The sequence below is a fragment of the Urocitellus parryii genome, chromosome 5 (genome assembly GCF_045843805.1).
Source record: "Urocitellus parryii isolate mUroPar1 chromosome 5, mUroPar1.hap1, whole genome shotgun sequence".
Classification (NCBI taxonomy): Eukaryota; Metazoa; Chordata; class Mammalia; order Rodentia; family Sciuridae; genus Urocitellus; species Urocitellus parryii.
Window position 1 is genome coordinate 8,786,340 of NC_135535.1, and position 215,867 is coordinate 9,002,206.

The window sequence follows — 215,867 nt, forward strand, 5'->3', positions numbered from 1 at the left end:
TGTTTGGGGAGGATGCATGTGGTGGCTGGGCATCTCCAGGAGGCCAGCCTTGCACAGCGGGGACTCTCCCACGCAGCTGCTCCTGTCCTCGCCCCTGTGAGCTCCTGTTCAGACTTGCTCTGTGCCCGTGGCCGTGGATCAGCTGCACCTTAAATCTTGATGCAGCAGTGCCCACCTCCTGGAGAACGGGAGGAAAGCTGCCCTGCAACCCTCCAGGTGCGTGAGGCTTGCAAGTGAGCTGCAACGTGCCCCACCACGTCCAGCTCCACCCTGCTGTTCTGCGTCCAATGCTGGGGTGTGGCCTGTGCTTGGCTGCTGTCTGGGAAAATTCCCAAACCAGGGAGGAAGTAGGGACAACTCTTGAAGTTCCAGTTCTCCTGCCCCCTGCCCCACTCCCCCACTGCCTTCTGCACTCCATGAGAGGAGCAAAAAAGAAGCACAGATATCACTCTCCATCTGAGTTCCTTTCCATTTCAACCAACCCAATTGCCCATATAAACCAACTCAATTGCCAATAAATTACTATTATAAAACATGGTGTGGATATGCATATACATGTACGCGTGTCTACTGTATGCATGGTATGTAGTTGTGTGGTCCAGCGACACAGCCAGGATATAGGAGAATTTTCCTTGCCCGCTTTCTTGGGGATAGCTTCAGACAGAAAGCTTCCGGTCCCCCCAGCAGGGCTCATCTCATCATGGGTGCCACATAATTGGCAGGGAAGAGGCCCAGTTTGTTGTGCAGCCGGCCGGTCCACCAAGATGGGTTGGAGCTGTCCAGAACCTCGACCACCTCTCCACTGTGGAATCCCAACTCGTCATCCTCCAGGGCCTCAAAGTCGTATAGGGCCCGGGCCCACCGCACGCGCTGTTGGGGAAGCAGGGATGCTTAGCAGCTGCAGGCTGGCCAGCTGGCCTTCAGAGCCACTGTTCTGCAGAGAGCATGCAGTGGTTCCTTGAGCCATGACCTCCACAGAAGCTGACCCCCTGCCACTTAAAGCAGATGGACATGCACAGCCCTGAAGCTACCTCTTGTTTTGTTTTGTTGTTGTGCTGGAGAGAGACCAGGGCCTGGCACATGCTAGGCTCCTGCTCCGCCCCAGCTCGGTGCTACACCCCAGCCTTGAGGCTCAGCACTTTTATTCACAGAGATGTTTTTCTCTAATGCCCGCAGGGAGTCCCTAACCACTCTCTCTACATTACAAGGAGGTACTTTTATTTTCTTCAAGTGACACACAGAATGGCAAGCCTTCCAGGTGAGTACGATTGAGTCCTGAGTCAAGACAGATCACAAAGATAAAAGCAGATCTCACCCTGCCAGAGTGAGAGGCAAGAAGCCTGGGGACAGGGCTGGGGTTGTAGCTCAGTGGCAGAGTGTTTGTCCAGACTGCATGAGGCACTGGGTTGCATCCACAGCACCATGGGGACAGGACAGAGCCAGCCCAACAGCAAGACTAGGAACCCCTGGAGCCGGCACTGCTGGATCCCTTTAGCCCCAGGCCTCACCCCACTCCACCCCACCCCCAGCCCGCTTACCCCTGCCAGCTGGAGCTGGGCCGGGTCTGTGTGTCTCCGATGCATGAGGGCTGCGTTCACCTCGCTGCCTGCGCCACAGTGCCCATCATTTATGTCCAGGCTGCCTCCACGACGTTCCTAGAGACAGAGGCAACAGCGGATCGTTACCCTCCCGAGCCTTGCTGAGGTGCCATCGACACACCCAGGATACAGGAGAATTTTCTGAGCATGACCATAAACCCTAGATGATGGAGAGAAGGGGAGGGAGGTCAAAGGGACCTTGGATTCTGAAGGCCAAGATGATGGTGGCTTTTGCTTGTTCAGTTAAGAAATATTCACTAGGGGAGTCTCATGCTCTCATGTAAGAAATGTGTATGTTCTTTTTTCTTTAAAAAAAAAATGGAGGGGCTGGGGTTGTGGCTCAGCGATAGAGCGCTTGCCTAGCACATACGAGGCCCTGGGTTCTATTCTCAGCACCACATAAAAATAAATAAAATAAAGGTATTATGTCTAACTACAACTAAAAAATAATTAAAAAAAAAGAAATATTTATTAGGTACCTACCTGGTGTCTGGCAGTAGCAGACATCAGGCATATATTGCTAGAAAGAGAAGGTCTCCATCTCCTCGGAGTTCCCATCTAGGGGGGACCTTACACATTGAAGTGCTGTGATCACCCAGAAAAGTCCAGGTCTGCCTGGCTAAATCAGGGGACTTCACAGAGGAGGCCACGCCAGAACTCCAGAAGGACTGGCCAAGGAAGGGTTCTTTGGTCAGAGAACAGCTTCTAAAAAGCCACAAAGACAGAGAGAAAATGCAGCCGGGTGCTGGGGTGTGTTTGCATAGGGGAGGGGGAGGTAGCTGATGAGGCTGTCGACTTAGACGACTTAGATGCAGGTAGCTCACAAAGGCCTTTGTGTGCCCTGCTAAGGAATTTAGGAACGATGCTATCAGACTGTATTGTCCACCTCTGTAAGCCGCCAGAAATCCCATCTGGAACAGGCAGGGGATAAATAAATAAGCAAGCCTCCATTGCAGGTGTTAATCCTTTTTTTCCTTGTGGATCTCTGCAGCCAGATGGGCTAAGGGGCATTAATAGATTTGGAATTCTGCTGATAGGAAAATGAAGCAATTGTTCCCTGAGTCTTCAGGGTAAACGTGTGTGGGGGTGCCTGCGCATGCAGGCGTGGGCATCAGGTAGGGAGCCATTTAGTTTACAGACTTGTTTGCCAACAGCAATGTCCATATTTCAGTCATGGAGTGGGGGCAGGATCTCTTTCATGAGCTCTGTGAGTCCCAGGGAGGCTGGGCCAGGCCTGGGATGCTGGAGCCTGGGGAGGGCAAGTCCTCCATGCACCTCACCAAGTGGAACTCCATTCTCTGCAGATACCTGGTGCAAGTGGTGATGCTGTTGGTATCGCTGCGGTGGGGGCTGCGGCCCCGTGGGGTACTGTGGGGGTGGCTGTTGGTGCTGGTGGTATTGTGAGGGAGGAGGTGGGGGGTGGTCCGACAGCTTCCGGTTCATTGAAGGCCGGATTTCTTCCCCCACAGCCCCACTAAGATGCGAGCTGCCCTGGGACCTGCGCTCCAGGCTGTTGCCACGGTGACCCTGGGAGAGAGAACAGAGGTGACCCATCCATCCTCTTCCTGGATCTCCTGGCCCTCTCCCATCTTTCTGGCAGCTTCTAGACTGTGCTCATACAACTTCAAGAATCAGCTGTGGGGGGGGGGGGTGGCAGCTTTGAGACAATGGATGGTTCAGACCCAGACCTCTACATTCTCAGGTTTTCCCAGTGTTTGGGGTTCCAGGGTCTGGTTGACAACTCTTTCCACCTGGTACCCGTTCGATCCTTTTCTAGTGGGTTTGTTTTTCTCATGTAATCAAGCTTAACTATTCCATTTTACTGACAATGCCACCTTCCCTTATCACATGTTGCCACACCGCTGGAGTTCCGCCCTCCAGATAGGCCCTGCTGTTGACTTTGTGTGATTCTGAATTGTCATTTACAGCCTGGCAATAGAGACCCAAACAGCCGCATTCCAGCAGCACCATGGAAACCAGGCCTGGCGCCCGGCATGTCAGCATGTCAGGAAGGAGCGGGCCTGCTACTCCATGCTGTCACCATTCGTGAATCAGAAAGACTTCTTAGTTCTATTTAACAAACAGTTACCCAGAGCCCCAGACTTCGTATATGCTCTCCCATTTAATAACTCATTTAATACAGTTTAATACAATTTAATATGGTCTCTGTTATTCTGAATGGACATCCTAGTAAGTTAATGCCTCTGTCCATTTCCTGGTTGAAATAATGCACAAGGTCTTGGTTAACCTTTGTTTTCCTTTCTGTACTTTGTGTGCACTTGGCGGGAACACCCTTTCCTCCTTTATAGTTTCTCAGCCTTAAAAACAGCCAGCAGCTTGGAAGGGAGGGTTTTCTTTACTTCCCCAGCGCACATGTTGCTTTAAAAGTCTCAACACTTTTCAAATAACTAGGCTCAACTAGCCCAGTCAATGCCTCTTTCTATAACACCTGCCTCTTATAACCATGTATTTTCCTTTGAAAAATAGTTTACATATTGCACGTGTGTGTGCACATGTGTGAGAATTCACTCACAGGAGGTAGATAACCTTTCTCTTAATATCTATTACAGACCCGATTCTTAGGCAGGCAAGGCTGCGATTGTATGATATTTCATTCTCACAAGAGCCCAGTGAGGGAGTATTGATGTTCTCCCCATTCTCCAGATGAGAAAACTGATACTAAGAATGGTTTCTTCACTTGACTAGGTAATACAGGTAAGTGGTGGCTAAATCAGGATTTAATCTGGTTCTTTTCTATTAAACAGTACTCTGTGTTACAAATAGTTGCAAGAGCAAAAATTCCAGGTCTGTTTTTCTCCTTCAGTGTCCCCCTGCAACTTACCCCCAAGCCATCACAAAGCTTCACCTGCTGCTTTACTCTGGGATCCTACTCTCTCAGAGAGTAGGAGTCCCCTACTCCCTCCTTGGGCAGCTCCTGAGTTGGGCTGAAAACACATTTCAATGTCTGCAAGTGACAGAATTGTAGCACCCCACAAAGAGCTAAATTCATGGAGGATTTGCAGTGTGATTCAGAATGATGGAAGAGATGGCATCCATTCTATTCTCTTACAGTCACAACCCTCTGGGAAGTAGGTAGCACTCCTATCCCCATTTTGTGGATGAGGAAACTGAGGATTGGAGAATTTTTCAAAGTCACATAGCTAGGAAGTGTTAAGTTAGGACTGAAACTGAGGTCTGACCTCAGGGTTATCCTGCTTTTCAGAACACTCTGGGATCAGCCCATTAAATGCATTTTCTCGGTGGGAGCTTGGACCTCCTAAAATCTCTAGGTCAGGGTTGATGTGGATCTGAGTCATACCTGATCTTCTCGGGTTCTATCCCTTAGGAAAATCTGTTTCTGCTTGGAGATGGAAGTCGTCCTATAATAGTCCACCAGCTTATTTAGGGATGGAAACTTCTCAGTCCACAAGAAGTAATTGCCCTTGTTGTCTCGCATGACCTTGAAGTGCTGGACGTCATCCTCATGCCTGGAGAGGAAGGCAAATCCAGGTTACATGTTATGAGATGACAGAGCCTCTAGCTATGTTTGCACCCAGGATGGTAGAGTTCAGTTTGGGCAGGAAATGTAGATATGGATGACTCTCCCATCACTGGGCAGGAAGGCTGGTCTAGCCAAGCACTAGCAGGAGGTTTGTGGGAGGGACCACTCAGGAGGGACTTTCAAATCAACAGAAGGTAATCAGATGAGCTGGAATCTGTCTTGGACATGGAGCCAATATTTACAAGGGGGAAAAAATGTTGCAAGTGTCTTAAAGACTAAGAGATTGAGGACCTTTCATAATGTTTATTTTAAACATGACAACACCAGTGTCCTGACATGGTAAGGCTCTGCAGCAGAGGATTTTTTTAAGCCCCAGTTAATCTTTTTTGTTATCAGAAATACTTTGAACCATCTTCTTTAAGCCTATAAAACTAGCACCGGTTAGGAAAAAGTTGCTCTTATCCTTAAGGAATTTGTTACATTTTTTTTTTCTCTAGGAGGATTTCTTGATATTGGTTTATATTTTGCATAAATAGGGTTATAAAGCATTTTGAGCTTTTGGGGGAAAAGTATTATTTGGAACCATAGAGTTTGATTGGAAAAGACCTTATTTTATAGCCTGACTTCTATGAGGATGTGGATGGGCAGGTTCAGAAAGGTGCAGGGCCTCAGTCAAGATCACTGTGAGGGTTAGGCAGGTCTCTGTTTCCAGTCTTGTGAGCTTGGCCCACCAGGCCATGTAGACATGCTGACTTCTTTTAGATCAGCACTTTTGTATTGGATACCAGTCTGGACTCAAGTGATAGGGCACATTTGTATCAAGATTAGAGAAATTTAATTTTATCCATCCAGAAAGAGGGTATTGGACTTTTCTTATCATCTCTAGTCCTATTCCATGACCAACTCATGCTTCCTTATATGTAAAACTTATTTTTCAAACAGATCTATGTGTATATTTAAAGATATACTGGCACTAATGATACCAACAGACTGACTCAGCAGAAAGGTTAATTTAAAGGGTTTTAGAGAGTAGAGATACCTCTGAAGGTCAGTGGAAGTTTCTTAGAGATGGGTGTAGAGGTTGGTATTTTGAGGGGACAGGAATTCTAACCCTCATTCTCATCTTCTGTGCTGGGCTCTGCCCATAACTGGGTGAAGCTGAAGTTTACACAGTAACTGCTATCTCTACTGCTTTGGGATAGTAACTGACCTGTGATAATTATGATGAATTTTTCCCTGTGTGTTGGCCACTGACAGAGGCTTTCTTTCCCCCTAAAGCCCCATGGCCTGACTCATAGTTATTACCACGAAGAGGAGGGGGAAATGTTCTTGTTTATTATAATTATTTATCCACTATCTCTTGGTCAAAGGACTCCAGAGTGTGAAACATTAACCCTTTCACTCTCACAAGCTGAGACAGCAGTGGACACTGGGGGTGCTGCAGGTCATCTGGGTCTATAGACAGAGAATGACTTGACCATTGTCTCAAGTCCTGAGAGGGGCACAGAAAAGAATGTAATGTGGGGATCCAGATTCTGAAACCTTGATCCTTAACAAGCACAAGTGAAGAACTACAATGAGCTCTTAATCATCTGTGCCTCAGACAGAAAGAAGATATAAAAATAAATAAAAATGACTTTACTTTGGAAAATATTATGCTACATTTCTGGAGAAGATATACAATAGATATTGTAGTAATAAGTATCATAACAAGAGGCCATATTGCCTCAATGCCTGGGAAGACTTAGGCAGAAGTCAAGGCTCACCATTTTGCAGAATTTGTTTCAATTGAGGAAATAGAAACCAAAATTCATAGCTGAAAAAGTCCAGGGTCTTGGCCAAGAAAAACCAAAGACAGAAAGAGATGCCCTTCAATCTAACAAATTACTTGGTCCAATTCATAATTAGGGCCCTTAAAAATAGGTTTGACTTGAAAGTTTATTAATAGAGCAAAATTTCATTAATTAAGACCTAATGAGTTTGGAATTTGTGATACTTTAATATTGGCTTGAGCTAAAGTTTACAATCACCCAACTAATTAAAGGAAAGCTTTAAGGAAAATTAAGAGTGTAGGCAAAATTGCAGGGCAAAGCTAAAGAGACCAGCTACTTGCAATCCCCCTAGAGCCAAGTGTGTATACAAATGGTTGACCCATTATTTGTGGGTCCTTCCTGTGTTTTAAAAAATCCACTTCCTTTAAAGAGTGAGGTAGCCATAATTTATTACCTGAGATTAGATTTCTGTACTCAAAGTGATAAAGCTGTAATGACTTTCAAAACCTATTGAAAGATTCAGACTGGAATCTCCTGCCAATGAACTTGGCAGGAGGGTCTTACTGCGCGGGTGGCCAGGCCTTCTCCTGATTCCCTATCAGCTCTATTTCTTGCACTTTCATGAGTGGTCACCAAGTACTTGCAGTCCCTGAAAGGCTGACCACACATACTGTGTTCAGACCCCGGGCTTCTCATTTGGGGCTGTGTCATGTCTAAGCCTGGACTGAGTCACTACTTCCTCCCGGGTGCCACACAGGAGTCACAGCCCTCCCTGCCCACTCCTTGGGCTGTGCTCAGTTGTTCTCAGGTCTGCCGCAGGGTGCCAGGGTGTGGGGTTGAGCCAGCCTTGCTCTGTGCTCAGCTGCCTACATAGGATTTCTACTTGTCTTACAGCCATGACTTGGGATTTCTACTTGTCTCTGACCCTTCTTCAAGCATACATCAGTAGTAATTGCAGGAGGATCACAAGTTGAGGCCAGCTTCAGCAATTTGGGGAAACCCTGTCTCAAAAAGAAGAAAAAAAAAAGGGCTGGGGATGTGGCTAAGTGGTAAAGCACCTCTGGGTTTAAAATTTAAACCCCAGGTGGATATGGTCAAGTAGTAGTTCTTATTTTCTTCCTCCCCTTCTCCTTCCTTCCATATATATTCTGCGATTATCTACCGCGTGCAAGACTCTGTTAAGTGCACAAAGATGAAGTGATAAAATCCTGTTCTTCCGGAGCACTTGGCCTAGATGGGGAGGCAGATCATTGTGGCATAATTTTGAACACAACCCAACTCACTAAGGAGTTACAGACACAGGTTCCTGGAAGGAAATGGATAACAGTACAGTTTGATAAGATGTCACCAAGCTTGGTCACCTAAGCCACTGTGCCTCTGGTCACTGGGTCACATTTGAGAGGTCACCTGTGGCTTCAGTAGTCTGGGCGACTATCAGCTGAGAAGGATCAGGACGGTGTCAGGAGTGGCCAGTACCTGACGGAGATGGAGAAGTCCCCTGGTGAGCTCTGGCTGGCCCGGATGATGAAGAACCCAACTTCCTTGCCCATGAGTAAGTTCTCTGCCTGGTGTCTCGAAAGTCCTTCATGAAACCACCTACCGGGAGAGAGACAGCAAGAGGATCTTGATGCCAGGCATGACGGTAAGGGAAAACAAAGAAGGGAGGGAGGGTTGGAAGAGGGCAGAGAAGCCTGAGGGGCAGGTGCTTTCAGAAACCCAGCAAGGGTTAGAAGCAGCTTTCAAGAAAAGCAAGTGAGTGTTCCTCTTGACTCGCCCTCTTTGTTTCTTCCCTCCAGGAGAAGCCTCTCTCCAGCTTGGAAACCCTGAATCATGGAAATGTGCCACTGCACCAAAATGGGGCCAAGAGGGAGGGACTCACGGCAGGAAGCAGCTGCCTGCTGCTGCGCTGCTGCTGTGTGCGTGTGCGGGATCAGATAGAGGAGGACTGTGGGGCAGAGGATGCACAGGAGGAAGGCTGCTATGGGCACTGGGAAGGGATGCCAGGCCAGCGGGCTGGGCAGGGCCTGGGGCATTCACTCCCAGGTTGAGGCCTCAGTGAGCTGGAGGCTCCTCCATGGGGCAGTTGGGGTGAGTTACAGCCAGGGACTCAGGCTACCCAGGCAGGCATGGAGAACCCGGGACTAGCTCTGTCTGGCAGCAGCCCCAGAGAACAGCGTCTACAGAGCCGGCTCCTGTGGAATTCTTCGTGAGCAATTCCCTCTGCTTTGGGACCCCACCGCAACCACCAAGAAAACAAAAACAGTCTGGAGAAAAAATCATCCCCCCCGCCTCTTGGTACCAGGGATTGAACCTAGGAGCTCTTTACCACTGAGCTACATCCCAGCCCTGTATATTTTTTATTTTTAGACAGGGTTTCATTAAGTTGTTGAGGGTCTCAACAAGTTGCTAAGACTGGTCTTGAACTTGCAATCTTCCTGCCCTAGCCTGCCACCTTGCAGGGATTATAGGCAGGTACCAACACACCCTGCTTGGGAGATTATCTTTACTGTGGAAAAGAAGCAAACGGGAGAAGCTGCCTTTTCAGGATTGCAGCCAGGGTGGCAGTCTCTGGAATGTGGCTGCACGCAGGGTGGCATGCAGGAAAAAGTCGAACACTCAGGGCAAGGCCCAGAGTATAGACAGCCCCAGGGCAGGAGGCCAGAAACCTCTCTCAACCTCTAAGAAGCAAAACGAGAGTTTATAATTGCTCAGGGGCCATAGGTGGGATGGTGTGACATTGCTTCAAGGTGGCTGCTCTGATCGCTGCCCCCAGTAAGGCTAATGCACATGGCCCTTTAAGAGAAATGCCTGACAGGCCTTTGGGTTCCTTTGTGAACCATACTCCAAGCTTCCTAGAATTTGGGAACCTGCACTGGAGACAGGGGTAGCAGAAGGGCTGCATTTATTTCAGACCTGGCCACAGGGAAATGCTGGCTGTACCACCAGGGGCTGGAGGCAGAGTCTCTCTGGAGGTCTGGAGATCTTCCAGAGTTTGCCACACACCCTTGCAGGGCTGACCTAGTGACTGCCAAGTCATAGCCACATGGAAGCAGTGGGGATGGGAGAAGAAGTCCCTCCACAGCAGCCATCGATCAAAGGAAATAATTTAGAAGGGGCAACAGGCAGTTGGGGTGGGGGATTAGAAAATGTGTGTGTTCTCTAACTAGGATTGGAGAAGTGATTTCTTTTGAGACTTCCAAAGATTTTCACACACTCACATTAGGCACAAGCAGTCAGGGTTTCAATATTCCATGTCATTGCAAAGCTATTCTCTCTGTTCACTGTGCCCTTGAGCTCCAGGGGGAACGGGAGGTGAGCAATTGGAAATATCAAACACGATTCTTTTGCAGAAATGAAGTGGTAGCTGGAAGGGATTGGGGATCAAGAGATTTTTGGTTTTTGTTTTTGTTTATTTTTTTTGGCGAGATTGGAGAAAAGGCAGCATGTGTGTTTGCTGAGAGAAGTGATCTAGCAAAGAGAGAAAGAATGTGGATGTGGGAGAGGGGAGAATTTCTGCTAGAAGAACTGGCAGTTCGCTGGGGACAGTTGCAGGAGGCTGTAGAAGTGGGGGCTGGGGATCAGGGGAGGAGACCAGGGAGCTTCCCTTCTGGTGACTTCCATTTTCTCAGTGTACCTGGAATCCAGGTCCAGGGCTTAGAGTGAGGCGGGGGAGGGGCGGGAGGCACCCAGCAGATGACCAGGCAGCATCAAGGGCCCGATGAGGTCATTCATCTGGTTCAGTGGTCAGTATTGGATCACTGATGGTGGTGCTGCTGCACCTCATAGGAGTCATCGGTGCCAACAAACCTTTGCTGTTTGGGTGAGCCGCCGGCTCTGCGACAAGATTAGATTTCTATCTAACCCTTGTGGTCAATTCTTGAGACAACTGGGGCCCAATCTCAGTGTTTCATTTCCTCTTTCTGGAGGGAATTTCCCTTCCCCCCACTGACTTCTCTTCTCTGGCTGGGGTGAACATATACTTTAAGGAAGGCAGGGAGTGTCCCCACAGCTGCCCTATTAGGGACAGAGTTGTTTGGGTGGAAGGTAACTGCAAAACGGCCCTTCTGAAGCGAGGTGACCAACAGCGCCCCCTTTGGGATGCTTGGAAACCTGCAATTGCAATCATTGTGGGTGATTTTAATTTATAACCTTATTTTATAAAAACTTAAAATAGGCGATACATGCACATGGTGGAAACTTCAAAAGGGAATGAAATGAAATGCAAATCTTCCTCCCACCCCTGGCCTTCCGCTGTGTGGTTCTGGAGGCTCTGGAGGGAGATCTCCAGAGGCAACCATTTTTGACAGTATCTTGGGTATGCATGGATAATTTTAGTGACGACTGAAAAAGTAAGGGGAGCGTGTGTGGGTAGGCCAATCTCAGCAGGCTGGAAATACTTACTCAGGAAACTGGATGTCTATAAAATTCTTGGGCACATATCCTTCTTGGCTCCCAAGCTCCGCCTTGAACCATTCCTCTTGGTTACTTAAGATCTACAGGGAGAGAACAAAGGACGCAGTTGCTGCAGGGAGCACGGAAAAGCAAGAGAAGGGGCTGCAGGGCAAAGAATGTCCTTTTGGATGTAGAGGTAAAAAAGCCACGGATCCAGGTAGCTGCTGTGAGTCCGCCTAGTCGGGAAGGGGGCACTCAGTGGGGTTGCCTTTGGAATATGGCTTCTCTTTGACCCCAAGCTATCTCTGTCACTTGTGCCACCCACTCATGTCACCCCACTATAGCCTGGCTTCCCAGACCCAGCATGTGGGGGCCTCTCTGAATTCCTTCTCCTTTTCCTTTGTCTTGGGTCTTGGCATCTTTAGTTCCTCATCTGGGCAGACGGTGGGAAGGCAAGAATGGCTACTCCGTAGTAGTTTTTTATTCTCTTCCAGGTGACCAGGAAACTTCAAAAAATTAAACTCTCCAAACAAGTAGATTAAAACTTGGACATCCAAGTGGGACCAGCTGTGGAAACAGCACCTCTGTGTGTTCACATTCTGTGTTTCACAGATCGCTGGGACAGGATTCAAGATACATGGGATGGTGTTTGTCAACTTGCTTTTAAAGCCAGAGCACAAGCAAAACCAAAAGTTCTGTCTCATTACTGTATGGTCCCCTCTTGACTGTTACCCCACACACTGTCACCTACCTTGGTTACTCATATTACTCACCAGACTTGGCTCTATGAAGCTTCTGCTTATTTCAGAAAATAAGAGTCACCGTTAAAAGAAAAATATTTGCCACCCCCACTGAGATGCTTCTAATGTAATGTGACATTGACGTGGGCCACAGTTCAAAACGGGGATGGTGGAGCAGAAGAGGGCAGGAAATTCAAGGAGCCACTGAATTAACCACCCAGGAGCCCTCCTAGTTCTGAACTTTGAGAAATAATAGCTCTGTGATTGTTTCAGCCATTTTTAGTTTGTTTCTTGTAGCTGAAGATGTCCTGGTGAATTGAGTGACTAAGATGAAGAGGAAAGTCATCTTAGGAAGAGGATGGGTAGAAAAGACAGCCTGGGGGAGAGGCCATCTGCCCAGGCAATGAGTGAGTTACTCAGGCAAAGTTAGGTGGCCAAAGAACCACTCCTAAGGCATGAGGAATGAGGTGCATTCTGGGACGCCTGTCAGAACCCCTGGGCCCATGTTGAAGAGTTTGGATTTTTATCTTGGAATTTATGGAGAGTGAGGAAAAGACTTTAGGCCCGGAAATAACAGTAAGAAAGAGAGTTAAGAAAGAGCTCTGTATCACAGGGTGAGGATGAGCTGGGGGTGGGATAAAGTCAGGGGAGGAACTGAGGGGAGGTGAGTGTCACTCCCCAGGAAAGAGATGATGGGGCCTGAGCTAAGAGGAGGTGAGGACATATTTTAGAGGAACTGAGAAAGCCACATGGGCGGGATTTTGACCTTCTGGGGAGCTGAGGGAGAGGGGGATTTGGGGATGACTCTGAATTTCTAGCTTGGGAGATGGAGTGGGTAGAGATGTCTGTCCTGAAATAGAAAGCAGGAGTCGAGCAGGAAGGACACATGGACTTCAGCTTGTAGTGGGTGAACTCTGATGGGGAAGGGAGGCTCAGGAGCAGTGCATGTGGGAGCCAGACACAGGCTAGAGGTGGGGGTGGCAGAGTGGCACTTGGGAGTCATCCAAAGGGATGGATTTGAAGTCATGGGTCCCAGGGGTTTCTCTCTCCCAGAGAAAAAGCCAGGAGGAGAGTTGCAGAGAGCCTCATGCTGGAGAAGTAACGCTGACCTACTTCTAGTATCACTCCTGAGGGGGACCAAAGGGGAGAGGGCCTTATGGTGGAAGGAGAAGGCCTGGTTCCTGGCTTGGCTCTGCCACTAGCTATGTGACGCTGGGCCAGTCAATTAGCATCTGAAGACGGGGATAATAATATCTGCCCAGCACCTCACAGAGCCCTCTGAAAGTCCTTCCCTAAGCACATAGTCTTTATGAAAATATCATCTGTCAAATGTGATATTCTTGTGAGGGAGGATTCCAGCTCTGAAGGACACAGAAGGGTTTATAAGTTCTTTAAAGCGTTATGTTTTTCGTGTATGTTTTGAATGTGATCATTTGTTCCGAAGAAATAAAAGTGTGTCCCATATTTGAGTTTGAGAATTGCTGAGAACAGAGAACTCTATAGTTTCAAACATCAAATGTGACTGTTGGTTTCACTAAGGACGAGTGTATGTGTGTGTGGGGGGGCAATCGGGGAGGCAGAAAATCTAGGTCAAAGGAAGAACTAGGAACCCCAGAGGTGGTGCCTCCCAACTACACAGAGACCAGGGGAACATTCGCCTCTGGGCCACTGCTTCCATGGCTTTGGAATTCCTTTTTCCCATCATGGGAGAACAAAATGTTTGGCCAGGGGGCAAATGTCAAATCCAAAAGTGAGCAGGACTAAGGTGAGAGAGGCCCTTTGGAAATTGGCTTATCACAGTACGAACAACACTTTGTATTTCGTTCTCTGACCTGAAGCCAGCTGTAATTTTAGTAATCATGGCTCATACCCATCTAACTACCTCCTCCTGAAACCAAAAGATTATCCCCCAATGCTGGCTATTTGTCTCCACCACCTGGCGCTTGGTCGGTCTGAAATTGTGTTTCCAGAGAGGTGAATTTACAGGCTTTTTATGGTGTAATAGAAGCAAGGTCTTAAAAAATCTCATTTTCTGCAAGGAAAGTATTTGGGGGAGGGGGAGAGGGCTTCCTCCTGCTGTTGTGGGCCCAGAGCCCTGTAACTTCCTGTTCCTCTCATCTCTCCATCGGTTCGGTTCCCCTTATCTCTATACCCATCGTATAAACGTGAGCAAGGAGCTCAGTCTAAACCCATGAAGTTTTACCCCGAAATTGCAGTGCCTTACTTCTTAAAAATGTTCCCTAAGAGAATAATTTTCTGGGTTACATGGCCTGAGAATAAGTTAGACGTGGGAAGAGAAAGACCAAAGTACATCAGGAAAAATTTTAAAATTGGATAGAATTACAGCTCTTAGAGGCATGGCAGAAATCAGAGGTGTAGAGGAAGTTAATTATGTAGGATTAACTCTTAGTGCTTTTATGCCTCTGTTTCAGGAGAAAGAAATGGGGTCGAGTTGGACGCAGTACAAAAGCGAGTAGAAATGGATGGGGGTCAAGAGACAGTTTTCAAAGCTCCTGGAAAATTCCAGTGACAGATTTCAATGTAAGTCTGGTGCTATGTGAGCCTATGGCTATGGAGGTTTATGACACGAACACGGAAAGTTTGATTCTCGGCTTTCTAAATGTTTCTCCCTGAGGAGAACAGAGATCAGGTCATTTTGCAGGGTTCCTTGTCCACCATCTTGTTTACCATCCCATGCGGATCAGCCTCTTGTAAGCACCTGCTGTTTGCAGTTAGGGTGTCAAGAATACGGAGGTGAGTGAACTTGGGCCTTCACCCTGGGGAACTCACAGTCTGGAGAGAGTGGTGGATGCACTAGTCAGACACTTTTTTGGGGGGAACTTTCTTATGAAAAGCTCTTTAGTCTTTAGCTCTAGAAGCCAAACAAGAGACAAAGGCACCCTGAAGCAAATTGCTGGGGCTGACGAGAGCTGGCTTTGAGAATGACCATGAGGATGCCTGGGTGTGTTTCCCATCTCGGGATGAGAGGAGCAGACACTGTGGTGGCACACCAGGAGCGATGACTAGGGCACTGATGACCTTCATTCAGACATTGTGTGAGCTCTGTCACAAACTCTGCGTTTTTCTCTTCACCGCTACAGCTGCAATGAGCAACATTTGAAAAGAGGGAAGGGGCTGGCTTTCGGATGGAATTCCAAATGAGCACACACAAATGAAATTCAGCAATTCAAGAAGTGTGCTCTGGGAACCTATTGGGGCGGTGGCTTATGTTTGATGGTAGGAAGACACAAAGATGAACCTGGCATGGTGCTGCTCCCAGGGAGCCCACGATAGAGGCACCCCCCTCCATGCACCAGATGTTGGCAGGACCCACTTTGGCAGAAGTGACCTGGCCCTTACAGAGCAGCCAACACAGAAATGGGCAACTGGGAGCCCACAGGGTGAGAGTAGCAGTGAGAAGTGGAGCCTGTACCTCAAGATGAAGCGCTGTGAAAGCTGGGGAGGCGCTGAAGGACAAGGGATTGCTTTTGCTGGGGCAGTCGGGAAAGGGGAGGATCAGTGAGGGCACCTGGCAGGGTGGTCTGAACATGCGCGGGCAGGGAAATGACACTCAGAGCATAGGGGAGAGCCCAAGATGGGGCTGTGTTGTAGTGGAACCGGGGGCATTATGTACACAAAGGTTGTGTGTATGTGTGTGTATGTGTGTGCATGCACGCACAAGTGCGCCTGCTTGTGAGCGTAATGAGATCAGATAGTACACTGGGGCCAGATGGTTTAGATTTCAATCAATTGGTAACAGAGAACCACTGGATGCTTTCGAGCAAGGAAATGATATGATCTGATTTGTCTTCTAGAAAAGTCCTTCTGGGACTACTTGGTAGAAAGATTGAAGAAAGAAGAGACAGCAGACAATGAGGTCAGTCAAGGGGGCCATGGCGACAGTGTGAATGAACAGGCAGAGACAGCCGAAATGTGTCTACTGATAACATGGCCACCCTTTGCTGGGCATCTGCTTCGGGCCAGGACCTTGCAGGGTAGCTAGGCCTCCACTGATAGAAGGAGTCACTGAGACTCAGAGGAAGCAGAACTTGTCCCAGGGCTTCACAGTAGTGAGCTGGGGGTTGAACCCACATCTGGCTGGTGGCAAAGTCCTTTCCACCTCACCTCACACCTTTCTAGTGAAGGTGGGCCTCACTCGAGAGAGATCACCATGAAAAATATTCAGAGTAGTGTATTGTGTGTAGGAATTGCACAAAGCTCCACCCAGACCGTCAGAATCTACCGGGGTTAACTTGGACACATGGTCTAATCCCTCAGCCTCCATTTCACACTTGTGAAATGGAAGAAAAAAGTAGTCCTACTTCACAGGTTTACTGAGTTATGAAATAATGCCTGCAAGCCACCTGGCCAGGTCTTGGCGCTCGACAGGAAATCAGGAGATGTTGGCTACTGATCACCAGGATTGGCAAGGGGGGAATAGATGACCACTGAGGCTGCTGGTGTGGTGACCAGCCTCTGCTGACATTCAGAACACGGATGTGGAAGTGGGGGTGAGGTGGGTATGGGGTTCTGGTGAGTCTGGAGTCCATGTGGCATCATCCAGCTGACAGCTGGAAATGTGGGTCTGGGATTCGAGGCAGAGGTCAGAGCAGGAGGCAGAGGGCAGAATGGTGGGTCTTTGGCATAGAGGTGAGAGTGGAGCCAGAAAAATGGATGAAGTGGCTCAGAGCAAGAGGGGAAATTAGATGGCCAAGGGCAGTATGTGCAGGAAGCTGCTGTCTATGGTTAGAGGGAGGAAAAGGAACACCCCAAAATGAGAGCTATAGAGGGGTTCAAGAAGGGAGGGAGAGAGAAAGAATGGGGGTAATGCCAAAAAGTGGAGAAAAGAAACCAGAAGGTGGCCTGGGAAGCAGAAGTGAGGCCAGGGTTGGGTTTTTGGCTCCTCCCTTCCTTTCACTTGTCTGGGGAAGGAGGAAAATTTGAGCAGTATCGGGGTTCTGATTCAATGGAAGATGAGGGTAGTGGCTGGTCCTTCCCTGGCCTCTTCTGAGTGGGGTACGCTCCAGTGTGGCTGAGAATCACATGGTCCCAATGCTCCACAGAGAAGTGGGGGGACTTCTCCCCACATGGCAAGTCCTCAAGGACCTTGTTAAAGCCGCAGAGAAGGGAAAGCCACCTTTTCCTGGGTTGGCGGCCTCCTCGCTATTCTGAGCTTGTAGCTTCAACACTGAGCACTGCCCTCACACCACGTCACTAGACCTTTTCAGGTAAGAGCCGTGGGAACGCTTCATGCTGGAAGCATTAAAATTCCTTAGCAAACCCATCCCCTGTGGCTTGTCCTCCACAGACAATTTCCAAGTCACACGTGACAAGCCTCTTTGTATAGCACAAAATCCTCTATGGTGAGATAGTGGTGGCCCCAGTGTCACTGGGCATCTGAGAAAGCCCATCTGGGCTGCTGAGGACAGGGACAGCCTCTTCAATTGTGCTGAGGCCAGAAAAGAGGCCTTTGGCATCATGGACCACTAAATAGCCTCCAGAAGGGTTTTGTGTTTCTTTTGCAAAAAACAAGGGCTAACTTTTGGAATCCATAAGTGTGCCTACATCGTGGGAGAAGTCCAAGGCCACTTCAGCTCAGCAAGTGGCCACTACAACTCAATTACAGGCTGAAGACAAGTTTTAAGGAGCCTCTGAGTGGCTGGGTGTGCATGGCTTTTGTTGAGCCACGTCTGGCCCAGGTGCCTCTCCCTGGCCGTCTGTACCCATCCTCACCTCTTCTCCTAAGCTCCAGCCATGAACCTGGGTGCTCCTGCCTTAGCACAGCCCTGGGTTTCAGCAAAAGGTCCCACTGAGCTCACTGCGTTCCTGACCCTCATTCTGCCACATTCCTACAACCCCCATCTTTCAAGGTGGAATCACCTCTTCCCTCCTTTGTGCTCCCTGAGCTGACAACATTTGGGACAGTCCTGGGGATGGGTGTCTGTCCCCTTCTGGACCATAAGTGTCTCAGGATAAGATGGTGACTTATGCTCTCTTCTGGCCTGCATGGAGCTGAACGTCTTTTCATAAAAGGAACTGTGCACATTCTTCAGAGACAAAGGCATGGATTGTTAGATGACCTCAGTGCAGGACTTGGGGGACCTCAACTAGCTCTCACTCCCTGGGGGCCGCATATCACCTACCTTCAGAACATCTCCAGTGTGAAAGCTCAGTTCATCCTCCCCAGAGGCCAGGAAATCAAACTTGGCAACAGCTTCCATGTTGGGACGTGAAGCTGGAAGAGAAATAAGGTGGTCATTGTGCCTTTCCACCAGGGGAAGGGCCTCAGAGCAGATGGCACTGCCTGGCAGCCTCAGCAGTGGGTAGGAGTGTGGCCCAGTGAATGTCTGCAGGCACGACAGCAGGACTCAGGTGGACGCCAGGGCTTGTGTTTGAAGCAAGAGCTCCTGGATCCTTCCAGATCTGGTTCCTGGGATGGTTTTCTGAACCCACAGATGCCAGGAGCAGGAAATGCAGGCCAACGACAGCCTTTTCCCTCTCCTTTCATCTCCCCTTGCCTGTCGCCTGGCCTGTAGTGGCCTGTCACCCCCTTCTGGGGGCATCTCTGTTTCCACTTGATAAGGACAGAAGGCTTGCTATCAACTGGAACTTGAGGCCCAAGGGGCTGGGGGAGACTGTTCTGTAAACACTGTCCCGAGGCTGTCCCTTGGCAGCTATATTTAACCAGGCGGTGTTAATTAGACAGATGCCATTTTCTCTTTTACATCTGAATCATTTAAGAGAATTAGATGGCCCGGCCAGTGGGGAGCTCAGCGTCCTTCTGCAGGGTTTTAGAGACTTGGAAGCATTTTGGTTTTTGAGATGACAGACTTGGTTGATCAAATTACTTATTTTATTATTGTAGCATAAACCAAGAACATTTTGGAAATTTTGATTTTCACATTTTTTAAATGAGTTAAAATTCTGGCCCCTCCTTGTAATGCATGAGACCTGTGTGAAGAAAGAGCAATGTATCAATCACCATATTACATTGAGCATGAAATTTTCTTTTTAGGAATCTGTGGAGATGTCATACAGAAAGCAAGAGAGAGAGAGAAGGGTAGAATCCTAGTTTTGTTGGTAAATAGCCATTTGATCTTGGGAAAGAAATTAAACCTCAGTTTCTTCATCTGTAAAATGGAGATCATGATATTCAATGAATAAAATTATGAGAGGAAATGAAATACTAGATGCAAAGTATTATGCAAATAAAGTTAAGGAGTATTGATGTTTTAAAATAATTTTATGAAATAAATCTTTCTCTAGCCAAAGCAACCAGGTTAGAAGCTGCATGACTTTCTTCTGATGTGTTCCATATCCTAGAAACTTTTCTCCCTGAAATGTGGCGCTGAGTCCCTGAGACTATCAAATCCTTTGATTCTCTGCTAAGACAGCTTACTGTCAGGGCCGAATCTGGAAAGCTGTGGTCTGGCATTTATGTTTCTCAAAAATTCCCTAAGTCTCAAACCCTTTGAGTGAGTTAGTAAGTAACCCTCAAACCTGGTGGACTTTCAGTGATCAGGAAACTGGGGCCACATCGTCCTCTCAGTTTGAATTTCTGCCCCAGTAGACAAGATTTGGGCAAATAAGGGAGGTGGCAGCAGGTGGCAGGATAAAGAGCAGAGAGCTCAGAGGATTAAAGCCAACTGTGACAGGGTGATAGCAAGGGGTTCGTGTCTCTAATTTTCCGTATTTGCTTGGTTTTCCAAAGGTAATTTCTAATGGCAAATATTACCGGTCCAAAGGTAAGTATTAAGTGAAAAATAGCTCAGAAGTCAAATAAAATGTCACAAATGGCTCTCGGAGCTTTTTCACCAGTTCAAACTTATTCCCAAACAACAAGGCAAATACACTTTTCGTACATCTTCTTCAAGATCTGTCCATCTAAAGCAAATTAACATTTTTTGTGACCTAGTTAACCCACTCCGCAGGAAGGAGAAGTCTGCCCTCCTTTGTTAATGCTAAATGTCTTTGCTGATTTGATTCACCCCATTAGGTCAACATGCAGAGCTTCTCCTAATTAAGGCCTTGCCTCTGGTTTGCAGGGGATATGGCTTCTGTGGGTCACCCTCATATAAAGCACAGTAGACACTGGTCACCTCAAGAGATCAAGTGTCAGGTGAATGGTTCTGAAAACCACGACCCCATTTCCATGCAAATTTACCTTAATAAGCAGAATGGAGACAAGGGCAAATCCTGACCATATCAGAAAGTCACATAAATTAGAGAGAAAGAGAGAAAGAAAAAAAGAAAGAAAAGAAAAAAGAAATATTCAAAGCATGCTCTAGGTGTGACCTTGAGCTTGGGAAGATCTCTCTGCCATTACATGTAACAGCTCAGGCCTGGGCGCTTGGTTCAGGCTGGCTGGGAAATCACTTGGGGGAGAAGGGCAAGGCAGAAGTGAAATTGTCTCTGAATACTGCCACTTCTCTCTGCCTTGCCCCAGGAGGCAGGCAGTGTGGCAAAGCCAGCCGCACACGCACATCTCAGAGCTCCCCAGCCTATAATATTAATTCTGGCTCCTAAAACACAATTAAACAAGCCCACTCTTTATGAAATCATTTTGCAAAAAGTGTATTTGCTCCCATTTCCATTTGTGAAATGAGATCTGCTCAGCGGCTGTTTGGTGGTGGGGGGAGATGTTCAAAGGTGGGCTGAGATATGTGCTATTTTTTATTAGAATCACAGGGCTTCACAAACCCCTCCTTTGAAGCATCCCTGGTAGCAGAGAATGGTAAATTATGTCACCCCCAGGGGCCAGTCTTCAGTCTGATCATTAAAAGGCACGGAAATTTATATCTCTATTTCTCTATGTCCATTAGTGTTAATTTTGAAAAGTTTTAAAATTACCACTAGGGAAAAAGAAAACTAATATAGTTTATTCAGTATGCATTGATTTGTTTTATAAGCTGTACCTGGCACCACTTCATATCACATTTGAGGAAAAAAAATATATGATGAAGATTAAAACCTGGGTAGCAGCAATTCAGAGAGGGAAAGAGAAAGACAGAGAACACAACAGATGACAGTCTGAATTCAAGAACGCAATGGAACCTTCTTGCTGCTGCCTGTAATTTCAGTGCTTCTGACCTTTGGGGGAGATGAAGAGTGACACTCCCTTTTGGAGAGTCTCACAGATGGATTCCGTGTGCTTTCCCTGCCAGTGATGGGCTGAGGAAATGGCTGAAATGTCACCTGCCATACAGTGCAAGAAGCTGCAGCCTCCAGGGGCAGCCGAGCGGCTTCCAGCAGCCTCCTCCCACACTGGCCCCCTTGATGATTCCATTTGTGGGGCCCTAATGCCATCTCTGCTGCTCCCCAGCCCCCTGCGACTCTCTCGCACATTTTCCATTAGCAGCTCTGTGACACAGACCTGCTTCACCACAGGGCAATGCCACACAGGACTGCCCTGACACGATTTTCTCTGCCCTTGCCTTTCCACATAAGCTTCTTTTACCACTGAAAACAAAACAACAAAAACCCTGAAAAATAATCAGGCTATCCAACAGGAATGCTCCTGGAATTCTAAAACACAGTCGCCATGGAGGACACAGAAACAAAAGGCCTGAGATGGCTCTTTAAAACAACCTCCACTTAAAAAGCAGATTTAAGTGGATTTGTTCAGAAACATAGTTACCATCAAAATGGAACCAGGCAATAAACTTCTTGAATAATGTCAGCTCCTCCTAAGTTGCCTATGAATAGCCAGGGTTTCCATTTTATGTATCTCTTAAAAAGAGCAATTGCATAAGGCCACAAAGCTAGGCAAAGATTAGGGCTTAGGACCCCGTGGAAGAGAGAGCTGGGTCCTAAATTGAATCAGCAATACCACTTCCTATTTTGCTGGGAAGATCTCTAATTTGAATACTTGCCCCAGTTTATGTTGTAATTCAGATAACATACTGTCTTGCAATTTTATAAAGAGAGAGAGAGAGAGAAAAAAAAAAGAGAAAGATTGCTTTTTATAACTTTTGCTGGTTGCATATTTATCAGGACATTAGCCACAAATGTAATTATCTTGGGTACGAAGTGAAGGGCATAGTGAAGACTTTACAGTTTAGGAGTTTGGCTGCAATTACCAAGAGAAACTTAGGAAAAAATGTAAAATTATACCAGTTATCTACTGTCATATAAAATAGACACTTAGAACAGTCTTTTCTTATTTACTTTGAGAAAGGCTCTCACCACGTTGCCCAGGCTGGTCCTAAACACCTGGGCTCAAGCCAACCTCCTGCCACAGACCCCCAAGTAGGCTGGACTGTGTGCATGTACCAGTGCATCTGCAGGAACCACTATCCTTCTGTAGGATAGGTCAAGCCCCTCTGGGACACAATCAGGGACAGCAATCCCTCGACTTGGAACTGACAGGCAAGGCCAGCTCAATTACTTTTCAGAAATAGGAAATCTTACGCTACCAGAAAAAAAAAAAAAAAGCAAAACAATTATAGCTAAGCCCCACTGTACACAATAGGAATGTTCTTGAAAAGTTATTATGAAGAGAGTATTTGTAAATGGAATCATATTAGCATGTATTATGGAGACTCATTCTACAAAGGAACCCTGTGGTGAATCCCCTTATCAAATGGAAAGGGAAATTTGTTATGCAAATAACTGCCTTTTAATTGATCTGTTTTAAAATCTGGGTTTTAACAGGCATTGAATCTTAGAGCACACCTGTGTATCGGCTCTGGATCCCCATATGGGGGCCAAATAAATATGAGTTTTCCCTGTTCTCAATTCCCAAAAGCACTTTGAAAACTATTGAGATAGAACATTCCACCTTGGAGAATAGATCAGGGGTCGAAAACCCTTTTCTGTAAAGGGCCAGAAATAGGAAATCCTTCTGGCTTGCCAAGCTGTGCGGTTTCTGTCGTCAATATCGAACTGTGCTGTTGTAGACAGAAGGCAGGCTTGGTGGTAAATGAATGGGCGTAGACTTGTTCCAATAAAACTTTACTTACAGACACTGAAATTTGAACTTCTATGTAATTTTTACATATCACACAGAACTATTATTCTTTTGTCCTGCCCACTCCCCCAACCATGGAATAAGATAAAAACCATCTTAGCTCAAGGACAAAAATACACGAAGGACTGGATCAGGCCCACTGGTGAGAGTTTGCCCATCTTTGCTGCACTTGTTTACATCTCTATCCTGTTTCCCCTAGTGGTTTACAAACTTCCAGAGGGGAGGGTTGCAGCTCAGTGGACAGCGTGAGCTTCGGAGTAGACGGACCTGGATTTGAATCTAAAATGTGCCATTTGCTTCCGTGTGCTATCACGTCCATGAAGTGGGAGCAGCCACGCTTACACTGTGGGGTCGCTGGCATGAGTGCATAGACACTGACGCATAGTAGGAGTCCCGTGAATGGTGGTTTCTGTCATTTACTGGTAGATTTCCTGTTACTTCCATCCAGTTCCTAGCTGAGTGAACGAAAGCATGACAAACGACCTGTCATTAGAGTTATAACTACAGTCCATTTCCGCAGGGAAGGGACAGCAAACAACAGGACCTACTTACAAGGATCAATGAATTTCCCACTCAGAGGTGCCACGACTTTTTAGCAAATCCTGCCACAGATAATGAAACACACATCCGCACTAAGAAGTCTGATTTTTTTTAATCCAATAGAGGGCAATGGTGCACCCCCAAACCGCTGACTGTAGCTTCTAACTTTCCTTTGCCTCTCTGAGGCCCATAATCTTTATTTAGATAGGTTTGGTGATTGTCCTCATTGTCCCTTGTGAGTTTTAAGGCACATAAACATTAACATTTCAGAGTCTAGCACCTATAAAACAGAGAATTGCTTAGGTGGAAGAGAATTAGAAGTCATTTTCTCCCACACATTTTCTAAAGCTTAAATTCGATCTGAGCATCCTGGCATGGTGGTCCCTATTCATCTCAGGGTGACAAGCGAGTCCCTTACTCTGCTTTTGACTCTGGGTTAATGATCCTGGGTTGAAACCTCTATTGTGTGGTTTTCTTTTATCTGAACCTTACAGCTGTGTTTGGGGCCTTTCTGACTTAGTAGGAATTGGATGTAGGCACAGGAAACAGAAAGGTTACAGATGGCCCTTCCTGAACATTTTTAAGCATAGGATAGACACCTACTTCACAGTTCACCCACCAGCCACTGCTTAAATATTCTAGAGACCCAAACCAATCTATTCTGGAGAAGTGAGGGGGTGGGGGAAGAAAGGCTGGAAGGCTGGGCCTAGCCAAGAGAACGAGAACTGGCCTTTCCACATTTGGGGCTCTCAAATGACAACATTTTTGTTTCATTCCATACCAGCAGAATCCCTGCTTGCAGGACCCTTCCTAATCAGCCGGCCGCTGAATGTCTAACAAGCTGCTGAATGTCTAACAAGGTGTACATATTTCTTTACTCCTCCTGCTCTTTTTTTTTTTTTTTTTTTTTTTTGTGGTGCTGGGGATTGAACCCAGGACCTTAGCGCATGCAAGGTAAGCTCTCTACCAACTGAGCAATATCCCCAGCCCTACTCCTCCTGCTCCTGAATTAACATCTAATTCATCTTCTGCAGTCTTTAAAATAGAGACCTCAAATTCTTTTTGAGTAAGATTTGATTCTGTTTTTTCTGGAGACTTGGATCTGAGGCCAGGCACACAGGGTGGGGTGGGAGTTGGGATGGCAGCAACTACAACTAGCTCCTGTGGGGCCATCTGGGTCCTCCCCACTTGACTTTTAGCAGATCAGCCTGCAGGTAGCCATGGACTTGGCGTAGCCATCAAAATCCTCTGCTTTAGGAGATTTGCAACCTTTGCTTATCTGGATCTCCCACATCAGAGACTCAGCGCCATTTCTTTTAGTTTCAATATCCCAGGAGAATAAGACAGCCCTTTCAATAGGACAGGTGCTCTCTCCAGGGGATGTAAACATCTCTGATTTTATTGCAACCAAAGTAAGCAAAGATGAGCAAAACACACCCACCAAAACATTTCTGGTTAGTTGGCTAAGATTCTCATCTGCTCTAAAAGCCTATCATAAGTGATTTTTTTTTTTTTTTTGCATAGGACATTCTTATTTTTCTCTTGTCCTCAAGTGACTCATTATTTTCCCCCTCCTAAGCCCCAGGAAAGCACAAATCTCCCATCATGAGTGTCGGGGTGGACAAATGGAACTAGACTGGGCCCTCTGCAGCATGTCCGAGAACAATAAGTCATTAGTGCTGGTCTGCTGGTGCCAGTCTTGGAGACCCTGAGGAAGTGGCTTTTGAATAGAAGCCACCAGGGTGCTCCCTGTCTCCCATCCATTCCTGTCCTGTGCGCAGGTGTGTTCCCCAAATAACAATTCATCCTCTCACGCTGCTTCTCTTCTGCAGAGAGCCGCTGACAGAGCTGTCTCTGATGACAGGCAACTAATGGGCAGCTGGGTTTTGAGCAAGATTCTGAGCCATGTGCAGGGGAGGGTTGCTTTTTCCTCCCTGTCTGGAAGGGAATGAGGCTCAGCCCATGACCCCCATGGCCAGGGTGGCTTTACCTGCCCTGACCTCTTACTGCCTCTCTGCCAGTCCCCTCCCACACATCCTTGGCCAAGATTTTAGCAATTCAGTCAGACCTGGGATCCCCAGCCCCTCTGAACTCTTTGGTCTCAAGATCTCTTCCTAGTTCCCAAATGGGGACCATCTCCTCAGTTGGAACGCATCTGATTTTCAGGTTTGGAAGCCAAATAAATATATTTACCAGACTTGTAGACAAACTTTTCACTACTAGAGAGTCCCTCTAAATCCCTTATATCCTTATTTAATCAAATTGCTGTTCCGCGGGTCCCTGCCTGTCACTGTGGATTATGGAGATTTCATGGGTCTCAAGGATGACTTTTTTGTTTTTAATTAGCTCCTTTTTTTCCCTGCTTATGACTTTTTTTTTTTGGTGGGGGGTAGTTTGCGAGGGGGGAGGATAAGAAGGAAGAGAAGTAGAAGAGGAGATAAGTGGGGAGAGTGTCCCCTGCAGGTCCCCTCTCTTGTCCCTGTCTTGTAACTTGAGTGATAATAGAGACAAAGCCTAGATCGTTGTTTTCTTTTCCTTCTATGGCCTATTTATTGCCTTTACTCTTCTTTAATTCACTCCAGTCTAGTTTATATAATTGACCTTTTTTTAAAAAATTCAAGGCTTATCACATCAAATCTCATTTGTCCTCAAACTTTTTTTGTAAGAAAAAAATTTTTTAAAAAATGCTTTGCACCCAAATTCCACTTTTTTCCTGACTTACCACTGTGCATGGTGAGGCTGCCCCACAGTGGAAGGCTGCAGGACCTGGGTGTTAGACCTGCTTTCAAGCCTCAGGTCGTGCTGTTCATTTGGTAGCCAGGGGACCTTAACCTCTCTGAGCCTCAATTTCCTCTCCAGGACTTCAGAGGGCAATGCTCACCCCATGGTGTCACGGGGCAGTGCGTGCAGAATGCCTGGACATCCAACCGTCTATTCCTCCGAAGCATTTTTGCATTTCAGTGATCTACCAACATTTCTCTCATAGAGAAAAAACAAATTTCAAAACTGTTTTAAAGAGTGTTAAATCCACCAAGCATATGCTTCTTTTCAGGCTTTCAAGCCCCCACGTCCTCCTGCTTTTCCTGGGCAAGGACTAGCTTTCCTCTGCTGGCGATGGCACCTCAGCTGCTGTGTTATCCAAAGGTGTGACCCCACCCGGGTGATCAAGGCGGCCCAGGGAGTGGGGAGAGAAGATGGGGCCAGCTGAGGGGAAATGGGAGAGGGGGGGCGAGAAGCAGCACCCTGACTTGCTTCCATGCACTGCCCTCCACCCTGAGCTCAGTCCCCAGGTTGGTGACTTTACACAGGAAGCACCCGGACAGCGCGGGAGGGAACATGCTGCCCAAGCCTCGACAACGTCTGCAAGCACACACCGGCAGAGAGTAAGTTATCACTCATCAATAAGGTCTGTCACCTGCCAGGGGCTTCACAAACGGTCACCCTCTGCAACATTTATTATTATTATTAATCACCATTCACGTTTTATAGATGAGAAATGGAGGGAGAGAGGTTAAGAGTCCATGTTGTTGGCTCCTAAGGCTGTGTGCTGTCTTTCCTGTTTCACCTGGCCTCTGTTGACACTCAATGACAAGACCTGGTACTAGTTCAGGATAATTGCTAACAGGCTTAGGCCCTTTGAACCTTCCCGAGCAGCTGTCCTCTAGTGAAGGAATTGACAGCAGCAATTCTTACCCATGAACTTCATGCCCATTACTTCTTGGTCAAAGGGGCAAAGACTGTAATAAACCTGGTTGACCTTGGTCCAAGCAATCAAGTGCTTTAAGGCAATTGCAAAATGGGAACCAATGTCAGTTCACGAACTTACAAGCTGCTGCTCTTCCGCCCCTTCTTTTCTCTCAATGTCACCCTTTTCTCCCATCATCAACTTTCCCCATGTGTTTCCCAAATTCTTTCCTTTTCTCCTTGAAACATTAAAGACTTCCCCTGAATCTAGTTTGAAAAAGTGATGTCGAAGATACTTCTGTTTTTAATACTCCTGCTCCTCTCTTATTAAAATGACACCACAAACACTTCAATCCAAAAGAACAGAAACGGAACACCCAGTGTCCTCGGGCCCCCTGGAGATGTTACTCCCAGCCCTGCTCTGCAGACAGACTGAGGTTGCTCTGGCTGGTTCCTTGTTGTATCCTTATTGTTTCCTGAAGCTATGACAACTGTCTACAGACACGCCATGAGCCCCGCCAGCAAAACCAAACACAGATGAAGCATTAAAAACACCACCCAGAATCAGAAATCATTTCCTGAACCCCATCAGAAGGGTGGGAGGGGAGCCAAGTACAGAGAGGAGGGTAAGAAAGAGACAGACATTTTACAAAATTAGCCTCCTTTTTTTTTTTTTTTTAACTCTCCATTTCTATTCACACCATGATCTCCCTTCAAATACATCATTGAGATTTTATGGTGGCTTCTTTTTCTTCTCTTCCCTTCTGTTCTCTTCATGTTTGTTTTTATCGATTCAAGCTCTGAATGCTCAGCTTATTTATCATAGGTTTGAAAGCCTCCATCTTTTTGCTGTGTTGTCACCAGAGCTGTGACATCTTTCACAAATGCTGCATATATGCTTGGTGTCCCCTGTCCTTTTCCTCGACATCTGAGCCCAGGGCCATGGTAATTCTTACTTGGGCAAAGCGCAGAAAGTGTAGAATAAATGACTACCTGACCAAAACTACCTTAATCTTTTTGTCACTTTTACTTATGTTCCCAAGCCACCGTTTATTACTGGAATGCTGGTCATTTTTTTTAGCTCCAAAGCTTGCGAAAGTGAAGATTAACTCTTAGGATCACTTATCGGGCGGTAGTCGATAAGTCTATCCCTGAAAAGTTAGAGGTAATGACATTTTTAGGTAGCAAGTCACCGGTAAAGGTACAGTTGGGCTAGGGCACTAAAATTTGTCAATCAAAGGGAGATATTGTGAGTTCCCCTCATCCAGTGAATAATTAGAATTTTCTTGTTTTTGGAAAATTAGAGATTCCTAGCTCAAGTTCGGTTAAGCTTTTTGAAGACCATGTTTTTCTGCCCTTTCTCTTTCCATGGTGCCAGGAATTGAATCCAGGCCCTTATCCACTGACAGGCAAGCGTGCCACCACTGAGCTAGATACCTAGTTCCAGTTCTCTCTTTTTTTTTTTTTTTCAGTTGCCAGTTTTGGTCAAGAGAGGCCTCAAATCCTAGGTTCTCAAAAATGGAAGTTGTTCCCAAAGCTGGTGGGTCTTTCCCTAAATCACTGTGCTGAGATCCAGCCCGAGGGCGACTCCGGAGAGGGGATTAGAAGGAGAGAGAAAGAGTGAGTTAATGGCTTGGCGAGTTGCTGATATTGGACCAAAAGTCCTCTCCTTTCAGTCTGAATTTGGCCCTAAGAAGTGACAAGCAAAAGTAACTACAGCAAAACCCTCACACTTCTTGTTTCTAAACTTGAATATCCCCAGAGTCCCCCACCCCCCACTCCTCATCTCCTGGTCCTTTCCTTGAGGTCTTAGTTATCGGCTGTGTTCAAAAGGCATTGCCCAGCCTGAACTCCACCCTGCAGATGTGGCCTGCGCTGCAGCACAGGACGGTTGCGCGGCCAGGATGGTTGCTCAGGAGGCCCACAGCCCAACAGCAGGAACTCCGGCTCAGCTGCTGCCGCCAAGCCAGGCATCACCACCCCTGTGATGGACTTTTGGACCCAAAATGCAGGTCTCTCCCCTGCATGGAGCCTTTCTGACTTTCATCTTGTTTTTAATTCCTCCCTTTCAGCCAATTAATTGCTTAGCCCATGACAGTTCCTTCGGGCCTGAATTTCTACTCTGACTCCCTGGTTTTATCTTTCAACTCCTTGTCCAGAAGTGAATTTCCTGCCTTTTGGTTCTTATTTCATAATAAATAGACACTGACTTTGGAGCCAGGCATAGCTTCCTTCATGCACCATGTGGCCACCAGCAAACTGGCCCTCTCTGGACTCTCACTTTCTTTAGCTAAACTCTCCCTGGAGGGTGACATAATCCCGTTAATCAGCGTCCTTTGAGTAGCAACTACAAACCCATCAGATTAAGCAGCTTTCCGACCCATCTTCATTCTGTCCTCTAGAGTTGCCTGAGAAGGACAACCAAAAGCCTTGCTGAAACCCAGCTGTGCTGTGCCGTGGCCCTGTCTTTCTGTGCCAGTCTGATCACCCTCTGGGAAAAGGAAGTGCACTGTAGCAGGGTGATCTCCTCCTTCAGGACCGAATTTGGGGAGATGCCAAGTGGAAGGAATTCATGTGCGCTCTTGTTTTCCTCCTTAGTCTTTCTGTCCCCTCTCCTTTTCCTCTTTTCTGAGCCATAGAATTTCTTTTTGTCACGCCTTTGAATGGGTTCTGTCACCTTACCATGCCCCTATTCTCCCTCCACCTTACTCCCCTGTTTGTGGAGCAAAGACCTCTGTGTGTTGAAGCCTCTGACACAGACTTTCTGAGGATGATTTTCCCATTCAGAATTGTCAGTCACGTTGTCATGTGACCTCCCAAGCCACTCAAGCCTTTCTTGTGGTCATGCCAGGCCTTCAGCAATCTCTCCCCAGCCTGTCTTTCAAAACTGACTTCAGAATCCACCGATGCATTGCAAACCTGCCTTAGGGAAAGGGAAAGGCCTCTCGCGGTTCTCTAAGCGCCCACCTGCACCTTTGCTTCGGCTCTGGCCCTCTCACCCCAGTATGTGTGGGGCTGTGAGGTTGTTCCCTGCACAAAGGCCCCTGGCTGAGACTGTAATGGGGGCTGAAACCCATCTGTTGTTCTTCTAACCAAGCTGTGTGTCTTGGCGTGGGGCTGCATCTGTCTAGGTTTAGGGGCACATTTTACTTAAACCAAGGTACATGGTCCAACTTCAATGGCTCCTTGGGCCTTACTTGGGGCCTGCTCCCATGACATCCTGTGGTTTGCCACTCTTTTTCTTCTCTGGGGCTTGATGTATGTACCCCTTGCCTAGTGCTGTGGCTATGTATGTGGTGTGAGGGGACAAGCACCTGGGCTTCAGAGCCAGGGTTTTCCAAAGTTCAAACCATGGCTCTCCCATCAGCCATCTGGGTAACCCCAAGCAAGTTAATTAGGCTCTCTGAGCCTCAGTTTCTTTAGTTTAAAAACAAGAATAATAATACCACCTGCCTTTACGTGTTCCTGGGAAGAAGATTTGAAATATCCTCCTAAACCACTAGCACAGTGCCTGACACACAGTAGGTCTGCAATACTCATTAGTTATTGTTATTTTAATGCATATTTTCTCAGTAACAACTATCCAAATGCATAGTTCACAGGAAATCTGAATGGGGAAATCCACACCTTGCTAAGTAGGGTTTCTAGATGAAATACAGAATACGCCATTAAATGTAAATTTTAAATAAATAAACATAAAATTTTAGCCTGAGCAGATCCCAAATATTTAACCTTCTCAAAGTGGTAGAACAGAGCATTGCTGAGAAAGACAGCAAGGAGTCATTTACTTCTTTCTGCACCGCCCCCCTTTGCCTCACTCAATGCCTGTCGCACAAAATCTCTTCCATGAAAACCGGGGAGTGTGGTAGCCTGGAGGATCAGATCTGCAGTCCTAGAGTGAAGTCTTTAGAGTTTTTTTCTGTTCTTTCTCTTTGTGGTGCTGGGGATGGAACCCAGGGTCCTGTGTATGCTAGGCAAGTGTTCTACCGCTGAGCCGCAGCTCCAGGTTTTATAGTTTCTTCTGCAGGTTGTGGTTTGCATGCAGAAGTACATATTCTCATTCATACATCCTGTGAGCACAAAATGTCATACCTCCTATTTTTTCTACTGTCTTGTATGATTTGCTACTTCTAATATCGTTATGGGTCAGAGGCATGTTTTTGCCATTATGCATTCTGTAACACTATGTGTTTTGATAAGTAGGTTTTATATATTTATGATTTTTTTCAATCCACAGTTGTGCCAAAGCAGGAATCTCTGTCCTCTTAACAAATTCAGATATTTCTCTTGTGCTGGGTGCAGTGTACATGCCTGTAATCCCAGCAGCTCAGGAGGCTAAGGCAGGAGCATCATGAGTTCAACGCCAGCCTCAGCAACTTAGCAAGGCCCTAAGCAACGTAGTAAGACCCTGTCTCAAAACAAAAAATCAAATGGGCTGGGGATGTGGCTAAGTGCCCATGGGTTCAATCCCTAGTACCCAAAACAAACAAACAAACAAAAACAGATATTTCTCTTGTGATTATTCTGGCATTTCATGTTGTTATTTTCAAATTCATTATCTACTTCCTGTACCCATAACTTGTCGAATTTTTCTGTGCTTGGCATTTGGACCACAGTATAAAATTCCTGGGCACTAGTCCCAGTATATTATTAGTAATCCCATCACATAGTCACCAGATTGGCCTTTGCCTGTATCACCCAGGTACCTAGTCCTGGTGACAAATCATCCCGGAATTGGTTGGTGACATCATCCTTCCTTCATGTGACTTGTGCCTTCCTAGAACCTCCTTTCTTCCTGGAACCATTTTAGAGGATGTTACTAAACCACCAGCAGTACCAAATGTGGTTCTGCACTTTTCCTGATCTTCTTTTTCTATTCTTTCATTTCAGATCCTCCACCACTGACCACCTGCCCAGATCCTTATCTCTCATTCTGACTCTGTCTGCACCACCAGGAGTGGCAATTTCTCCCTGGGTAATTCTCAGACTTTCTGATGCTCAGCCTCACTGGGCTCCTGCTCGTCCCCTCCCTCCCAGGGCAGCTCCCTGTGTTTTATGCATTTGCTCAACAGCCTTCCCCTGGCCCTGGTGCACTCTATGGCAGGCATTATGTGGCACACGGAGACCCAGAGTGGACCAGAGAGCCCACCCCAGATCTCGGGGGGGGCTCACTGTCTGGCTGAAAGGACAACAGATTTAACCAAAGATGTGGGAACCCCCATGGTAAAGAAGCCAACCCCAAGTGACTGAGAAGCATAGGGAGAGACCCCTATTGTGACCTGGGCTGGACACAGGTGTAGGAGGGACAAAGAAAGCATTCCAAATGAGGTGACAATTGAACTGAGTCTTGCAGACAAGTAGCTATACAGAGAAGAGAGCACAGATGTCACTCACAAAAGAGAGTGATATATGCAATAGGAGGAAGGGACCCAACAGGTTATTATGGTCATTGTGGACTGGCAGGAGATGGACTGGTGATCAGGGAGGAGGCAGGTCCCCAAAAGCAGTGCATAGTGTGAGAGGGTGTTGGACTCCATCCCCAGGGTGGTGGGGAGTCGCTGAAATGTGTGATAACATTCTATTAGGGAACTTGTAGCCTGGTGGCAGAATGAAGGTTGGGAGTCAGAATTACCTGAGGTGGAGAAACTATTGCAGTAATCTTGGTCAGAGTTGACGAAGACTGAGTTGTGACGGAGAGAGACCATGCTCTTTCTCTCGACCAGGGGCCTTTGCCTGTGCTTTTGTCAGCCATAGTACATGGTTAGTCATTTTGGCGCATATGGTACTTGCAAGAATATGAGAAATACTGTCCCCACAAAGAATCTAACAATTAAGAACTATTATGATATTCAGGAAACTGAGGCTCAAAGAACTTAAATAGTTGCCCAAGTTCCCATGTACCAAAAAAAAAAAAAAAAAAAAAAAAAAGAATAGAGCCAGGATTTAAACTTAACCTCTGCACTTATATTCTCCCTTAGCTCAATTCTAGAGAATTCCTATGAATTATCCACCATTTGGAAATGGCTACATGGCAGAGAAGAGCCTGGGATGGCACTGTCCAGTAGAAGTAAAATATGAGTCACAAATGCAAGCCACACTTGTCATTTTAAATATTCTGATGACACATTAGAAAGTAAAAGGAAATAGTTTTTGATAATTTATTTTACTCTACCCAATGTAGCCAAAATACTGTCATTTCCATTGAAATCAATAGTAAATGTTGCTGAGATCATTTGCATTCTTTTCTTTGAAACCCAGTGTGTATTTATGCTCACATAGAAGTCCTTGGGATAGCATAAGACTCCATGACTTCTAGGTTTCTGCTGTGGGCATTTTGGTAAATGGTAGAAGCATTTCCTGATATAAGAGAACACAGGTGGAGTTTGAAATGCTTGTGAAGCTCATAGGCAGAGACTCCTACTCTCTGGGTAGTTGTGTTTCTCAGCGAAAAAGTCTGGGTAGAGATAGACATTTGGGGTCTGTACCAGTAGATGTAGATGGTTGTCAAAATCCTGAGTAAGAAAGAACCAGCCCAGAGAGATAACCTCAAAGGACTGAGCTCAGAGACACACAGAAAGGGCTGAGGTGCCTTGCCTGGTGGGTTCTTCTGCAGCCCCAGGGGATGGGAAGAAAGGAGGACAAGGTGAGAATGGGCACAGGAGATAGTTTGTGCAGGTGAATGGGTGGGGGAGACAGGAAGTGGGTGGCTTTCTAACAGAATGTTGCCTGGTGGTTCATGCAGCCCATTTAATTTTCTTTCTTCTGTTCCATAGAGAGGGAACCCTCACTTTTATCCCTGACAGCTCACAAAATCTACATATGAAAAGAGCAGGACAAGACAAACAAAATGGAAGTATTTATCTAGCCAGGAACCAAAACCAAGATGAGCACTATTTCTCCATTAGCCACGCCACTCATGCCCTTTTTTCTTCCTCTCACTCCTTAAACTTTTCATTTGGAAGTAATTGCAGATCCACAGGAAGTTGCATGTATAGTAGAGAGAGGGTCCTTCCATTCATCACTTTACCCAATATAGCCAAAATTCTGAAATCTGTGTGCAGACACCTAACCATCACCAATGGTGACTCTTGTATAGTATCAAAGCCAGGCAACTGGCCTGGGCCTGGTATCACTAACTAGGTTTCTGTCTCATTTGCTACTTCCTAACTCAAAGTATTCGGAGTCAAAAGAATCAAAATGATGTAAGAAATGAGGTTCAGCCAGGTCAAGAGCTTTGTGTGTATCCAGGGGATTTTTAATCCCCGTAATGAAATGGCATGCATCAACTAATGAAAAGCCACCTAAACATTCAGGACAAAAGTCCCTTCTTACAACCATGTGTAATTTGCACAGTGTGATGTTGAAAGCCAGAGGCAAGAGTCGGATTCAGAGAATAGAGGAATTGAAATATTAATTCCTTCAGAGCCCTTCCTCCACCCTTATCAAGATAACCTGCCCCTGTTCCAACCTGTTGCTAAGGTAACCTGTCTCAGGGATTGTCCCTTGGTACAGGGAGTTGTTAATTACGCCCCCTTCCTGCTCAGATGGCTCCAACTTGGCCCCTGTGGCCCATCTGCGTCTCATCTCACAATTTGGCCATCTCACGGAGCATCTCCTGGGCCTAGTCACGTAGGCAGGAAGGAGAAAGATAAGGGGAAGAGAGCAGTACAACAAATGAAGCCTAGGACATATAAAAAGGCAAAACACCCTTGCTTCTTGGGATGTCAGGATTCCAACTATGCCCCCCACCTTATATAGTACCAAAGCCAGGCAACTTCTCCCTCCTCACTTATAAATATATAAAACCTACCCCTTTTAAAATAAACCCTGCTTTATATGCTTGCCTCCTCCTGCTTCTCTAGTGTTGTCCTTCAGCATGTGAGGGAGCAGGACTCGTCACCGGTAACCAGCGGTATCAATGTGGTTAGATGGGGCTCTTCATTGTCTGCTTGGCTTTATCTCATTATGGTGAACAGACTGTCTGTGGTCCCCATCAGTATCTACAATGAGGACAACGAGGCGCAGGAGAGAGATGTGCGTTTTGTTTGGCTATGCAGCCTGGCCTTGCTGACTGTGAAACATAAGGTCCAGTTAGGAACCAGGAGCTCTTGGTAGATGGTCACATCGGGCCTCTGTCTACACAACAGAAAACCGCTAGTTTAGGAGGGAGCTAGCTTTCAGCTGGGTGACTTGGTCACCCAGCTTTCAAATGAAGAGAATTTCAGAGGAACCCAGGGCACCTCAGTAAGTGTCAGGGATTTAACTGAATCTGCTTGCTAAACAATCAGACCTGAAGGAGTTAGGCACATTCCTCAAAAGCAGAATCAAACAAAGAGAGCAATGAGAAGTCCCTTGGCTTCAAGGGAATAAATGTCAATGAGAAAGAATTAAGCCAACTCGAAGAGCACGGTCCAGCTGCCACGGTTCAGCCAGATGAATGACCCATTTGTCAGCAGACAGTGAGACAGCTCACTGTGTTTTCACAGCAAGTGGTAATTTGCTAACAGGTAAATACAAAGTGACTTTCTTTTTCCCTTGGAGATACATGAACTCTGGTTCTCAAAAAATAGCATATCTGGCAAGAAAGCAGTAGACAGGAAAAAAAAAAAAAAAAAAAGCCCTAAACCAAAACCCAAAAACAAACCAGGTGCTTCATCCATTAAGATTCAAAAAGCAAAGGAAAGACATATTTCTGGTAGCTTGGTAAAAGGGGTTTGGCCTTGACAATTTCTGGGCAGCTGGAGGAGGAAAAAATTGAGCAGGATTCAGTTGGATCTGGGTGGCCGGATGCCTTGAGGCAAAGCAATCCCTATAAATGACATTTCTCCTCCCTTGGTCCCTCACTTATTTTGGGCACCTGTATTTTGCCTCCAATGTCTTTGTGTTCTGGATCTGTGTGAACTGTGATCAAATACAGTTTGGTGGATTCAGGAAGATAGGCACGAGGACATTTTGTAGTGGTAAAGACAAACTATAGGCTGAAGGGGACAGGCCTGAGGGAAGAGCCTCTTTACCTTGTTGTAGCCACTGGGCAGCGTCCATGGCTTTCAAGGGGTGAAACTAAATAGCATGCATGTGACAGAGGTGGAAAAACAGCTGGAATCAGCTTAGCTCTATCAAATAGTCAAGGGTGAGAAAATAAGTCATGTCTTTGATTGACTGTCCCTGCCATGACATGACTTCTATTATCAATATCCCCTGCAATAATGCAATTTGGGTATTCCTCTCCGACCCTGGCCATTTGTTTGGGGCTCAGGAGACACAGCCAGAGTTTTGCAATCTGTGCAGTTGTTTAACTAGACCCTGCTCTCCAGTGTGACAATAGGAACGCCACCAGATGTGATTGACATGCGCCTCCTTTTTTCAGCTGTTTAAATGTGAGAAATTCCTCCCGCATCCAGTCCTTTGCAGGAGACTATTTTTATCTGGATCTTTCAAACCCAGCTCCCAGACACATCACAGGAATTCCCACCAAAGTCCCACAAGTCAGTAATGAAACAAACCCACGGCCAGAGGGATCCGCGCACATGCGCGACAGACAGGGTGGTGGGCCCTGGACCACAATGTTCCCTGCCGTCACTTTGAACTGCAGAGAAGCTAAGTGGGGGCAGCATGGCCGACAGGACAGAATGAAAATGTGCTCAACATCGCATCTGGTTTCTCTTCTCTTTTCAGAAGTGAACATGAAAAAGAGAGAGAGAGAAGCAAAGAGGGAAAATGAGGAGAGACAGGGCCCCTTCTGGGGAAAATGATTTTAGTCCTGAATTCTCTCCACTGTGCATTACACCTCTGGAAGCCAGTGACCGTCTTTGCTGAGCACTGGGTGACATGCTGGGTTTGATCCAGGCTGGAGCCAGGCAACGGGTGGCAGCTTCTGCCTCAATCTTTCTGCGTCTCCCTTCCCCATTCCAATCACGATAAATATATTTATACTCACTTGATCATGTCAGCCAGACAATGCTCCTTAATTGGCAGTGATCAGGGTTCCAGAATTGCTTGGGCAAACCTGCTGTCTCGCTATCAGGCAAAGCGATAAGGGGTCGCTAATGCAGTCCCCGTTAACAATTTCCAACGGAATAAGAAGCAATCCCTCGACTCATGCATGGCAATGAATTTTCCAAACAGCTCCTAAGAGCCAGCCCTTGAGGAACTCAGACTTACGTGAACCTGCCCAGCATAGAATGCTTTATAAATCTCCCCCACCCCCACTCGTGCACATAGAGAAAACCATAGCCACTTCCTTCTGCTGGAGGTTCGTTTGTTCTTTTGCACCCCCCACCTCTTTTCCTTTTATTGGGTTTATGGAGCTAACTGTCATTTTTGGTTCTTGGTTCTCTGTAAATTTCAGGGACATCTGGCGCACAGTTTACTGCGCTTGCTAGCTCTGGTATTTGTAGATATGCTCGCACTCTCTGCTGCGTGTGCATGTTAACACTCCACATACATAATTTATGCATGCATAATTTGGGACTTGAGTGTCTAGGTTTATTTTGACATTTAAGGCTAACTACACAGTGCAGATCCTAGGTAATTACTCAATAAATATTTATGAAAAGAACGAATGCACCAAGAAGACACAGATAGGCAACTGTCGTTCCTTCATCCGACACTTGAATGTCTGGTAGGCACGAGGCACTGTGCTAGGTGCTGTGTTCAGCGATGAATACCTACAGCCCTGCCCTCAGGGGGCTCTCAACTGAGGGACGTGGGGCAAACACAGACAGGCAATTATAAGGCAAGGAGACCCTGTGACAGAGCCCTGTGCCTGGCAGCATGGAGCTCCAAGGAGGGAGAACTCTGTTCAGCTAAGCAAGGGACTGAGGTCTTGGAGGGTGTCCTGGGGTGAGGGACACACAAGGTTCCAGACCAAGAGGACAGCACAATCCACAGCAGGAGGCCAGATATGAAAGGGGAGCTCAGGAAGGCAGTGAGGCAGGGAGCTAGCGGAGGTGAGATGGGGACTCTGCAGGGAATGCACCTGGGGGCCTTAGAATAGGGCAAAAGAGGGGAGCCCCAACTCTCTCAATTTGGGCAAGCAAATGAGCAACTCCTTCATTTGTCCAAAATGCTTCTGGATTCCTCCAGAATTTACACACACACACACACACACACACACACACACCTCAAAGCAGAATCTGGACTGCCTCAGGAGCCCTGCTGAAGTGCAGGGAGGAGACCTGAGGGGTGCCTGGAACCAGTCATGTACCAGTGGGGTGCACTGAGCAAGGAGTGAATCTGAGCAAGTGAAGGTAGACTACGAGGGCTCTGTGATTCCTCCTGGCTTTTACAATCCACATTGCTGGGACTGTGGGGCTCACATATCGTCCACACCCAGGCCTGTCTGTCTGCACACCACAGGGTTCTAAAGGAGTCAGTCTAGTTCCAAGCAGCATCTAGTGTCAAGCATCACTGTCTTTCAGGGAGGAGGCAGCTGGGCATGGAGAGGTGCAATTTCCTAGGACTCCTTAGGAAGTACCCACAGGAACGTACGGCATGATGCAGACACTCACCACTCCCAACCTGGGTCAGGGTCTCATGATCTTGTGTCTGAATAAGCACCAGTTAGTTCACAGAACCGGTCTCTGCTAGATTTACCTTCTCTAAATCTTGCATCCTTTCTGCTTAAAAATCTTACTTTACTTCTAGAACCAAGTCCAATATCCTCAGAGGGGAAACTAAAGTCATTCCCAATCTGCTGGCCACAACCCTCACTTCCGCCATGTGGGGCACCTGGACACTGCATCCATGAATGCTCCCTCAACTCAAATTCAAAGTCCATCTCCTTTAGGGCTGCTGTCTGGTTACCCATCCTTTTCCTGAGCAGCACTTACTGACCATGTCTTTCATGGAGTGGTTGATATTTTGTTTCTCCAGCTTATTTCTAAGCCACAGAGCATAGGAACCAAGCTGCACCCATCTTTGTAGCCTATGAACCTCGCACAGGGTCCCACACAAGGTAAATATTTGCTGGCAAGTGGGTTTTCGACCCTGTCGCCTCTTGGAGAGCATTGAATAAAATCCATGGAAAGTTTGACGATGGTTATCATGGTTCTCTTTCCCTCCTCCTCATCAGAAGCCTGCAGCCTAAAGGACTTTTTTGTTCCCCCTCCCTCTTCTTGAGAAAGTGGGAACCTTGGAGAGAGCGGTTTCCTGTGATGGTTTTGGAAAAAGGAGAATACGAAGCATCTCTCCCACGAGCCATCAACAGTATTTCACATGCGTTTCTTGGGAGCTTCAAGTTCATCCAAGAATGAGCTTCTTCACAGATCAAAAGGAGCCTACGAGCAATCCACCACGGGGACACCCACGGTGCTAAGTTTACAGGCAGAACCATGGCCCGCGCCAGCCTGCAAGCAGGAATGGCTTCGCCCCACGTGGCTGCAGAGAAACCCCAGTGACTGACTTAATTTCTGGGCCCCAATGTTCAGTTTTCGTGGTACGTGTGCCAGTGAGCAGCACTCGGAATTTTTCACAAAAGAGGAACTGGCATTAAATCAATAAGGAAAGTCACCATTTCCTCCCTGGCCCGACGGCATTTAAGGAAGCAGAGCTCTGCCAACATGTACAACTGTGCGGAATTTGTAACTGGGCAGTTGAAGCCATCAGCTAAGCTGGCAGCCGTGATTTTTTCCCGAAGTAGAGCCGCAGGGAGAAAGAGAACGTCTAAACTTCAGCTTCATTTTTGCAAATTGGATCTTTTGGTGAAAAACTGTTTTAAACTCAGGTTTGTTTGTTGTTGGTGTTTTGTTTTTCCCCTTTTCTTCCCTAATTACTGAAATAAATGACTGTTTCCTTTTTGCCCACGTGGAAATTCATTCATTTACTCAACAAGTATGATTGAGCCTCTACCAGGAGTCAAGCATGGTTTTAGGTGCTGGGGATGCAGCTGGGGACAAGAATCAAAGTCCCTGACCTCAAGGAGCATGTGTATGTGTGTGTGGGGGGGATAAATAAATACACACTCCATCAGCCTAGATGACTGAAATACCATCAACATGTTGCATTTTAAAACTTAATGTCAGAAAATTAAAAATTAAGAATCTTACTAGAATGTTAGCTTAGCTTAGCTTGTATGTGTCACATGTACTAAGGGGTATTTTAAAAGGAATAGTTAGAAATAATACTGCTCTTGGCACATGAAGCTGACCTTCCCTCTGACCTTCAGTAGGCTATGTGTCTTCAAGGTGTGTTTCTGGGAGATGGATTTGTGCCCACTTGTATTTGCTCACCATTAGAGCACAAGATGGTAGGACACTGACACCAGAAATTGGGAATTCCTTCTGGAATCCACCCTATCTTTTCTTCCTTTCCCAAATCTGGCATTCCATGCTAATAAGAGACTCATTAAATTAAACACTATATTTTTAAAATTAATTAATTGATTATATATATATTTTTTTGTGCTGAGGATTTAACTCAAGGTTGCTCCATCATTGAAATATTTCCCCAGCCCCCCTTTTTCATTTTTTATTGTTTTTTTTTATTGTTGGTCGTTCAAAACATTACATCTAACTTGATATATCATATTTCACAGTTTGATTCAAAAGGGTTATGAACTCCCATTTTTACCCCGTATACCTTTTTTCATTTTTTATTTTGAGACTGAGTCTAAGTTGCTAAGGCAGGCCTCCAACTGGCAATTCTGCCTCAGCCTCCCAAGTCTCTGGGATGACAGGCATGTAGCCACTGCACCAGGCTAAACACTGCCTTTTAAATTTACCTTAAATGGATGTCCTTCTTTCCCTCACCCCTTCCTGTGGGCAGACTTGGTAATCTCTCTCCAGGGCCCCAACACCCAATTTCTCTTCCTTGACTCTAGGCTCAAACACCCCCTGTCCTCTCCCCCATCGATTCCAGGGTGCTCTGTGTAAAACAGATTGCATCAGGCCACACCTCTGCTTCCACTCCCTCCTGCTCCAAGCCTTCTTGGTCTGGCCCTGGCTACCTGGGTAGCATGTGTCTCTGGGCCTCTTCTGGACCCTGGGCCTCAGACACACCAGCCCCACTCACATAAGTTCACTAGGCCGGAGGACCTAGGAAGTGACCCTAGGTGTTTCTTCTTCCTCAAGTGCCCTCCTCTCTTTCCCCCTACTTCTAAAAGTCCTTTAATGTGGCTCCACCATCCTCTTATCTATGAAGCCTTCCCTGACCTTAATCCCCCTTCTTCTTCCCTTGGATGTCCTGCCTCACCGAATCTAGTGGGAGGACACTTGCAATGATTTGTTGACATTCATGTCCTCGTTCCCAGGTTATAAGCTCCTCTAAGTAAACAGTATCTTATTTGTAATCTTGGAGCATAGCACAATGCCTGGCATACAGCAGGTACTCAATAATGTTCAATGAATGAATGATCTATGGTCTCTTCTGGTTTGGCTCATGCCAAATAACACATCTGAGACCTAGGTAGCTATAGCAATATGACAGAGTTTCACCAGCTGACCAATATGGTAAGTAAAGAGCTGACCAATATGGTAAGTAAAGAGCTGACCAATATGGTAAGTAAAGAGCTCAACTTTGCTCTCAGTAAGAGTGAGTTTTAGGGGCTGGGGATGTGGCTCAGGCGGTAGCGCGCTCGCCTGGCATGCGTGCGGCCCGGGTTCGATCCTCAGCACCACATACAAAGATGTTGTGTCCGCCAATAACTAATAAATAAAATCTCTCTCTCTCTCTCTCTCTCTCTCTCTCCCTCTTAAAAAAAAAAAAAAAAAAAAGAATCTCCTCCGTGTTTCAACATCCTTCTGACTTTATGTTTCGCCATCCTCAATATAAAGGATGCCTCTAGGGGCTGGGGATGTGGCTCAAGCGGTAGCGCGCTCCCTGGCATGCGTGCGGCCCAGGTTCGATCCTCAGCACCACATACAAACAAAGATGTTGTGTCCGCCAAAAACTGAAAAATAAATATTAAAAAATTCTCTCTCTCTCTAAAAAAAAAAAAAAAAGAGTGAGTTTTAAACATTTGTGCTCATGGGCCACAGAGGATAAGGAATTTCAAAGTCACATTTTCTTTGACAACATTTCTCTGTGTATTGCATCTGTAGCTGGTTGAGAAGTTCAAATAAATGAATAAAGCATGTAAAACAGACCCATTAAGGAATCTAGATCATTTACTGCAGGAAAGAAACTTGGAGGGACTTAATAATGGTTTTTAATGAAAGGAAAGATCGTACTTCAAGGATGGCTAAACATCTCTTTTCCTCTATAAACACAAAAGATGAAGAAATGAGATTGAAGTGCTTCCAAGATTTAAGTTAAAAATGAGAACTCACTAGTTTCTAATGGGATATTTGGATCTGTTTCAAGTCACTATTAGGAATAACTCGCCTAGGTTGAGGGATTATTAGAATTAGGCACTGTTCCCGAACATCCTATTATGTCATCTAATCTCCTCAGAACCCATGAGTGCTGTCTTTCATTTTATTATTCCTATTTTACAGATGAGAGAGTGGAGGCACAGGGTGGTTAAGAAACTTACCCAGATCACACAGCTGGTAAATAGTAGGACTAAAATTGTAACCTGGGCTGGCTGGTTCTGCACCCTTCCTCCCTCTTACTCTGCTTTCTGCCTTGTTAGAGCCTAGATTAGAGGCAGGCCTCCGTGGACAGAGGCCTGAAGACAAGCTCAAAAGAGCTCAGTAGTTTCATGTGATTAGTTTAGAAAATACTTGGATATGCTAATAGTCTATCATTCCTGGGGCATCTAGCTCTTTCGCAGGTTTTATTGCACGCGCGCGTGTGTGTGTGTGTGTGAGTGTGTGTGTGTGTGTGTGTGTGTGTGTGTGGTGTGTCTAGAAGTTAAAGCCCCCTGGTTTGCTTGTGTTTTTTTTTTTTTTTTTCTTTTTTTATTGTTTTTTATTGCTATGTTGTCCAGGCTGGTCCGCAGCTCCTGGGTGCAGGCGATCCTCCTGCCTCAGCCTCCCACATAGCTGGGACTAGAAAAGCACACCACTGCACTGGGCTCATTTTTCTGTTTTTATCCTGGTGCTTTGGCCTACCAGGTCTTGTCTTTCTAATGAGACAGTAAGTTGTTTTGTTCTTTTTGCCTTGGGCTGTCAGGACATGCACAGTTTCCTCATACACATGTGTGCGTGTGTTTATAAGACCTGACATAAATCGAATCATATTTAGATATTGTGATTTTTACCTCCAGAGTGATGGAACTACTCGGGGCCTGAAGAGCCAGCATCTTCTTCCCTGTTAATTTTTTGCAAGATGACCTTGTTTAGCTTGCCTTGGGGGCAAATGCAGAGGGGCTGCAGCCAGCACAGAGCAGAGGCAGCTCCGATGCCCGAGCAAGGAAGTTCACGTCTGCTGGGCGCTGAAGCACTTGGGCTGCAGGGGCCTGGGGCTGGTTCAGGAGAACCAGGGCGGCCTGGCGGGAGCCCCATGAGAGGGTGTGAATGAGTCATTAGACTTCTCAGGTTGACTGAGATGGCTTTTGTAGATTTTCTTTGAATTTCGATGCGTTATCAGTGTTCACACATTGGGCATAACGGGAAGGAGCGGAGCAGTCGTTTTCTTAATAGAGCCTGGACTGCAGCAGGGTGGCGATAAGATCTGGGGTCAGATGTGATTCTGCAAGAATACGCCAGGCAGCACATGTCCCTGTATGCACCAGGGGCTGGTGGCAGGTAGGCCCCGGTGGGAGAACACAGTGTCCCAGGAGGACATGTCCTTTGACATTAGACATGGGTAAGCCTGGGTAGATAATTACCAGCTCAGGGCGTCAGAAGGTGCTGCAACTTGTCACTCTTTGAGTTCATGGTCTAAGAAAAAGCTCTTGCTTTGTAACATCCCCACAGTAACGAGATAGATTACTGATGGTTGGTTAAGAGTTCGAATTCTAGGAGTTCACTTAATCTTTTTGGCCTCAGTTTTCTCATCTTTAACATGTTTGCAACAATGGCTCTTAACTCCTTGGATAGGATTAGACGGACAGAGCTTGGTGGATGGCCAGCATCACCTTGTTTTCTATGAAAGCGCACATTTTTATTGATATGATTCCTATTTGTCAGATGACCTACTCAACCCTTGGTCAAAATAGGTGTTTAGTAAATATGTGTTAAATACTGAAGGAACTGGAAGAAAGGATTTAGTGAAATACATGTACAGGCACCTGTTCTGACTTCTCAGTAACCTGTGATTCAGGGCAAAGCTGGATGTTGGATTTAATCTCTATGGAGCAATATTTCAAAATAAGAGGAGTGTTCTGCAATTAAACACCTCGGCAGATAGATGGGGATGGAGATGATGGTTTTACAAGAAGATGACAATTCTTTTGCTTGAGAATGGAGTTGGAAAATGTCATGCAGAAAGGACAGGTAGCAGGGACAGTAACTCTAAGCAGAACCAAGAGAAGGATCTAATTAAACCTGAAGCTTTGAAACTACAAAACACATGCTATTTATGAGTCTACAGAAATAAATACATGTAAAAAATAGGAGTCAACTCTCTGACCCGTATTTACCCTCTGGTATTGTTTATTTTTAATAATGACAACTTCAACTTGAAATGAACCAGTTAGTTTAAAAAAACAGAAAGAAAATGAAAATTATAATGTTTTAGGAGCTGGTACAATATGACAAGAGTATCTTCATGTTAGGTTGAATCGTGAAATTGCCACTTTTGGGTTAATAAAACAGTTGGATATTCTCAATTTCATGTGGTTCCATCTAATATATTTAAGTTAATTGAATTAAAACAAAATGCTTTTATTTCCTTACTTTTTATTGTATGTTAACTATGATTATCATATTTAAATCGGCCAGTTTTATATCTTAGCCTTCTTGGCCTTTCTGAGTTTCTACATAGTAGGTGCTAAATAAATGTTTCTCAAAAGTCTCTCAAAAGTTAGACCTAAATTTCACCACACTATTTATTTCTGGAACTGCCCTTAAAGCATAATTAACAAAGTGTTAGCTTTGTTTCAGTTTTCATGATCTAGATAAATCCTCTCTGTTCCTTGCTTGGGCAGCACTGGGGAGCTAATTAATACATTATTAATAAATTGTAGAGGCAAACAAGACTCTGCTTGCTCGAAAAGCCATGACAAGAATAAATCCAGGTCAGAAATATTTTTGCAATTAAGGGAAGATGTTATTGTCATAATAAGGAATGTTTGTTTATGTGATACTACTCTGCATAGTAAAGCACATTCTAGACTGAAGGATGAGGGGAATGGCAGAGTTGAGTGGGCTCTTTCCCAATGGTTTGAATTCTTTTAAATACTTATTTTTCAGTTTTTTTTCAGTGGATACATCATCTTTATTTTATGTGGTGCTGAGGATCGAACCCAGTGCCCTGCACATGCCAGGCGAGCGTGTTACTGCTTAAGCCACATCCCCAGCCCTATGGTTTGAATTCTTCAGAGCCCAAGTGGGGCATCTGAAGGGCTCTGCAGTGAGCTAGACCTTCTGGGATCCCAGGAATGAAGCGATCTGTTGGTATTCACATAAGATTTCATAGTAGTTGAGGTTGATTCCAAACTTAGAAGCAAGTAGTGAAATAGCTGAACAGGCAGCACGAGGTGTTTTCAATGCCAAAAACTAAGAGCTCCTTCTCTAGTGGGAGGGATGGGGATGGTTCAAGAACTGTGACAACGCATGAGTGACAGGGCCTCTTTGGGCCTCAGTCTCCCCACGTTCGTTTACTGCTGTTTAGAGAATATGCTCATTCTCTATACCATCTGTCATTGCAAGGATAAGTGGGACATCACCTTAAAATGCCACCCATTTCTTGAGGGGGTTAAAGTCATATCTCCAAAAGGTAGTTTGGGGTCTGGTCAACCCAGGACTGTGACAGATGCCATGTTGCATAAGCAGACTTCTAAGAAAACAGAACTGCTTTCATTTTTTAAATAGAAGAACTACAAACCCCTCTATGTTTAGATCCTTCTACAACTTATGTGGGTCCAAAAGAGGGTCTGCAACATCAACGATTTCAATTTCCCCCTCCATATCATTGGGTTTTCTTAGGGACTTTTTTTTTTTTTTTTTTGAGTCCAGAACATTCACAATTCTGCTCTCTTTGTGCCATCTAGGGAGATCTCAGCCCCAGTGGACCAGCTTCAACTACAGCAGGGCGATGCTAATTACCTTTTACAATGGTTAGGGCAAAATGTTCCAAACACACCTGAGGTAATAGCTAGTTACACAGCCAGGAGGTCAACAGTTCAATCAAAGAGAGAGAAAAGAGAAATTAGCATGTCTTAAGAATGAGTTTGAGTGGTTTTGTGCAAGAGCCCTTATTTAAGTCTACAAAGATAGCTACTTCCCTTTTCAATCACTGCAAACCCCGGATTCCAGGGGAAGTTCTGAGAACAAGAAGCTTCTGGCAGGTGAAGGGGCCGAGGCCTGTTGTTGGGGAAGTTGGCTGCAGTGATGAAGTTGGGTCTGTGCCAAGACTGCAGCACATGAAATAATTGAGGGGGGGCCTCAGGCCACAGATGAAAGAGCAGAGTGATGCTCAGGAGCTCTGAGCTAGTCCTCTGTTACAGTCACCACATAGCTTCCATCCTCAACGACAATAAATCCCTCATACCAATGTGGATCACATCGTCACCAACATAGTTACAATCTGCTCTCCACAGGACAGTTTCCTGTAAACTGTCTGATCTTTTCCCCAGCTTTCCATTAAAAATTGTTTTAAAAAAGATTTCTATTGAATACCTAAGAGAAGCAATAAGAAACAATACCCCTTGCTCCTGTTTTAAATGACTGCAGTTATCTTTTGTTTATAAGGGCTTGACCTTTTAAAAACATTTATTGAACACCTATTACATACTTGACAATTCCTCCATGGTTAATTGTTCTAAAGATGATTCCTCAAAAAGTCATCTGGAAAAAAAATCATTTCTTTGCTAAAGTATTAAAATAATAAAATGGCTCAAAGATTTTTTTTTTAATGTGCTAAAAAGTACTTTTCCTGGGGGGCGGGGTGGAGGGTGGGGGGGGCTGGGGTTGTGGCTTAGCAGCTGAGCGCTTACCTAGCATGTGTGAGGCACTGGGTTGGATCCCTAGCACCACATGAAAATGAATAAATAAAATAAAGGTATAGAAAAACGTTATCTGTTTAAAAAAAAAAAGTACTTTTCCTCCTCCAAGAGCCTCATACTCTGTGCAAGTTCTTTTTGATATGGATGCCGTGAAGCTGCCTAGTGTGAAAGTCTAAGAACTCACGTTTCACCGGCACCATATTTAGACGATAAAGTCCAAATCAGCTGGGAAGTGAAGGATGACTTATAATTCAAACGATAGGAAAACTTTTAGACTGAAAATCAAGTTATAATGAAACTTATTCAACTTTAACTTTTAGATCTGATGGGGGTTCTTGTGTTCATTTAAAAAAAGAAAATGTTTCAGGGCTGGGGTTGTGGCTCAGTGGTAGAGCGCTCACCTAGCATGCATGAGGCACTGGGGTCAATCCTCAGCACCACATCAATGTAAAATAAAGATATTATATTCACCTAAAACTAAAATATAAATATTTTTTAAAAACCAAAATGTTTAAATGCACAGAAAACTACAGAGGACAATAATAAACCCATCACTCATCATTCAGAGGATTTTTATGAGCCTATTTAATAGGCCCTGTTCCATTTCAGAGAGGTCCTGCAAATGCTCATGAAAGGACTTCCAAATCTGAGGCTAGCCTCTGGGACAAGCCGTCTGTAGGACACTTTTAGACTGGAGCATTCTCTTGTTTCTCTTCTGACCACTCTAATTTGAGTTGTTGTTTCTATTTACTTCCATTCATGCTGGTGCAGGAAGCCTCTTTGGGGGAGTGGGCTTATAGGTGCTAAGACTGTCCTGCCTGCACCTCAGGGGTTAGTGGTCGATTCAGGAGAACAAAACCCACAGAAATAATTCTAACATAAGACTGACATGTGTGCCTGGGAAAAAGAAATTTCTCTTGTCTTGGAAAAAAGGTGTGGGTTTGAGGCTAGCCCTTGAAGGTTGGCTTGGAGTTTGGAAAGTGACCTGAGCAATGCCAGGTTGGACAGCATACACTGTCCTCAGAACAGGGCTTATGGGGTGTGTTTAGGCTGTAAAATATGTTGAGAAGCCTCTGCTTATTGTTGGAAGGGTGAATGCCCCAAATTTTCTAATTTTCTATTTCAACTGTGTTACTGAGATTTACTGAGTTTTTATATATCATCCAGCTGCCTTTTAAACCCTAAAGTCATATAATAGTCAATTTACTTTTGGAGAGTATGTTGCCATTTACGAATTGCTTTTTCATACCCATTATTACATTTGCTCCATGTAACAGCCCCGTGACACCACGGGGCTCATCTCCAGGAGTGATTTCCTTTGAAAGTAACTAGTAGTCATAGAAGCTACTTGCCGCCTTATTGTGTTAGAAGTAGGAGACAGGATAAAATCAGCAATTGGGAAGAAATGAAAGGAGAAGGCCCCAGTGTAGACAGAGATGCAGTGTTCCAGGAAGACAATGGGACGGTGGCTTTGGAAATTGAGAGGGATGCAAAGCCAAGAGAGAATGCACAGTGGCAGGGAGACCCCAGTGAGGCGGGGGGCTTAGGGGGGTGCACATGGCAAGCACAGAGTCAGTGCCCTTCTGGCCCAGTGGGGCTGGGTGACCAACATGAACAGTACTGTGTGCAACACAAGTCAGAAAATTCAGAACATGCTTATAGAAAAAGAAAATAATTTTGAAACCATGTTGGGGAGCAAAGAACTGGTTCAGGAACTAGGAAGGGAGAATTCTCTCTCTCATTTGACATCTCTGACTTCTCTCTCATCCTATAGCACTCCATCTACTGTATTATTAAAAGACAATTTTTCACAGCACTTCCTAAACTTTCACACCTTGACAATTACTTTCCAGAAGGGAAAACAACCAGGACACCATTACTGTTGCAATTTAGTTGGAATAAACCTTACTGACGTCGGCAGCATCAACATATCCATTTAGGCTGCCGAGAGTCAGCTTACTCTCCTGCTTAGAGACACGATCTGAAATGAAATTAATCCACTTACAGAAAAGCGAGTGAGTTCAGTTGGATAAATCCCTTTGCCACCCATTTGAAACAAAATCCACACAGAGCATCTTCTCTGGAACTGAACAAATGCATTTATCCCAGTTTTATTTACAGCTAAATTTACATCAGAGCTATTTCAGATGGTAGTGTACCCTTTTATCCTCAGGTGAGGGTCACAGTGAAAACATTTGCCAGACAACCAAAAGGTTTCAGTGGAACTTAGCCTAAAGAATATTGCTCCGGCCAGAATGTAAACCTGTCCAAGATCGACAACTCCCTGGAGAAAGAAGAAAGAGACTAATGAGACCGCCAAAGCTGTGAGTGTTCTCATGTTCTCCCTTCTTTGCTTTTCCTGGTTGGAGAGCAGTCTGCACACAGCGTATATTTAATACATACATTTAGGTGGTAACTAAGCAGGCAAGACTCAGAGCAGGCCCAGGGGAGAACAGAGGGATGAAAGGGTGGAGAGCCTCTCAGGGGGACATGGCTGCGGAGTATAGATTCGCAGCCTGGAGAGAGAGGCTCGTGTGTGGCAGTGGCAGAGGGCGCATGGTGTTCTTCACCATTGTGGGTTGTAAGGCGATGAAGGAAAGCCAGCTTTCGGCCCAATGAGGGGGGGGGTCAGGGGTAGGGGAGCAGTTTTGACTTAGATGGATTATAAGGTACCAATGGGTCCTTAAGAAATCTTTCTCTGGAAATCTTAACGTTGAGAGTAGATAACCTTTTGAAAATGATTTAGGTGCCCTGCAGGAGAAAAATGACCTGAAAGACCTCCCGAGTTCTGTTCCACTCCTTATCCTGTAGTTTTGCAGGGGCCAGGGTCAGCTCCTGGCTTGCTTCTTGTCCATCTTCCTCCATAGCTAGAAGCACTTGACCGCTTCTTGCAAGCCAAGCGTGCTGTAGACTCAGGGATTTAAGAAGCTCATTGGATGTGACTTAGCTGACCTTGCATCAGGTCACCCCTGCTGCTGGCCTGGCGGGAAGGCATCCCAGTTCTAGTAAGTGGGATTCTTGCCTTGCTCCTAACTTCCTTCTTACTGGATTTACCTGAAATCTGTCATGGTGCTCTCCTATGGTTTCTGGATTTGGGGGTTTTACATGATTTTGAGATCATAACTAGTATCGCTCTAGGAAAGAAAACTTCTCTGTCTGTCCCTCCAGGCTACATCTCCCCCAAACCCTCCTATGCTTCACCCCTGGTGCCCAATCCCTGGACCCCAACCCTGTTACTGTGCACAGGGCTGTGGGAGAATTCTCTACTTCCTGTCCCCCAGACTCCTGCCATTCAGCCACTGACACTGCTATGTTCTCTGCTGGCCATATCATACCATGCCCTAGGCTCCTACAGCATTCTAGCTTTATATAATTGCACATTGGAGTCTTTCTCCAGAAGCCACATCTCTACAAAGTAATTCCCAGCCTCCACACCTTGAGATTTGGGGGCAGTAAAGTCTTTGTTGTGTGGGGGCCATGTGGACTCTACCCACCCTCAAATTATCTACCAAAAGTGTCTCCTAATCCATCACTGACCCCATTTCCTTATTAACCTATGATGACCAAAAATATCTCTGGCATTGCCAAATGTCCCTCATGGGATTGGGGTGTGGTGGTGGAGAAAACTTTACTCTACAGGGATCCAGGAAAGCAAGAGTACTTTAAAGCTAGTTATACATACTTTGGGAAAGAACTGGATGGATTGTGATTTTTTTTTTTTTTTTTTTTTGGTGATACTGGGAATTGAACCCGCTCTACCACTGAGCTACTTAATTTTCATTTTGAGACCAGTTCTTCCCAAATTGCTGAGGCTGGCCTTGAACTTGTGATCCTCCTGCCTCAGCCTCCCAAGTCACTGGGATTATAGGCGAGCTCCACCACACCTGACTAAATTTGGTAAAATTTGAACTAATAACTATACGCTCTTACCTAAAACCACATGGGATTGTGTGTTTTGTACTGGAACACAAAGCAGTTGATGGGTAAAATGGAATGAAATCTTAACTCTAGACAAGTTCTTCCCAGGCTTTATTGTGTACAAGAATCACCAGGAAAATCTTTTTAAAAATCAAGTTTTGAGTCAGGAGGTTTGAGGAAGAGTCTGAGAGTTATTTCCTTCCTTCTTTTCTTCCTTCCTTCCTTCTATTTTTTGGAGCATTGCTGGAGACTTAACTTGAGGTCCTCATTTCTAATAGGCTCGCGGCAGTGCCAGTGCTACTGCTCCTGGGATCACATTTGCTACATTGATTATGGAGGTCAAGCTACCAATCATGGGTGAGAGGTGGCAGGGGGGCTTTGGACTCGATAATTACAAGATCACAAGAGCAACATTAAAATTTAAATTATTGACAGACTAGAAAAATATGGATGTTCCTGAATTCTTCTGAAATGAACAAAAACTGTTCACAGGGGCATGTTTAGAAATATGGCATTTTCTCTTAGCTCTATAAATATGTATATTTATAATTATACAGTTACCTGTGAGCTTTCTGCTTTAGCCAGAGATGAAGATCTACATTTCCAAAAGTCTTTCACTTTGTTACTAATAGAAGACTATGGTATGGTTATGGTAGGGTTGGGTGGTAGAGGGGTTGGAGAGAAGAGAATTACATAAAAATTGTTTAATTTTTTCCTGTTGTATAGTTTTTTTTTTTTTTTTTTTTTTTTTTTTTGCTTAAAGATATTGCTATTAGGCTGGGGATGTGGCTCAAGCAGTAGCGCACTCGCCTGGCATGTGCAGGGCGCTGGGTTCGATCCTCAATACCACATAAAAATAAAATAAAGATATTAAAAAAACAGACAGAAATACCTAAAAAAAAGATATTGCTATTTAATCTTCATGTCGATCCATCACTGACCCCATTTCCTTATTAACTTAGAATGGATATAGTCTTTATAGATGTGTTGGAGACTCTCTAGGAACTTGACAAATCCATAAGAGTGTGTGGGTTTTTACGCATTTGGCTAATTCTAATTCACATGCACTTATTCAATTCAAGAGTCACTTCTGATGGGTCTTGCAAAGAAGAAATGCCTGTGGCATTTACTTGAATTATGAATAATTTCATGCAAAAAATTATATTAACATCACAGGATATTACTACAACCCCAAATCAGATAACCCAGTTATATCTTTAAAATAGTTGCATAAATGACTGCCCATTAACTGTAATGTGTAGTGATAAGGATAATCACATTTTTGAAAGCTGTTGAGAGTCTGAAACAAACTTTTCCTTTTCTGATATAATAACTGTCGATGAGTAACATTTGCTTAGGGTTTTGCAGACGTCTGACTCATTGTTGCATATCCTCGGGAAGTAAATTGGCATTCACATTTGTTCCTATTTTATAGTTAGGAAGGTTGAAGTCCGTTATTTTGTCTAAAAAAAATGCAGATTTGTCCAGAGTTGTAGATTTATAAAGGGGAAGGGGAGAATAAGGAGGGTTCTGATGCTTTTGAGGCCAGGATCCAGTGTGAGATTAGCTATGCTGCTAAACCAGGAGAAAAGTACTCTCCTGCCAGAAAGGAGAGTGAATGTGCTAGCTCTGGAATATTTTGACAGGTTGTTATCAATTCAATCAAGTGTAATAGGGATAAATGTCACTACATTTAAACCTCTGTGCCTAGAGTCCTCCCCGCCCCCTTACATTAACAGCATAACTACAGAATAAGAAAATCTGGTTTAAAAGAGTAATGCATGAGAACCCATGGGGTTTGTTGACCACAATTTCAGTATGAGTCAGCAGTGTGACATAAGTGCCAAAAAGGCTATTGCAATTGTGGACCATATTAATAGAAGCATAGGGTATAGATCAAGGGAGGCAGGCACCCCATGGTGTTCTGCATTGTCAGGCCGCTCCTGGAGAGGTTTTGTTTGTTCCATTCTGGGCATCACAATTGAATTGGAGGTGAGTACTCCATCAGAGGTGAGAACTTAAAAGGATGGCAGCATGGAAAACCACACAAGAGGAATGGCTAAAAGAACAAGAAATTTTAGGCTTGAAAAATAAGACTTTGAGAGGCATGTCTAGAGTCGGGTAGAGCAGCCTATCTGGGAAAAGAACCTGAAGTACAGTTTAATTCTGGATCTCCAGGAGAAAAAAATTTCATGAGGGGCTTCTTTGTTTGCAAAATAAACCTTCTCAGTAAATGAATACAATCCTATTCCTCCCACGATTTCCTTGAGGTGTTAAAAATTTGTGGATGCATTTGTGCCTCTTTGCATACACCTTCCTCTACGCCTACAGGCGCACCTCCTCCAAAAAGCCCTCTCTAAAAACCCCCAACTCTAGCCATTTACTGTCATCTCCTGTCATGAGTTCTGTATTACGGTAGCATTTTCTTTTGTTTGTCTTAGTTTCCCCAAGAGATAGAAGTTCCTTAGGGAAAAGGACTCTATTATGTTTTTGTATTTATTACCCTAAATGTTCTCAGTACATCTGGGTACCCGTCAGTTAGGGATTGAGGGAATTTCTGCAGACGATAGCCAAAAGATGAATTAAAGTAACCAGACAGATAATTTTTTATAGCATCTACTTGACAAAGCATCACAGTGTACTCTCTTGATGATAATAATACTGAATTGACCCTTCACTTTATGAAATAATATGAGCTGTCAAAGTTGGTTGGATAATAAATCTTACTTTCTTACATTTTAATTTTACCATGCTGGAGAAAAAGAAAACCTACTGGATACAAGTTTCATGTCTCTTGTTCCAAGGCATTGGGAATTTCTCTCCAGCTAGGAGAGACCCCCAAAAATCTCTTTCTTCATTTATTTGGAGATTTACAGCACACAAAGTGTCAAGTCACAATATCACACAGTCAGTCCCTGGTTCTTAATGTGAACTGTGTAGTCTATGTAAAAAATATTAGGGTTGGGAGTATAGCATGCATAAGGTCTGGGGTTTGATCCCAGCACTGCAAAAAGAAAAAAAAAAATCAATCTAAGAAAATAAAAATTCTACAAAATGAGTTTACTTAAATAAGGAAGAACCATGTTCTGAATCTTAGAAAAGTGAGATACTGAATATTTACATTACATTAAAAATAAACAAATGCTTTTGGGTAGCAATGCACGAATTTTCCAAGTCCTTTGTACTGGGAGTTCAAGATGCTATCACTTTGCTCAAGGACATAGGAGTGCATGGGCCACACTGAGTTATCTGCAGGGCTGAGGGTGGAACACAGAAGAGAGCAGCTGAGTTTGTACGCAACCTCTGCCATCACAGTATTGCCTCCCACAGCCCAAGGACCTGACACGCTACACAGCAAATTATACACTCATCTGTAAGAAGTGGATATGACCCCACTTGTCAGCCTGAAATCCACTTAATAAATTTAAAAAGCAAGAGGCTGAGAAGCAGAGCCCCAATTTCCTATCATCAGCTGTTAATCACAAATTGAGAGGCCACCTTTCTGGCTACTGAGGTGCCAGCCTATCCAGGCAAAGCGTACGTGGCCCTGAACAGTCCAAAAGTCAAGGAGGAGAGGTGGCTATGTCCTTTCTTAGTCTCAGCGTCCGTGTGCAGAGCCACACACCCTCTCAGGAATCTCCTATGACCAAGCCCATTGCAGGGATATTAAAGATATTACTCTTAACAATGAAAAATCAGGTAGAAGTCCTGGTGTCCTTCAAAAGGAACAACCTCCTCAGAAGGACTGGGTCTACCAATCCTAATAAGTCCATCAGCATCGTTTATTTCCATGTGACACTGTTAACTGCCCTTGCAGGGTAATGACATCCTGTGGCATGTCTGCCCAATGCACAGCACAGGGGCAGTGGACAGCTGCTATGAAATAGCCCTGCAGCCAGAGGGGTGGCCAACAGAGTGACACACAAGCCACCCACAAAAGCACCATTGATATCTATTGCTTCTAATAGGATTTGGAACCTGCAAAGGAATCCACCAAGATCTGGATGCCAGCTTTTGTGACCTTCAGGAAAAGGGCAAAGGGTCTTACGGTCCATGGCAGAAAAAGTCATTTCCCTCTGCTCTTAGTGGGTTAGGAAGACTTCAACAAAAAACCAAAGACTTCAGAGAACATGCCTGACCTTTTACTTGACCGAGGAGGAAACTGAGGCCAAGGAAGTCAGGCGGTTTGTTCAAGGTCACGTAGGTAGTTCTCGGTAGAGCCAGAATTCAGATTTGCAGAAGCCCTCTCATGGGTTCCTGTATTCAAGAATGCTATTCCCAGAGCTGCGTGGGGTGAGGAGCCTGAATCGCAGCCCAGCAGCCCTGGGCCAAGACCTGGAAGACTTCAGCAATATGACCTTGTACAAGTCACTTAACCTTTTCCAGCTTTGGTTTTCCCACTCTGCAAAATGAGAGGTAAAATATATGATGTGTCTACCTAAAAGACCACAGCCAGATCAAAGGAGATAGTGTGTGAAAACCCGTTCTGAAGCTCCATCGGGTTTAGTGTGAGTTACTGTAGATAAAGCCATTTTTCCTATTGAACATATGTAGATGGCACCTGGGAAATTTGGGGTATAATTGTTGAGGATGAAGCTAGGCACAGGGGCTCCCCCACCCCCAGGAACAGTTTTCATAGCTTTTATTGGCTTTCCCCTCACCTCCCACCCCCAACCACCACCAGTGAGAACCATGTGCGGTGGATATCAGAATACAGACCATCAACTTAGAAGGTATTAAAATTTGACAAATTTCTTACATTTAACGGATGGTTGAGATCCTCCTGCTGGCCTAACTGATTCTATAATCCGTATTTTTAGAACAAATCTCTTTGCAAGAGGAGAGCTTTTTCAGCTATCTGACTTTATATTTTGTTCCCTAAAGGGCTAAAATCTATGACCTATAAAATGATGGATAGAAACTTTAAATTATGAATCCACCAGACTGTTTCCCCTACTTGTGTACTAATAATATTTCCTAGAGATATTTCTTTAAAATCATATTTAACCAGAGAACTATCTACCTATTATTTACTGAGTTCCTACAGAGTTCTCAGTGGTTTGTTTCCAGTATTTTCCCATAAAGCACTAGACAAAAGACACAAGTTGTAAACCATTTGTAGGCCCACACATCCAGCCTGTGGCTCTCAAAGGCTGAGGGGTGTAGAGGAAAACAAATGAGAAAGTATTATTCATGACCAATTGATCAATTAGGCTATTTTTCATTAAAAAACATAAAAAGGCAGAACCAATTTAGGATGACTGTGTTTGAAATGCATAAAAACATTATTAATGCTGGATTTTCTTTCCCTCGCTTATTTTTAGTTCTCTTTAGAAAATTACACTTGAGAGCTTTCTATAATGGCAATTTAAGGAGTGGATTAGACTTGGCACAGCACTGGAACCCTTTTGTCATGCTAATGAAGGGGCAAGGGCCAGTACCTCCTTTGTAAGGCTCTTTCTGGATACAGCCGTTTCAGAAGCCACTGATTGACTCACTGAGTACCCTAGGAGATCACCAGCCAGGAAGTCACCTGTGAACAACGCCCATCCATCCTCCCATGAGAAACCCAGTGCCTTATTCCATAAATCTGACAAGGCTTATACTCTGGTGTTTTGGTGGTAAAATCTTCTATAGTACAGGAATGTGAAAAATGACCATAATTTTTTCCTCCATCCTGACTCTATCAAAATACCATCTTCTGCCCTGAGGCTCTGAGGCCTCATAACTCCCCTCTTGTATTATTCCTTTCAGATTTTTTTTCTTCCAACAACTTCCTCTTCCTCCATCTTGACTCTTTTCACTTCTATTTTATGTTTGAAGTTTCTTACATGGGGCCTTAAGCTATGTAAATGCAACATGTATAATTATCATGCTTAATAGAATGCTATTCTTATTCAGATGAAGGCAACCTAGAGTGTGTTTTGGTAGCAATGCACTCAGATTTTCAATAACTTCAAACCTGGGAATGTGTGTGTGTGGGGGGAGTGTGGGTGGGTAGGTGGGGAGGGTGTGTGTGTGAGTGTGTGTGTTGAGGGGGGAGGGTGGGGGCGAGGGTGTGTGTGGTGGGGGGACCCTGTTGTTGATTTCCACTCAGTTCCATTAGCATCAGTCCTCATACCACACACCAGGTTTCAGAGAGAATGCTCTGGAATCAGATTGCCTGGGTTTAGATCCTGGCTCTACCCATCTACTAGTTCAGGAAACCTGTGCCAGGTAGTTGACTTCTTTGTATCTCAGTTTTCTCATTTGTGAAAGAAAGCTAACAGAAGCACTGTCTTCACTGTGCCAGGGGAAGTAAACAAATTAATACCTGCAGAGCGTTAGATCAATGCGTGGCTAATAATTATGAAAATGATAATAATAACAATACCACATTGTGTTGGGAAATCATATAAATTATTTAATCTTCAAAACATCCTATGAAATAGATATCACTATTACTCTCATTTTGTAGCTTAAGAAAACTAAACGCAGACTGAAACTTGTCCAGTTCACTGGGTAAGTGCAGGCTTGGGCTCAAACTCAGGCTGTCTGACTCCATGGCAAGTGCTCAAGTCAGTGTTACCTATTATTCCTATTACTAACCATCTGAATTCTTGAACTCCATAAATACTTATAGCTGCAGCTGATGCTGCTAATGATGAATTTCTGTTTTATCCCTCACCCAAGTGTATAAAATATATATGTGACCACCAATGGAATAATTGATTTAGACAAAGGATTATCAACTAAAATCAGTGGGTGTGTGTTTTTTGGGAAATGGGATATTACCATAGTGCCAAAGTGTGGCCCCCTCTGATTACTTGCTGATTGTAAAGGGGGGTGAAGTACCTTTATAAGGAAAGATCATCGCCTTGAGCACTCTTTGCCTTGAGCCATGATCAAACTTAGCACGATGGCTAGTGTGACAACCTGGTATTCTGTGCCTCCTGGGAGGACACAATATGGAGCACCCTGTGGCACCTTGTAAAGAATGTTCAACCAAAACCTAGTTGTATGTTCAGTCCTACCTTGGAGTTTTACATGAAATAAAGAGGGTATTAATCATGAAATAACAACCAATGCAGAACATTGACATTCTGCCAGATAACTGGCCTAACAGTTAAAAAAAAATCCAGTGCTGAATAATAAGATATAAAACCAAATAACAAAATATGTTTTTACTTTTAAAAAATTGGATCCCAGCTGGGTGCTGGGATGCACACCTGTAATACTTGGAAGCAGCTTGGAAGGCTGAGGAAGAAGGATCTCAAATTCAAAACCAGCCTCAGCAACTTAGCGAGATGCTAAGCAACTCAGTGAGACTCTGTCTCTAAATAAAATAGAAAAAATAGGGCTGGTTGAGTGCCCTTGAGTTCAATCCCTGGTACTCAAAATAAATAAGTAAGTAAGTAAATAAATAAATAAATAAAATAAAAAAATAAATTGGATCCTGTGTAAGAGGTATTTGGGGGACAAATGGAGAAGGTTAAATGTGGACTAGCTATTAGATGATATTAAGAAATTACTATTCATTGTCTTAGGTATAACGAGGTATTGTGATTACATAGAAAACTGTCCTTATTCTTAGATGTGTATAAATTATTTAGGAGTGAAATGTCATTTTACCTGTGACTTACATTGTATTTTTAATAGTGAACGCTTTTGGACAGAGGATCACTTTTAAATTATTCTATAAACATTCAGAAAGAAATACATGGAAATGGAACAAAAAGTTAGCAGTTGTTGAACCTAAGTGATAAGTAGAGAGGTATTCATTGTACTAATATTTCAAATTTTCTTCAAATTTAGAAATTTTATTTACTTTATAAGATAAATATCTTACACCTTTGGAGAACAAGAGTTTTACCACCAAGTTCTTTGCAATAATTACTTTTAATTCTCTAAAATTTTTGTCTATAAATTCATACTGTAAAAAACTACTTTAAAAATTATTTACTGAGCTGGGAAAGGTGGCATGTGCTTGCAATTCCAGCAACTCAGGAGGCTGAGGCATGAGGATCAAAAGTTCAAAGCCAGCCTCAGCAATTCCGCAAGGCCCTAAGAAACTTAATGGGACCCTGTCTCAAAATAAAGAATAAAAAGGGCTGGGGATATGGTTCAGTGGTTAAGTGCCCCTGGGTTCAATCCCTGGTACCAAAAAGAAAAAAAAATTGTTTACTGAATTTCTATTGGCTCAAATTTATTGAAAATTATTGTTGAAGAGAACTCAGTACCTAATGCAGATCATGGCACATAGTACTGGCACATAGCTAATATCTCAAAAAATGCTGTTAAATGTTTGTTAAATGGGGCTATACTTTACTGAGATGGCCAAGTGGCACAGACAAAAAAAAAAAAAAAAAAAAAAAAAGAAAGGAAAGACACATGAGGCTGAGTTGCTCCTTTACGGATCAAGAGACACTGGGTGAGACTTCAGATGGACAAAATGGTGGCCAAACTCCCCCAATCATTGGTTCAAATAACTAAGCTCATGAAGATTCTTGAACAAGTTTCAAGTTTGTTTTAGGAGCATTAACCTATGGTTAATCCAGCAGCCCCTGTTACTTATTTAAGAAATCCTGATGGAATCACCCTTAATGACATATTTTTGAATAATGACAGACTTTTCTTGACCCAGGAAAAGAGGCAAGTTCTGCTCAAATTCAGGCATGAGCCCTTTAAGCTTCCAACACCAGCAGGTTGTTATGCTCTGGGAATCAATAAGCATATGGGAATTAGGATCATTTTCCGCCTCCCAGAAGGCAATGGTTCCAGAAGAGATGATCTCAGCCAGTGTGAGATGAATTTTGTATAAGAGATGGGAAGAAAGTGATCAGGATTCAAAGAAATAATAATGATGTCATCTTGCCTTTTTCTTGAAGTATTCTGTGTCTACGTTAACTCACTTATTCCTACACCACTCCTATGAGGTAGAGGTAGAACCGTTGAAATAAAAAAGAAAGGGGACTTTCACAATGTGGAAGATATTCAAAGGGATAATATATTAGCAGAAATATTTATTCATATTGAACAGATCAGTCACCTCCTGTTCTGCTCAGTAAAGTCATTTTCAAAAAGATAAAAGCTACTACAATTTAGGGAAAATAAGATTATATTTTACTATATGGGAGACACTTAAAGTTGACTCTAAAGGGTAGTTTTAGTCAACGATATAGAGCCAACTCTCTTTTACAAAAAGAACAGAAAATTCTTGAAAAAAATACAAATCACAATTTTAAAAAAATTAAATGCACTTACATAGTTCTCTATTTACATTGTGTTTTTTAATAGTGGATGATCTAGGCAGAGGATCACTTTAAAATTATTCTATAAACACAAAGTTTTGTATATACAATATCAAGTTATTAAAGGAAAGTATTTGAAAACAAAAATAAGAAAAGAAAGATATGCAATAAAGAACTTTTAGGAAAACTGTAGTTGCAAAGAACAAAAGATTCTTTCACCTGAAGTGTCCTGTCCTGAGGTAATATTTGCACATAAAAATTTTTCATTGAATTTTTAGATCCTAACGTCTCTCTGTTAATTTATCTAGTGATGTGTTTTCAATAAAGTACAAAAAATTACATATACTTTATTTGAGCCAAATTCAAGGGCCTAATTCAAAGCATATAAATATAATAACTTTTAAGTTAGTGAAGTTGTTGGAATATCTCCCCACGTTCAGAACAGTTGAGGACAAAGAGCTTAAAGGAGCTATCTTTAAACTGGACACCTCAATTGGAGACAGTCAGAATAGCCTAACTATTAATAAAGAGACAAAGATAGACAATACTCTCTCCAAATATATTTCAATGGAAAGTTTTCTTTTAGTAAAGGAACACAAACTGGAGTTCTTTGTAAAGGGAACATAAATACTGACAAATGGCAATTTGAGCACACAGAGACTTGCCCTCAGAGTCTGGTGTTCATTCATTGCTGCTCAGCCCTCTACCACCTCCTGCTCCCCAATTTGGATTCAAGGCTGACTACAGCAAAGTGGAATTTGACTTGTGTGACCCCAGCTTCGGAAGTCTTTTTCTGAGATGGCTCTGAAGCCAATTAGTGGAGGTTTTTGTTCTGGGCTGAGTGAAGACCAAGTCTTCCCTGGTGTATCTGATAGAAGTCAAGTCCTAGCACCACTAATATTGTCACTGCAAAAGATTTAGAGAACTTAGCTGATTGACTAAAATATTAAAAGCAATATAGAAAGCCCCCATGGGATTCATTTTAATTAGATTTGAGTAGGGGAGAACATTTTGTAAGTCATAAAATGGTTCAAGGTTTCTAGAGGATGCATATCGAGGTTGTATGATGACATACCTTTTGGAAGAGGAGAGGTTGAGTTTGTGTCTTGGCTTTGACACTGCGTTATTAGAATCCTCTCTTGCAAGCAGGAAGATGAATTCAAACATCAAAACTTTTGCATTTCAGAGTACAGATCCACCTTGTGCTGTCTTCCAAGTACCACAGAGAGGGGTGCAAGCTTACAGATCCATCAACGCTGTCTCCTCCTCCGGGCCGCTTACTCTTTCCTCCAAACTACCCCCAGACCGCCCTGCAGTCTATAGGCAAACCACACAGGAACTAGCAGATACCCGGCTGCAGAGAGTTGGGTGTGAGCCTTAGATTATGTGGTTTTGTTTTCTTGCTGCCAGAGTTGAACTAAAATGCAGGAGGTTCACCGAAACACTTTTGCTTCTTTATGATTGGTTTCAATTTTAACAATATCCCCTCTGAATACTTACGTTCACATAGGAAAATTTCGAACCCTGGACATGGTCCATCAGCAAGGTGCTGTTTGCCTTTAAGGAAAATCCTCATTTTCTATGAGTAGGTCCTTGCATCCAGAGAAGCAGGAAGGCTGTGAGGGGAAACATTTGAAATCAGCCTCGAATAAGCACAGTGGTAAAAATCTCAGAGAAAATGTGGATTCAGCCCATAACATTACTTTCCAGCTCATACTAGGACTCTTGACCAAAAAAGCTATGAATCAGGTTTGCCACAATCCACACTGTCTGGCATTAGCAAGGATTGCCCCTAAGATTTCTGGATAGAGCAGGTTGGACTGAGGCCTTCTGGGATTTTAAGAACAACTCATTGACTTTTGTCACCTTCGACGACTTCCTTAGCTCTTACCTTCAAATGTACAACTCACCCTCCCCCCACACCAACTGCCACCTGAGAAGGCCTCTTCCTTTCTCTTTGCTCATGCTACAAAAGGGATTGTCAACATGCATCTTCTGCATAAAATTAGACACAATGCTATTTGCTTAGTGGAGCCCTTCAGAGTTTGGAGGCTGGACCCAAGATGAAGAGGGAAATATGGGCTCCAGGGATATTTCCAGCATTAGTCTCTGGAATCCCAAGAAGGAGGGAAGGTTTCATATAGAGCTCAATTGGGGGCTCTAAAATTTTATTCTGCATTTCTGCATTTTGAGGTGCCATCCTTTTATATCTCTGTGACCCTTTATACATAAACTGTGCTCAAGATTTACTTTTTTTTCCTTTGTTCTTTTTAGTTATACATGACAGTAGAATGTATTTTGACATATCATACATACATGGAGAATAACTTCCCAATCTTGTGATTGATGGGGAGCTACACTGGTTGTGTATTCATACACGAACATAGGAAAGTTATGCTGATTCATTCTACTGTCTTTCCCATTCCCAGCCCCCTTCTTTCCCCCCCAGTCAAGATTTACTTTTTAAAGAGCCTTTTCCTTGGTCATAACTGCTTAATATTTTTATTGAAATAGAAAAGAAGGAATCTGGTAGAATCAGTAAGGTACTTTGTTTAGAGTAGATGCTCAGTAAATACAGAGTTAGTTAAAGAAAGCAATTTGGGGCTGGAGTTGTGGCTCAGTGGTAGAGCGCTTGCCGAGCACATGTGAGGCCCTGAGTTTAATCCTTAGCACCACATACAAATAAATGAATATAATAAATAAATAAATGAATATAATATATTTTTTAAAAAAAGATAGTCTGAAAAACATTTTTAAAAAGGAAGCATTTGCTACTCCTAACTCCTTCATAATGGGCTTTCTTTTTATTAATGCAAATTTGACTGATTTTCTTAAATCCAAGTTACATCTGAATGGGATACCCACTATTCCTATATGTTATAAAGATAGACATTTTAAAGAAAAAAAAAACCTAGTTGCTGATTTTAAAACAATAACATCTCATCATTGGCCTCTATATTCTCCAGCCTTCATGGTCTAAGGACATTTTTAGGTTCCATCATCATATTGAGCTCCATTACCAAGTTTCTGAACACTGAAATCCTTATTCTTTAGCGGTTCCCAAGTCAATTGTTTAAAGTGTTGAACAGTGAATCCTTAAACTTCCATGGCTGAGAAGTGGGAAGGAAGGGAAAATGTTTAATTGGTGCCATACAGAAAGCATCATGGGGTTTTCAGCTTGTACCCTCAAGGGGAAGCTAATTTTTTCACAGGGTGCTCCCGCCCCCCACAGCAGAAAGAATATAATCCCTCCCCCTTTAAGTGTGAGGCAGAGTGCAGAACAGAAGAATCTCAAAGAGAACTTATTTTGGTAATAACTGATTGGCAGCTGTGTTACACAGCACAGTGGGAGGGGAGGAGGGCTATGTTGGTGGCTTATTTCATGATGGCTCTCTAATGAACAAGTACAAAGGCACAGCCTACGAATAAAGACCCTAACGTGAACATGTTAGCACTTCAGTCCTCACCATTAGACACTGAGAAAAACAGCTGGTAATTGGGAGGATTTAGGGATATATGAAATATCACTTATCCACAATGGAGAAAGTTTATTCAAAACCATACTTGTTTAAAAATTTTCAGCAGTTCCTTCTAAAGGATCACCATCAATATCAGAACTGTTTTTTTTTTGTGTGTGTGTGTGTGTGTGGTATTAGGAATTGTACTCAGGGATGATTTACCACTGAGCCACATCTCCAGCCCTTTTTTAACTTTTAATTTTGAAAAGGGTCTCTTAGTTGCCCAGGCTGCCTCAAACTTGTATCCTTCTGCCTTAGCCTCCTTAGCCACTGGATTATAGGTGTGTGCTCCCATGCCTGGCATAGCAGAACTTCTTACATATAATTATGCTTAGTTTAACTTTATGATAAAATGTACACTGCTGATTCAATAGTGTGGATTCAGACATTTTCTTTTTATTCACTCAGTAAATGAAGTTTGCACACCCTCTCTGTTTAGGCCTGCTGTAGGTGCTGGTAATATACCAGTGAACATAACAGTCTTCTCCCTTCTGGATCCTACATTCTGGTAAAGGGATAAACGATATGTATGCTAGTGTCCTGAGAAAGACAAAGCCGGGTGAGAGCCGTAAGTAGTGTGGCTGAGACGGGGATGGGGGTGTGCAATTTTATGTTGGGAGATCAAAAGGCGTTTAAGAGGACCAGAAGACAGTGAGGAAGTCAGCCCTGTGGACATGTGGGAATGGCTTTTGCAGGTGTGGGGATTTGCTGTTGCAAAGCCTGAAGGTGGAGGCAGGCTTGAGACAAGCAGCAAGGTGGAGAACAGCTGGGAGGAGGTTGGGGAGTGGACAGAACATCAGGGACTGGCTGGCCATGGTAAGGCCTTTGGACTTTCCTCTGAATGAGATGGGAACCAATGGAAGATTCTGAACTCAGGAGTGATATAAACTGACTTGGGTTTTAGATTTTTAAAGGCTCCCTCTGATTGTTGCGTTGGAACTAGATATTAAGGGAGCAAGCACAGAAGAAGGGAGACCAGTGAAGAGGCTACTGCAATAGTCCAGGCAAGAGATAATGGTGGCTTAGAACAGGATTGTGGGAATTGGTTGGATTCCATATATACAGGGTAATCATGTTTAGAAACATGGATAATATTATTATTCATATATTGGAATGCAGTATCAATTAAATCGCTAATTATTCAGAGTAGGCAGCCACACTGTATTTTAAAGCTAATAGATATGATGTGAGATATGAGAGTCAGAGAAGAGTAAAAAATGGCTCCAGATTTTGTGGCTTGAGAAACTAGAAGCAAGGATGTTTCATTTACTGAACCAGGAGAGACTGTTCAAGCTCAGGAGTTTGGTTTTTGACATAATGAAATTTTTTTGTGACACAGAACAATGGGGAAGTCAAGAAAGATACATGAGTTTGGAGGTCAAGAGAAATTAGGGCTCAGGATAAAACCTTGAGAGTTGTTGGTATGGAAGAGTCTTGAAAGCTATGGGACTGGAAAACACCACTGGGGGAACGAGTGTAGATAGAGAAGACAAAAGAGTTTGGATAACAGATCCCTCCAAAGTTGAGAGGGCCCAGAATTGAGAAGAAATGAGCTCAGGAGATCAGAAGTGGTGTTCTGAAAATAAAGTGAAGCAAACTTTGTTCACTTTTTAAGTTCAGAAAATTAAAGGGGGAAAAACCCCAAACCAAGTTATTATCATAGAACCATATTTGATTCTGGTGAATGCTACAGCAATGCAACTAAACTGTGCCCCCCAATGGAGGAAAGCAGATAAGAAGGACCCCCTTACCTACTCTCACTTTAACGGGGTTGATTCTATTAGGTTGGTAGCACCTCACGCTTCTGCTGAGCCTAACCAACTCTTTCACTATTCCTGCACTTCCACCCTTGCTGGGACTGCGGTCTCTGGCTTGCTCTCTCTCTTATTTCCATCTGTCTCTTCATCACCTTCTAAGTGTTGACCACTCTTTTAAGTCTGATTCCTAAGGCTGTGAACCTAGACCCAAACCCTCTCCTTTGTTCCAGTTTTCTCTACTCTCCTGTCTTCTGGGAATCTTTAAACTCCTCCTCCCCGAAGGCGCCTCATAGTCACATATACGCCACAGAATTTGCCATCTTTCCTGCCCCTCAGACTCACTCCTAAAGCTAAAGAACAACCATTTGTTTCTAGTCACTCATGGTGCAAGAGTCACTATGGACTTTTCCTTCTCTTCTCCCTTATTCTCATATATATATTTCGAATCAAGTCCAGTAACTTCTACTTTTAACAAGATACGGAAAAGTATATGAGCCAGAGGAGAGTGAGAAGAACGGAATGTCAGGCTATACCCATTATAGTGGTCCCCTTTAAACAGTAGACATATTCCAAGATCCCCAGTGGATGCCTGAAGCTGTGGGTAGCACCAAACTCTATATATCCTATGTTTTTTCATATACATACACATCTATTATAAAATTATAAATTAGGCACACTAAGAGGTTTACAGCAGTAACTATTAATAGCAGATTAAAATAATATTCTGTAATAAAAGTAATGTGAATATGGTCTCTCTAAAAATATTGTACTGTGCTCATCTTCTTTTTCTTGTGATGATGTGAGATGATACCATGCCTACATCATGAAATGAAGTGAATGACCCAGGCATTGTGACATAGCCTTAGGTTACTATGAAGGGTTACTGGAACACAAGCACTATAATAGCACAACAGTTCATCTGATAATCAACACAGCTACTAAGTGACTAATGGACGGGTAGCATATACAGCATGCATACGCTGGTAAAAGGATGTTTCATGTCCCAGGTGGGATGGAGTGGGATGGTGAGAGATTTCATCATGCTATTCAGAATGGCATGCAATTTTAAATTTGCATTGTTTATTTCTGGAATTTTCCACTTCATATTTTTGGACCACAGTTGACTGTGGGTGACTAAAACTACTGAATTTGAAACTGTGGATAACAGGGGACTTCTGTTCTGTTTTAGTTCAGCCTTCAACACTTATTGCCAGAACTCTTATAACATTCTGTTCTTCTTCCAATTCCTCTGTTCTGCTTCCAATCTATTTTTCAAACATGCAGAAATTCATTCTAAAAAGAGAAAATGGGTTTAAAAAGAAAAAAAAAATTGGAATCTCTGACCTCAAAATAAAACAGGTAGAATTGAGACTAAGAATGTCAACAGAATTCACAATCAAAGGATCAAAGATTGGTCTTTCAAGCAGGGGAAAGAGCACAGAATTGGACACAGGAGATTTGGGTTTAAGTTCCAAAGAAATCACTTGCTTGTTAAACATTCAGAAAAATTCTTACAACCTGTTTATTCCTACAAACGGTTTAATCTCATTTCCTCCAGGAAGCCTTTTCTGACTATGCCTGTCTTTTTCGTGACAATTTATTTAAACTTGCTGATTTCTCCCTGTTTACACTATTAGATTGTTAGACTATAATAACTTCCTTATATCCTCATGGCTTGCTATAGTGGCTAGCACATGCAGGTGCTCAGTAATGTAGAATGAATGCATATTCCCAAACTCAGCTTCCTATCTGTAGAATGGGATAAAAATGCCTACGTTTAAGGACTCCTTTAAAATTTAAATAAGATGTATGTAGGAAATCTTCATCAACTATAACTCAATGTATCACACACGTGCTGTTTGTCCCCCAATACTTTATTGCCTAAAATCCTAATACCTTAGTATGCCATTGAAAGTCCTGAACTATCTGTTTCTTAGGCCACCATTTCATTATGCCTCTGGCTCCTACCTCCATTACTGTGTATTATAGCCAGCTATATAGTATTTCAAAGACACCGACTTCTTTCACACCTCCTTTCATTTTATATTGTACTTACCTGCTTACATGTCAGTACCAACAATGTTGGCCATTACTATAATCACAACTGAAGTACTAGAAGCTGAACATGTAAATTTTAACTACTAAGCATTTTCCTATCTTCTAAGTCTTCTCCTCCCATCCTAATCAGTATTCCACTCAGTCACCAAGGTGTTTTAAAACATGGGCTTGATTCTATTTTCAATGCCTGCTGGATAAAATCACCTAGTAGTGTGGACAAGATTCTTCAGGATCTGACTTCTGCTTCTTCATCTCCTTCCACTGTTCCACTAATAGCTTTGCGGCAGGCATGGTAACTACAGTACTTGGAGTTTTACCAATAGGTTCTCTCGGCTTTCAGGCCTTCACACATGATGCGTCCTTTGCCTCTACGTCCTCCTCTACTTTGTCTATCCAGTGAACTCCCTGGATAGGGAGTTCCTTGAAGATTCAATCCACGAAACCTGCCCTTAGATTCCTGGGCAGAATTAGATGCTCTTTCCTGGTTATTATGCTATACATATCTTGTCACATTCTTCGGTGAGGGTGCCTGTCACCTCCAGGGGCCTGTGAACTCATCTGGCAAGCGCTGTTTTGTCTCGGGTTCCTGACTGCCTGGCACTAAGCAGGTGCTCACTGCAGATCAGCTGAATGTACCAATGGCTGCTTCTCGGCGGGGCGCCAAGTCCTCAGCCACTGGAGGCTCCTCATGGAGGCTGTCCATGGAGGCTCTCCATGGCTGCCCATTGCATGCACTTTGCGCTTGTCTCTGTTCAAGTCTCTGTCGTCGAGGTGGCCATCAGCGCCAGTGGGTGACGTTTCTAGTCAGTTAGAATCTCACTAGTCATACAAATAGTAAGACTTTAGTCTTCGTAAGGAAAATAGGGCGGCGGCACAACCAGACAGACTGGGAAGACGTTTGCTTCACACCCTCCGGCTGGGCTCTTCGGCCTCCGCCATCTATCGCCTCGAGGCCCGGATGGGGCGGTACCGGAAGTGAGGAAGACCGGAAGTGAGGAGCCGGAAGTGAGTGAGGGCGTGGAAGTTTCGGCTGGGTTGGAGCAGGTGCTCCCGGGACCCGATGGTTTGAATTTGAAAGGGTCCCGGGGCCTCGGCTGGCACCTTCCCTGAGGTAATGGGGTGCGGTGGGAGAGGGGCTGGAGGGTCCTGGCTGCCATCCCGCCCCCGGTTCCCTGCCAGCGGGCCGGGCACAGGAGGGCCCTGGGGCTCCAGGCAGCCTTCGTGTGAAGGAAGGTCCCTGCTGCAGGTCGCCATCATGGCCTGCCCTCCTTCTGGAAGGTTTCCCTGGCCCAGGTTCCCGTCTGCAGGAAACCGCGCCCCAGCATTTGGTGATGGCTGGAATGGTGGCCCAGAGGCGGGCAGCGGGCCCACCATACACAGTGGTCACTCTGAAAGGATTGCCAAGAGAAGGCCGTGTCTGCAGGAAGTTGATTCTCTCTCGGCTTCTACCTTCTGTTGTTCAAAATTTCTTTCCAGACCTCTCCGTTCTTCCTGTCCACAGTCCTGTGGATTATTCCTGAAGCAGTAGATGAGGAAACAGGCTCAGAGTCATTAAGCCTTAACTTGCAAATGGCAGAACAGGACCTCAAAACCGGGCATTTTGAATGCTAATTAAAGCAGGGAGATGAGGTCCTAGGTGTCGCTGTTGATTCCAGTGGGCAGGGACAGGTCTTCTGCACGGGTTTTCCTGTTACTTCTTCTCCTAGGATGGAGTCTGCCACAGGGCAAGCCCTAGGAATTTATTAATTGAATGGATTAATGAACACATATTTAGGTCTCAAAGAAGTTTCTCTTCCTATTGCACCGCCCCCCCCACCCCCATTGAAGTAGTAACACCTCCTAATGCAGTGATACTCTCTCTGATTATTCTCCTTTACTCTCGGCCAGAGCTTGTGTCTTCCTGAGTCAAACTCAAGTCGTAGGCAGAACCCGTGCAAAACAAGAGCTGCTCTCTCCTACACTACCCTAAATGCATCATTCCAGCAATGGCTCTGGGCACGCAGCCTCATAGCTGCCTTTGCCATTATTGTTCTAAGTCTTTGGATAGTCCATCCAGCTCCTCCATCCCTTATTCCCAATTCTTTTTTCTTTTCTTCCTCCCTCCCTCCCTCCCTCCCTTCCTTCCTTCCTTCCTTCCAACTGAGCTACATCCCCAGCCTCCTTATTCTCAATTCTGAAATCCAAAAAATTTTGAAAACAGATTCCCCCTTCTGATTCACTTGAAGTAAAATCTGAACTGAAGTGAGACCATTTATAGTCCTTATTCCAAGTATTTAGCATGTTTTTGTTGCAGATATGTTGATTCATTTCACTGTTGAGACCAGCCCCACACCTTACTGTGGGTATCATGTAACATATGGTATAGGCACTGAACTCTACTGTTAAAAAGAAATTGAATTCCACTAATTTAATGTCACCTGTCAAATAATTTCCTGTTATGATTTAGGTAAAGTGGGGAAAAGGAAACAGCACTGTGTAAGTGGACAGATCTAAAAAGAAAACCAAGAGACCTTTTCTACCATATTATTTGTTTGCTTTAGAATTATTTAGGAGAGAAAACTCCTTAACCAAACAGTAAGACTTTTGAGGATAGGGATCATGTTTTATGTTATTCCACAAAGCTGGATAAATGATAGGTTCTCGAGAAATATTTATTGATTTGAAAATACTTGCCTCAAAGTTTAGAATTTTACTTGACAATTGCAAGAGATAGATTTTATTTTTAATATATCATGTTTAAAATTTAAAGCTATTGCATGTTTATCCAAAAGCAGAATCATTCAGTCATTTGTTCATTCAGTCATCACACATTTCTTGAGTACCTTCTGTTGCTAGGTGTCTGGTAGATCTAGGATTAAAGGAGTAAATAAGTAGGTCAAGGTCCCTGCTCTCAAGGAGCTTCTAGTCTGGTAGTGAAGAAAGGCAACTAACAGCAATAACAAATAGGTTAGTACAAATCATTCTAACTGGAATGAAGGAAATTAACCTGCTGCTGTAGAGAATGTGATAGGGTGACCTAAGTAAGTGAGGTCAGTGAAGGTTTCTCCGAGAAGATGACACAAATTTGTGACATGAAATTCCTTCTTCCCACTATTTCTCAACATTATAATGATGTGAATAGCCAGACAACTGAGAATCAAATATGGAAATTTGCCTTCTTGCCACTAATTCTAATTCAGATGTCATAACTTTACAATCATGTGATGCTTAATGATATGGATACTTTCTGGGAAATAACACCATTAAGAGATTTTTGTCATTGCATAGATACCATAGAATCTAAGTGGTTATAATGTCACTAGGCAAGTTAATCTTGTGGGACCATGGTTATATATGCAGTTCATCATTAACTGAAACATTATACAGCCTATGAGTAATTATAATCTCAAGGTTATTTGATGATGTAAATAGCATTTGTCTAGTCACGTGTCTAAAACATAATAAACTGACATAATTTACAACTAATACCAATTGATTGAAATTCATATTAGTCTGAAAAAACACTAGTAGTTTGATGGTATCTTCCATATTTTATGTTAATGTCACTGCACATAAGTAAGTGATATTAATTAATTAATTTTTTTTTGAGAGAGAGAATTTTTTAATATTTATTTTTTAGTTTTCGGTGGACACAACATCTTTGTTTGTATGTGGTGCTGAGGATCGAACCTGGGTCACACGCATGCTAGGCGAGTGCGCTACTGCTTGAGCCACATCCCAGCCCCGATATTAATTTACCTATCCAGACTTTTTCTTTGTTGTTTTTCTAATAATTGGGAGAATATTTTATTATGGTATGTTGTCACATATGTCTGTTTTAAACTTCTATTTTGGATTCTGAGCCTATTATTTTGCTATTTTTCTGAGGCAGAAAATTTATTTAAAAAAGTACTTCAAAGAACTTAATACAGATTAGAGAATATAAGCAAACCTAAAAATTAAGATTGTTCCAAAATGAAGATAGGTAGCTATAAAAAATATTTTACAGCTGTTGTTCAATTCCAGCATTCTAACAGTGTCTTTTTAATAGACTTGTAAAGAAACAGATCAATATTTGTTTCTCTAAGCCAATGTCATAGTGAATCTCTGCATTGAGTGAGTTTGATAGAGGGTAAAAAGGAACAGTAGAAATTGAAAATTTTAATAGCTTATTTTTATTTGTTTATTTTTGGTACTTGGGATTGAACCCAGGGGCACTTTATCATTGAGTTACATCCCCAGTCCTTTTTATTTTGGGACACGTTCTCAGTAAATTGCCAGTGCTGGCCTTGAACTTGTGGTCCTCCTGCCTCAGCCTCCCATGTTGCTGATATTTTAGGTATATGCTACTGTGTCCTGCTTTAATAGCTTATTGAAGCATTATAAATCAGTTTTTACTGCATGTGGGAGTCCGATAAAGAGGCCTATATTTGAAGTGCAAATGAGAAAATCATGAAGTTATAGAAATGCTTTTGTGTTTTTCTTCCTAGGGTCGATGGTAGTTTTTCTGAGAAGTCCTAAGTAAACCAATAACCTTTTCTGTCTTGCTTACTTGAGGTTATGTTGCATTTTTACATCTTTATGTCTTTAAAAAAGAAATGATAGTTCATTTAGGATGCTTCTGAAAATTTATGCCTGCCTTCAATACACAGAAATTAATTAGGCCTCAGCTAGTAACTGCAAAAGTAAAGGGAGGGAAATAAAACTAAAAATAACAATTGTTATGCATTTTAGCATTTTTTTTCTTTTGTATGTTGGCAGTTTCTTGAATAAAATAGGATTATAGATTTGTCTAGACTGCCGTGGGTTTGTTCACTCATCAGGACTTGAAATCAGTTTGGCACACTATCTTGGAAGCCATAAGTGGTAAATCACTGGAGAAATTGCAAACTGACTGACTCACCTTAATGCAGAGTAATGGAAGAGGAAAGGGAATGATTTCATGTAAATTGTGAATTGATAATTCACGAGAATCATGTAAAGTTTTGGGGCTACATACACCATTTTAAGTTTTTGTTTTGTTTTGAGTCAGGATCTTGCTATGTTGCCCAGGTTGGGCTCAAACTCATAATCCTCCTGCCCCAGCCTCCCAAGTAGCTGGGACCCTTTTAAGTTTTAATGTGTTTTTTGCATCAACCTACATGAGTTTCTCTTTGTATGCATTTATTTGCGATCTGTTAGATACATGCTGATTACTCCAGGCTTTAAGAAAATCTTTATATTATTTTAATCTCACTGTTGACACTGTTTAATTCTAAACCCATACTTTTTTCTAAAGGTGAGTAAAGATCAACTTAACCTTTTACTCTAATTTACTAGCTTATCTGGACAAAAACATTGGTTTTAGGGTACTGTGAATTGGCTGTGTAGTCCACAGAGGTACAAGTATTTGTCTTAGTAGTTGATTCTCCTTTCTTTTAGATTAACAAGAAAATGGGCCATATTTAGATCAGATTGTGATGACTTATAGTTCTGAAAAGGACATAGTTATAGCACCACTAGGAGATTCTTAGTTTTCACCACCATTTTAATTGCTTTCAGGACATAATATTTTTATACATGGCAACATATGTTAAGCAAGAGATGTCAGAGAGCAAATTCCATTTCTTACACTAATTTGTCTACTACTCATGTAATGCTTTATAATAATTATATTTCTGGCTAAAGAGGTTCAATGATATTTTCCACAAGAACTTTTAGGAGTAGAAAGACCACCTTTATTTCTTTAAATAATATAGGCCAATCTCTTATGAAGGATATTCCTGTACCTATCTTGGGAACATTAATGTGGTATACCCTCCATTGTGATTGATGTAAAGTGAGCAGACTGATTTAGAAACAACCTAGATTTTTCAGATTGGCCTGGTCTTCCGTAGAATATTTTAAAGAATATTTAACTTACTTATTTTTTGTGCTTTTCTTGTAGGAAATTGATACTTTATCAACATGGAGATTAATCATTTGTATTTGGGAGCAACAGAACTACTTGTCAAGAGTTTTATAAACCAGTAACACAAATTCCTGTTCCATTGCTCTCACCCCCCCTTTTCACCTTCAAACTTGTCCTACCTATGGCATTCAGGAGGCAAATGAAAAACTTCATGAAAAATTACTCAGATGCTGAAATAAAAGTCAGGGAAGCAACTTCTAATGACCCTTGGGGTCCCTCTAGTTCTCTGATGTTGGATATCAGTGATTTGACTTTCAACACAATTTCTCTCTCGGAGATTATGAATATGCTATGGCAGAGACTCAGTGACCATGGGAAGAACTGGCGTCATGTGTATAAATCCCTTACCCTAATGGATTATCTCATCAAGAATGGATCAAAGAAAGTTATCCATCATTGCAGAGAGGGGTTCTGTAATCTTCATATGCTAAAAGACTTTCAACACATAGATGAAGCTGGAAAAGATCAAGGTAACAGTTAAAGAAGTTATACAGTGTTACAGTAAAGATAGGAGTTTGGGAGGGATCATTTTAAAACAGGAACTGGGAAAAAGTTCTTTTTTGTTTTAATTAAATTTTTTTTTTTTTTTGTGGTACTGGGGATTGTACCCAGAGTTGCTTTACCATTGAACTCTATTCCCAGCCCTTTTTGAGACACGATCTTGTTAAATTATCCAGGCTGGCTTTGAACTTGCAATTCTTTTGCCTTAGCCTCCTGAGAAGCTGGAATTGTAGGCATTTGCTATGTGCCTGACATTCATTCATTCATTCATTCATTTATTATTTGTTTGTTTGTTTCAATACTGTGGATTGACTGCAGGGGCACTCTACCACTGAGCTCCATCATCTCTATCCCTTTTTATTTTGAGAAAGGTCTCATTAAATTGCCCTGGCTGACCTTGAACTTGCATTCTTTCTGCCTCAGCCTCCCAAGTCCCTGGGGTTACAGGTGAGTGCCACTGCACCTTGCGGAAAAATTGTTCTTAAATGTACCATCTACTTTTTCTCTAGTTAATGGTTCTAGTTTAACTCTTAAAGTGCCTTAGAGAATAATAAATTATTTTCAAAAAGATGTGTAAAATTGATACACTTAGGTTTCTGATAAAATGCTACCTCACAGAAAATGAATAAAACAGGAGGCATGGCAATTTGGTATTAATGATGTCACTGTAATTCATAATTATAATTAGATGCAATTTAGTCATAAATTAAAAATGTTTCCAAAGATGCTGGAATCTACAAAATCCATCTAGATGGAGGTATTTATATGAATATAGAAATTTAGGTCATAAAATAATTCTTTTGGGGGTGGAAGAGGAGGTGAAATAGGGAAGGATGTACAGAATATTCAGATGATTCAGTAGTGTCTGATATTGTACTATGGCAGAAGAATCAGCATTTCCTCTCCATTTAATGTAAAATTATAATTTATGTTTAAAATGAATAATCTTATGAATCATGAGAAGATAAAATGTAGTGCAGTCTGTGTTAAGTGTGCATTTAAAAATAGATCTTTTTTTAAAGGGCAGTTTGAAAAATTATGTTCTGGAAAAATTATGCAGAAAGTACAGTTTCTACATACCCCTCCCTCCCACCTATGATTTCTCTTACTAGTAACATCTTGCAATAGTGTGTTACATTTGTTACAGTTGATAAGCCAGTATTGAGGTTATTAACTAAAGTTCATATTTAAAAAATATTTTTAGTTGTAGATGGATACAATACCTTTATTTTATTTTTATATTTGTATATTGTGCTGAGGATCGAACCCAGTGGTTCACACATGCTAGGCAAGCCCTCTACAACTGAGGGAGCAACAACTCCAGCCCCTAAAGTTCATATTTTATGTGAGAGTTCACTCTCTTTATTATACAGTTCTACACGCTTTGAAAAATGCCTGATGTCCTGTGTCCCACCATTCAGTATCATACAGAATAGTTTTACTGACCTAAAAATGCCCTGTGATTCACTCATTTATGACCTCCTGAGCCCCAGGAAACCACTGGTCTTTATTCTTTTGCCTTTTCCAGAACCATAAAGTTAGAATCAAAGTGTGTAGCATTTTCAGACTTATTTCTTTCACTTAGCAATATGCACTTGATTTCTCTGTCTTTTCATAGCTGGAGATCTCATTTCTTTTTATTCTTCCTACTTTTTATAAGAACAGCTTTATTGAGACACAATTCATATAATATACAAATCACCCATTTAATGTGTACATTATATGGTTCTTGGTATATTACATTATTTTAAAATATCATGATAAAAGATATATAATGTAAAGTTTGCCTTTTTAAGTGTACAGTTTGGTGGCATTAAGTATATTCACAGTGTTATGCAACCATCACACCTATTTCCAGAACTTCTTATAGCCTTAAACAGAAACTCTGTAACCTTTAAGCAATAACTCTCCAATCCCATTCTACCAAGCCTCTAATTTACTTTCTGTCCCTAAATTTGCCTCTAGGTACCTCATACAACTAGAATTATACAGTATTTGTTCGTTTTCATATGGTTTATTTCACTTACCAAAATGTCCTCAAAGCTCATTGATGTCGAGGATGTAATGGAATTTTATTCCTTTTGTGGTTGGATAATATTCTATTGTATGTATGTGCCACATTTTAAAACCATGTTCATCTATCGACAAACTCTTGGGTTGTTTCTACTTTTTAGCTATTGTGAATAGTGCCTCAGTGAACACTGGAGTTCAGGTGTAAAAGTTCAAGTCCCTGCTTTCAGTTCTTTTGGGTATATAGTTTAGTAGTGAAATTGCTGGATCATGTGTAATTCAGTGTTTAGCTTTTTGAGGAACAGCTCTCTTTCTATAGTGGCTGTACTATTTAACATTCCTATCAATAACATAAGAGGGCTCCAATTTTTCTATATCCTTGTAAACACTTAACCATTTAAAAATTATCATTCTAGTTATTCTGTTGGGTGTGAAATATTTCACTGTGGTTTTGATTTAAATTTCCTTAAAGAATAATGATGTTGGGGATATTTTCATATCCTTGCTGGCAGTTTATATGTTGTCTTTGGAAATGTCTATTCAAATCTTTTGCTTATTTTAAACAGGTTGTTCTTTTATTAGAGTCTTGAAATTTCTTTATATATTCTAGATACAATATTGTTATTAGGTGATTCCCAAGTATCTTCTGCCATTCTGTAGGTTGGTTTTTTTTTTTTTCACTTTCTTGATATGTCGTCTTGCACAAAAGTTTTAAATTTCAACGATGTCCAATTTTTCTTTGGTTGCTTCTACCTTAGGTATCATCAATAAGAAATCATTGTCAAGTCCAGGGTTATGGAGAGTTATACCTATATTTTCCTTAAGAGTTCTATAGTTTTAATTCTTTCATTTAGTTCTTGAATTCCTTTTCAATTAATTTTCTGGATGATATGAGGTAGAGAGCCAATTTTATTCTTTTGCATGTATTGGTATAACTATTTAGTTATATTGGCATCCTTGTGAAAATTAGCCAGTCATAGATGTTGGGGTTTGTTTCTATTTATCTATCTATCTATCTATCTATTTATTTATTTTTGTTATTTTTTAAATTTATTTTTTATTGGTTGTTCAAAACTTTACATAGTTCTTGATATATCATATTTCACACTTTGATTCAAGTGGGTTATAAACTCCCATTTTTACCCCGTATACAGATTGCAGAATCACATCAGTTACACTTCTATTGATTTACATATTGACATACTCATGTCTGTTGTATTCTGCTGCCTTTCCTATCCTCTACTATCCCCCCTCTCCTCCCCTCCCCTCCCCTCTTCTCTCTCTACCCCCTCTACTGTAATTCATTTCTCCCCCTTGTATTATTTTTCCCTTTCCCCTCACTTCCTCTTGTATGTAATTTTGTATAACCCTGAGGGTCTCCCTCCACTTCCATGCAATTTCCCTTCTCTCTCCCTTTCCCTCCCACCTCTCATCCCTGTTTAATGTTAGTCTTCTTCTCATGCTCTTCTTCCCTACTCTGTTCTTAATTACTCTCCTTATATCAAAGAAGACATTTGGCATTTGTTTTTTAGGGATTGGCTAGCTTCACTTAGCATAATCTGCTCTAATCCCATCCATTCCCCTCCAAATTCTATGATTTTGTCATTTTTTAATGCAGAGTAATACTCCATTGTGTATAAATGCCACATTTTTTTTATCCATTCGTCTATTGAAGGGCATCTAGGTTGCTTCCACAGTCTTGCTATTGTGAATTGTGCTGCTATGAACATCGATGTAGCAGTGTCCCTGTAGCATGCTCTTTTTAGGTCTTTAGGGAATAGACCCAGAAGGGGAATAGCTGGGTCAAATGGTGGTTCCATTCCCAGCTTTCCAAGAAATCTCCATACTGCTTTCCAAATTGGCTGCACCAATTTGCAGTCCCACCAACAATGTACAAGTGGGGTTTGTTTCTATACCTTTAAATTGTTTCACTGATCTGTATGTCGGTTCTTATGCCAGTACTTCACTGTTGTAATTACTGTAGATTTTTTAAGTTTTGAAATCAAGCATAGGAGTCCTTCAACTTTCTTCTTTTTCAATATTGTTTTGTTTATTCTGAGTCCTTTGCATTACCTTATGAAGTTTAGCATCAGCCCATTAGTTTCTCTTAAAAAAAAATCAAAAGACAGCTGGAATTTTGATTGGGATTGCATTGGATCTTCTTCTGTAGATCCAATTTGGGAAATGTAGCCATCTTAATATGAATTTCTCCAATCCATGAACACAGTATGTCTTTCTTTTTATTTAGGCCTTCTTTTATTTCTTTAAATAGTGCTGTGTAGTTTTTAGTGTATGAATCTTATCCTTTCTTTTGTTATTTCTAAGTATTTGATTCTTTTTTGATGCTATCATAAATGGAATTATTTTCCTAGTTTCAGTTTTAGATTGTTCATTGCTAGATTGCTAGTATATAGAAGTATGCTGATATGCCAACCTTTTTTTTTTTTTAGCTGTAAATGGACACACAGTATCTTTATTTTTAAATTTTTTTTAATGTGGTGCTAGGGATCAAATCCAGTGCCTCATGTGTGCTAGTCAAGTGTTTCTACTACTGAGTCACAACCCCAGCCTATGATCTATCAAAACTTTTGTAGGTTGATCTTATATCCTGTTTGCTGAACTAGTTTGTTAGTTGTAATAGGTGTTTTGTTTTTTTTTTGGTAGATTCCTTAGGATTTACTATATACAAAATCTTGTGATGTACAACAGACTTTTACTTCTTCCTTTCCAAACTGGATGCCTCCCATTTCTTTTTCTTGCCTAATTGTCTTGACTAAGAATGGTGTGATTGTAGACATTCCTGACTTGTTTCTGCTTTTAGGAAGAAAGCTTGCAATTATTAAATATAATGTTAGCTGTAGGTTTATTATAAATGTTCTTTATCGGGTTGAGGAAGTTTTCTTCTGTTCTTGGTTGAGTTTTTTTTTTTTAATCATGAAAGCATGTTCACTTTTGTCAAATGCTTCTTCTGCATCTATTGAGATGATCATGTTTTTTAAAAATTCCCTTAATTCTATGAATATGGCATATCACATTGATTTATTTTGCATGTGAACCAACCTTGCATTCCTAGCATAAATCACAGTTGGTCATATGTATATTCTATTTTTAATTGTTTATTTTAGGTCTGTTTGAGGCTTAATGATGAAATAGGAAAAATCTTTAAGAGTTTTGATTGTGTGTACTGTTTCATCCTGAAAAAGGCATCAACTTTCATGAGGATTAAGTTTATTTTAAAAAAAGACCCATTCTCTTTGTAATATATAGAGTAGCTATTTTATCACTGTACTAAGAGCTCTGATGATTTTTATAGAGTAGAAGAGAAGCTAGCCCCTGCAAAAAGAGCTTATGAGCTGTTTTGAGAGATAAAATAGATAAACTTATAATACAAAGACAAATGTATTTATGCATTTATACCTTTTATGTGTACAGAGTATGGTACAATTGGATATGTTTAAATCCAAATAAAGGTCTTTCAGATTCTGTAACATTTGAGCTTAGGACCAAAAAAATAGTAAGCTGAAATACAGTATGCTGGACTTTGTGAACACTCCTGACGATTGGTTAGTACCAAGTCAGAAAGAAAAATGTCAACAGAAGCATAGTATGTTTTTTTGTTGATTATGCAGTAGACTTTACATTCTGATCTGTGGATTTGTCTAGTGTTTAACTGATACCTCACTGTCTTGACTATTGTAACTATATTATGTCTTGAAGTTGAATAGTGTCAGTCTTTGTTCTTCTTCAGTTTTATATTGGCTATTCTGTGTCCTTTGCCTTTCCATATATGCTTTAGAATCATTGTCCATGTGCACAAAATAATTGCTGGAATTTTGACTGGAAATGCATTGAATCTATAAAGCAAGTTGGGAAGACATTTTGATTATATTGAGTCTTTTCCATGAACATAGAATCTCTTCATTTGTTTAGTTTTTCTTTGATTTCTATTGGTGGTGATATACTTTCTTTTATTTTTTTTTCCTTTTTTGTGTAGCTCTATGTTGATGACTGCATTTTTGAAGAAGTAATGACTTATTCCAATCTACAGACTGGTTTTGTTTGGTCGGGCCATCTGATTTGGTCCAAGGGCAGGCTTGCTGCTGGAATTTTTGGGTAGGTTGGCCTGGTATGTGGGTTAGCAGGTGGGCAAGTCTGGAACCTGGATCCTCAGGTTTGGACCTGTCTCTCTCCTAAGCTCTTGTGAATGTATTTTTGTGTGTGGATAATTGTTTGACTTGTTTTGTGGGGGAACAGCACTGGAAAGTCCTGTCCCACCATCTTGCTGATCCTGCTCTCTTAGTTCTTTCATTTTATTCAGCAAAAATTTTGTAGTTTTTTTCAGATAGACTGTACATATTGTTGGGTTTATACCTAAGCTATTAATTTTTTGAATGTTAATATTACTGCTATTGTGTTTTTAATTTCAAATTCCAGATATTCATTGCTGGCATACAGGAAAGTGATTGACTTTTCTTTGGTTTTAATCTGTGTGCTACAACCCTGCTATATTCATTTTTTTGCTCCAGGATATTTTAGTTGTTGTTTTTGATTCTTTTAAATTTGCTACATAGTCTTGTCCTCTCTATCTCCTGATATTGTCATGTGACTTTCCTTCTTTTGATGATTTGATGGTAACATCTATTGAACTAGACTTGCATATCTGAAGTAAATCCTATTCAGTAATGGTATATAATTCTTTTTATGTATTTTGGGGTTTGGTTTGCTAATATTTTTGTTGAGGATTTTCTTTTTATTTATGAGAGAGATTGGTAGTTTTCTTTCAGTGTTTTTGTAGTAGGGTGATACTGGTTTCATAAGAATGAGTTAGGAAATATTCCATTTCTATCTTCTGAAAGATTGAAGAGAATTCTAAATTTCGTCTTTAAATGTTTGGTAGCATTCACCAGTAAATCCATCTGAGCTAAGTGCTTTTATTTTAGGAGGTAATTAATTATTGATTCTAATTCTTTAATAAGTGTAGACCTATTCATATCATCTTATTTCTTCTTGTGTGAGTTTTAACTCATAGTATTTTTCAAGTAATTGGTCCATTTCATCTAGGTTATCAAATTTATAAGCACAGTGTTATCCATATTATTCCTTTATTGGGCATTTAATTGTCCTTTAATGCTGTATATTGTTGACTCCCCTTTCATTTCTTATATTAGAAATTAGTATCTTCTTTCTTTCTTAGCCTGACTTACTGCTTTTATTGTTTTCTTAAATGAACCAACTTTTGGTTTCATTGGTTTTTCTCTTTGGGTTTCCTGTTTTCAGTGTCACTGATTTCTGCTCTAATTTTTTAACTTGTTTTTTTTAATGCATTAATTAGTGCATTATGATTATTCATAACAGTAGGGTTTATTTTGACATGATTTATTATTTATTTTCTTATGCTTGCTTTTGTTTAAATTAGTCCTTTTTCTAGTTTCCTAAGGTAGAAGTTTAGATGATTCATTTTATATTTTTATCTTTTCTAACATGTGTATTCACATGCTGTAAACTTTCTTCCCAGCACTGCTTTTGCTACATTCCACAATTGATAAATTTTCTTTATTTTCATTTCAAAGTATTATAAAATTTGTCTTGAGATTTTTAAAAACTCATGTATCATTTAGAAATGTGTTGCTTAATCTCCAAATATTTTTGGATTTTTAAATTATCTTTCTGTTATTGATATCCAGTTTAATTCTATTGTGGTCTGAAAGCAGACATTGTATTTTCTATTCTTTGTTAAGGCATTTTTTTTATGACTCAGAATGTGGTCTATCAGGGTGAATGTTCCACTTAAGTTTGAGAAGGATGTGTAATCTACTATTGAATGAAGTAGTCTATAAGTACCTGAATACCCAGTTGATTGATGATGAATCTAACTATGTCTTCACTGATTTTTCTGCCTTTTGGATTTGTGCTTTTCTGATAGAGAGGTATTAAAGTCTCCAACTATAATAGTGTATTCATCTGTTTCTCTTTATTTTCATCAGTTTTTGCCTGTGGATTTTGATATTCTCTTGTTAGGTATATTAAGGATTGCTATGTCTTCTTGGAGAATTGCCCACTTGATTATTATTTAATGCTTCTCTTTGTTCCTGATAACTTTCCTTGGTCTGATGTCTATTGTGTCTAAAATTAATGTAACTATTCCTACTTTATTTTGATTAGTTTTCATGTGGTATAACTTTATCCATTTACTTTTAATCTGTGTGTATCTTTATATTAAAATGGGTTTCCTTTTTTTTACTTATTTAATTAATTGATTATTATTTATTTATTTTTGTAGTGCTGAGGATCAAACTCAGAGCTTCACACATGCAAATGCTCTAGCTGTATGCGGTACCCCTAGCCCCTTATGTTTGTTTTCAATGAATGTGGGTACTTTATTGTAATTCTTTTTAAAATTTTTTAAATTTTGATTTGTTATATATGACAGCAGGATGCATTACAATTCATATTACACATGTAGAGCACAATTTTTCATATCTTAAATGGGTAGACATGATATAGTTGGGTCTCATTTCTTGATCCACTGGGACCATCTAGACACAGCCAGCAAATCTGGACCAGTTTCTTTTATCTTAGGGTAGCACCCAGCAATTTTAGCTCAGCCTCATGAGAATAGGTACCATATTACCACAGAGGGTTCAGGCTCCATTGATATTCCTGAATCTTACTGACATTCTAAGGTAGTATAACATTCTCTCTAGTATGGTCACAGTGTCTATGAACCTCTGTAATGGCCCATTTATGACCATGTTTTTATTTCTTTGTGTTATGGTTTGGATATGAGGTGTTCCCCAAAAGCTCATGTGTGAGACAATGCAGAAATGTTCAGAAGTGAAATGATTTTATATATATATAGAGAGAGTGTGAAAGCTATAACATAATCAGTGGATTGATCTATTTGATGGATTGATAATTTGAATGGATTAATGAGGTGGTAACTGTAGGCAGGTAGGGTGTCATTGTAGGAAGTAGGTCACAAGGTACATGCCCTTGGGGATTATATTATCCCTGGCTCCTTACACTTAAACTCTTTCTGCTTTCCTGGATGTCAGTAACTGAACAGCTTTCCTCTGCCACTCCCTTCTGCCATGACATTCTGCCTCACCTTTGGCCTAGAGCTATGGAGTTGGCTGACCATGGACTGAACCTCTGAAACTGTGAGCCAAAATAAACTTAATTCTGTACATTGTTTTTGTCAGGTCTTTTGGTCACAGTGATGAAAAGCTGACTAACATACTTTACAAATCGGAATTTCTCAGGGGCAAGAACAGTGTCCCTAGTACTTGGTTTTGTCTGGTATCAATTTGATTAATGGATGATTAATTCCTTGATATTTTTATACCTTTAGCAAATTTATAGCTTGACTTTTTTAGAAAGATAAAAATATAAATTTATAATTGACTAATAAAATTTCCATCTCTTTGCTATTTTAAAAACTTTAATGTTAATACACCTACTGATATATAATTTACATATGATGAATTTTGATAAGTGTAACCATCACCATATCAAGATAAAGAATATTTCCAATCATGCGGTTAAGTTTTTTATTACCCTCTCCTGTCAATCCTCCACTCTTTCCAGAGGCAACTGCTTTTCTGATTTCTTTAACCATATAAATTAGTTTACATTTGTTTTTGAAATTTATGTAAATGGAAGCATGCAGTATGCATTCTTTAGTTTCTGGCTTCTTTCTTTCAAATACTGTTTTTGAGATTCATCCAAAGCATTTCTTAAATGGTTTTACCATTTTACACTCCTGCCATCAGGGTATGAGAATTTGTTTTTCACATCTTTGCCAACACTTGATAATGTTATTTTTTTTTTATTTTAGCCATTTTGATGGAGATATGATGTTTCCATTTGGTCTTAATTTGAATTTCCTTGAAAGATTGTTGAGCCTCTTTTCATATGATTTTTGACTATATGGCTTGTCAAGTATTTTGCCTATTTTTTCTTTTTATTTCTTGCCACTTTATTATTGATTTGTGGGAAGTCTTTATTCATTCTGCAGATGAATTTTGTCAGATAGATGGGTTATCAGTGTTTTATCCAAGTCTGCAGATTGTCTTTTTAGTTGTTTATTGTGGTCTTTTTTATGAGTGGATGTTTGTAATTTTGGATGTGAAAGTTATTTGGCTGCAATCTGTTGTTACCCCATTGATTGCCAGGATTTATTCAACTCATCTGCTGACAAGGTGGGTGTCTCCTTCTTCCTCATCTTTTCCTGTGTGTTCCTCCTGTTCAACCAAGATGGGTGCTTGGTTGAAGAGGATGACTTTCTCTAGAAGAGAACTGATTTCAGTTGACTGCAACTCCCTTATTAGAACTCCAGACAGGCTTTGCAAGGTCCATTGTAGGAGGATAAAGGGTTAAAAATAGTTTGTAGTTTTGATGCAGTCTAATTTATTTCTTCTTTTATTGTTAATGCCTTTTGTGCCTATCCAAAGGAAGATATTTTTCTGTTTTCTTCTAGGAATTGTTTGGTTTTTAATTTATCTAGAATTAAGTTTTTGTGACTATTGTAATATAGAAATAGAGTTCATTTTTTCCATATGGTATCCAGTTGTTTGAGCATTATTAGATTTTAATAAAAGAGTAGTGTCATTTGTAAGATCTCACTGGATCCTTAAAACAATCTTAGGAAAAAGAAGGGTATAGTATTTTCCCTTATCTGTGGTTTCATTTTCTGTAATTTTAGTTAACCTGTGGTCAACTTTGAAAATACTGGGTAGAAAATTTCAGAAATAAATAATTTGTAAAATTCGAAATAACTTTTATTGCAGTATATTGTTATGCTTATCCTGTTTTTATTATTAGTGCTGTTACTGTGCCTCATTTATAAATTACATTACTTATTAGCTACTGCTGTTAATATTTCACTAATTTATGAATTTAATTCAATCGGTAACATATAGTATTAAACATAGCACTATAGAATTGGTACTATCCATGGTTTCAGCACTTGGGGTGTTGGAACATATCCCCTTCATCTAAGGGTGTCTGCCAAATTATAGGAGGAGGCAGAGCTCAGGGAGATTAAGTTATTTAGTTAAGGTTACACTATTCCATAATGACTGAACACAATTAGAAAAATATCCTGATACTATTTAGTTGTATTCTATTATTATACTAAACAGCCTCTTGTAATTGAGTCTTAAAAAATATCCTAACAAAGTTTCACTGAACTACTAGAATGAACTTAATTAAAATTGTCTGAAAAATACGCAATGAAATGTGAAAGCCTTTTCATACCCTCAATTATTTATCTGCACAAATAAGGAATTCTCTTAAAACTAATTCAGGTTCTAGGAAACGTGTGCATTATAGGTTTATGTCCTGTTTTAGTCTTAATTAGATAAGTCATGAAATTGCAGTTAATTTCACTTAAATAGGCCATTTTATTTATATATATGCACATATATAATTAATGTGGGGACACATTTTAAAAAGACAAATTTGCAATGATATTAAAAGTTATATTATGGCTGGGGCTGTAGCTCAGTGGCAGAGTATTTTCCTAGCACATGTGAGGCACTGGGTTCAATCCTCAGCACCGCATAATAAAAATAAATAAATAAAATAAAGGCATTCTGTCTATATTACAACTACAAAAAATAAAAATTAAAAAGAAATTATGTTAAGCTGTTTTACTAAAAGTAGCATGTGTTGGCAACATTACTGCCATGTTGGCTTTCAGTGTCATCGCCAGTCACCTGATTTAGAAAATTAGGTACTTCGTATTTGTATTCATGACTGGTTTATTTATATGCTGCTTGTCTTGTGGCCTCCAAAACTCAGGGATTGGCCCATATCAATTATGGTTCTATTTATTCACTTAAGTGAATATCTTGGACTAATAGCTAAGCCTTTTAAAGCCGTTGTTAAGAGCTATAAATTAAATGGTAAAAGGCAAATACTATGGAAGGCATGATATTTATTTATATTCATGTTAGGTTAAAACTATTAAAATCTATTGGGAAATTGAGTTCAGGTTCTCATAGGAGAAAAGAAATCACTAGATATTTGGTTCCTGAAAATTTTTAGACAAAGAGGAACCATGGGTGGGAAGGAGGAAAATGAATGACTGAGATTTTCTTTTTCAAGGCAAATGTAATACATAGACAAAACCTAGATATCTAGCAAGAAGTTGAAGAAAGAGAAAATATTTTAAAATGTAAAAATAAGTTACTTCAGATGTTGATTAGCCATGTCAAGGCTAAGGTAAAATAGTTAATATTTGAGGGTTTCACTGCTTTTACAGAAGGGACTGGATTTGGAGAAGTATGAAAGTTCCTAGTCAGTACGATGCAGCAGCTACGCACCGAAGGAAGGAATCTAACTTCAAAGTGGATCAGATTTAATTTTTTTCTACTGCTAGTCAAAATTTTCTCATCAGAGAATCCACCTTATATATGGTGATAGTTTAATAAATATAATGTAGCTCATTGGTGTTGGGATGATTCACACAAGGCCTCTGAGTTCATTTATAGCTTAAGTGAGCAAATGTAATTTCCTATAACAAATACATTTGATGAACGAATAGTTTCTTTTAACAAACATATGTTATAGGTTTTGAGTTATCATAAGCCTGTGGTTATATTATTGTATATTTAAACAAAAATATTTTTACTTAAAATAGCTGAATATTTTAGATAGTTTTGTGTTCCCATAAAAAAAAAAAAGGTTTGGACTGATAATCATCATAGCAAGAAGCAAAGCATGAATTTATTTAAACCTAAAAGTGACCTTCACCCAACTGGCTAGGCTCCCCATGATAATCTTTGTTTATTGCATTCAAACAGATGACAGAATACAGTAAATGAAAAAAGGGAGAATAACCAGTTTAGCATTTCCAGTGCTGTGTCAACAGAATTATTCTCTTAAGGTTCTTGTTAAATAAAGGAACTTTTAATTATGTACTAAGCCCTGCCAAAGAAATTAAGGTCTATATATAGTCCAACATTAATTTCTCAGTTTTACAGAGTCAATCTCTGCTTTCTAACTTGACCTTATGACTTTGGGAACATTCCTTCATACCCTAAACTTACTATTTATTCTCTTTCATAAAATGGACTTAATAATTAACCGTGAGGGAGGTTGTGAGGATTAGAAACATGTCTGAGAGTTAGGCACATAACAAGTCCTCAGTCAAGGTTAGCTAATACTATTAGTCCTTGATTCTTTTATTATTATTTTCTGGAATATATATTAATGCTGAAATAAAGCTCAGTCCAAGTATTCTCTAGGAAGTTCTGTTTTGCTGTCTTCAGAGGTAAGCAGGCTCTCCCTTGCCATCCCTAGCACCTTGTCCACATGTCCATTGTAGTCCTTATCACAGTGCCATTATGATCATTGATTGACATGCTGTCTCCTGCACTGGACAGAGTGGAGAACTAAGATTTCTATATTTTTTACTTGGAAGTGTTGAATAAGTGTGTCTTGATTGAATGACTGATGGGCTGACAGAATGGCAAGTGTGCTGTTGTAGGCTCAAGGAAAGGATTAGTAGCTTTAAAGGTTTTCTCCTTATCTTAAATATTCTTCTGTTCTTTCTACAATGTTTCCAGGTATATATTTATTTTTATCTATTTTGGAGATCATTTTTGATGTGACGATTCATGTCATTTCTGTAAGATTCTCAGTATTCTTTTGTCTCTGAATATTTCTTTTTTGCTATTATGTTAATTTTCTTCTCTAAAAACCTTGCAAACTTCCTTTATGACTGTTAATTAATCTTTTTAATCTTGCTGCCTGCCTCTCTGTATTGTATTTTGGAAGAATTTAGTATTGTCCTATAGTTACCTATTTTCTCTTTACCTGTTTGAACTAGAATTTATCTTAAACATTGAAGGTATTTTTTGCTTTTTGGATTTTTAAAATCTCAATGATTATAGTTTTTATATATAGGATTTTGAATATGTTCTTTTCATATCTACTTGTTCTTATTTCTTCCAATTGTTGTTTTGTTTCATAATTTCATATTCCTTATTGTAGATATAGTCCAACATTAATTTCTCTTGATAATTTATTTAACAATTTTTTTGTACTGGGGGTTTAACTTAGGGGCACTCAACCACTGAGCCACATCCCCAGCCCTATTTTGTATTTTTATTTAGAGACAGGTCTCACTGAGTTTCTTAGCACCTAACTTTTGCTGAGGCTGGCTTGGAACTCTCAGTCGTCCCGCCTCAGCCTCCTAAGTCATTGGGATTATAGGTGTGTGCCACAACACCTGGCTCTTTTTTAACAATCTGTGTGATCTCTAGGCTCCCATTCCTAATCCTCAGAAGGTCCAGATTACTCTGCTGTACAGGTGCTGGATGAGCTATAGGAAGAAGGATGGGTACCCAGAAAGCCAGCAAATGGCTTAATAGACTCACACCCAGGATCTTTTATATTAGTTCAGATGAAACACATAACCAACCCAGAGCTGGAGCCAAAGCAGAAGTGGTTCACTATGATAACTGGAGAACTGAGGACCTGGTGAGATTGAGGACACTGATCTGCAGGGAAACAAGGTGTTGAGAATCTACTTGGACACTACAAGTTCACAAGGTAGAGACTCTGCAGCCGAGCCAAACCCAGCCAAGAGGCAGTGCACCTTGCTTCACATACAAATTAACCAAATTCAAACTTCGATGATAGTTTAATACAAAGAACAGAAGAGAAAAAAAAAATCTTCAACACTAATAATCAGGCCCCAAATAGGGATGGCTAGCGTAGGGCCCCAGATTCTACTCATAGACATCTACTCCTACAGCAAAAACAGAATTAGCACAAAGGCTGAGGACACCATACCTACAACAAGCCTTAGTGTGGATTATTCCCTTGCCTATTAGAATATACAGTTGTTAGTGAAGAAGAGCAATCATAGATTGTGTACCCCACACACTCTGCTGTATACAACACAATGGCCAACTCTATGAGAGGTGGGTCCTACTCTTTTGAGACCTAGAGGGCATCTGGACTCCAAAAGCTCTGACACAACATAACACTGTATCAAAATACACTAATCATCAAAGAATTAGCAGAGAAACTATACTACAGAACCCATTTGGAAATATATTGAAACATTCACAACAACCTGATATCCTAGAAGACTTTGGCAAGAGAAAGCTGTGCCCTAAAACGGCCTGTGTGTAGGAGAAGATTCATTCCAGTGGATGCATAAAAGCTAACACAGGAATACAAGAATTATGAAAAAAACAAGGTAACATGACACTTCCTAAACTTCATAATTCACTAGAAACTGACTCCACATGTAAAGAAATTCAAAAAAAGGAGACATAGAGACAAGGTACAGGGTCAGGGAAGGTGGCAGGGTGGCTCTTTGTCCAAGCTGCCACGTTTATTTATAAGAATAGGTTACATTGGGTCATTAGTACCATAATCACATTATTGTTTAGAGTATCAGTAAGGTTACTTATTCTGCAGTTACATTTCATAGTTACAATATGCAATGTTAGGAGCTTTGTGCAGTTCTCAAGAAGGTCCATTGTCTGAAGTTACTGTTAGGTGGGCAGCTCCAGGAGCTCCAGAGCTTGGTGAAACATTGTAGTTATCAAGCAAGCAAGTTCCTTTATTCCCAGGAGTTATGTGCCTAAGATTAAGGTCGAAGCTGTTAAGACTCTAGCATGGAGGGCATTACCATATCGACCGGGCATCCTCTGCCTTTGCACAGAAACTTTCCCAGGCTCCAAGCAGGCTACAGCCATGAAGTCATCAGGGACCCCAATCCTGAACACAAAACCCCTACATCTACATATATTGATATAGAAGGAAATATCAGATAAGAATCCAAAAGAGTGGTTATGAAAATGTTTAATGAATTCCAGAAGAACAGAGAAAAACAACTGAAAGAATTAAGGAAGTCAGAATAGGGTGGATGAGAAATTCAAGAAGGAGATAAAAACATTAAAAAAAAAAAGAAAAGTCTTGGAAATGAAAGACAACAAATCAAGTAAAATGTTAAGTTGAAAGTTTCTCTAATAGTAGGGCAGACTGAAGACAGAATTCCAGAGCTGGAAGAAAAAGTGGTTGTGGTTGGCCTTGAATGTTCAGGCAGTATTAAAGAAAATAAGTAACCATGACCAGAATATACAACAACTCTGAAACAACATTAGGAAACCAAATTTAAGAATCATTGGAGTCGCAGAGAGTGGTGAGATGCAAGCTAATGGCATGGATAACCTCTTCAGGGAAATAATAATAAACATTTTCAAACCTTTAGAATGAGATGGACATCCATATTAAAGAATCATTCAGAACCCCAACAAATAGATAAGATCAGAAAAGAATCTCTCCATGACACATTATAATTAAAATGCATAACATATACAGAACAAGGATAGAATTTGAAAAGCCTCAAAAGAAAAACATCAAGTTACATTTAGAGGCAAGCCAATAAGAATAGTACAAACTCTAAAATCCAGGAGAGCTTAGAATTTTTGATTTTAAGACCTGAAAGTCAAAATTACTATATCCAGCAAAACTACCCTTCACAATCAAAGAAGAAGAAGAAAAATAAACCTTCTAAAACAAGCAGAAACTAAAAGAATTCATGACTACTAAACTGGCACTACAGAAAATACTTAATTTCTCCTGTGTGTAGTGATACACAGAAGAAATTTAAAAAACAAACTCCAGAGCTTACAAGTGGACAAACCTCACTTGAAAAGTAGCTAGGCAGATGAGTAACAGAAACAAATTAAACACTAGAAATAATTCAAAAGTGGCAAGAATTAATAAACATCTCTCTGTAATTGCACTGAATGTGAATGGTCTCAACTCATCAATTAAAAGACATAGGCTATATCCCTATAATCTGATTTTGGATCTTTTGGATATATAGCAAGGAGTGGGATAGCTGGATCATATGGTAGTTCCCTTCCTAGTTTTTTGATAATACTGCTTTTCTATGGGAATATAGTCATATCAAGTGCAATTCACAGTAGCCAAGTTATGGAGACAGTCCAGAGGCCCATCAATGGATAAATAGATAAAGAAAATATGGTACGGGGCTGGGCCTGTGGCTGAGAGTGGAAAGTTCTTCCTGCAGCCACCCGTGCTCACTTTTCCCTTTATGTTGGTTTTCCAGTTCCCCCTACCCAGTTCCCTCTACCTTCAGTGCAGGCCTTATAAAATTGGCTTAGGGCTTAGGCCCTGCAATATAATTTGTGTGAGGCACTGGGTTTGATCCTCAGCACCACATAAAAATAAAATAAAAAGTATTGTGTCCACCTACAACTAAAAAATAACATTAAAAAAATATGGTGTAATATGTGTGTGTGTGTGTGTGTGTGTGTGTGTGAAAATACACACAGTGTAATAAAATACACACAGTGGTATTTTATTTAGCCATAAGGAAGAATGAATTTATGTCATTTGCAGGAAAATGGATGGAATTTGGGAACATTGTTAAGGGAAATAAGTCAAGCTCAGAAAGTTAAGGGTTGTATACTTTTTCTCATATGCGGAAGCTAGAGAGGAAAAAAGGAAGGTGTGTTGTGGGGAAGTGCCGCAGTCTGGCTGGGCACAATTCAGGAGCCACTTGTCAAAAGAAACTAACTTTATTTTTAGAACTACACATGCCAAACAAAACACCTCCTCAGGAAAAAAACCCCAGAGCCCAACTGCCACCACTGGCTTCCCACAAGCCTCTCACCCCCACCCCAGCCTCTCCACCTCCCACAATCCTCCTGCTCTTGAGGCCGATTGGCTGGATTGCATGGGCGGAGCCAAAGAGGTCCCCCAATGATCAGCTCCGTGGTCTGAAAGGGCAGGGAAACAGCCCAGTGAGCATCACCGCAGAGGAGCCAATCAGCTAGATGTTGCTGGGGCCGCTGTGAGCCAATCATCAGCCGGCAGCTGGAAGTTTGCTGGGGCCCCTTTGGCTGTGGCTCTCAACAGGGAAGGATCTCATGAAAATTGAAGACAGATCAGTAAAGAAGAGGAAAGGGACTAGGGGGAGGGAGAGAGGGTGGGGAAGGGAAATACTGGGGAATAATATTGGTCAAATTATATTGTTACATTGTGTACATTATGAATGTGTAATGATGAGACCCACCATTATGTATAATTATAATGTAACAAAAAATATGAAAAAACCCAATAAAATTAAGTCTTTGTTAGAGGATTTCAAAATCTTATAGAATATTGATTCTAGAGAAGGTCCTGTAGAGTTATTTCTTCCATTTGCAGTGAATTTGTTTTAATTGCTGATTTTATTGACTGTCTTTCTTAGCATTAGATTTTTAAAAAATACATTTTGGAGTTATAGTTTCAAGCTTATTTTGAGGGGGAGGTTCTTCCTGCCAGCCACCCGTGCTCACTTTTTCCTTTATGTTGGTTTTCCAATTCCCCCTACCCAGTTCCCTTTACCCTTCAGTGCAGGCCTAATAAAGTTGGCTTAGGGCTTAGGCCCTGCAGTAAAACTAGGGTGTCACAGCCCATGGACTGAGAAAGCAGGTAGTTTGGTTTAGTTCCAGGTCTGAAGGCTGTTGTGAGTTTCCTGCTTTTAGCCACATAGCTACATATGAGTTAATAGCCCAGGAAGCAGATAGAGGCTTTTTTCCTCCTTTCTCTCTTTTTCTCAGCACAGAACCCTTCTAGCATCAGTGAAGGAAACCATCTCTGGTTCCCTAACATCTGAGAAACTAAACTTCTGGCTGCCACATCAAGAGCCCAGCAGCCCTGTGGCTTCAGCAGTGTTTGCTGCTTTCTTGTTTCCCTTGTATTTCAGCTTCGTGGAGGTTGTTATCTTGTTTTTGAGATTCATCATGTCTATTATTGCTGTGTGTTTGAAGCAGAGTAGAACTGTACTTTGAGGTATGAATTTACCAGGCCAACTTGACTATAGGCTTTTTAAAAAAATTAATTTGAAAATAATTTGATCATATATTTTAGATGCTCCTCCCCTTCCTCCTACTCCCAGGTCTTCTGCCTGGAGAGATATTGTGGAGGGTAGAAAAGAGGGAGACTAAAGATAGATAAATTGGAGACCATAGGTAACAAATGACAGGGTCTGAACTAAGAAGAGAATGACTTTAGAATGTATTTAGAGGATGTAATTGATAGACTTGGTTAATTGAATTAGGGGCTATATATGTTCATATTTTTAGCTTAGAATGGGGGTATAATTCACTGAGAAAGGAATATGGAAAGAAAAGTAGATTTTGGTGGGACAGTGGGTCAGGAATAGAGACAGGAATATTAAGATGTTTTATAAGTGCTGTTTGAAGACTAATATCTGTTTTTCCTAAAGATCTTACAGTATGTGTCTTTACTAGTGCTGCATGTCAGTGCTCATGACCTTTAAATTTATCAAATTTCCAAATCTCTTTACATGATGTTCAGTTGTAAACTTATATAGATTCCTCCTCAGTATTTGGAAATATTTCCTCAGGATGTTTTCTGTCATGTACTTTTCTTTAATGTCTCTTAAACAGGTATAGTTCTGGCCTTCATAAATGTTATAGTCTAATGGAGGGAAAAGACATTTATCAAATGCACAATTACAGACTACAAGTACTACTATAAGACAATCAAGTATGAGGTGACCAAGTCTGAGACCCAGCTTAGTGTGCAGGGTGGGTGGGTGGTATGCTGGCTGTCAGGGGAATATTTTCCTGAAGAGTGACCTTGGAGCTGTGACTAGTGCCTGCACTCTCTGCTCTTTTGCCCTTGCATGGCTGGCTTTTCCCTACTGTTCAAGACTCAGCTATGTTATCTTCTCAGTATGACTTTTCATGATTGCATCCCAAATTAGTATTTAGCACATCACCTTTCTTTACTTTTTAAAGAACATTTTTATTTTAAATTACCTAATTTATGCTTATTAGATATTTCAGCCATCTAGAATATAAGTACCACAAGTATAGGGACTTTTTCTTCTCTTTTTCTTACTTGTGCCCTGAATGCTTAGAAGATTTCCTGAACTTTCTTGAACTTAAGTTCTCAGGAGAATGATTAAATGATTGCATAAATGAAGGTCCTTGGAGACTGAGCTCTTACATAGTTGCCCTAGTAGTTTGTATTTACTTGTCTTTAATGTGGTGTTTGGAAGGACTCTTAAAGTCGGCTTTCTGCTTGATCTCTATTCTATCCTGTTGACCTGACCCTTGACACACAGTGTTCTGATGGGGATTGCCATAGTGATGGGCATGTGACTGTTTCAATCAGGGTCATTCTTCTAGGTACTTCATATTGAAAGGAAGAAAGAGGGACACTTAGGTTGCAGAGTGTGTGATGTGAATCTGGAGCCATTGGTGACTGTATCCACATTCCAGTAGAGAAGGCCAATCTGCAAGAGGAGAAAATGAAGCCATGACACAGACAGGAGTAGAAATGGGAGAGGGAAAGAGAGTCCTGGTAATTTTCTGGTCTCTGCTTCATTTGTGCTTGAGACTTAATCACAACCCCTGGTTTTTCCATGACTTTTGCCTTACCCAGTTCAAATTGAATTTCTGTCACTTAGAGCCAAAAGATTCCTAATTAAAACAATATACAACTTTATTTTCACTTTAAATTGTACCTCAACTAACCTTTTCATCTTGTGCATTTTAGATAATATGGTTAAGTATTGATCTGTTGCATAGTTTCTTATTTCAGAAACACATGTTTTCTGCCTCCCTTCCCCCTTTTATTTCTTTTAATGCAAAGAAGTTGCTTCCTGAATTTATTCTGCTTCCAATACTATTTTGTTTTAGTACTATGTACTCTTTCCTTTATTTTCAGAATTATATTGGTCGGAAGTGAATAGATGCCATCTTATTATTACTATTGTTTATTTAACTATGGAAGCAGTTTTACTGGGTACTTCTTAGATTTTCAACTTTGATGCTTTAAAACAGCCATTATTGAGTACTGAGCATCTCTAGGGTGACAGAGCAGCAGCCACAGTAGTGGCAGAACTTGGTAAGATGCTCACTCAGGTGATTTATTCCCTATTTCTGGTAAGCTGCTCTAGCCCAGGCTTCCTGGTGCTGCTGCCTGCTACCTTAGGAAGAAGCCCTGGTCTTCCATGGGGAGTCTACACCCCTGTAGCTGCTTTTCTGCTTGGTATATCCCTCCTTGTCCATTAGAACTGTTGATCTGCCCTCAACCCTACCAGTCCTTTACAAATAGCATATTCTACTTGTTCCATAATTTCTAGTTTCTAGTTAGAGGTTTTTCAAGAAATTATGTTAGATCAAACAACTGTATTAGACAGCTAAATTATAAATTGGTCATCAGTATTTTTCATCAATCTGGTTTCATTTATACTCTATCAAGGAGAAAATTGGGGACTTTTTGGTAATTTGTTTCTTTCTTTGGGTCATTGATTTAGTAAATACTTATTGAGCATATGCTCTGTGGCTTCCACTCTCCAGATACTGTTACTAGTTTCTAGAATGAGACTTCCGTGCCTTCCTGGAGCTTATATTTTAGATGAGGAAACAAGAAGTGAACAAATAAATATGCAGTACTAGGCAGTAAAAAGTGCCAGGGTGAAAAAGCAGGGTGAAGGAATAGAGAGGGATGGGTAGGGCCATTTCAGAGAGAGTAGACAGAAGTGGCTGTGAGGAGATGGAGGTTTAAGTAGAGACCTGAGTGAATCAAGGATCCAGCCATGCAAAGAGTTCATGGCAGAAGCAGCAGCAACACAGGGCTGTAGGAGCTGAAGACAGTAGTTGCAGGATAAGGCACCAGGGTGGCTGAATTAGGGGGACGGACTGGGGAAGGGGAAGGAGACAAGCTCCAAAAGTTAAGAATGTGAAAATAAAATAAATAAATTAATTAATTAATTAAAAATACAAAAATTATACCTTCAAAAAATGTGAAAATATATTTTCATGCCTCCAAAATCAAATTGTCAATATCCAAGGGAAGATAGTGTCTGACACATTGTACCCAGTGGATAAAATTCATGAAAGCAGACCCTAGAGTAGGATGCTCCTATCTTTCTTGTCTTTCATGTGATACTGGGTGGTAACCCAAAAACGTGGAATTTTTTTGTTAGGAACTATAAATTAATCATAGGAAATTAAGGATGTTTAGAATGCTAGGGTTGAAGCAGTTAAAAAAGAAGTTTGGAAGGAAGAAATGACTATGAAGTGATATTAGATAAAGTAATCTTGGGAAAGATGACAATATGAACAAAGGTTTCTGACACTGTCCTTATTAATCCTTAATGAAACCTCTGGCAGTTAGAGAACATCTTTGGCCTCCATTATCTAAATATATCCTGGATTTGACTATTTCTCACCACTTCCACTGCTAGTAAATTATAGCTGGAAATGTTAATACTTTCATTCATCACACATGGAGCCCAAAGTGAACATTAGTGGATTTTTAGGGGCTTTTCAGAAGGCATGAGATGTTTCTGTGAGTTGGTCCTGAGATGTGGAGAGGTGAGTGATTTCTTTTATTATTTCTCATGGAGAGGGTTAAGAATGACACCTATACCTCATATTTGAACGATTCATAGATGATGGTGTACTTTTGTATCTGTGAAGCAGATTGAACGCATATGTTTGTACTGCCTTTTTGGTAGATTCAGGGCTAGACAGGCCACCTGACTGGCTCACACTCACTGGTTAAGGGAAGAACCATTGCTAGAATTCAGGTCTTTAATTGTGCTCTGTCAATTTTAATAACACCACATTGTTTCATAGAATATTATATCAAAGAAAAGCCAGTTTCACTTCTTTTCTTGTCCCATCCCTATTATTCCTTTCTAAGGAAAGGATATTAGCAGTGTTGTCATTACCCAGTCTGCCTGCCTGCCTGTGTCTACACATCCATCTGTCCTAGTCTGTTTGTTTGTACTGCTATAACCAGTTGCAGACTGAATAATTTATAAAGCACAGAAATAAGAGGCTGCGGTTGTGGCTCAGTAGTAGAGAGCTTGCCTCACACGTGTGAGGCACTGGGTTCCATCCTTAGCACTACATAAAAATAAATAAATAAAATAAAGGTATTATGTCCTTCTACAACTAAAAATATTTTTAAAAAAGCACAGAAATTAATTCTCTCACAGTCATGGAGGCTGGAAGGGCCAGGGTTGAGGCACCAGTAGGATTAGTTCTGGTTAGGGCTGCTCTCTGCTTCCAAGACACTGCTTTGGTTCTGCAACCCCCACAGGGGAGGGGCCCTGTGTCTTTATGTGGGGGAAGGCAGAGGTAAGCAAGAGACTACTTGCCTGAAGTCTCTTTTATAAGGGCTTTGATGCCAGTCGTGAGGGAGGAGCCATCATGGCCTAATCACATCTCAGAGGTGTTACCCCCTAATACTATCTCATTGGCAACACTGGAATTTTGGAGGGGACACATTCAAACCATTGCAAAGTGTGTATTTCTCTATCTACAGCTGTCTTCCATGTCCCTACACAGTGGGTTGTTCCCCCTGCTCATTACAATGTATATGACTTCAGTCTTTAGCCGTATGTTGTCATACATCTAGGTCAGTACATCTAGACCTAATTAATGCCTTTCCTTTGTATGCCTATATTGTTCGATTTATTGCAGAGTATTTGTGGTTTTTAAAAAGAAAATTCAATATTTAATATGATGAAGGTAATGCCAATGTATGATATAATTCATCATAGATTAATAATTTATTTATTTCTTAAAATATATGAAAAGAAGTATAGTGACAGTTTTTATTTGCTACAGGTTTTACCACTTTTGGTCACATTTTTATTTTTCCTTAATTTTCTTAAGAATAAAAATGAATTATATCATTAACCAGTATTTTCTTTTCTAAGCAAATTCAATGTTTTTTTTTCAGGTTATCATATCCGTGAAAAGTCTAAGCAAGTCATAACATTGCTAATGGATGAACAGATGCTGTTTAAAGAGAGGGAAGTGGCATGTCAGACTAGACGACGCACTTCCTACTCCATGACATTTCCTAAAAGATTACCTAGTACAGGTAACTCACCAACAGCATGTGCATCTGCCCCCACACCAGAAATTCCTGCTTCAGAGAAGAAGCACCAGCTTCTTAAGGTGGCAAGACTACGTAGTAAAAGTGCGTATAATGAATGCTGGTTTATTTATTTATTTTTTTTTTAAAGAGAGAGTGAGAGGGGGGGGGGAGAGAGAGAGAGAGAGAGAGAGAGAGAGAGAGAGAGAGAGAGAGAGAGAATTTTTAATATTTATTTTTTAGTTCTCGGCGGACACAACATCTTTGTTGGTATGTGGTGCTGAGGATCGAACCCGGGCCGCACGCATGCCAGGCGAGCGCGCTACCGCTGAGCCACATCTCCAGCCCATGAATGCTGGTTTAAAATGCAAAAGATATCATCTAAGAACAGTTTAAAATATAAAATATTTTAGTACTAAATTATTATTATTATTATTATTATTATTATTAATTGGTATGTGCAGTTGAACCCAGAGGCACTTAACCACTGAGCCATATCCCCAGCCCTTTTTTGTATTTTATTTAGAAACAGGGTCTTGCTGAGTTGCTTAGTGCCTCATTTTGCTGAGACTGGCTTTGAACCCGTGATCCTCCTGCCTCAGCCTTCCAAATTGCTGGGATTACAGGCATGCACCACCATGCTTGGGGCAAATTATTAATACTATATTAGTACTAATATTATGATATCAGACTTCATACTATAGAGAACAAAGATGAAGAATGTGTAATAGAATATTTCATGACTTCAGATTGCTTTTATCTTAGAGTCAAATAAAATGTTTTTGAGCTTAAATAACATTAACTAGTGACTATTCTATTTGACATCATGAGTCAATTTTAATTTATTTGATTCATAACTGGAATGTGAAAGAGTACTGTTTTCTAAGATCTGTGTCTTGGCATATGTACACAACACCATCTGATCCTATACATCAAGAAACTGACATTTCCTAAAGTATACCTCACAACTCTAAAAATAATCCAAACATTCTTCCAGGGTAATACTTTGGACCTTTCATTTTGCCTTAAACTTCAAATCTAGACTATTGAACTTTTTTAAAAAGGGAGTTATTTATAATACTATAATAAAAATCAGGAGAAAATAGAGTGATCTTTTCTAACAAATTGATAGAATATAAAGGAATATCATTTTGTCCTAACTTCTCTAATACAAACTTTGTTGGTAGGTTGTACATAAGGAATGGACAGTTTGAGGAAGCAAAAATATTAATGAAGTATGAATTTGATAACTGTCCTCCACCAGGCGACCAGCATGCTGGTTTCATTAAAGAGGTTCGTGGCATAGAAGTTAACTAGTGAGATCAAAATAAAACACACAGACTCAATTACCTTTTTCTATGACCAGGTCCGAGACGGCTCTCACCTCTCTGGCTATCACCTCGAACCACCCAGTGGGGCAGCAAGGCTTACTCAGGGCTAGCAGGAGAGAGAGAGAGAGCATGCCAGGGAGTGGCCTTTTATTGGGGAACAAGAAATTCAGGGGAAAATTCCATCCAATGAAGGTCGAGGGGGGCAGCATTCCAAGGTCAGGGTCAGTCACACCCCCACACAGACAGGCTCTCGCACCTGGAGAGGGTGGGGATAGCTCCAACACAGTTTGGCCAAAACGCCTCACACCCAATCTGGGAGGTGTCTAATCACGTGCGAGAATGGCTTCCCACACTGTCCCTTGAAAGGAATTAAGCTTGGTGCCACAAATGAGGACACAGTAGGAGTAGGGGTTTGCCTCCTAGTTTTACATGTGGTTATGGACTGAGTGTTTGTACCACTCCCTGCCACCAAATTCATTTGTTGAACTCTAATCCTCAGTGTAACAAGGTGATGGCCCTGGGAGATGATTAGGCCATGAGGGTAGAAACCTCATGAATGGTATTAGTACCCTTATGAAAGAGACCCCAGAGAGCTCCGCTCACCCTCTTTTTGGTGTTGGAAGTTACAACAAGTCGGAAGTCTGTAACCCAGAAGAGGATTCTCCCCAGAACCTGACCATGCTGTCACCCTGATCTCATACTTCTAGCCTCCAAAAATGAAAGTCTGTTTCTTTAAGTCACCCATTTTATGGTACTTTGTTATTAGCTGCCCAAGCAGACTAAGACATCTATTAAGATCCTGAAGCTGGGCATGGTGTTGCATGCCTGTAATCCAAGCAGCTGGGAGGCTGAGACAGGACGATTGCAAGTTCAAAGCCAGCCTTAGCAATGGTGAGGTGCTAAGTAACTCAGTGAGACCCTGTCTCTAAATAAAATACAGAATAGGGCTAGGGATGTGGTTCAGTGATTGAGTGCGCCTGAGTTCAATCCCCAGTAACAAAAAAAAAAAAAAAAAAAGAAAGAAAGAAAGAAAAAAGATCCTGAAAGAGATGCTGGTAGTCAATATAAATAGCTCATTCCAAGTGTCAGTTAAATGTGGAAATTTAAAAATGTTATTAGTAAAATCAATACAAACCAATCCTATCCCCCCCCCAATCGTGCTTTTCTGACTTAGTCAAGAGTTCTTACATGTTCATTCAAGACTTATTTATGGATTGGAAAGTAGAAAGGCATTCATAGAAGTTGCCATTGTAATTATAACAATAAATGCCATCCAAATGCTTCTTAAAGTAGTGGAACTTCTTTAGGGGACACATTTCTTTTGAAATAAATCTCCAAAAGAGATAGTGACCCATTCTGAAATTTTCTCATGAAGGTTTGAATTCAGACTGACATGAACAGCAGAGTAAAATAACCAATTATGACTCATCCAGAGTTTCTTATCCCTTTGCTACTTCTTTATCACCTTCTTGTTCTTCCTTCTTCCATTACTTGTCTCATTTCCTTCCTCTTTTATTATAAACACATAATTATTGAATGTTATTATTTGAAATTTAGATACCCAGCAGAAATTTGGAACTATAGCAGTGAATGAGATAAAGTTCCCTTCAAAGCCAAGTATGGAGGGCATGTACCTATAATCCCAGCTATTAGGAAGGCTGAGGCAGGAGGATCACTTGAGCCCAGGAGTTTGAGCCCAGCCTGGGCAACATAGCAAGACCTCATCGCCCAAAAAAAAAAAAAAAAAAAAAAAGTTCCTTTAATTGTGGAACTGTCACTTTAGTGACAGAGACAGATACTAAACGCACATAAACAAAATAGATATAAAATATAGCAAGTCTTATAAAGAAGGGGAAAATAGGGTCAGGGAACAGAGCAACAGGGATGGCTGTGTTTTAGGGTAGGTAGAGAGGGGAGGCCTTCTGGAGGAGCTAAGTATTTAAACAGACCTGGAGGGTAGTATAGGAGTAATCCATGCACAGCAGGCAAATGCTTTGACACTAGAGCAGATGTGGCATGGGAAGTTGTGAGCTTAGGAAGTGAGTCCCTAAATCGCTATAGTGCTTACTCATTTCTGAGCCATTTTTATGAGTCTTATAAGAAACTATAGTTTATTGCCTTGTAGTCCTAGATTGAAGCTTTTTTTTTTTTAACCCAAAATGATACTCCCCAGCTTTATGACACATCTTATTTACCAGGCTGAGCTCTGAGTGATTTTTAACATTTAAAAAAATCATATTTTGTCACAATTTATTCGTTTAATACAATAAACGTGCATTGAAATAAATAAATAGCCCTTACTGTCTTCCAGATACTATCAGACACTTTTCTAGGGAAGGTAAGTAAATTGGGGGTATTTTTGCTCTCATGGAAGTTATATCTTGAGGTACGCTGTGTGCTTTCAAGTCTGTTTCACATAAAAATTTTTCCAAGAGTGTTTTGGCCCATGATGGTATCATTGAATTAAATCTATATAAAGTACCACTTAGAGTGAATAGTGAATGTTTGGATGTAAAGGCACAGAAAACATACATTGGCGAAAAGATAGCCTCTTCAACAAATGCTGCTGGGAAAACTGAAAATCCATGTGCAGCAAATTGAAATTAAGCCACTTTCTCTCACCTTGCACAAAACTCAACTTAAAGTGGATCAAGGACCTAGGAATTAGACCAGAGACCCTGTGCCTAATGGAAGAAAAAGTAGGCCCAAATCTTCATCATGTTGCATTAGGTCCTGACTTCCTTATCCTAAAGCACAAGAAATAAAATCAAGAATTAATAAATGGGATGGACTCAAACTAAAAAGCTTCTCAACAAAGGAAACAATAAAAATAATGTGAAGAAAGAGCCCACAAAGTGGGAGAATGATTTTATTACATGCACATCAAATAGAGCACTAATTTCCAGGATATATAAAGAGCCAAAAAACTCAACACCAAAAGAATAAATAACCCAATCAATAAATGGGCTAAGGAAATGAACAGACACTTCACAAAAGATATAATACGGTCACAACAGTTACTAATAGGGCATTATGTAAAATTGTGGATGTGTAACAACGTGATTCTGCAATCTGCATTTGGGGTAAAAATTGGGAGTTCATAACCCACTTCAATCTAATGTATGAAATATGATATGTCAAGAGCTTTGTAATGTTGTGAACAACCAATAAAAAAAGATATACAGTCAGTCAACAAATATATGAAAAAACATTCAACTTCACTAGTAATTAGAGAAATGCAAATCAAAACTACTCCAAGATTCCATCTCACTTCAGTCAGAATGACAATTATCAAGAATACAAGCAACAATAAGTGTTGGCAAGGATGCGGGGGCGGGGAAGGTACACTCATACATTGCTGGTGGGACGGCAAATTGGTGCAATCACTCTGGAGTTGCAATCTGGAGTTGGAGGTTCCTTAAGAAAGTTGAAATGGAACCACCATTTGACCCAGCAATCCCACTCATGAGTCTATATCCAAAGGACTTAAAATCAGCATACAATAGTGACAGAGTCACATGAGTATTTATAGAAGCTCAGTTCACATTAGCCAAACTGTGGAACCAACCTAGATGCCCTTCAATAGATGAACAGATAAAGAAACTATGATATATAAACACAATGGAATATTACTCAGCTTTAAAAGAGAATAAAATTATGGCATTTGCAGGTAAATGGATGAAGTTGGAGAATATCTTGCTAAGCGAAGTAAGCCAGTCCCCAAAAACCAAAGGCCAAATGTTCTCCCTGATATGTGAGTGCTGATCCATAATAGGAGGTGGCATGGGATGAGTGGAGGAACTTTGGGCAAAGGGAAGGGAGGAGCAGGGAGGGGACATGGGGTCAGGAAAGATGATGGAATGAGACAGACATCATTACCCTAGGTACATGTATGACTGCACATATGATGCAACTTTACATCATATACTACCAGAGAAATGAAAAGCTGTGCTCCATTTGTGTACAATGAACCAAAATGCATTCTGCTGTCACATATAACTAATTAGAACAAATAAAAAAATTACTGTAAATTTGTTTAAAAATCTGTTAAGATTATTTGTATTTTATCTATTCATTGTTTATCTGGTAGATGCATACATGTATATATTGGTGTTCAGAAAAGGTTAACTAAGTTAGAGCTGGGGTTGTAGCTCAGTGGCAGAGCACTTGCCTTGAATGTGTGAGGCACTGGGTTCGATTCTCAGCACCATATATAAATAAAAAATAAAGGTTTGTCAACAACTAAAATGAATGAAATAAATAAAATTTTTTAAAAAAGTTTAAGTAAACAGTCATACTAACTGTTTCCATGTAGGTATTTGAATCTAAAGTGTACTCTTTTTTTGGTATCAGGGATTGAACTCAGTGGCACTCAACCACTGAGCCACATCCCAGCCACATCCTTATTTTGTGTTATATTTAGACTCACTGGTTGCTTAGCACCTCGTTTTTGCTGAGGCTGGCTTTGAACTCACGATCTACCTGTCTCGCCTCCTGAGCTTGCAGGGATTATAGGTGTGTGCCACTGCACCCAACTAAAGTGTATTTTAAAGTAATAAATAAAACTGACAGTTTGTTGGAGTTGGTAAAAGATAAGAATATAAATTGGAGGGCATTATTCTTGTGGGACAAGACAATGAAAACTTGGATAGATAGAGATGGATAGATCAGTCAGAATTAGGTGTATTTAAAAGTGATACTAGGAGTGGCCATAAAAATATTAGTAACTTAAACATAATGGGAATTTCTTTCTTTCTTCTAAAATAATTAGTGGAGGTATCCTAGAACTGATGTGACTTTTTACAACATCAGGGGCTCCTGGGCTCTGTCCGACTTTTTGCTGTACCAAACTCCGCATTTAACTTCCACCTCATGATTCATAGCTGCTTGAGCTCCAGCTATCATGTTTGCATTCTCACCAGTAGGAAAGAGGAAATGTTGGAAAAATGAGATTCTTCTTTCCTTTATGGGCATTTATTGAAAGCTGTGTATAACATCTTGGCTTACATATTGTTTAGCACTTAGTCACTTCTAGCTGCAGCAGAGGCTGAGAAATGTAGTCTACCCTGGGTAGTCTACCCTGGGTAACAGTGTGCCCAGATGAAAGTTAAAGATTCTGTTATTAAGAAAGAATAGGAGAATAAATATAGGAGATAACAAATAGTCCATATCATAGTGGAAAATAATACAAGCAAAAAAATGGGTTAAAAATGGTAATTTCTGGTGGTTTGACTAAATAGACTAAAAACTATAAACTTGAATAGGTAGAAAAAACATGTGCAGATAGTTTAGAGTTCTTAGAGCAATTCATAAAGGACACAATAAACAGTATTTATAAATTTCAATTTGATAGGACAAGGAACCATTGTAGGCCTTGAAGAACAGAAGGGGATTTAACTTAGTCACACAACTTAGCTTTCTTATTACTGAAAACAGCTGTTGATTGAAGATAATCCTTACTGCTTTGTGAATTGAAGAAGACAGGAATTGGAGGGAAGCTTTGTGAGAAACTTGTTTTAGTCCAGGCATAGGACCTACTCCAGGGTTATGGAAATGAGCGTACAGTAATGTTTAAAGATAGCTCAGCATATGGAGAGGCCATAGGGTAAATGGACAACATATTGGAGAAGGAAGGGAGAAATTGAAAATGACACCAGCATTTGAGTTAGAGAAAATAGAGATGAGAGATGGTATCTTACAGGTAAATTTCCATCAGAAGGAATTTAAAGATGTTTCTACATTAGTTACAGTGGAATGCAAAATTGAATGCATTGCTAGAAATCTGAATCCCAGGCTTTGGGATCTAGAGCTGAGACAGCTGCGCCTAGCTTCTTTGGTAAATTAGCAAGGGAAAAGAGGTACTTTGAAGAAGGTTTTATAAACATATCACCACCACCACCACCCCTGCCATTCCTGAATGTTTCCCCCAAATTTTAATTTGGGTAGATAGCTTGGGTGGTTTTTGTATGGATGATTTTGATTTTGAAGGAAGAGATGAGCTGAAGAATAATTGCTGCTTGATGGCAAAAAAGAAAACTACAAAAAGCACAATTACAACTTAGCTTCTCTGAGCTGTATGCATCAGAGATAGTCTCTTTTCTTAGAGGCAGTAATTATTATTAAAACTATCTCCAGAGACATTGCTTACAACTAGACCAGCAAAACATTACCCATGTTGGTCATCTAATTTTCCATAAAGAGCTCTTTAGTGGTACTATTATTTGCAGTACAGCTTTTTCTATACTAAGAAGGATTATTCTGGGCTACATTAAATGTAATAGCATTCTTCATCATGGAAATATTTTATTTCCCTGCAAATAGCATATGATTGCTGCTGAACCAAAAGTTATATTGTGAGGTTGTTGTCATGCTTGTATAATTCACACTCCTAATGGTGTGTTGCTACTTCCTACAGTTAACTTTGTACTAACAGTTGACATAGAGTCATGGGTTGGCTTATCACATGTAGACAAGATGACAAGATGACAGGGCTTATAATTGAAGTTGTGGTTGCTACTAAAACATTTGCACTTATGAATGTCAAGAAGTTGATTTTTTTTAAATTTAAAAGTAAAAATGTACAAAAGAGAAAAAAATCCAAAAATTTATGTTCTCTGACCTCAAACCAACCATTATTAACATCTTGGAATATTTGCTTTCAGTCTGCATCATTCTATTCTTGTAAAAACAATATAGCCTTATTATAAAGAATCAGTTACTTCCAACCTCATTACTTAATAGTCATCATAAATGTAGGGTGAACATAATTCTAGGCAAGCATACATATAGAGAGATGGATGGCATTGAGAGATGGGTAGTTAGAAGTTATTTTTGTAAAAACAGTGTACTACATGCTATTTTTTAAGTAAACAATATTAAAGGGCTACTTCTAGCAGTAAAATTAACTAGGAGCTCCCTCTATTGCACAATAGCCAAAAGCTGCAAATGACAACATTATCTGGGGCATTATTGCCTCATAATAAGAGCTATGAGAATTCTCCAAGGATCTTTTCTTCCAAAAATTTTAATGTGATGGTTTGGATATGAGACATCCTTTAAAAGCTCATGGTGCAGTGCAGGAATGTTCAGAGGCGAAATAATTAGATTATGAGATCTATAATCTAACCAAATGGATTATTCGTTGGTGTACTGTAGGCAGGTGGGGTTTGGTTGAAGGAAGTGGGACATCGGGGGCATGCTCTTGGGGATTATATCTTGTCTCTGCTTCCTAGCTGCCATGAACTGAACAGCTGTCTTATGTCATGCCCTTCTGCCATGTGTTCTGCCTCACCTTGGGCCCAGAGCAATGGAGTCGGCTGACCATGAGCTGAACCTCTGAAACTGCGAGCCCAAATAAACTTCGTCCTCTAAACAGTTCTTATTAGGATTTTTGGTCACAGTGACAAAAGGCCAACTAATACATTTAAATAAGTAAATGAAATAAGAACAGAACATATGAACTGGGACCAGAGTAACTTGGAGCTGATGCCTATGAGAAGCTTTAGGTATTGAGTTACTTCAGGGCATAAGAAGTTAAGAAAGTGAATTTGGGGCCTGCCTTGAATATTAGGAACAAAAGCCTTGGATTACTGGGCTGAACCCAGGCCCTCAAAAGGGGCTGAAGTGATCTCAGTTTTTTTGCAGAAGACAGCAGACTCAATGCACAAGTTAGGGTCATGGGACTTTCACCAATTAAAAATCAAGCAATGAGATTATCATCCAGCAGAAAGTAAGCAGCAAAGAACATCTTTGGTTTCCCAAAGATGGTAGACATTGAAAAAGTAAAATATGAAGCCACTATATATTTAAATATTTAAATCAAAAAGGATATAATCATATCAAGAAATTATTAGGACTGGATTACTAGTAATTTGGAAAAAACATACAGGAGTGAGCAATACCATTGAAATAATAATATGTCCAAAAATATGTTCAAAAAGAAGAAAATGGTAGATTATTGTTTGGAAGAGAGAGAATTATAAGTAAATAGTTTCTCTATAAAATATTAATGTTTAATTTTTGAGTGAAAAAAAAGATATCTGAAACAGTGGGTGGCCATGACATATAAGTTGGAGGTGGGCGGGTTTACAGAATTGTATTCCAAAGGTCTTTGTATATTTTGAAAGAAGATTAAAAATATTACTTAACTGTAAACTCTTAAGGATAGACTTAAGGATAAATTTTCAAGATAGAAGAGAAACAGAATGCATAAATTTTAAACAAGTGGCAAGAAAAAATGGAGTGAGAATAAAAAGAAGAAGAAAATGGGACAAATGGAAATAAAAAAGTGAAATGATTGAAATAAGTCAAAATATATTAATCACAATAATTATCAGTAAATTAAATTCCTCTGTTAAAAGGCAGAGATTATCAAATTGGGGAAAAAGAAATTCTGATGTATGTTGAAAGTTTGCATCAAGGTTGAAAGCAAATTGATGGAAAAGGATAACTGAGGCTTATTCTAACTAAAAGAAAGCTGGTATCACTGTATTAATATCATACAAAGATAAAATGTTCAATTCCCAAGAAGATAAATTTATTTATGTTTGAATTGTATGAGCAAAAGTTGGCAGAAATATAGAAAAGAATTAAGACATCTATTGTCAAAATAGATGTTCAAAACATCTCTTTCAACTGTTGATAGGCAAAGTTCATCAAACATTTTCAAAAATTTGCATTTTTAATTGATAACATATATGCTGTAAGGAAACTCTTTACATTTCAAAAAAATCTATCATATGCAGACCACTTTTTAAAATTTTTACCAAAATGCAATTAAGTTTGGAGATAAGAAAAAAATAGAAGTTAAAAATTTCCATGTAGTAGAATATGAAAGTATTTCTTTGGAATCAAGTAGAAGAAAAGCATTACCATTATTCTTGCTAAATCAGCTTTGTACTAGAAGTTTCACCCATAATAGTAAAACAAGTAACAGAAGGTAAATTGTAAGTATTGAATGGAAGAAACAAATATCATTTGCTGATGATAGGATTTGTATAGATAAAACTTGAAAAGATTAACAGATATTAAAAACAATAGGAGTTTTAGTAAAATGGCTGGCTAGAACATCAAGGTATAAAATCAAGTTACATTCTAAATATTGGATACAAATATTAAACATCATTTTTTAAAAGGCACCATTTGCCACCATTTGTAATAAGTAAAAATCATGATCTACTTAGGAATAAATCTAATCTTTGGCCCTTGCCCACTGGACTATGAGCACACATCTTTTCCTTATGTGAGAATTAAAAACGTCTGCAGACATGGCCAGATGTCCCCTGGGGACCAAAATTTCCCCTAATTAGGAACTGCTAATTCAGTGCAATTACAGTCAAATCCAAAAAAGGATTGTAAATTTAAATTTGAAAGCTAGGTGTAGTGGCCCATGCAACTTGGGAGGCTGAAGCAGGAGAATCACAAATTGGAGGCCAGCCTCAGCAATTAGCAAGACCCTTTCTCAAAAAATAAAGAGTTGGAGATGAAACTCAGTGGTAGAGATCCCCTGGGTTCAATCCCTGTAACAAAAAATAAAATGAATTTGATGAGCTGACAATACAGTTAATCTGGAAAAAATCAAAAGATCAAAAATAGACAAGACATTCCTGGAAAAGACTAAAGTGAAGGGCTTGTCTTTCTAAATAATCACACTAAAACTATGTAATCACAGTGTGGTTTCAATGCAGGATAGGTGCGTGGACTATTGAGATGATATATGAACTGCTTGGTAAATAACAGTGGGATAATTATCTGTATTGAATAAAATGAAATCAGGACTCTTCCTCATAACAGGCACACAAAAAAATTCTATTTGAAATAAGGACTTAAAGGAAAAAAGCAAAATTTAAAAATGTTTAGAAGAAAATTTAGACAAATATCTTAAAAATTTTTTTAAAAATATTTTTCTTTAGTTGTAGATGAAAAGACTTTATTTTATTTATTTATGTGGTTGCTGAGGATCAAACCCAGTTCCTTACACATGCTAGGCAAGCGCTCTACCACTGAGCCACAACCCTAGCCCTGAGAAGCTTTTCCCCTAGTTTCTTCTCTGGTAGATTTATGTTGAAATCTTTAATCCATTTTGAGTTGATTTTTGCATGTGGGGTGAAATAAGAGTCCAATTTCACTATTCTGCGTGTGAATATCCAATTCTCCTAGGATCATTTACTGAAGAAACTGTCCTTTCCTCTTGTGTGTTCTTGGCACCTTTGTTGAAGATCAGTTGACTGTAAATGTATGGACTTATTCCTAGGTTGTCTGTTCTTTTCCAGGGATATACATGTCTGATTTTGTGCCAGTAATCATATGCTTTGATTAACTTCTGTGGAAGGTTTCTTAATTTTTATTAATTTTATTTTTTAACCTTTGTTTTATTTCTTTATTTATATGTGGTACTGAGGATTGAACCCAATGCCTGACACATGGTAGGCAAGTGCTCTACCACTGAGCTATAACCCCAGTTTATTTTAATTTTTATTCTAATTAATTATACATGATGGCAGAATGCTTTTTGATTCATTTTACACAAATGGAGCAAGATTTTTCACTTCTCTGGTACAAAGTAGGTTCACACCATTCGTGTAATCATATCTGTACCTAGAATAATGATGTCTGTCTCATTCCACCATCTTTCCTATCCCCATGCTCCATCCCTTCCCATCCCTCCCCTTTGCCCAATCCAAAGTTCTTCCTCTCATCCCATGCCATTCTCCCCATTATGGATTATCATCCAATTATCAGAGAAAACATTTGGCCTTTGGTTTTTGGGGATTGACTTACTTTGCTTAGCATGATAGTCTCCAACTCCATCCATTTACCTGCAAATGCCATATTTTCATTCTCTTTTATTGCTGAGTAATATTCCATTGTGTGTATATACCACAGTTTATTTTTCATTCAGCTATTGAAGGGCATCTAGGTTGGTTCCACAGTTTGTCTATTGTGAATTGTGCTGCTATAAGCATTGATGTGGCTGAGTCACTATAGTATGCTGTTTTAAAGTCCTTTGGGTATAGACCATCTGTTTCCATGTAAGATTGTTGTCATAATTTTTTTTCTTTTTTTCCCTTCTGGTTCTGAGGATCCTCACATCTGCTAGGTAAGTGCTCTAATGCTGAGCTACACCCCATTTTCACTCTGCCAAGGTTAAGGCACTCATTCCCCCAGCTTGGGAAGGTTGGTGGCTGAGTTCTTCTGCAAGAATTCCTGACAGCCAAAGAGAGCCTATTTGCCTAAGGTCATTCTCCCTCCTTGAGGAAACCTACATCCAATGACTTCTGGATATGGTCCAGCCCCCTTGGTTCCAGGCAGGACAACTGTGAAGAGATATTCCAGTCTCTCTACTTCCAGAAGGATTGGCTAAGCCCTCTTTTATAATCACATCACAACCCAGTCCTGCCCGCCTCAGTCCTCATGGATATTGTTTCCAAGAGCACTTCCTAATGAACCCCCCATGTAGAAATATGTCTTAAGAGTGTATCCTGGGAAGCCCAACCTGCAACAGATATAAAATACAGGACATCAATAATATGTGTTCATAGTGAAACAGAGAATAGAGGATAAAGCAAGGGGGTATAATGTTAACAATTGGTGATCTGGATGATGAGTATATAGGATTTTGTTTTTGTATTCTTGTAACTTTTCTGTATTTTGAAATTATGACAAAATAAAAGTTTTAAAAATAGAACAAATACCAGTTACCTGAAGATACTTTTGTGTAATTATGCTCTGAGACAATGAAATTGGAGTCAACTTCTTCTAAACTTCTGATTCTGCAAAAATTAGATATAAACTTAATCACTGGGGGACTTTACATTTATATCTTATCAGTTCTCCATCAGCCCACTGAATATTTTCCATGATGGGGTACATTGTCTATTATAAGAAACTTTTAAGTAAATGACTTAATTTACTTAAATGATACCTGAAAGGATACTGTCAATCCATAGCAACAATGTTAATCAGATGTTAAATAATAAATGTAACAGCTTGGAAATTTGTTCATTTTGTGGAGCATTTCAGTTCCAAAACACACTATTGCATTGCGCATGTCTAACAGTCTGTCAGTTTGATATCTCATCTAAGATCTATCGCAGGGTTTACCAGTTCTGCCTTGAAGTATTATCTGAATGCTGCAGGCTCAACGGGGTCTATAGCTTCTCTCTAGATAGTTTCTACTCCTGCTTAGGACCTCAATATCTGGGCACTCATCTTCGAACACCCCACAGCACCATTTCCTGCAGGGTCTTTACTTTTTTTTCCTCTGAGGTTTCTCACTTGGTTTGATGCCAGAGGGACTTTATTTCTGCTAAGGAACTAAATTTGTGTCCTCCCCTTTTATTTCTTTTGAAAATCCAGAAATGTTGTATTGTCATCTAATCTTACTAAGCACACCTCACTCACTTGCAGTGTTTAGCTGATGGCAAAAATAAAATAAATAAATACAAAGAATGACTTTCCATAGACTTAACTATGTGCTAACTGCCTTCCTTCTTGCACTATAAGATAGGTTTCTTACATTTTAGTTCTTCTAGGCCAAAATGCATCCCCAAAGATGCAAAATATTTTTCTTTCATAATTCTTGCTATTCTTCAGTTTCTCTAACAATTTTCTTTAAAATTGGCCTTTTGAAAATGTTATTAAATCTGCTTCCCTAATGTCTAACCCTAAGTCCATATCATATCACAGAGAATTTTGGTGCTGAATGCTAAAGGGGCAATAATACGCCTCCTGATTAAATCCATGGAAAGAAGATGAATGAGTTAAGCCCCAGTCACCACTGTTTGCCAGTGTTCATACACCCAAGCCCCAAATAAGCTCATTTTAATTATTCATTTTCATGTGAGGTTGCAACATATGAAAAGCTACAGCCATAAATAAAAAGTTCTTGTTATTTCCTCAGTATCCCTGATATATGCGTAACTTGCCAATAGTTCCTTCTGCTTGGAATAATTTTTCTCTTCCTTTACAGTGGTTGGAATCCTAGCCAGCCTTCAAAACCTTGTTCAAATTTGCTTCCTGTTTCAGGTTCTTCTTACAGTTAGTTCATTCAAGAAAGTTCATTATATAATTCTTCTCATTGTTTCCTATAAGTCTGTATGCTAATCTTATCTTTCCACTCAGGCTATAAGTTTTTTTGAGGGCAAAGACCATGTCTCATACCATTGCTTTTTGAAGTATTTTTCTTGTATAATTTCTAAAATGATTTTGAAAAATTATGTACCTCCTCATACATTTTTAGATTGATGTGGAATTTTATAAGAATGAATAACTTCAAAGGGAATAATTCTGGCCTATTATAAATATTGACATTAAAGACAGAAGAAAAGAAAAATAAACTGGACTAAGTTTTATTCAAGAGTATCTAAGGGAATCTAAATACCATTGGGATTGGTACCTATAATCATTCATTTGAAAACAACACAAGAAGTCTTTATCTGCTGGAAATTTTAACATCATTCTCTTTTTATCCTTGAAGTCATAGTTTTATTCCACATTCCTTTCCAAATCTTATCCTTATATAAGCTGTTTTTGTGCTCAAAGTCTTTTCACATCAAATATGTACATAAATTGAAATTATTTTTCAAAATCTTCTGTGAGCAAAGGTTTTAAGTGATAAAATATTCCTTCTAGATTGATTTCTTATTACAGTTATTGTTATTACACAACCACAATCTGTCAAAACCATGTGAATGCATTGTAAAAACTATCAAACATATATAAAATACTTACCAAACATAAAGAATATACTTTTATTGGAAATGCATGCTTTTATGAGATACATGGGATTATTCCTTTACCTACATATGAATATTACTTATTGATAGATATAAGCAGGTTCAGTATAAATTCTGTTTTACATTTTTATAGATGCAAATACTATAAAAACTTGTTCATATGAATTATAGGTGGGACTAGAAGGTGCTTTATTATAGTACTGTCAGTTTATGAATTCCTTCAGAGTAATATATCAAAATTATTTATTTATTATAAAAACATTTTTCATCTCTTGTTGACTGTTAACTAAGTCTTTTTTTCAGTTATTGAAAGCAAAGAATTGAAGCATCTTCCTTAAAAAAAGTTTTATTAAAATAGCCATTAGGAGTAATTTCTTAATTTTGGAAGTAAACCCCAAAATGTTACTAAAATTTACCAAATAACTATTAATTAAGCCTATTATACTTTAATTTAACTTAATATATTCAGAAACTGGGAAAATAAAAATGTTAATTGCAATATAGCTGTAAATACAATAATTTTTTGATAAAGTGATTTTATTGTAGCATGTGGTTTAAATATATTTTTATCAACTCTTCAGAACTGCAGATTTGGTTCATTTAATTTTTGGAAAGTACCTATCATATAACCTAGTTGACAAAGCCAACTCTCATTGTCTGAAACAACGAGCCAAGTTGGATTTAAAGTTTTGTTTTCCCATAAAATATATATTTATTTGAATAAATGTGAAAATAGACATTGTTCTGATTACCTTCACACTACTGAGTTCTGTTCCTAAGGTGGAGAACTCAGGCTTGGAGCTTTGTCACAGTTCCCTGTGTTGATGACATAAAGATCCTGCCCCAGGCTTTCATTTACTGTGCTCTCAGTGATCTCTTCCTTAGGAATGATGCATTGTTTCACAATATTTGGGAGATGAAAATCACAAAGACATCAAGTGAAACTTGTCACCTGTCCTGCTGCCCCATACTTTAATACTGTATATCTGAATACCAAACACCTGTATGGACCAAAACACCCTGTTATTTGTGGCATGCTTTGCCATCAAAAGAATATGTGTGAGACAGGATGCTGGGGTTTTTTGGGCCTTGATAAAGGAGTCCTCCCTAATGTAGTGTTTTTCCCCCGACTGTTGTTTGTCACCGTAGAAGTTCTTATGCTTTGCAGTTTAATAAAATGAATGAAGGGACATGTCTTTCTTTTGTAAAGTGGGGATAAATTGATTATGAATGTGATGGGGAGAAGACCTAGCCTGCAGCCTCTATGTAGTTGCATCCTCAGACAGATGGGTTTTTGGAAAGAATATAAGCAAGCATTTTGGATATGTAAAGTGATTGCTTTAAAAGGGTTTGTCCCCACCTGGGAAATCTTTATGAAGCCCCAATTGTGTATATACTAGTTGAAGATAGCTTTCTTTTACTTCTTATTGCATATAGTAATATGATGACCTAGAATGGGTACATGTGACCTTCAGTAATTGATATGGGAAAGGGCTAGAATTTAAGTTGTATTTTTTAAATCATTCTGAAGATGCATTTATAAACAAGTGATTAATACTCTAAGTGCTTGTTGGCAGATGTGTATTAGTTGGCAGAATGAATCTTGAGAAGCAATTAAAAATTATGAACTAATACAAAAACATTACTCTTTTTTGCTGAAGTAAAACATTAGTTTTATGTCGTTGACAGAAAAAGCAGGATTGAAACAAGAGCTGCACCAAGACATGCAGTCGCCTGCAGGCACGGTGTTGTCCCAGGAAATTCTACCACTCAGGATAAATTCTTGGAAATCAACAGAGGTAAGTCATTGCTGTGGATTCTTTTGCTGTTGTAACAAATTACCAAAAACTTTGTGCCCACAACACCACACATTAGACTGCCAGATCTGTGGGTTGGAAGTCTGACCCCTCTCTGGGCTGAAACCAAGATATCTGCAGGGCTGCATTCCTCTGAGAAGGATTCCTGTTTCCTTGCCTTCCCAGTGTCATGTGCTTGTCTTTTCACTTTGTTTTTGGTATTTTTTATTATACAGGGTTTTAAATATGAATAAGGACAAATTACGAAGTTTCCCTTTATGCTTTAAAATTATTCATATTTAAAACCCTGTATAATAAAACATCTTAAGAAATTTTTCCTTCTCCTGTTATAATCAAAATCTCTTGTATTTTCCCCTAAGAGTTGAGGTCCTTATTCCTCTAGAACTTTACTATGTATTCATTATACCATATATTATTTTATTTGTGCCCTGTGGATAGGCAATGTTTAATTTACTGAGTAGTTTATCTTTTCCTACTCATTTAAATATCTTTTTATTACAAAATTATTGTAAACTTACAGGAAATTACAAAAACAGTACAGAGTTCCCACCATCCAGCTTCCTCTATTGTTGAGTCGACACCTTTTATAGCTGATGTAAATGCCAACATCAGGAAACAGACATGGGCATGTTAGTGTTAACTAGACTATAGACCTTATTTGATGTTTAGTTTGTTTTTAAATTCAGTATTCAATATTTTTTTAACTTGTGTTTTTGTATTTGGTTCTGTGCAGTTTTATCCTACACAGATTTGTGTAACTAGCATCACACTAAGAATATAGAACTATTCCAACCCCACAGTAGTCCCTAATGCTACCCACTCCACACCCCCAACCTTATCCTCTAGCAGCAACTAATCTTTCCTCCATCTCTATATAGTTTTTGTTGTTTATTTATGTAATTTATATTATATAAATGGAATCAGATAGTAAATAACTTTTTGAGATTGAATTTTTCACTCAATGTAATCCTCTTGACATCCATTCAGGTTGTTGCACATATCAGTAATTTATTCCATTTTATTGCTGAGTAAAATCACATTATAAAGACCTACCAGAATTTGTTCAGTCATTCACCCAATGAAGATTATTTAGGTGTTTCTATGTTTTGGCTACTTATGAATAAAGCTGCTATGAATATTTATGTATAGATTTTTGGTGTGGAGTTTTCATATCTATAGGATAGATGTCCAAGAGTGTGGCTGTTGGGTTGTATGATAAGTATGTACCAAGTTTTATAAGAAACTGTACCATTTTATATTCCCACGAGCCATGTATGAGAGATCCAGTTCCTCTGCATCCACAGCTTTTGGTATTACCACTATTTTAATTTTATCTGTGACTAACAAGTTTATAGTGATATCTCAGGGTGGTTTTAATTTGCGTTTCTAAAATGGCTAATGATGATGATCATTTTTTTATGTACTTATTCAGCTCATTATAAATTCTCTTTGGTAAAATACATCTTCAAGTCTTTTGCCCATTTTCTAGTTGAATTCTTTTTTACCATTGAGTTTTATGAACTTTTCATATATTCTGATACAAGTCCTCTGCTAGACATGTGATCTGCATGTGTTTCCTTCCTGTCTGTGGCTTATCTTTTCGTTTTCAGTGCTGGGGACTGAACCTATGATCTCACACATGGTGGGCAAACACTCTACCACTGAACTGCAACCAGTTTTTTTCTTTTTTAATTTTGAGACAAGGTTTCACTAAGTTGCCCACAGTGACCTTGAACTTTGATCCTCCTGCCTCCTGAGTAGGGGATAATAGGTGTACACCACTGAACTCAACTTATCTTTTCTTTTTTTTTTTCCCAACTTATCTTTTCTAACAATATTTTTCATAGAGAAAAAATTTAAATATTTGATGAAGCCCAGTGTACCAATTTTTTTCATTTATGGATCATGCTTTTGGTGTCTTATCTAAGAACTCTGCCTAATCCATGGTTACATCTCCATAATTTCTGTAATTTATTTATTATTAGTAGTATTATTTTGCCTGTGACTGTCAAATATGCTTAAGTGTAGGTTTTCTCTTTCTTCCCTGTCATCCATGGCGGTTTTCAGTGCAAAAAATTCTGTCATCTCTTTAATTCTGAGATTGTTATCTTTTTTTTAAAAAAAATGCTTCCTATTGTTTATTTTTTTCTTTCTTGGACTCCTACTATATGGATATTTTAGTAATTCTCTTTCTGTCTTCATATCTCTTAACTTCACTTTTTAGTTTTTGCTCCCTGATTGTTTTCTGTTTCTTCAATGAGTTTCTCCATCTTGATCCTCCAGTTTTATCATTTTTTAATGCTATATTCATTCCATTATTTAGTCCATCTATGTTCTTTATTTTAACTATTCTGTTTTTATATTTAATATTTGTTTCAGTCTTCATATCATTCTTCCTATTTCATATTTATTATATATTTATTTCAGTATTTTTATTAAAGTTATTTTAAATTCTTGGTCCATCTTTTCTAATGTTGTATTTCAAATGAAATCTGAGATTCAGTTTTTTTCCTTTTGAAATAGTTATACTTCTCAATGGACTGGTTACCCCCCAGAGCTATTGGCTGCTCTGTCTAGGATTGCTAAAGGCTAGATCCTAGTCAGTATCAGCTTGTCAGCTTTAAGTAGGAAATGGGAAAATGGACTTTGGGTGGGCTGCATGTCTTTCCTCACCCTCCAAGAAGGACCAGAGCTAATCATGCCCCACTTCAGGTTCAAGGCCTCAGGATAAGTCTTTATCTTAGTACCCCAAGAAGAGGAGGCCTTAGAGGAGATGCTTCCTAAACTGTAAACATGACTGGGGAGTAGAAAAGGAAGGGGTAAGAATCATCCTCCCTCAAAGTTTTCTCATCTCCTCCCCACCTAGGGCTTCTGTGCGGACCAGAAGGTAGTTCTGAATACAGCTTTTGAGTCACAGCGGGTGTGGAGACAGGTGCCAAGGCAGTGGATGAGTGGCGGCAGTTCCTGCAGCTTCTTCCTTTATTTATCCTCCCTCTGCACAAGCCACCTTGTGCCCTAGGATAAGGCCAACACCAACTTCCCCACTCACACACAGATATACCAGTTCAGAAGAGCCCTCTGTCTCACTGGGGACCTCTTGGTTTTCTTCTTATTTTGGTGTCCTGCCCTTACATTATGTCAGCATTTATCCCAAGGTAGGTAGCCAGCAGCACCAGCACCTGTTCTGTTCTTTTTTCAATATTCTCTGACCTTTTCGGACATACACCTACTTAACTTCTGTTTGCACTTGCATGTACCAATATGCATCTTCTGATACATAGCTCTTCAAATGCTACTTTTTCTCTATTTCTTTGAAATTTTTCTGCTTAATTTCTATTAGATATAAGGTCATTTAATCTGTCCTTTTTCATGTTTTTCAACTGCTTTTTAAAATATTTTTTCTCCTGTCTCCATGCTGCACTTTAATCTATCTTCTAGTTCAACTTATTTTTCTTTTGTTGGTGCCTACTCAGAATTCTTCCTGTCCAGTGAGTTTTTTATTTCAATAAGTGCATTTTTCATTTCCAGGATCTCTTATTGCTTATTTTTAATATTAACTTATATTTATTTCATATCTCCTTTTTCTGGGGGTGGGTACCGGGGATTGAACTCAAGGGCACTCAATCACTAAGCCACATCCCCAGCCCTATTTTGTGTTTTATTTAGAGTCAGGGTCTCACTGAGTTGCTTAGCACCTTGCTTTTGCTGAGGCTGGCTTTGAACTCACGATCCTCCTATCTTAGCCTCCCAGGCTGCTGGAATTACAGGTGTGTGCCACAAAGTCCAGGTCTACTAGGTATTTTTTGTTATTTTTTTCTGTTTCCTGTTTTCTTATTTCATAAAATTAATATTGTGCTTTTCATTATCTTTTTGAGGATTCTAAGCATATTTAATTTTAATACTTTTTAAACTTATTATTTTTATTTTTTCAGGAATGAATTCAATTCTGTTTTACAATATTGGATTATAAGCTCATCTTCAGTGACTCTAGCTTTTAAAATCTGTGTGCATATGTCCCCTTACCTCTCTCTTCTTTTTTTTTTTCATTTGCTTCTTCCTGACCATTGGGACAACCACCACACTCAAGGCAGCTTGAGCCTCATTTCTTTGGCTGGTATTAGATATTGCAGATCTGGGGCCTCGTCCATGGAATGCCATGATTTACTTGCTGGACAAGTTTGTGTCCTCTTGCCTAACCTAGTGTAGTAACTTTTAGAAGCCACAACCCCAGACTTTGATTGATGGCAGGTTATTTCAGCCTCCTTCATAAACAGGGGATCCCAATGACTGCACATAATTTCAAGGAGTAAGCCTGTATTCAATGGATACTTTTACACTGTATATACCCCTCCAGAGTTGAGTTCCTGGTTTTCTCTGCCTTTTTCTGGACTCCGAGCCCCAGGAGTCCACAGCTTTAACCATTGTGTGTTTCTTGAAATTAAGAAGCTTTTGCCCATGAAGATGTTAATGTTAATTTCAAGCAAGATTTATCTTCTTAATTTTCACATTTATATTTTCTCTTTAATTGTTCTGTATTAGGAGAAGGAAGGTATCCCCAAAGAATGAACCTGTAGAACCATCTTGACTATTGTTAAGGTTTAGATAAGGTGTCTCCCAAAAGCTCATGTGTGAACAATGCAAGAAAGTTTAGAGATGAAAGTGTTGCATTACAAGAGGTTTAACCTAATCCATGCATTAATCCCAGTAGGGATTAATTTGGTGACTGTAGGCAGGTGGGGTGTGACTGGGGGCATTCTTGTGGGTTTTATATTTTGTCCTTGTTGAGCAGCGCTTTCTCTCTCTGCTTCTTGATCTTCATGTCCCCACACTCTTGTGCCATGGTGTTCTGCTTCCTCTCCTGCCCAGAACAATGAAGTTGGCCATCTATGGACTGAGACCTCTGAAACTGAGCCCCTAAATAAACTTTTCCTTCTCTAATTGTTCTTGCATTTTGGCATTTTGGTCAAATGGTGAAAAAGCTGACCAGAACAACTATAAATATCCTCCACTTATGACCGGAATTCTCATTTGTTTGTTTGTTTACTGTGTCTTTCCTACTAGAAAGAAAGCTCCTAGAGAGAAGAAACTTTCTTAGTGTTATTTATTACTGAATCTTCAGTTCACAAATTTTCATTAATGAAGAAGTAAACTACTAACAAATTATGCATGTTAACTTCTTTTACTGTTGAAAGATGCTTCTTTGGCCTCCTGCTCAGTGCTTTGTTTAATATTTCCTGACATGATATCTATGAGGGAGGTTGGAATTCTTTCTGGACCTTCTGTTTGCAACCCCTTCCTCCAACCCAATTAGGTATTGGAGTCAGTTGCTTTTGTAGCAGCTCAGAAAGGTACATAAAATTGAAATTTCACTGTTGCTTAATTATATAATACCTCACAGATTGAAAATGCATAGTTTTTTAAAAACATAAAACATTAAATCAAAATGACTTTTGATTTAAATTTGAAATTAGTCTATTTGTTGTTGATGACTTTTAGATTAAAAAATAGACTTGAAAAATCCTGTGTGCTTTGGAGCCAAAGATATAAAATGCCAACTTTTCTTTCTTTCTTTCTGTTTTGGTATCAATCTTGAAGTCCTGATTATTTTTTTTTTTCTGTAGAAGAAGCCGTGATCACATCATTTCACAACTTATATCAGTGAGAAAAAAAAATGGTGCCCTTCTCTCAAAAGAAGTTTAAAAGCTAGGTTTTCCTTTTTCAAAGTATGACCATGTCATCACAATATCCCATCATCCTACTGACTGTACAGGATCTCCTCTTACTGTCTGGAACATTTGATGCAATCCACTATGTCCTCTTCAGTAGTCTGCTCCTGTAGTTGAACCTTGCAAGTTGAACAGTAAAGCTAATTGTCGTGGCAGATGCACTGCATGAGAGCTACTGCATCTACATTAGCATTCTCACGTTTCCTGATGCAGAATAGGAAGAAATGAAATTGTCAATTTCTTAGGCAAAATGAGGGCTGCTTAAAAATATCTTTAAAAATTTAAATAGAAACCTCTTTAACTATTCTCTTTCTACAAATGAAAGAAAAATCATCCTAAAAACAGCAAATGAAATTTTTAACAGAATAGAGCTTTCAAAACCAGAAGATAATTGCTTAAATGATACTTTCAAAACTAGGTAAAGTACATTTATGACAGGGGTCTGTTTTCTCTGTGCATACTATCCAGAACTTTTGTTATTAAATTTGTTAATTAATAAGGCTATTTGTATTTTTTCACCACCTTAAAACCCTTCTTTTTCTTTTCAAGGAGATTGAACAATGAGATTGTGATTTTTTTTTTCTGGTCTCAGTTGTTTCCATAGTAACAGATAGGGATGCTGTGAAGTGGTTTACACAAAATGAAAGCTGACCAAATTTTTCAGCCTAGTTGTAAGTTAACAAATTGATTGTGATAGATGATAAATTACTATTTCCTACTGTTTCTGCTTATTATTTTGCTAAATGAAGAGTATATGTTTTTTGTTCTTGCACTTATTTCTAATATTTGCAAAAATTTGAACTCATCAAAGTTGTTAGAGAAATGGAAATTATACTGATTCTAATTATGTTAATTCATTATTCCTGTCTCTTTGCTGCATCATTGCTTTATGTTTAAAAGTCCTTTCATGTTTGTGCTTTTATTTCTTTTTTTAAATTAATGAATACTTTTCACAAAAAGCCCAAACAAAATAGTAAAGAGTGAAGAGCAAAGTTTCTCCTTATTCCTCTGTCCTCCTTGAGTTCCTCTTCTCAGAGGAGACTGTTGCTAGCTGTTTTTTATGAATTTCATGGTGAAATTTGTCAACACATTTTTCTTTTACCTAAATGGAATCATTCAATATATATTGCTCTGCAACCTGCTTAGGACTAAGCAATATATCTTAGTTATCTTTCTACATAATAAATGTAACTAGTTATTGTATGCTATTCCAAAACAGGCTTCTTTAATTAAAGTATGCATTATGAGTGTATTTCAATATCTGCACATAGAGCTGTGTTGTACTCTTCATGTACAAATCTTAATTTATTTAATCATTCCCTATAGGTAGTCATTTATGGATTTTTTCATGTTTTGCCCATTAAAAACAATGTTGTAATAAAAACTTACATATATTTTTATGCCGCTTTCCTGGAAGTAGAACTACTAAAAGTTTATCAGTACTGATTTTTAGTTTTGAAAGGTGCTTCCAAATTACCTACTCCACAATTGCACTTTTGTGTGTGTGTGTGTGTGTGTGTGTGTGTGTGTGTGTGTGTGGTGCTGGGGATTGAACCCAGTGCCTTATGCATGCGAGGCAAGTTCTCTACCAACTAAGTTATATCCTCAGCCCAACTGGGCTGCACCCATTTATATCTTTAACACTATGTCAGAGTGACTTCGTTATCTTTGCAAATACTGAGTCTTGGCAGATGTTTTCATCTTTGTCACTATGAGAGGTAGAATATTTTTGTTTTATTATAATTATATATAAGGTTGAACAATTTTTTATGTGTTTATTGGGCATTTATGCTTATTTTTCTTGTGAACTCTGTTCATATTCTTTGCCTATTTTTCTATTTGGTTTCTCAACTTTTTCTTACCTTTTTTTTTCTTGGTGTTGGTGATTGAACCCAGGCCCTCACCCTGACAAAGTGCTTATTCTACCGTTGAACTATGTCTCCAGGCACTTTCATATTAATTTCAGAGCTGTTGGACTACTGAAGAGTCAATCCATTGTCTACATCTATTAATTTTCAGTTTTTCATTTGATTTTTATGGCTTTTTTGCCTATGGAAGTCTTTAATTTTTGTATAATCATATTCATCTGTCTTTCCTTTATGACATCTATATTGTAAGTATTCTTATAAAGACTTTCCTTACTCTAAGTCTTTGTAAAAAGTCACCTTGGCTTTTCTTTTTCTTTTTCTTTTAACTGACTATATTTGAGAGCCATTTTAGGTTTACAGCAAAATTGAGCAGAAAGTAGAATTTCCTCCTTATACCTATCCCTCCTACATGTACAATCTCCCTCATAAACATCCTCTACCAGCACAGTATATTTGTTGCAATCAATGAACCTATAGTGACATATCATAATCACGTAAAGTCTATAGTTTACATTAGGATTCATTCTTTTTTTGTTAATTATATTTTTTAGTTGTTGATGGACCTTTATTTAATTAATTTATTTATATGCAATGCTGAGAATCAAACCCTTTGCCTCACACATGCTAGGCAAGCACTCTACCGCTGAGCTACAACCCCAGTCCTAGGGTTTACCCTTGATGTTATATGTTCTATGGGTTTGAGCAAAAGGAAAATGACATTATCCACTATTATGGTATTATACAGAGTAGTTTCAAGTCCTTCATGTGTTACCTCAAATTCCCTCCTTTCCTTCAAGCCTTAGAAACTACTGATCCTGTTGTTATTCCTGTAGTTTCACCTTTCCCAGAATATTATATTGTTGGAGTTGTATAGTATATACCCTTTTAGACTGGCTTCTTTCACATAGTAACATGCATTTAAGTTTCCTTCCCATCTTTTTATGGACTGGAGGCTCATTTATTTTTAATATTGAATAATACTCCATTGTCTGGAAGTACCACAGTTCATCCCTTTACCTACTGAAGGTTGCTTTCAAGTTTTGGCAATCATGTACAAAGCTGCTATAAACATTTGTGTGCAGGTTTTAGTGTGGACCTAAGTGTTTCAAAATGTTTGTGTAAATAACAAGGAGTAAAAATTGTTGGATATATGATAAGAATATTTACTTTTACAAGAAATTGCCTTCACTGAAAGACCTCTACAGTGAAAATTATAGAACTCTAAAGAAAGAAATTGAAGAAGGCATTAGAAGATGGAAAGACCTCCCATGTTCTTACATTGGTAAAATAAATATTGTTAAAATGGCCATATTGCCAAAACAATCTACCAACTGAATTAATTCCTCAAAAAAATACTACTGACATTCTTCACAGCATTAGGAAAAACAGTCCTAAAATTCATATGTAATAATAAAAGATCCAGAACAGTGAAAGCAATTCTAAGCAATGCTAGAGGCATCAACAATACCCAGTTTCAAATTATATACAGAACTATTGTGTCAAAATCAGCTTGGTACTGCCATAAAAACAGATATGTAGACCACTAAAATAGAAAATGAAAAAACAAACCCACACTCAATACAGTCATCTCATCCTTGACAGAGGTGACAAAAACAATGTTGGAGAGAAAACTTTTTAACAAGAGTGGTGGGAAAACTGGATGGATATCTATATGTAGAAGGGTGAAATTGGGTTCCTCTTTCTTACCCTACACAAAAGTAAACTCAAAGTGCATCAAAGTCCTAGGAATTAGATTTGAAACTTCACAATTGCTAGAAGAAAACAGGGTCAACACTCTAACAAATGGATGCAGGCAACAATCCTCAATAAGATCCCTTAAGCTCAGGAAATAAAATAAGCATTAATAAATGGGATGGCATCAAATGAAAAAACTTCTGCAAGCAAAAAAAAAAACAAAGAACATGAATAAAGCACCTATAGAATGGGAGAAAAATCTTTGCCAACTATTCTTCTGACAGGATTAATATCAAGAATACATGAAGAACTTAAAAAAATGCAACCCAGTAAATAAAAGGCAAATGAACTAAACAGACATTTATCAAAAGAAGAATATAATGGCCAAAAAAATATATGAGAAAATTTTAACATTTTTAGAAATTAGGGAAATACAGATCAAAACTACTCTGAGATTTTATTTCATTCCAGTTAGAATGACATTCATCAAGAATTCAAATAATAATACTGGTGAAGATAGGGGAGAAAGCAACACTTACACATTGTTGGTAGGACTGTAAATTACTACAACCACTGTAGAGATCAGTATGGAGGTTTCCCCAAAGACCAGGAATGGAACCACCATACAGCTCAGCTATACCATTCCTTGGTATTTATCCCATAGAATTAAAGTCATACCCATGTCTATAGCGATGCAATCACAGTGGCCAAGTTATAGAACCAGCTTAGGTATCCATCAACAGATGAAGAAATAAAGTGTGATACACACACCCATACACACACACACACACACACACACACAAAGTGGAGATTGACTCAGTCATACAGAACAACAAATTATGTCATTTGCAGAAACTAGATAGAACTAGAGAACATCACGTCAAATGAAATAAGCTAGACTCAAAAAGTCAAGGGTTTTTAATTTTCTCTCATTCTTGGAAGCAGACAGAAAAACAGAAAACAAACAAGGGATCTCTTGAAAATAGAAGGGAGATCAAGGGGAAGGGAAAAATAAGGGAAAGAGGAGGTACTAGGGAATGCAGTTGGTCAAATTGTTATGTGCATATATGGATATATCAGTGAATTGCACTATTGGGTGTAATTGTTCCAATTTTTAAAGAAATAACCCCTATTTTTTATGCTTTAATTTAAAAACATTTAAATCTTATCCACCAAAAGTTTACTTTGATAAATGGAGAACATTAGGTAACCATTTTAAAATTTTTATTTTTACAAATGATAATCAGTTTTCTCTATCATATTTTGAATAAACCATCATTTCCCCTTTAATTTGAATCATGGCTTCTAACATAATAAATTTCCATTTATTTTTAGTTTCATTCCTATATTTTCCATTTGCTTATATTGAACAATAGGTAAAGATAAATGATAAAATTAAAAATAAAATTAAAAATAAAAAAATTACACATAATAAGTTAGTGTCTGTACCAGGGTATTGGAATGTTGGAGCCTGTGTTTTCTTCTAGCAGAATAAATAAATAAAGTGGACAGGAAGACTAGAAGCCCAATTTCACCAAATATCTTATTTTTTTGGTGGTTATTATTGATTTCCTCCATCTTTTTCATAGAATTACAGCAGTCGTCACTGTCATCTGCTTGGCCTGAGATAAATCAATACTGAAAGTAGGATGGAAAAGCCAGGATTTTGGAAACAACTCTTGGGCAGTGTGAGATTTGAAACTTTGGTTTGTTCCAACTTCTGAGTTTGACTTTAAGCAGCTCTTGACAATAATGGGACAGAGCAGAGCTCCAGTGAGAGAAAAGATGAGGAAGCTGAATCTCCAAATTTTATAAACTCTAGGGACCTTTAGGCTACTTGCTTTTGACTTCTGAGATGAAAAACAGAGGCCCAGAAATGGGAGTATGGCCACCTGAGATCCGCTCAGGGCTGCTTTGAGCCATTCTCCTTTGGAGCATTCTGTGGACCACAGTACTCAGGGCATTTCAGTTGACAGGTGCTAGATGAAATGAGTCAGTCTTTTTATATATGTGTGTGTGTGTGTGTGTGTGTGTGTGTGTGTGTGTGTGTGTGTGTGTGTATATATATATATATATATATATATATATATATGGGAGATCAAGGGGTTTACCCTTGATGTTATATGTTTATATATAGACATATAACAATGAAATTCACTTTGATATATTCATATATGTACATAGTATAGATCTCTTTAAGCTTTAAAATGAGATACATGTTGTGTTTCTCCAAGAGGAGTTTTGGTCGAAGGCCTCTTCTTTCTTTCTTTTTTTTTTTTTTAGTATTTTTTTAGTTGTAGTTGGACACAGTATCTTTATTTATTTATCTATTTATTTATTTTTTTAAGAGAGAGATAATTTTAATTTATTTTTTAGTTTTCAGCGGACACAATATCTTTGTATGTGGTGCTGAGGATCAAACCCGGGCCGCATGCATGCATGCCAGGCGAGCGCGCTACTACTTGAGCCACATCCCCAGCCCTCTTTATTTATTTTTATGGGTACTGAGGATGGAACCCAGTGCCTCACACATGCGAGGCAGGCGCTCTGCCACTAAGCTACAGCCCCAGCCCAAGAGCCTGTTCTTCCCTACAGAGCCCTTTATGGAAGTTGTTCTCCATGGAACCCTTTTTGGTAATGCTTCATGGTGTTCATATTTCTTTTTAAAAAATATTTTTATTAGTGTATTATCTTTATACATAACTATAATGTTATTTTGACATAATCAAACATGCATGAAATTTAATTTGTTCCATTTGAGTCCTCAGTACTTCCTCTTTCCCTCCCCTCCTTCCTCTGCCATTCCCCTTCCTCTACTCTGTTGGTCTGTCTTCTGTTTATTTATTATTATTTTTTAATTGGTGCTTAATAGACATGTATAACAATGAAAATCACTTTGATATATTCATATATGTACATAGCATAATTTGGCAATTTCATTCTTCAGTTTCTCCCTTTTCCTATGTTTTCCTCCTCCACTGATCTTCCTTCTATTTTCATGGGATCCCCCCCACTTTTTGTTACTCTTATTTTCCTTTAACTTCTGCATATTAGAGAAAACATCCGACCCTTGAAGAGTCTGACTTTAACACTTAGCATGATGTTCTCCAGTTCTGTCCATTTATTAGCAAATGCTATAATTTCATTCTTCTTTATGACTGAGAAAAACAATAAATTATATATATATATATATATATATATATATATATATATATATATTTGTATTCCTCCCACTTCCATTGATCTGTTGGCAGGCATTGGTGCTGGTTCTATAACTTGGATATTGTGAATTGCACTGCTATGAACACTGATATGCCTGCATCACTGTAGTAGGCTGATTTTAGTCCTTTTGGATAAATATCAAGGATTTAGATAGCTGGGTCATATAGTAGCTCCATTCCTATCCTTTTGAGGAATCTCCATACTGCTTTCCAAAGTGGTTATAATTTGCAGTGTCACCAACAGTGTATGAGTGTAACTTTTTCCTCACATCCTTGCCAGCATTTTTTTTAGTTTTTTTTTTTTTAGGTGAACACAATATCTTTATTTTTATGTGGTGCTGAGGATCGAACCCAGTGCCCCACGCATGCCATGCAAGCACTCTACCACTTGAGCCACATCCCCAACCCCATCCTTGCCAGCATTTAATATTTTTCTTTTTCTTTCTTTCTTTCTTTTTTTTTTTTTTGGTACTGGTGATCAAACACAGGGGTGCTTTACTACTAATCTACATCCCCAGCTCTTTTTTTTATTTTTTATTTTGAGACAGGGTCTCACTAAGTTGCTGAGGCTGGTCTCAAACTTGTAGTCCTGCCCTAGCCTCCAGACCACTTGGATACAAGCCTGGCTATTATATTTAATCTTGATGATTGCCATTCTAACTGGAGTAGCATGAAATCTCAATGTAATTTTGATTTGCATTTCTCTGACTGCTAGGGATTGTGAACATTTTTTTCATGTATTTGTTGGTCATTTAATATTTCTTCTTTTGAAAAATGTCTGTCTAGTTCTTTTGTCCATTTATTGATTGGATTAATTGTTTGTTTTGTGTGTGTTGTTTTCTAAGTTCTTTATAATAATATTCTGGATCTTAATCCCCTGTTGGTGGAGTAGCTAGCAAAGATTTTCTTTGGTTCTATAGGTATCTCTCTTCACACCTTGTTTCTTTTGCTGTACAGAAACTTTTTAATTTGATGCTGTAGCACTTATTATTTATTGGATTTATTTCTTGAACTTTAGGGGTCTTGTTAAGGAAATTAGTGCCTGTACCAGTGTGTTGGAATGTTGAGCCTGTGTTTTCTTCTAGCAGGTGGAAAGTTTTTGGTCTAATTCCTAGATCTTTGACCCTCTTGGGTTGACTTTGTGAAAGATGAAAGATAGGGATCTAGTTTCATCCTACTACGTGTGACTATTCAGTTTCCCCAGCATCATTTGTTATAGGAGCTATCTTTTCTCCAACTTGCTTTTGGCACCTATTTCCAGTATCAGATGACTGTATCCATGTGGGTTTGTTTCTGTGTCCTCTATTCCATTGGTATTTATATCTGTGTTGATTCCAATCCTGTGCTATTTTTGTTACTATATCCCTGTAGTATAATTTGAGATCAGGTATTGTGGTGCCTCGAGCATCTCTGTTCTTGCTCAGCATGGCTTTGGCTCTTCTGGATCTTTTATTCTTCCAAATGAACTTAGGACAGTTTTTTTCTAGTTCTGTCAAGAATGTCATTGGTATTTTGATGGGAATTGCATTAAGTCCTTATAATGTTTTTGGTAGTATAGCCATTTTGACCATATTAATTTTGCCTATCCAAAAATATGAAGTCTTTCCATCTACTAATGTGTTCTTCAATTTCTTTTTTTAGTATTCTGTAGTTTTTATCATAGAGGTCTTTCACTTCCTGATTTAGATTTATTCCCAAGTATTTCTTTTTTGAGATTATTGTGAATGAGATAGTTTTCCTAATTTCTTTCTCAGCATATTCATTATTGGAGTATAGGAAAGCTATTGATTTTTATATGTCCATCTTGTATTCTGCTGCCTTGCTGTATTTGTTTATTACCTCTACAAGCCTTCTTGGTGGAGTTTTGTGCATCTTCTAGACATAGGATCATGTCATCAGCAAACAGAGATAATTTGACTCCTTTTCTTGTTTGTGTTTCTTTAATTTCCTTTCCTGACCTGACTGCTCTGGCTAGAGATTGCATAAAAGTGATGAGAGTGGATATCCTTGTCTTGCTCCTGATTTTAGAAGAAATGCTTTTCCTCCCTTCTTTATGATATTGTCTTTGGGTTTGTTATATTTAGCCTTTATGATGTTGAGGCAAGTCCCTTCTGTCTCTAGTTTTGCCAGGTTTTAAACATGAATAATTGCAGGAGTTTATCAAAGGCTTTCTCTGCATATATTTTTTTTCTGTCATGTGTCCTACGTTCCTATTCTCTGCATATATTGAGGTGCTCTTGTGATTCTTGTCCTTAATTCTATTTATGTCGTGAATTACATTTATTGATTTGCAAATGTAGAGCTAGCCTTGCATCCCTAGAATGTAACTCACTTGATCATGGTGTACTATCATCTTAATGTTTTTGTGAATGTGATTTGCTAATATTTTATTAAGGATTTTTTATGTCTGTGCTTATCAGGGATATTGATCTGTAGTTTTCTGGATATATCATTGATTTTGGTATCAGGATGATATTGACTTCATAGGATGAATTTGGGAGTATTCCCTCTCTTTCTATTTTAGGGAATAATTTGCAAAAGATTGACATTATTTCTTTAAAGGTCTGAAAGAACTCAGCTGAGCATTCATCTGGTTCTGGACTTTTCTTTGTTGGAAGGCTTTAAATTGCTGCTTCATTCTCATTGCTTAATATTGGTCTATTTAGCATTCTATATCCTTGTGGTTCAATTTAGGTAGCTCATATGAGTCTAGAAATTTGTTAGTATCTTATAGATTTTTCCAGCTTATTAGAGTATAAATTTTCAAAATAGTTTCTACTGATACTCTGAATTTCAGAAGTATCTGTGGTGATCTCTCCTTTTTCATCTATAATTTTGTTGGTTAGGTTTTTCTCTCTTGGTTAGTTTGGCTAAGGGTTTATCAATCTTATTTATCTTTTTGAAGTATACTCTTTGTTGTGTTGATCTTACCTATTTTTTTTTAATTTAAATTTTTTTTGTAGATGGACAGAATGCCTTTGTTTATTTTTATGTGGTGCTAAGGATTGAATCCAGTGCCTTACACGTGCCAGCCAAGCGCTCTGCCACTAAGCTACAGCCCCAGCCTGTCTATTGTTTTTTATTCTTAATTTCATTAATTTCAGCTCTGAACTTAATTATTTCATGTCTTCTACCAATTTCAGTCTTAGTTTGTTCTTTCTTTTCTAGGACCTTGCAGTATAGATTATTTGAAATGTTCATTTTTAAATTTTTAATTAGTGTGTGAGTGTGTGTGTGTGTGTGTGTATGTGTAGGCACTCAGTGTTATAAATTTTCCTCTTAAAACTGTCTTCATACTATCCAGAGATTTTGATATGATGTATCTCTGTTCTTATTTGTTTCTAAGAATTTTTAAATTTCTCCCCCGATTTATTCTGTGGCCCATCCCTCATTCAAAAGTATATTATTTAATCTCTAGGTGTTAGAATGGTTTGGTTTGGTTTTGGGTACCAGGGATTGAACTCAGGGGCAGGCTGGTTTTAATCCTCCTACCTCAGCCTCCTGAACTACTGGGATTGGCATGCGTCATCGTGCCCATTTTTTTTTATCATGTTGTTTTTAATTTCATTCTATAGTGATCTCATAGAATATAAGAAATTATCTTATATAATATAATATAATATAATTATTATATTTTTTGTGTTTGGTAAGACTTGCTTTTTGTTCTAAAATATGGTCTATTAGAGGGTTCAATCTGTACCTGAGAAGAAAATAAATTCAGTTTTTAATGGATGAAGTATTCTGTAGATATCTGTTAGGTCCATTTGATGAATAGTATTTTTTAGTTCTGGAGAGTCTTAGTTTATCTCGGGATGATCTATCTATTGGTGAGAAAGGTCTGTTTAAATCATCCTGCTCCTATTTAGGGGTCTGTTCAATTCTTTATATTGAGTAGGGTTTATGTACATAGATGTATCCACATTTGGGGCATAAATGTTTATAATCATTATATCTTCTTGTTATAATGATGATTCCCTTAACAGTATGAAGGGACCACTTTTGTCTCTTCTGATTAATTTTGACTTGAAGTCGTCTTTGTCATATACGAAAGTAGCTACTCCTATTTGCTTTCACTCTCTGTTACCTGGTATATCTTTTTCCATCCTTTCACCTTCAGCCTGTGGATATCTTTGCCTATAATCGAGTCTCTTGTAAACAGCATATTGTTGGGTTTTGTTTTTTAATCTATTTAAACAATCTGTGTTTTTATTGAAGCATTTAGATCATTTACATTCAGTGTTATTATAGAGAGATGATTTTTATTTCCTGCCTTTTTTTTTTAAAGAGAGAGTGAGAGAGGAGAGAGAGAGAGAGAGAATTTTTAATATTTATTTTTTAGTTCTCGGCAGACACAACATCTTTGTTGGTATGTGGTGCTGAGGATCGAACCCGGGCCGCACGCATGCCAGGCGAGCGCGCTACCGCTTGAGCCACATCCCCAGCCCTCCTGCCATTTTTATTTAATTCTAATGCTCAAGTCAGGCTTGATCATCCTTTAATTGACTATTCTATAGAGATTTAGCTGTACAATAGTTCTGATAGTTATTTTTCATTTCTTCTACATAAAACATTTCAATGAGTATGTTTTATAGTGTTGGCTTAGTGGTTATGAATTCTTTTAGTTTTTGCTTATCATGGAAAGTTTTTCATTCTTAAATTCTGAAGAACAGTTTTTCTGGAAATAATAATCTTGGTTGACACCATTATCTTTAAGGACTTGGTATATAAGACTCCAAATCCTGGGCCGGGGATGTGGCTCAAGCGGTAGTGCGCTTGCCTGGCATGTGTGTGGCCTGGGTTCGATCCTCAGCATCACATACAAACAAAGATGTTGTGTCTGCCAAAAACTAAAAAAAAATAAATATTAAAAATTCTCTCTCTCTCTCTCTCTCTCTCTCTCTAAAAAAAAAAAAATTCCAAATCCTCCTGGCTTTTAGGGTCTAGACTCAGAAATCAGTGGAAAGTCTAACTGGCTTACCTGTACTCTAAATATGACCTGACATTTTTCTCTTGTTGATTTTAAAATTCTATCCTTATTCTGTATATTAGACATTTTAATTATAATGTGTCTTGGAGGGGATCTTTTTTGATCTTGTTTATTTGGGGTTCTGAAAAGTCTCTTTTATTTGGATTTCTATCTCATTCCTAAGGTTTGGAAATTTTCTGATATTTCACTGAAAAGTTATGATGAATATCTCAGTATCTTCCTGTATACCAGTGATTCTTAGATTTGGTCTCTTAATGGTATTCTAGATTTCTTGAATATTCTGGTCATGGTCTCTTAACATCTTTTCTTATTGTCAACTTTCTATTCAAAATTATAATTCTCCTCAAGTTCAAGAATCAAATAGACCACAACACAATAATTATGGGTGACTTCAACACACCTCTCTCACCATTGGACAGATCCTCCAAACAAAAGTTGAATAAAGAAACTATAGATCTCAATACCACAATCAATAACCTAGACTTAACTGACATATATAGAATATATCAACCATCATCAAATGGATATACTTTTTTCTCAGCAGCACATGGATCCTTCTCAAAAATAGACCATATATTATGCCATAGGGCAACCCTCAGTAAATATAAAGGGGTGGAGATAATACCATGCATTTTATCTGATCATAATGGAATGAAACTGGAAATCAATGATAAAAGAAGGAAGGAAAAATCCTACATCACATGGAAAATGAACAATATGTTACTGAATGATCAATGGGTTACAGAAGACATAAAGGAGGAAACCAGAAAATTCTTAGAGATAAATGAAAATACAGACACAACATATCGGAATCTATGGGACACAATGAAAGCAGTTTTAAGAGGAAAATTCATCGCCTGGTGGTCATTCCTCAAAAAAAGAAAAAACCAACAAATAAATGAGCTCACACTTCATCTCAAAGCCCTAGAAAAGGAAGAGCAAAACAACAGCAAATGTAGCAGAAGGCAAGAAATAATTAAAATCAGAGCAGAAATCAATGAAATTGAAACAAAAGAAACTATTGAAAAAATTAACAAAACTAAAAGTTGGTTCTTCGAAAAAATAAATAAGATCGACAGACCTTTAGCCATGCTAACGAAGAGAAGAAGACAGAGAACTCAAATTACTAACATACGGGATGAAAAAGGCAATATCACAACAGATGCTACAGAAATACAGAAGACAATTAGAAATTATTTTGAAAACTTATATTCCAATAAAATAGAAGATAGTGAAGACATCGATAAATTTCTTAAGTCATATGATTTGCCCAGACTGAGTCAGGAGGATACACAAAATTTGAACAGACAAGTATCAATGGATGAAATTGAAGAAGCCATCAAAAGACTACCAACCAAGAAAAGCCCAGGACCAGATGGGTATACAGCGGAGTTTTACAAAACCTTTAAAGAAGAATTAATACCAATACTTTTCAAGTTATTTCAGGAAATAGAAAAAGAGGGAGCTCTTCCAAATTCATTCTAGGAGGCCAACATCACCCTGCTTCGGAAACCAGACAAAGACACCTCAAAGAAAGAAAACTACAGACCAATATCTCTAATGAACCTAGATGCAAAAATCCTCAAGAAAATTCTGGCGAATCGAATACAAAAACACATCAAGAAAATTGTGCACCATGATCAAGTAGGATTCATCCCTGGGATGCAAGGCTGGTTCAATATACGGAAATCAATAAATGTTATTCACCACATCAATAGACTTAAAGATAAGAACCATGTGATCATCTCGATAGACGCAGAGAAAGCATTCGACAAAGTACAGCATCCCTTTATGTTCAAAACACTTGAAAAACTAGGGATAACAGGAACTTACCTCAAAATTATATACTTGGGGCTGGGGTTGTGGCTTAGAGGTAGAGCCACATGCATGAGGCCCTGGGTTCAATCCTCAGCACCACATAATAAAATAGATTAAAGATATTGCGTCCACCTATAACTAAAATATAAAAAAAATTTAAAAAGATTTTATACTTTGTCTTCAAGGCCTGAAAATCTTTTCTCTTTGTGGTCTAATCTATTGGTGATTCTTTCAATTGAATTTTTTATTTGATTTAATTGACTCTTTTCCAGGATTTTTGTTTGATTCTTTTAAAGAGTCTTTCTCTCTATTGAAAAATTTTTCACTTCCTGTATTTTCTTAGTTCATTCCTTACATCTTCTTTGAGTTCATTGAACATATTAAATATTAACTTTCTAAATTCTTTATCTGACATTTCTTCCTCTGGTGGCAATTGGATCAGTTGTTGAGTGTTGTAGGCTATTTGAGATGGCTTGTTCCCTTGTTTTTTCATATTATTTGTACATCTACTGGGATTATTATCTATTCTACTTTTATGCAAGGGATTATTAGTGAGCTTGTTTCTCTTAAGTGCCCCAAGCTGGCAGATATCCAAGCATTGAGACTCCACTCGGTGTGTATCCTCTGCTATGCTCAGTGTCAGCACCACTTTGAGAGAAGATACTAAATCCTGTCAACTACATTCACTTTAGAGCAAAGCCATGATCTAGGGAAACATTCATACATGGGGGAAAAACATTGAAAATCTTCTACATTTTCCTCTAATCCAAGTATAAAGTTATAGTAATATTTTTGGATAGGTTGAGTAATGAATTATTAGGAAAATTATTATTATACTATATAGATATGACAAGGGAAGAGGAGAAAAATTGGGCAAAGGGAAAAAAGAAAAGAAAATATAGAAAAATACAAACGAAGATAAAAAGAAGAAAACAGTACATCAGGGAATGGGGGATTTGAGGCAGGAGCAGGTAATTCAAGAGGGAAAAGAGACTGAGAAGAGCAATTATAAACCTGCCCTTGGAAGCAAAATCAAATGATTGCAGTTAATGTTTTAAAACATTAGATGAAATACATTCGAATGGGTTGAGGGAAGCAATATTTTATTTCATACTGCATCATTGTTTCATACTGGAACATTTGTCAATTCAGTATGAAAAGTAGTATCCAAATGATCAAAATTGACATTAGAGACATTTATGATATTCCATTGCCAAAGAAGGGAGATTTCTTATTGAGTCTTCCATCAGGATTTGGAACCTTTGGAAGATGCCCATCACTCCTCAGCTTTACCTCTACATCTCCCTGGGTATGGAGGTAATGATTACACCAGTTCACCTCTGGTAGAATTCTTGGAGGCGTCCTTCAATCTTTGTGTGTCCGGGGACCTATTAGCTTTCTGTTGGGTCACAGGAGATGGTCTCTACTTGTGATTTAACAGGCAGGGTACACTCTGGTATGCCTTTTTGAGTAAAAGTTCCACATATCCAGCACTGTTAAATTCAGTGTGGTCTCCCCTATGTATGCTTTGCAGTATGCAGCATGTGGTAGCCTAAGATAGAAGTATTGTAGTGTGGTTGATATGGCACTGGATGGCCCATGGAGAAGTGTAGGCCCTGTTGCTTCCTCTGGAGTGTACAGGTCATGGGTCAATAGGCTTGTATCTATGCACACTGGGCAGTGACAGGTGTCTGTGAGATGCTTCTCTGAAAGTAGCTTTGTGGAGTGTAGTGCCTTTGTGTATGCACTGAAGTTCTCAGCTGGCTGCATCGGGTTATGCTCAGGAAATGCCCTCTGTGGGTCTGAGTTTGAGTAGGAATTGAGTTAACTAGAAATTCTGGGCCCCACAGCATGTACTCTACTAGAGGTGCTGAGGCACTAGGGCTACTTCCTTGGTTGCTGTGGCTTTCTCACCAGCCAGTGCTTGTTTGTCAGCCTAGAGGCACAAGTCTGTGTGCCTGAGGGTGCTGCATCTGCTTCTGGTTTCTGTTGGGTGTGGGAGGCACAAGGTGCAGTAATCAGAGCTGTTACTGACTGAGCCTCTACTCCCCTCCACAGGGATTTCTTTATAATGGCACAGAGCACAGTGGTTGTCTACGACTGTGGGGCCTATACAAGCAGACTTTCTGTGAGCAAACTGTGGCACAGAAGCCTCCACCCTGGATGATGTACATCACCTGGGTTTTACCCATCACTGTGACAGGCATGGGGCATTATTGGCTCATCTTTGCCTGAGCTCTGGTGGAGGCTGTGGGGAGCATTGGGTTGGGGCTGGCACTGCCCAGGAGTGGTTAGCTCTTCAGTCAGTTCTACCCTACTCCCCTTGTCCTTGGTGAAGGGGATTCATAGCTGTCAGCTAGCAGCAATCCCTCTACACGTTCCCTCTAGATGGATTACTGAGACGACACATTTCAGAAGTATTATCTGTGGTTGTATATCTATAGGTGGGGAGAAGCTGTGTTGATTTGATTTCTTCTAGGGAGGTGGCCGGCTGTGAACTCTACACAGTGGCTGCCCTGCGCGGCACAGCTTTCTGCCGGCAATTTGGGCTAAACTGTGTGCCGTCCTTCACCGTCTTTGCTGCTCCTGCCCTGTTTTAACTTGCTCTGCTCTTCTTTCAAATTGTTGTTAAGGAAATAAGCTTATGGCCTTTTCCTCTCTCTTCTTTTCTTGGTAAGCTTTTCTTTTGCTGCTTCATTTCTGGGCTGTGGGGGAGTTGAGGATTGCTACCTAGATCCTCTCTACCAGCTTCCAAATCCCCTCACCAAATAGATCTTGTTTTTAGATTTTTCTCTGGAAACCTAAGAAGATTTTACTTAATTCTAAAATTAAAAGTAATACCTAAAAATGTAAAATAAAAGTAAAGAAATATGCTCCTTGAGTTCAGTTGGTGTTTTTGTTCTGTGATATTGGCATTTTTGCTCTGAAATTATTGTGAGTATAATATTTGATGAACCAAATATTGTCTTTACTATCCTTAAGAACTAGAATTCTCATCATGGGGAACAGGAGATATGAATGTTAGAAGACATTGCAATAAATGAATACACTTGAATTGTAAGTATATCAGTGTAAACTCATGTAATTCATCATGTCAACAAGCTAAAGAAAAAATATAAGATGGTCTCAGTTGATGCAGTAAAGCATTAACAAATTTGGCACTCATTGATTAAAAAAAAAGCTCAGCAATTTGGAAATTAGAAAATTGGCAAATAATGTGAACATTCATTTCAGCAAATACATGTGGTAAACAAACACATTAATAGGTGTCCAACATCATTGGCCTTTAGGAAAATATAAACACACAATGACATATCAAAATGGCAAAATAAAAAAAGGTGGTAACACCGAATGCTGGTGGAGAAATTTGATCACACATTCATAACTAGTAGGAATGAAAAACTGCTAGAAAGCAATTTGTCAATTTCTTATGAAACTGAATATGTGACTTCCATATAACCCAACAGTTGCACTTGTAGGCATTTATTCTAGAGAATGAAAATTTATTTATATCTTACAGAAACTTGTATACAAATATTCACAGAAGCTTTTTTGAATAGCTAAAATGTAGAAAAACCCAGATGTCCTTCACTGGGTTAAACATCCATGCCATAGGGGCTGGGGCTGTGGCTCAGTAGCAGAGCACTTGCCTAGCACGTGTAAGGCACTGGGTTTAATCTTAGTAGCACATAAAAATAAATTAACAAAGGCATTGTGTCCATCTACAACTAAAAAAATTTAAAAACAAACATCCATGCCATGACTACTGCTCAGCAATGAAAAGAAAGGAACTATGGATACACACTACAATCTGGATGAATCATCAGGAATTATGCCATGTTAAAAATAAACAACCTTAAAAGGTCGAATACTGTAGGATTCCATTTATATAATGGTCTTTAAAGTCATACTTACAGAAAGGAAGAACAGATGCATAGGGATGGTTAGGGACAGGTATTGCTAAGAAAGAGCCTCAGGAAGATCCTCTTGATTGGGTTGGAAATGTTCTATATTTTGACTGTATCAATGTCACTATCTGGGATATGATTAATTTTTTTCCCCAATTGTCATGCTTTCTCTCATTCTCTGTCAGGACCTGATGCGATTTTATGATGAGGATCCAAAGCCAACACTACCTCCTTCCATTATCTCTTCATCTAGGTGGTTGTCAGAAGGACAAGCAGAAGTTTACAGTCTCTGGGATGCAGGTAATTTGGCTAAGGAATATGTAGTTTATTCCAAAACATGACCAAGAAACACCAGGAGGAATTCTATATAAATAAAAATTTTATTTGGTGAAATATAGCAATAGTTGACTTTATTTAATGTTGATAATGAAGAACAGGATTAGTATTCAATACACACATAGTCCTATAATCTTATTTTATCCATTGTTTCAATGTTTTTCCTTCACTTTTTTTCTTCTTTGTTGTTTTAAAAATGACTACACACCTTGAATATTTTATGAATGGTTTTAAAAAAGCAGAAAATTAATTTTAGTTTCTTACTTTCATTAACTTTTTTGTGGGGTGGTACCAGGGATTGAACCCAGGGGCACTTGGCCACTGAGCCACATCCCTTGCCCTACTTTGTATTTTATTTAAAGACGGGGCCTCCCTGCGTTGCTTAGCACCTTGCTTTTGCAGAGGCTGGTTTTGAACTAATGATCCTCCTGCTTCGGTCTCATGGTGTGCCACCACGCCCGGCTCATTAACTTACTTTTGATGGAGTTTAATTTATGACATCTTTCAAAAGCAAAAACTAAACAAAAAGTGAAAAGCCAAGATGCTTATCTATCCCACAAATTGGCTAATCATCTAGAATAAATAACATTAGAAAAAGGCACAATATAAAATTATACAAAACTAGCCTCAAATAAATTATATTATTGCATTTCAGCTGGGCTCTGCTGCTCCTCTAGATCCTATAGGATCTGATCACCAATTGAGCCACTTCATCCTGTATGTTCTTCATGAACTGTCAATTTGCAATACGTATTTCCTCTTCATTTTCTCAGAAAGTAGGTGGAAGGTCTGCCCAGATGAGAGTGGAACAATATCATTAGTGCCTTTCATTTTCTTTTTTTTTTTTGCTTTTGTGTTCATCCAGACAGCCTTTCCCTTATTACATGTTTTGAGTCCCATTTTCTCCATCTTCTTGGACCATGCATCTCAAACTTTCACTTTATATAGAGCCTCATTATTCAAAATATAAAAGCTGTAATATATTAGTATACACTGATTTTACAAGTTCACATTTATATAAAGTTTTCTTACAAAGCCAGTTGTGAGAACAGCGTGCATATTTTAATAACACAAAACCAACAAATCAGGGTTTATGGTATGGTATGATATTTGCATAAGGCTGGCATGCTCATGGATAATTAGTTACAAATGATTATAATATAGTAGACAGTTTGCTTAGTATCCTTATAACACACACAAAGTAAACAGATCTCAAATCAGAAGCTTGAAAGAACAAGTAAGGAAATTGTTTGATTTTCTAATTTAGCCTAATATTTTTCCCTGCTAAAACTTAAAAAATAGACTTTAAGAGCAGTTTTAGAGTCACAGCAAAACTGAGTGGAAAGTAGAGTTTTCATGTATGCCTTTCTCCTCTTAGGTATAGCCTCCCCCACCATCAGTGTAACACACCAGAGTGGTACATTTGTTATAATTGATGAACCTACATCAACACACCATTATCTCTTTAAGTCCACAGTTTATATTAGAATTTACTGAAGCTTCTATGGGGTTGAACAAATGATATGCATACTCTTTTACAGTATCATTACAAAGGAGTTCCCCTGCTCTAAAAATCCTCTGTGTACTGCCTAGTCATCCCTCCCTCCTCCCACCCCTGGCAACACTGATGTTTTTATGGTCTCTATAGTTTTTTTCTTTTCTGTAATGTCATAGAATTGGAATCATGTGTAGCCTTTTCAGATTGACTTCTTTCACTTAGTAATATGCATTTAAGGTTCCTCCACATCTTTTTATGGTTTGATAGCTCATTTCTTTTTAGTGCTCAGTAGGAATGTACCACAGTTTATTTATTCATTTACCTACTGCAAGACATCTCGGTTACTTCCAAGTTTTGGCAATTATGAGTAAAGCTGCTTTTAAACATTTGAAACAGGTTTTTGGGTGAACATAAGTTTTCTCCCTAACATTTAATACAAGTGAAATTGAATATATATGAGCATCAAAGTCAACCCACCCTACAGAGGAAAAAGGTCACAAAACACATTGCCTGAGGGATGCTTCCACCATTTTACTTGTCAGGACCAAATAAAATAGGGGCTTTTCCTGTTTTTAATTCTTTTTTTTCTCTAGTCTCTCCTTGACACCGGTCTTGTTAAAATGCAGATCCTAGCATTTCACTTCCCAGCTTAAAAGCTTTCAGCATTTCTCTACTGCCAAAGGATAAGTCTTGATTTTTTTATACTGTCATATAAAACTTTCATCATCTGGTTCAATCTTTCTGGGCATCACCCAAAACTGTCAATATTCACTATGCTTTGTGACACTCCATTACTCATGGAGTTTCTTCTCTTTAGACCGTTTGTTCCAGTTACCTTGGCTATGTAACATTACCCTAAAACTTTGTAATGTAAAAGAAACATTTATTTTGCTCCTGGATTCTCTGGGTCTGGAATTAGGACAGGGCACAGTAGGGTTGGCTTGTCTCTGCTCCATGATGTGTATCTGAGCCTCAGCTGGGGGATTCCAATGCTGGGACAGGGATCAGCTGAAGGCTGCTCTTTCACGCATCTGACAGTTGCTGCTGGCTCTCTGCTGGGGGCCTCAGTTCCTCTCCACATGAGTCTCTTCGTGTGGTCTTTCCACAGGGGTTAGTTTGAGTTTCCTCACAGCATTGGTAGTGAGGACCCACTAGGAGCCAAATAATCTTGGAAGTCATGCTGTGATACTTGAAGTCATTCTGTTGATCAAGGAAATCACACAAACCCGCCCAACATCAAGGGAGAGGGACTATCAACCTCCACCTCTCCATGGAGGAATGTCAGTGTCATACTAAAAGAAAAACATATTGGATGGGATGTACATTGCCACAGTCATTTTTGGAAAATATAATCTGTCATAATCTTCCACCGAATTATACATGCTTGACAAAATCCTATTCAAAAAAGCAAGGCCCAGTGAAAATGTCAGCACTGCTACAAAATTTTTTTATATACTATATCTCCTTTCAATATGTTCCCACAGGCCTTTTCACATGTCTCTATTATAGAATTTATAAATTTGTATAATAGTTTTATAAATTGTATTCACTTTAAATTACATAAGTTAATAAGTGAATGTAACCTTACTTTTAAAAATTCAAACAATATAGATAAAGCTAATCCCCCACCTTGACTGTCCCTTATCCCACAATCCCCTCTAATGGGTTAACTGTTAGCAATTCGGTGGTTATTTTCTAAACCTTTCTCTATGCATTTACATACATATATTAAGAAGCATTTAGAATTGACTTTGTTTATAATATTATTCTGCATTTACCCAAAACTTTTATTAAACTTATGAATATCACTTGACTGTCTTCAATGTGTGTCTATATTTAGAGATTTACCCTGGCTTGTTTTTTAACTCCAGTAGGGCCAGGATATTATAGTTTCTGCTCCTACTGATAGAAATTTGGGTGTTTTATATTTTTTCTATTACGTATATATAGCTTCAGTGAATGGCCTTGTACACATTTGTGAATGTTTCTTTAGGGTGGGTCCTTAGAAATGGAATCTCTGGGCCATAAAGTATGCCAATTTCCATTTAATTAATGCTGTTAAATAGCCTCTCAAAATGTCAGTGACAGTTTGCACTCTGGCTTGTAGCATATGAGAATAACTATTCATTCACACCCTTGCTAGCACTTGATGTTTTCAAGCCTTACATTTTTATCACTTGGATAAAATTTCCATTGCATAGGAGGGTATAATTTGCTTATTTCCACATATCAGTTGGGTATTTATATTTCCTCCTCTATGGACTGCCTATTTATATAATTAACCTATTTTTCTTTTAGATTGTTCGCTGTTCAAGTGAATGGATTTTTGTGTATGCTCGTGCGTGCACACACACACATTCTCACACAAATCTTTTATCTGAAGTTATGTTGCAGATATCTTGCAGGCTATGAATGTCTTTTGGCTTTCCTAATGGTGTCTTCATAGAAGTTTTGTTTTATATCACCACTCTTTTCCTTAATACTGAGTGTGTGTGTGTGTGTATGTGTGTGTATGTATTCTTTTTAGTTATATATGACAGTAGAATGTATTCTGACATATTATATATACATGGAGAACAACTTCCCATTCTTCTGGTTGTATAAGATGTGGTGTTTGTGTGTGTTTAAGACAGTTTTCCCTATACCAAGTTTATAGGATATATTCCCTCATATTTTATTTTAATTGTTTGAATTATTCAATTCATCTGGATTCAAAGTATTTGTGAATGGCTTTAGATAAGGAGAGTGGGCAGCCAGTTGTCTCGTAACACTTATTCACTAATCCATTTTTCTATTGTTTTAAAATGACTCTATAATACATACTAAATAGTGTCTGTTTAACAACTCTATTCTGTTCCATTGATCCTTTTTTCTGTTTCTGATCTGTTTAACTTTTTGCAACTATTATACCACTGTTATATTAATATATTCTATTTTACTTAACTAATATTGTATTTGTTATGGTTTAGATCTAGAATGTCCCCCAAAAGCTCATGCATGGACTTTGTTCCCAATGCAGCAATGTCCAGAGGTGGGGCTTTTAGGAAATAATTGGATCATGCAGATTCTAACTTCCATCAGTGGATTAATTCATTTGATGGATTTATAATTTGTACAGACAACTGGGAGATGGTAGAAACTATAGCAAAAGGGGGCATGGTTGGAGGAAGCAGGTCATGGGGGGTGGGGGCGTGCCCTTGGGGACTGTATCTTGTTCCTGACACCCCACACTTGCTTCTGGATGCCATGAGCTGACCAGATTTTGATACCCATGATGCCTCACTTCATGCCCAGAGCAATGGAGCTAGCTGACTGTGTACTGAAACCTCTGAAACCATGGGCCAAAATAAACATCTTTCTCCAAGTTGTGTCAGGTATTTTGGTCACAGCAATGAAAAGCTAACTAATAAATATTAGTGATCACTTAGGTTATTTCCATATTTTTACTATTATATAAACAATGATGAAATAACATCTTTTCTCCATTCTCAGATAAAATAGGCTTTTATTTATGTTTTTCCATGATTTGAAGCAGATTCTGAAATACTATATTCTGAATTTCTAGTGGTAAATCCTGTCCAGTTCACTAACTTATTCTGTCAACAGATGGTTCTGATTTCCATGTTCTGATTTTGGCAACTTTAGCCCAAGGCAAAAATAAAGTAAGAAAGTTATTCTGGTACAGCCTCTTCGACTCTTCTCTCTCTATCCCTTGCCTTTGTCCTCCTTAGGCCCCAGTGATGTGTGGCTCATACACTGGTCTGCAGTAGATGGTCCGCAGCTACACCAGCACACAGTGTTTGCCTCAGTGAACTTTTCTTCAATCCACAGAGGCCACTCCCTTGAATTTTATGCTACTCCTTCCTTGATTTTCTGTATAGTTTTATTATATATATTTCTATTCTAAACAATGTATTGTTTAGTTTCATAGGCTCTTGAACTTTATGTAAATGGAGTCACTCTAAATTTATTTTTCTGACCTCCTTTCACCACTCAGTATTATATTACTAAAGGTTCCTTTATGTATGGTTGTCATTTGTTCTCACTGCTGCGTAGTATTTTATTATATGTATATATTATCATGTATTTGTTTACTTTTCTGTAGAATAAGGTCTTCAGTGCTGTGTGTCAAGTTTTTTATATTGAAAACAGAGCTTTTGATACTTGTTGCGTACTTGTACAAGACTCCTGGTTCACATGAACAAGAAGCTCTCTAGGACATATATTTGGGAATGAAATTACTGTGTGGTTAGATATGAGTACCTTTAAATGTACTGGGAAATGCCTTATTGTTTGCAAAATTCTAGTTGTTTCATTTCCTCACCAATCCTTGCCGTTGTTGTTCTTGAAAAGTTGCCCATCTTGTGAGTGAGAATTGGTATCGTATTTGTACTAAAATGTATTTTTTTTTGGAAACGAAATTGAGCATATTTTCATATGTTGAAACATTTTATAGGTGTGACTCATTGATGTCCTTCATCTGTGAAATGTCTGTGCATATCTTTTCATCATTTCTCTTTGGTTGTCTGTTTCTTAATTGGTATTCTTTATTCTGGAGGATGAGCATTCCACCTTGTAAATAAACGTTTTCCAGTATCATGGCTGCTCTTTTCACTTTGTATGAAGTTTTTTTTTTTTTTAATTTTTTTTTAGTTGTAGATAAACACATAGTATCTTTATTTATTTTTATGTGGTGCTGAGGATCAAACCCAGGGCCACACATGCAAGGCAAGTGCTTTGCCACTGAGCTACAGCCCCAGCCCTGTATAAAGTTTTTGAACAATAGAAGTACTGGATTTTAATGATACAGAATTTTATTCTTTTTGGTTTTGGCTTTTTGAATTTTGTGTTATTTCCAAAAATTCTTCCTTATCCTCAATCACAAAGATAATTCTATGTAGGCTAAAATTTTCATAATTTTGTTTCCTACAATTAAATCTTTAATGCAGAATTGATTCTGGTGTATGATTGAAGTAGAAGTCTAATTTTACTTCTACTTGTATGGCCAGCCATCCCAGTCTACCCTTTCCCGAGTAAGCTGTAGTGCCATCTGTATCCTAAGCAATTTATACATATGCATGGATCTGTTTCTGGACTCCATATTTTGTATGACTTACACGACTATCCCTACATGGATAAATAGTTTTAGTCACTCTACCTTTGTAATAATTCTTGGTGGCTTTTCCTTCATCAGGAATGTTTTGACTATTTCTAAAATACACAAAAGCTTGTGAAGTTTCTTTTAAAAACTTACTAGGATTTTTTCATATTATTTTTTTTTAATTTATACATGACAGCAGAATGCATTCCCATTGGGATTTTGATTGGCACTGCATTGAATCTTTAAATCAATTTGGAGAAGTTACATATTTATAATATCAAATCAATCATTCATTTGATTCTTCTTTAGCATATATATATAATTTTTTTAACATACAGGCATTATATACCTTTTGTTAGATCTAATCCTAGGTACTTGGTATGTAGATGATCCTAATTTAGGGTGGTCCAACTTATTTGGTTTTTCAACTTAATGTCAGTGAGCAGTACACATTCAGTAGAATGTGTACTTCCAATTTTGAATTTTGACCTTTTTGTATGATATTCTCTGGTGATACTGGGCAGCAGCAGTGAGCTATGACTCCCAGTCAGCCCTGTGATCTCAAGGGGAAATCTGCAGTGCCTACCGCATGCTATGATGCTCAATACTTTTTTTCCCATGAAATATTTTGAATTTACAATGGTTTTATTGGGACCTATCCCCATTGTTGAGGAGTACCTCTATTTTCATCACAACTGTAAAGGGTATAAAATTTGCATTTTCTAACTATTGAGTGTAAATAGGTGGAATTAATTTTTTTATTATTTATTTTGTAACCAAAACCTTGCTTAACCCTTTCCAGTTTTCCTGATTTATCTATAGATTCTTCTGGGTTCCTTACATTGAGAATCATTCATGAGTAATGGCAGATTTACTTCTTCACTTGCAAACTATATACTCTGTATTTCACTTCCTTTCCTCATGCTAGGTGGAGCTGCTCATCCAGTACTGAAGGTCATGGGCTTCCTATACTTGGCCCATAATCTTCAAGAGAATGGTTTCAACATTTTGCCATTAAGAGAGATTTACTATATGATTTTGCAGATCTCCATTCTTAATTTTTTAACAGTTTTTTTCATGACTATGTTTTGAATGTTCTCTATTTAGCATCTATATTGGTAGTTACAGGTTTTTCTCCTTCGGGCTGTACATTTTATAAATTAGTTGATTTCCAAATATTTAAACAACCTTGAATTCCTGGAATAAGCTCAATTTGGCCATAATATATTATCTTTTCTATATAGTGCTAGATTTGATTTCTAGTGTTTTGTTTAGGAGTTTCGCATCTATATCTATGAGTAAAAATTAGGATCGTCTTTTTTCTAATTCTCTTTGTCATATATTTTGATACTGAGGTCATGATGAACTCATACAAAAGAATTTGGAGGTGTTTGCTTTTTTTGTGTCCTCTGGACTAGTTGTGTAGATAGGTGCGGCACCCTATAAATGCACTAATGTGCTGCTGGCAAGACTGCAGGCAGAGAAGGCAAATCATGCTCAGACTGTGTCACTTCCTACAAAGACAAAGCTTTCTCCTTCAGTAATGGAAGAGGACCATTGTAAATCTGCCACCAGGTAACTGGCTCTTTTCCCTGCTGGGGATGTAGCGTTAGCCTCCACTCTTGGCAGTTTGGGCATTCAACATTGACGATAGCTAGATCATACTGGCAAGAGAAAGTTCATGTTATCCTTCTTGTGCCTGGCAAGGGCATCCTTACTGCATGGCCAGACCCACTGAGCAGACACTGGAGTGACTAGAGAAGGAGGATTATGGTGGCTACTACACAGGGCATTTGCCCATCTACTTTTGAGAGCCTCCTCTGTTCTCTGACAGGCATTTAGAGGGACATGCATGCCTTTACATCATGTGCACATCCTGATAGGTCCATCCATTGGTTCTTGTCTCCAGTCTTCTAATCTTATTCTTTCTATGGGCCTGGCTAGCATTCAGGAACCTCTGCTTAGGATTTGTCGTTGATTCATAGCTTGGCACCTTGCCTTTCAAGATGTGCCATGGGAAGATATACTGTTTGCAATTCTGTCTTCCAGGAAGATTTCCTTACTGTCTTTCTGAGCACTTTTGTGTGGGCTTGTAATGCTGGTATGCTTGCAGATTCACCTATAAACGTAAAAACCAATCCTGTACTTATTCCTCTTAGTTGGCAGAAGGGAATTTTCCATGAGTTATAGATGTAGGTTGGGGAGGAGCAGTGAAGGAGAGGGAGCAGGTACCCTGGAGTCTGAACCACCTGCTTATTTTGTTTACATGGGCCTCCTGAACTGGCTTCACCTGGTCTCATATATGCCAACTTAATTTCACAATGGAATGCTGCTGTGTGTGTCTAATTTTATATTCTGTGGATCAGATAACACTCATTACATAAGGGGACACAGTCACTTAGTGTGTCCTGGAGTCAAGCATTCAGTCTCTGTCAGGGTCCAGCAGTAAGCCAAGAGATGCTTTTCAAGGGGATAATAATCATAGATAGAAGAAAAAGGCATGGCATTACTCCAAAGCCTGAGGGAACGGCTCTGTGAGAAGCTTCAGTGAGTGCTTCTGTTTGCCCTGGGTACTTGCAGTGCCTTTGACTTTGCCAGATTATATGACCTCGGTATTAGGACAGCCCCTCCAGTAGCCAGGACCTATAGCAGAGCCTTTTCTTTCTTTGGTCCTCACTCAAAATGGACAGTAATGATGAGAGCAGCACACGTGTGTGCGCCAAGATTCAGAGAAGCCTGTGGATATTGTGCTTCTTTCTTTATACTGGTTTATTCAAGGTGTAATTTGTCTCTCCCTGACATGCTTCAGACCACTGAAAACTCTAAAAGTGTCACAGATATAGTAGGCCCTGAATTTTCCTAGGACTTTCCCCCCACCTTCTGCATGCATGCAGCACCAAGTATGCTTGCTACTTCTGTATAAGTTCAGTTAGCATTGTATCATCAGTATAGGGGGCCAGGGCAATTTCCAATGGAATAGATATCCAGAAAATACAGGCCCTTCTGGCCTCTATTAAAAGACATAGCAGAATTGGTGTAGCTATAAGGCAAAAATAGTAAAGGTATATTACTATTGTCCCTGTCACATGAAGGCTAACTGATTCTAAATATATTTAATAATAGGGATTTATCTAGGCTGATGCTGTACATTAGATCCCAGGAGCTGGGTTGGTTTGTTCTAGTAAAAATGCTGCAACTGGAGCCACAGTTGTGAGGGGCATCACCACCCGATTATTCCTGCAGTCTTCAGCAGTCCCCTCCACAGCCCACCTGGCTGATGAGAAAAGCAGTGAATTACACTAGAATATGGTAGGAATCACCACCTCTATGACTTTTAAGGCTTTAATAGTGGCACTAGTCTCTGCGAATTCCCCAGAAATATTTGGTGGGGGGAGTTGTTACAGGGGTTTCTCTCTGGTTCTTCTCATCATAAAAGCCTGCCTTGTAAGGGTGGTGGAACCCTGGTGGGGATTCTCTCAGTTACAAAGTGTTTCTGTTTCCACTGTACTTTCTGAGGCCATGGAATTAACTAGAAGTATAGGCCTGTGGTTTTACAAGACCTGTAGTGTGGCGAATCCTGGACTCTTCCTATGTCACTTGGTTTCTATAAATTCCACTCTGACCAATAGACTATAGTTGTTGGAACTCCAGAAATTAGCATCAGTCAGAGGCAGTATCTAATAAGACCTGGAAAGCCTGTGTGTTTCTCTTTGTAAGTAAATTACTTCAGATACCTCTAGGGAAGGCTCTGGGGAAGATTTACCATGTATATCTATGACTACATTGTAGGATTCTTCCTCAAAGGGGAACCAAGTTTAGGAATTGAGCAAGAGGATATGAAGCCCCTTAATGGCACTAGTTGGATTTCTATCTATGTATGGCAACTGTCACTTAGGAGGCTGCCCATCTATTTCATGTAGGTTCTGTGATTTGTTTTCTGTCATACTTTCCTGCAATTAAAAACTTGATGTCATTGCATCCCTATGACTTATTTTGGTTATACCTGGCTGTCATGGCTCTGAGATCCTAGTGTTTTCACTGAGATCAGGGAACCCTAATGTGCTACATCATCCCTGTGGTCATCTCCAGCCTGCAAATGACAACAACTGCAGAGCTCTTCAGTGATGCTGGTGCCCTGCCAGAGCACACTTGTTTAATACCTTGGTGAAGGGAGTATCCTCCGTGGCCAGTAGGCAGCTGAGCACATAGCATGTAATAGGTGCATGCCAGCAGCCAGCAGTCTCTTCTTGTGGCACTTTGAGCTTCCTTTCCAGTGGGCCAGAGAAGTGCTTCTTCTTCCCAGGACTTTTCATCTGGTGCATTCTCACTGGGGTATTACAGCCTCAGAGAGGCTCTCTTGAGCACTTTATTAAAAATCAACTCCCATCTCCCCACTGCCAGTGGTGCTCCCTGCTTATTTTTCCTATAGCACTTCTCAGCATCTGGCTTACTACATAACTTAGGTGTCTATCTGAAAACACAGAACGGGACCATTCTCAGATATCATAAAGAATCTGCCACTAATGCAGCACTGACTTTGGCTTTGCTCTTTGGCCACACCTAGGTACATACGGTACTTTTCAAGAAGTTGCATATAATTTTTGTGTGTTGCTTATTAATTGGGTGCATTTACTGATGTCTTCTATGTTGAGGATGGTTGTTACATGCCTTTGCATTTCCCTGAAAGCATCTTTATATCAATTATCAGACATTGCAAAGTATTCCTGGATTTACAAACTGACTATAGAAATTTGAGAGTTTATCAACATAGTTATTCTGTAATGTGATTGGTATTAAGTAATCCAATTAAAACCTTTTAAAGCTTTTTTTTAACTTTAAAAATACAGGAAACCATGGTTCATGCATGAAAAATGATCATAAGTGAAACTATTAAAGGCTTTCATTGGAATGAATGAATAGATAGAAAAAGCCACAGTCACCTACAGAAGTCAATTAAAAGACTAGAAAGGTATTAACTACATTAAAAATGCCAACTTTTATTTATCATGCAGTAGTCAACTTTTTTCATCTTTGGAATGATTAAAAGAAATATTGAGGGCTGGGGTTGTGGCTCAGCGGTAGACACTTGTCTCGCATGGGCAAGACCCTGGGTTCAATACTCGGCACCACATAAAAAGATATAATGAGTGAAATAAAGTTAAAAAAAAAAAAAGAAATAGTGAGAGACACTGATTTTTCAACTGTTCATAAATTTTTGGTCAGGAAGCTATCCAACCTAAACTCTTTTCTGTTTCACTAATGAGTTATGTGTATTATAAAAATGTCATATAAGCCTTTTGACAATTCAAATTAGGAGAATCAAGCTTAATCTAAACTAAATTGCCAGATTCTTTATCAAAATGACTAGGATCTCTCAGGTGTTGAGGTCCCAGGTTAACTTTTTATTTGAATAAAGCAAACAGTTCTGTATTTAGTACCAAGAGTGGATAAATTATTCACTCACAGAATTTATCAAATGCCTCTTGTGTGCCAGGCAGTGTGCTAACTTCCAGATATCAGTGATAAACAAGAGCTCTGTTTTGCTGCAGCTTCCAGGCTAGTGTGAGAGACAGACCTTATCAGGTCCAATCTGACAGTGGGGTGTCAGAATGAGGAAAGGACATGAAAGCTTGCAGGAGGGCACTTGGTCCTACCTTGAGAGATAAGGGAGGCTCTCTGGAGAAGGTGATGTCCAGGCTGGAACCGGAGGACTGGGTTCCCTCCTGCAAAAGAGAGTTAGATTAGGCCAACACTGACACTGTGCCTGCTGGCTATACTGTTAAATGTCTTAATTCTTATGGTCTTCATAACTATCTTCACAACACTATTTTGCTACCCCTCAGAATGAGCCAAGCCAAATGAGGAGAGAAGAAACTGTCTCAGGCCAGGTGAGCAGTGTACGAGAAGCCAGGGGTAGGGAAACAGGAGGTCAGGCCCAGAGATAGCCAGCAGGCCTGAAGAAGTGGAAGCTTAGTGAGGCCTGAGGACTCAGTGGAGGGCAAGAGGGGTACCAGAGGAGTCCAGAGAGGTGAGGAAGGTATTATTGATAAATGCAACCATATATTTTTTTATCTAAACTAGGACACTTTTTGCCAGGATAACAGGTAAACCTGGAATTTCCTGGACAAAGGGGCACAGATGCCATGCAGAGGGATGTTTTAGTTAGCTTTGTGTTGCTGTGACCAAAAGACCTGACAAGAATGACATAAGGGAGGAAATTTTTGTTTTGGCTCACAGTTTCAGAGGTCTCATCAGTCCATAGATGGCCAACTCTGTGTTTCTGCACCCAAGATGAAGTAGAAGATCTCCATGAGAGGCGTGGCCAAGGAAAGCTGCTCAACATGGCAACCAGGAAGCAGAGAGAGAACTCCACTCACCAGGAACAAAATATAAACCCCAGAGCACCCCTCACCATGACCTGTTTCTTTCAGCCACACCTTGCCTGCCTACAGTTACTGTCCCGTTAATCCATTTCCGTGTAAGAAGGCTCTCATAACTTAGGCATTTCACCTTTGAAAATTCTTGCATTTTCTCACACATGAGTTTTGGGGAGACACTCTCATATCTAAACCATCACAAGGGTCTTCATTGGGACCAAAAAAAAAAAAAAAAAACGGGGAGCCTCTGAGTGCTTTAGGCAAGGACAGGATAAAACCAGATCTTTGCTTCAGGAAGAAGACTGTAGATGATTGTAGAGACTGGAAGGGAGCGAGTAAGAACAACCTGTAAGCCTTGTCCTGGGTTGGCCGCTGCTCGCCAGCTTCACCTTTCCTGCCTTCCTCTCCCTCCTTCATGGAGGTCCAGCTGTGGTTGCTTTTTGATGACTTGCAACCACCCCTTCCTCAGCTGGAGAGCCATCTCCCACCTCTGCCCTCCATTCCACTTGCAGAATTCTACTCGTAGGGGTTCAGCTAAGTTGTCACTTCTTCCAGGAAGCCTTCCCTGACATCCCAAGGCAGGGCCTGTTGCTGCTTCTCCCTGGTCTCTTGAGACACTCTGTGCCTTCCCCAGATAGAGCAGACGTGCTCACAATATGTAGAATTAGAGATAATATTCATGGACAGAGTGAGGGGATGCAGATGGACCTTAGCGTGGGCCCAGATATCATTTATTTAGCTTTTCTTTTCATATCATGGCAAGTCTGAAACCAGAACCTATCTCTGGTGTAACAGGAGCCCAGAGATGCCGCACTGAGTTAGTAGGTTTTGGAGGGCTACAAATGAGGAGGAGCTGCTGGCAGGCAGCTAATGGGTATCTTCGATAATTTCAAATTCCCTTGTGGCAGAAAATACACCCTTGGTTATTCTGTTTTTCTGATCATTTCCATCTTGAACTCGATCAACTCAGGATTTCCCTTTTCCCCTCATCCTCTTGAGAATGGAGTCAAAGTCTCAGGGACTTGCTTGGCATTCTGGCTTTGGGGCTAGGGGAACATCTTGTCCTGGCTAATGGGCATCTCTTCACACTGATTTCTGCTGAGAGAAACCTGATTGCCTTGTCCTTGAATTGTCCACCTGTCTCTTTATCTGCATCCATTGATATCTTAGCAGCACTTTCCTGGTCTTCAGTTGTCAGGTCATGCAATCTGTATCCTTGTCCCCATCCTGAGGCCCTTTCACTTCTGACATTCTCTCCAAGATAATTCTCCAACTCCTAGGTACTGCTAGAATCTTACCCACCTCTCATCTAGTAGGGGATTCTGACTGGTTTGGACACTTTCTTCTCAGACCCACCTGATTGTCTTTTTTGGGGTTCCAGGGATTGAAACCCAGAGGTACATTGAGATACATCCCCAGCCCTTTTTATTACTTTCTCTATTTTAAAAATTTTGATACTGGGTCTCAAAATTGAGATACATTCCCAGCCCTTTTTATTCCTTTCTCTATTTAAAAAATTTTGATACTAGGTCTCACTAAGTTGCTTAGGGTCCCACTAAGTTGCTGAGGCTGGCTCTGAACTTGCAATCCTCCTGCTTCAGCCTCCCAAGCCCCCTGGGATTACAGGTGTGTGCCACTGCACCCAATTTGCCATTTCTTTTCTGTTGCTTCCAGATGAAGAAGGGTGGGGAAATTTTGGCATTGCTCACTTTTTCAGATGGAGTCTGAAATAGAAATCTTCTTCACCTTCAGAACAAAAGCAGCATGAGAAGAAATTTTTCTCTGTGCTGATCACTGCTGAAGCTCAAGGCCTAGAACAATGGCTAGCTAATAGTAGGCCTCAAGAAAGACTGAGTAGATGGATGACTGTCCCAGTTCTCAAGGTCTCCCTCATGACGGTTGTCTGACCTCCCTCACCAGCATCCAACTCTTGCTTCTCTTAATCACTCCCTCAGACAACTCGTGGTCTGGGATGCAAGCTTAGAATTGAGGCAGTGTTCTTTCCAGATCTTCCAGTTGGAAGTTAGTCTTTGTTCTTAATTGAAGTCTCGCATCCCTGGATCCGTCATATATCTTCTTGGGCAGCGGCTTCATATTAGGTGTGATGCTAGGGGAAGGACCTTGGGGATTAATCAATGTGTGGAATGAGAAGATGTCTATGACCAACAGTTCACTCCTCCTTTCACCCTGGCACCCCCAGTTCCTAGCACAGTGCCTGGCACATGGTAGACTTGGAATTAGTCCTTGTTGAATATTGGTGGAGTCAGGAACTGGTAAGACATTCAAGAGAGAGGAGCAGATGTTTAGGAATGACCTGGTAGTAAAGATGGGCTGGGGTTTAAAGAAGGAATGCTCAGAATCATTGGTTCTTTGTTGAACCAGAATTCTATTCATATAAATGTTAATTTTAACACTAATAAAGACTTGCTATTGTGTTTATTGATGGGTAGTATGTGCTCTGTAGAACCCAACCTAGTAATCTGAATTAGAGACAAAACCAAGATTGTTCAACTTACTATAAAATAAACTGAAAGAGCTACCAAATAGTAGATGATAATTACAAAATAGTCATAACATTCAAGAAAAAAATGATTGAGAAATGAGATTTTAGTTCAACAAATATTTTAATAAAATTTTGTGTCTGCCAGGTACAGTGCTAGGTGTGGATTTATGGAAGTAAGAATAGCAGACTATGTGTCTTCAAGGACCTTCTGTTCTGGTGAAGGTATCAGATAAGAAATAAATAAAATAATTATAGATGGTGACACATGTCATGACACAAGAAGCAGGGAGCTTGGTCAGGTGTGATGAGGCAGCTGCTTTTGTTGGGATGGTCAGAGGAGCCTCTGCAGAGATGGTGTGAGCAGAGGGAACAGCGAGGCCAGTGGGTTGGGTTTGCAGCAGATGGGTAGGCAGGAGAGGAGAGAGGCTTAGGAGGGTACACCATGTGGCGTGGGTCGAAGGAGGAGCTGGGGCTGAATTCTGAGTACAGTGGCAACATCTGAAGCAGAAGAGAATCCATTTCTATTTACATAAAGATAAATGAGAGAGTGAGTTGAGGAGGGTTGGCAGAGCTAAAGCAGAGAGATGGAAGAAGCAGCAGTTATTGTATTGACCTTCCTGGTGACCATGGCTGAGGACAGAGACAGCCGCTGTGGAGAAAAGCAAGCAGAAGAGAGATCAATGTGTGGCTCAGCCCTCAGGGTCTCCTGATAAGAGATTGACAGGGTGATGGGAACAAAGATGAGTGCTGCTGCCTGCCTTGGGCAGGGGTGTGTGGTGGTGCCCTCAGGAGCACAGGACTGGAAGAGGGAACAGGCTTGGGCCACAACTAGGCTGTGTTGTGGATTTGTTTCCTTTAAGGTGCCCATGAGACACAATTTAAAAAGCTGTATTTATTCTTCTTGCAATATTGACTATCAAGGCACTAAAATAACTAAAACAGAATTTAGACAGCTGTCTTTCCCATTTCTTTAATCAGGCTCTCTTTCCTTGAGAAACCCAGGTTTTAAACATTCTAACTATGCCCCCTGGATGGTGGGTGTTTATCTGCTGTGCATTTCAGAAATTTGAGCATTCCATAACTATTTAAAAAGAAAGCACAACAAACCTCGAATGTAGGACAGCACCAAACATGCCCAGGCTCTTAAAATTCTGAGAGGAATCTAGTAGTTGACTTGGCGCCCTTGTTGCTGATTATGGTTTAGCATGTTCAAACTACTGCTTCATTTTCCTGAAGTTAGCAGTTTTAACAAATTGTAAGTAGTGATACATGATTTTTTTTCCTTTTTGCATTACTGTTTTCCTTACAACAGAACGTGGATGCTTTAGAGGATGTGTTAGTCAGATTTCTGTCATTATATGATACCTGAAGCAATCAACTGATAAAAGATTTCTGTTGGGCTCACAGTTTTAGAGGTCTCAGTCCCTGACTGGTTGTCTTTGTTGTTTCTCGGCCTGTGGCAAGGCAGCGCATCGCGGTAGGAGCGCAGAGCAGCACAGTTGCTCACCTATGGCAGGGAGAATATGAAAGGAAGAAGAAGGGCTGGGGTCCCACAATCCCCCTGGGCTTCAGCTCCCCCATGCCCCTGGGGACCAAGCTTTTAACTCAGGGGTCTTTGAGGGACATGCAAGATCCAAACTATAACAGAAAACCAGACAAAGTAGACAGTGAACAAGCTAGCTCCCAATAGGTTGATTAGGCTCGTGCAAATGTTCCTTTTTCCCTTTCTAAAGATGTCATAGCTTATCCCTTCGTGTGTGTGTGCTTGTATGTGTATATAAAATGACGGCAACCATTGCACTACAAAGGTGCTCAAGAAGCACCTAGAGAATTCTGCAGCAGGTGTTTCTTATATATGGCTGTATCAGCATGCAGTGTGGCAAAATGACAGAGAACTATGGCAGTTACAGATCTTGATTAAAAACAGGTTGCAGCAATTACACAGTTCAACTGTGACTCTTGTCAAGGTCAAAGTTTTGAGTAAATGTAAGGTGCTTTGCTTCCTTGTAGGTGTTTGATTCCTTGAACTTGGAGGAATAGATGAATTCTAGATAGGGCAGAGGGGTGGGAGGGGAAGAGAGGGGGCAGGGGGTTAGCAATGATGGTGGAATGTGATGGACATCATAATCCAAAGTACATGTATGAAGACATGAATCGGTGTGAACATACTTTATATATAAACAGAGGTATGAAAAATTGTGCTCTATATGTGTAATAAGAATTGTAATGCATTCCTCTGTCATGTATTTAAAAAATAAAATCAATTTAAAAATAAATAAATAAATAAATTTTTGAAAAAGACAAACCCAGAGAGGAGTACTTAATACTTGATAATGATAATTGCCAATATCAAGTATTAAGTACTCCTTTAAGTTATTATTGGAAAAGCTTATTCAGAAATTCTTAATCGATAAATTGTGGCAATTTGATAACAATATATATATCAATATAACAATATATCTGACCTGCCGTTCTACTCCCTATTTTGGACCCTTGTCATCCCCTGCCTGGGCTATTCTAGGATCCTTGTTAGTGATCTTCTTACCTGAGCCTCACTCCTATCTATCTTGTTATTTCCTCTTCCAAACAGCCTCTCCTGAATTCTTCCATCTCCAGCAGTGTGTTGGAGTATACATTCTCTAGGTCCTCCTGCTAGTAGAACATACAAATAAACAAACCTAGATTGTGGGTAGAAGCTAGTTTGTAATGCATTGTTGGGAAGACTTAAGGAAATTTCTAAGGGCAAAACAACCAGAATAAACCTGAGAGCTTGAAACTGATTGGAGCAGGAAACCACAAATATAAACAAATGAAAAGGCAGGATTCCTTAAAAGCAATTCCTTAAGAGCATCAGCATCACAGAAAATGAACCGGTAGCAAAGGCAAAAGCAGAGCTTCAAAATTCTGCTTTAAATTGGAGCTCTCAATGGGGCTAAACTGGGTCCAGATCAGCAGATCACCCCCTGGCATAAACTGATCTTCTTTGGAGGAAAGCATGCCCAGCCAGACCCCCCAGGATTCTCCCAGATTAATTTCAGCCCAACGTGATGTCACTTTCATGATCTCCAGAATGACTAGGAAATAAGTTTACATAAATCAAAGTCTACAAAGACATATACAACTAGGCAGATCTGAAAAGTAACCAGTGAAAACTTTCATAAAGGAAAAATAAAATTGAAAGCAAAAATTCTGTGAATGTGGCTGAGTTAAACAAGTTTAAATAAAACTGAAGTGAAATTAGTGAATTGGGATATTTATCAGAAGAAATTCCCCAGAAGGCAGCAAATAGAAACTATTAAAGTTAATTGATAAATGAAGTTTAATATAACCAATAGGAGTCCCAGAGGAGAGGAAACATATGATAAGTTGATAGGATATAATTTTTCAGAATTGATTCAAAGATAAAAGAAGCACAATATATATCAACTAGGGTGGTAAGTTGAAAAAAATGGAAACCCAGCCTGTCATGATGAGCCTGTAGAAGACCAAAGACAAAGAGAGAAAGGAAGAGTGACTATGAAAGAATATCAGCCAGACCAATAGCAGACTCTGCAGCAGCACTGGAAGCCCAGAGTTGGGGAGCGATGACTTTTGTGCTCAGAGGAAATACCCTCACTCTGGGATGTGTGCTCTCAAGAACAAGGTGAAATGAAGGCATTTGAAAACAAGAAATTATTAACAAAACCTGAGTTACCGCCACAGACCCCACTAGAGGAACTATAAACATGTATTTCAGGGACAGAGAAATGATTCTAAAAAATTATTTTTAAAAAAAAAAGATCTGCAGTGCAATAAGTGGTGAGCCACAAAGAGGGTAAACATTAGGTAAATCCAAACGAATGTAGTGGGGTACAAAATAATTGCAACATCTAAGAGGGCAGCGTGTCTGGCTTCTAAACAGGGACTTTCGTAGTGTGTGTGATAAGAAAGAGTGAATTAAAATGGGTAGTATTGAAAAGGGCAAGCAGATTTTGTTCAGAAGTGTGCCTGGTGTCACACCATGGAAAAGGAAGGTGTCAAGCCCAAGATGGGGCCAAATCTCCAGGTCCATTTGGGCAGAAAATAGGCCAGATCCCTGGATTCTCTGGAGTAAACATACACAAGAACAAAGGCATCTTTTAGAGAGAGGAGACATTGCTGGAGGATTTGGAGAATCCCAAGAAGCACATCCCTAGAACAAAAATGACTTAACTTAGAATTACAAAGGCAGAAATTTGTAATTTGTATTTGTTCCATAATCACAGGGTTATGGGACAGCCATGTGAGTGTGATTGCCAATGGTCCTCTTGCCAATGCATGAGGAGAGTTACAGGAGAGGAGATATACCATCAGAATAAATTTGTAATTACATAATATTTTAAGACTTAAGGTAACTAAAAACAAAAATTGAGTTAAAAAATAATTATGACATCTAATTTATAGTGTTAGGTAAAAATAGCATATAATTGAGGATAGAAGGGTCAGTTACAGTTATAGAATTTTGAAGTCTCAGTGGTTAGTTTACTAACTTTAGGCTCTGACAGGCTACACAAGTGTATTAGGATATTAAAATTGAAATCTTTCTGCCACTCTTTTGCTTTAGTTGCTAATAATAAAATAGACAGCACATATCACTTGTGGATATCTTTAAAGGAAATGAATGAAAACATACCCCAGGACTCTTAAGCCCACCTTCACCACACACACACAATTTGCAAATATTACATCAGGGCAGTATGGTAGAAGAATAAGTTCTAGTGAGGAAGTAAGTGGAGAGCCAGGGATTGTGGTCAGGATCTGACTGGCCTGAAAGAGGGAAAAGCTGGCCAGTCACTATGGTGGTGAAGCTACAGAGGCCTGGTGAATTGAGACTGGCCTAAGCCCCCAGAGTTGGCCAGAGCAAGGGCTACGTAGATGTGGGCTAGGCAGGAGAGAAAGCCATCGTGGTCATTTTTGGCCTTTTCCAGCAGGGCTGCTTAGAAGATAGAAAGACAATAGAGGTCTAAGAAGAAAGTGCCACATATGGCTACCTAGAATAGAGAGGGACCTCAGGGTCCCTGACTCATTTCTTTCATGTCAGCTATACCTTCAAAATGTGAAATAACAGTGGGATCCCCTGTGTCACCCTCTCCCTGGGTCTGTCCACGGTTGCTTCCGTTGGCTATTATGGCAGCCTCTTAACTTGTAGACCTTGCTCTCCTTGCTCCCTGTAGTGTCTTAGCTCCCGTCCTCCTGGCTCCTTCTGCCTCAGCTGTCCTAGGCTCCTTGGTCCTCCTGGAACATGTCAGGTGCTCTCCTGCCTCTGGGCCTCTACCGTGATTCTTCCTTCTAACTGGAACACTCTGCCCTCTACTAGTCCACCAGATTTCCTCTCTCATCTCCTTTGTTTACTGCTCAGATGTGACCTCAACAGTGACAACTCTCTGATCACCCTATAAAATGGTAAAACTGTCCCTGCCACCTCTCCCCCAGTCTGCCCCTTCCCTGGCTCTCCTTATGCCCCTTAATTGCTTTATTTTCCTCCAAAGAACTTATCACTGTCTGACTTACTATTTATAAATTCTTGTTTAATTATTCATTTCTTTTTTCCCCACTATACAATGTAAGCTCTCAGAAGGCAAAGGCTTTGTCTTTTTGCTCACTTTGTATTTTTAGTTCCTAGAATTGTGTGTGACACCCTGCCTAATATAACCTAATATTTTTTGAATGATTGAATGTATTAAATGAAGGATGCTGAGGGAAGTGAGGGACTAGTCAATCTTAAATGCCACAGAGATGTCCTGAGACAGAGGACTGAAAATTTTCCATTGGACCTAGAAATTAAGGAGTCCATGATGGCCTCACAGAGGAAGGACCGCATTAGTTGAGGTATAGGAAAGGAAGCCTTATTATAATATTTTGAGGAGTGGAACAGCAAAGAAAGAAATTAATTCAATAAAGAAAAATGATTTTTTGGTGTGTTTGATAGGTGGAACAAGGGAAAGATGAAACACAGCAACCAGAGAAGCCCAAGGAGGAAATATTTAGGGTGGAAGGGTCTAGCCTCAAAAACAAAACAAACCAAACACTAAACTCCCATATGACCCAGCAATGGTATCTATTCAAGGAAATGAGACCAGCACCTTGAAGAGATGTCTGCACTCTTATGCAGAATAAGTCCAAATAGCCAAAATGTGGAATCAACTCAGGTGTCCATTGATAGATGAATGAGTAGAGAAAATATGGTAGGTAGATATACAGTGAAATATTACTCAGCTTTAAAATGAAGGAAATCTTGTCACTTGCAACAACTAGAAGGACAATATGTTAAGTGAAATAAACCATGCTCAAAAAGACAAATACTGCATGATTCCACTTACATGTGGAATCTTAAAAGTTGAACTTGGACTGGGACCGTGGCTTGGTGGTAGAGCATTTGTGCAGCATGCTTGAGGCCCTGGGTTGACTACTCAGCACCGTGGAACTCAGACACAGACAGAATGGTGGTTCTTGTGAGGGGTGATACAGGAGGGAGGTGTTAATCAAAGTGTAAAAATGTTTCAGTTAAACAGGACGAGTAAGTGTAAGTTCTGGAGGTCCATTGTACCACATGGAGATTACAGGAAATAACAGTATATTGTAGCACCTAAAAATCTCTTAAGAGTGAATCTTAAATGCTTACTGAAAAATTATTTGTATGTGAGGTGATAGATATGTAAATTAGCTTTATTTAATTACTTTAAGATATAGACATATATGAAAACATCACATCTACACTGTAAATCTGTAAAATTCTTGTTTGTCAATCACACCTAATAAAGACAGGGAGATATAAAATGGAAGAGACTGGGTACTCTGTGGGAGATGGGGAGAGAAATAATGAAAAGGAGGCTAAGGACAGGAAAGAGAAGGACAGGCCCCTGCAGTGGATGCTTCAGAAGCACATGACAAGACAGGCCTGGGCAGCCTTAAAAGAAGTTTTCCACAGAATGGGAGAGAACCTTTGCTAGCTGCTCTTTTGACAGAGGAATTAATATCTAGACTATAGAGCTCAAAAAATCAAATAACCCAGTTAATAAACAGGCAAATGAATTTAACAGATACTTCTCAAAAGAAGAAATACAAATAGCCAACAAATACATGAAAAAAAAATGTTCAACATCATTAGCAACTAGGGAAATGCAACTCAAACTACACTGAGATCTCATACCAGTCAGAATGGCAGTCATCAAGAACAAGAAATGCTGGAGAAGGGCTCCAGCAGTAAATGCTTTTGGTGGGACTATAAATTAGTACAACTGCTGTGGAAATCAGTATAGAGGCTCCTCAAAGACTAGGCATGGAACTACTATATGACCCAGCTATATCATTTTTCCATATTTACCCTGAAAAAAATAAAGTCATCTTATCACAGTAATATATGCATACCTGTGTTCATTGAAGCACAATTCACAACAGCCAAACTATTGAATAAGCAAAGATATCTATCAATAGATGAATGGGGCTGGGATTGTGGCTCATTGGTAGAGCAGTCGCCTAGCACAGGCGGGACCTGGGTTTGATCCTCAGCACCACATAAAAATAAACGCATTGTGTTGTGTCCATCTACACCTAAAAAAATAAGTATTTAAAAAAGAATATTAAAAAAATCAGATGAATGCATTAAGAAAATATAGTATATATACACAATGAATGGAGTTTTATTTAGCCATTAATAAATATAAAATTATGGCATTGGCAGGAAAATGGATGGAACTAAAGATCATCATGTTAAGCAAAATAAGCCAAACTCAGAAGGTTAACGTTATATTTTTTCTCTCAAATGCATACGCTAGAGAGGAAAAAGGAAAATAAAGGTGGGGGTAGATCTCCTAAATCAAAGGGAGAACAGTAAAGGAAATGGCCCAAGGAGTGGCAGGTAGAGAGGGAGGGGGAGATGCTGGGGAGTGATATTGATCAAATTATATTGTTATATTGTGTGTAGGTACAAATATGTAATATCAATTCCCACCAATATGTTCAAATATAATGTACCAATAAAAAATGTGGAGGAAAAAATTTTTAAAAATAAATGAATGAAAAAGAAAGGAGGGTTCCTGAACCTCAATTGAAGGATGACATGGAAAATATCGATGGATATGGTTTGAGTGGTCAGCAGCGGGAGAGCTAAAGCCAATCGTTTAAAGAGCCTTTCTTTCCTCCATGAATGGAGATCATCTACTAAAGTAAAAGAGAGACGATCAATATTTGGAATTGTCTTTGAGAAAATGGGAGAACTAAAGATAAGCAAACAGTTTTGGGGGCTCTCATGAGGTCCCAGGCCACCCACAGACCTTGAAGTTACAGTGATGAATTTTCTCCTGCAGAGATCAGCCACTCCGTCCAAGGCGCTAGATAAAAAGATTAAAAGTTGGGAAGTGAGGAGAGTTGGACTAAGTCGAACCAGATCTGCTTGTCCCACGTCAAGAAACTGTGTAGTTAGGGGATCCCCAGGGAGCACCACAGAGCTGTCACAGCGGAGAGCCAGCAGTTGGGTACCTGCCGTACAGAGGGCTGGGAAGGCCATATTAGCCAAAGAAGAAGCAACAACCAAAAGATATGTGAACACAGCAGTGGCCAGGTGAGGAAGACGGACTCCTCTGTTCCAATGCTCTAGAAAGCCGAGTCTCATCAGCAGGTCAAAGTCAACCTCCAGGTGAGGGAAGAGAAAGAATAAAGGAGCAGAACAGGGAGAGGAAGCAGCCAGTGTGCACACAACAGCGGCCAGACAGCATGTGAGATGGGGGAATCTTCCAGGTACAGAGTGGCAGGTGCACAGGGGTGCAGGTAATGAGAGACAGAGGGCAGAGGGAGTCTGATTCAGTGTGACGTTAGGCCTTCTCCATTCGCCATCTCTCTTAACCTCAATTTCATATTTGCTCTCTCTTTGATCTCTGTGCTGAATCTTTAAATATCTTCCAGTCCCATTTTTCTGCTACCAATTTATTGTAAGGTTTCAGTTTTATTTTCATTTTTAGAAGTTCCACTTGCATTTTTATCAATTCTGCTTGGTTTCGGTTTTATAATCTTTTATTCCTTGTTCATCTTTCAGAAATATTTTTTTTACCCACAGTAAATATATCTGTGGTGGTTTTATCTTCTGTGTCTAAAGGGCTCTGCTGTCTCAATCTGCTGCCTTGTGTACCCTCAGGCGCAGCACACAGTCTATCCTCAACGTACATGGCACATGAATGAAGTTCATGGAAAGTGCTGGAGTAACAAGAGTAAGCAAAATACAGATAGACTGTAGTGCTGTATGTTATACAACAAAACATAAGCAGAGAGCTGTAAGAACAAGTGTCCCTGTCTGGTAAAGAGAAATGGAATAGGTCGTCTTTAGTATTCAGAAGTTGTTTCCAAAAGGACATATTCTCGGGCATTGTATTTAAAATTTTACTAGATTTCTTCTTGGCTTCTTTTGAAGAATAGAATAGTTGTACTTCACGAGAAGCAGCACTTCATCTGACGTAATGACGTAAATGATATTTAAAATTTGTTGCAGTGTCAGAGACTTAGACATGAGTTTCATTCTGTTGAAGTGAAGTTTATTACTGGTCTGTCCACCTAATGAGGCAAATGCTTGAGAACTGTGGTTCTCACTTTATCATCAGCTTTCCATAGCACACCAGTTCCCTTGGTCTTAAATATCACCTGCTAAGAACAGGCAGGCCCAGGAGCATGTATGGTGCTTGAGGTCTCTAAATACAGATTCCTGAGGGGAAAGGGTACCATCAGGAACACTTGTAGTTCTTCTTCAGAGTGTTTCCTAATAAAAATTCTTGGTAATTAGACAGTGTTGACTGTGGGTCAGGCACCATTTCAAGTGTTTTATATATTTAATTCATGTCAGAATTAAATTTCTGACCCAATTTAGCTTAAATTTTTACTCTCTTGAGTCAGTTTTAACGTCATTATATGGGTGGGTCTAAAGGGTATCAGCACAGGTGCCTTCAGGCCCCTCCTTGTCTTACTGGGCCTGGAGTGTGCTCATCAAACAGGGAGACCTTCCATGTGCCAGAGACGAGGTTTCATTTAATGCAAGCCTCAGCCATGTGAAACCTTGAAATGGGCAGTTATCACCAGCTTCACAAAGACATTTTAGCTTCAACTTTTATAACTGTAGTCTGTTGAGAGAAACGATAATTTTTATTATCAGGGAAAACTTAACTATGATATAAAATTTAATATTGAACACCCTGTACCTGTTTTATAATCCATTCATTATGATTCATTTTCATGGCATGAAAGTCTTTAGCTATCCCACCTGAAGAGATTTTTTTAGAAAGCACCTCTACTTAAGTCTGTCTCTATTTTCCTATGAGAAATGAAAGCATTATCTGAAGTTTATATTTAAAGTAGTAAATATACTTGCCATACTTCATAGCTACTTTTTAAAAGTATGTTTTCTTTTCTTTTCTTTCTTTCTTCCTCCCTCCCTCCCTCCCTCTCTTTCTCTCTCTCTCTCTCTCTCTCTCTCTCTCTCTCTCTCTTTCTCTCTCTCTCTCTCTCTCTCTCTTTCTTTCTTTCTTTCTTTCTTTCTTTCTTTCTTTCTTTCTTTCTTTCTCTTTCTCTTTCTCTTTCTTTCTTTCCTAGAGATTGAGCCCAGGGCTTGTGTGTGTGAGGCAAGTGCTCTACCAACTGAGCTACATCTCCAGCCCATGTTTTCATATTTTAACCCAAAGGTATAATACACAGTACAGCTAAATGTGATAATGTATGATGAAACGAAATTCTCAGGATCTACAACTATGTGGGTACTCAATGTTTGTGTAAACATAGAAAGGCGATATGCATTGCAGTGGATCATAGAGAGATTAAAGCTATTCTAACTTATTTTGATTATTTAGGTCTTGTACATATACCACAAGAAAAAATATATTAATATCTTCTTCACATCACACAGTTATTTCACATTCAATATCCATTTTAACTTCAACCAATATATTAATGAGCAATTTAAATCATATTCTATATTAGTAATTTATTGTGCTGGGGTGTGGCTCAGTGGTAGAGTGCTTGCCTAGCATGTATGAGGGACATTTGTTCTTACAGCTCTCTGCTTATGTTTTGTTGTATGACATACAGCACTACATTCTACTTAGTTTAGATTCTCAACGCCACATAAAAATAAATAAATAAATAATTTATAACTGTGGCCTCTTGGCAAAATGACTTTATTATCTTCAGATGTTATTTGTTTTCATCAACTTAATTACTAGAGTAAAAGCTCCTTTGGTTACACATTTTTAAACTACAGAAAGAAGTGTTTTGGCATCCATCCTTCATCAAGCCTGCCAGCTCCCTCTTTTGTAACTGTAATTGGATCCTATGTGTCAGACCAACAAGAGAACAGCACAGCAATAGCTCTGTTGGAAGATAACACCCGTTATTAGAGTCACAGTAATGAATTCAAAATAATATCAGTGATTATAGTACCTGAAACAAGGCAGTGGAATTTCTGAAAAATGAAAAAGATGCCCAGTGTAGGGTGTTCCTGCCTGTGGGCAAAGTTCTCTTTACTCAGAACCAAACCTGAAGTTCCGTTTCCACAGATTTCATCCTCAAACTACCAGGAACATCCTGGTACCTCTCACAGCATAACTTTTCTCTTTGGACCTGAGCCTCAAAACAGAGGTGTTTTGCTGGGTTTGGGGTTTTTCTGCTGGTGGGCATTTTCCTGATGGTCTGTGTTTAGATCTGTAGCCCGACGTCTACAGAAAAGAAAGAAACCCTTCCTAAAGGATAGCTTTCAAGAACAACTTTAATAAGACCCATATTCCAAGGTCCTATTTTGCATTAATCAAGTGTATTGGCAGGTATAGAAGCACAGTATAATAAAAAACTGGTACAGTCTCATAATTCTGTACTGAGCTTCCCATCTAGAAATCAGCTGGATAGGTACTTGAGAACAAAGCCCTGACATTCAGGTATAAATTGAAAGAAAATGAGAAAGCAGATAAAGCCAACCAAATTAATTCACTCTATTCTCTTCTCTGCTTTGTGAGCAGAATTCAGAGAAATTCTCTCCCAGAAAATGTTGGGAAGCCCTCATGAAACAATTGCTTTGGTATTTACAAATGTATACATTTTGGTGTTGACATAAATGTATACATTATGTGTTTGTGTTCAAACACAGAAAGGCGATGTTCACTGCAGAGCTCCTGAAGTTCCTGTGGGCTTTAGAAAGTTTTCCATGAATGCTCTCCATTCTTCATGTGTTCAAGAAGACATCTACCTTAAGGCCCTCTGCCTGGAAAAGATAACCAGGCTCAGTACACAGACCAGCTGTCACCCACATTCACATGCCCTGCCTCTCTAGAAGCAGCGCTGAGGACAAACATGGTGATCTGGAGGTGAGACTGAGTCACTTTACAGTTATGATCAGGTGCACATGTCCAGCTGTTAGAATTTAGTAAAGAAGAACTTGGAGCAGCTGGACTTACCTGGCTTTTTTGTTCCTCCTTTCCTCCCCTACTAAGAAAGAATATCAGAATTCAAGAATCCAGAATCCTAGTCTTCTTTCTGCCCCCTAATCACCATATCTCTGGATGTCTTAGGTTCTCATGTGTATCACAACTGGGCTGAATTAGGATGCCCTCTCTGACCGCTCCTTTCTTTACAATTGAGTTCACTTTAATGACTAGATCATCCAGATAATAATTTACTGAACAAACATCCATCAAATTCCTGTCAGATATCTGCTAGTCACCTACAGGTTTAACAAGTCCAATAGAATTTGTGCCCTGAGGGGTTTGCAGTATAGTGGAGGTGACAGATCTTTAAACAAGAAATTATGACAAGTTACAAACAACAAATTGGCTTACCACTCTGTTGCCAGAGCTTAGAATAGTGCCTTACACATCCTTGTACTTAGTATGTTGTCCAATGAACAAATACTATTTAAAATGATGAAATTAGTGAAAAATATGAATATTTACATTGTATTTATTATGCAATAGTAAAGAAAACAAAGGTTTATTTTAACCTGGAGGATAAAAATAGATTCACAAAAGAGGTAGTGTTTGAATAGGGCCTTAAACAATGAAATCATTTTTGATGGAGAAGAAAGGTGGAGAAGATATTCTAGGTTAAGAAAACAGCGTGAGCGAGAAGACCATTTAGTTTAGCCTAAGGAGATGGAGGAGAATCTCAGGCAGAAAGAACAGCCTGGGTGAGGACACAGTGCTAAGAGGGGTGTGGAGATGGAAGAACTGGAGAAGTATAGCTGGAGCACATAGTCAGAAGCATGTGGCACAGAAGAGGCAGGAAAGGGTAAACAGAGACTATAATTTGTGCAGAGTCTTATGAACCACAGTAAGTAGCTTGAAGGAGTTATTAGAAAGAAATGGCGTGATCTGAATCTGGGGTTTAACTCAATGATAGAGTGCCTGCCTCACATGTGTAAGGCCCTGGGTTCTATCCTCAGCATCACATAAAAACAAATAAATAAAAATGAAGATATTGTGTTCATCTACAACTAAAAAAAATTTTTTAAAAAGGGAATAAAAAGAAATGACCTGATCTGATTTTCAGTTTAGAAAGGTCACTCTGTTTTGACTGTGTGGAATGCACTGAGGGGGCAACTGGGGAGACTTAGAGACCATGATAACAATTGTAGCTCCAAAACAGCAAAACTGACTAGGAAGTTCATGGTCATATTAATAGGGGTAAAGCAAACACCCAAGGATTAGGAGGCTAAAGGATGGTAAGACCTCCCTGTGTAGAATAATAGGAAGTTACTTGTGGCTAGAACTCAAAGTCAGGGCCAGGGATTCAATGTGTGGATTACTCGCATACAGGTAATAGTCCTAGTTACAGATCAAGTATGTAATAGTGTCATCGTGGGAGATTGTAGAGGCAGAAGAGAAAAGAGTCAAGGATGGACTATCCATATTTCAAAGGAAAGAGGGGCAGGAAAGAAGATTGCTTAGAAAGGAGACCCGGTTCAGTCAAGGCATCTAAGAGCAACGAGTTTTAAAGAGTCTTAAGATGGCAACTCCACTCTCCCTTCCCATGCCTGCCCCAGGCAGGAGGCCCACAGGCCTGCAGCTGCAGCTCCTGCACTCCCTGCCACACACACTGCACTGTAACACTAAAGGGTTTGTGCCCACCCTGCCACTATCACACAGGGCAGTGTTCAGAGGCTTCATTTCCTAGCCGAAGCTGTTCCCTTTACTCGGGCACCTTCCATCTTTCTTCTCCCACCTGACTTTTCCTCATCATTCTCACTCACCTCAGATATCACTGCTTTCAGAAGGCTTCCCTGAACCTCGTACACATCTTTGTACCTCTAAGCCTAACACAGTGCCTAAATTTGTAGTTCAATATTTGTTTTGGTATTTAATTAACCTAAAAATGAAATATTTCACTGGTCTCCTAGTTGGTTTCCTTATTTCTGTTCTCCCCAGCCCCAGAGCATTTTGTATAGATAGATAGCAATTTTCCTAAGGCACTGTATCAGCCAAAATCATGGTTTTAATGCTTTATTAGGGTATAATTGTCATTTTTTAAAAAATTTATATTTATTTTTTGTAGTGGTATTTGGGCACAATACCTTTATTTATTTACTTATTTATTTGTTTATAAGGTACTGAAGATCGAACCCAGGGCCTTGCATGTGCAAGGCGAGCACTCTACCACTGAGCCATAACCCCAGCCCAAGGGTGTAGCACTTTATTGGGGTATAATTGTCATTCAGGAAGTTACATGTATTTAAAGTGTATAAATTTCTTCTTTAACCTATGGATATGTGAAGTATGTTTTCTAAGTTTCTAAATATTTAGAGTTTCTTCTAGGCATATTGTTAGTTATTTCTAATTCATCTTCATGTGACCAGAGAATTTAATATATGACTTCAGACTTTTAAAGCTTATGGAGACTTATGGCCTAGTACACGGCCTATCTTATTGGACAAATCATGTGGACTTGCAAACTTTTTTAAAAAAAAAAGTATTTCATGCCATGGTTGGTGTGGTGCTTTGTAAATGTCCATTAGGTCAAGGTGGTTGATAATGTTAATTCTTCCAGAGCCCTTCTGATGTTTTGTCTACCCGTTTTATCAGTCACTGAGAGAAAGGTGTTAATATCTCCAAATATGAGTGAGATTTGTCTAATTCTTTTTTAAATTCTGTCAGGTTTGGGGGACTGAACTAAGACATATTCAAATTGCTATGTTGTACAAATATATTCTCTTTGTTTATTCATTTATTGGGAAACTGAAATCTTCTAGACATTGTAAAACTGAACTTGTAATTCATATTATTAGTTATTTACATGTGCTTATTACACATATATTTGTGTGAGTACATATGTAAGACATGAAAACATGGGTATATATGTATTTTTCTATGCATCTATCTATATAAGCCTCACTTGGTCTTAAATTCATTGACGATAGGAATTAAAACTTCTATTTGCATATCTCTCCAGAGTGTCAATACATCCTAGTGTGAATGGTAGGTACCAATAAGTGTTTCTTGACTGATCATTTGTATTTTCAGGTTCATATGCAGTATACATTGATGTGCACAGAATCAACATATAAAGCCAACAGTACATAAATTACATAATCACTAATTAAGTTAAACTGAATAGTTACAATCCTCCTCTATGCAAAAGCATGATGCAAGCTATAAAGTCAGAGTGCAAGAACTGTGATGTGTGATGGACACTACATGGCATATATATAATTAAGTCAAAAAATGAGTTTATAGAAATAAGTACTTGATAATTTCAGAAAAGGGGAGGATTAGGATGGAGTGGTAGACTGTTGGTAGGTAGTACTTGTTTGAAATGGTCCTTGTGTGATTGATAGGCTTTAAATAATGTGGGGAGAGGAGCATGTTCCAGTGTAAGCTGTGCAGAAGTCCCTGGTGATGGAGATCAGAGACCTGTGTAACCAGGTAGGATGAAGCGAAGGGACCAGAAGCACATGGGGTATGTAAGTAAGGAAGAGAGTGGCTGTAGACTGTCCCCTGTTGAGTAGCAATAGCAAATAAGCAATGGCTAGCCTTTAAAACCCAAGGAATGTGGATTTTGTCACTGACACAAGTGGGAATTTTTGCAGGACTTTTGAATATAAACTATAAACAACTAAAATAGTGATTGAATTGAGGAGGACTAATTTGGCATGTTGCATAGAATGAGCAGGGAGGGAACAAGAAGGCTGGTGGCAGAGAAGCCCTGTACAATCTATCTTCTGGAATCTTCAGGACTCTTCAGCTTTCTATTTAAGAAAACTTTTTCTCCTTGAGATATTCATTTTAAAATCATTACCAATTAGACTTCTTTTTGATCATAGTATTTGATTTCTTTTAAAAATTATCATTTTTAACAGAACTCTAAGCAACTGGAAGATTGCAGTCTGTTTCTCCCGGACTGTTGGGTAAGGGGGCTTGAGAGAAACACAATGACTCTAGTCAATTTGTTTCATTGAATTTTAAGGTTTTGTTCAGTTAAAAAGTTTTGTACTTAACATTAAAATAGCCAGCTATTACCGTTGACACTTTATACACCCCAGTTTTGAGATTTAGAATCAGCATTCTTATGAATATTTTCATCAGAAAGTGACTGTCATTCTGAATTGTCCTAGTTTACATATTGCTAAATTTTAAGATGACTTTATTACATATAGAACTAGGCTTTTTTGTCATATGTAAAATGAAATTCAATGGAAAGTGTTTAATGGAAATTCACCTTTAAAGAATGCTTTTATATAAATATAGTGGCATGCACTTTGGAATCCCATAAATCTAATTTCCTACTAGAGACTTATTAGTATTTTTAACAGAACCTTTTACCAACTCAATAGAACTGGGCCATATGCAAATTAGGAATATTTTAGAAGAGGTTATTTTTATCTACCAATTTTCTGTTTCCTTTAATCATTATTAAGACATTAAGCCATATTCAATTTAGAAAAACAAAGGAATGCCAGGTGCAGTGGTGCACACCTGTAATCCCAGCAACTCAGGAGGCCGAGGCAGGAAGATCACAAGTCCAAGACCAGCTTCAGCAACTAAGTGGGGCTCTAAACAACTTAGTGAGACCTTGTCTCCAAATAAAAAATGAAAAGTCTGGGGACTGGCAAGTTGCAAAGTGCCTCTGGATTCCAAAAAAGAAAAAAAACAAAGGCATTGCTTTTGCTTTAATTCTTGTGCCTCAGTTTTTCCTTTCACTCAACACCATTAAGTACTTCCTCAAGGACTGCCACTGTGAGGTGCTGGAATACAAAGGCAGCCTCTGTAAGATCTTGTCAAGGAGCCTGTTGTCAGGTGGGGCAAGACTTTTAATGAGTGAAGTATTCTCATTACAGAGTCTGAACACAATATGGTAAGATCAACAACAAGATGGGGCAAGGAAGAAAAGGAGCAGGACAAGCTTTGCAGAGAAAGTTTTAAAGGATAGGAAGATTGGGGAAAAAGAAAGGAATTCCTAGTGGAGGTAGCAGTAAATTCCTTGAATTGTCTAAATCTTGGATATACCAGCAGCATTTTCCTAGCCTCCAAAATGGTGAAAATGGGAGGAAAGGATTTTAGTATCAAAGAAAATGTTAATAGCCCAGAGCCTGAAAGTGAAGATGAGAGCCTGTCATGTGCATTATGAAGTGTGTGGCAGCGTACAGCGTGAGACACCATCACTCAGAGTGACTACACTGTTTCTGCATCCTCTTCCCTTCTGGGATCTTCAAATGATATAGTCTTCCTTTTGCCCTCTCTCACCTAGTTATGCTTCTAATTTCATGAACTCAGTCTCTTCTAAATAATTTTCTTTCTTACCTAGGTACAGATGAAATTGTTTGAGAGCAAGATAACAGTTTGCATCTATGAGTCTATAACTCATAGATTCTGTAGGCATTCTTCCATCAGGTCTACTTTAAGTTTTAGTTTCTTATAACCCCTTTAGTCTCTTCTATTTGTAATCAATAGCATGTGTCTGTCATATTTCAGGCTCTGTTCTAGGTGCTTTGTGGCATATATTTCTGATCTTGCAGAACTTACATTTTAGTAATTGTCACAACACTTCTGAAAGATCTTTTCTTCCACATGGACAAAGGATTTATTAAAATTATGCTCCTACCTAAAGTGCTGAGTTTCTTTAATGGGCTTCCTGTAGACACAAAGGGAAGAAGATGTTCTTATTCCAGGGGAAAAGTCGCCTTTTTTTAAATTTTTTTTTTTTTGTTTAGTTGTAGATGGACAAATACCTTTATTTTGTTTATTTATTTTTATGTGGTGCTGAGGATCTAACCCAGGGTCCTGCATGTGCTAGGTAAACGCTCTACCACTGAGCCACAGCCCCAGCCCCAGGAAAATGCTTTTTTGTAGTCGAGGGTTCCTTAAGGATAGACCAGTAAGATGTGGCAAAATTTTCACTAGTTTATCTTATAAAAAAATGAAAGTTTGAAGGTACCAAAAATATGGTGGTTTCAGAGACAGATAAGTGGGTGAAGGGAGAAATATTTAAAGACAAGTTATTTGAAGCTCTCCTTGCCTTGTGTTTTAGTGAGGAGAGGGAGAAGGCAGCCACCAAATGACTAAGGCATCAATTATAGCTTGGATGTGCTTTATATAGAATATAGAAGCATAGTAAGAAAACAGAAGGACTAAATAGGGAAGAAGTCTGTTGGGGCATTAAAAACCCTATTTATTAAAATTGCAATGGATCTGAAATAGAATGTTTTCAGTTTTATTTTTTAATTATGGTTCTTATTTGTTACTTTTATAGATGCTGTACCTACTCCTTCAGAAAAAAGCCCATCTCTGCAGACAAATGTGAGTTTGGACAAGAAATCAGAGAATACCATTACAGATACTGTAGCCAAAAACCCCTTGCAAACACTGCAGAAAAGGCAGGCAGCCTCAGAAAGCTTTGAAACATTGACAACTTTACCAGCATTTTGGTCAACGAGTAAAGAAGAGTTTATCAGTTCTGATTTAAGGATATCACAGTCAGATTCCACTTCCTATAACCAGTCCTCTATAGAGACACTGTATGTCTCTCCCTCATTCGAAACATGTAACCTCACGAAGGGAACTGTAATCAACGAGGACCTTCAGAAACCAGTGCAGGCCAGCACTGTTCAAGTGCACGATGCAGACCTCAAGGCCCCAGCCACGTGGGGTGAGTCTACCAACAAACACAGTGATTTGAAGCTTTCTTTCTTCTGAAACATTCTTCTTTTACCTTTTTCTCCTTTTACCTCCTTTTTTGTTCCCTCCTTTCACTCTTCATCAGTGATATTAAAAAGTAAAATAACATAAACATACTTCTCAATTAGGAAAATACCCCTTTTATTAAAGGGCTAGTACATAATTTATCTTTGTGGGTTACACATATTTGATTGACTATATTACCATAAATTCTGAGTAATTTGGTATAAACCAAAATAGAAGGAACTAGCATTAACCAAGAGCTTAAGAGAATACATATAAAAGAATTGGTTATGGCATATATGTATGTGTGTTTTTTTTTTTAAAGGCCTTTTTTTTTTTTTTAAGGTACAAGAGACCTTGTCCTTTTCTTGTCTGTACAAAACAGTGAGAAGGCTGTGATATTGTTAGACTGGGTGATAAAGGATAGAGCCAGTTGGGCCTCCAAGTTATTGGCTGTCAGTTATTAAATCCTGTGTTATATAATTATACTTTCTTCTATAAAGTTAATTAGTATAAGAATAATTTGCTTGCTCATGCATTTTTCAAAGACTAAGTCATAGTTTTATTGGTTCTTATGTATGATAATGATTACCAATTCATAAATTCAAAATTTTCAACATGAATCCTTTAAACTGCCTCAAACACAGATCAAAAGTACATGTAAATACAAATAATGAAAGTTACCATGTTGAGGTTAAATATTTTTACCTTGTTTCTACTAAGGTCATTGAATAATAAAGATTCTCCCACTATTCTTCAAGAACCTTTTGATATTGAATAGCCTAACAGTTGTAAACCCAATTCTTAATTGTCACTAAATAAACTTTCTGCTGAGACTATTTATGTGGAAACCAATTAGTACTGGTTATGACAGCAGTGATCGCCTATATGCATGGCTATCCTCTGGGAAGTTGTTACTGTTGGTTCATTACTTCACAAATACTATGAAAAAATAGTTAAAAGTACTTTTTGGACCAGTGTCTCAGTACCATATATGGTTAATAAAATTTAGCAAGAGATTCCTCTAAAAACCAGTTAGCAAGGATGACTTTTGCTTCTGGCTATAATGAGATAGGATAGTATTAGTCTAACCCTACCCCCCCAAATTAACTTTAAACCCTGGAAAATTAGTAAAAGCTAGTTTAAGTTCTCATACGACAAACTACATAGAAAACACACATAATGGAATAAGATCTCAAGGGGAAGGACATTGAGATGAGTCCCACATTCACCCTAGTCCCCACCCCACCTTGGGTCCAAGGCCAGGATTTTCACAGCCTCATTGGATTGGGTGACAGAATTGGAGTTAGGGGCTTCCAAACTGTCAGGGTCTGAAGAGGCCCAAATTCTAGAGAATAGGGAATCACAGAGAAATCTAACGGACTTTGTGTAATTGCCTGCTGTGAAGATGCATATGTTCTGGATGAGATGCCAAAAAATTAATGTGAAACAATTTCTTAGAAACCAAGCAGAGATTCTGATCATCTTGTGATGCAGGGAGACAGAGATTGGAGTTCAGGATATGCCAAACGGAAGGGGCCTTGGTAAATACTCTATGATTTCAATTAGGACACTCTAGGAGTAAGGACAACCCAGAAATAAGACAGCCCTCACAAACACTGAAGTCTGTCTTCAGCTATAGCAGTGCTTGGCTCATTCTCCATCAGCCTTCTGGAAGACAAACCCTTTCTTAAGAGCTTCTGTAATTTTTCGTGAAAAATATTTTGGCATTCAAAAATACCAGGTAATGAACAAATGGCCAGAAATATGGAAGAAAAACAGACAACAGAAACAGGTAATCTATATTCTAAAGTTATAAGGTAGCTACTTTAAAATAACTATGATTAATATAATCAAGAAAAGAGAGGAAAAGGTCGAGAATGTCTTCAGATTACTGATATCTGTTTTTTTTAAAAAAAAATTAATGAAAATATTAGAGCTGAAAAACAGTAGCTGAAGTTAAGCCCCCTGAGGGTCCCCTTCAGTCTACACAGTCTGTGATGTCAAAACAGAGAACATAGTGCTGGTGGAGAAGCTGGACAGTAACGAAGGAAACCCTAAAAGGGAAGGAGACTCTGACCCGGTGAGCCCCATAAATTATGTATGAATTCTGCCTATTCCTGACTAACTACAAAACTACACATGTAGGGGGAACCCAGTGAGTGTGACTAAATAAAAAAAAAAATCCTCTGGAAGCTAGAAGAACTGAGAAGAAACTTCAGCTTCTCTTCACTGCAAGGGTAACAGTGGATGAATCTAGCCAAGTCTTTTTTTTTTTTTTTTTTTTTTTTACTATAACAAAAGTCATTCTTCAGAAAGACTGTCAGAATCAAGAGACTCTACAGTATGTCCAAATGGCCAAAATAAAATTTAAAAATCACTAGGCATTTGAAGAGTTAGGAAAACATGAGCTGTAATGAAGATATACAAAGTCAATAGAAACTGACCTTTTGATGATGCAATTAGCAGTCGAGTTCATAAAGCAGCTATTAAAAATGTATTCAGGGACTTACAGTATTCACAATGAATGAGCAGATGAGGGACTCTCCACAGACAGAAACTGTTTTTAAAGAACCAAAGAGATGTTCTAGAGATGAAAAATAAATAACTAAGTTTAAAATTTTGCTGGAGATGCTTAACAGTAGATTGGAAACCAAAGAAGAAAGAGTAAGTGAATTAGAAGACAGAGCAGCAGGGATTATCTAATCTGAAAATGGAAAGGAAAATATTTTTTAAAATAGAGACTCAGAGTCTAAGAGGACAATATCAAGTAATCTGTCATTGGCATAATTGGAATTCCAGAAGGAAAATAGATATGGGTAGAAAATTTATCTGAAGAGATAATGACCAAAACTTTCCAAACTTGTAGACAAAACAAACTTTCAGGTCCAAAACACTCAAGCAGGCTATACACAAAGAAAACCATCCACAGGCACAGTATAATTCATCAGTAGAACTCCAAAGGCAGAATTTCAAAAGCAGTAAGAAAAAATGTCTTATTACATATAAAGAACAACATGTATGATGCCTGACTCTTCATCATAAGTAATATAATGGATACAATGAAAATCCCTCTTACAGTGTTAAAAGACAAAATCTGTCAACCTGGAATTCTGTATCTAGCAAATAGAATAAGGTGGGTGAAGAAACGACATATGCAAATAAATAAGAACTTAGCTAATGATCATGAAATCTGCACTACAAAAAAATAGTATGGAAATATTTTTCAGACTAATAAGAAATTCTAGATAGTAACTTGCATCTACAAATAAAAATGATAAGCACTGGAAATGATAAATATGTCTGTAAATAAAAAAGCAGATATAACTGTTTAAAGCAAAAATTATGCTACTATATTTGGGGATTTAAAACAGATTAACAACATTACACAAAGAATGGGGAGTTTAAAATAATACAGTATTAGCTGTTTGTAATTCATGATAAGTTAAACATGCATATTTAGTCACATTTTTTTTAGAAAGGAAAGATAAAATAGCTAAATTCCTGTTGAGGAATTAATATAGAATACTAAAGATACATTTGATTATCAGAAAAGAGAGATGGCAAGGAGAAACTAAAAAGCAGAAAAATAGAGAGCAAATATAAAATAGAAGACCTAAACCCAACCATTTTAATAATCATATTAAATGTGAGTAGAATAAATATTCCAATTAAAAGGAAAATACTTTCAGGTTTGATAGACAAGCAAGACTCAACTATATGCTATCTGTAAGGGAAGTACTTTAAAAACAAACACATACAGAATTCCAGGTTGACTGAAGGTAAAAAGATTAAAATATATACACTATGCAAGCTGCATAAGAAAGCAAGAGTGACTATGTTAATATCAGACAAAATAGACATCAAGACAGGGATTTTTACTAGACGTAAAAAAGAGTCATTTCATATTGACAAGTCAAGCACCTCAGGATGTGACCTATGTCACATCTAAGTACATAAGCACCTAATACCAGCCTTAAAACTGAATGAAGCAAAAACTGACAGAATTATAGAGAGAAATAGACAAATCCACAGTCATAATTAAAGATTTTAACCCTTTCAGAAATTGAGAGAACAATGAGGCACAAAAAATCTGAAATCATAGGAAAATGAGTAGCTCTACCAAAATTCTTAATAACTTAATTGACATCTATAAAACACCACATCCAACCACTGCAGGGTACATTCTTTTTCAAGTGTAAAATGAACATTCACTGAGAGATTGTGTACTGCGTCATTAAAGACAAAAGGTAGGGCTGGGGATGTGGCTCAAGCGGTAACGCACTCACCTGGCATGTGCGGGGCGCTGGGTTCCATCCTCAGCACCACATAAAATAAAAATAAAGACGTTGTGTCCACTGAAAACTGAAAAATAAATATAAAAAAGACAAAAGGTAATAAGGATGCTAACACACAATAAGGTAGGGGGAGGGAAAACTAGACAAAAGGGAGTGAAGGGAAGAGAGGGGTGATGAGAGTAGGAAAGACAGTAGAATGAATCAGACATAACTTTTCATTTTCATATATGAATACACAACCAGTGTAACTGCATGTCAGGTACAACCACAAGAATGGGAAGTTATACCCCATGTATGTACAATATGTCAAAATACACTCTACTGTCATGTATATCTAAAAATAATAGATTAAAAATAATCAGGTTAAAGAAAAAAATAGGTAAATAAACAATAGTTGGAAATTTAGCTATACACTTTGACCATAGAGGATGAGGTAGAGGGAGATAGCCAGGGGTCCTGGTAAAGCATAACCTGGGCAAGGTGGACGAGAGTTGAGAATCCAGGAGAAGGATCTACCTCATCCAAGGGCCTATAAGGAAGGAAAAAGGATATATCAGGTGTGAGAGAAGGGATTGTTATTATTTTTGTTTTTAAAAATTAAGATGCATTTATGTGCCCTATGCTGTAATTAAGGGCCTCAATTTCTTACTGTCAGAAGTCACCTGCCAAGCCTGAGGAGTTTGGAATGGCGTAGTGGCTATGGCATGAGTGGTGAAAATTTAGAGTCGTCACTGTAGAAATGGGAGAAGGAGTTGGTAAGACAGGAGGGTTGAAGGTAGTCGTTTGCGCCTCATGGTTTGCAGAGTTCTCTGCTTTTCTCCAGTACTGAGAAGCCTGAGCTGAGGAATGAGAAGGCTAGTGTTTAAATCATGGAAGCTTAGGACAGGATTGGTCAGCTGCAGCCTGCGGGCCCAGTCTGACCACTGTCTGTATTGGTAAAGAAAGTGTTGTTTTGGCTAATTTGTTTACATATTATCTTCTGTGACTTTTGTGCTACAAGGTCAAAATTGAGAACAGTAGTTGCAACAGAGACTGCAATAGCCCACAAAGCCAAAAATATTTTCTATTATGGGCTTTTACAGAAAAGGTTGGCATGGATCACATGTTAGCAGATGAGACAGAAGTCATGGCAGCTTAGGCAAGACAGCGGTTGAAGTGATGGATAATAGGGATCTAGACTGGATGAGAAACGAGGCAGAGCCAGGTGGCACTGATAGAGGGAGAGAAAACAACATGATCATTTGATCTCTTGCCTCAGTATGGCCAAGTGTACATGTATTCAAACGAATCGCAGGTCTGGAAGTGAGTGGAAGGAAAGCATCCTGCAAAACAAGGCTTCAGAGTGCTGTTTCCCAGTGAATTCAAGAAATGATGAGCTGGGATGGATGGCTAGGCTTCATGGCCTGGCACTTGGATGGTGGAGGGTAGAGAAGATAGTGCCTATCTCTTGGTTTTGTCCTAAGAAGTAATTTGTTCATATGAAGGGTCCAGGTCTGACATTATTAACTCTTTGGGGTTAATGATCTGGAAAAATTTCAAAACACCTGGCTCGTCATATTTTAGTGAATCTCAAATATAAGAAGGAGGCTGTGAAGGCAATCACCTAGTACGCCTAGGAGCAGGCTTGCTGCGGCAGCCTCGTTGACCTCCTGATACTAAATAACTTCCTGGGACAGCCTACTGCTTCTTCTCCATTTAAGTTATTTGTCTGTAGCTCAAGCTATTATTTTAAGTCATTAGCTATTTTATCATACACACTGAAAAAAAAAAATAGGAGCTAGTAGATGCTGAAGCCAGATGTGGTAGCAGATAGCTTCCATCACATTCCCAGAATCCTCAGCTATAGGAAGTGAGTTGGGCTACACTGGACACTTTCCAATTTTTTTGGAGGGAATAAAATCTGTTCTATCCTCATGAGAGACAGTGGTGGGGCTTCCTGTGCTTCTGCAGGGTGGTCCTGGGGTAGTTCTTATAGCTCTTTTTCAGTTCACCCTTGCTAGTGAAAGAAACCAAACAACACACACACACACACACACATGCGCACACACACACACACACACACACACACACGCTTCGCACACACAAGACCTGTTAGCCATGCCCTTTTCCTTTGTGTCTATAAAAGGCTTCAAAGCCAGAACAATTAGCAATTTCCCCTAAAAGAAATGAATAAATTGGTAGAAAACCATTCTGTAAAGTGTACTAGCTAATGCTGAGCTACTGGCCAGACAGGCTGAGAAGCACCTGTAGAGAGGGGAAGGAGGCCTCAGCCGCACCCCTCAGGGCTCCTGCCTGTCAGTACAAGGGCAAGAAGATGCCCAGTTGCTTTTTTTAAAGAAGGAAATGAAATTTACTTTGTAGATAAGTGAGAAAATTCATCTTTAATCTAATAATCCATTTTCCCCAATAAAAATTTGACATAAGTGGTTTAGAAGCTTCTTTAATCTATTTCTCTTATGTTGCTTATTTATAATGACATTAAAATTATCAGATGATAAACTGTCTAAAAAAATGAGATCTAATTCATCTATAAGATGCCCCTTTTAAACTGTATAATTTAGTATTTTTGGAGTATTTTCAGAATTATTCAGTCATCATCACTAATTACAAAATATTTCATCCCCTCAAAAAGTCCTATACCCATTATTGGCAGTCACTCCCTGTTCCCGTTCCCCTTCCCCCAGCTCATGGCAACCACTAATCTACTTTCTGTTTCTGTGTAGGCCTGTGCTGGCCACTCACATACATGCAGTCATTCATGCACTCTGGCCCTTTTGTCTGGTCCTTCACTAAGCATACTGTTTTCAAAGTTCATCCATACTGCAGGATGTATCAGTACTTCATCATTTTTTATGGACAAATAAAATAATACTCCATTGTATACACCTAAACATTTTTGTTTATCCATTATCAGTTGATGGACTTTGGCTTGTTTCCATTTTGTGGCATTATAAATAATTCTGTGGTGAACATTCATGTACAATATTACTCTGTGTGTGTGTGTTTGTGTGTGTGTGTGTGCGCGCGCGCGTGCGCGTGTTTTGCTGGAGATTGAACCCAGGGCCTTATGCATGCAAGGCAGGGACTCTACCAACTGAGCTATATCCCCAGCCCACAACGTTACATTTTTAACCACAGAAAATAGAATAGTTTAATTTGTATGTATAGTTAACTTGATAGTCATTACATGCAGCTAGAACACTGAAGACGGTTAACTGGGGAATGAAAAAAACCCTCTGTTGTACAGTGAACTTTCTAAGTATTTTGCCAGCCAGGGGCTTGTTATGTTCAGAAAACTTTATATTGATGGCTAACAAGGGTTTATAAAATATTTCTAGAGGTTTATTTGTTGTTTCAGTTTGGGAGCACAATTCTTCTAAATGCATTTTAAATTAAACACTGTAAGATCTTAATTGGTCCAGTATTATTTACGAGTTAAAAGTTAAAGGGGGCTGGGGATGTGGCACAAGCGGTAGCGCCGCTCGCCTGGCATGCGTGCGGCCCGGTTCCATCCTCAGCACCACATACAAAGATGTTGTGTCTGCTAAAAACTAAAAAATAAATATTAAAAAAATTCATATTCTCTCTCTCTCTCTCTCTCTCTCTCTCTCTCTCTCTCTCTCTCTCTCAAAAAAAAAAAAAAAAAAAAAGTTAAAGCTGACATACCAGTCCTTGGAATGATCTTATCAGTGCCGCCTTCCAGCAGGCTCAGCAGCAGGCCTGTGTGTGTCACACAGGGAGATCGTAAAACCTGCCTCAGTGCATCTTACTTGCAGTGTTTGCTGCCTGTCATCTCTGTTGGGTGGGCTGTATGGAAAGGATGAAGTTTAGCGAGATGCCCAGACCACTCCGCAGGAGCCAGAGAAGGGGGATCAAATGGTGCAGAGATGCATCCCAAGAGCAGGGTGAAGTGTGGTACAGCTGTGTAGTGTTTGGAAACAAAAGTCAATTGGTGTGCGGCAATTAGAGACAAATGGTTTATAAGTGCAAGCGTCATACATCCTGGGAATCAAGCTGTAGAAGTACAGACAATGACAAGCCCTGACCACAAAGGAAGAGAAAGGTGAACAGAGAGTAGAAAACAGTGGTTCTCCAAGTTCAGCATACCACAGAGACACCTGGAAGCTGGTTAAAATTCAGTTTTCTGGGCCCAACCCTCAATTTCTGTTTTCATAGGTCTGAGATAGGGCCAAAGAACCGCATTTCAAACAAGTTTCCAGATGCTGCTGCTACATTCAAGAACCACTAGCATAAAGTTAAGTCAAGATTTTTAGTCGTAGCATGTATCCATCACTAACATAACTATTAACTCTTTGTATATGATAGCACTATATTAATATTTGGCTCAAAATTGTCCTCTTGACCTATTTAGAAGTTTCTTCTTAAATTCTTTCTGACCAGAGTGAACACAGATTCCCCTATTTCTACAAGTTTCTTAGTATTCTAGCAAATTTTTTTTTTTTTAATTCTTGGGGGTAGGGCTGGTATCGGGGATTGAACTCAGGGGCACTCAACCACTGAGCCACATCCCCAGCCCTTTTTTTTTTTTGTATTTTTTTAAGAGACAGGTCTCACTGTGTTGCTTAGCACCTCACTGTAGCTGAAGCTGGCTTTTAACTCGTGATCCTCCTGCCTCAGCCTCCCGTGCTGCTGGGATTACAGGCATGCACCACTATACCTAGCACAAATATGTTTTAGATCCTAGAATCTTGGGATCTATTCAAGGACATACAGATCTGCCACCTAATGCATTAAACACCCTGCCAGAGTCATTCAGTCTGTGTGTGAGCTCTGTGTCAAGAAACTTACCATTTCCCAAAGCAGCGTGTTTCATGCATGAAAAATGATGATGTTTAGAAAGTTTTATTGTATAAAAATTGGGCTAAAACATATTTTCCTATATCTTTCATCTATTGATCACAGTTCTAAAGGGACAATAGGATAAACAGATGATATTGCTAAGGTTTTGCAACTATCTTCAAATAAACACAGTCTCTCATTCTTTGTCCCACATTCTGTTTCAGATAAGGATTCGTGAATCTTTCAGCCATTCCTTATGAATAAGATATCAAATGCACTCGTCATCCTGGTTACCTGCCTTATAAATTTACATCCAAAATTTAATATAATTATCTATTAGAGAAAAAAATATAAGATAGTAGAATGGTATGGCAGGAGAATCTACTGGTTAAGATCATACACTTTACGATAAAAGAGTTACTTGATTGGAACCTTTTCTACTTCCTTTTAGCCTGTGATCTTGGGAAATATTTCTAGCCTCTTTGAGAGTCTTTTGCCTCATATTTAAAATGATATTCCACATCAGTGCTTATTAGTCTGTGTTCATTGATGTAACAAAATACTTACGGCTGGATACTTTACCAGTAAAAAAAAAAGGTTTGTTTAGCTTGCTGTTTAGAATATTTAAGAGCACAGCACCAGCATCTGCTTGGCTCTGGCACCGGCCCCCTTGGCAACCTTACAACAGATGGATGGGATCATTGCAGGGACACATGTGAGAGCGAAGGATCACATGGTGAGACAGGAAGCCAAAGAAGGATCTGGGGTCAGCCTTTCTCTTTTATAACAATGCACTCTTTTGGAACTGACCTGGGTCCTATGAGGACCACATTAATCCCTTCCAAGGACTGCACTGCCTGATGACCTGACCACTTCCCACTAGGCTCCTCTTCTTAAAGGTTCTATCACCTCTTACATTGCCACCTGAGAACCAAGCTTCCAGCAATGAACCTAGGGGAAAGAAACCACAGCCAAACTGTAGCAGGTGCTAAACAAAGAGAATTAGAAAACATTTATTTGAAAAGTAGTTAAATCCTTAGACTTTACCTTGTCAGAGAGGTGAATGATTACCCTGAATACCTACCCACCCCTACAGCTCCTGGCAAAGTCTGCAGGTTTGTTTTCTGGAGAAAGTCTGTGAAATGAGACATGCTAGGGATAGTTGAGGGTGAGGGTGTACTATAACCAAGCCTCAGTGGCACAAGCCAACTCACTGCCGAGCCTCAGCCCCTTCTCCCCACTGGCTCCACACACCCTGGTGCCTGGACCTTTACCCTCCAGGCAGGAGAACTCTTCTCAGAGGAACCTAGCTGGCCTTGGAGGAAGGAACCAAAGATATTGACATGCAAGTAACCCACCCAGGGGCTCTACCCCGAGCTCCACGTTCTTTCTCAAAGCTTCCCTCCAGTTTCTGAATCCTTTATTTTCCATCAGACGCAGAAAAGGAATGCCAAACGTCTGAAAAAGCTTCTCACATGGAAAAGTGAGGCAAAAAAGAAAGAAAAATAACTTGGAGGAAGCAAGTTACACCATGAAGGGAAAAGAAAACTTTTTTAAAACCTTAATAGCAGAAATGAAAACCTCAGTGGTGGGATTGGGATCTAAAGTTGACAAGAAAATAGAGCAAAGAACAAAGGTTGGGAAAATAGGAAAATTAGAAAACTAGTTTAAGAGGTCTGACATCAAAATAAGAAGAAGTTCAGAAAGAACAGAAAAAACAATTAAGTTATCGAAGAAAATTTTTTGAAGCTGAAGGAAACGAGTTGCCAGTTGAGCGTCCACCTCCACTTGACCACCGTGAAGGTCTCGCCACAGGGCACCGCACTGGGGCTCCAGACACCAGCCACGGAGGAAATTCTCTGGCACCTCAGAGATAAAGGAAATTTAGACAAAATCATAACTAGAATGGTTCCAACTCCTGAATAGCAATACAGGAAACAAGATGATGAACCATGGCCTTCAGAATTCTGAAAGAAAGGGATTCTTTATTAAGCACGCTGTCATTAAGCTTAAAGTTAGAATTACAGACCCTTTCAGACAGGCAGGTGCCTCAGCCTTTCCCCCTCGTGCATCTTTTTCAGCGACTCCTGGAGACGGTGCTTCTGCACAGTGAGTCTAACAGAGGAGGAGGAGGACGTGGGATATACAATGCAGGGCGCCAGCTGGGGAAGATGGTGAAGGGACATGTCAGATGACAGCTGTGATCCAGACACAAAGCACACCTAGTTCAGAGTGCAGCAGTACGACTCAGGACACACGCACTCACTCGAGACTTTCCTCGTTGACGTGCCACTGGCTTGGGCGGCTTTTTAACCCAAGGATAGAATGTCTGCTGGATGAGCCTGACCTAGATTCTTGAGTGTGCTTGGCTTGGCCTGACCATGCGCTGATGAAGTTCCTGCTTCCATTTTGTGTCCTGCTGCTACACCAGCTGAGAATACTTGTTTCATCCAAAAAAAAGTTTCTTATGATTGGCATTTTGCCTGAGAACTGGAGATAGGCTGCAAAGGGCTTTGAAGCAAAAAATAGAGAGTAGCTGCCTGCCCCTGACCATATTTTTATAGAGTTCCAATTTACTTTAGAAGGGACATGAATATGAATAAAATAATAAAGATAATCATGTGTGCTAAGAGGTAGGCATCTGTTTCCCTGTTCTGTGATGTGCACTGAATAAGTCTTTTTTTAAATAGCAAGTTCAGAGTGAGTCGCAAAGACTTGAGAAATGGATTTCACCAATTTGTACCATGTATCTATAAAGGAATGCAAATAGATATTGCAAGAAGAAAACGTTCTGTGTTTAGTAATGTTTAGAAAACACTTGAATAAGATACCAGAGAGTTCTCAGAATTTTAAACATGCTGATGGACATTGCTAATCTCCTAATGGGAGGCACAGGTACAATTTCCCATTCCTGATGCACTAGGAAGCCCAATTTTCACAAAATGCCTAACATCTTCAGGAACACACTGTATCTCAGAACGGTTTGAGAAATAATGATTTGTAATGAAGTGTGAGAGAAAGTATTTAACATAATTTTGCACGAAAGGAAGTCATCTTTTTCTCGAATCTTTAATTTTACAGAAAACAGGTTGAGAATACTTTTTATGTTACTTATAGTTTCCTGGTGAAGAAAATTATCATAGCTGTGTGTGAAAGTAATCAGGATGTCAGATGAGTCGGACTCCAGTCTTGACTGTATTTGACCATAAAAGAAAAAGATTAATTTCTCTAAATTTTGTAGCCTTGTAGTAGTTGGTAGTTCATTTTATCATCATAATCTCTTCAGGGGAAGAAAAGATGAAGGACTAAGTTCCAGCCTTCGCAGAGTTTCTACTTTAAATACCAGCTTAAAATGCTGTCAGTAAGAAGGGTTTAATACTTTTCTTTCTCTGATGAAGTTTATAATAGTATAAAAATATGTTGGGCAGGATTTGGGAGTCAAGATGAATGTTGATAATTCTATTTGGTGTTTATTTCCATGGTATTATTTATTTATTTATTTATTTATTTATTTTAGTTGTAGTTAGATACAATACCTTTGTTTTATTTATTCATTTTTATGTGGTGCTGAGAATCAAACCCAGGGCTTTGCACATGGTAGCCGAGCGCTCTACTGCTGACCACAACCCCAGCCCCTCCATGGTATTATTGTAGCTTTCTCACCAATACCATGTATCTCAACAATACTGTGTATAAATATATGTGTATGTACATATATTATTTATATGTATATACACATACATACGTACATTGTATATTTTCTCAGTTTCCTGCTTTGGATTTTTAAGGCTTATTTAACCTTTAAAATATTTAACCTTTAAAATTCTAAGTAGTTAATATTGAGATTTTCTTGGTAGGCTTTTACATTATAGAATTATTCTAGCTATTACTCCCATTTGTTTATTACATATCTTTCTCATTTATACATTTTAGTTCCAACTACCTCTGAGGGAACATCTTCCTTTTCTACTTTATCCGTGTCATCTCCTGATTTGAACTCTCCAGAGAAGTCAGTTCATCACTTCCCCCCAACCTTGCCTGGATCTTCCTTGTGGACTTTGTCCCACCAGCAGTCACATTCTGCCTCCCTTCAACATAAAGATAAGACAGCCAAGGCTCAACAACATTTTGCTCCCAGTGGTCCATTGTTTTCTGATGAAGAGGAAAATGACATCTTCAATCTACTAGAAATGCTTCCAGATAACTCTGATTCTGCTAAGACAAGTCATATTTCCAGGCGTAATTGGGTAGAGTTCTCTGCCCAAAATGTAGACCACTCCTGCTCTGTCCCCTGTTCTAGTTTTCAACCAACCAAAGGCTTGCCTAGGGAACCCGAAGCAAAGAGTTCCATTAAAGTTCTCCTAGGGGATGTAAAAAGTGCAGTAGTTAGACTACATGAAGATCTGAGCACGGTGATACAAGAACTCAATGTCATCAGCAGCCATCTCATCAGCATGAGTGGGAGTAGTCTGCAAACCAGCAAATCTTTGCAGGACCCCCAGTCTTCTGAGGGAAGTTCAGATCAAATGTAATCATCTCAGCTGACATTTTGATAGAATTCGGTGGTTCCACGTCTCAAAGACTTACATTAGCATTTTCTAGATTCCCATAACCATGGGCAAAAAGTAATGGTTTAATTTCTCCTTGCTGGGTTTATTAACAAACCAGTAAATTCATTTGGGTGGTTTATTTTTTAAGAGAAAGAAGTCACTTTGATAATTTCAGATTTAGATACTAATTCATTTGAAACTGAAGAGAATTTCATTCTTTATCTCAAAATTGGGGAAGCATTAGTGAAAGTTTTGGCAAGACTTCAAACTGCAAATAACTACTTGAAAGCTCTTGGATAAGTGAGCGGTAAGAAGCCTCTCACTTCCCAGCTGTGTGGAGTCCCACTGTTCACATGCCTCTGCCAGGACCTGGGAGGACTGTATTGGAGCGCACCTCTCACATGTTCTCTTGCAAGTTTCAAGTCCTACAAACCAAAGGCCAGAAATCTCCCTTTTCTTCTCTCAGATGTCAGTGTTGAGAGCTAAGTTGAAAAAAGTAGGATGTGGGACAGGTGCTTTGTTGTTAATATACATTTCAAAGTGAATTCAAGCACATACTTTTTTTCTTCTTCTATTTCAGAAAATAAATTTGTTTTTTTCACCTTATGTATATCTTTTTAATTCATTAAGACAGTCTTTCAAATAGGAACGTCTCAATTATTTATGGACAAAATGACCTAGTTTGGGGATTCTAGACTAGTGATTCCCAACCCTGCTGTACATTAGAATCACCAAAGAAACTTTGATTTTGTCTCATATTTGTTTGAGAGAATAGTGCAATTACCAACTCAAGGCTAAAATAATTCCTGACCTTTGAAGAAACTTGGAATATTTTTAAAATATACTGATGCCTGGGTCCTTCTCCCAGTCACCCAGAAACTGGTTTTCATCATGCAAATTAGGTTAGGTATAGAGGGAACTGTCAGTGCAAAGACCCCAAGATGATGGGAGGATGTTTGGCCTGTCTAAGGAGTGGCAAGGATCCCAGAGTGTCTGGAGTAAAATGAACCAGGGGGACAGAAGTAGGAGAGTTGAGGTCATAAAGCAAAGAGCAGGGTATGGTACCAGATGATAGAGATTCTTGAAGACAACTGCTAGAGATTTTGGCTTTTGTTCTGTGAAATAAAGATTATAGCCAGGTGCAATGGCACATGCCTATAATCCCAGTGGCTCAGGCGGCTGAGGCAGGAGGATCATGAGTTAAAAGCCAGCCTCAGCAAAAGTGAGGCATTAATCAACTCAGTGAACCCCTGTCTCTAAATAAAATACAAAATAGGGCTAGAGATATGGCTCAGTGGCCGAGTGCCCCTGAGTTCAATCCCTGGTACCTTAAAAAAAAATTATAGTGGGTTTAGGGTAGAAAATTACATGCTGCAATATAGATTCTAAATGATCACTGGCTTTGGCAGGAACAGGGAGTGAGGCAGGTAATCCACTTAAATATTAAGAGTATCCAGAGAGGAGCTTATACCTCAAAAATGGGGAGGGCATTGTGAAGGTGAGCAGGATTAGCTCTGGGATTCAAGGGAAGAGTCAAGGATGAAGTCAAGGTGATTGGATTGAGCAACTAAAATTCAAGATGATACTGCCATTGACTGAGCTAAAGAAGGCTATGGATGAAGAAAATTTTGATTTTTCCCCTTGGAATTTGTTAATTTCAGGTGTCTTTTAGATAACCAACTGGAGGTATTAGTTAAGAACTTAGATGTGAAAGTTGGGTTTGAGAGAGGTCTACAGTGGAAGCTGGGAGTTAGTTGAAGGCCTGAGCCCTGGGCCATGGTAGCATAAGAGATCAGGAAGAAGTTAAGAATCAGTGAAGGAGGCTGAGGAACGCACCACTAAGGTAGGGGCAGAACAGTATGCAGCATTTGGAAGCCAAGATAGTACGTTGGACACTGAACTCCATACGCCCTTTCCCTAGGTTCACAAATTGTTTTCCCAAGTTTGTTTTAGCTCCTCTCTTGCTAAACAAGTTTATGTCTATAAACATACTGTATGTAGGGCTCCGTATATACTTGTGTACCGACATATTTTGCCAAGCCATTTGAAAGTAAGTTTCAAACATTGTGACATTTCATCACCAAATACTTCAATGAATCACATGAATAAGGGTAATTGTTTTCCAACCTACCTTGCAGTTAAACAATTCTCCCTTCAGCTGTGTAAAATCATCCCATCTGGTTTTTAATTCATTTATTTTATTGTTCATTTCTAGAATTCTACATGGTTCTTTCAAAATTTGCTATATTTTTCATAGGTCAGAATTTCTTGCAGGTATATTCAAGCATATCTTTACGAGTGAGTATAGTAAGAAAATTAGTATAGAATCCTTACTTGTAAGAATAACAGATTAACTTGGGGGTACTCTGCTAGCAAACTAGTAAGAATGGTTTATTCATTTAAACCTATACATTTTCTTTTACATGGCTGTATCCCACAAAATTTTAAAAATTGAAATAAAATTCACATAATATGAAATCTACCCTTTTAGTTATACAATTTGGTGGTTTTTAATATATTATAACATTAAGCAGCCATCACTACTACCTAATTTCAGAACATTTTCATCACCATAAAAAATACTCCAGCAGGACATGGTGGCACACACCTGTAATCCCAGCAGTTCAGGTGGCTGAGGCAGGAGGATGGCGAGTTCAAAGCCAGCCTCGAAACTTAGTGAGATCCTGTCTCTAAAAAAATATTAAAAAGGGCTGGGGATGTGGCTGAGGGGTTGAGTGCCCCTGGATTTAATCCCTGGTACAAAAAAAAAAAAGATATCCCATACCCATAGGCAGCCTCTCTGCCCTCCTCCTTCCCCCAAGCCTTTGGAAGCTGTAAACATTACAGTCTCTTGTCATGGATTTACCTGCTTTGGATTTTTTATATAAATGAAATTGTACAATGTGGATTTTTGTGTCTGAATTATTTTAATTGACAATATTTTGAGGATCATTCATGTTGTAGCACATATGGAAACTTCATTCTTTTTTATGGATGAATAATATCTATTGTACAAATCTCCACATTTTGCTTATTCATTCATAAGCTGATGGACATTTGCGTTCTTTATAATTTTTTGCTGTTACAAATAATGCTTCATGAACATTTGTGTATTTCAGTTCTCTTAAATATATACCTAGGAGTGGAATCTGGGATCAGAATGGTTTACTCTTTTGTAACTTTAACTTTTTGAAGAACTGCCAAAATATTTTTCCAAGTGATTGCACCATTTTATAATAAGTTCTGATATATAATATTTTCATTGTCCTTTGGCTCAAAATATATTCTAATTCCTATCATAAAGAAATGTAGAACAGCCTGATGAATAGGACCTTTGTGCCTTAAAGTCACAGAGCAGAAGGCTCCATCAAGGTCACCTAGGCCAGCATTTCCCACACATGGGCACCCACCTCTGCCCACAGCTGGTAGTGCTGCTTCCCCCCAGGACGAATCATCTACATTCCCAGTCTTAGGCCTCCTCTCTAGTTAACCTGAACATGACCTTATTGCTAGTTCTTTTTGTTCTGATAGTTAATAAAATAAATACTGTAGGGCCACCCGCTGGGGGGGGGAGAAATGTAGAAGTTTATTTCCTAATTTTCAGGCACACCATACTCTTGGAACTAACACCTTAAGTTTTTGTGGTTCTGTATTTGTTATCTGTTGTTTCTGCTAGTTTATGCTTATGGTGTGATGTTTCCTTGTGAGTCTGCTTATTTTTAACTATGTGTTTGTCAAGATACTTGAAAAATTAGTTGTATGAAAAACACAAGAACCTGGTTTTTGCTTCTGCCAAGTGCCTGCTGTACCACCATAATGGTTAGGTAAATCAAGATCATGGCTTGAAGTTCTCCAGAATGCCCAGGTTAATCCCTGGCATTACGAGACTTAAATTTCTCATCAGGTGTTCATTTACATTTATTCTTACTGGATAGCCATTGGATATCACTTTATTATAAGGAGTATTTATGTTGAACATCTTCACACCTGTGTGAGGTGACTTCTGTCCCTGTTGTCTTTCAAAGTCACCCAAAAGGAAGTTTGAATTTATTAGACTCAACAAATGCCTTTAGGGGAAAGGCATTTGTTGAGTCTAATTGTGCTCATTGACCTAGCAGGTCTCTGTCTTTTTGAGTACATACCACCAGGCCCTGAGAGCGTGGTGGGCACAAAACTAGATATAGTGCCTGTCATCAGAGAGCTTGAGTTCTAGAGTTTTGGAGAAATTCAACAGATGAATCAAATTATCCGCCAAAATGTAAAAGTGTAATAGTTCTGTGGAGGATGTTAAGATAAGGAAATTTGGGGAAGTTTATCTAAGGAAATAGCCTTTGAGCTGAAATATAAATTCTAGGGTTATTGAAATAAGTGCACTGGTAACAGGTTGGGCAAATCAACTTCTTCCTGAGTTAAAATAGAGAGTGAAGTAGGGGTGGCACCCAAAGACCTCTTCTGCTGGCTCTCTTCACACACCTGAGCTCCCCCAGTAGATCCTCACGTGGTAGTGGGGTGTGCTCTCCCCTTCCTTTGCTGACTCTAGGACTTCAGTTGTACATTGCTGAGAGCAGGGACTATGAAGACAGCCAGAAAGAGGATCCCCCCCTCCTCCCTCCCCACCTGCCCCGGAGGTGCTGCACTGGGGCTCTTGAACACTCACAGAAACCCCACAAATAACTGGGGCAGCAGACACAGGCCTTTGAGAAACTGCCTACTGATGAGGTGCTTACTGCACGCACGTAGTCACTTCACGTTTTCACTTGGTTTTACATAGCTCATGTTTTAATACAGTCATTTGTTAATTAGTATAATTAACAAGCACTTATTTGAGTTTCTGTTTAGCCAACTCTATTAAACAAGTAGAACAAACTTGGCTTAAATTGAGAGTGGATATATTCTGATTGACTTTATAATTATTTCATATTTAAAATACTTCATTAGCTGTTATTCTCTTAAGTATTTTCCTTTGAACTTGAGGATCCTATTATAGGACAGATATAAAAATATTTTACAGTTTACTTACTGTCAAATTATTCATGTGTTCATTCTTTAAATATTCATTAAGTGCCTGCCATGAGCAGGCAATTTTTAGACACCCAGGACCCAGTAGCAACGAAACAATGTGCTACCTGTCTTCAGGGTTACAGGTCAAGGGTGATACAGATGGATGGGTGAGTCATTTTAGTGTGTTGCATGGCACCTGTGGATTTGGGGAAGCACAGGATGACGGGCAGGGTCAGTAAAGAGCCACATCCAGTTCTGACTAGACGCCAGGGAAGTCCACACAGAATTCTGAAGGACAAGTGGGAGCTGGAGTCAAGGCACAAAGAGAACTTCCTGGGTGGAGAAGACAGCATGTCCAAAGCGGGAGCACGAGAACAGGGGGGCACGAGCCCAGGGTCGGGCAGTGGGGCACCGTAGCTTCAGGCTTTATGCAGTGACTCTGGGTAGTGACTGGGCAGCTTTACAAACTCCATAAAAGAAAGACTGTGTGACAAGTAAATGGCTCGTATGAAAATAAAATGTCATAGGAATCAGGAGAGGAAGGGTTTCCAAAATCCATTCACAAATTGATAAAAATAGACCATGCTCGCCTAGCACATGTGAGACCCTGGGTTCGATCCTCAGCACCACAAAAATAAAATAAAATAAAAATAGACCATTAAAAGGATCTGTGGTGACCTTGGCAACTCCTCTCTCCACAGAAGGGTTGGTGGTGACTGGCTTGCCCTAGAGTGTGCAAGGAGACCCTTCTTTTGTGTGCTCTTATCCTAAAGAGAAGGAGAGGGCTGCGCTGAGCGTGGTGCGTCAGTAATGTATTCAGTATTCTGGTTCCAGGTTTCCTTTATTTTTGATCGAGTGGGTTCTGAGATGTGATGGAAGGGCTTAGAGATGTGGAATTGAGAGATCTTTGTTCCTTGCAACAGTGGGTAATTTGCGGAGGCCAAGGATTTTATGTTATGCCAGAGTGTATGTGTCACCTTTTATCAGCAGGCAGGCTTAGAGAAGAGTAAATTGGCTTAGAAGAAACTAGGTTTTCAAGATGATTTTGTTTGGTAATTTTGAATTCTGTTTTCTCACCGATGGTGCAGAAAGTTCTCAAAATATGATAATTATTGCAGAAATATGGCTTCAGGCTTTTGCAGCTATTCAAACAGTAGAATTCCATTATAAAATATCACAACCTTTATATTGGGTTATGCTGCAGTTGAGAACTTGTCTCTGTACTGAGACATTCCTCATGACACAGACCCTTGTGGCATGGAGGAAACGGTACCCCAGAACCTCGGCCACAGAGGGCAAAGATGACCAGCATTGTTGTGTTGTGTGTAAGGTAGTTGCCACCTGGTGAGGCTCAATTGTTAGGTTGTGCCCATACACTTTTTGGTCCAATCTTTTAGTGGGTTCATTTCAAGTTCTCAAACAATTACACAGAAATCTAATAAAACTACATTTTCTTAAACTTTTGTATCAAATGGTCCATTTATTTATCTGAAAAGTTATTAACACCTCACAAAAGTGGTAAAAGTGATGATTAGCAAAATGTTTTAAAGCTCAGCATGTCTGTGCATAAGGAAGCATCTTTCATTTTTCATTGTCACTGATTAAATCAGCCACACTGGCATTAGTGACTCACCAGTCAACCCTGGCACAGAGGTACCAACGTATGAAAAGTCTTTTGAGTTCTGAAGTTTAGGGTTAGGGTCACCATTCATAAAGACTGTTGTGCTCCTGAGCGTGGCAGGATGCATCCCCAGGTGGCAGGTTTGGCATTTGGAAAGGATTCTGACTGCAGCAGAAGATGCCCAACAGCTAGGAGCCTAAGCCATCAGTCACTGGAAAAACTGACACCTTCAAAATGAGAGACACAGGAAGGGCACTCCAGATGGAGGCCTGCAGGACTGAAGAGGACTGAGGGTGGCACATCTGTCACCCTCTGCAGCTTGCAGGTCCCTCGTTGACACCAGAGAGATGGTGTCCGTGGGCCGCCTCGGAGCTTCACAGGAGGCTGCCTTGCATTAAAAGCATTTGCAGCTAATGTGCTCGGAGCACCCACCACGAGCGGCCTCCACGGCAGGTGTTGAAGATTCATCTGTGAGCAAAGCAGTTAGGTCTGTAGAAAGCCCCTGCCCGCATGCAGCTTGTGTTCTATGGGAAGGACAGAAGCACCCTGTGGTTGGTGCAGCAAATGGATGAACTAGGCAGTGTGGAGACCTCAGCACCAGGGACACACGTGGAGTTGCCTCTTCCTAGGACACCAGAGCAGGTTTTGGTTTGGTGACATTTGGGCCAAGCCTGGAAGGAGGTAAGGAGTTTGCCATCAGGAGCACCAGGATGTGCCTTCCTGGGGGCATGCCCAGCCAGCACAAGGCCCTGGCCACAGCGAGGTGTGTGCGAGTGGGAGGGGGCTGCACGGCAGAGGGGGCGCCACAGGAGAGGATGATGGAGGGGCCAAGGGCTGGGGGCTGGCTGTGAAGAAAGGGGGCACACAGGAGGCTTTGACCAGAACTCCAGGCTCAGACTTAGGGTTCAAAAGAACCCAGGGTCCTTTATGAATGAGGAAACCGAAGCACAGAGAATCTAAGCAGCATGCCTTAGGTCACCCAGCTGCTGAGGAGCAAGTCAAATTCAAAGTCAGAGGCCATCAGCTTAGCCCCAGCAGAGTGAGAGATGGCCGACGCCCCTGTGCCGTAAGAATCGCTCTTCCACCGGCAGAAGAGCCTTGAACAGTGTGTGGCGGGTGTGGGCAAGAAACCTGCATTCCACACAGTGGCTACCAGCAACTCACAAGGTATGCACAGTAGCTACCACTCCATAAAGCATGTGTCATTGTCAAGGTCCTCATTAACAAGATTATTGTTATCAGAATGTCAGGAAACCGTGCCTGCATCTGCAGAGCAATGCACTGTGAATTGCTGCTGGTCCCTGGGGGCTTTCCTCCTCCCCCTGGCTGGTGCCTGAACCCTGCTGGCCTGCACTGTCCCCTCTGTGCCCCTTCCTTTCCCTAGTCTCCCATCCACCTAGCTTTTCATCACCCTGACTTAGCTTGTCCCTACCTTGGGTCCTTTCTGGTCCCTCCTGTGCACATGGCCCCTTGCCAGCAGAAAGGCCTTGGTGGCAGCCAAAAGTCAGAGGAGGCCCCAGGGACGGAGAGGGAGAGGTGGGAAGGAGCTGAGAGGTTTGAGGGAAGTGTGCAGAGCAGCTCTAGACTCCAGGGCGCACTAGGGATGATGGGGACGGGGAGCACAGTGAGCCCTGCATCTGGCTTAATAATAAGTTGACACTTCACAAAGCTAGTGACGCTCCAGCCCTTTCAGACCCTCTCAGCAACTTATCAGGACTTCATATCTGCCCCATGTGAGCAAATGGACCGAAAAGAGTAGGAACTTGACGGGATCCCACAGGCATGGTGGACGAGCCTCCAGCCCCTGCTGGCCTCACAGTTGGGGGACTGGCCTTGGGTGGAACAGGCAGGGAGAGGGGGGCCTCTGCCAGGAGCAGCAGGATTGTCGCCTCCCACATGCCCCTTCCAGACCTCCTGCTCCCAGGCTGCTTCCCCCTACCCCACTCCTAGGGGCTGCAGCTGCCACCCAGCTCCTCAGCATGCTCCCTTGTCATCCCGCGTTCCTGAGGAGCTGCCCACGCACACACCCCAGCCCTTCCCCGCCCTTTCATGTCTAGACCCAAATTTGCAGAGGCTGGAACAGGGATAGAGCACTTTAAGAGACGGTTTGGAGGGGCTGGGGGTGTGGCTTGCCTAGCTTACGTGAGGTATTGGGTTTGATCCTCAGCATCACGTAAAAATAAATAAATAAATAAAGGCATGCTGTCCATCTACAACTATAAAAAAATTTTAAAAAGATGGCTTGGAGATAAAGAGATGTTCCAATTTCTTTTCCACCTAATTAAACCTCAGAGGTGTTGTGTGGCTGTGCACAGAGCTCTTTCCACAGCTTCACCATAGAGGTGGGAAGTCTGGTCACTACCCTGGCCCTGCCTCTGGGGTGCATGACATTCTCTTGAAACAGGCACTCAGAAGTGGCCAACAGACTCAAGGAGAAATCAGTCCTCCCCTCAGTTCCTTGAAGGAGAAACACAAGTTCATGCTTATTTTTAAAGGGGGCGGGGCAGGTTAGTAGCATCCCCTGGGGGTCACTTTGTTTGAGAAACTGACAGTGGGACATTTGCTTTCCTGCCACACCCATTGGTTAGGGGAGTCCCAGGAGTGCTGACCCCAAGGACCACCTGTACCCCTCCACCACCTTCCTGGAGCAAAACGGAAAGGCGACTAAGCTAGGAACAGTGACACCAGGGGATGCAGCCCTAGAAGCCCACACCCAAGAGAGGAAGGACGACAACAGGGAAGAAACCGCGCCCCCAGCAAGAGGCCGGGCTGGCTGCTGCCTCCAGAGGACATGATCCAAGGGCATCTCAAGGTCAGAGTGGCAAGTCAGGGCCCCGATGGGCCACCACCTGGGCCATCACTGAGAAGCCGACTGAGGCTAGCAGCGAGCAGGTGGGAGGCTGGTCCAGACAGCAGGCAGGAGGTGGAGTTGGGGCCTCGGGGGCCGTGAGCCGCCGGGCAGGTGCCCTTCCTCATCTGGTGTGTGTGGGGGGCTGCCTGGCTGTCAGGAAGCACGAAGCCAAAAGTCTCCTGCATTCACAGTCCAGGAGGGAAGGGACCTTCCAGAGACAGGTGTCCATCAGGATCTACCCAAGTACCCCAGGGGAATGGGCTTCCCCAGGGCAGGCCGGGTGTCCCCTGGGTGTGCCTTGTCTGCTGGGACCCCTGCTGAGCAGCTCTGCCACCTGGGCCTCTACACTGTCCCCACTCTATTGAAGGGGAGGCTGCAGTAACTGCCTTAACAAGCCCAGGTCCCCATGAGGTGTCCGAAGTGTGCCGCTTAGGATCAAAGGGCCCAAAGGCTGTCTGACCTGCCATGGAGGCAGGGGTCGGCTGGGAAACTCTCTCATGCCTCCTGGTTCGTGAGGTGACCCCTTCACTCTGCAAGCCTCACCTGAGGCCCCCAGAGTTCCTTTGGGAATTCTTTTCAGAAGACACAGGTCCTTCATCCCGGCAGGCCTCCCCTGTTCAATCTGCCCTGTCCCCTGGGCCTGGGCCTCCTGGCATTTGGGGAGCACTTTACAGTTGGCAGAGAACTTGAGCACACTCAGTTTAGTCCCATAGCTCACTGGAGAGTGGGCAGAGGAGGAGTTGGGGCTGACTCAGAGTCACCGGCTCTAAGGAGCAAGCTGGGCCACCTCAAGCCTTGTCCACTCCCACTGTGGGAACAACGCACCACAGACCGGGCGGCGCACAGTGGGAACTTCTCCTCGCAGTCCTGGGACACTTCCTGCTGTCTCCTCCCGTGGCACAGAGAAGATGCTGGGGCTCGGGAAAGCACAGCCCAAAGTCTGGCACTTTGGCCTGCTGGGGACTTGGAGGCTGCCTGGCAAGGCCAAGAAGAGCCTGGACAGACAGGCCCTGCTGCCCACGCCACCCCCTGAGCGTCAGCTCCCATCATCGAGGTCTGTTCGGGCTCATTTCCACACAACTCTCCAAGCATCACCTCCATGGGCCTGTGGGCCTTGTGTCTGAAGGCTCCGTATCACATAAAACTTTAACTAAATACATTTGATGTTCTTAAGGGAATAGCCATTTGACGCTTGTGATGGGAGGACAGGGGCAAGAGCGCTCTCCTGGGTCCTTTCTCATAAGGGGACTAATCCTGTTGTGGGGGCTCCACTCCCAGGACCTGGCCACTCTGGCTATATGCATAAATATGGTTTGAGTATGAGTGGTGTCCCCTCCAAGGCCCTGTGTTAGAGGCTTGGTGCCCAGGATGGTGCTATAAGGAAGCAGTGGACCTTATGTAAGGTGGGCCTAGTGGGAGGTCCTCAGGTTGCAGGCATGTGTCTGCAGAGGGGATTGTGGGAACTTGGTCTCTTTCTCTTCCTGTCTCTCTCCTGCCTCCTGGTTCATGAGGTGAGCCCTTCACTCTGCTACACACTCCCACCATGTCCCGCGGCCCTTGCCAAAGGCCAAAGTAATGAAAACTCTCAATCTTGGACTGGAACCTCCAGAATTGTGAGCCAAAATAAACCTTTCTTCTCTATAAGTTAGTTACCTCAGGTATTTTGTTATAGTTATGCAAAGCTGACTAATACATTTCCCAAAAGCCCCGCCTCCTACAGCCATCACAGTGGGTGTTAGGATTTCAACCTGAATTTGGGAGCAGGGGTGGGGAAGGAAGCAGACATTCAGTCCATATGAGGTATCCTCTCCCATTAGTTCCATGGCCTCCAGCCCCTCTCCTAAAGCACAGGGAAACATCTGGGTTCCAATCAACTGCCAAAAACTAATACAGAGGTCTCCACCCTTAAAATTGCCTTCGATATTCTTAATCTTGTAGGTTAGCTTTGTTTAAACCATTAACATTTTTATCATCTTTAATATATGCAAATTAGTGTTTTCATGTGGCTCATTAATCTCTGCTTCTTCCTCTAAAAAAGTCAAAGTTACTGGAAACTATTGCACAAACCAGAGCACCTCACAGTCTTCAGAGGAGCTGAAGAGGGAGGGTGGTTATCAGCAATTTTGTCTAGACACCTAAATGACAATCATTAAGAGGGTGAATTTCAATGACTGATCTGCTGCAGTTCGGTACAATTCTGCTGTTAACATTAGAACATAGCAGTATCCACCAGCTTCTTAGCACATGACCATGACTGTGGGAAAGATAAACCCAGAAGCTTAAATATAATAGATGATCTGTTAATTAAAATTGCAATTTTTAAAGAAATCTTAAGTAATCCCGGGGTGGGAGAGGGCGGGGTGAGCATCGTCTTCCTCCGCGGTTCTGCCTTTCAGGCGGCCTGAGCCACCCCCGAAGTGCTCCCGTCTCTCTTGTCTACGTGGAGTGTTGATCTGTCCCTTGGGCAACACAGCAGCTCTGGAAACCCAATGAGGTGACAGTGGCTTTCCTGCAGCTCCTCCGGGAGCGCACAGGGGGACACTGCTGTCAGCAGACACGTCACTGAAGCCCTCCCACAGAGGTTGTGCTGTTGCCGTGGGCTGTGGTTTCGTTGAGGGGAAACTGAGGCCAGCACCAGGTCACTGTTGTAGATTCCTGGAGCCGCGGTGACACAGCACCCCCTCTCTGTGTCCTCCTCTCCCCCTCCTCTGGGCTGGGCAGTCGGTCTCCAATCTCCCTTTATATGAACGCCCGGTCACGCCGCCCCACGACGCAGCCTCATGACTTCGCTTTAATTTTATTACCTCCCTAAAGACCCTATTTCCAAATAAGGTCCCCTTCTAAGGTACCTGGGATCAGGACTCCACATCTCTTTTGGTGGGCACAGGGCTTACACTGCAAGACCCCCCAGTGGGTGCCTGAAGTGGGGGTCCTGCCAAGCGCTGGTGACACGCGGCGTTCTGTGTGTACACGACCAAGTGTAATTTGCATGTTAGGCTCCATGAGATTAGCGAAGGCTGACAAGATCGGGTGACCCTGAAATGTACTGCAATGACACTGGCGTGAAAGTGGTCTCTCTCAGAAGATAAGGCAGATATGAATCCTCTCCACCTAAGGCTTCCCACGGATAACAGGAACTTCCCGGAGCAAAACAGTGGAGCGGGAGGCTCCCGAGTGCAGCCCGAACTCGACAGCGCCCCTGTCCCCACCTCCCTACCCTGTCCCCTCTCCTCTACCACGGGTGAGCGATAAAGCAGCGTCCCATAAAAGCAAGCCCTTCCCAGCCCTTGAGGCTCCATCCAGTCCTGGCCAAGGGGACGCAGCCTGGCCCAGAGACAGCCGCCTCCTGTCCTCCTCACTGTGCAGAGGCTGTGGGATGAGGCAGGATGGGAAACACGGTTCTTGGTGTCAGACTGTGCGTTCAATCCCCCTCTGCCCTTTCCTGCCTCTGCAGCCCTGGGCCTGCTACTCGGCTCCTTCCCCACCTAAGCCCCTGCTCCTTCCCCATCTCCTTGCTTAGTTACTGTGAGAATAAAGGAGATAAAGCCACAGGGGCCTTGCACATAGTAGATGCTCAGGAAACATTAGTTCCTTCTCCCACTCCACGTTTCCCACACATCTTGCATTGTCCTGGGAGCTGCAGGGTGGCCTGGCCTTGTTGTGTGGGCTGTTCTGCACCAGGTCTGTGGGCTTCAGCTCATGGACCCGAGGAAGCCTTTCCAGTGTCTGGGTTTTCAGGATCCACCGAGGAGAACCAAGCCAACCCTTCTTTGAAACCAAGCGCTGCCTTCTTTGAAAAGGACACAGACCGAATGCCACGCCTGGAATGATGGCCTGGCACAGTGTCTCTCCAGGCCCCATGTTGTGCAGGACTTTTTGTCTGCCACACAGAAATCAATTGCCCTGTTCCCAGGAGCCCGTGCCCTGAGGGGCAGCATCGACAGCAGACAGCTCTCCCGGGTGGGCGGGCCTCTGTCTGCCTGCTCCTGTGTCCCTGTCTCCATGCAGTGAGGCTGCAGCTTGCTTCAAAATGACACTTGTGCAAGGGTTGCCCCTTGTGGGGTACCCGCCACCCCAATTTTGTGGCTCTGAAACCCTGGCTTTATGAGCAATTCCAGAGGTGCTCAAGCCCCCCGGGAGGGGACCGTAAGCCCAAATCGAAGAGGTTGTTCCACAGCCAGAGTTTGTCTTGGCACCAGCTTGCAAGTGTCCATCTGCATCAGACACCCACAGAGGACCCGGCAGCCCCCACTTTGCCAGGTCAACTCAGTCCTAGAGACAATCCTGGATCTGCCATTACCCCCCTCCTGCAGGTAGGGAAGCGGAGGTGGGAAGCCGAGGTGGGAAAGATGAGCGATTTTCCCAGCTGCCTCTGCTGGGGGAGGCACAGGCCAGAGGCAGGGACCTGGAGGGAAAAGGGATGCGGCTGAAGGGAGGGGCTGGCCAGTGCTGGGAACTGCGCCAGGGCCGTGCAGGCACGAGCTGTCCCCGCTGAGCAGCACCCAGCACTACGGGACTCTCAAACTGGCAGTGGTTGCTTCCATCCTATTTCCATGATCAAAGGGAACCACATGGCTGAGCCAGCTGTCACTGAAGCAGGGTCCCAGGGACTCCTTCAAGTCAAGACAGCCAATAATTGGCAATGATAATACGATCAGCTACCACAGATACCTTCATTTCTGGTGTCCGCTTTGTATGTAACAAAATGGAAAAAAACTGCAGTCCTCTCTTAATGTATCTCATTTAAAGATCATGTGGTGGGCTGGGAATGTAGCTCAGGGGCAGAGTGAATGCTTGGCGTGCTCAAGGTGTGAGCTTGATCCCCAGCTCCCCAAAAAGATTAAATGAGAGGCCGCCTTCAGCACAGCGCTCTGTCAATCGGCTGCCGATTCTGTGATCGTGGCTCACAGCAGCTGCTCGGTCGATGTGTGCAGAACTTTATTCTTCAGTAAACATTTACTGAGCACCTACTCTGTGCCAGGCTCAACTCCAGGCGACTCTAGGGGAGAACAAGATGGGCAAGATCTCTGTTCCCAGGACCTTCCATTCCAGTTACTGGAGCACAGACAGCAAACAACCAAATAGGAATTTCCAAGAGTAGAAAGGGTTAGAAGGAAATAAGAGAGAACAGATAGAAGCAGGATAGTGAGTTCGACTAATCAAAGGAGACCCCTCTACAGAGGTGGCTGAGCCAAGATCTATGCTGGGATGGAGACAGTCGTGAAAAGATATAAGGAAATATCATCCTGGGCCTAAAGGGTAGCACGTACAAAGGCCCTGAGGCAGGGGCAAGCTAAGAAGGCCGGTTAGGCATGGCACCCTGTGTGCAGGGAATACCGAACAGAAGGGGGTCAGAGAGATAGGCAGAACCCATCCCTGTTCTAGCCTCTTGCTTTCTTTTGAAGAGGGTAAGTCCCTGAGGCCAGGGTCCGAAGGACCTAGTGCAATGCTGGGACACTGCAGAAGCCTAGGGGACATCTGTTGAGACAGAAGGGAAGGGACACTGAGACAACTCCTGTCCACTGGAGGTGGCTTCGGCAGCTCTGACCTGGTCTCTTAGATTTTCCTTCTTGATTCCTCATTGACTTCTAGAAACTTCTCTCAGTGCAGCATCACTCCATGACACTTTACAGTTTCCAAAAATACAGCTGATTTTATATTACATTTCACGGTGGCTGCTTTCCCACGACCTAGAGATGTACTTCATTCTTATAAATAAGCTCTCTCCAAATTGCTGCGTGGGGGGGGCTCCGATGAGCCCCGGCCTCCTTGCAATGCTGTCCACTCAGCTCTGCGCTGTGGCAGCCATCGACCTTGGCCAGGGTTTCAGGGTGACTTTCACCCTGGGGACCTGTGTCTCACTCCCCACAAACACTGGAGCCCCTAATGCACATGTCTGGCTCCATGTGCACTCCTGACCTGCTGGTGGGGAGAAGGGAGGCCCTCTAACAACTCCAGGAGGCCGAGCCTCGGCAGGACCCCAGCTGGGAGGGGGACCCAGAGCTGCGCAGGGCCCTGGTGCCTGTGGGCCAGTGTCTCCTGCTGTGCTCACACTTGTTCTGAGGTTAGCTTTACTGACTCCTGCTCCTGCCCGTTGTGATATGAGGGGTGGCTGCAGAGGCGGGCATGGAGGGTGCCTGTTGTGGGGACAGGTGAGCTACAGGAGAGCTCTCTGGGGACTGCACAGTGGGGAGACCACCTCAGGGTCCAAGGAGCCCCTCTCCACAGACCAGGGAGAACAGGGCCACCAGGAAGGAGCGGGCCTGCCCCAGCTGCCTTCAGGGGCCTCGCCTGAGCCTCCCCAGGGACCTCCCCAGGCTGGCCCCTCTCGGTGCTGGGGCTTCTGCTCAGCCCCGTCCTGGAGACTGAGCGGGAGGGCCTGGGCAGCCCTGGGACTGCAGGCAGGGACAGGCCCCTTGGCGTTAATGGAAAGTGTCTCAAAGAGGGGGGGGCAAGGGCCTCTGCCAGCCTCAGGGGAGGCTGGGGAGGCCAAACAGGTCGCAGCGCACCCTGCAGAGGTGTGAGGTGGCCAGGGACCGTCCAGATGCCCCCGCGGGGCTCAGGGAAAGCGAGCCGGAGACGCTGCGAAGGCCCAGAGATGCTGCAAAGGCCGGAGCCTGGAGGGCGGCGAGGCCCAGGGCGCTGGGGGCCCAGGAAGGGGACTTGGCCGACGTGACTGCGACGCCCAGCAGACAGGGCACTTGGGAGGGGAATGGCGCTCCTGAGTGCCCAGCCGACGGCGCGGACTGGACTCCAGGCGGTTGAGTGGGAGCAGAGGGGCCCTCCCCGCCGCTGCTCCGCCCCGACCCCAGCTCCTCACCCACCTGGGCTCCAGCCCATCCTCCTGCTCCCTTTGCATTGAGCAGAGGTACCTGGCACCCCAAAGAGGGAGACTGCGGGGGAAAGTCCCCTGTGCCATCGTCACAGCAGCTCCTGGGCAGGGGATGCAAGGGGACTGGGAGAGCCAGAGGAGGGGGCACCGGGCGGAGCCAGGGCTGCCCTCGGAACTGAAGCAGTCACACACCAGGCCCTTGCAAACCATCCCCGGGGAGCTGCCTTCCCATGCTATGATGAGGAAAACAGGCTCAGAGAGCTTAAGGAATGGCCCCAGAGCACACAGCCCACAAGGGCCAGGAGCTGAACTCAGGGCTGCCTGAGACCAAAGGTGTGTTCCTAAAATGGCATTACCTGCACCTCCTGTCAGAGAACAGGTGCAGAAAGAAGCCAGGCTGAGAAGGGTGTTCGAGAGAGAGAGACAGAGCCAGAGAGAGAGAGAGACAGAGCCAGAGAGAGAGAGAGACAGAGTCAGAGAGAGAGAGAGAGAGACAGAGTCAGAGAGAGAGAGAGAGACAGAGTCAGAGAGAGAGAGAGACAGAGTCAGAGAGAGAGAGAGACAGAGTCAGAGAGAGAGAGAGAGAGAGACAGAGTCAGAGAGAGAGAGAGAGACAGAGCCAGAGAGACAGAGCCAGAGAGACAGAGTCAGAGAGAGAGAGAGAGAGACAGAGTCAGAGAGAGAGAGAGAGACAGAGCCAGAGAGACAGAGCCAGAGAGAGACAGAGTCAGAGAGAGAGAGAGAGAGACAGAGTCGGAGAGAGCTGGGGCTGGGAGAGCAGTGAGGAATATTAGAAGATGTCAGAAAGCAAGGGGAAAAAAGGTGCAGAGGGAAGGGGAAACGGCTGGGAGACACTTTGGGAAGTATAAACTCAGTGACAGACATTTGGAGACTTTCAGAGGTTGTAACAATCTTATAGGATGAATTTTCCTTTTTTTTTTTTTTTTTTTTTAAAGAAGTCCTAGTATCCAAGCTCTGACAACCTTGGGACAGGCCCAGGGACAGCAAAATGGAACCAAGTAGGTGGACACCCACGGCTGCGTGTTTTCCCAAGTCACCTATCACCTCAGCAGGGTTCTGAGGTCCAACAGAACAGTTTCAAAATTGCAGTGTTCATGTTGCAGCTTAAAGACCCAGAACTTTCCATCTGTAGCTGTGCATCATAATGTGTTGCTGGCAGGCTCTGGGGCCCAAGTCTATTAAAATTCTGACGCTTCTGTGGCTTCGGGGTTGGATAATGATAGAAGCTTCAGCAGAGGGAGGGAAAAATCTAATGGCCGTCGGCACACAGAAATCAAAAGCAAAGAGGGTGGCCGCAGGGAGGGGTCAGCCCTGAGTCCTCTATCCTGGCAGGGAGGGGACACCACCCAGGACTTTGGGCTGATGGAGGGCCACAGCTGACTCTTGGAGTGATGTGAGAGACAGGAAGGATTATTAGTCTCAGTAGCAACAATGATAATGCATCAGGGTTTTGCGGTTGTGTCTTACATGTGTAATTTACATCTGTACAGGGCTTGATGTTTTTCAAAGTGCTCCATCCACAGTTCACTCTGCATCCTGACGACAACCTAGAGGCAAGCAGAGACACTCCCAGGTGGGCGGGAGAACTCTTACCAAATACACCTGGATACTCTTCTCCCAGGACCACAGCAAAGCAGCGCTTCCCACCCTTGGACTCTAGCTATGGCCAAGCCACTCAATACATATGTATAAAGCCTCTCCAGTATAAGTCACTGCCCTCTGCCCTGGGTCCCCAAAGGAGGAGATATGAATCAGGGTCCCCAGTTAGCCAGCACTGAACGCAGCATGAATGCGTATTTGTTACTGCAGCAAAACCCAGCCATACTGACTAATTCAGAAATTATACCCATTTTCACAAGACCCAAGGCCTCCTAGATATAAACCTGGAATACAATCCAAGCTTTGGCTCCCTAGACAAGGGGCAGGCGCCATGATAAAGGAATCAGGCAGAGCAAGCACCGATTCCATCCAGGCTTTTCCTGTTACCGCTGAAGAGCTTGAGTGTACTTCTTCAGCCTCCCAAGCACTGTGTTGCTCATGTGGATGGTACCAACCCCCAGAGGGGTTGGGAGAGCGTGGTCAGATGACAGCACACTGAGCTCTAGCAGGGCTCCGGAGCTGGGGCTCCATCCTGCCTTCCTCCCAGCCTGTGCGCTGTCAGCTTGACGCTCATCTCCATATTTCCATACAGCTCGGGAAGTTCGAAGGTGATTATGGACTTGTGGACAGGGTGGGGGTCGGGGGTGAGGCTCCCTTCCTGGAAGCTCTTCCCCTGCCCTCAGCTAAGTAGCGCCTTTATTCCCCTCTGGGCTTAGAATCAGAAAGGTGTCTCCTTTGTGTCCGGCTGGAACATTTTTCATTTCAAAGCCCATTGTTGTCTGGGACAATGGCACAAAGCAGCACTTAGCCAGCTCCTGAGAATAGAAGGGACAGTGAAAGGCCTTCTGAGAGCAGTGGCACCTTTGAGCATGACTGGCCCTCCCGGCTCTGCACCAACGAGCTGGCACCCGGGTGTCATAGGAGAGACCTTGTAATTAATTTTTAAATTGCCATTATCATGCATTTAGGCTGCGGGCTGAACTTCCCGTTGGTTTTGACCTTTCAAAATGTTACAAGCAATATCGTCTCTTCGTGAAGGACACTGACCCAGAGGCTGGCAGTCTCCCTTGAAACTTCTCCCTCCCCTTGATTTTACTTGTCACCTATACAGAGGACACACGCACCCTTTTATATGTGGCCATCCCTTGTTTTCCATTCCTAAATGGCCATTACACATTTTTTAATTGTGGTAAAATGTACATAACAGAAATTTACCATCTCAACCATTTTATTTATTTATTTATTTATTTATTTATTTATTGGCGGGGCGGGGGTGGGGGTGGGTTACTGGGGATTGAACTCAGGGGCACTTGACCACTGAGTCACATCCCCAGCCCTATTTTGTATTTTGTATTTTTTTTTTAGAGACATAATCTCACTGAGTTGCTTAGGGCCTCACCGTTGCTGAGGCTGGCTTTGAACTCGTGATCCTCCTGCCTCAGCCTCCCAAGCTGCTGGGCTTACAGGTGCGCACCACCGCACCTGGCTCATCTCAACCATTTTTTAAGCATCCAGGTCAGTGGTGTTGGGTACATTCCCAGTGTGGGCCAACCAAGCCCACCATCCCCTTACTAGAACTTTCTCAGCCTCCGGTATTAGCTGCTAGTCCCTGCCCTGGCCCCTGGCTGGCTCAGTGATTCTGAGTCCTCCAGCACCTCACCAAGCAGAGCCACACGGTCTGTGTCATCACCGGCCAATTTCACTCAGCACAGTGTCCTCGAGGCCGGCCACATTCCCAGCTCCCTTCCCCTACAGCCGAGGGGGACGGAGCAGCTGTTGGTGGAAGATGCCGCCGGCCTGGGCTCCACGTAGACAGTGTTTTCTCCACACGGTGTTTCAGGGGTCCCCCAGGAAGTCTAGAGATGAGCCTCTTACCCGGTCCTCCGTCTCCACCAGGACCTGAGCGGGTCCTCAGGGAGCTCTCCAGGCAGGGAGACGGGGCCGTGCCACCGTCACCCAGGGATGAGCACGAGCAGGGAAGGGCCAGCTGGCGCCTGGCGGGAGTGTTCCGGGCAGCAGGCAGGTGCAGGATCCTCGAGGAGACAAACTTGGGTTTTCTCCTGAGGCCACGGGAGCAGGGGCGTCTGCAGGAGGGCAGCCGAGGGCACGTCCACGCCCATGGCAGCCCTGGGAGGCTGGGAGGTGAAGCCACCGGCAGCAGCTGTGAAGCCCTGGGGACTCTAAGTTCCCCCGCAGGGGCAGAGGGAAGAGGGAACGGCTTCTCGGGAACAGATGTGTCCTGGGGGCTTCCGATTTGTGACCCATCACAGCAGGAGGGACAGACAGGAGGCCCCACGGCACACAGCTCCCCACAGAGGGGCTGCTGCTCGCTGCCATAGAATCCCAGGGTGGAGACCCGGGCACTTGTGAATGAAGCAGAGAGGCCTGGTGGCTGGCCTGGCTCTGCTGAGCAAAGTTTGGGGTGTCCCTGTTCCTCCCCACCATCAATAGAGGCCCAGGCCTCTGACCTTAGGTGTCTCTTTTCTGAGCGCCACCCGCTGAGGTAGCCTTTACTTTGGCCTCCTCTCCTTGGCTGTGTGCTCTAAGGCAGGCCCTTAAGCTCTCTGAGCCTTGGTTTCCACAGAGAAATTACCAATTTCCTCAACAATGGGAAGGCCTGAATCCAAGGTTGGCAGAAGAGGGAAACTTCTGGGGGGTGGGGCAGCTCCACTCCACGCTCACCCTGGGGGTCTCCCTATCCCTACTGCCCTGGCCATGCTGCCTCAGAAGTACATGTCCCCTTTCAATGCCCTTTGGCCCAAAGACGGCTGTGGTGACAACAGGAAAGTAAATATAAAGTGTGCCATGAAAAAAAAAAAAAAAACAACCCTGGTACACGCACGCCTTACCTGTGGGCTCAAGGGCCGTGTTCCGTTGAACGTGTTCCAAGGGAAATAGACCCATAGCCATCCCCCGGTGCCCCCACGGGCACATACTGACCGCGTGTGTCTGGGCGCAGTGGCAGCCATGGTGGCATTATCTGTGCCATGGCAGTTGGCCAACCCAACAAATCAGGGCTTTTTTTATCTTCCCAGAGAGCTGGTCAGCCTGCGCAGCGCTGGCTAATGGACCAGCCACCCAGAGACCTGGCAGCCCCACCCCAGTACATACCCCAGAGGGAGTCCCCAGGTGCCCCCAAGACGATCACAAAGCTGACTGAAGCAGCTGTCCTGGGAACAATGACAGAAAGAGCCAGTGGCCTCGGATGAGGGGCTGGGTAGGGACAGGGCACTCTGGGGTAAGGGGCTGATACCACCTGGGGCTATTGCGCCTGGTGAGTCGGGAGGAGGTGGCACGAGTAGGTAATGGAGGCGTCCACAGAGACAAGCTCACTCTGCACTCGGCATTCCTGGCTGCATATGTCACCTACTCAGTTAAAGAGTGAAGACTTGTCCCTGTGGGGTCCCTCTGTCTGCCTGTCCCCGGGAAGTTCTTTCCTCCTTCCCAGCTCCCGGCCGACCCGGCGCCATCTCCAGCAGCCCACACCTCCCTCCCCTTTCCCAAGAAAGGCAAGTCCTGAGCTCTGGCTCTCAGAGGCCACATCCTGCCCCGCGCAGTGTCCCCTCTCCACTTCAGGAAGACCGGTTCTCCCTGCCCTCTGCCCCAGGGGAATGCTGGAGGGGATCCCTCAGGAGGCCACCCTCTGCACATGGGGCGCAGTAAGGACTCGCTGAGGCCTCGCAGAGGCCTGTGGGAACAAGGGGCCCCGGCAGAAGGGCGGGCAGGGCTGGCCCCTGGAGGAAGCCCATAGATGTTCCTCAACAGCCGAGCCCCACCTCAGGTTGGGAAGGGCAGGAAGGGCCAGCGCTGGGGGACGAGCCCAGGGGTCGTGCTCTTCGTCTTAAGCACAGAAGATGACTTTGTGGAAATGGGCCATAAAGGATTGTGAGAGGGCCTCAGGTGGAAGGGCAGGAGCTCCCAGAACCAGTGGCCCACTGTGACAGGGAGCTGTCCCCACTGTGGCACAGAGTGGCCCACCGGAACTTGCCCCCAGTGAGCCTCGGAGCCCGCAAGGCAACCTCGGTGACCTCTGCAGCAGGAGCCAGGCCTGGGAGCCAGGACAGCTGCAGCCACAGAGCGAGCCGGAGAAGGGCCCCCTGAGCCTCGGGTTCAAGTCCCCGTGCGCTCTGCCCCAGAGGCAGGAGAGGCAGGAGAGGGGTCTCCAGGGTTTTCAGCCTCCTTAGAGGAAATACTCTCCCTGCACAACCTATCCAGACTCACACGACAGAGACACCCAGCCGGGGAGGGGGTCCACACCCCTTTCCAAAGGCCAAAATGAATGAGTGTCCACCACATTATCCCTGCTTCTGAACCTGAGGGGGCAGAGCTGAGGTGCCCGGCTGTGAGTAGGTAGGTGCTGTCCGCTTCCAACAGGAAGGTCTCACCTTGTGCTCACAGCCCCCCAGCTTTGGCCTGGACTGTGGAACAAGGACATGCTGTCCAATCAGAGAGCTGCCACTGACTGATTCCGAACCCTGAAGCCAGTCCTCCCCCCATCCACGCAAGGGTCCCCAGCATGACCGACAGCCAGGCTGGCTCACACTCGTTATTCTAAACCCCAAGTGAGGGACCCCTGGGCCAGCGGGAGGGGCACAGCTTCCAAAGCCACAGGATCCAGATCCAGGGGCTGGTGAGGGTGGGGGTGGCAGCATCCTGGTGTGGCACCCTGAGGGCTTGGCACTGGGTACAATAGGGAAGGAGGCTGTGGGGACTAGGGCTGGGTCGAAGAGGTTGGTCCCGTGTCACCACACATCCTTGGGTCAGGAGCAGGCGATGCCCGCCCTCTCTGCCTCCTGGGGTTCTGGTTCACAGGCTGCCCAGCTCCCTAGCTCCAGCCTAGAGAAGAGGCCTAGAGGAGTCGGGTGGCAACAAGGCCGTATGGTCACTAAGCACTTCCAGGGTGCTGGGCACCCCGCCAGGCTCTTTAACTGCATCGTTTCATTCAGTGATCGTCTTGCCCACGTTTGACAGGTGAGGAAACCGAGGCTCAGAGGAGAGAAGCCACTTTCCCCAGGTTCCTGTGGCCAGGAAGCCCAGACTCAGGATTGGAGCTCATTTCTCCCTCCCTGGAGCTGGGAGGCTCTGGGGAAGGCAGGTCTGGGGTCTGTAGCAGAGACCTGCATGGCCCTGGGAGGGCAGTAGTGCTGGGGACACAAGGAGAGGAGCTCCAGGAGAAGGACTGGCCTCAGACTTCCCCAGGCGCATTCTTGTCTAGATTGGTCACAGAGAAGTCATAACTTGGGACAGATGTGACACATGGCAGAAGAAGGGAGGTCTAACAGCGTGCTCTTGTCCCTGGCTCCTCGTGAGCTGTGGCTGAGATGGCTTCTGGGCTGGGAGAACTAGACTGGGCAGCATCCAGCCGGGCAGTACCCAAGATAAGACCTTGCATGGTCACCTCCATGTCCTCATGGTCAGATGGGACAATGACTTCCCAGGCTTCATGGTGGGCCTCAGAGAAGTGATAGATACAAAACTCTAGGCATTTTAGGGTATATGAGATTGCAATAGCTACTCAAGCAATGTTCATTAAATATGTTAAATCCAACCAAAACCATCAAAAAAACCCTGAATACTAAGCATTCTGCTTGCCCTACTTGAGCATCTCTGGGGGGGCACCTGAGCAGAGGAAGGGGGGCACTGTCCCCAAGTGCTGGCTCAGGAGCTTGCTGACACCCTGAAGAATGAGACAAACCCAGGCTTGTCTTGCTTTTCAGTTACTGGTATTAAAAACCACGAATTCACCCGATTCTTCAAAGTCCACCCCCGCCCGCCAGCCCAGCCCTGAACCCATCGCAGTGAAGGCCCAGCTACAGAGAGTGGTGTCCAGCTCTGCCTCCAACCAGCCTTTGCAAGCCCTGCTCGGTGATCTCAGCTGCCGCACAGGAAGGGAAACATCTGTAGTCACCGCTGGCCTGGGCTGAGGGGGGGGTCAGTTTCACAGGAGAGAACAGCCAGCCCCCTCCTTTGCTTCCTCAGACCCCTCTGTTCTCCAACACAGAGGTCAAGTTCACCTTTAGAGGAAACAGCAAATCTTTCTGCAGAGCCCACCCTCCAGGCCACTGTGCAGGCAGGACCTTCTCTTAGAGCTCAGGCCAGCGGGCCTCGGCGGGGAGTCACCATGGCCATCTCCAGCCAGAGCCGGTGTCCGGGCTCAGTTCTGCTCTGGGTTCCCAGGAATGAGGCAGGCACAAGCCCCTCTTCCCTGGCCAAGCCCTGTGCCACCCGTCCAGGCCCAGAACCAGGGAGAGGCCCTGCTGTTTCCTGAGCCTGGTGCTCCCCACCAGCCCGGAAAGCAGCGTGGACAGAACTACCCCACAGCCCCCCTCTTCTACTTGCCAGCTGTGACACTGGGACAAGGCACTCCACATGCTTGAACTCAGCTTCAGTCAGATGGGATCCTACAGTGCTCATGGCACTGTCTTCAGAGGGAAGGTTCAGTGAGATGAGGCTGGAGGGGCCTGGCCAGAAGGTGCGCCACGGAGGCCTGCGTCCTTACATTACTAACATTATTAACCTCTGGCTGTTGGTGCTGCTGCAGGTCTTTCCATTGCCGTACGGGGCCTGGGCGCCCCGCATCCGAGTGAGCTCACCGTGGCCCTGACCCTGCCTGGCCCTCCCTCCCGCTCTCAGCCTGGGCCTGGCTCGGCCCTGCTGCCCCTGGTGCTGGAGGCCAAGCCCCAGGCCTGCCGATGTGGCCAACCCCCGCCCGAGCCTCAGCCTGGGCCCTGATCTACACCAAGGTCACCTGCCTCCGTGTTTGGGGAGAATTGGTTTGCGATTAAGACTTCTCACGTCACTCACAAGCAGCCTGTTCCTTCCTGCCAGAAAGGTGCGGATCACTCCTTGTTGTTGTTAGTTTCCATTTTTAAGACCTGCTTCTTAAACAGAGGTCAAAGCTAAAGGCTTACAAGCCGGCTTTCCTTCCTCGCCCCTCAGCTCGGCCCTGCAGGGTGTTCTGCCCCCACCCCACCCCACCCCACCCCCTTTTCTGGCACACGCGGCTGCGCACACGCGGCCTCTCAGACTTTTCCCACCAGGCCCCATAGACAGCCTCTGCTCTCTACCACTTCCTGGCCTCACTGGGAAATGCCCCCTGGTTATAATGCTTTAATCCCACTTACTCCCCGCTGGACTAAAAATCTTTGTGTGTTTGGGCAGGTCATTTCATGGAAGAAATCCCCAGAAGTGGAATTGCTGATCAAAGGGCCCAAGGTCTCCCTGGTTGCCACCTATTGGCTTAGCCCTGCAGCCTGCTGGGTGTCCTGCCCCAGGCCCTGTCCACCCCACCTTCCCACCGAGTCCAGCGCAGGCCTCACAACCAAGCCATCATTCACACGCTGGTTCACTCCATCAGTCCTAACCTCCCCGGGCCAGGTCCGGAGCCAGGTGCTTGGGTTCATACAAGTCCTCGCCAGGCTTCAGAAGCCCATGACCTTGGGCTAAATCCTCTTCGTGAAATTTCCTGGGACCGCCACACAGGGCCTCTGCCCCTCTTGGGCTTCTGCAGCTGCAGTCAACAAACAGTTGGCGCATCTTCTCGTCTGTGGTGGAGACGCACACAGGCACCGTCCAAAGCGGCCTTGTTCTGAAGCCAGTGAACAAGGTCTCCTCCCTTCTCCCATCCCAGAGACCACCCCTTGACCACCACGGATCAGACCAGGGCTACTGGGATTCCTGTCCTGGGAATTTGGAAAGTCTGAGGTGTCAGGTGGACAGTGCTGAGCTTGGGAAGTTGGAGGCCCAGCTGAGGGACAACCTAAGGCACACACAGGACAAGGCCATGGGACAAAGGAACAGCACTGCTCGGGAAGTCAGCCTGCAGTGTGGAGAGCGAGGCTGCGCACAGGGAGGGACAGGCCTGCGGGCACCACCCCGCAGAAAGGCCCAGAGATGCCTCCCCCACAGTGAAGCCCTGGGAGGCCCCTGGGGTCTGCCACAACCTCCTCTCGTGTGAACTGACTGATCCAAAACCCTGGCCTGGGGCCTCCTCATCAGCCAGAGTCCTCTGATCCTCCCCAATGAAGGGTCGGGAAGCTGCAGAGAGCAGCTGCCCAGCACCTGTCCACCAGGCCAGATGCGGTGCTGCGTGTGTCACCCAGGCTGAGCCACGAAGTCCCCACCAGGCCACAGGGAAGCGCCACAACACTGCAACAGCTTCCTGTGTCACCTCTGCTTCTAGCAAGTGTCCTGTGGCCCAGGTCCCCTTGATCTTAAATCCCTGTTTCTCAAGTCTGTGGAGAGGGTTGGATTTGCGCAGGTGGCATGTCTGAGAACTGGAGGGGACACGGCGACAGGCAACTGCACCGGCTCTGCCACTGGCAGAGGACCAGGCTGCACGGCCCAGTGGCACCCCAAGACGGCGGAGCCTGGCACAGCCCGACTCTGCAGAGCCCCCAGGGCTGTGAGCACCCCCAGGGCTGTGAGCGCCCCCGCTGCCGGGCCTTGAGGCCAAGGGTAACGCGGAGGAGATGCCACAGAGCAGCCTCACTCCAGAACGAGCACGTGTCCTGCCTTCCCCGCTCCTGCCGCGTGGGAACAGGGAACACGGTGTCTCCAAGGAACACATAGCTGAGGCTTATGTAAGGTAAGAAGTAGAAAAGTTTTCCCCAGCATGACATTTCATAACCAGCCCACTCCCCGCCCTGCCCCGTCATCATGAGGAGAAGGGACACCGTCAGGGAAGAGGGCAGTGTTCAGGGCACAGGTGACCCTTGTCCTCACCCTGACGAGGGCCATCTGGTCTCTGTCATCTCCACCTCACAGACTCCGGGGTTCACTTGCCCAAGCACTTGAGAGGATTCCAGAGGGATACTGGCCCTGGCCCTGTGGGGTCCTCCCCGGGCTCCGGAGGACACACACCACAGAACCCACATGATAGGCCTTTCCGCCAGGTGAACAGTGTGGGAGAAGGGCTGCCAGCTGCACAGTTAGGCCTCAGCCCTCACTGCCCTGAGCAGAGAGCCCAGCGTGGCTCTTCCATGACCTCCAGGCAGGACAGCTGGTCCCTGAGGAGGGAGACAGCAGAGCAGGTCCCAGGAGCCAAGGGGCATAGCATCTGAGAGCCCCCCAGGCTGGCCACCTGGCTTCAGGGCCCCAGCTGGCACCTGCATGGCCAACCAGTCATTTCTGGACGGATGTCTGATGTTTGGAGGACTCCATACAGATAGAGTCAGCTTCTGTCCTGCAACAAGGGCCTCAGGGAGGACAGGGTCAGCCAGTTTCATGGCCAGGATTTGGGGCAGTGCTTACATTCCAGGGAAACAGGACATTAGGAGCAGAGGGTCCCAAACAAGCAAAGACATTATGGGGGGGACAATTTGCTGCTCAGGGAGGGCTTCCTGGAGGAGGAAATGCCATGGTGCCTCTTAGAAAATGAGTAGGGGTCATCTGAGAAGGCTCAGGGAGCGTGGGAGGGTGAGGGCATCCATTTTCTTTCTTCCTCCAGGTGGGGGACAGGGGATAAGAGCCCCCACCCCAGGTACTGTGGCTGCTTAGCATTTGTAGAGAAGCCTGGAAGAGTGGGCCGAGGGCTGGAGGGGTCCAGTCTTGCCCTGGCACTTGGCATAGAGCCTGGGGTGTCAACTTGGGGCATCGGGGCCAGGAGAGGTGCTGTCCAACTTACAGTGACAGAAACAGTTAACAGGCAAAGTTCTCAGGCCCTGAGCCCAGGTGGGCTTCTGCCTGCAGGTGGCACTGAGTGGCATTGAAAGTCAAGAGAAAGAGGCCCAGGGCCACAGGCGACTGGGAGCGCAGGACAAGGAGAGGCCTCGTGTCACTAATTTAGGAGCCCATAGGCCTTTCCGAATGACAGCTTCGGTGGTGCCCAGGGGACCCGCATCTGGAAGGCAGGTGCTCCTGCCAGCCAGGTGACGGAAATGCCACTAACACGTTGTACCTCAGCCCAGGAATCTTCTGTTGTGTTCAGAAGACAGGGACAAGTGGCCCCATCAGTCCCGTGCGGCCGCAGAGGCTGCATGTGAAGGATCTGAGCAACTTCAGTGCCTTGTGTCTTCTGTGTTTCAGGGTTAATCCAGGAAGAAGTTCCCAGGCTGAGCAATTGCTCTGCCCACCTCAGAGCTGGATGGCACCCTCTGGGAGATGACCATCCTGGGCTAGATGGCCAGGACTGCCTCTCTCATCAGATGACCAGGTCAGGCACTGCAGGAGCAGGGGTCCCAGGGCCTGCCAGGAGAGCCCCCCAGCTCACACTGAGCATCCTGGGAGTTGCTCTATCCAGGATGATGATGGCCACCTAAAACCAGGACACCAAGGTCCCCAGAAACAAAGACACCAACCAGTTCAAGGCCGCTGCCACCACGGGAGCAGACCCAGCCCCTCCAATCAGGGTCCCCGCTCTCACTGTCCTTCGGCCAAGCTGGGGCACGGAGGGGTGTGGAGGCCCAAAGGCGGACTGGGCAGCCCTGGTTTGCTGGGGGAGGCTGGTGGGAATTCTAAAGTGGCCCAGACTGGGCAGAGCCTCTGTGAAGGTCAGGACGGAGGCCGGCAGCAGGCCTCTGAGTCTGACTACTTAATCAGGACTCAATCCATTTCCTTCCTTCAGTCCAGGCTCCTAGGCCATCTTTCAAACTAATGAGAAACCTTGTTTGGCGGCGGCCGCTGCCGCCCTCCCCTGGTTTTTTATTACTTCCCCCAAAGCCTCCTTCCCTGAATAGGAACCGAGGGGCTGAGCTGTGCTCCCCCCTCCGCAGCCAAGCGCTTCAGCCCAGGTCTGCTCAGAGCCCTGGGGAGCCGAGGTTGCCCCAGGACTCCAGGGCCGAGACCGGGGGCTGCTCACACAGGTGAGCAGGGGCTGGCCAGGGGGGTGGGCACTTGTGCCTCATCTCCTGCTGCTCCCTCCTGACCATCAGGCACCAAGTTCAAGGGAAATAAAACCCCCACAAGTGGATAGCTGACGTTTCTGAGGCTGCCCTCTGCCAGGGAAAGATACCAACATCCCAGCGAGGCCCAGGCAAAGTGGGGGACCCACGGGAAGACGGGGAGGGACAGGCCCAGGGGCAGGGCCTCCTGGATATCAAGCCCAGGGCGGCCACAGCACAGCGGCCAAGGAGACAGAGACCAGAGCAGCTGCTGCGAGCTTGTCCCCAACTACTTAATCAGGATGATGATGATTCTGGGCCATTCTGCGGCCCACGCTCCCAGGGTCCCCCATCCTCCAGGGAGGGCAGCCCCACCCCCAC

General features: G+C 41.4%; 2 protein-coding genes across 2 annotated transcripts; one reads left to right on the forward strand and one right to left on the reverse strand.

Annotated features, from left to right (window-relative positions):
- Nucleotides 1-660: 660 nt before the first annotated feature.
- Nucleotides 661-61,515, reverse strand: Grap2 (GRB2 related adaptor protein 2). The gene is made up of 8 exons (XM_026405955.2): nt 61,411-61,515; nt 18,148-18,239; nt 11,274-11,365; nt 8,349-8,468; nt 4,918-5,086; nt 2,907-3,125; nt 1,539-1,655; nt 661-870 (listed from the first exon to the last, which is right to left on the reverse strand). Exons 2-8 carry the CDS (start codon nt 18,223-18,225, stop codon nt 691-693), a joined length of 975 nt encoding a protein of 324 aa, XP_026261740.1. The 5' UTR covers nt 18,226-18,239; nt 61,411-61,515; the 3' UTR covers nt 661-690.
- Nucleotides 61,516-73,718: 12,203 nt separating this feature from the next.
- On the forward strand, nt 73,719-186,723 carry Enthd1 (ENTH domain containing 1). Its single transcript, XM_026405979.2, has 7 exons — nt 73,719-74,067; nt 97,883-98,125; nt 101,685-101,693; nt 114,777-114,886; nt 138,313-138,427; nt 172,666-173,061; nt 186,125-186,723. The coding sequence occupies exons 1-7, from the start codon at nt 73,719-73,721 to the stop codon at nt 186,721-186,723; spliced, it is 1,821 nt and encodes a 606-aa protein (XP_026261764.1).
- The last annotated feature ends 29,144 nt before the right edge of the window (nt 186,724-215,867 follow it).

What these genes read in the sequence shown, in the direction of transcription:
- Grap2 (XM_026405955.2), bottom strand. Translation starts at nt 18,225, where the DNA reads ATGGAAGCTGTTGCCAAGTTTGATTTCCTGGCCTCTGGGGAGGATGAA. An exon ending in ACACTGGAGATGTTCTGAAG is followed by an intron (nt 11,366 to 18,147) that starts GTAGGTGATATG and finishes CTCTCCCTGTAG; the next exon opens with ATCTTAAGTAACCAAGAGGA. An exon ending in ATAGAACCCGAGAAGATCAG is followed by an intron (nt 3,126 to 4,917) that starts GTATGACTCAGA and finishes TCTCTCTCCCAG; the next exon opens with GGTCACCGTGGCAACAGCCT.
- Enthd1 (XM_026405979.2), top strand. Translation starts at nt 73,719, where the DNA reads ATGGCATTCAGGAGGCAAATGAAAAACTTCATGAAAAATTACTCAGAT. An exon ending in TTACAGTCTCTGGGATGCAG is followed by an intron (nt 138,428 to 172,665) that starts GTAATTTGGCTA and finishes TTACTTTTATAG; the next exon opens with ATGCTGTACCTACTCCTTCA. An exon ending in CAAGGCCCCAGCCACGTGGG is followed by an intron (nt 173,062 to 186,124) that starts GTGAGTCTACCA and finishes TATACATTTTAG; the next exon opens with TTCCAACTACCTCTGAGGGA.